The 288,358-nt window shown below is 40.8% G+C and overlaps 2 protein-coding genes across 7 annotated transcripts; one reads left to right on the forward strand and one right to left on the reverse strand.

Annotated features, from left to right (window-relative positions):
- Positions 1-10,087: 10,087 nt before the first annotated feature.
- On the forward strand, positions 10,088-65,510 carry LIFR (LIF receptor alpha). Of its 5 annotated transcripts, XM_027709125.1 has the most exons (22): positions 10,093-10,204; positions 10,690-10,941; positions 18,887-18,993; positions 31,148-31,302; positions 32,017-32,137; positions 35,083-35,234; positions 36,943-37,106; positions 37,889-38,063; positions 38,336-38,605; positions 40,680-40,809; positions 42,632-42,795; positions 44,021-44,166; positions 46,718-46,880; positions 47,034-47,104; positions 47,526-47,739; positions 51,090-51,269; positions 52,872-52,973; positions 54,531-54,698; positions 55,345-55,506; positions 56,820-56,913; positions 57,447-57,525; positions 58,195-65,510. In XM_027709125.1, the coding sequence occupies exons 4-22, from the start codon at positions 31,221-31,223 to the stop codon at positions 58,831-58,833; spliced, it is 3,276 nt and encodes a 1,091-aa protein (XP_027564926.1). In that variant the 5' UTR covers positions 10,093-10,204; positions 10,690-10,941; positions 18,887-18,993; positions 31,148-31,220; the 3' UTR covers positions 58,834-65,510. The 5 variants fall into 5 exon arrangements, with proteins under 5 accessions (XP_027564928.1, XP_027564926.1, XP_027564925.1 ...); XM_027709127.1 differs by lacking the exon at positions 10,690-10,941 and having other exon boundaries at positions 10,088-10,204; XM_027709124.1 differs by lacking the exons at positions 10,093-10,204; positions 10,690-10,941 and adding an exon at positions 10,495-10,621.
- Positions 65,511-70,928: 5,418 nt separating this feature from the next.
- On the reverse strand, positions 70,929-144,689 carry EGFLAM (EGF like, fibronectin type III and laminin G domains). Of its 2 annotated transcripts, none has more exons than XM_027709154.1 (23): positions 144,569-144,689; positions 128,224-128,336; positions 126,243-126,326; positions 124,633-124,659; positions 120,192-120,309; positions 119,807-119,942; positions 113,153-113,319; positions 104,548-104,663; positions 103,967-104,303; positions 101,386-101,486; positions 100,057-100,157; positions 98,829-98,973; positions 96,763-96,952; positions 92,951-93,076; positions 91,973-92,216; positions 87,088-87,199; positions 85,426-85,542; positions 81,879-82,059; positions 77,310-77,388; positions 76,324-76,467; positions 73,683-73,766; positions 72,500-72,603; positions 70,929-71,967 (listed from the first exon to the last, which is right to left on the reverse strand). In XM_027709154.1, the coding sequence occupies exons 1-23, from the start codon at positions 144,687-144,689 to the stop codon at positions 71,813-71,815; spliced, it is 3,102 nt and encodes a 1,033-aa protein (XP_027564955.1). In that variant the 3' UTR covers positions 70,929-71,812. The 2 variants fall into 2 exon arrangements, with proteins under 2 accessions (XP_027564955.1, XP_027564956.1); XM_027709155.1 differs by having other exon boundaries at positions 128,224-128,333; positions 144,569-144,670.
- Between the last annotated feature and the right edge of the window lie 143,669 nt (positions 144,690-288,358).

The following is a 288,358-nucleotide window of genomic DNA, read 5'->3' on the forward strand; positions in this document are numbered from 1 at the left end:
AAACACAAAGATAACCCTTCCTTTCTAATCTTTAGAGTCCCATGCTTCCCATTTGTTTCCAGTACAGAGATTTCCTGTGAAAGTTATTTCTCGGTACAGTGCTGCAATTAGAAGAGAAAATTTAAGGCATCTCTAGGAGGCTGTTTAGTGGGTTGGTTCTGCAGCTTGTGGTTTATCTTGAAAGGTTAGAGTAGCATCACATTTGACCAGTGACTGCTGCAGCATGCAATGAAGGCTAGCTCTCTAGAAATTTCTGTGACACTTGGAGCCACAGATTGTAGCCCTCCATGAGAAAGTGCCAGAGTAATGTTTAACAAGTTTCAGAATAATAAACAAAAGAGCAAAGGAGAGGGAAAGGGAGAACAAAAAAAAAAAAAAAAAAAAAAAAAAAAAAAAAAAAACCAAAAAAAACCCCACGACTAACCAGAACAAGGAGATAGAGAGTCAAAAGCACTTGCAGAGCTGTAGCAAGACATTTTTTACTGTTTGAAGTGAGACTTTTCCCCAGATTTTCTCTTCTAAAACTGAAATGCTTGTTTCTGGGTTGGTCTGAGACTGTGCTGAGTAGGTCCCATTGGAAGCATTGTTGTACTACTTCTAACCAGCTGTGGGAACCCATCCCACAGGTGAACTGGTACAAATTCTCCCCGAAGCCTTTGGTACACTCCCTCTTTCTGAAGTCAGAGCCAGCTGCACTACCAGGACAGACTTCACATCCAAATGCAATAATAACAGCAGCTTGCAGTCTCTCTGGCAACCACTTCTTGCCAAAAAAAGCAATGATTTATGCAACCACTGTCATCTGTGGAGCATATAAGGTTATCTTCTAATACCAGAATCTCACTCTGGAGCTGTGTGCATGGGAGCTGTGAGGTGCTTGCTCTGGTATCGCTGCAGGACAGTGCTGCTCTGTACTCCCAGCTCAAAACAGTATAACCAGCACTTAACTCCCGAGAGTCACCTTTTCTCACTGCTGCAGAGCTTTGTTTGGCACATACCAATGGCTGTAACTCCTGTCTCCTCTGAATGTGGAAAGCAAGGGACAAGTTTTTGCCACTTGGACCCCAGAGAAAAGCTTGTTACTGGCACAGCTTATGGTAAACTGTAGAAAAAGCGGGAACTTCAGCAAGTCTTTCTGCCCAGGCTTTCTCTCCGGCGGGTGGGAGGAGTCAGGCTATTCTCAAGTAGTTCCACACAAAGAGTTGTGTTCCCGTGAAGTCCGGGAAAGTGGTAGGATTGCACAAGACAGTTGTCAAGGTTGCTGCTTATAATACGGGACAGGGTGAATCATAGTGTGACTGTCATGAGTAAATACAAATTTCTTCCCAGCTTCCTCAGAAAGCCTCACTGTTGTGTGTGAAAGACATGGCTTCTGCACCTGAATACAACCAAAAAAAGCATGCCCTGGAGCACGGACCAGAAGTTTGCTCCTCCTGCTCTCTACCCAGGCACTATTCTCTGCACACTCCTGCTCCAGCCTTTTCTGCCTCCATAATATCCCCACTTGGTTTTTAAGTGATGTCAGGCTTAAAATCAGAGTGGACAGCGCCCTCTGGCCTAAGGAGGTGGCCAGAGCACCCTGCGGGCAAGGAAAACAGCCTTTGGAGCATCCTTGCCCACTGAACCCCATCTCTTCCACTTCCCAGACAATCCTTTAAAGCCTGTATGTGTATGATGGCATTTGTTGTTTCTCCCATGAGTCTACAGAAAAAGAAATTTCCCTGGTGTTTAAATCCAAGAGAGGGTTCCAGGGCCATAGATGCCAGCTGGGGAGCCCTGAGTAGTACTGTTGAGTAGGTAGTGCAAGATGGAACACAAAAGATTGATGTTAATGCCATCAGGTTCAAAGTCAGAAGAGGCTCTATCTAAAAGTGACTTCACACAGTGTCTATATTCTTCATCTTACAGATTGAGACTTTCAATCTTCCTTGGCACCATTTTGCCTAATTACAGGCATGAGAAGGAAGACTTGCATGTAAGGCCAGGGATCTAGAGCAAGGCATGGTGGAATTGCTGCACATTAAAAAATGTGAGGCAACAAAACCTCAGCTTACAGAGCTGTGTAGGAAAGCAAAAACTGAGAAAACAAATGAAACAACAGGAATTTCCTTTTGGGTCAGCAGGTTGCTTCCTGTGAGCCTTTTCTCCTGATCACTAGATGCCTATATGGATTTGTTATATATTTTAGGTTCAGCAAAGAGTGTGTCAGGGCTTTGACTTTGAAGTTCACAATTTTCCTCTAAGTGAAGAACTAGCAGCCTGTCCAAGTATGAGGAACATCAAAATGCTTAGTGCTGCAGTGCCCATAATTTATGCATGTTCAGCTCCAGTCTGCATTCCATAGAAGCACCAGGTATAAAACAGGGAAGAGGTACAGGCTGAAGAGGCCTTCAGCACTTGGAGATTGCAACAGCTAGCATGCCAAATCCAAACACCCTTACTGGGGCTTCACTGAAGTACCTCTAAAATTGCAATTAGGAGCCTAATAAAAGCTTCTTGCAAGTATGTTCTCCTGAAAGCCAGATACTCCTCCCAGGGAAGATAGTTTCCTTGTTCCAGTGGGTATTCAAATGACATGGTTACAGAGTTTTGGGGAGGCTGGGTATTCCTCTCATGCTAAAATGTGGGCTCACAAAGAGCAGAGTCCAGATGATCTTTGGAATTAGGGACACAGCTCAGCTCCCACAACTGTCACTGTGTTGCTTCAGACAATCCACAGAAGGCGAATTCCCTCTTTTCCCTCAGGTTTCTACTGACAGTTCATCCTGGCTATTTGAGTCCCTGACTATGCCTGAAATACTCCAATACAGTGGCTAAGGCACATAGCTGAAGGTTGAACTCACCACATCTACCAGACTAAGGACAGCTTAGAGCCCAGGACTGTGGTTTGACATATAGCAGGAGTGCTCCTTCAGCTTCTGCCCTTGGATGTCTATTCCGGCCCTATGGCCCTTTAAACTTTGCCCTTGGCTGTTTATTCCTGTTTATTCCTACCTCCTACCAGCCTTCCAGTGGCTCAATATTTGTATTCAGTGTAACTCACAGCAGGGAAACTATTCAGTTAAAAAATACCTTGAGGGGAGGTTAATTTCAAAAAAGAAAACAACTAACAAACCAAAAAGGAATTGTTTCCTCGATCTGTCTTACTGTGTGGATGTATGCAAAGATTTATATTAACATAATACAGGATCCTCTAGAATCATAGAGTAAGAGACTTGATGGAGGTTGAAGTTCATACTCGTGGCAGAAAAGTACCTGCCAAACGTCATCTAGGCTAATACATGCATTAATTCAGCCTGTGCCTCATGCACTCACAGAATCTGTCCCAAGAATGTGCTGTGCAGCCTCCCAGGTGAGCAGGGAGCACAGAATAGAGACAAGTGTGAATGTGAATCTGTTTCAGCTCAGTGCTGACAAATGAGGTTCTGTGACACCAGGATGGTTGTTCTCTGCATCTCCTGTGATTCCCAGTGGGGAATCAAGCTGCCTAGACATCCAGCTTGGTAAAGAATGGGAGCAAGACAGAGCATGCTCAGTCGCACTATTTTCAGTGTGTACATACGTTTCTGGTGTCTCCAGTGTCCATACGTGTTCTAAAAAGTGTTTTACAGAAAATTGTTTTCTGCTCGAAGAAACTTAAATTTACAGCCCCGATGGTAAAACATCTGCTCTGTGGGCAGCTCCTTTGGCTTTACTAGGCTTGTGCAAAGGCAAATTAAGATTGCCAACAGTCTTCAAACTAGTGAAAGCAAAAGTGCTTGTTACACCAGAAGGGAGGATGTAAGGATGTAAGGATGTATGCAGATATGTAATTGAGTCAATACTATGTTGTTGGTAGACACATTTTTGCACAAAAATAAAAGCCAAACAGAGGACAAAAACAGGTCCACCTTGATGGAAACTCCTGGAGTGGATACAGAATTTGCTGCAATATTTAACCTCATGCAAACAATCACCCGCTTTTATGAAAACGTCTTTCAACCTGACTTCCAAATATGCTAGAATTATCTGCTTTAGTGGAGTAGGCATTTCTGTTTGTGTATAAATAGAGATTTTTTATTAGCCTGCAAGAGAACTGTGGTTAACCAAGGTAAACGAAAAACACCCAAAAATAATATTTCTACAGTCAGGCCCAGAAAGGACAAAGTTGCTTCTAATAGCTAGATTTGCCCATCATATACTCCGAGGCCACACCTTGATATATCTTATTTGCATATTGTTTAATACTATGGCATCCCAATCTCTGATGTACTGTGTTAAGCAGTATTGAAATTCACATATGAAAAATGAGATGGAAAGACTGACAGGAGGAATGCTATGAACCATGTAAATACAGAACTTCGTATGCTCCTGAAAAGCATTTGTTATACGTCCACCTCCTCTCTTATCTGAGCTGTCATTGTCTTGCTGCTTCTATGCTGATGCACAGAAATTTGCTTCCAAGCAGTGAGTAGGCTAACAGCTCTGTCCAGGGATAGTATGGGAGAAGTAATTTCATTCCTTGGATACGGTTCGGTGGGGAGAGGGGGTGTTGCTGCCTGGAAACTTTGTGCCAGGAGAACTCTGAAAATTCTAGCCACTTATTCAGGATTCACTGAAACTGACAGCTCAGCTTGAGTTACATGAATCCTGGTTGAATGTCTCCTGCTGATGTGGAGATCAGCTCTGGAGTGTATGTGAAGTTCATAACAGCTTAGGGTACTTAAAATTCATCTGACATTCATCAGACATGTTCAGGCGGACGGATGCATAGAAAATCTGAAGCAACAACTTACTAAGCCTTGTAGTACAGGGGACATTTCTTGGTGAGATCCCTTAGAAATAGATAAAGCATGGCAATATTTAGCTGATAAATTAGTGATCAGAGCAGTGTGACTGACGGGAACGTCACTGCATTGGAAAGAGCCAACACAGCAGTGGCAAGAGTTGTGAAATAAGGAGCATAGTCGAAAGTTGCACAGAACAGGGCAGTATGTTTGAATGTGATACGCTGATGCCGGGGAGCCTTGCAATATTACGAGCATATGAATGCCCAAGATGTTCGCAGTATCTTTTATTTTCAGATTTCCATGTTTTTGTGGCTATTACAAAACCAAATGAGTTTCTGACTCTTGTAAATTCTCTTTTTTGTGATGCAATTTGGCCCTTCCACTACTGTACAAAATAAGCCTCTTCAGTTTCATATCCATGAGTCAGACTTAGTTCTAGGACTGATTCCACTAACTCTTCCACAATCAGCAGGATTGTTACCATTTGTTGGTGTTTCTTCAGAAATGTGTATTTAGCTTAATTTCTTTCCAAGAACTATTCTGTGTCTTATTTCACTGTCTCAAACACTGACCTCTCATGCTACTGCATAAGCCTTAGCAATGTGATGCATCCATCACATGATGATTAAGCATGTGCTGCCCTTTACACTGCCAGTTTAATCACCTGTGGGATGGTGCAAGTGCCTAGACTGAAAAATGGGCCTGCAGCTGTTAATCAGTTTACAACACGTAGATTATTTTAGCAGAGGATCTTTAGCAACAAGTCCCATTTCAGGCATTAGTTCACTGTAGCTACTGTAGACATTTGTAACTGAGGTATTAAGACTCATCTGAATTAAATGCAAATGGAAATGCCTACTTGTGGGAGCATTGGAAGCCACACTAGAGCAAGGGTGGAAAGAATGAGCATTAATGGACATGATGGCCATGAACGACTGCAGTCAAATCAAGGAATGGTGAAGAGTGTGCTGTTTACATCAAGATCACAAGACAAGACCAAAAGTTCCCTTGCTCTAAATAACCATGGCATAGGCAACCTGTAACCCCTCCAAAAACATGTCTGATAACATGGGCTCAGATAACATCTTCCCAAGAGGAAGACAAACAGTAGCCATAAAGATGTGAAAATAAGGAAAAAAAGGCAACAGACAAATTTTTCCAAAGGTTCTGTAAGGCAAGGAAAGGTCAGGAGCAAAGTCATTACATAACAACCACTTGTTTCAGGAAGATATAAAAGGCCTGTTCAAAAGAATTGTTTGTTGTTGGCAGTCAAGACAGACCCAATGCACTTTATGAAGACTTAACAGTTGGTACCCCTTGTCCTCTGTTTTACACACAAATGACCCTGGTCAGACACAAATATCCTAACACTTGGCAGTGTGTGGCAATGCAATCCACCTCCTATCATCTCTGTTCTGCCTGGGAGAAGCTTTGCCTTCACTGCTGACCATAAGAGTCTTATTAGTGGTAGTGAATCCAGTATTTCAACATCATGCATTTCCCAGGCATCTGAGGTGCGTTTTTTTTCCAGTGGAAGGATTGCAAGTGCCTTAAATTTAATTGGTTTTGGCAAGTAGTGTTTTTCTTTCCATTTCTTTTTAAATTCATGGCACTATCAAAGTTAGTTCAGGTCAGTAGATCAAAGTCCTTCATTGCTTCTCCTTGCAAATGCAAAAACCACAACAGACAGCATGGTTTTCCTTCAGATGAGGGAGACCAGGGAAATTTTTGAAGCCCTTTAGCAATATATTGCCAACATGTTCCTGAGTTCACCAGCATAGGTCCCTAATGATGAAGAAAATTCTCTGTATTTGAAAAATATTAATTACCAAGAGTTTATTTGTCTGGAGTCAGCAACCTCATTTCCAAGAAAAACTCTGCACCAACTTGACAACACAAGGATGCTTCCACTGAGACTTTATAGGAAAGAACAGTTGTTTTGCGAGTACAAAAATACCTGCACTATCCACAGTACTCAAGGTTATTCTTGGCATGAATGGAGGTTACTCCTGCGTTTATCACAGCCAATGTGAGTTTTGTTATTGGCTTTCCTGAATACATTCAGTCAGAACAAAATTTGCTTTGTTGATTCTATTATATAATCCTTTTTTTTCTAAGAAAACAGGAATAGATAGTCCATAAAATCAACCATTGGCAGAACTTTGCTGGCACTATTATATATTCGCAATCTCTGGCTTTTATAAATGCTGGTAGAAGTACTACCTTTCACACTTCTGGTTAAACTGTATGGTTTGTAAAATGCGCGCACAACTTCTCAGCAAAGGAAGTTCTTTAATATTCTTTATTGGCTGGAGGAAAGTGGGTGCCAAATACAACTGTGAAATGGGAAACAATGCACAAAGGAAAAGTTCCAGAACATCAACACATCCGTTCCTTTTCCCTGCCATAAATAACCAACACACCCTTAAATACAAGACTAAATGGCTCCAGGAAACTCTCATTAATGAAAATGTCCTAGCTGGGCTTCTCACTTTCATTTGGAATTTACATGCCTCAAGAAGGTTTTTCTGACCTAGACAGCAGATCTGTTGTTCTCTAAGTAATACTAAGCCCTGAGATAAACTAAGATAAACTCAAGCTAGCCTACTCTCCGTAGAGATTAAAACCTTCCTCTTTCACTGTCCAAAATATTAATGTTGAAAGGCACAGCCCTGCTGCTGTTGACATCAACAACAAGATCCTACACTGAGTATATAAAGACACAGTTGTGCATTACAGCATCTGTCATTCAGTTTTCTGGAAAACTGAGACAAGGCAGGAAGCAAAATAAATGGCCTGCATATATGTCCTATGTGCAGATAAATTTCATAATAAAGTAGAGCAGCTATGATATTTTACGGGGAAGGTGTCATGATTAGATTGGATGCATGGATAGCATACTTCCTGCAGATCAGAAGCAGTGGTATAACTAGGCCAGTCTTTTGCCTAGTCTAGGGGATATTTATATTAAAATTAGCATATTTCACTGTATAAAAAAGAGATAACTGATACCAACCACTTGCAGTTTTTTCACCTTGAAACTTGCACTATATAATCTTGTTTTAAATAGTATCAGATCTCAAAAGTTTCTTAACTTTCAACTGAGTCATTAAAAATTGAGTCATCAATACAATATCAAAACCTTAAAATAACTTCAGGAACTATCCCTACCTCTGATTTCTCCTGGCTGCTTCTTCTAATTTCACAATCACATTTTTCTGCTTAAAAAAATGCAAACACCCACAGTTCCTGTATGGGATGTCTGTAAAGCTACCTTACTATTTAAAAAGAGAAGAATAGCAAAAATGCTTGGGTTTGTGATCTAGAAAATTTTCCAAATCTTCCACAACTCCTGATGGTACCATATACATGATGGTACCATATACAAGGCTTTCTAACAAGTACAATGCCTGTGAGCCTTTACTAAAGTTGAAATAACAGGAGCTACAGAAAAGAAAGGTGATACAATTTCATTTAATGTTTTCAATGCCTTTGAAAAAAAGTCCTTGTGTCATCTGTGGGTCTGTAATCCATGGCACATATGCATTCTGCATCTCCCGAGCCTTGGATGCAGACTCTAGGGAAGGCAACAGGCTCCAGTTAGTGAGATCTGGAAATGGAGAAAGGCAGAGGCAGTCCTCTCTTGGACAAGGGTGTACAATGAAATGTCCACCTTCTCCCCAAGCTTTATGGTGCCATGGGTATTCCCAGTTTCATTGTGATCTGGCTGCTGTTGCATGGAAATAGGGTAGGAGGCCTTCTGGGCTTGAATGGGAACTAAATGGAAAGATTTCCTTAAGTAGCTGGCATATCAAACCTCTTTGTGCCTGGAGTGAAGTCTAGACCACAGAATTAGCCATTCAGCAGACCTTTTCAGGGGTGAGAGATTTGGCATTGTGAAATGCTGACTGATGTGCTGGAAAGGCAACTGCTTAAACCTACTAAATAGAAGATGCCTAATAGGAGTCTTCTCTTAAAGTCTGTCCATCCTCAGAGTTCAGAGTGTTTCAATGTGCATCAAGAGAAGACACCACATTGTGCTCGGGATTCACAGCCTAAGGCTTTTCTTCAAATCATGTTTAAAAAAATCCAAGAATGGTATGTCTATAAGGAGACTCAATCCTTCTTGAGGTGATGCAGGCCAACCCATAGACAAGTCTCAGGGTTCAAGGTCTGAAGTCAAGCGTGTCCTTGAGCCAGAACAGATCTGAAGTCACATATCTTTATGCATGACCCAACCACAAGGTTCATAAGATGCAATTCTGTTTGCACAAGCAAAAACACTGGAAAGGGGAGGAAACGGGGGCATATTTCTTCTCTACAAAATAACCTGTATTCACTTAGACCAAGCAAGCTATATGCAGGATAGCAGGACAATGTGGATTTGAGGACCTGAAATCATCTACTTATCCAAGATGGAACACAAGTCTGGCCCAGGATTTTCATACAATGCAGTTCCCTGTAATATGGGTTCTGAGACTATCAATCTGCAGCAACTTGGAAAACCACAGCAGGAAACCTAGGCAGAAAAACGCAAGGAAAATCCAGCAGTTACTTTTTCTCCCCATTTTCCTGTGGTTGACTTGGGCACAAGAGAGGAGCCACAAGCTTGCCAACTCTACTGATTTTATGGGTCTCGTAGCATATTATTTTTTTTAATTGCCAGACTCTTGAGACTCTGGGATTGTGAAGATTTCAAGTTTAATTTAAAAGAGAGGCTGGCATGCAACTGTTGTGGCTTCCATGAAATGCTGGAGGTCAAGCCCCAGACCTCAAAAACTAGAGGCAAATACAAAAATAAAATGAGTCAAGAATCGCCTGGGTCTGGAGGGCTAGGCCCACTGCGTCAAACCCTGGAGGGCTGGCAGCGCTGGAGGCATTCAAGACACTTTTCTAAGAAGAATATTTGACCGTGTCACAGAGAGAACCTGAAAGGCTCAGATCAGATCCGTGACTTCACCCTCCCCCGCAGGGCGCTCGCCACAGCCCGCTGGGGACCCAGCCACGCCACCGAGTGTCCCCAGCAGCTCAGTCCCCACCACACCCCGGCGACACGACTAACGGGGCCCTGCAGCCCCGGGCAGCTCCGACTCGGCAGCAGCGGGGCTGCAGCAGCGACAGGGCCGAGCCGTGCCGGGCGGCGAGAGCCGGCGGTGCCCGGGGCAGGGCCGGGGGCGGCGGCGGGCGGTGCACGGCGCAGGCTCCGCCCGCGGGCAGCCCGCCAGCCCCGCTCCTCCATCCCTCACTCCCTCCCTCCCTCACTCCCTCCCTCCTTCTCCTGCCCTCCTTCCCTCCCTCCCTCCCTCCGCGGCTGCATCCCTCCTTCCTGTCGGCGCTGCGCACTGCTGCCCGCTGGAGCTGGGCCGCCGGGAGCGCGCACAGCCCCCGCACCCCGCGGAATGCGGCCGCCACAGGGCACGGCGAGGCGGCGGCTGGTGAGTGCCGGGACCCGCTTGCACCTGGGAGGGGGCGGCCCGAGGGGCGCAGTGATGGATGTTGCCTCCATCCCTCCCTCCCTCTGCCCGCCCCGGGGAGGTGCCGGCCGGGAGGGGCGGAGGGGGGGTCTGGCGGCGGGGATTTTCGGAGACCCTCAGCTCGCCTCGCTGCTCTCCTTCGGCTCGGGACTCGGTCGGGGCTGGGGACAGGTGGGGGCGGGGGCGCGGCGCGGTCGGGGCCAGGGCCGGTGCCGGTGCGGGCGCGGAGCGGGGCAGAGCCTCCCCCGAGGGCGCCGGGGGAGACCGGCAGCTCCTCTCCGCCGCTGCCTGGAGCCTGCGACTTAAATAGAGGCTGTGTTTTGTCAACAGCTCATTCCGCTGGCCGGCAGGTTGGCTGGTTCAAGGACTGAGCGGCGGGTAAATACTATTTATGCCTCTTTCCGTGATTTTATTTTATTCTGTTTTATTTAATTTTGAATAAGCAGCACCCTTTTGAAAAATGGGACCTTGGGAGGACAATCCAGAGTCCCTTCTGCGTTTGAGGAGCATCCAGACATGCTGGGCGCCTCTCTGCGCACTGGCTGTGCAAGGACTCCGACGCAGTGGAGACACAGCTTGCTGTGTCTGTTTTGAGTGAATTTCTGATGTGTGCAGAGATCGTGTTTGAAAACGGATCTCTCAAAGCCTCTGAGGTAGTTCTGAAAAGAACGTTATTCCCTTGTTAAAATTCAACGTGTGTAAGTATATTTGGATGAGGCATATTGTGCTCGCATGCTGTGTTTTGCTTTGGTAGGAATTGGTTATATGCATGGTTTGTTTTTTAATTGTAGTCAGTGGTGAGTGTCTGGGAAGTTTGCTATCAATGGGAGTAAAGCTCTGGATAGATATTATAGTCATCTAGTACTGGGGAGACTTGGACCATGAGCTGTTGTTTAGGAATTGTCACTTCGATTCTTTTCCACAGACTTTCACACTTAAAATCACCATTGCAAAAATAGTCAAATATTCATATTCGGTAGTCAATCCATGCCCTGGCAAATTCCCTTCAGAGAAGCATGGGCATGGGGTAGATTTGTGCTGTCTTTGAAACCCAGCTTGTCCTAAGTAAGGCAGTGTGACTTGCCTTTGACATCTCACCTGGCAGTCCGTTCTACCTTTTCTCCTTAATGTCGAAGAATTCTTCAAATTCTTCTTAAACCCTTAGTTCAACCCCACGGCATGAATCCACAGTGTTAATCAGACTTAGGAGGTTTAGTAGCTGTGGGAAAGATTATAGTCTATGTCATGCCGTGTTCCCTCTCAAATCAGCATGCGGCAATGCCAACTGAGACAGTATGTTGCTTGATGTAGATCAGTGTCTATGTGCTTTATATATAAGCTTATCACATCCTGTAGGGAAGAATGCGTGAATACCTTGATCTGCAAAAAGTCTGTGCTTGTACTTAGCTTGTCAACCATTGTATGCTGTATGCTTTTGGTGATAAAGATAAGCTTTGATTTCTGTTGAACTCTGTACATAAAGCTAAGTATAGACATAGAAGTCACTTGGATTTGACCACAATGTGAATCAACATCAAAACAAAAATCATTTGTTTGATAAGGGGAAGGATTTGGATGTGGAAGAGGCAGAAGCAAATGCCATGAGTTCACCCACAGAATGAGTAGCGCCATATCTGCAGTTGGTTGGTATTTCTCGGCATGAGTTGCCTGTCATTACCTGGAGACAGGACTGCAGATTACTCCTGAGAGGTCTAAGGAATGACAGTCTAGTGTCAGTAGACTGCAGGTCTATGATCTAAGCTGGAAAATGTTGCAGAAATAGAAGGCTTAAAAATCCCTGAGTTGGAGCTGGTTTGGAGTATAACTTTTAGGGAGTCACCTTATTTTGTTTATTTTCTGTTTACTAAGTCTTTGCATCCTTTCATCTTATTGCTGTTTCACCTATTCAAACTTTAATCAGTGTTATTAACTGATAACAGTTTCCATTGTGCACTCTCCAAACACACGGCTTTAGTCACCTAGAGCAACCCGTGGCAAGCACTATCTACGAGCAAGATTGTGCAAAATCCCTTTACACGTGTGCTGTGGGAAGGGAGAGACTTAACCTTTAGGTGAGGGCATTCTCAGAGAGTTGCCAAAGGCAAATAAGGAATACATGGGAACAGCCATTTGGGTGGAGATGCTCTTCTGAAAGAGAGGAAAACTTTTTCACAGGTGGCAAAGCTGTTGCTGGTATTTTAGCAGGTATTCATAAGGCTTTAGTTTTCAAGTGCTTGTTGAGTTACAGTCTATGGCTATAAGGTCATATCTGTTTCAACATCATGCGGCTCAGGGCTTTAGTAAATGTTCAAAAATATCTGAATTTATTAACATCCATAGGTAATGCTAGAACAGAGTCTCTCAATGTATTAGAAACAGCTCTCTTACAGTATGAATGTTGGATTGTTTAATCCAGTGCGTGACTGACAGCAAATTTTCTGCCTTATGAAGATGTATTTAAACTTCATGTGTTGGTAAGAATTCCAACTGAAAGATGAAACCTCCAGAAGACTGGCAGTCTTAAGCAGTCTAGATGTGTGTAAATACCAGCTCTGTCTTGCAGAGTGCAGTGCATCACAAGGCTGATGAAGATGGATTACGTTTTTCTGCAAATGACTTAATCGATGATGTGACCAGGTGAATGAGGTTCTTTTCCAGTTAAGCTGTGTGCTAGTGCTCAAAGAAATGCAGAGAAGGTTCAGCAGTCCTGTTGTGTTGATACATTAGTTGGATGAAAACAAAAATGATCTGATACAGTTTTAAATGATAGTAAATATTACCTTGCAATGTTTTTATTTGAGTTGTTGAAAGACAGGTTTTGGACAACGGAAGGGAAATCTGAAAAAAGAAATCAGAAAACTTCTCGGAATTAGTTTTGTTTCATTTTCAATAGTACATACTGATCTAGGATGCAGTAATAATTGAAACACTGGGATCTTAGATTCAGACATGTTGAAATACAGAGAGGATTCAAGTGAAGGCATGTTAGCAGTAGAAGAAAAGGTCTACTGAAGGACATTTAAAGATACTTGAATAGGTGGGAGGATTGAGAATTCAAACAGAATACTGATGGCTCTTTGAGAGGGGATGCTGTTCCTCTGAGTTAGACACTGATTTATTTGGAGGAAGACATGGAGAATGGGTATGATAGGCAATTTTACTCTGTTTACCATAACTAGCTAGAATTATTTGAAATTGTGTTTTGGTGTCTCTCCCCCTGAGATTGAATTATGACTACTTTTTGACTGCCAGGCATCAAATTTCTATCTAAAAATAAGAAAAATAAATTGCTTCTAGGTGACTTAAGAGGTGGTTGTGCTCTGTACTCCAAAGCTGTTGGATACAATTTGTTCCATCACCGATTAAATGTAAAAGATCAAAATAATCCTTGGAAGCAGGACCTAGAGTCCATGGTCTCTGGCTTCCAGTGAGTGCCCTCTCACAAGGACATGGAGTCCTGCTCTGAGACAGTGGTTACTTAAGTGTCAGAGAGAAATGCCATTGACAGAAAGGCTAGACAAGTCTTCATCCTGACTTGTCTGTCACTTTGAGTAGTCTCTGGAGGTGGTAAAAGGTGTTTGCCATACCTCAAGGAGTGCTGCAGTGGCTCAGCTGCCTTAGGAAAGGGAACGCTCCTGCTGCTTTCTTTTTCTGTGACTTAATACAAAAAGCTTCTCATTTTTCTCTGGAACCTGATTCTGTGGTTCTGTGCACTTTTCATCAGCAGATACAGGCAAGGAGTAATTTCTTTGTGAATCTTGAGTGTCTAAGCATCAGGCAGGTGGTGTGGCCCTGTCAAAGATGAGACTGCATCTGTGCATGCTGATGCCTACAAAATTTATCATCACCTCTCCTTTTATTTTCTTTTTCCCCTCTCCAATACTTAGCTGCAGTTAAGTAGGATTTTTGAACATTTCTTTTGGTTGAAGCATCGAAAGTGTGGGGTTTATAGGTACTTAAATGTCACTAGGGCTCATCTTCCAAAGTCTTATAGATTTCTTCCAGAATTATTAGCATGGCAATGATGAGGGCCATATAAGTTCCTAGATGAACAGATCTCTTTTCTTACCTACCCTTTGAGGGCTTTAGGGGCAGGTTGGATACAGAAAATGCAGAGGTTCCCTGTGTTCTTTGCTTTCCTTCCTTACTGACTTATTGTTTTAGAATGAATGATGTCTGGAGGTTCTTCTTACTCGCTGAGAAAAATATCTGGGGACTGTTTTTCATATGTACCATCAGTTTTTTGCTGATCATTGCTATCCTCCTTTCTCTGGAAAATTTGCAGTGCCTATATTTACAGACTGTGGGAGCCCTCCTGCACTGTGTCTGTAAGGTCCTTGCACTCCTGCAAGCACCAGAAATTCTCAGCAGGGGTTTTTGCCACTTTGCTGCTGTCTGCCTTTCCCTGCTGCTGTCTCCTGGAATCACTCCTAGTAGCAGGTTTCACTGCAAGTAGAAAGTGCTTAAACTAAAAATAACTCCTAAGCCATTGGTATGAATGTTGGTCAGGGTGTAAGGTTTTGAAGGGCATATGTCTGCCCTCCTTTCCGTGCACTGTCTGGAGCTGGCACTGGAGTGGGGTCAACTGTTGCTACAACAGAACCAGCTTTCCCTTATCCCACAGGCAGAGAACTGCTGAGTTGTCAGCTGTTGAGTCCAAATTATGCCTTTTACCTCAGGGAGCACAAGTTATAAAAGCACGTGTCATGGAAACAAGGACAGCACTGTAGCAGTTCCCTGCTCCTTCTGCCTCACTTTCTACCCTGCCAAAAATCAGACTCTGAGCACAGCCCACAGCAGAGGATGGACCACCTCTGTTGTCAGTAGTACAGTACTAACTTGCTGTTAGTACCAGCTCCCCGCTCTCGTGGGCCATGTGTTGTCAGGGAGCAGAGTCTCCTTTCTCTCCTGTAAACTCAGCAATTCAGGGGCAGTTTCCTGCAAAACCAAAAGCACAGCTTTTCAGCCAGCCTCAGTCTACTGGTGTTAATCCTTAAATAGATAAAGTAGCACTTTCTTGAGGTTGATTTTTATGCAGCAGCATCTTCCTTGCCAGTAGGCTGCTTTTGGTGATACAGTAACATTGGTTGGGAAATTATTGGGAGGGGTTTTTTTTTCTTTTGTGTTTGTTTGTTCATTTGGTTTGGGTTTTTTGGGGGAGAGGGCAGAGGACAAGGGAAATGATTCCATATTGATGAATAACATTATACCAGTGTTGTCTGCCAGTATTGCTTACTGCGTTTTGATCATCAGTCAAGAGTACTTTCTTTTGGAACATACACATATTCCAAAATTAGAGGTATATATTTTTGCTTGCTTTATAGTTCCATCTTTGCTTGATAGTTCCATCTCAAGGTTGCCTGGTAGTTCGTAGTGCCTTATCATGGAATTTAAATAAAGCAATGTATTTGAGTGTTTTCTTTAGGTGATAAACACTGTCTGAAAAGTATGCTGGAATGCTTCTTATGCTTGCATAATTTTGTCATTATTGCACAAGTTGCTTAAAGGTATAATAAAAGTACGAGTAACAGAGATGATTGAAGGTGGTTTACACTGTCAGTCTGGCTCAGAAATTGTCCCTGTTTTACTTCTGGGCCACAGCCAGCCACTTAAGCTAGTTTTGCTCACTGAATAAATCAGTTACTTCCCTCCAAGAGGAAATACAAGCTCAGTTGACTAGACAGCATAGTTAAGGATAGTTAAGCATTTATTCTGGATGGCGTGGATAGGGCCTATAGCAAGCTTGGCTAGGGTGCTGAGCAGAGCAAGCCAGCTCTATTCACGCTGGCTTTATGCCCTTGAATGCCCCCCACATTGAGCCCTTGGGCACGACACACATTTCAGCCTAAAGCTTTAAAAACTTCTTTCTTTTCACTTCAAGGACTTTGAACTCAGAAGTGCAGGAAAAGCTCTTTTGGAGTCAGATGGTGACCCAGGCCACTTGCTGCAAAGATGTCTAGTCCAGATTTGAACATGGTGGTCTCAAATAGTGTGAAGGCGAGCCCATCTACAGCATTTAGGTTGTGGGTGAAGACACCTCCACACTGCTGTCCATCAGGGTGGTCTGAGCATCTTTAATATTCGTGTTTTCTGTAACTTTATAAGATGCATTTCAAATTACTTGCATAATTGAGAGTTGCATTCCACATGCCTTGGAGAACCCAGATGAGAGGGAAATTTGGACAAGGGGAACAAGAGCCATGACTCTGCTCGGCAGGGGCTGGTCTGGGCAGGCAATTTCCTGTTGGTGTTGTTTGGTGGTATCTGCCTTAGCCTGGCAACCCTTCTCCCTTCCAAACAGGACTTAGCATGGTCATCCAGAAGCTCTTGTGCCAAGACAGCAGTGCTGCTCATCCTGTTATGTAACTCTGTTTGGATGGAAGATCATGGTTTTGCACTTCTTGAACTGAGTGATCTAATGGCCTCTCTTAACTGTAAAATCAGTGAGGACAGAGCTTCAAAATATCTTTCTTAAATAATTGGTTTTAATATTACTGCTGGGCAAAAAGGCTTCTTAAATCAAATGAATTTCAGAAGAAAATTATAGCGGTCAGTATTATAGGTGGAGCTTCTGCAGATTCTGAAGCCCAAAGGTGAATGTAAGTTATAAGTGTTCCAATTGCAGCTAATTTTCACAATAATTCATGTTTTGGATCGAGTTCAGCACTTGCGGCAAAAGACATGTTTGACCTCTGAGGTTTTACAGCTAGTCTGGAGCTAAAACCAAGGAGATAAGCTTTCAAAGTTTAATTCTAGGCAGAAAAAAAAGAGAGGAGGAGAGAGAGAAAAAACAAAACAAAACAAAAATGTGATTTATACTGTAGACTTCGGTGTTGTCTTGAGTTGTGTACAACAAGAACTGAAGTACTGTGTGTGTGAGGTGACTGTAAATGTCAAACAAACTCTTTTACTCCTCATAGGGTTTTTTCTGGTTGTGAGGATAATAATATCTGTTCCCTGGAGTCTACCTGTTCCTCTTCCTTTTCCCCTTCTTCCCCCTGCTCCAAATGCTTCCAAAGGTCATGGCTCTGGGAAATCTTTTAGTGCACAGGTCTCAAGGCACGTAACTCATAATTCTTCTGCTAGAACAGCATTGTCACAATTCCCAATATAGAACAGCCTTCTGCTCCAAGTTAAATGTGACTGACCTGTCTCTTTTTTCAAGATGATGGGAAATTTTTGGAAGAAAGTATTTTTGACCACATGTTGCCACATATTTCAAATGACAGAATCAGTCTGGATGTAAATCCAGCAAGGTGTCGTGTGACCCTTATTTTAAATCTTACCTCAAAGTCTGTAGTTTGTCCCTTGTATATTGTATTTCTTCACCATTAAGATGCATATTTATGTGAGATCTCTCCACAATTTCTGCTATTCTAGTCTGACATTGGTGTAATATGAACTAAAGGCTTTAATATAGGAAGCCCTATATTTGTAATGAGCCCATATTTAGAAGTTTTTTTAGGAATGCATCTAGTCTTATTTTTTGTTAATCAGTTCCCCCCGCCCTTGAAGAGTTTTGCCAATGCTTAATTAGTTTTACTTTTCACAGTGTTCACTTTTCAGTGGAGGTCTACTACGTGGCATTTCCTCTGGTGTCTTATGTGGTGGGTAGGGACCCCTGGTGGCCTAGTGGTTAGCAAGCAGGACTCTCACTGCTGCGACCCAGGTTCGATTCCTCGGTCCCCCCGGGCGGATGGAGCCCGTTAGCCCTGTGAGGCCATCCATCTATGAGAAGGTCACTCTAAACAAACCTACGTCCTGAGGACCTCACTGCCATTGTCCAAGCTTGCTTGGCCCCGGCAGATGAACCCTTAGGATTAAAGGGTGGGCTCAGTTCAGCGCAGGCTGTGTCTCACCTAAAAAATCCATTGCGCAGGCTGGAAAGGTAAAAGACCTTTCCCAAAAATCTTCGTTCGCGAAGACTGGCCATTATTATGTGGTGGGTTAAGTTTAAATCCTTTCTCTGTGCATGTAATTGAGAGCTGTGACCAAGTAACGTCACTGAACTAAATAGTTGCATTGTTTTAGCCTTTGCAACAACAAATGATCTCTTAGACCCAAACTGCTCAAAGTAATCATTTGATCCTTTGTATAAATCAACTTTGTACTGGATGAAACTACTTCCACTGCTAATGAATGACTAGTTTTTCTCTTGTGCTGTTGGATCAAGTGCTTTTGTAAGGTAATCTGATCCATACAGAATAAGTTGTGAGGACTTTTATTTTTGCTTGAGCTATGTTACCTGATAGTTTGAAAATTGAATGTTTTCCGGTTGCTTCCTCATATTTCAACTAATGAGTGGTGCAGCTGGTGTTAATATGTGAAGAACGCATCCTTGAAAACGTTAGATTCTTATCTGTTATCCTCTTGCCCTGCTGTGTGCATGCTTGCTAATCAGTAGGTAACTCTGGGCTGGAATTTGGGCAGTGATTGCTGCAGACAAAAATGGGAGCAAACACTCAGCATCACAATAGCTGCCCGTAGAATTAGGTCACTAACAGGCTTTCAGCAAAATAATGTTAATTTTTCTCTCCACATGCTCAAACACAGAGGGTATATTTGTAATTCCACATCTTTTCTGAGTGATCCTCTAGTGTAGCATTCTTAGCGAGATATTATATTTGAGTCTCTTAATTTCAGGTGCCTCATGTGACTGTCCAGTTCAGCATTCAGCTCTCCCAAACTGAAGACTAAGGACTGAGCCTGTCACAGGCTCCTGCAGTTGGGCTCCTGCCAACAGTACAAATGTAAGTTTATGCATGCTTTTATTCATAAGCTAGAATTAGTCATCTACTTATATATTTGCAAATTCAAGAGCAATATGTTTGTATATGTGGTTACTGAGCTTCTTATCTTGCATAAATCTGCAGGAAGTCAGTCAGGGCAGCACTCCATGGCTTTGAAAAACCCTCTCATCAGAGGGCACGGGTGATCTCTGATGGCATTTAGCTGCTTGTTTCATGGGACTTAAGAATTAAGATGAGTGAGATGCTGCAATATAAACCCGGCTATTTGATGAACTGACACTTTAATAACAATTTAGCAGGTATTGGTAATAATTGCCCCCAGTCTATCTCTTCTTTGGAAATAATGTGCATTAATTTTTTGCCATTTTTAATGATAGTCAATTGGTTTGGTTTGGTTTTGGTTTTTTTTTAACTCTCTTATTTGGATAAAAAAGGATACTTGTCACTTGCATTCCTAGTACCTACATGTATCTCTGATCTTTTTAAGCCCTTCTCCTGTGGCTTACAAATATTTCCTACATATATTATTTTAAAGTCAAATACTTATGTCCCTGAGGCATATGCATTTTCACCTAAATATGTTTTGCGTATATGATCCTTGTACAGATTTAGTGAGTAGTGCTGTAGTATGGAAAGTTGCAGAAATGGGAAAGCATAGAACTCTCCGAAGTTATCTTAGGTGGTGTTATTCTTATAATGCTGTGTGAGTTTTAATGACTTGCTTCATGGTGAGATTGGCACAAGCTTTTGTAGAAGAGGTTTTCGTAAAAGAAAGAAAAAGTAAGATGTTGGTGTTTCATACCATGAAATTTACATTAAAGGTTTTTCAGGTCTCTGTATTTAGACAGGTAAACTTGTAAGAATGTGCTTGGCCTTGTGCCTCATGTATTATGTATCTGGATGGGCCTGTGTTAGGTACCTGAAGAGCAGAATTTTTCCTGAGGAAATTCTGTTCCTACTGGAATAGAAGCTAAAAATAAACTGAAGCAGAACATGTCATTCATGTAATTACACCAAAAGGTGAGTTCTCCAGTTGACGCTTCTTCTTCTTGCACCCACGTTCTCTCCCCCATGTCTGGGCACCTCAATCTGCAGCCACCAGAGAGACCATTGAGAATTGCTGCACGTCTCTCATTCCCACAGTTGAACTTGCTCAGCACTTTGGAAACAATAGCTGTTTCATTGCTGAGTTGTGAAACAAAAAAGTTAAACTTATCAGCAACAATGCATGAAAAATGTGATGAACAGCCTTCCACAGGAAGAGATTTTTCCATTCTGCTGTGTAGGTATACAGAATTTATTGGTGTCAGAAGCTAATAAGTAAGAAATCCTTCTTCTTTTTTGTACATTATCTACCAGCTCAATGCTGAGAGAAGTAAACTGTAAGATTTACTAATAATAGCAGGAAGGAAGAACCCTGTTAAGCAAAGATAGAAAACTTGGACTGACTTGTGTGTGTAAAATCCAAGGTTGTTTTTTCCTCTCCTCAGCCTTTTTTTTATAGTCAACCTTCAGAAGAGAAGCTAAAAAAAAAAAGAACTTCAGGAGATGAATCTCACTTTCAAGGGAGGATTGAGGGAGAAGGAGCAGAAGCAAGTTACAGATGCTGTAGTGATGGTCATGTGAAAGTGATGTGAAGATGTGAGATGTGACCTTGAAAATTTCTGTTTTGTTTTCTCATTCAAAGTGTGAATCACCTCAGGAGAGACTTGTGGAACTGAATCACTCTGTGTTCTATTAGTAGTAGTCTCAATTTTGTATGAGCTGCTTTCAGTTTTAAATGGGGTGCAGCATCATTACTCCTACAGACACTGCTGTCTAAGCACTTGCTGGTGGATTATACACAGGGACTTGATTTACTGCTTTTCCTAAGTTCTAAAAGAAATTACAGCAAAACATTGCTTTATTTTACAGCAATAAAAATTATGGGTCCTAACCATCTTGCATATTATTTTAAAATGTTCATATCTTCATTGCTTTGTTTCTTTCCCTGAGCATTATTTTAATGGTTCAGAGTTTGCTCTAGCAGAGTACTTTTATAACAGTATTTTTCATTCTGAGACCCTCTATGAAACACTTAAAGAGCTTTGAGGAAAATAAAGAAACTTCCTAATATAAGAAAACTCCATCAGCAGACAAAACATAAACTTTTCATTTAGATTATTCTGAATATACTTAGGAAGTTTTTTGCATCTCTTTTTTAGTGGAACTGAGAGATCTCAGTCTATGTTTGAATCCTATTTGAAATAATTTAGCAGAAATTGAAAAGAAAATTTGAACTTTATGTTTTCTTTTTATGCAATGTTCTTCCTAAACTGAATGATCAGTCTAATTTATTTGACATGGAAAGTCAGGTGTTAATTTAATTGTAAAACAAATACATCTTGTGCCTTTGGCATTGCAGTAAATTATTTATTTCGATTAGGGCAATACAGTTAAGGAAGTGCTGCATGTTTGTAGAGGGGATAACATCAAGGAGCACACTAAAACTGAGATGAGATTCTGTGGTTTTTAGCAGCATCTGAGTGTATTAGAGGGGTAGAAAGGGTAAAATGAATGAATCAGTTTATATTAAGATACTGGGTTGCTAGCTGTGCTGCTACAAGATACACAAGTGCACCATAAATCCTTTGCAGGGATCTGGGGACCTCTGTGAGAGGAGCAGAGTGAACAAGGAGGAGTAATATTAGCTTCAGGCAGCTGGATTAGGTATGCCTGCATGACTTTTGGGTCCATAGCTCCATTGAAGGCTGTGAACAGCAAGGGAATGAGGGGGTACTGGTGCCATGAGCAACTGTGCATTCTGAGTACTTAAGATTAATTTCTGCACTTTGATGCCTTAAAAGAAGGATATGCATGTGTATGCATAAGAGAAAAACTCGAGGGGAGTAAGGTACAACTAAAACAGCCTGGCAAAGAAATAAAGAAGTTCAACTGCTATCTAATTACACATGGAAAGGCTTGTTCTCATAATGTCATAGTATATTGTAGACCTTCCTTCTTTGTCTTTGGGAGGGGAATGGCAGCATTCAGGGCCACTTGGGAGTGGAGCAGAGAGTAAAGCATTTGCCCACCCCAGTGGAAGGGTAGTCTACACATAATAACATTCTGCAGTATGTCATTGTGTGATATGTCACATACTTACTAAGAGTGGAAATACAGCAGGGCATGAGAGCTTTTAAAGTCTCAACAAAGATTACTACAATGGGAATTTATCAGAAAATATAGATCTATAGTTTCAGGAATTGCCCATTTCCTTGATAAGTAAAAAAAAATCAATTTATTTCTCGTAAGTGACTCTCATTCCTTACATTCACTCCAAAAGGATATCACATAACTATTGCTCCTTTTTCTCAATATATTATTTAGTGTGAAAGCCGCATTTCAGCATTCAGTCTATTTATATGCTGTTTGTAAACGTGGAGCCAGACTTTCTTTGGATTTGGTTCATTGTACCTTAAAAATAATTTGAATACCACAAGTTTCATTGTAAACAATGAAGGATTGCAACCCTTGGGTCATTGCCAGTTGTTTAAAAAAAATTGCACTTGGAATTACTGCAATAATTATCAGTGTTCTCTTATAAAACTAATTAGGCTTTTCCTGTAATGGAAAGAAGATTAAAGGTCATATAGTTCAAAATAAGTTTTTGGACATTGCCATATTAAGGAAAATAAATTCTTTCATTAATCAGGTCAATTTATTTAATGTTTTATTAGTTCATAAGGATGCATAAGCTGAAAAGAACTGGCAGGGACAGAGTTATGCAGATAACATGACTCTGATAAGGAACAGCAATTTTATTCTGCAGTCCTCTTTGTAAAGTCTGAGTGATATGATCTGGCCCTTGAACCTCACATGGAGTAAAGCGCAGTTGACATTGTGGGCAAATGACATTTTCCTCCGAAGACTTGCTGTCTTGAGAACTAGCCAGAAGTACCCCCTCCTCCCCCAAAACTGAGATGTGCTTTGGAATAATTGGTTTGTGTTTTGCTTCAGTTCTGTGTCAGTAAAATGCAGTAAGCACTAGAGAAGTGGGAAACATTCTCTGTGTGTTTTCATTGGATTCTTGGTTTATATACTGCAAAAAATGTGGGTGCGTTTGTTTCTATGCTCTACACTTGTATTAAGTACTGAAAAGGCAGAGTGGATAGCCATCGCAGTCATGATAAGAGGCATTTTTTATATATGCAAAGTCAGACTCGTGTGCCTTTGCTCACTGTGCTTATTCCATGCTGTGTTGCAGAGCACAAGAATTCAAGGAAATGTGTCAACCATGAGGTCACCAAATTCAAGCATATCAGGAAATATGTGTAGCTGTATCAGATTTACACAAATACATCCTTCACCTCCATGCAATATTAGTTTGTCAGTTGTAGTAAGTATCAAGAAAATTTTTTGAATGGGTTAAAACACGAGTGTGTAAATGACTCTGAGCCGTTTCCTTATTCTGCACAGCACAATAGCCTAGGAGATCAAAAGTTTTCTTTTGGCCAGTAGTGTCCCCTAACCTTCACCCTTTGCTTTGTTCTTTGTTGAGATGATTAGGTGTTTTCCATCTGCACCTCTATGGGAGAAGAATCTGTGCTTGTTAATTTGAGCTGACTTCCTAAGGAAGTTGGACTTATCTGATCATGTGTTGTCTGTCCCTTTTACCCCTGCAATAACCTTTGGACACACTGCTTAGGTTCAGTTCACTCAGGATGAGATGAGGTCTCAGCATACTGTGTCCTAACAAGCTTGGTGAATCCCTGCAGCTGGATGGAGAAACCGTGCTGAGGAAATGGCTGCAGAGTGAAGTCAACCTTTACTGAACTGAAATCCAGACCTCTCTAGTGTGCCTTCTCTGATCTCTAATGAGCCTTAGGGGTAATCTATAATAACATTGGCCTAATATGTAATAACAATAAATCATGAACAGGCTTGCAGATATCCCAAAACATATTTAGTCTATTTTTGGTAGTATTCGGGTTCACTGTGTTTCTCAGAAGAGTTTGTTTTTTTGTTGTTACCATCTGGAGAGCAGTGCTTGTGTTCTTAGTAGTGATGGATATGCTTGTCTTTAACCACGTGCTTGATGGCTAATGGATATGGCAAGGCCTTCCAGACTTGGGAGTTAGACACACAGTTTTCCTTTGAAAGTGCCTTTGTTCTTCTGAAAACCTCACACTAGGAGATCATGCAACATCTGGCTTGGAGACCACTCTTCCGTGGGGTATGCTGAACAGTGTGTGAAACAGTTACTCTGGTAGGACTAAGGGTTTCTAAATTAACATATAGTTTAATTGGGGACAGGCATAGTTCAGTGAGACCACAAGGCAAAGTGTGAAAAATGTACCTTTTGCTTGAAAAAGAGAAAAAAAATCTGCTAAGTTACCTTTTTTAAGTGGTAAAAATAAACCATCAGTTCCTACAGTGTCTCTTTTCTTGTTCTGCCCTTTAGTCCCCTGCTCTGCCTGACTGCTACGCCTCTTGAGTATCACTGTTTTTTTCTCTCCAGATCACCTATTCCAGCAGGGAAATTCCTCCTAGTGGTCTCAGTCTTGTTCTTGTTTGGTGGGGTCTTTGGTTTACAGGAGTTACCTGAAGGAGTCTTTCACTGTACTTTCCAAATCCTTCGCAAAATTTTATCCATGGCTGTGATTAAACTATTTGGTATCTGTTTCTGCTACATATTTTCCTTTCTTTGAAAAGGCAAGTCCTAAGGATCTCAGTTTCTCTGTGTGTGTTGTGTGTGTGTATGTTGTGCTGTCCAACAGGTACTAAATGCTTTCATAGAATCATCCTTGAGTTGTAGCACTTGTTCATGGATTTGTTGTCTCATCTCTTTGCCAGGTGAGGGTGCTTCTCATGCTAATTGCTACATGGAAGCACCCAACAGCTCTCCCAGTCTACAGCTTGCTTATTTGTATTTCCAGTGTCTAACTGTCCTGGGATCAGGAAAAAAAAAGAAGAACTGGAATTACTAGAGAGCAAGGGCAGCTGCAAGTTGGCCTTAGAACCTGAGAAATTGAAACACTTACTGTATCTGGGGTGTACCTTTACTCTTATTGGTAACATTTCTTGCCAAAAGGCTTGCCTTTGTAGATGGTGCTTGTGACCAGGAAAATGAATTGTTGAAGTGTTGATCTGTACGTTGTGTGTTTTGTCATGGCTTCTCACTTCACCTTGCAGAGCAGAGGCAGGCTGAGGTGGCTGCAAGATAACTGCAGTGGCTTCCCAGTATCTCGGAGGTGATGCTGCTGTTTGGCAGCTAGAGGAAGCAGTGAGGAGGGAATTTTTCTTCTTGTGCTTGACAGGAAAAAAAACCCAGCAAAATAAATGTCTCAAGGGACTGAAAATTTGGCCTTATGTACTCCTGCACATTTACTGAATAATATATTAACACCCTGTCTTTGTTTCCTTTCTTCCGCTGCAGGTTAGGGGAGAGCATGCAGATAGCCAACTTGAATTATTTTATCAGGTTTTAGATAGAGAAATAGCAGATTCTTACATTAATTCCTCAGAACTGGGGAAAGCCAAATTCCCAAATGGGATTCAGTTTTCATTTATAAACGAGTTTTAGTGATTCATGTCCTGTGAATCTTTTATAAAGTGGAATGGTGCCATGTTATAAAACAGAGAGGGAAAGCCTGCATTTAGATTACTGAAGATTTTTGTCTCAACTTTGGAAATTTTTTAAAGGACGTGGAAGAATGTACTCTGTTGAAAAACAGCCAAGCTCCTTCAAATAAATCTTATTAATTCTACTTTCATTTTTTTTATTACTCAGATAGCTTTAAAGTCAAAGAATGAAGGCTGTGGATCAGCAAAGCTGTTGTAAAGGAAGCCAGTTCATCTTCTGTTTCTGTGTCCATTGCCTTTACTGTTAGCTCTATTGGCAATTTGCTTGGTTTCCCAGAAATGTGTACTTCTGGCATGGTTTTTCAGATAGGGGAATTTTTTTTGGAAGCTTTCTGTTGGCAAAAGTAGGATGTGTAATTTGATATATGCATTTTTATCTGCATGTAAGTGTGTTTTCTTTCACTTTGAATGTTGAATTAGTATCTTTGGGCAGACATGAGTAAAATGAGCTTTCTCCACCTGCTGAACAGAGTAATTTTTCTTCTAGCAATAAGGTTTGATCTAGGCATAGACTTAGCACCTGCATTTCTGCTTGATTATTTGGGATTATGGCTGCTCAATATAGCCTCTCATCAGTCTCTACAACGTTTTGGTGGTGTGCTATGTAATTTTCCTTGAGAGCTTTTAATGTTCCACTTGGTGGCAAATTATTATGATGATACCTTTAATTGTGGAGAAAAAAAAGATGCAACTTGAGAAAATTTATGGACAAACAGATCTCTTCTATTATGTTTAATACATATATTTTTACTGATTTTGTCTAGTATATTCTCCACTTACAGTTTCCCTAAACCTTTTGTATAAGGTGACTTTTTAATAATTTCTTTTCAGATATCTGCTTGTGGAGCGCAAACATGTCTATGAAAACTGTGGCAACTAATCCTCAACTCATAGACATTTTTAGAAAACAGATCTGGAGACTTGTGACTGTCAGATCAGACTGCAGGCAGAAAGCAGGCCAGAAAGTTTATTGATTTTTTTTTTTTTTAGCTCTTTTGTTTGTTTGTTTTCAAAGTGGTTTCCAAGCACTTGACAATGAAATACACTCAGAGACCAGAAAACTCAATAGTAGAACAAAGCTTTGGAGAACTTTTGTGCTTAGAGAACTAATCTGTTACAACTGACTAAAAAAACACTTTTTTTCCCCTTTGAAGAGAACTGAGCATTTGGTCAGCTATGCTTTTAAAAAAGAAGATACCCAGAATCAGTTAAGCCAAGAAATATATAATAAGAAATGCAGTCAGTAGGAGACATACCAGTTATTTTCTGGTTTTCCCTTTAAGAGGTTAAGTCTAAAGGGGCTGGTAATGGCTTAAATGCTCCCCTTTTCTCAGGAGGTCACAGAATCTTTAACCTTCTTTACAGCTGACAAGAGTTTGAAGCAAACCTTTCCACAGATATTTTCCTAGGCGCACATTATTGTCTTGGAGTACTGTTTCCTCTCTTATCTATCTGATCACCAGTAGATGCACTGTCTGCATCAAAACATCTTTAAAAGTAATTTAAAAGTCCATGGTGGGTATTGAGCTGTTTTAAATATCAGCCATCAACTGTTGGCTTCAGTGAATAGGAATGTGAATCTAATTGTTCCTTTGATACCTTACCTGCATAAAAGGGAATTTAAAATTTCTTCTTTCTGACCTCAGGCACAAGGGTAGTTCCTCTGCACAACATAAAGCTCTGGGCAGAAGTCATGACATCCCCATGTACTGTAGCTTCCGACAGTTATTATGGAATCCTGGTTTTAGTAGATTCTTTCAAGTATGAGCAGTTATATACTGAAACCTGTCAAACATTTGCTGTCAGTATGGCATGAATTTGCATGTGAATACTTTTTGTAGACACACGTGGTGCTGTTCCTTAGCATAGGTTTATGAGAGGCTCTTTCCTTATTTGAAAATTTCAAAAGTGAAAGACCATTTCAGGCAAAGCCATTGAGATGAATTTGCTGTGCAAATACACTCACACTAAGTCAGGACGTTTGCAGTCCATTTGAGGATGAGATTGGAGTCTGAAGTACTAAATAAACAGCTACGTGGCAGCTTTATACAGTATCCGGGGCTGGATCACACACTGAAATCAAGTCAACAAGGTCTGAATGTTGGGAGAAAGCAAACATGGCATGAGCTGTGTAAACACATACTACTCATAGGTTTGCCATAGAAAAGTTCCTTCATTGTGCTTGATAATGCTCAAGCCTCGGGGCAGAGATATTTCAAGGCTGTGGATACAGCAGCTTTGGTTCACAGAGCAATGTTTGTTCCAGGAATGATCAGAAATATAGAAACCGAGACTGGGAAATGGTAAAAAAAAAAAAAAAAAATTAAAAATTGGTGTTTTTAAGGGAGGAGCTATTAGAGATCTGATATCAGTCATCTATTCTGTAAGATGGTGCTGCAAGGCAGAGGTTAAACTGTTCTTTGTCTGCTGGAGATAGGACAAAGTAATGTGCTTAAAATGGAGCAAGAGATAGTTGTGGAGCACATTTGGAACACTGATGATAGTGACAGTGAAGTGACACGAATATATTGCCCAAGGAAATTAGATTGTTATAGGATGTGCTGTTGCTGATATTATTTAAGATGAACAACTGTTAAAGGTGGTTTAGTTGCAATTTAGTCTGGTGGAGACAATTGGCTAACCCCCTTCATACCATTTTTTAAAAATAAAGTCTTGCAGTGTAAAGACATTTGTGCTTAGTAGCAACTGCTCCTGTTGAGCTCCAGCCAGCCATGGTCAAGATTTTGCCTTCCTCTGACAATGTTGAGCTCTCTTGTCCTAAATAATATCCCTGACTCTTAGGAGATAAAGTCCTGTACATCTTAAGAGTACATCTGCCTAGAGGATAATGTACTTTTCATATCTTTTAGGCTAAGGAAAAACCTCTATGCCTTGTTTGATTTAGATTTGAACTGATTGGAAGCAGCTTTCATCCAAAGAAAGTGAACTTCCTATTTTTAAAGTAACTCAATTATTTTGTAACTTTATAATTAAAACAAGCCTATAAATGGGGATCTTTTTTCCTGACTAATGGCATTTAATTATGCGACACGAGGCTTTTCTTTGCCGACTTTTCAACAAGTTATAAAATGTTTGTAAGAAAACAAGAGCCAGGGAGTCTACGCTTCTTACGAAAGACTGTGGTTTACAAGACACTAATCATGCCCTGCATAAGAGTACATAGGTTCCCTTCTGTGCCTGACTCTAAAACAGAAATTAAAACTGTGCTTGAGTTAGGAGAACTTGGTATGACTCAGATATCTTGTAATGCGCTGCTGTGATGTACTCTTAAAACTTCTGCAGTAGGAGGACCACTCCATGTATTGAAGGAGGTGCAAAAAACCAGAAGATTTTCTTAAAACACACACACACATAGTTGCTGAATGAACAGGTTTTGCATAAACCTACAAGGTTAATGTGTTTAGAGGGTTGAGATTATTGCTACAGGCTTGGGATTTAATTAATATTACAGAGCAATTTTTTCTCCTTCAAGTAGCATCTGTGCTTTCCTTTCTTTATCCTTTCCTTGACTGCCAGAAGGCCAGCTGACTGTCAGGTGTTTGTGATATAGAACTTTAAATTTTGATTTTAGACTTTTCTGGAAACCAGAAATGATCTTTGAAGAAGTCTTCAGAAACATAAAATTTACATTTATATCACAAATAGAAATCAGTCCTTTTATTCATGTAACTCCCAGGTCTGTCTGAGAGGTCTTCAAATTTTTTATGAAGTTAGAGCTTTATGAGCAAGGTTCAAACCTGGAGGTAACATCCCATATTCTGATTAATAACATGGACAAATACATGAAGACCCTGAGATACACCAAAATATAGTAGGGGACTTCAGACAAAGAGATTATTGTATTTTATGTGCTGGTGGGTTCTTGATTCATCTTTGCCTGGACATGGATTTGTCAACCTCTGCTCTTTATTTGGCTTTTAACAAGTTTCACAGCATGGATATTACAGATTATTAATATATAAAAGAAGAACTGAGTGCGTCTAGGGGTAGTATAGCTTATATTAGTTTTTAGTGAGGTTTTCAGGTGGTTTGCGAACATGGTGAAATTAAAATAATTTTTAAGTTTTAAGTGTTTTTCTTCCCTCCAGACATAACAGTGGTCTTTACCATAGCACGTCTCATCTCTTGTGTGCCTGGGACTTGCCTTCAGCCTGGTTATTGCAGACCAAGAGAAAGAAGGGAAGTGGCCCCTTGTGAGCAGCTCTGGATTATTTGGCATAGTTCTGATACGTTTCTCCTCTCACAGTGCCGATTGGTGAGGGACAGAAGAACATTTCAGGCATCCCCAGCTGTCCCCTGAGGGAGGATTCCTTTAAAAAAATTAATAAAAAATACATGGTTGTACTGCAGGGATGAGGAAGCATACTCCTGGTAGCACAGGGGACTTCAGTGAATAGAGCTTTCTTTCAAAATTTCATAGGCTTTTAGGCAAAAGTCTGTTATTTTGATGATGACGTACATCTAGCTTTGGAAGAGATTTCAGAGACAACATCAGGAGCCTTGGAGCCTGGACAAAATGGGAACAAAACTGCTCTCCAGGACAGGCAGGCTTGGCCATATTCTAACATTGAAAATTGCCCAGCTCCTGCTGTTGGTTGCTGAGAAAAGGCCTCTTGTTACATAGGAGTTATGGTCTCTGGAAGGGTGCTCAAGTCTTCAGAGATTTCAGGTAGCAGGTAAATGATGCACCAGGAATTGACTAAGCTTTAGGATAAGCTTTCCTGCAGTTTTTCTTTTTGAGAACAAAAACTGATGGTTGTTGATGTGTGGGGTGGAACTAAATGTGTTCCCTGGGTCTCGCTGAAGAGTTGAACTTCTCTTTATAAAACATGAAACCCCTTTATCTTCAAAGAACACATTAAATATAATATTCTAGATAATTTTTTACCTTGAGGTGTCTGTTATAGTAGCAAGTATCTCTTGATACACAAATGGCTCATATTTTTTTTTCCATTATTTTTCCTCCAGGCATTATTATTTATCACTGGATTGAACCAGTGATCCTGGGTGTTCAGATCTGGTTCTGCAATGTCTCAGGCATCCCATAAGTTTGAATAGTAGCAATATGAAAAATGAGAAGAGGAAAGAAGAAAACAGATGGTCTGTCCTGTCCCCTTAAATGCGTAAATGAAGCAGGGGATGTTTCCATTCATGGTGTACAAGATGCTTTGTGAATGTGACATTTCATCTAAGTTGAAGAGGCTTATTCCAGGGGATGCCATGTCTGTTCTGTTCTGATATCAGATGGTCCTGAATGATGCCTGTGGACCATTGAGTTTTACATGTCTATGATTCTTGAGGTTGTGTTTGAAATGTCTTACTGAAAATGTATGCATCAAGGAGTTGTTGGGACAGAGAAAAGGTTTGCATGACAGACAAAGGAAAAGGAGTTGCTACGCCTGGGAACAGTACTGAAGAAGAAAAGTAGATGGAACAAAATGTGGCATTTGTGGAGTACCAGCTCTACAATTTATACGGGGTTTTTTATTATTTTTGTGTTTAATTTTAGAACTGACCAGCTTGTTGGAAGATGACGTTTATTCCTGCTTAAAGCTGCTGTTCTGAAAACAAACAGTAGAAGAATGTGGAAGAATTCAAGCCTCCACTGCCTTTTAGTACTAGCTATCTTATGCCTAAGAAGCTTAGTATACAGCCAAGAGATAGGTGAGTTCATGGCAGTGTAATTCACTAATTACTTTTTTTTTTGGAGCTTCTGTACTGACACCTTGTAATTACATTGCTTTCTTACTAAATGTATATTCAGAAACTGCCACCTCTGTGGCCCCACACCATCCTAGGGATGGAGGTAATGCCAGGCCTGGTGTCTGCTTTCCAGCACCCATCAGCATGTTGTAAACCAGTGCAAAACTGAGTGTTAAATTCTCCATAACGCAACTGATAGTCTGCATATACAGTTGATGTAAATGCCTGCATTGAAACCTCCTTGCTGTATACGCCAGCTGTCTTCAATAATTTCACACATTATCATTAACTGCCCTTTTGTCATTAGTTGCCTTCCATGTGCGACAGTGGAGAAGAGCAAAAAAACTCGTTAAATTTATCATCAAAGACTGTGGTTTTGCCATTGGCCCAAAGCCTGCTTATTAGGCTAGGCAAGGAGTGGATATTGTGGAAGGAGACAGCTGCCTGTGTTAGGCACACGAGTACAAGCCCAGATCTTAGGTAATTCTAGAAAGCTGGGAGTCTGTGGCTTTCTAATCAGACACACAAATTGTTCAGCAGTTTTCAGATACTGGCCAGACAGGCATGCAATAAAACTGTAAAAAGAAAGGCTACAGATGTGAACAATAGCAGTAGTTTTACAGTTGCTCACTTCTGACCTGTAGTTTTGAGACTGTATTTCTTCTATGATTTCAGGTTCTCTAGGGCACCCCCAGAATTTGAAATGCGTAACGCACAATTTACACAAAATGATCTGTACTTGGGATGTGTCTCCTAGAAGAAAACATGGACAAACTGACTTTTGCTATGCTACCAAGTAAGTCCCACATATACCTGGTTGAAAAATACCAAATTGTGATGAAAGTACAGTTTTTCCTTAGTCACTGCCCATGGAATTTGTGATGCTGTTTTTTCCCAGCATCTCCCCATCAGTTTTCCTTGGGTGGTGCTCCCTCCAGGCCCTGTTAACTCAGGCAATGGCAGGGTTTCTGGCAAAGTTATTCCACGCTAACAATTTGCCTGCCAAAATCTGCTTGCTCTTTTCAAAGGACTGGAAGATGCTCTTATTTACTCAGACTTCTCTGTGTGTCTGCCTATCCCTTGCTTATCCCTTGCTTAGAGTTTTCATGAGGGATATCTTCAAAACAGGTTCAGTCCAAAAGGAAATGAGAGTTGGAAGCAGCAAATCCTGATGTTATGGGCCAAAGCGGTAGAATATATGACATAAGTGTTGAGATTCACATGTGGAAAAACAAGAAAAATCTCTTGGTGGCTGCCTTACAATCTTTATAAATTTTAAACTGAAGAGCATTGTATTAGAGGAAACGTAAAAATTATTTCATAATTAAAATGGCTTTTGTGAAGTGAATGAGAGTGGAGAATTTTGAGAAAAGTTAAAAAACACCTTAAATCTTCTGTGTTTTTTTCACTAATGAGAACTACATGTTCAAATCCCCATGCAGTGGGTCTGCCAAATACTTATCATGTGCTAGGGATGAGTTCAAATCCATTCTGCATCTTGATCCTGCCCCCAGTCCAGATATTTATACAGTCTTTTTTCCTGTAAATTCTGCAGGCAGCCCAGACTTTTCCTTGGGGTCCCGGGGCTTGGCTGCACTTAGTCCACCTACATGCTTGATTCTCTGTGTCTCATTATTCATGCTGCATTGCCAGCTATCATTTCTATTTAAAAAAAATAATCCATATATGTGACATTGTGGCCAGAGTTCAGGAGTGCAGAGTTCAGGAGGTACTGCCCTCTGAACAGGAACAATCATGTAGCTGCTGCTGTTTCTCCTTAGCAAAGCAGAACAGGCTGGGGGCCCTGAAGCAAAGAGGATGAGAGCTGAGCTTAGTGCAGACATCCCTGAGGGAAAGAGGTTTTGTTTTTCAGTTACCCAAACATCCTCTAATAATATCTCAGTACAGAAGAGGAATAGTCTTCCTGAGCACTCAAGTCTCAGCTGGCCTTCGCTAGCCCAGAGTCTTGCGTGAATCTTAAAGAGTTCAGCCCAAGCTCTTGACTCCAGCTGATGGGAGCTCCGGGGTCCCGTTCCAGTTCATAAGTGAGTAACAGTCCCTCAGCAGGAAGTCTGGCATTGTTCTCTCTGCTTTCCTTCCTCCCGTCATTGCCCCAAGAGGAAGGTCTGGATTTTTCCAAACTTTCTGCCTTTCTAGTTGCATATCAGTGCTAATGAGCAAAGGGACTTGACCCATCCATTATTGTTTCCTCTATATATCTGCATCCCCAAGACAAAAGCCAGATCACATCATGCTGAGCACTGCACAAACATAAAGCACAGGCTGTATTTTCACCTAGGATCTTAGCAGTCCTCTCCCCTGCCCTCTGCTCTTTCCTCATGAGCTGAGCCGCAGAAGGGAGCTAAAAAATTTGTTCTAAGATGCAGACACAGGTGGTAAATCTGCTCCCATATGCCATTACTTTGAGATGAAATGGAGGGAGAGGGAGTCAGGAAACATAAATGGAGGGGGAGATACTGTTAAGTTTGGGCTTTTTTGGTTTTTGGGGGGGGGTTCTTTGTTTATTGTAATTTTTTTAAAATATTTTAATTTTTATTTTATTTTGCTTATTTTCGAATATTGATTCCTGGTGACTGTAGGTTTCAAAAATGTATCTTTTGTTGTGCCAGAGGAGGTTTAGATTAGATATTAGGAAATTTTTTTCACAGAAAGGTTTGTAAAACATTGAAACAGAATATCCAGGTGTCATGGTTTGGAGCTGGCTCCCTGCCAAGTCTCCAAACCTTACCACAAGAAGTTGTCCCCCCACCCCAAACCAAGGGAGAAGAGGGGAAAAAAAAAAACCAAAAGAACCGAAAACGAGAGAGACAAAGCAATATATATAAATATATTTACACTTATATTTACAGTTATGTACAGTTCAAATATATATACAATTTCACAGGGAAAGGGGAAGGGAAGAACAAAAACCAAAATTATATATATATATCATCCCGATCAGTAGCCCAAGGTCTATCAACTAAAAGAATTAGCAGAGAATATCTTACTACTCTCCTTGGGACAATGGAGAGTCACACTGGAGCGACTGCCGGCAGCCTCTGCCTCCCAAGGTCGACAAGGCCTTACCAGGCCTCACTCTCCAAGCCGACAGACTCAACACAGGGAGATCTGCACCTCCAAAGCCGCCGGAAGGAAAGAGAGCAAAGGTCTTTCCTCCCTTCTTCTTATACCCCAGTTTACGTAAAAATCGTAGGGAATACCGGGTAAATCTGGGCACTTCCTTGGTTACAAACTGGTCACCAAGGAAGGCCTAGGCCAAACTACCACACCAGGGAAGTAGGGGAGTCATGAGCCCTGGAAGTGTTCAAAAAACATGTGGATATGGCTTAGTGGGCATGGTTTAGTGGTGCTGGTACTAGGTTGACAGTTGCGTTTGTGATGAATAATCTTAAAGTTAAGTTTTCCAAACTTAACGATTCTGTGATTTTCGTTAAAAAGTCAGGTTTTCACGTGGAAGTGTTCTCTTAACAACTGGTAGTTGCATTATGCAGCTAAGTGCACAGCCTATGACTACAATGAAAGTGACTTGAAAGATGAGGAAATGCCTGTTAATCTGATACTAACCAAAGCCCGTGCAAGTCTCACTCCTTCACAAACTTGATATGGAGCTCTCTGTTTATTAGAGGGAATTTGTGTTTTATTAGTGTCCAAGAATAGGACTTAACTTGCCTTAGCTGCCTATCAGCTGAAATAACTGCTTAATCCTCTCTGTCTTTTCAGTGACCTCCCCACTCCGGTGTGTTTTAAAACTAAGGAGAAAAGGGTTGAGATTCCAGTTCCACACAGCTCCAGCACAGTGACAATAACTACAAATAGCATCTCTGGAATTGCTTTGGCTACCAAAGAATTTAAAATTCACAAGAAAGATGTCTGTAAGTATTAGAGTTTATGTGTGTACACAAAGCCTTCACACTGTGTTTAACAATTCTCCAGATGTGTACATGCTTGCAGTTTTCTTTGACAGTATTCCTGTAGGTAAAATGTTGATAGGCTGAGTCCATGTGAAGCTACCATGCATCATAGGTTTTTATCTCTAATCCTTCAGAGGAAAGAAAACTCTTCTTACCCATAGCTCATAGCAGAGAAATCAAGGGCAGAATATGACAAGGAAAGCAAAATACAACACTGTTACGTCCCCAACTCTTTACCCTTTTTTATTTTAGTTATAAGTCAGGAAGGATTTGTAAACGAATTCCTAATCCTCATACTGAGGTACCTGCATGGGTTTTAAAGTGCTTTTGGTCAGACTTGGCTTGGGAAAGGCAGAATAAACTTCCTAGTGTCTCTTCTTCCGTTTTGGATGCTACAGAATGAAGTAGCTTATTCCTGCAATTTCAGAACACTCCAAGGGAAATTATATCATATGTCACTCCTGACAGGATCATATTGTCCTAATATATGCCCAACTTACTCGTTCTGTTCAACTGTAAATGAAACTGAGCAAATACATTTATTCTTGGGAGATAGACTGCTTCATGTTGGAGTCATAAATAAATCAGACTTTTTCCCACTTCTTTCCATGCAAAGAAGGAAGTTGTAAACTGAAGATGGCACTGCCACCATCTTCCATGCTTGCTCTAGGCTTGCTCTAGTCCTTTAGTGTAGTCAAATTCTAATGTCAGTAATACTCCTTATCCATGCTTCTCTTTACAGTTGAGAGCAGCTCAAGAACTTTAACAAAATGGAACTCACAAATATTTGGGCAATGCACTGAGTTCTCCAGGATATTGCTGGCTCCAGGCAGGATGAGTCTCTCAGGTTCATCACAGGTTATCGTAGGCAGCGTTGAACTGTGTTGAACACTTTGCAGGCTCTCAGGTCCATGTTCAGGACTGAATTGGATGTATCAGACATTTTAAAAATATGTTTTGTCCTGCAGCAGGCCAAATGAACTGCCATAACCCTTGTGTTACCATAATTCTTCCCCGCTTCTCAATCTCTTGCTTCACCACTGCTCATTTGTAGAAGAGGTCTTCTGTTTAATCTCCCTGTCCTGTCCGCATCATGATGTCATGCCTTTAGTATTTCTTCCAGCTTAAAATCACTTTCCCCATGATCTTCTTCAGGCCCTCATGTGAGCTTCTTCCATCCTCTGCTTCTGCTCTCCTTTCTCCCTGCTCTCATTTTTGTTGCAAATCCCCACTTCCTTACTGGTGTCCAAAACTTACTTCTTTTGGAGATGGTTTTCCATCATCTTCCCTAGAAGTGTTCTTATGCATGCTTCAAAGACTGTCACCATGTTTCCTTTGCCTCTGCAGTATTGAATGAAGGATGTAAAAGACAGGATACCTTCCTTCCTTATGAAGAGTCATATTCATGACCAGTTACTCGCGTATCTGCATGCTGAGATATCCAAAGAAAATGCTGCCTGGTGATTCATCAGCACCTGTGCTTTCCTGAGAACTTTGGTGCTCAAGTAATGACAGAGCCTATCTCATTCTAATTACAGAGATTGAGTTACATGTTTGTATGGCTACTAGCCAGTTCAGAGCAGAGAGATGTGGCTGTTGAACACCTGTAGGGCTGGTGTTGCTGACTAATGACTTGAGTATGGGTTTTTTTCTCCCTCTCTTTTTCAAGTGTTTATTCCTGTCACTCCGCGCATTCTTAGTTTAACGCCTGACTTTTCAACTTCCACATTAAATCTGAAGTGGAGTGATAATGGATCAGTCTTCCCAGACGGACTGGATGCTGTTTGGCAGATTCAGATACTCCGAAAAGAAACAATGGAAAAAGTCACACAAGTAAGTCCTTTTCTTCCCTTATGAAAAATACATATGCAATTTTTGCCCTTGGTAATATTCTGAGGTCATTTGAAGAAAGCTGAGAATGATGAAGATTGTAGAGCTGTGTAGAACCTTCTAGTCATGCTTCTAGTATGTAATTTCTTTTTAAGTTTCAAAGTTATGAGAAGACTGGCTACTATACTGTCAGTACTGACTCACACCATTTTATTTTTTTAATCTAGTACAGGGATTTTTTAATTAGAACTTGCTTATGAATTTGGCAGATATTTTACACCATTGTCTCCAACAGTATGTCAAGTCTTGGTTTTTGAATGCTCAGCTTGCTTTTTTCTTTTTTTTGTAACCACAGTTCTTCCAAGCCAATTTGTAGCTCTGTTCTAAACATTTCAGTAATGAAGAAAAGACAAAATGTGCAGCCTGGGACATTTTAGAAAATTTGGAACATTTCCCTGCCTGGGAGAGGCCCAGGATACTGGGATGCAGTATATACCTATTTAAATGCTTGGTGAGCTTCCTGCTCTCTCTCAGATGTCTGCCCTCTGGTATTTCTGGCAGGCAGTCTACCTGGCTGGTGGGCTTTTTAGTAAGTTAGGCTTTTGTCCAAGTAAATTCACTGTGCAACTGAAAGTTAGGTGGGACACTCCAATAATCTCTCAGGATATTATGCTTTAGTTCATTTAATTTGCCATTCTGTTGACACCTGGGAGATTATAAGTCATTGTAAGCAGGTGTTTATAAGCTCTGTCTTTGTTATTTTTTTGTGTGTGAAAACTTTGCAGGTTACTTACCACTCAAAACTGACTCATGAAGACATCATTCTTTCTTGGAACTGGACATCAGATATACCTTTGGAGTGCACATCGCACTATGTGAAGATTCGCTGTTATATTAATGTAACACAGTTTTTTGGCCTCAAGGAGTGGAGTGACTGGAGCCCAGTAGAAGTGATCCCTGGTATGTTTGTTCTCTTGCCACCACAGGGACTTTGATTTCATTGTAAGAAGTGAGCCAAAATCAGAGAAAAAGCGTTAGGCATTGATGGGCTGCTGGCTTTGAGGATGTTTTGATTGGAGAAATAATGCAATCACTAGTTAATGAAACCTAGTAAATATTTATTTGTATGCATTGGAGTGCTCCTCAGTCACATTTTAGCTGATCAGCACCATGTTTATAGCAAATTGTTCATGTCGGATTTTTGTTTGTTTGTTTTCTTCCTTCTCTACTAGGAAAAGATACTGATCCCAGTGAGAGTGGAGTGTTTCCTCTGGATACTGTGGTGGCAGTGGGTTCAGATGTGACATTTTGTTGTATCCATGAAGAAGGTCAGAACGTAACAATCATGAGTTATGGATCAAAGCCCTACCCAGTGATACAGCTGAGCAGTCGGAGCCATGCAATCAGAGTACTAAATGCCAGTGTCTCAGATTCCAGTGGAACAAATGTAGTGTGCAGACTCAACAATGGAATAGTGGAGGGAACTGTCCTGTTTGTAGGATGTATGTATCATTATGTTTACTAACCTCAGGAAAATCAAAATCATTTTGAGAGTCTTAGAGTTCTGCTAGGAAACACATACTACTGTGGCTTTCCCCCCCCCTCCCCCAGCCTTTGGTTTTGAGCATGAACTGGGATTGTACTTGTTTCACTGCGGAAACTCCAGCTCATGGAGAAGACACCAAGTTTGGGAGGATGAGAAGGTACCCATATAAGCCCTCTTCTTTTAGAACGTGGCCCAGTGCTTCTTTCATTGATCTCTTGTTCTAAGGTACTTTTTCATGATCTGGAATACTCAGTAGTTTACTGCCATATGAATATTCATCCCCAGTCTATATCACTGTAGGTTTACATCTGTTCTGGTTTAGTCCATGGCAAGGTGAGAGTAAGAGCAAGAATTGTAAATGCAAACATTTGTTTACCAATCAGTCAAATGAAGACAATAAAACAGTTGGACTTGCAACAAAATGTGCTCATCCAGGGCAGTAGCTCCTTGGGAGCTAAATACAGCAGAGGAAACCAGGCGACAATTCCTTTTTCCTGGACGGTCTTCTGAAACACCCTTTTAGTATTGTCTTTAAAGGTACTGAATCACTGTGCATCTTCTCTGCCAGGCTCAGAAATCTGTTCCAGAAACAGATACCCGTTAAAACAAATGACTGGAAGTACCTCATGGTTTTTTTCTCATAATTGGTCATTTTAGAGCTTTATGTGTTTTCCCCACATGGATTTTGAGAGTTATAATCTTCCGATAGCTGCTCATTATAATCCCATTCCCCATTACAAATGCCTGCCTTGAAACTTAGGATCCTTGGGGTTGAGGAAAGGGATAGGAGAAACTGGACTAATTTTGAAAGTGTGCTTCCATCTCCAAGCTGTGTGTGCTCTCATTGGCTTTGTCTATTAAGTTTGCTATAGCAAATGCAAAACAGAATTCCGCCTTTGATGTTTTCTCAGTGATATGTCATTTTTGCATTATTTGCACTGTATTTACTTTTGTGGGAGAATCATCCAGGTAATTAAGTCAGTGATTCAAGAAAGAATGCCCTGACAATCCCATAGGTTTCTCCTGTGCAGTGGTTTTCAAGATGGGATTCCAAGTCTGTTTCTTGTCAATATTTCTTCTAGTGGTGTCTACAGTGGTGTCTACTTGTCATGGGCCTCTTGCTGATGACAGACATTTGGGGAAGAAAAGGTAGAGGAAGGAAACATAATGCCTTGGTTAAGCCTAGGTCTGTGTTCTTTTTTGGCCCGCTGCTCATAATCTGAACTAAGCCTGCCACTGTCACCTCTTGCGTTAGTGCCCCTTCTCTAGGGCAGCTATGTGGATATTATTGTGCTACCTTTGGCACATCTTTTCAGTCTCATACATCTCAAGTGTATGAGACCTGAAACAAGTGCTCTACCTACTCTCAAGTTAGCATGGTTGCCCTCTCTATTGGGAACACTGCCCATCTTTTCCAGGAAGGCACTCAACACTGCCCTAGTAGGGCAGCAAAAAACAAGATTTAAAAGAAAAAGATTGGCACTTCCAAAGCCATGGGAAAGGAGATGAGCCATTCAGGGCTTGCTTTAACTTTCAGCTTCAGTGTGGAATTCCTGCCAAAGGGACCATCTCCTTGACGTGACTTGTTTGGAGAATTCAAAACAGTGTTGGGGCTGGCACGTTAGAAAATGTGACGCACAGCCGACAGCTTTCCTGCATTGCTCAGTGGCTAAACCGATGCTAAGAATTTCAGAAGAGTCTTGGCAGAGTTTCAGTGAAACACTTCCAGGTCAGAGCCTGGAGCTTGTGAACATGTTTGCATGTGATTTACCAGGTTACCCACCCACTTAGAATCCTCGAGTCAAGTGTTAGTCAGATGGGGCTGATAATAATTATCCATCTGTTTTATTGTGACTTTTTAAAGGCATATTTTTGTATGGTTGGAGTGTAACTGTAGCCATGTATTTGTGAAGCACGCAATCCAGACCCAGAAAAAACAAATGGTGATGTTTTCAGGAAGCCAGTGACCCAAATGTCACACTAGAATGGCAGAACATAGCTAACTCTTCTGGTTTCCTTTCATGCTACAGATGCTCCTGATATTCCCCAAAACCTCAGCTGTGAAACACCCAATTTCCAGATAATAAAATGCACCTGGAAACCAGGCAGACCCAGTGGACTGTATGCAAAACGAAAAACAAAGTACAGTTTATTTGAAAGGTAAATAATCAACACTAAAAGGAGTAAAAGGGTACAACTGGAATACCTCCATTGCTGCCTGTGACTTACTGCACCATGCCTGTTTAAATGTGATAGTTTTCATTGTTTAGAGCCTAAAATACTTTCCAGGAGTTTCTGAAGTTGTAACTAAACTTGGAAAACCCTTGTCTAGCCCTACAAAATTCCAGTGGAAATTAAGGATGACTTTTCCCAGGGGCTTATACCATTATGAACTCACAAGTAAATAAAGGGCATAGAGTATGAGGCTGCTGCCAACATACAGATAAGACCAATATGAAAATACAAGTAGATAATGAGTCAATCACTAATTTTTAATTTTTTTTTTTTATATGAAACCTGGGTCAGATTGTCTGTCAGATGTTTACTTCTGCTAGGCAAGATGGCAAGAAGCCCACTGAGAAAGAATTATAAGACAGGTCATGGTGCATTTCCCATGCCACTAGGAAAAACAGCAATGAGCCTACAGCCATTCTCCTCTCAGCATTAAGGATTAGATAGTATAGAGCAGGCAAAATATACATATTACCTGTATAATGTTGAAAGGGAAGAAAGCGCTGATGTCATCCATGGAAAGTAGTCAAGTAATGTCCCACCCCATTGTCTTACAGAGTAGGCCATGTAAAGCCTTAAAAGTGAGGAATCATTGGTTGGAATAGCACTTGCAGTTGGGATTCCTTGGTAGTTGTGATTAGAAGTTAGTGAGGAGTTAACAAAATTCCCATGGTGAGGAGGCTCCCATGTAATGCCAAAGGAGCAGTCAGGAAAAAGAGCCAGGAGAGGCCTGAGTCACACAAACTGATGAGAAATGGAGTCTTGCGGTGGCTTTGAAGCAAGTCAGAGGCCATGAGGTTTGAGTTACTGCCACGGATGTCAACCAGGGTGCTAATGCTAAAGAAGTCCTTGGGTAGGGTGCAAAGAGGTGGACAAAAGAGAGCAAGTATTCAAAGGAGAGGAGCTCCAGTCACTCACTGCTGATATTCAGCTTATAAACAAGGATGTTGTCCAGTCTTGTTATGTTCAGCCCAAAGCTGTGAGATTGATGTGATGCATTTCAGGGTAAATATTCTCATTCTTGTTCTCAGCCCACACTGAACTATTGAAATAGAGAGTATGATGTGGAGAGAGCTCAGAGCTCAGCTAGAACACAATAAAAATGCCTGAAGGAAGAAGTTAATTAAATTTGTGCTACTGAATGAGAGGCTTACACAGATTGTAATTAAAGCAAATATACATACGTATATACAGATGCACACTCTAGATTTTACCCCCAGAGATGCACCACTGGTCTTGGCTGTTACCAGACTGCCTCTCCTGCTGTTGATTAAAAAATAACTGGGAATAGCGGATGTATTCCACGTAACAAACTTTAGTTCAGATTTGACAGGGCTTTAGAAAGACAATGTGTGTAGCATCTCACTAGTTCAGAAAGCAATTAAAAGAATTCTTTAAATGTAAATGTATGCTGATCTGAACAAAGATACTTAAAGTCAGAATCTTAGTCGTAACTTGTGAGGTGGTTTTACAGGACCTACCTGTTTTCGAGGCTTTTGAGAAGTGAGTGAATGGAAATGTTATGCTAGTAGGAGAGGAGAGTTTCACATGAGAACAGGGCAGGTCATGACTGTTGCCACTTTAACCTGCATTGTGGTGTTAGATATGCCTCTGCAATCAAATCGTCCTGTAAGCCGTGTGAACTGAACCCATCATTCTGTACTGTGTTTTCAGTCTAGAGTTCTAACTGTTACTGGAAATTAACTTATTCAAAAATTAATCTTTTCCGTCTCCTTTTTTTACTTTTTAGAACATCTGGTAAAAATGTTTCATGTGAAGTCAATGAAATGAACAGAGAGCGTGTCTGTGGCTTTCCAGTACTGCCTGATCAAAAAATCTATGATTTCATATTAGGTGTCTCCAATCCTATTGGGCAAGCAGAGTCATCTCTTTTGGTTGATATAACTCAAAGAGGTAATAGTAATGACTTAAAAAGGCAAAAAGATATGTTTACTACATGCTAACCATTTGTTTGTTTGGTGTTTGAAGAACTCTGAGGTGGTATACTTTCCATTATTTTGCTTTATTGTCACCAGCTTTTTGCTGTATTCAGTAATTTGCACTTGACTCAGGACATGTCTTGAGGCAGTGATGTGTACAGGGAGATGACAGTTCTCAACAGAAATGCTACCAGATTGTACACAGTGCTAGTGTTGATATAAATGCCAATAATTAGCTAGCTGCTGCTTATCGTGAATCATAGAATGGCTGGTGTTGGATGGGACCTTAAAAATCATTTGGTGCCAATACACCACACACAATCCTCACACCCCACCTCCTGCCATATCCCACCTATTAGACTAGGTTGCTCAGAGCCCCATCCAACCTGGACTTGAACACTTCCAGGGATGGGGCATCCACAGCTTCTCTGGGCAAGTTTATGTATTGCTTCATATTTTATTACACATCAATAATTTAAATTTAGGTGTAACTTTAGGAACTGTGGATGACCTTGTATTTCAGTCTCTGTTTATAGGGCAAAATACCATACAGTTTTGCAGCATCAGGGTTTGGAGCATAAAAAATGTAGCATAAAATGATAAAAGGTAATATCAGGACTATTACACGCTGTTGGTAATAGCTATAATCTGCTGTCATAGTTTGGAGAAAGAAATAACTCCTTTCATTACACCTTCAGTTTAAACAAGGAAAGGGAGATGACCACCTTTTTATTACTGTCTTCCTCACCCTTTTCCTTCTGTCTCCACAACCACAGCTGAGATTTCAGGCGTTCCTATTGGTTACAGTATTCTGCCGTCCCCCAAAAAGCTGAATTTAAACATGAAGATGGTGCATTTTTTTTAATCCAGGTTCCAGATTAACTATTTTAAGATTAGAATTCTCAGAGTACTTTTTTGATAAAGTCAGTGAGAGGGAAAATATTTATCTGTGTCTCCAAGTTTTTATCTCATGTGCTGGTACACTCGGTCTTAAGTAAATCTGTTTCCATGTTTGATAGCTGAGAAGAGTGTCAGGAGTGAGACTGCTTGCAGGTGCCTCCCAGCACCAGTTTTCCCAGTTGCTGATTGGATCATTTATCCTTCTGATTCTCGTTGATCTTTTAAAATCAGATTTTTCTGAACTGAAATGAATATGGGTTTTTGACTTAGAACTGAAGGTTTTTTCTTTATTTTTTTAGTTCATCCAAAAACCCCAGAGAAGTTGACTGTTTCTGAAAACAACTCTACAAGCATTCATCTGCATTGGTTTATAAATGGCAGCTTTGCTGAGATCAGGCTTCTGTGTCAAATTGAAATTAGCAGTGGTCACTCTGAGCAAAAACTAGTAAGTGTTGCTTTTAAGGGATTATTTTTTGGCACAGATGTTGATCTTTTTCACTGAACTAATCACATTTCAAATTCTTTTCTCATGCTAAGAGCTTCATTCTGATAATCTTATTAAATGATTAATGTAGTAAAGAGTAGAGGTTCATTTACTAAAATCAGAAAACTTCCTGTTCATCTCTGTTGTTGCCTGGTTTCTCTCTCTTTTTCTTTCTTTCTTTTCTTTTTTTGTTTTTTTGGGGGGGGTTTTTTGTTTTGTTTTAAACCGTTTAGAGCAAAGTCAAATTACACACCATGTTGTTTGGTACTTGGAGACTGTGCATAGTGCTTTATGCTAATGCTTTAGGTAACAGTCCTTGTGCTTAGTCCTTCCAGGTGCAAACTTAACATTAACTATTAATACACAGTTGTTCCAGGATGCACTGCTGCCTTGAAGACTTCCATGGTGGTTGTTTCAGATCTTGTAGTCTGCAGCTGAATTTCTCTTTTCTCTCTCCTCGGAGAACAGTTCATTTGTTTCCTTTCAGCAGGTAGACATGCATGTGGCCATAACAGGCAGCTGCTAAACCTGCTTGTATGTCGGTGATGTAGAGACAGGATAGGGAAGGATTTTCCCACTGGCTGTATCAGTAGGTCATCTCCCAGTGAGGAGAGAAGGTGGTATTTGCGGGTTGGGTTCAGATTTTCAGCCATTCATGCTCCCAGCTGCTGCCCAGCTTGGTGTTCTGTGTCACTGACTGGAGCTGCATATTTACTCTGCTGACTGTCAGAGGAGCTTAGGATACTAATTTAGATACCAGTATCAGACACTGACTGTAGGTGGTGGGAATATATCCTCTTCTGTACTGCTTAACTTAGTGTGGTGTGACCTGTGTCACTGGGGAAGCCTAATGACAACTGCATGTTTAGTTGGCTTGAGATCTACCCCCAATTTCTTTGTGCATTCAGATCTCTGACCATTTTGGGTAGGCACATGCTGAATTGTCAGGTCTTGCTGCACAGAGCCTGAATTTGTAATTTGAGCACATTAACCTCAGAGGCTGTTTTTTACAGTGCTTGTTTGATTTTTAGCAGTATCCTATTACCCTCTGCATTTAGTTGCTAGTTGGGCGCAGCGGTTGGGCACAGCCTTGAATAACTTAGGTCAAGCCAGAGAAATTATACAGCTAAGACTGAAGATAATCATTATGTACATGCCTCTAAAATAATAGGGTAGTAGTTAATGCATGCTCTGTAAGACTATTTTTAAAATACTTTCAAAGCACTTAATGAGTGTGTAAGCCTTAAGCTTTTATATTTTCTCTGTAACGACATGTGTTAACTAATACCAGAGATAAAGTACTGCAGAGGAACTCATCGGTATTTTTGGAATATGAAGCTCAAAGCCTTCGGCACACACTCATGTGTGAACTGTGCTAGCAAAGCAATCATCTGGGGCAGTGGGAGACAGTCAGGTCTTACACTTCCACAGAAGTTTGATTCCCAGCACCTGTATCAGAGCCCACAGCTACAGATATTTTGTAATGCAGCAAAGAGCTCGGTAGAAGCTTTTACAGTTGTTATATTGTTGCTGGTTGCTTAATAAAAAAACTCCAGGAGTTCTCCCTAACAAACGAAAGTAGCTGTGAAATTGTTATGGAGTTTTACATGGCATTTTGAGGATGTTTTCAGAAGCTTTTCCATCCGTATGAGAGATTGTTGGCTTTTCCAGTATTTTTGAAGTTGTCATTTGGCTTTAGAAATGCACAATTAGTTGCATCTTAAAGTCACTTGGAATCCAGTTTTTGGCAGCTGTGGTGCACATGTGTTATAATTAGATTCAGTAAAAAATATTCCCAGGCTTAGAATTTCTTTAAGTAATCATGCAACTAAAATGCTTCCTAGACTCACACCATTTTAAGAATAATAGGAGAGACTAGTCCTCTCATAAGAGCTGTGAACTGAGGTCACCTGGGTTAGATTTGTATACTATTTTTTTAAAGAAAAATGGAGGAAGCAAACTGTATGATAAACATCTTGCTCTAACAAGCTGTCTTTAGTGTACTTCTGTGCATGTCTCGTAAGAAAAAAGCCTCTGTGCCGACAGTCTGATGTGCATGTGCTCAGTGGAAGTGCAGGTTCTGAATACCTGAGGTGAAATCCTGGCCTGCGTCATGTGAGCAGTTTTGCTGCATATAGGAGAGCGAGGGACGGGATGGGATAGATAGGAAGCAACAGCCTGCTATTGTGTGCAGAGCTCCTCCTGTTGAAGGCTCATCAGTGTTCCCTCTCCATTTCGTGCTTTACAACTCAAAGGTGCTACCTACTGTCATATTTCAATTTCTGTGCTATATATGACTTTATTTGGGTGGACCTCTGAAAATTTTTCCTTTGTTTAGGGTGGCTGCACAGGAAATATTTTTCTTTTTCATTATTTTCTTCATAGGGCTTGACTGCAGCTTTCAGACTGTGAGCATTCTCGGGGAAAAATATCATCTTTTTTAGGTACTGACTTGCAGCATAAACTAGGAGAAAAAAAATATATCATGTCAATTTCTGTAAATTTTTAACAGTACAATATCTCCATGCCTGGTGGGAAATCCTCAACTTACACAGCTCATCTGAATGCGTTGCTCCCATATACCAAATATCAGTTCAGGGTGCGCTGTTCAGCTGCTGACCATTTCTGGAAGTGGAGTGACTGGAGCCGAGTAGAGTACACAACATCAGAAGCCCGTAAGTTTATCTGACTCTTTGGTGAGAAAATGTTGGACTTGTGAGGCCATATATTTTTAAATTAGTTGTCTAAAAACCTAACTTTTCAATAGATGGTAAATTGTCTACTGTGCAACTTGGGAAAATAAACTGCCACTCTTATGTTTTTCTAAGCTCCTGCAAGAGGACCAGACATCTGGAGAGAGAGAAGTCCTTCTGGAGAAAGTCTAAAAATCTTCTGGAAGGTAGATAGGACACTTGAACTTTTAAAATATTATGTAATGTAACTCTATAAAAAAAATTTTTTTACACATTTATAAATTAGTGAACTATATAGTCAATAAACCAGACTGCTTTTCTTAGCTTTTTTTTTTGGAACCATCCGTTGAGACAAATATTTTTCCCCAAATGAAAATATTATTGAAATTTTATAATTTAAACATTCTATTGAGAAACATTTCACAGGAAGAATTAAACTTTTTATGCATCCCAGTTGAAAAGTAAAAACTTGGGAACTTATGTGCTAATTCTCACTTGCATAACTTTTTTGGCTTATACTCTTATACAGACATCAGACTAGATCAGGAACATTAAATTCATATTTTCCTGTGTCTTCTTCTGTATACTGCATTTTGGTTTTAATGGTTTTTCTTTGTATGTTCATAGCCCTTACCCCTTTCTGAAGCCAATGGGAGAATAATGTCACACGAAGTGTCTTGCTACCTGCTAGAGACACCACTGGAGCGTAAAGTAGTCACTGAACCCTCAAACAGTACAGAGATAAAACTTGGAAAGAATGACTGTGTAATTAGTGTTGTAGCCAAAAACCAAGCAGGCTCGTCTCCTCCTTCAAGGATAACAAGCGTGGAACTTCCAAGTGGTGAGTGCTCCCAGCCATGAGTTAAACACCTTCAAAGCCAGAATGAGTTTGTTGATTGAAAAATAATGCTTTGTTTGTTTGTGTTTATTTCCCTACCCAAATCTACTGGGTAGGGGAAAAAAATACTTCTTTGCTTTCAGTGTCTTGCCAATTAATCGTACTCTCTACATAAAAGAAGTGTGATAGTGTGCACTCTTTGCAGCTATTTGCACTTTCTGGAGACCTCCCAGGAACAAAATGAATGAGGCTTCAAAGCATTGGTGTGGATATTTAGGGAGCTGAGTTTATTTCTGTGTGTTCTTTTTGAGCACTAAGAAGTGTTACATGCTAAAGAGAATCAGAATAAAGTTTTGGGGGTGTTGTGTGCCTTTTTGAGGCGAGAATTGTCGGTTCAATGCCTTTGAGCTCTGCAGGAGAATATTAATTGGGCTGGTTGGTAAAGTGTTGGCATCCTTGTGCTAGGCAGACAGTGTTTGAAAAGGAGGTAGGGCTTTATCTTCCCAATTAAAGCACTACTGCTCTTGCTGAGGGCTTTTGTAAAGGGAAATAGCTGAGCTAGATAATGATTTTCTGCTCATAACACTGAACTTGGGGAGAAAATAATATTGTGCGAGGTTGTTGAGAGTCCACGTTTCCCTAACTGCCAGGAAGAGTATAATCTCCCAAAGCCCAAACCTCTAGCTCCAGATCTGGTTGGTACTCTGCAGGGGGGACAGATTTACACAGCAAGGCCTCTCTCTGCTTGTTTGCCAGGAGCATGCATGGATCTGCTTCTCCTTGCCCACCTAGAGAACGGGTATAACAGCTGCTGTCTTGCAACTCAGTTTCTGATAAAACAAGGCCATCTCTCACAGGAAGAAAAGGGGTTTGGATGAGATTCAGAGTGAGATGAAAAAACAAGGGTTTTTTCTATGTAAAGGAAAACCATTGTACGTAATGTTTCTTGAGCTTCTCCAAGAAACGAATCACAGAATGGGTCAGGTTGGAAGGGACCGCAGTGGTCCAACCTCCCTGCTCAATCAGGGTCATCCCAGAGCACATGGCACAGGATTCTGTCCTGATGGTTCTTGAATATCACCAGTGAGGGAGGGAGACTCCACAGTCTCTCTGGGCAGCCTGTTCAAGTGCACGGTCACCTGCACAGTAAAGAAGGTCTTCGTCATATTGAGATGGAACTTCCTGTGCTCCAGTTTCTGCCCATTGCCTCTTGTCCTATTGCATGGCACCACTAGGCAGAGCCTGGCTCCATCCTCTTGGCACCCTCTCTTCAGATACCAATAGACATTGATGAAGTCCCCTCTCGGTCTTCTCTTCTTGAGTCTGAACAGGCCCAACTCCTTCAGTTTTTCCTTCATAACAGAGATGCTCCATTTCCTTAATCATCTTCGTTGCCCCCCACTGTACCCGCTGCAGAACCTCCACATCTTTCTTCTCCTGAGGAGCCCAGAACTGGACACGGCACCAACACCAGTACCTTAAAGTATGTTCTTAGTCTGCCTGTTGGAGGGAAAAGTAGTTGTGTGGGACAGTTGATTGAAAGTGCTTGTAGAGCTCTCCTTCAGCAGTAAAAGAACAAAACCCTGGGAATCAGAGAGGCAATCAGTTTGTGGTGTGGGATAGCTGATGGCAGCTAGAGGTTTGCATTCATTTATAGCTTTCACTCAAATATCTGAGGTCCCCTTTGGTGTTACCCAACTTGTACTCATTAAAGATTTGCTCCCAAGTTGGTATAGGAATTATCTGAGTCACTGACTGGAGTCATGAAAGATGACTCATTGACTGAACTGGATGACATTTTTGCCCAAACATCTTTTCTGTCTGCTTCCTGTGTACAGTCTGTAAGTGGTTTTAATGTCCATAAGAGAGCAGTGGCTCTGAAGCTGGAGATCTGCTGAGGTTGTCTGAAAACTGAAAACACAAAGGATGTTCTGCCTTAATTAATTTGTCACTGTTTCTGAAAAGTGCTCTGTAGAGAGTTGGGGCATATAATCTGGCTGTTCCAGGCTCTCCTACCACAGCAGTACTCTAGTGCTAGTAGTTATTTTCTGCTAGTCTACTTTGCAGCTATAAATGCATCAAAATGAGCAGTACTGCCCATGGTGAATTTCTAGTCATCTAGCTCAGGAAATGAAATTGAGTGTCGTGTATTTAAGCATTTTTTAGAGCATGTGGTCAGAGTCAGTGAAACCTCTTTTCTGTAAATAGGAAAATTAAAGCCAGCTAATTAGAAATATTGTCTTTTCCAGCATCATAGAAGTGTAGTTTCACTGGATACATAGTAGTTTTTTTGGAAAAAGTATGGAAACACTTGTGGAGTTGACTTGTTTTTTTAATCGTATGTCTTTTTCTTGCCATAAGCAAGCTAGAAAAGGATTGTACACTTAGCTGTATGTTAAGATTATTTAAAAATAGACATTCTTCAACATTCACAGCATGTCTGTGAGAGTAAAGTTTTCATAGCACTGATTCCTAAAAGCTGTCCTTGCCCTTCAGCCTTCCATAGTTTATAGCTTTAATAAAATGAAATAATAGACTCAATAGGGAGCGTAAATGAGAACACTGAAAAAGGAAAACTAAAACCCTGAGATTGTTTTTGTAGGTCTGTCATGGGGCCACTGCTTTTGTGGTGGCCTTTGGAAACCATCCCTTAGCTCTGCAGGCTCCCGGCTGATGGACAGCCATGGAGGGAAGCTGCAGGAATCAGAAGCTGTTCCCAGATCTGATCACTTAAAGGGAAGCTTAACCTTTGATAATCAGAAACCAGAAAAATAGACAAAAGGCAAAGCTTGCTTGCTTTTGTTTTGTTTTGTCAGTTTGTTTGTTTAATTTACCCTTGGTAGACTGAAGCCTCCATTAAAGATTGCCAGGGATATGATTATTGCTGTTGATTCTTGGTGAAAAATGGATGTCTGTGGTTGGGCGAGTGACAGCAAGACACTCTGAAAGAAACACAAAGCAAACCATTTGATGAAATGACAGCAGGAATTTATAGCTGGAGGCTCCTGCCAAATTGGTGTCAATTCATATTTGAATCTGACATCTGCTGTAAATCCTTACCTTGAAAAAGTGGTTTTTGAGCCAGTCTTGAGTTGCTGCATTTCTCGTCACCATACTTAAGGCTGGCTGAGGGATTTGCTGCAGGCTACGTCTGATTTCGAGCACTCCAGAAAGCACAGCTAAGTGCAACACAGTTGCACAGTTGTTGGATTTCACAGTTCATGCACACCTCTCTTTCTTAGAAATGACTGCCATTTATAAAGCCATTGTGCTGTGTCTGGAAGGCTTTCTTCATCTTGACCTATAGACAAGTGTCTGCCCTCTGATTGATTTTTGTGTCACCTTTGTTGCAGACAATATCATAACAGGACAGGCCGTGGCAATGGGGAATGGAATTAATGTTTCTTGGGATTCTTACCCCAACATGACCTGTGGCTACGTAGTAAAATGGTGTCATTCGTCTGGGTCTGAACCCTGTAGTGTGGACTGGCAGAAATTTCCTTCAAACACAACAAATGCAGTGATAAAATCTGGTAAGTCAAAAATAATTTCTTACTAGTCTTTCTGGAGAGCCTGAGCAGCGAGTGGAGTGAGAGCAGCACCAATGCTATAGGTTGAAGATTGTTTCATTGCTGCATACTTGTGTAAATAAGTGAAATCCTTTTTGGTACTGTGTTTATTTTAATTTCTTACACAGTCTTGCCAAATCGAAATACCAGCCTTGACTTAACTTTTATCATCCTGTGTTTATTAACTGCTTTGAAATTACCTCTTCTAGCTATACCCAACAATTTCCTAACTCAGCCTAATGCATAATGGTTAATCTAGGGTTTGGGGTTTTATTTGGATTCCAAACATAAACAGTGCTGCTCAGGATGGGGGAAGACTAATCCGTTGTTTTTACATGAGGCAGATTTTTTTAAGTGTGACCTCCATGTGTTGGCTTGCTGTCAACAATTGAAATTTCCTGGAACAGGGCACATTCCAGGTCTCTAGATGCTGGTGGGCAGATCAGGGAAATGAAACTCAGCTGTGGTGGGACTAGGAGGAGCAGAAGAGGAAAGAGAGGACCCATGAAAGAGATAGGATTTTTTCTCTGCTGTCTCAAATGGTGTATATTTGCTTTTTAGAATATATATTTGCTTTAGTATTAAAGTCTCCATTCAGGAAAACAACTTGGAGCTGTGTACGTAGGAAAGTTGAGGGGGAGTGAGACCTGGGAGGCTGGGGGCGATATGCTTTTCTGTCTGTAATTACAACACTGTGTCTATGTTGTTTTGGTTCGTGCTATCTAGAGCTTGCTTTTTTCAAGCAGAGAATACTATGTCTGTTCAGTGGTGCACTGCCCTACTCCTGAGCTTTTCCCTGGAATGGTTCTTGCAGCACATTGTGGAAGTTATCAAGCTGCTAGGGCTGGGCTCAAATGGGCAAATCCACCTCTGTGCTTAATCCTGTCAGGAGAATCTCTCAGGCTGGACCTTGATGCTTACAAAACCAACTTTACTTCTGTATGGTTTCACAGTGGCATCTTGTTTAGAAAAAATCTTGAAAGTAGTGTACAGCCCTGACTTGAGAAAAGCCCAGAAAGTGGTAAATTATTTACATGTTGTAGCATCAAACACCTATTAAACGTATGTGAAGCATAATTTTTAAGACTATTTGTTTTGTAAAGTCAGTTCAGGACTGAAGTTCATTGCCAAGGTGCTTCATTATCACTTTTGAGAGTTATTTCCATATCTTTCATACTGTTGCTCCAATAAGACTGGTTATTTCAAATTGTATTTGTATTTCTGAAGAGGAGGCAGGATCTACATGGTTACTGTGGGAGGAAAGGAAGGGGATTATTTCTGGTAACTTCAGTTTGTGTTTACCTATGGAAAAAGCAGTTTATGCAATTTGAGTAGCTTGTTTTGAATCCTCTTTGTTTAGTACTAAACTTTCTCTAGGAGCCAGATTAGGTTACTGCTTCTAAACCACATCTGATGGCATGGCTTTTGTAGGAATTACAAGTAGGGATGGTATTTATGCCATTACACTTTGTAATTTTTTAATACATATTTATTTAATAATCATATGAAACTTAAAAGCATCATTCTTCAGAAGTGAAATATTCTTACAGCAATTTTCTCTTGCAGCTCTGTTTAAACCTGGTGTGAGATACAACTTTTCAGTGTATGGCTGCAAATCCACTGGATATCAGTTGTTGAAAAACATAACTGGGTATATGAAAGAGCTGCGTAAGTGCACTTTATCATTCAGGATCTCTACAAAGTGAATTTAGACTATTTTTAGCTCAGTGTTGGCAGAAGAAGATTAAGACCAGAATCGCCATGCGGTACTACTGACTTCTGTTTGTGTATAACTGTAATATATTTCTCCAGCCAGTTCCAAGCATGCAATAACCCCATGTTCTCCAGCCTGTGTGGTGGCACAGAAGTTCACTCTGAAGACAGTGGTCTTCACAATTGGAGGCACAGGCATAATTTGAAACACATGGCTGACATCACTTCTGCAGGAGAGGAGGCAACTTTTTTGATTCATCAAGTCAAAGTAAACTTCTGAGCACATTTGGTACAGCTCAGCAAATATAAAAAGTGTCCATAACATTTCTGTTTGAAAACACTTCTTAGACCAAAACTAGAACTTAGAGCAAAAACCACTTTGGGAATTGTGCTTGTATTCTGTCCCATACCAATCCTGTCTGGGTAACTGGGGTTTGACCCAGGGCTGAACTTTGCTGGCCTGGAGATGCATTAGTGTCTGAATGCTTTCTGTTCCCAGGTGTCTGAACATGACTTTACCCTTTAAGACCACAGCTGTATTGTATTGTATTGTAACTACAACACCCATTTCGCTTTGAAGTTCAATGTGTGATCTGCTAGAATAGTTTGCCTAGAAAACTGAATTGCTGACATAATCTGAGCCCTTGAAAAGGCAGTTGTTTATTTCATTGCTAAGGTTGAAGGTGAGGTTAAGGCAATATTACCAGAAACTCAACTTTTAATCATTTGTATATCTGCAAAAATTCTGAACAGTTTTCCATATGTGTTCTGACCAGATCAGGAGCTTTCAAGGTATAAAGAGTTTGGGGGACTAAAAATGCATTGAACATGCAGAAGAAACTTATTAGGAACTGAGAAATGTATTCATGTTGCGCAAGAGCACAGATTCGTTGTAAAACTTCAGATTTGCTTTTGGACAGATAACCAAGAGAAAAATGGATGCATTCTTAAACATGATTTTAGCATTTGTAGATCAAAGCCAAGTGTCAGACTAAGTCCTGGTGCATGTGACCTTTCAGTAGGCTTCAGTTATTGGAATAAGGACTTGCAAAGACTGCTAAGAGTAGCTCTTTTAAGCTAAGATAGATTTCCATAATAGGAATGTGGAGTTTGTTTAATTTTAGGAAAAGCTATGAAGTTAGAGTTAAAGCCTTTAAAAGCTAAGTAATTTGTATCCTCTGAATGTTTATAGAATCTTTTGGGGCTTGTTGCAGGGAGAACGGTATTTACATGTATGAATCTGTAAGAAGGCTGACTGGAGAAATTTTTATTTCAGCATCTGTTAGTAGGTAATACTGGAGTAAATAATAACAATGAGACCAACGTAGCTGTACATCTGTAGCATTACCTACTAAGTCTTTTCACGTGTTCTTAACAGTGAGGGAAAAAGTGTCGAGGAAAAGGTTGGAAATGCTAACCCTGAAATAAAACTGATTAAACACTTACATGGTTTCAGCATTTAATGTTAAGGTGATTTCTAACTAGTTTCTTTCTTCATAATATTCCCTACAGCTCCAAAAAGTGCACCAAATTTTACTGTCGAAGAAACTTCTTCAGATTCTATATTGGTAAGGTGGGAAGATATTCCTATTGAAGAATGCCGAGGGTTTTTAAAAGGATATCTTCTTTCCTTTGCAAAAGGTGAAAAAGATGCTTTAAAGCCTAGACTTTCAGAATCAGGTAAATGGGTTGTATAGATTACAACTTCCTTGCTTATTCTGTGTTCCTTTTTTTCTTTTTCTCCTGTTTTTTTTTAAATAATTTCACTTGAATAAAAAAGATGCTTTAATAATAATTCACTTGCATTACTCATTGGCATAACTGGCCCCTGATATGTGCAAAGGCATTTAAAATAATCAGCTCCTTGTGTGGTTGTTTTTCAATATAAAGCAAAAGTTGGAGAAAACCCTGGCTCAGTCAGGCTATAAAGTTGTGCAGTGACTAAGCAGCAATGTGTCATGCTGTCCTGTGCACAGATACTCTGAGTGGATGAGACAGGGGGAGGTTACATGGCTGTATTTAATAGGGTATATTCTTTCAGTGCCCATCTTGTACAGAACTGAAGCCTGACTCACACTGACATAAGAGGACAAGCAGGAGTGTAAGGAAATGAGGTCACTCTGCAGTGGCAACACCACACTCCTTTGCTGTTTGGTGCTGTATAAGCAAGCAGCATTGATAGAATTCTTTATTTCAGTTTTCCTCTACACAGACAGTTCTTCAGGTTTCATATGCTGGCTTCAAGAAAGTTTTGCTAAAGCTCAGGCTGTCTTTGTGAATCCCTTCTTACGCAGTTATGCTTTTCTTACTGCTTCCAAACAAGCAGGGAATCCAGAACTTAAAGTTAACAACATCACTAACTTAACACAGAAGTCTATGAAAATACTTGATCTTCAAGGCAAAACAAGTTACCAGCTGGAACTACAAGCCTACACTGCTGGTGGGTTGAGCCCTCCAAACAGCCTCTATGTGGTGACAAAGGAGGACTGTAAGTTGATTATCTCTGTTCATTAATAGTCTTAAGTACAGGAGCTGTACAATGTATATAAAGCTGAGCTTATTTTATTGGTTTTTTTCTGGTCTCCCTAGGTAGTTTGGGCCTATAGTCTGATTTTTCCTTTGTTTAGTTGGTTATTTATAAATACAAAAATTGATACAGTTCAGGGTGAGGGCAAGATCCTTTCTGATTGCAGCTACTTTGTAGTTCATGGTAATGTATGCAAGAAAAATAACTTCTAAGCTACTACTAAATATAGTGGAGTCTGAGCTTAGTGTTCTCAAGCAGCTAGTTGTTTTTGTCAGGTTTCCCATGATGAATATCTGCTAATAGATGGTGGGAAGAGAGACATTGTGGAAATATTTATCAGTTTCAGAATTGTAAACAGATGCCTCTCTGCTTTGAATTCAGTTTTATTGATCCCCTGACAGAAACAAACACAAAAAGGCAATTAGAAAAAAAAAAGAGATTGACTTTGGGGAAAGAGAGAGGAAAAAAAAAAAAAATTATTTCTAATGAAAGACACTGCAGTGCAACTAAAATACATGAAAAATCAAACTTGAGACACTTAATATCAATGGAGGAAGGCAGTGGGAATGTGTTGGAGCTGAAACCTGGGGATTAGAAGCCTTGTCCCGGGCAGATGGAGTCCGTTAGGCCTGTGAGGCCATCCATCTGTGAGAAGGTCACTCTAAACAAACCTACGTCCTGAGGACCTCACTGCCATTGTCCAAGCTTGCTTGGCCCCGGCAGATGAACCTTAGGATTAAAGGGTGGGCTCAGTTCAGCGCAGGCTGTGTCTCACCTAAAAAATCCATTGCGCAGGCTGGAAAGGTAAAAGACCTTTCCCCAAATCTTCGTTCACGAAGATGGGCCATTATTATTAGAAGCCTTGTAAACCATATAAGAGACAGTGCAGTTTGTGCAATGAGTTGTTGGCCTATAAGAGCCATTACCGAAGGCTTGGCCAGCTCAGGTAGCATGAAAGTGCAATTCAGGTGCTTAGTGAGAACGGAATCACAGTGGGATTGGTCTTTTGTAGCATGTGAAGCCTTTTGCAATTAAGCAATCAGATAGAAGTATCTCCTGATTCCTGTAGTTGTCACTGAATCAGCTCTGCTTATTGGGTGGACTGTAGCCCTTCCAGCCAAGGGGAAGGGTAATAGTATAGGTCACACTTTGCAGACCACTGTTACATGAGTTTGATGAAATGGTCTTTAATCACTGTGAATGTTGCAAAAGGCCTAAAACTTGCTGATAACTTTGGATATATATTTACTGTCCTTCCCTTTTTTATCCCCCAGCTGTAGGATTAATCATTGCAATTCTCATCCCCGTGGCAGTGGTGGTGCTGCTTGGAGTGGTGGCCAGCATCTTCTGCTACCGAAAGAGGGAATGGTGAGTGCCTGCATTCAGTTCTCATCTTCTCCTGGAAGTGTTGGTTTCAGTGCTAGAGTATTCCATCATTGCAGTCATTCTTTGTTGTCTCTAAGTACCCAAAGATGTCAGTGGGCTTTGTTCAAAGTTGGATGGCAAAAACACATTGTAGAAGGAGACACATTGGAGAGAGGTCAGAGTGAGGAATGCAAAAAGGTTTTTCAGGAGCCTGTCTCCCAGTGAGCACTGTTTTCAAATGGTTTCCAAATGGAAATAAACTGGCAACATACTGTAATTTGTGCCATCCACAAACACTCAGGTAGATATCCCATCTTTGACTTTTAGTAAATGTGACATACCAAGTTCCGTACTTAAAAAAAAAAAAAAGTTGCTGTTTTTTCCATTATGCTCAGGGAAAGTTCAATGCACTAAATCTTTGCACCAGATGTCTTCAGTATTCTGAATTAAAGAGAAACGTCCTGACTCCTTTTGTGTATTTGCAATCTGTTTCGAGCCTTGCTAACTTATAAAAGTTTATTCTTTCATCTTTGAAGGATTAAAGAAACATTTTATCCAGAGATCCCAAATCCTGAGAACAGTAAGGCACTGCAGTTTCAGAGGAACATCTGCGAGGTAACTCTCATTTTAAATGTAGTATTTTAAACTTCTGAAAGATATTGCAAATTAAAGAATTCTTTTGCAAACCTTGACTCATCTGTTCCAATTGCAGAAAAAACTCTGTGGCAGGGGGAAACTAGCCAATTTACTGAGTAACTTTGGTCAGGTGCTATCTAGAGTTTTGTTGTTGTTAGTGTAGTTACTTGTAATGTTTGCATTGGGAAAGGACCCCTGCGTTTCTCTTTTCCTGAACTAATAAGAAGTGTCAGTATGTGATAACGATGTGGGAGTAACACACCCGTCTTCGTGACAGTGTTAGCAGAAGTAGAAAGTATGAGGATGTGCATATACCATGTCCTAACCTCCTGGTAATTACAGTAGATGGAAGTGGGCATTTAAACAGCCTTCTGGAATGGGTTATACAAAGCTGAGATTTGGGGAAAGAGTTATCAAACACTGCAAGATCTCAAGTCTCTTTAGTTTGTGTAAAATACTTTTAACATTAACAGGAATACGTGATGAGCCAAAAAATCATAACCAGTTTTTGTGGTTATATTGTATTAATGGCTGTGGGATGAGTACAATCCGCAAGTGACACACTGGTGTAATTTGGGCAAGTTGTTGCTTTCACGTTTTCCAGAATTTTAGCTAAGTCTCTCCCCCTTCTCCTTTTTCTCACTTCAGGGGAATAAGACACTTAAAACACTGGAAATGAACCCATGCACCCCCAATAGTGTTGAAGTGGTGGAAACACAGTCTGCAGCTCCCAAGATTGAAGACACAGAGATGATGTCCCCAGCAGGAGACACCACCGTGCCTGAAGATGGCTCTGACTCAGAAATGGAGAACCATGTTGTTGTGTCCTACTGCCCCCCTATCATTGAGGAGGAGATCTCAAATCCCCCTACGGATGAACCTGGGGGGTCATCTCAGGTGGTTTACATTGACATCCAATCCATGTATCAGCCTCAAATTAAATCAGAGGAGGAGCCAGAAATAGACGTAGTGACTACAGCAGGCTATAAGCCACAAATGCAGCTGTCCGTCAGTGCTATGAATACAGAGAGTCGCTCACCTGTGGAGGAAGAATTGGATAAAACTGCAGGTTACAGACCTCAAGCAAACACAAATGCCTGGAACATGGACACTCCGGACTCTCCTGGGTCAGTTGAAAGCAACAATGAAAATGCATCCTTTGGGAGCCCATGCTCCATTAATTCCCGACAGTTTCTTCTTCCTCCAAAGGATGATGAAGACTCTCCTAAACCCATTAACATAGGGTGGTCCTTCACACATTTTTTTCAAAACAAACCAAATGATTAACAGTGAGTCCTTGTTGCTCCTGAACCTGCCTTCTAAATAAGCTTTTATTCCCGATGTTGTAAAGAAAGCAAGAAGAAAAGTGCAAAAAGCATGAATTATTCTTGGAGACAGTCAGCAGAAGTTCTAGTGAGCTGAATGTTACCATGTTTGAGTTAGTGAAAGTGTTAATATTCCATTGTAATAGAGGCCGAAAGGCCAAGTTATAGCAATTTAGTTATTACTCTAGTAAAATATATTGGAAATACGGGGTATTGAGTTTAGAACCCCTATAATCATAGTCAGAGAACTCTGCCTCCCTTCACATAGTGCTCCAAGATTAACATAGTCTCATTCAACTTATAACTTGGAAAGATTGCTTTGCTTTGTTGTAGTTGTTCTCAACCATGCAGACTCAAATGATGCAGCCCCAACAGGTTTCCTTACTGAAGGTTTTATTTATCACAAATGTCAGCCTAATACACGGAAAAAATGTAGTTGGAAACTGTTGAGATCTTTTACCTAGTTATAAACTAAGAGCAAATGAGAGTGCTATTTTTTTCCTTCTCTCATATGGAGGGTTATTGTCACTGTTCAACACTTGGGAAGCAATGGCCATTCAAACCTGTTGCTTTTTAACTAGACACTAGTTTCTGTACCTACTGTACAATGTTTATTCAATGTTTGACTCAGGGGTACAAACTTGGGGGAAAAAGTGTAACACTGATTGAAACCTCAATAAGAACTGCATAAAGTTTAAAACTTTCTTTTTTTTTTTTTAACTTAGAATGCTCTATATTTTTTCTATCCTTTGGTTAAGGAGTTAATCTTTCCTAAGGAATTGCACTAATGCATTTTGTATTTAATAGCTTCTGCTCCAGACCTCCTGCTTCGAAGTGGTACAGTACTCCATTCACCCTTAGTGTCCAGCAGTCTTTGCACTATGCGGTAATTTAAGCCATGAGGAAATCTCTGTCTGCTCACATTAGCTGTCCAAGCAGTTTGGCATGTGAAATTAGAGGTAGTAGTACTAGCTCCTTGAGAAGAAATTGCTCTTTGGATGGTCTTTATTGTATTAGCTTTGTATTATCTGCTGCCTGGCTGATCTTAAGTGTCTACCCCACAGGACCTTCTATACAAATCCTACCTGGGACTACAAGGTAGGATTTCTCTAGTGGCAGGGAGAAACCCAAGGAGGTTTTAGTGTGGGTATTTCTACCTCTCCTTTACCAGATATGTGATGCAAAGAAAGCTTAAATGATGTACATTTTTGTGCTTAAAGGAGTGTTCAGAACAATCGTCTTTTAACATGCTTGTTTTCACTTATGCACATCTAGACAGCTGTAAGTGTAATATTTCACTGTGTAAACTTCAGACTGTGGCATACATGGATTTCACTAGCTCACGGGAGAAACTTTCTAACTTACCTGTTCATTACTGTAAAACACAGTGGTGAGGTGTCAGATGTTAAACAGCTTGATCAAAAAGGGTCTCCATGAAGTCCTAACCATTTTTTTTTTTAAGAACTCCATTTCGTTAGTTACTTTGTGGGTAATTGCAGTAATGGATGGTGCAGTTTCAGCTGTTGGCATATCTCTGCCATCTCCGTAGAATGAAAATACAAAGGTATTTCAAAACTGACAAAAACGCACAAAGCTAAATAGTATCCAAATCATCATCACTAACAACTGCTCGTGTGTGCCTCCTGGAAGAGTGAACTGTGAAGAAGTGAAAAATAGTTGAGTCTGCAGACCTGGCAGGCGTGGCAAAGTGTCTCTGAAAAGACGTAAAGCACAGATAGGATTCGGCTTTTGAGGTTGAGTCTTGGAGTATTAGGGCTGCGAATGAAAAGACAGGCAGTGAAAAGAGTGATGTCCATTTGTCATCAGACATCAGCACAAGAGAAAGTTTCATGGCCTCTTATTCAGAACACTAAACTAATACATGAAAGGAAGCAGTTCTACCCATTGTGCTTAATAGTTGACAAGTGGCTAAATCCTGATAGTAACAAACCTTTTTCACAATACCTCTTTATTAGAGCATTTCTTTTCGCTAGTGTAGATTTGGCCTAATGTGTTTATCTCCTAAGAGGAATTTTAGCTTGTGCTGCCATATGCGTTTAATTGAAAGCAGAACATGTCATAGACAGTGTATGGGTAGTGGTTTGCATTTTTTCATAGAGTAGTTTCTTAATGCAGAGGAGCAGGCAGTATTGTATGGTGATCCAAATGAAAAAGCTCCTCTGTAGCAGAACAGCTGATCATGAAGAATAAATATGCTTTTCATATGCCTGTGTATTGCAAGAAACAAAATTAAACTGAAGTTTGAGAGTACTAGCAATTTTTAATTTGGCAGACTGGAAGTCAGGGCGGCTGCAGAGGACACACTGAGCTCACAGGCAGCAGCCTAAGACCATTTGCAGTGCTCCCATGGTGAATCACTTACACACAAGGATCACATACTCAGGTTTCTCTGTGTGCTGCTCTTCCTATTCAGTAAAGGCAACAACATTTTAAATTGTTCCATTTCTAAGTGACTAGGTAGGGGAAAGCTCCACAAATACATGGTTTGCCTTGATGCTCTCTCATCTAATTATTAATCTCTTTTTTTTTTTTAAACTCTGACCATACCTTTTATTTGACTGATGTTCTTACTTCCAGGATGCAGGGCAGAAGAGTCATGTTAACAGCAACAGCTTCAGTAAGAGAAGAGTGGGGCAAATGCAGGAGAAACACAGGCTTGTGCAGTATCTGTAGCATCATTATTGCTTAATAGTTATGAACCAACAAGCAGTTGTCATTCCAGCACTTGGAAGCTCAGCTGCTTCACGTCTGTGGTTTCCTTTGAGCCTGTTCAGTACTGCCAGCGAGGGCTCCTTTCAAATGTCTGTCTTAGATTTTCAGCAGTGAATCCAAATGCTAGATGGGTAGTGAGAGGTTGAGTGCTAATGTTATGATCATGTGAAGACATCTCTAGGTGCATGGAGCAGTAAGGAGGAATGACAAGGACTGTCAGGGAATGGACTTGCTTTCTGAGCCCAAGTGCCATGTTGAATTAGTAAAACATCTTTAGGAATGTCTTTGTACCAAATTCACTTTCAAAGCATGGTGCTCTTTAGCCTCTAAATGCTTTGATAACAATTGTAAGCTTCAGAGGGGATCAGACTTCTTGTACTAGTGCCTTTGGGCTTCCTGGTGAGCCTCTTCAGACAATTTTTTTCTGAAAAATACCTTAGGAAGCTTAAAGTGCTGCATTTCCTTACCATCACTTTCTGAAAGATCTTGTTCCTTTATAGATCATCTATTTTGTTATAGTTCTTTTGGTTTTTTGTTTCTTTTTCTAGAAGAATAGAAAGTGCAGCTTTTAAAAAATTAAAAAAAGAAAAAAGGAAAAAAAACCCAAACAAACAAAACAAAACAAACAAAACAAAACAAAAAAAACTTCCAGAAGGGATATGACCAGAAGGGATTATGTCCAAAACACTACTATGCCTAACTCTGTGCATCAGTCCTCAAGTTGGATCAGTATTCAGAGATGTAGGGTATTAATGCCAAGCAGTTGCTTTCTGAAGAAAATCATCAGTTCTGCTGCTTTCTATTTTTGAGCCATGCCTGTCATATGTGACAATTTGGAGTTTGTAATGGGTTTTTTGTACTGTTCACTGTATGCATGGAACATCGGTCACATTTGATGGAACGTTGTGCACTCTCCTATTTGACACATTTGTTATTTTTGTTGTTCTGACATGCCATGAGATCTGGGATCTCAGGTTTGTGTGTTAAATTTTGGGATGGTAGATCTGCATGTGATATACCTCACAGAATTACTAGTTAATATATCAACAAAATAGTAAGCTAATATTACAGGCAGGCAGTGAATTACCTCCCCTGCTATGCAGTGGCTGTATAGGCAGTCTTCGAACCTGAAAACTGATGTTTGCTGTGGTAAGCTGTCTTTATTATCCCTAGTTGCTGCTTTCATGGGTAAACCATTTCCAAAGGGAACCAGTGGCCATGTTGTCTGTCATGGCACAATTGGCAAATGCCCCGTGTTTCTTCGTCTTGGATTTATGTGGGGGACCAGAACTTTCCTTGGCTAAGAACACGGCAGCAGCACACTCCTGCTGACCTCAAGTTTTAGGCTGCTCTGAAAAGGCATATTCAAGCTGCCTTTTTGTTTTTGTTGTTGTTGTTGTTGACAGGTTCAGCAGGGTAAAGCTTAGGGCTGTGGTGTTTCCTGTGATTGTGTCCTCCAGGACGCTCAGTTGAACATGAATAGTAGCAAAAATGAAGGCAATTGGATGCATTGGAGAGAGAAGATGTTTAGACATCACTCTGAAAAGGCAATGAGAAATTGTGTGCTCTATTTTTAAATAAATACTGCTTTGCAAATAGAATACTTTTATCCCTGCAAGTAGATAGAAATATAGTAAAAGAATTTTGAATACATAAGGAAAATGTAACATTCAGAGAATCAGTTTGCTGCCGAGGCTCTGTGTGCCATGAATCTATGGAGAGCTTCCCATGTAAATAGCATCTTCAGTTCCACCACAGACTTTGATGACGATTTCAGTGCAAAAGACATTAATATTTTTAACACTACGTCCTAACCCCTTATGGACATGTGTGCCTGCATCGTTATGTACCTAGGCGCATATGGCAGAGGAAGTTGGCTTGCAATTGCCAGAGTGATTTTTTTTGGAGTCCTGTGGATGAATATATGCCTTCTGAGATGCAGTTTCATCTAGAGGAAGCAGCTGCCATCTGCACTCCTCCCAACACACTACACAGTGCTAGTGATGCTGTACTTTAAGTGGTGCCCTCTGTGGCTGATGCTCAGAGATGCTGTTGGCGGTTCACAATATTTGTTGTTGGCTTTTTCTATGCCTTTTCCTTAGCAAGCCTGGAAACAGAGTCCCAGAGCCCAAATGCTAGACAAGGATTCAGAAATGCTGGAGTGTTTAAAAACTAATTTCATTATGTTTAGAACTGTCTTAAATTCTTAATTATCTCCTTAGAAGCTGGAAAAGTTTATTCCATAAAGATTTTCTTTCCCCTCCCCCATTTATATAACTTTGGATTTTCCCCAGTGTTTCTAAGATAGCTAGTGTTTGTTTCCTTTCTGCATGTTATGCAAACAAACCTCAGATGGTATTGGCAGCGTTTCTGTAACTTTACAAGTTGTCCCAGGGTGCATGACAATACTTTTCCCCTACAAAAATTTTTTAATTCCTTCTGCTTTTACAATAATAAAAGTATCTCAGAGAACTTCTGCATTTTGGACGGCAGAGATTCAGCGTCCCCATGCAGGTGAGCTGTTCTGGCAGAGTGTTTTGTGAGAGGACAGGAATAATCTTCTCTCACTGTCTTCTTGAGACAGCACTGCCCAGGTGACTTTGGTGCAGCAGAACAGATGAAATCCTTATTTTTTAATGTGATATCTAACAAAATCTCTGGGTAGGTTTTTGGACAGTTCCAAATCTGCACTTTAACTGTTGCTACCTGAGTGGAGGTGTATGCACAACTTCCACAAGGAGCTTCAATACCTTTGCAACTCATTTGGTCTCATGTTGTACAAAATGTAGCGAGTAAAACTTACCCAGGGACAAAGCAAAAAATTAAATGCTCTCATTTTCATTATTTGGATTAAGAAAAACTTAAAAAATAAATAGTTTAAGCAGGGCAAGGTAAAATAGAAACTGGCAAGGTCACACTCTTTAATAGTAATACAATAAAAAAAGAATTCTTGAACATCACTTTGTCAATGTTTCCTTAATGTGAGTCAAGAGTGGCTTAGGATGAACAACAATTTTATGTTTCATAGGATGTCATAAAAGTTTGTGAAGCAGGGGATAGCAAAAAGAGAAGACAACTGAATCAACTCTTATCTGAAATCCTACTTGAAGGTAACAGTAATTTGAACTTTGAGCCTGTTGTGGTGCATAAAACAGCAGAACTGGTGGAATCATACAGGTCACCCCAAAAAAACACACAACATTGTATTATAATGCTGTAACATTAAAAATACATACTGTGAACAGGTTCAATGTTTTTTTAGCTCTTTTTATACCGTATTTTTTACAGCATAAATAATTTGTTTAGAGATGTTTTTATGTTCTGTTTTTACAAAGATTTTAACGGACTTTTGTTTAATACTAGTGAAAATATTATTTGCCAATTTGAAATAGTCATCTGTAGAAATTAATTCTGAGAATATTTTGTCAGCTTGATGTACTGATTTAGTCTTCATAACACACTAAATGTAATCAGTCATTGAACGTCTTTTTGTTGCTGAATGATACTGAAGTTTTCCAGCTTCCAAATCCGCTATTGAAAAAGTACTTATACAATTTTAGGAAAATCATCACAAGGCACTTTAATGAAGCTGTAGCATGCCAAGTAAAATACTGATTCAACCAAGTGTATCAATATGAAAATTTATCAGCTACGCAGTTAAACAAATGCATGCTTGAAAAAGGAAGCATGGGATCATGTTGGGGATATTATATTTCAGTGTGGCAGTTGACATTTAAGACTAACCTAACATTAAGATACAACTTTGCATATGTTTTAAATCTAGTTTGCTTGCTTGTTGTAATTCCTGTTGTATTGCTTGGGTGTCTAAAAGTACGCATGTATTTAACAATTTTTGCCATACAATTGCCATGAAATTTAATAAATATATTTTCTTACACTCTTAAATGTATTCATATTCCTTGCTCTCATGTTTGTTTTTCAGGAAAGAGTTAAATTCTGCTCGTGCTCCAGTACAAACAGAGTTATTCTAATTTTGTGCCAGAATAAATAACCACAGGATCTGGCAAGCACAGCCTTGGCTTCCTGATAGGCAGAGTGGGTAGTAACACAGATACTCCCCAAGCAGCTTCTCCTGGGCCCAACATGCCGTAGCATGTGCATACAAGGTTCACTGAAGCCCTCCTACTCTATGATGCAGTGATAAGAAGAAGGCCAGTTCACTTACCTGTGTCCTCCTGAGCTTATGGCTCTAACCCAGCTGGCATCTGAGATGTGATTTCCCTGTATGCTCGGACTGTCCGTTTGCAGAGAGGAGCCACCGGAGGCTCTCCGTGGTGGACAGGTCTGCACGGTGGACATCCCTACTCCAGGTGTAGCAGCGGGATGAATGGGCCCAGGCTGTGCACTGTGGGGTTGGTTTGGGTGGCACAGGACACTTTCTAAGCGTGTTTTAGTGGAATGGAGATGGTCGGCTTCTGTCAAGGTTACAATATGGGCCTTATGTTTGAGGCCATTTATGTCTTGGCACATGGTGTCCTAGTGACAGCCAAGCAATTTTGTGGTTCATCTAGCCACTAACTAGGGAGTGACACCTGGGCTTAGCAGCATGTGCACAGAGAGGTGCTGTATTACTGCACGTCACATGAAGCCACCATGGTGCCACTGTGCTTCTCCATCTCCTTGGAGGCAGTCTCAAGCCTGAGTCAATTCCTTGCCTTGCAATAGCAGACTGGTGCAGCCTGTGGGTGTGACAGAAGCTAGGGAGGATGTGGCAGCTCCACTGAGCTCTGGGAGGCGGGTTAAGGGCACTATGTCTTTTAGCAGAACTGAAAACTACTGCTCTGAAAAGACTGGAACTCGTAGAGCTGTGGAAACCAAGGAAAGGCTTCAGTTGTTCCAAAGGTGAAACCCACAGCTGGCCTCTCAAGCCCTGGTACTGCTTTGGTCAGTGCAGGGACAGCAGGCTGGAGTTCCAGACCGGTCTCACTCCATCTTCTGGTTCTCAGGGCTAAAAGACCCCTGTTGGGTTTGATATTTAACACAGCTCACAGGCAGCTGGGAATCCCATCAATCAGCATGGATATACTTATGCAACAGCTGCACCACAGAACCATGAAGGCAGGAGGCTTCTTCTTAGGGACCATGAACTGTCCCATTTTTCACCATTGTGAGGAGGGTTGGGAGAGGGAGTCAAACCAACCATGGTCCCTGTCCCTGTTTCACCCTGTTCCAGCACACATCCTTATCTTCTGCTTAACTCTCCCTGTGCTATCCATGCTGGTTGCTCCTAATGTGGCACTTGCATTAGAGTACAGCATTCCCCTGGATTTGCAACCACAAAAAGTTTCTCTCAACACATAAATAAAGCTTACAGTGTCCCTGTGCATGGATCATTTGTTAGTTATAAAAAAATCTGTGTTTTGGTAAGAACAATCAGTTAAAATGAAAACTACCTAAACGTGATGATAAATTGGTGATTTCATTTTTGAATTCTGCTTTGCTAACACCAACTTTAAAAGCTGTAGAGAGGGGAAAAAAATGGAAGCAAGAGAAATGGTAAAGAAAATGTTAAATATTGCTCCTTCAATGTTTCCAAAAGACAGAAAAATTTAGGAAAATTCCACCATGTCCACAAAAAGTGATGACATATGCTGTCACTACTGCCACTAGAAACTATTTAAAGGTCTGCAAAACAAAAAATAAGTTAGAAAGCTGTTGTTTTGTGACCCTGAACATGGGGTGTCTGTGCTGTGCAGCTCCATTTCTTCCTCACTTCTCCACCTATCTCAGTAACATAAGGTGCTGGAAAACATGCCCTGTGGGTACAGTGTTGAAAGGACCAGCACTGTTGTTTTCCTAGAAAGGAAGACTGAGGGAAGCTTTAAAAAGAAATAGCAGGAGGAGAGGAACAACGTCGTCTTTGTCCTGTGCACAATGAACAAAGAAAAATGCTCTGACAGTGAATGGATATTCAAGAGAAACCAGGGCAGTCGGTCACAGCACTACCAGGCAGTCCCCATTGCAGGGGGTTTGGCAAGAGAGCACTTTCAGATGAGCCGAGTCCTGTCCATAGGGACAGAAAGCCAGGACCTTGCAGAGCTGCAGTGACCACATTAATCTGGTGCCGGCGCCAAGCTGTTATTGATGTGTGAAATGCCCGAGTGCAGGGTCAGGGACACTTCAACACCTGACCCACAGTGCCCACAGTGACTCAAACAAATGAAAAAATGGACTGGGAGGGAGGGATGCACTTGCTGGAGCAGGCAGTGCCCCAACTGACTCAGACATCAGAGTAAGGTGTTTGGAGAAGGGAAAACCCCACTCAAGAAATAAAATGCTGGTAAAAAGATACATCTGTCTGACAGGATGTGGCTGCTGCTCTCCATGAGTAAATCACAACTGTACTTTATCCAGTCCTTTAAAGTGAGGAGATCTTCCCCTTGAGAGGTTATGCTGTCATGGAGGGAGCTGAACATGCAGAGCTGGAACAGTGCATTTCCCACCGGGCTTATTTGCTGTATGAACAGAATGAAAACATTCTCCAAAAAGCAAAGTCTGGCTGACAAAATAGTAACAGGCACAAAATTTTAACAGGCACCTACCGCAGGCCAGTGCTCCACCAGGGAATGGGCAGCTTCTCAACCCTGGCAGCCCCCTCCTCCTCTTCCTCTTCCTCCTCCTCCTCTTTGCTTCTTTGCTCCCTGGGGCCAGTCTGGGAGGACTGGGATGGAAATAAGCTCCTGGCCCCTCATCTTTGACCACCCAGGACACACCAGTGCAGCAAGGATTTGCCTACCATAGAGATCATTGCTAAATCTCATCTGGCTTTAGTTTCCCTTGACTTCTCCTTTTGTTTATTTTTTTCTTTTTTCCTTATTTTCCTCTAGGATGACCAGATTAAACCTAACTGCTGATTCCCAAGTAGGTGGTTCCCACGGAGATGGAGGAGTGATGGAGAGCAGCAAGACACTCTTTGCCCTGGGCAGGGCAAGGGGCAGCCAGGGGGCAGCTATGCCCAGCAGCCAGTGCCCAGCACAAAGCCTGACTCAATCCACCAAGGCTGGCATGATGGCAGGTGTTGAGCCCTGGTAAATGGAAGGTTGCATATTTTGGGATTAGTGTGGAAAATTAGGAAGAAATCCAAGAACTGGAGTTTAAGGAAGGGGATTAAATTGCAAAGAGAGACACAAGCACCTGTGACTGCTGCCTTCACTGCTGGTTTGCACAGGTACCTGTGGCAAAAGGGACATACTCTGTCAGTGGGCAGGAGCTCATTCTGTTCAGCACCAGAGTCATGCCTAGCATCTGAGTCAGCCCGAGCAATAAATAATGTGACTAATAAACATTCTTGGAGACAGCAAGCAGCACATTCAGGCCAGTTCCTAAGAAAATGACTAATCACACTGCCATGCACTGTCCACCTTTCCTCTCCCCTTCCCTGCCCCAGCCAACATCAGAGGGAGGGTGGTTGAGAGTGGAGGGGCGAGCCCCTACTTGTAGTCAGATGTTCCTGAGTTTCTGGCACCTACCTCCTGCTCGTCCCCTGGAGTGGAAACCGCTGCCTCTCGCCCAGCCCCAAGCTTCACCAGGGAGAGTGGAGATGTGGATGAGGGATGTTTCTCCGATTATCTTTAAAAGGATGCAGAAAGGACTTTTTTTTTTCTTAAATGATTCAAACCGCTTAGCATCTTTGCTATCCTACTCTCCACCCCGTGCCTGGCCAGCACCACACAGCTATGCTGCTCGTGCTCAGACTGCACCACTGCAGGGTGATGTGTCGCCAGCTCCGAATTCTCGCGCGGTGATATGCATAGTTGGAAACAGGCATTTGGGGAGCTGCCGTTTGCCGCTCTTCTTTTTCCACAACAACAACAGAGGTATTTCCTACCCGCTCCCCTCCCTACCCTCCGTTTCAAAGAGCAGCTTTTGTTTCGGAGAAGTACCGCCTTGTACTAAAACGCCTCTGTATTCTGCAGTAAATTATCTTAAAATAGAGACCTCTCCCACCAGATGTTTGTCTTGGAACTGCTCTCCAAACCCTGCGACAAAAATGAAAGGGTGGGAAAGGCGAGGCACATAAGACAGAGCAGAGGGTGATGCTGTTTGTGGACCGTTGTAGTCCCCTATCAATGGCAGCACAAGAGGTCCCCAGGATTAGGGGTAGAGCCAGTCAAATCTCCCTACTCTGTGCCAGCTCAGGACAGGTCATTAGCATCCAGGAAACCCCTCCAGCTCTTTAAATGTGAGTTTTCCCTCTCAGAGAGCCGGTAGCTGAGACACAACCTAAGCGCAGGCTGCGTCTGCCCACTGCCACAGGGCTGCAGTGAGCAACCAGAAAGACCTTTAGCCTCCGGAGGTTTCAGCTTTCACCCTTTTTCAAACTCTGAACAATTCCCCTTTACATCCCAAGGCATCAAATTCCATTTGCTTTCATTTTAAAGACACACCTTGATCTTGTATACTTTATCCTGCTTTTTCCCGACCATGCACATGTTTCTCCCTCCCCAAGCCAAACAAAACTTTACTTCTCCTGGCAGGAGAACCATGAGTATCTTTGCTTCTCCTGGTAGGAAAACCATGAGTGTCTCCAGCTCCTCTGCAAGCTGCCCATGTCTTCTACCTTTTTAACAAAGTGCCATTTGAACAGGGGGCAGAGCACAGGTACACATTACATGCTGGCATCACCACGTATTTTTGTGTTACTTTCTGTTTCTAAAGAAGTGCTTGCATTTTTTTTTGACCACTCCTATGATTTCTACAAGGAGAACAAGATCTTTCACCTAAGCAATCTGAGTATCCCTTTCATCATGCAGGGCAGAGCTGGGGTCTCCTCAGTAGGATTTTCCATGTGCCATTATCTAGGTCAGCTATAGTTAGGATGAGTCTAGGGAATATCTTTGAGCACCCAGGGAGCAAGGGGCACTCTGAGACCAGTAAAAATGCAGCAGAAACTTCCACTACTTCCACCTCATCAGGTCCTTTTAGCTCACAGGTATTCAGATGAGCCTGAGTCACTGAGGAGGTTTGTGCTTGTCCCACTGCGGGCATGGGGCAGGCTCTGGTGGGTCTCTCTTCTTCCCCCTGCCACCTCCAAAAATGGCTCACTCATCCACTTTGAAGAAAGAATTAAGGAAGAAAATCTCCAAACTATGAAATTCTGGACCATTGTCTAATTGTGTCTCAATAGCACTCTGCCTGATCAAATTACAGTTTGGTAATCAAGCTTCATAAGTGTTGTTACAGTGCCTAGAAAACGTATTACTTTAAGAGGACTGTGACCCACCAAGGTCTCTTGCAATCCCTTTTCTCATTTTTCTGGGGAAAAAAAAAGTGATTTATAATACCACAGTAGGAGGCATTTGCTCTTTTTTTCCTAATCTTTTAATCTGTTTAAGACAGGAAAGCTTCATAATGTACAATTTCAAACTGTCAAAATTTACAGAACAAAAAGAGTCAGATGTAAAACTGGTCATAACTCACAAATATCCCCATTAAAACTGTATAATACAGACATTAAGCCACAGGTCACTTTTCTATTTTTAGGAAAGTGTGCAAAGAGCTAACTGTATAGTACACATAAATGTTAAAAGTGATGCCATGTAAGCAGGTCTGCTGCTGCTATAAAAAATAGACAAGTATAAAATTACTTCTACAAAATTGGTTGGTTTTGTTGCTTGTAATAAAAAAGTAGACTTGTAAGAACTTTTCTCCTCAACAAACAACAATATTTTGAAACCAGTGATTTTAGTTGTTATCCTGTTACACAGGATGAAACATAATTTAGCTAAATCAGAGAGTGGTAAGATCTGCTTGTTCCAGGACCAACATGTGATTGCTGAAATACACTGCCTGATGGTGTATTTGTTGAACAGCACAGTTGCTGTACCACTGCAGGGTGGGATGATTGCAGGTGCTTTCTCTGATACTACAAAAGATAACCTAAGGACCACAACACAGTCATTGAGCTACTCATAACATCACACTGCCATTTGCACTGATGCACAACCTTAAGCGTTCACTAAACACTGTAAGGGTAGAGGGCATGGTTCATACACAAAAAATACTTGGTTTCATTTGGTCAGGAAAGGAGAGGGAATGAGAGGGGAAAATGTTCTCTTTTTTGGGGTTTCCCTTTGGCTTTGTCACCTTCCCAGATGGCGAACGTGGTCCAGCTGTAGAGGACTGTGTCACACTCAGCCACACACACAAGCACACGATGGGTCCTCAGCACCGGGATTCCTCTCTTGTCACTTAGTCCCACACGTGTTGATGTTCTTCCCATTGGAGGCGTCCTCCACCAGCGAGATGTGGTAATCAGTTGACAGTGTGAGGTGGGAGATGCAACCCACCAGCCCCCGCATGTACTGACGGTTTGTGTGCAGCGCAATTTCCTTCATGCCACCTGGGGGAAAGGCAGCCATCAGAAACTCTTCACCAGCATGGGTGTCTGCTCCTGCTTGGCAGATTGCACACCCAGCAACACCATTAGCTTTCCTAGGGCACCTCAGAAGGGAATTTTGATTTACGGGTTCCTCTGTGTTGGTTTGAATACAGATTTTAAGTACTTGAAAATACAGAGGGTATAAGCTGAAGGTAACGAACTGGGATGTTAATTATTTACTGCAGAAATTGTAGCATCAGTAAGAGCTGAAGAAGCCTCTGCCCACATTCCTACTAAATCTGGTGTGGGGTTTGCAGCTGCCACTAACTGTTTCTCTGTGTACCTGCCAAGGGTATCACAGTGCACCCCACGGTGCAACCCCCCCCATCCCACTCAAAGAGGTCTCCTCACACTAACCAGGCTGTGGACCACTAGAGGCTGCCACGTGATGCCTCCACCTTGAGCTGGACAGAGTTGGGACACTCTGCCTTGCAGCCAACCTTGCAAACACAGAAATTAATCTGGGTCCCAAATGTGAACAATGAGCACTCACCTACATAGAGATCTCCATTGATATTTAACTGCCTCATCTTCCCAGGGGATTTACCAGTCCTGGCACCATAATCATCCACGGTTACTTTGCCAGACTGTCCATCCCTGAAATGAAAAGCAAACCACTCTCATGTGTCCAGCCTACCACCAGGCAGAAGGAAGAGCAGCAGTATCTTCCAGTGGCCAGGAGACCAAGGGAATTCAGTGCTCGGCAGGGTTCACGGAAGAGGCTTGGGACTGCTGCCGGGAAGCCCCACAGACAGTGTGTTATGGCAGTCCAAACTCTTCAGGGTGTTGTTTTTTTTTTAATAAGGACTAAGATATCAAAGACCTGCAAAGGGTGTGGGACACATTTGGAGATAAGAAAGAGCTGGGAAAGAAGTAAATTGCAAAGCTAGGGGAGAGAGCAGGATGGACAGCTTCTGACTTGTTGTTAAAAACCAAATCTAATGTTAAAAGTAAACAGCAGAAGCTTTGACAGAAGGGAAAAACCAGGCAAGCTAAGACAAAACATACTAAGAGGCAGTTTTGTTTCTTACTAGCGCCTTTTGGCCACTTCCATTCTAGGTATGGTCAAAAACAGCATTGACATAAAAGCCACTTGATGGGTTGGTATTCCCACTGAATTTGTAACAAGTTGTGCTAATGTCAAACTGTGATTTCCAGGGAACCAACATCTCATGAAGAGAGGGATGTGTGCTGTCTGTGCTGGGCACAGTTACCTCCCATTAGGTAATGAGTTATAAATATGAGTTATATATACACTGCAAGATGTCTATACCTCCTCCAAATAGAAGAAGTAGGCTTACACTGTCCATGCTCCAGTGCTTGTGCCAGCCCATAAAATGCTCACTAGGGAATTTCAAAATGCAGACATTAAAGAAAAATACTTTTAATCCAAATGGTATGGGTTTAAGAGAATGTCTGTCACAGCCCCAGAATAGCCCTGCATGACTTTGGCAGCCTTCCTTGAGCTGTGCCGAGTTGGCACTGTCACCTCCAATATAATAATCTTTGTGTGCATCATCCTGAAACAGCCAAGTTGCTAACAGTTCCACTCCTAAGCAATGTGTGAGCGTGGAGCCACAGTGATTCACACCCAACCAGCACCCAGACACACCAGCCAGCATCTTTAACGGCAGGGTGGCTCCAAAACACCTCCCAGATGAAGTATGTCTGCTTACCGAACAGCTTTGACCCTGTGCCACCGCCCGTCGCTGAAAGAGCCGTTCACCATGATGGAAGCAATGCCACTGCCCAAATTGTAGCTACAATTAAAAAAAAAAAACAACAAACCATTAAAATGTTGCTGCCTCCCTTGCAAGGACCAGTTGCCTGCCAAGTTGCTCAGGCATTCTTACTCCCTTACAGCTCAGATTCTGGGGCAACCATTGGAGTCCTTTGGAATAGTCCCAGCAGCAGTGCTCTTATTTTACAAAGTCAGGCTCACGGAGGAGCAAGCAATATTCCCTCCTCCCCAGGTCAGAGTGGGTAGCATCACTACCATAACATGGGAACAAGAAGGGAACCTCTGCAAGGCAATTCCATCCTGAAACAGGGGATTATGAAAGTCAGTGACCTTTGGCCTAATGGGAGAAGCAGTGGGAAGTTGCAAACAAGGTTAACAAATACATCATTACAAAAGCAAATTGGCATACAATCTATAACAGATCGACAACTCATCTGAATTATAGACAAGGTTAAGACCTTTTAGAATAGACAAAGCCTAATAAATAAATGCAGAGATAATCATGAAGTTTCCTGCTTCTGCTGCCACCCTAATTATTTCTTTGTGTCTGACTCTACCAAATTATTCAGCAGACATAGTGTCCCCATCATGTTTACACTTCAGGCATCTTAATTTCTAGGTCCCAGAAGTTTGGGCCACCCTTAATAAAGGAGAAATAGATGATACAACACAGTGAGCTATTGGGTGCTCAGCTGCCTAATCCAGCAGGATGAACTAGCCAAAATCACCTGTTGCCGGACTTCAGCCCATAACAAGCAGAAGAGATTAAAATCAACATCGTCACTTCAAAAAGGCTGAACATGAAGTTAATTCATTGCCAGGATAAGGTACTTGAGAACAGCACATAAAGTCATGAGCTACCCTGAATTTGTTTCCGCCACAGGGGTTTAAGTGAGTCTCAAGCAAAAATCTCCTTTTAACCCAGGGTGCAGATACCAGTCTAGGTCAGAAGCTACAGAAGGATTTAGGTGTTCAGGATTGTATCAAGGTGTTTGTAAAAATGAGATGCATATCCCTTATGAAAGGGGATCCCTTACAACAGTGATATAACTTTCCACAGAAGCAGGGAGCAACAGAAAGGATTTACAGCAGCAGGTATGTTGTACAGGGAATAATGCCATAGAAAATGGGAAAGAAAAGATAGGTTTTGGATTTCAAACTGGACCAGAACACAGATATCTAAACTTGGGCTACAGAAAAATGCTTCCAACCAATTCACAGCCCTGATATTCTACTGACCTCACCTTTCAAAAGGCCAAAAACTACCATAAAGATCAACCTTTCTGAATGACCATTTTTTTTCTGCATTTGTCCTTTCACCATCTTTGTTGCCCTCCTTCAGTATGCAGTGATTGCTTACAAGAGTTTTACTTTTGGAAATTAATTTTTCACGTTCTTAAATGTGAAAGGTACAGTAAAATTTCAGTAAAATTCAGCTGTTTTGTCCTAAAACCTTTGTGTATCTTCATGTCTGAGGAAGAGCAACAACCTTAATAGAAAATGCACTGTGTCTGGAACAATGACAGAATACAGTAGCCACTTACTACCATGCATCTCAGGCAGACAGGCTCTTCCAAAGACATTTAAACAGTGTGCAATTTCTACAGAGTCAGTTCCTTGCTTATACAACAGTGAGGAAACTAAGGATTTTTGCAAAGTTAACCACTGAAAATCCCATTAAAAAAAAGCTTAAAAGAAATTAATTTAAATAGAAATGTGCAACTTATCTATGTATCCATGGTAACAAATGACAGCCAAGTAAAGTAAAAGATGGCTTCAAATTAGCTTAAATAACAAAATCTTTGCCGTTTAATCAACAATGTCTCACAACAATCCATAATAATCATTACATTTGTAGTTTGCTGTTTCAGTACTTGTCTTGCACAACCTAAAAAGGAACCAGCGGAAAGACAGTGCTTTCAAAAGACAGAAGGCCCAAAAAAGCATCACACAAAAAGTTGCAGAGTCTGCCTGAGTGTCTGCAAGGGAGAAAGAGATTCTGGAGCAAGAACCCAACATTTCCTAATAGTCCCCAACTTCAGCATTTTGACAGCAGTATTATTTCTTAAATAACCAATTCTGTGCACGGTGGCATTAACAAGGCCTGGTGACAGCTGTGTGTGTGTCACAGGGTAGAATATCTGGGGGCTTGAGATGGTGGAAGCCCTGCTCCCATGTGCACTCTCTGGCAAAGAATGAGCCCACAGTGAGCACTGGCATCAGCAGTTTGTCCTTGACCCCTGATCCCTCTGCCAACCCTACCCTGCTCTGCTTAACTGAGGTGGTGAGTGCTTCAAGAAGCATGATCCCCTCATAAGGTAACTTTTAGATAATAACAATAAAAAATTATGTTTTAAAAATTGGGAGGGAATAGAAATGATGCAAAGCTTGCAGCATGTTACCTGTTCAACTCACATCCTTTTCTAGACAGCAAAAGGGACCCATCACTGAACAAAATCTTGAGATTGTGAGTGTATCACACTATGCCAAAGGACAAGTGCACTGGATGTGTTGTGGCAACTCCTTCAAGCCCTGAGTGTACTGTGTGCTACACAAATATGGGAGAGGAATTTTACCTGAATATTAAAGCTCCTTCCTGAAGGCCTAGAGAGATGAAATCACTGTTAGGTCGCATGGGACTGTTTCCCCTCCACATCAAAAGTCCTTCCTTCATGGTGGTTTTAAACCTCATGAACACATTCGTTCTTGTTCCTGATACCCTGTTTAATGTAGAAGAAAATAACAGTAAAATAGTGAACTGGGACAGTCTTCTTTCAAAAAAAATCATAAAAGATCATGCAGCATTTCTTCTCTGCTGGTCTTATGGGTTGCTGTCTTGCAACTTACCTACATGCTGATGTGTGAAGGATTCTGGTTCACATCCCCATTCCCAGCATTTCAGTGGAAGGGAATTGAATTTGTCCCTCCAGAATCCCAAACACAATAGATACTAGGTTATTCCACACAAATAAGAGAAAATCCTTTTCTCCTCAAGCCTAGTGTGAAATCCCAACAAGCAAATTTTGAGAATTATCCAGAAGATAGTGGAAGAAGCATAAGAAGGCCAAATCAGACAGTCCCAGTAAGTGAGAGCTACTGAGTGAGGTGCGGACATTGGTGAAGCCTCCTTTAGTCAGTGGCTGAAATACAGGCAGGTGGGTGAATTTGCTGAAACAAGCCACAATGTGCTGGGGATTTTCTAGAGTACACAGCAGCCAAAAAAAATAACTTCGAGGATGTAAATGTTAGGCTAAAGGAGGAGTTAAAGTCCTCAGTCTCTTTAGAGATACAGGCTCTGTATGTCTGCTTTTGCTCTAAGGAAGCATACACCAGTCCATGACAGATGTATGCATGCCATTTCTCTACAGGCTGCAAGATGCTCAGATATTATAACAAACTGAGCTGTAAAGATATGCATTTAAAATGTATTTTTCCCCTGAAATATAGAAATATTGGAAATACAGCTTAAAACACTTAAACATACAACACCCTCCCACACGAGGGTCCTAGCATTGTAACAGTTAACAAAACAGAATATTTCTGTTCACAGCAGACACATTACCTTTTCAGGATATCTGGATTATCATATGTGAGATAACTGCGACCAATAAATTGTGGGATTTCAATTGCTTCTGTAATGGCTGAGAAGTAAGTAAAAAAATGAAGATGAGTGTCAGTTAGCTGATATGGAAACAAAAGGAAAAAATAGAGACAAGACTTTTATTGATTTACTGCTTCATTGGCAGGCACCTGCAAGTGAAACAGAACGGAGCTGAACACACTCAGCTTTGCAAAAATGCACTACCAGTTCATACCTAAATGTAGGGGCAGTAGTTAAGGCAATATAAACTGCTGACAGTCCCTCCACCTACAGTCTTCATGTCTTGGGCCTAACGTATTGCTTCACTGTAAATGTTAGCACAGAAGAACATGAAGTATTGGGAAAAGATTGCAAATTTTATCTTTATCCCTGTTTCCACATTATTTGATTCTCTATGTGATTTAACCTTCCCTCTTGCCACAGCTTAAGCATTAACCGCCCTTGTTCATAATCTAAGAAACTCCTCCCCATTTCCTAACAGAGCACCATATGCAGAGCACATTTGGGACCTCTCACCCTGCAAAAGAAGGCCAAGAGGCAGCACAGCTTGTGAGCTTTCCATGTTCTCCTTTAGTGTAAGTGACTTTGCACAGAGTGGCTGCTGCCAGTTCAGAGCTCACCTCTGGGGTGCAGCGCAGGGTGAGGCAACCTCCCGGGAGGATTTACAGGGGGTCCCTGGTGACTTTAGGTCTACTGAAAGTAACTGAGACCATGCTAAAGGCTGCATGGCAGAGGCTGTGAAGCCCCTGGTTGTGTGCATTTGACACTGCAGCACTGCCTTGGAGGATATTTTGTGTGTCCCCCACACAGCATCTTCCATGTCTCTAGAGACAGCCCCAGGTACCCTCATGTTGTATGGCTGCTGGAACAGCAGTACACATTGCAGTCAAACCTGGAGCTGGTGCACTGCTGCCCATGGAGAAGACTTTGGCATGTATGCCAAAGTATGTGATATAAATTATTGAACATCCTTGATACAGAGCCCTTCACTAGGCTTTGGAAACTGGCCTGAACAGATTTTCTGTTGAGTGAACATCCTACATTTTGTTGCTGATCTCCCATAACTTACTGCTCCATTAATATAAGCCAGTTGCATAAATCACTTAAAATAGATACCTTCATCCTATTTTCTTCCTTAGGGTTAATCCCTTCAACTCACAGCTAATCCCGTCTATATAAATTTCAAGTTTTCCAGGGCAAGGATGCTTGCTTTTTTTACACAACACAGTGGCTGGCTGGGCTTTCAGAGTTCAGTGTAACAAAGATAACGCAACAATTGGTGTAGTCTGGCAGTCAGTAACAGCAATACGAAATTTAGCTCTAGGTGCCAAGACTGAGAATTTTAGATAGTGACAAATGACTGTTTTCATCCATAGTGAAATCAGGAAAGTTGCCTAATGTTCTAAAGAAACCATCACAGGCCATGGCCAGTCTGCAGCCTGCCAACGTCATTGGAAGATTGCAAAAGATATGTTACACTGACCAGACATTCCTTGCCAGGTCTGACACTTTCTGCACTTGAGAGTCTCTGACCATATCAAACGGCAGCAGAGCATGAAAAGAGCCCTTGTTCCTTCATCACATCCTGCACTAGAACCCCGATTCTCTTGCCTTCAGCAGGGGAAGGTGCCTGTGCCATGCAGCAGCCCTTGCCCTTGCCCAAACACTCTGATTTCCTCTATAAAACTTGATACACATTTATCTCTGCTTGCTCTTCTGTATGCTCTTCACTTGCTGCACTGAATTTGGTTGTGGAAGACCAAACAAATTTTAGCAGTACCCTTGATACATGCAGGATCTTTGCAGCTGGGAAAGAACTGGGGCAGTAAGGAGATCTAGAACGAAACACCTCCACTCTTTGCTCATTATGATTCAGCAGAGAAGCACCAAAGCTCTCGTGACAAGGAAGAATGAGTTCTGAACTGCAGGGCAGCCTGAAGTAGCACCTACCTCCACAAAACACTCAGCCAGCTGCCTGGCCCCTCCGCTCTGTGAATACAGGGACAGCTCTACAGCCACTGCTCTGAACTTGGCAGGTGCTCTGGATGCAGTTTGAAATATCAACAGCATGAGGTTTAAGGAAGTACTACATAACCTTAGAAAATATTTTGGCTAATTGACAGAAACTTGCAAGGCTTAATGGAAACCCAGCACCCAGACAGACACACAGTGACAGAGCAGTTTTCACATAATTTGCAGTACTTACTGTTTAGGCAGTAACTTCCACACTCTGCAGTGAGTCAGCACAAAACAAAACAAGAACATTCTGGTTTTATTATTCTAAAGCATAAAAATCTCCCTTAGTCTAGTTTCATGCCCACTTTTCTGCAAATGTGTGATCCCCCACTTACCATTTTCAAAAGTGACTACAACCATCCATGAAGGTAGCACTCTTTCGTTTTTGTTTTGCCCCAAGCATTTATGTTTGCCCACTCAAAACACTCAAAGGTGCAGACCAGCACCAAACCCTTCTGCTAGTCCTAGCTTTCAAATCCCAGTGACTCACAAAGATTTATCCAGGTATCAGCTCTAACCAGGAAATTATGAACATTTAACCAGCTCTAAACAGCACTTTGCTGTTCTACTCCATCTTGTAATTAAGTACAAAAATACCTTTAACACTCACCACAACTTGAACAATTTAAAACCTAACAATGCCAGCAGAAACTCTATTGAATCCTCAGCTGATGATCCATTACAATATGAATCAATATCTCATTTACCTCATACCAGCATTATTAAGTTGAGTTTTTAAGTGGTGTGTATAATTTTGAAGAATGATGTGTAGTCCCTCACAAGCACAAGGTTTTTGAGTGTGGAGTTACAGCAGCTCACCAGAAAGAAGCATGGAGACAGCACCTTTACCTCACATACCTTCTGAGTGCGCTAACCAAAGCCTGTTCTGAAATAGAAGTTGACACAGATGTGCATCCTGTCTTAGCCACATCTGAACCCCACCAAAGAGACACGGGTAAGGATTATTTTGAGAAATCTGTTTCAGATTGTCCTCATCAAGGCTGTCCTCATCAAGGCTGAGGTTCTGGAGGGACTTCCATGCTCTGTGCACATCCATCAGCAAACCCTTGGATTTTCGGTGGCAGCAGAGGCTGCACAAGTGCAGGGAGGGTGAGCTGCACCGGAACAGGAGCCACAGGTAGCTGGGACAGAAGCCAGGTGACTTGTGGTTTTGGACATTTTAAAATGAATCAGGGTTGGATTCATATAGGATATATGAATATATATATAGCACCCAGGATCCAGCTGTCATAGGCACAAGGTGCTTCAGACTGTCTCTGAAAGCCTGGACACTCATTCAGCTGACAACAGCAACCAGCAGCACTGCTGGCACCACAAGCTTGGCACACTGCTCCCAGGGCTCAGCACAGGTCAGGAGCCCAGGACTGGTGAGGAGCTCTGGCACCAGCAAATGGACAGGAGCTCATCAAACAGACAGGGAGTCACACTGAAACTGCAAATCATTCCCTTGCCTTGACTGCCCTTGGAGATGTCGGTACAGCTGCAGATACTGTCTTGGAATCAGGAGTTTAGCAACATGTACATACCTAGAAAGCCAAAATTCTAGTTCTCCCTCCTCCCCACAAAGTAGACAGGGTAAATGACGTTGGTTTGGCTATTAGTTAGACCACAACAATGTAAGAAAAGGGGTTGCTTGCATTGTATCTTAATAAGATGCTTTTCTTCTAAGACGTTGTCTGTTATGAAGAAAAGGCCATCTATTCATCACCATTTAACCAGAACCACTACTTTTGACTTTGAAGTTTATGCCTGTGAGAAATGAAGCAGCTCTTTTGAGCTGAGTTTACTATTACATTACAAAACCGTCCCTTAGGAGTTCAAGAACAAGACTGACAGAGGGGAAACATCTCCATCTAGTGGAATAACCCAAGGCACATTTTTTGAAACACTTTTCATGCAGATCTTAACACTTTTCTGAATCTAAGGTTTGAACTATTACAGGGGCTCTGAGGAAAGACGAGTAACATGTACATAGGTGAGCCTTCCTTCTTGGTGGTCTCTTTTGCCATACCAAGGTAGTGTCTGTGCAGATGGTGAAATTACTATTAGAGTAGTCAGTGTCTAAAACAGTACTAGACCTTTTTTTGTATGAGTATAGTGTTTGCTGTCAGCCCCACGGATAAAATTACAAGGGTTATTGATGTTTGTGCTTCAGGATGTAACACAATTGCTGGCTGGAGGATGCTGTCAGGAATTCCCCCTTTGTATATAACTGCATAACTAGGGGGGTTATGCAGTTGGCCACCACAAGCAACCAGATACCAGGTTACTATCTGTGGATCACAGCTCTGTGCTGGGATAACAGTTACCATGTTCCTAAACAACAAAACAAATTCTTCCCTGGGTACGTGGAAAGTGCACAGATGCAAAGGGAGCTGTGGCCTCCAGGCTTTCTATTTCAAGGGATGTGTAAAACAGCAGTTGTAGGTGCTAAATCTTTCTTATTTTTGTGATCAGCTCCAGATTTCTGGGTTGAAATGCAGCCATCATTACCTTTTTGGCAGTGTTGTCCATCGAAGCCCAGGGGACAGTCACATTCATAGCTGTCCTTCTTGGGAACACAGGTGCCTCCATTTGCACATGGTGAGATCACACAGGGGTGGGCAGCATTTGCTAGGTTGATGCCAAAAGTGAAATCCTGTTTCACATCGATCGTCCGGTCATTCAAGACAATCTATGTGTTAAAAAAAAAAAAGAAAAAAAACAAGGTAGGAAAATAAATTGTAAAAACTCCAAAATTTGCAGTATTATACTGCTAGTTAGAAGACTTCCTCTAGAAGACATCAGAGAAATGTAACTGTCAAAACTTGGCCCAAATCCTATCTCTTGTAATGTGTGTTTTCCAGTTTTCCAGCTCATCCTGTTGCTTACCCTGACCCATTGAAGATTAATTTCTCATGTGTAGTGTGACACAGCCTTGGGCAACCCCTGTATGGGGTGAAGCTGCGTGGGATTTACCAGGCTTGTGTCTGAACACTGGCAGAGTGCTTTGTAGCCAAGTCGTGAGCTAGGATGGTAAATTAGATGAGCATTGCTGAGGAAAAGCATTTCTGAGATCAGGAAACCCCTCAGGAGATGAGTGTTGACAACAGAAATACTAAGCAGAACAGCTTGTTTTTTGCATTTTCTACTGCTTTCTAGTATCTCATCTTGCCTGGAAGAAGTTAGAGTTAGGATGAATGAAAAATATAAATAATGACTTCACAAAACTGTTTTTATTTAAATGGAAGAGAACTGCTAAATGGTGGGATTTTCCTAATGTGTCAGAAATATATGTTCTCCAAAATAAACCAACATTCGTATAATCTCAGCTGATATCTAGGCAAGAGAGATTACATGTGAGTACAGCTTCTGGTCTCAGCTACATCACAAACAATAGATTTTTAAGGCCAAAAATTGAAAAGGTAATAGCTACTCTGCCTCCTGGAAACTCAGACAATGCACTTGAGGAGATCCTAGTGGGAGAAGGGTTTGCATCAAGCATATATGCTCTATTTGAAAAAGCCCCGCACAACTCCAACAGCAGAAAAACATCCAGTCCCATCATATATATGAACCAGGGAAGACTTCACTACCTTTTCAGCTTCTTTCTAAGTTTTGGCTACATTGTTCCAGAGGTTAAAAAGCCCACACTCATAAAAACATGTCTTTTATTTCTGAGCTTCAGATTCCAGCCCTTGATTCTCATCGAGTCTTTTTCTGCATAATTCCAGCACCTTGTACCCAAAGAAACCACGTAGGGACTAGCAGACCACAATAAAGCCAGTTCCCAACCTTATCGCAGTAAACTAAATAGACAGTGATGGTAGGTCTTTCTACTCTCAGCATATTTTCCAGTACTTGGTGATGTTTGCAGCTCTATTTCTATGCGGTTCTCCAAAATCCTACTATGTATAAACACAGCAGGAAACTAAATGTCCCCAATACCAAAAAGGCAGGCAATACTCTTCCCTGGCATCCCATCAGGTCTCTGAGGATACAAATCCAAGACTGACAGAGTTCAAGAAGCGTTCGGATGATACTCTCAGGCAAGTGGTGTGACTCCTGGGGATGATCGTGTGCAGGGCCAGGGCTGGACTTGATGATCCTTGTGGGTCCCTTCCAACTCAGCACATCCTGTGTTTCTGTGAAATCTACCTTACTGAGTACATCATAGAAATAAGGGCTCACACTCAGAAATTCCCAATCCTTGTCATTGTTTTTACTCTAGGGTACAACTCCTCACCTTGTAAGTGTGACCTGTATTATTTGCTCCTAGGCTTCCTATCTTGCACTCCAAAATGCACTGTATTTAGTCAAGGCCACCTTCCCACTGATGCTTGTGTAACTGACCTGCTCCCACCAGTATGACACATTCCCCCAGTTTCCCTGAACTTCATGTTTTCTGCTAGACAGCTGACAAAGACAGTGAAAAATGTCAGACCAAGGGATAACATCATTTCCACTGAACTGCAATTACTTTTCTGTCCTTGAGCAATTGTTAACATGATTCAGTACAGAGTTTTTCAATTTTTAAAATAAAAAACCATTATTAAAATTTATTTTATTTGCTATTTGTTTGCATTAATCTGACACAAGAACTCTCTCCTTTAAATGAGGATTCAGGGCCAACCTTCTAACTGTATCCAAATTATTTTAAGTATGCTTAGGACAAAAAAAATTAGTTCAATTTGAACTTTCTTTTGTTTATTTACTAGGACTGATTATTAATTTATATTTTCTAGAAAAGAACTGCACCCATGCACAGCTGACCTCATGGGAACATTATCCCTAATGTCTGCCAACAATCCTCCTTTCATGTGCCCCATATAAAATTGTAAGAGGAGAAGGCAGTGAGGTGTGCATCTGCAGAATGAATACACGAGGGGGACTGGAATCCATTTTAATTTTTGAACCCCAGGAAGAACAAGAAGGCCGAGTGCGAGGCCCTGCAACAGGGTCAGGGTAACCCCAAGCACAAATACATGCTGGTATTAAGAGCAGCCCTGCAGAGAAGGACTTCAAGGTGCTGGTGAGTGAAAAGCTGGACATGAGCTGGCAATGTGTACTTAGAGCCTGGAAAGCCAAACGTGTCCTGAGCAGCATCCAGAGCAGCATGGCCAGCAGGTCGAGGGAGGGGATTCTGCCCCTCTACTATGCCCCTGTGAGATCCCACCTGGAGCTCTGCATCCAGCTCTGGGGTCCCCAACATAAGAAAGACATGGAGCCCCTGGAGGGAATCCAGAGAAGGCCGTGAATATGATCAGGGGGCTGGAGAACCTCTGCTATGAGGAAAGGCTGAAAGGTACGGGATTGTTCGGCCTGGAGAAAAGAAGGCTCTGAGGAGATCTTATAGTACCTTCCGGTACTTAAAGGGGACCCACAGAAAAGCTGGAGAGGATCATGGGCAAGGAGTGATAGAACAAGGGGAATGGCCTCAAACTGAGAGAGAGTAGGTTTAGATTGGGTATTAGGAAGAACCACAGGTTGCCCAGAGAAGTTGTGGATGTCCCATCCCTGGAAGTGCTCAAGGCCAGGCTGGATGGGGATCTGAGCAACATGGTCTAGTGGAAGGTGTCTCTGCTCATGAGCAAGCTAGGGGGTTTGGAATGGATGACCTTTAAGGTCTTTTCTAGGATTCTAGGATTCTTTTTCACTCACAAGTGCATTAGTTATGTCAGACATCTAACTGTCTTAGTGTGCATACACAAGTATTTGAGCATTTCTTCCATTTCTTTATTTATATATAATGTGACAGGGATGTTTGAGAATGCTAATCTTCACATAGCTTTGTATGTCCTTCTGAATTCAATCCCATATGGCTTCTGCTAACTTATTAGTACAGTATAGAAATAAAGAGGGAGACTGGTAGTGGTAATAATTACTGGCTATTAAAGTTTAATGACTTTTCACTGTGAAATAATTCTTTAAGCACTTTGTGGTGGGCTCCTGAGGTGAAATCTTAGATTATTTTCAACATTGCCAGTCGCATAAGGGCAAGTTTCCCCATAAAGTGTGCACTAGATGGGATGGAAATAAATGTGTTTATCTGGGCACACACCTTTTGGATGCTCCCACTGAAGGGTCTGAGGATCCCAGAATTCTTCTTCACATCATCATAACTAGGGACTCCACCAATAAATATTTCAGAGCTGCATTTAATCTGTGTAAAAGCACCCTGCAAAAAACATAGAATAACATTTTATTAGAGTAGCTGGAACCATGCTTGTATCTTCAGAGTAGCCTACATTAATTGTTATAGCCCTACATTAAATGCTAGAAAGCTTACTTCAGTGCTTCCTTACTTCTGTTAATCACATTTTTTAGTACAATTCTCTCAAGAAAGCCATTGTAGGACACTCTCTACTTGACTGTGCTTTATCCTGATCAGAAGTAGCTGGAAAATCTCATGTATTTCAAAATGGCAATATTGAAAGAAGAAAGAAAGGAGACTGCCTCATTGTGTTTCTCACTGCACATCTAGCTTTATTTGCAAAGACTTGAAGTACACTGGTGCAAATCTAGAACCCAAATGAGGTTCATAAAGCTAAAATTGGAGCAAAGTTCATGCAACAGAAACTAATTTAACGTTTCCAATGTCTGAAAAGATAACCTATAGCAAGTTACGGGGCTAAATGAAAGAAACATTGAGCTTGCATTAGTTACCAGAAGCAGTTGCTCAGGATACCTGATGGGAATAGTCAGGGTCCTGGAGTGAACTGAAAGACATGTAACAGCTAACGACAGGACAACTGCGTAATTCCAGCCCTGTAGAAGCTTCTGTGTTTTCTTTGTTGGCAGCTCCCAGCCAACCTCCTCCTGCAGCTGCACTGAAGTACTTAGAAAAAAAAATAAAGTCTTCATCTTAACCCGTGTATCTAAAGAAGTCTTGACTGCTCCAATGGAATGTTTCTCACTCAATTTGTTTCCTGACAGACAACTGGATATTCAATTTATTTAAATTGAACAAGAATAGTCTAAGCTTCCCAGTTTGCTGAAAAAGCTGCTGATTATTCTGCTAACGGGATCTGAAGTCTGGTTTTCTGTCCACTAGGAAAGAATAAAGGACATTTTCTAAGCAGTTCTAACCTCAGGTTCTTGAGATAAAAAAAATACCTCTGTGCTTGCATTTGAGTGCTTAGAGTGAATATCCCGCTTGGTACAAGCACAATTTCACTTTATTACAAACTTGACTCACTATAATCTCTTGGTGAGTGAAGAACAAAATGCAAGTCATCAGCTGTTTGAATATTTCAGCCCTTACTCTGCCCTACAACTTACTTTTGCAAGAAGACAAGAAACAATTGTCTTTTGGCCTACCTTTCCAGGACAATATTCAGAGAGAGCTAAAGAACAGGAATTTGGGCACATACTTTTCAGCATAATTCTTCTCCAGATGACAGATTTCCTACAGCACACATTGTTCAGCAGACTTAGCCACAAGCAAGTACCAAGAAAAGAACCTCCAGAATATGTATGAACCAGACACAAAAATGTGAGTCCAGTTACATGTCAAGAGCAGGTAGGGATTTCAGCTGCTTCCCTGTCATCTGAGGGAAGACTTTACTCACAGATTTCCAACTTTGGGCTTAAGAAGATGTTTCCCTAATGTGTATACTTTTTTAAGCTTGTAAGAACTTTGAAAGCCGACTGTATAGTTCACTATGCAATCACTTTTACAGTCTAACAGCTGCATTCAAGACAAGTCACGTCATATGCTCACCTCTGCCATCCCTTCCACTGGCTTTTGCTTGTCCACTTGTAGGATACCATTCTTTGCTGTGCGAGACACTCGCAACTCATGCCACTGACCCAGACTGACAGGTTCTTCACTCCTGTTTTAAGGGGAAGAAAATTTTCAAGTATGTAACACTTTGCCTTTCTGATATTCTGTGATGTTAAAAAGTCAAGTCCTCTGGGAGGATTTTCTAAATAAAAAAATAACTATAAACCACTGTGATTCTTTCCTTATAAGGGCGTAACAATTTTCTGAGCCCCATCAGCAAAGACTATGTTCCTACAGCAAATAACAAGCACTCTAGTTTTATTTATAAATTAAATGCTTCTATGATCAGCCTGTGTTTTAGCTACCTCTAAGCTACTTTTTCTGTTCAGTCACTTATCATGAGTAAAGACAAATTTTTGTCTCAGCTGTACATCCTCATTTCACTGAAAGCTTCCCACTAAATGGTTGGTCTAGTCCCACATCCTTCATCCTCTTTTAAAACAGAACTACTCTGTGTTGGCTTATCGTCTCTATTTATGCATCCTATTACAGCGACATCTATACAAACACATGTGCAGCCCGGATGCTGTACATTAACGGGAAGTAACTAAAATACAAGCCTAATGTGATGAGATCTTGGCTAGAAACAATAATCCCCAGTTGTGCAAAGTATTCACCAGTCTCAAAGGAGGCATTTTTAAACTGTTCAACTACTAGTTCAACACTGATATGAATAGCAGCCTGTATGAAGGGCAAAACCACATTTCACTTTACAAGTTTAACAGATCTTTGTACCTTGTTTTCGAATGTTATTTCACTACACCGGTTAAAACATTTTATGTCTAAATGAGATCTTGAAGGATTCCTCCAGGAGCAATGGAAACCTGTGTTTAATTCACTGGTCAAGCTGGAAAAATCAGAAGTCCTGCTATCTAGGACTCCTGGAGACTTTCTAGCTTCCAGTTAAAAAACACAGAATTTTTGGGGGTGAAATAATGGTTTGTATTTTCAGGCTATTTACATTTAAAAAAGAAAAAACTTTATATATTTCAAAATTAAAGAAATGGAAAAAAACGTGATTTTAAATAGTGAGTCAATAGTGATTCAAATGCTGATTCAAAAAGGTATATAATTTTGAAAATGTGAAAATAACAATTTCTTTTTTTTTTCTTAACAATCAACAGGAGTTTTGAAATCTTTCTGTTTTATCTATTTTGATTCTCCCAATTTTCTCAAAGCCTGTTTTTATCTATTTGGATGATGCTGACTTCTGAGTGACACTTAGTTCAGAAAAGCTCCATAAGAAAATATCAGCAAGCAATGCCAGTCACTTCTTCTTCTTCTTCTTCTTCTTCTTCATCTTCTTCTCCTTCTTCTTCTTTTCTCCTTCTTCTTTTCTTCTTCTTTTCTCCTTCTTCTTCTTCTTCTCCTTCTTCTTTTCTTCTTCTTTTCTCCTTCTTCTTCTTCTTCTCCTTCTTCTTCTTTTCTCCTTCTTCTTCTTCTCCTTCTTCTTCTTCTTTTCTCCTTCTTCTTCTTCTTTTCTCCTTCTTCTTCTTTTCTCCTTCTTCTTCTTCTCCTTCTTCTTCTTCTTTTCTCCTTCTTCTTCTTCTTTTCTCCTTCTTCTTCTTCTCCTTCTTCTTCTTCTTTTCTCCTTCTTCTTCTTCTTCTTCTTCTTTTCTCCTTCTTCTTCTTCTTCTCCTTCTTCTTTTCTCCTTCTTCTTCTTCTCCTTCTTCTTCTTCTTTTCTCCTTCTTCTTCTTCTCCTTCTTCTTCTTCTTTTCTCCTTCTTCTTCTTCTTCTTCTTCTTTTCTCCTTCTTCTTCTTCTTCTTCTTTTCTTCTTCTTCTTCTTCTTTTCTCCTTCTTCTTTTCTTCTTCTTCTTCTTCTTCTTTTCTTCTTCTTCTTCTTCTTCTTTTCTTCTTCTTCTTAGGGAGCACCATTTAGGGTTTAACTACTTTGGGTAAATCAATCAGAATTTAATCACCCTGATTAAGTCATTGTACATATATAAAGGGACCAGACAGGTTTGGCCACCTAGTAAGTGGCAATACAAACATTATCTCTTCTGATTAGATCATCATAATGCTAACCCTCCTGCTCTGCTAGATTTAATTAGAATTAGGAATGACTGAGCCTTGCAGAGTCTTCACTTCAGAGCTGCAAGCTACTTCTTGGAATCACAGACTTTTTGAAACAAAATTTTCTTCAGGCATTTGAACACTCCTGGCTCTTCACATGCTGTGAGGTTACTTTTCCCCATGTAAACTGAACCTTAAAAAATACTCCAAATCATGAAGATCCTGATCCTGTGCATGCCTGGCCAAGGGAAATCCCAGGGGACAGCAATTTATCTTCTGAGATATCTCAACAAACAGTTCAGTTGCTGCATCCCTTCAGAATCCCTTCTCCATGTCAAGCCCCTTGTGCACCCTGTGCTGCTTTCATCCTGGGACACAGCCGGAAAAACACAAGCTTCACCAGCATCAGCTTTCCTACTGCTACTGCTGACATACATAAATAAGCTTGCCTCACTCTAATTAAAAAGACATCATAGTTGTGTTCTGAATATATTATAATATCTAAGAGCCTGATGGTTCTATGGAAGAGGTATCAGGTTGCCCAGAGCTATAGCCCCATTAAAGACAAAGGGTAGGCATGAAGCAGTATGATGAAGATCAGGGCAGAATTTTAAGCAGATGTTGATTGAGACAGCATGAAAAACAGAGAATGTATTTATCTTATTTAATCACTGACAGAGCTGACAACAGGGTGTGAGTTGCACATGTTATCTAGAAAAAGGAGGTGAACAGGACAACCTGACAACTCTCAATGAAGTTGGATTGTCTCATGAGTCTCCATTACCTAGCTACCTCACCACACTCTTTTCACCCAGTACATGTAGCTCAGATGCTAGCTGGCATCCAGCTTGCACTTCACCTTTGAAACAGAAAGGGGCAGTGTCCACTCCCAGGCATATGGCTGTGGCTTTTGCCACATTTTAAAAGCCTACATCTCAGTAAAACTTTAGTCCAAAGTGTTCTGAAGTGCTACAATATTCTTTGAGAAAAAAAAATTACTTCAATGTGTTATGGTTGCCAGTAACAGGAATTAGATGACTGTAATCAGTAAAGATTGAATGCTTTTGTAAGAAGGGCTATTCTGGGTTGGAGCAAAGGTCTACAAAATTAGCTATTTCTGCCACTTTTCAGCAAGAGAATAGAACAGGGCAAGTATGGAGTGATTCTTCCCTTGATATATCATCCTGGCTTCTGGCAACTTGTCATTTAGCAATTTCCTGAGTCAGAGGCTGCATCCGTACAATTGTGTTTGATCTCTCTCAATGGAGCTTTCTTCAAATCTGTCTAATTTTTTTTAACCTATTTATAGTTCTGGCATCTCTAACATGCTGTGACAATTAGTTTCCACAACTTATTTATGTGCTGTCTAAAAAGAAAAAAACAACAAAAATCCTTCTGATTCTTACATTTAAAAAATACAGAATAATCATTCATCTCCATGTCATTCACAATTTAAAAACCTTTATCATACTTCCACCAAACTCCTTTTCCAGGTTGAAAGGTCCTCCTGTATTTGTAAAAGCTGTTTCATCCTCTCTCCTAGATATCATCGCTACACCTCTTTTTTAATTTTGCTAATTTCTTCTGAAATGAACTGACCAAAATAGCAGCAAGTTTTCAAGACAGGGTGCATTGTGGGTTTTAGTTGAGGCATTGTTCCTTATTCCATTCCTAATAATTCTCTGCATTGTACTTACATTTCTGTACTTGCCTCTGAGCAGTTAGCTGTTGCTTTCACAGAACTATCCATGACAACTCCAGGATCTGTCTGACAACACTAACTGTTTTACCACAGCTGTACATTGTTAGGCTTGTCCATTATTTTGCATTTGCTCCCTTGAAATTTCATCTCTTATTTTGTCATCTGAATAGGTTTGTTTGCTTGAGTACTCATTCAGTGCAAAATCAGTACATTTCTCCTAATCGCAGTATAGTCAAAATTCCTGATGTCCATCCACAGGAATCATTGGTATGTAAGACTTGCAGGCAGTGTACACATTTTGTATAAGCTTTATATAGATTATTTCAAATATCAGGTCAGACTGGTCAAACTGGCAGCCTCCTGGACCATATCTAACATACTGAGTGCCTCTGTCCAGCCCATCGCCTTTTCAGAAAGCCCAGAAACAGCTGCCTGGAAACTGGGCACTCAGTTACACAGAGAGGGAGAGCAGCCCTTTTTGAGGCATTTCATTGCTTCTGTCCTAGACATTGATTTTGGAATGCAATGAATCATTCTCAAAACGTCTGTCTTTATCTAAGAACCTGGGGGACTAATTTAAACCACATCTCTTAGACAGCTTAATTTATATAAATTGGAACCTAGCCTCGGGTTCCCAAAAACCAACACTATGAGGAAGTGGAGAGACCTAGAGTATACCTTCTTGTGTCACCTTCACCCTGGTGCTTACTGTTGGAACTCAAAATCAGGGTAGAGGATGCTCACAAAAGTGCCAATATTGTGAAATCCTTTGGTAGAAAATATACGGATAAAATCCCCCAATTAGCTACGGCACAATGTCATGGAGGCAAGAAGGGAATTTCTGCAATACCATATGGACACAAAAGTAACATCTACAGTAAAGTGGTGGCACTGACAACAAAGCTTTGAAACATAAACCCCTACAGGAAGAAACCCCTGTCCCCCTGAATACAGTTTTAGCGCTTCTGTGCTTCCTTAGAAGTAGGTACCAGAGACCGGTGGGGTCGCACGCCTCATCATAGCCTGTTACTCTTTCCAGCCCACTCCTCTCCCAGATTAGCACCATGGCACTGTTGGAAAGGAAACACAAGCAACACCATTTACCTGATAACAGCTGTTCCTGAGCCACAGTCGAACCTGAACTCCACATAACCAGCCACCATGTTAATGGAGAGGAAGTCCTTGCTGTCTGTATCGTAGCTGTACAAAAGGACACCAGTCTCTAAATCTGGACGAAATGTCAGCTCAAACTCCATGAAGGAAAGGTAATTCTGTGGTTCCAAGGGCCAGGGTGTGCTAGCAAATGATCTTAAGGACTCGTTGAACTGAGGTATGGCCAAGGTGAGTGCTGGAAATCCAGAAATCACAAGCAGGTCACTTGAGGCTCAAATGTAAAAGACTGACACTTACCAACCAGTATCAGTTCCCTTTGTTAAGTAAAAGCTAACATTTAGCAAAACAACCTCAAAATTTTGTCACTGAAATTAAAAATAATTTTTTATCTTAGCCAACACCGCTTAATTCCCTCCTTTTCCAGGGACATATTAGTACTATGAAACTTCACATTTCTTTTCCTTAGTGATTCACCATAAGGTTCTTCAAAGTAGGAAGCACACAATGGGTGATGGCATGAAAAGTTCTACAGCATAGAAAATAATGCTACATGTGTTTCGCTATTTGTATCTCTCTGATTTTAGCAGGAAATTGCTATTGTGTCCTTTACATTTCAGAATATACAACTGACACTGGTTTTAGGAGAAAAGTGGGTATTTTTTTAGAATTAATGGGCAACTGTGGAGTGGTACATTACTTTAGCTTTTGAAAAGTAAGTTTGAGATGCTTAATTACCGTTAGTTTAAATAAGCAAAGAGGTTTGAGAATCACTGATCATGTAGGAGCTGGATGTAGCTCCAAAGTGGTGAGGGAAGGGTTTCAGTATGTGGCTTTAAAAAGATGAAGTAATAAGTGCTCTCTTCTGTTGGTGTAACAGCACAAGACCTCCTCAGATGTCTCTATGTGGAAAACACATTGAACACTACATCACATGTAGAAAGAAATAGAAGCATTCCAGCACCCACTCACCTTCTTCACAATGATGACCTTTAAATCCAAGAGGGCAAAGGCAAATGTAAGAATCTGCTTTGCTCGCAGTACAGGTACCACTGTTGATGCAGGCTGCCTCATCACAGATGCCACTGCTACACTCACCTAAACACAGAGTCAGAACACCAATTTATCACAGAAGTTTGTCAGAGAAGATTTATTTAGCTGTTGAACATCGCTACTAATCAATGAAATATGCTCTCCTGACAGAATTCTTTCCCATTTTGTCAAATGGTGTGCAGTTAAGACAAGGTAATTTGATTTTTAGTATTTTTTCTCTTAATACTAGACCAGTAAGAGACCTTACAAATAGCAAAAAGTAGCTCTTACTACAAACCACAGCAAATATAGTCTCCAATTATTCCCTGAATTACTTATCTTCTGCTCTTCTTCCTATTTCCTCATAAAAAAAATTTCTCCAGACTGTTTACAAGCACTGTGACTTGTTTAATTTCAGTTATCTTAAGTGCTTCTTTGTTCACTGTGAATTCACGCCATGCTGAGCATGGAAGGTGTTAATCATCATCAACTAATCTTATTAGCCAAAATGGGATTGGCAACCCTCTTGTCTGCACTAAAAGGAATCCATATCATCAGCATATGGGCCTTTTAAGAAGCATTTCTACTATGCTGGCACATCAACTGAAATAACAAGGAGATTATTTCTTCTTTCTGGAATTAAGCTGAAATTGTTGTAGAACAAATAATTTACTAATTTTCTTCTTAAAACTGATATCTATAGGTCAGATTATACAACAGTCAAATGTACCTCTGATTGAAGTTCTTGTTGATTTTGCTTGCTTTCTCCTTTATTTAAGTTTCTGATTAAATAACTCTCTCATTGTCAAAAAATAACAAACTGATCCGATACATTAAGAAAACTCAAGTAAGATTTTTGTGATGTACAAATGTAAGCACACATTCAGAGGGGCAAACTAAGAATTACACATTTATTTTGAGGCACATTGAAGTATCATCTCTGACATGAAAAAAGTTTAATGAGGCAGCTCTGAAAATAGACACTGGGGAATGGTTTTGTTACTTCAGATGACTGAGAGAAGTCTTACAAAACTATTGCAATATTTGGGTTTTTTTAAAATACAGCATTCTGATTGTAAGGATGGTCTCCAGACCAGGATTTTACACATCTTCAATAAGGCACTGGTGCTAGTACAGCCCCAACTTTACAGTTTGAATTCCCATCCCATAGCCAGAAAGAAAACCACAGACAAGTATGCAGATGTCAGTGGCTGATGTGCTGGTTCATCCTGATCACTCTGCTGTCAGCAGTGGAAAATAACCTTTTCTCACTGACTCGGGACAGAGGTAGTAACAGCTCTCAGGTCACCTGGTACAACCCCCTGCCAGACCAGACTTGTCTCATATTGCACATCTAAAAATCTCTCGCCAGCCCATTTTTCATTGTATGGAGGAAAAGTCTGTGTACAGCAGTCATGACACAGGGCTCCAGGGCTAACTTGAGGAGCACAAACAAAATATACAAGTCCCTCGTAAGAGAAACAAATGTTCCTTCTCTGTGGAAGGGGACAATTATGTCTGCCCCACTCCCAGCCATGGGAGCAGGGATGCTCACAGTGGTCATTGACCTATGTTTCTCCCTTCTAGTCTGCATTGTAATGGCCACAAGTGAACTAAAGCAGGACAGCTATCTTGTCTCAGATCCCTCACATATTCATCAATTATCGTGACACTAACAGAAGTGATTAGGACTAGCTCTATTTTATAGATAATGAAACAGAGCCAAGACCTGTGTGTAAACAAGGATCTCGATGTATCAAGTGTGAAGACAGAACAGAAAACTAAGACAATGCTGATCTTTGCTGCAGTTGCTGCACTCTTAATCAGTGCTGGTAGTATGGTCAAACAGTAAAGTTAAAGTCGTTGAGAAACAGAAAAGGACAAGGAAGGTAACAGTAATAGGACAAGTCACAGGATCACTGGTGTGAGAAACAGCTTGAACTGGAGTAGTCTTGGTATTTAAGGACAGGCTGCTCTCCCACTATGTCAGTGACTTATCACCACAACCTTTGGGCCAGCACAGGCGACTACACTGAAGAGGCAAATCGCGAGTCTGATGGCTGCATATGTTTGGCTGCAATGGCAGATGAAGAAGGAGAGAAGCTGCAGCAGGAGTCCAGGGTCCTGCTGTGCCTGCTCTGAACCACAAGCCCTGCCTCCCCTGCCAGCCCCTTAGCTCACTGTCCAATGGGACTTCTGCTATAGCCAGCAGAGGCGGCACAGGGGCAGGATGGTCCCCCCTCCTCCCCACCCTCAATTCTGTGATCCATGTGCCACAGCACCTCTGATTTATATACATTTTGCCAACAGAAAGAAAACAACAAAAAAAAAAGACTGGCTAGCAAAAGTCATCCCCAGACCCTAGTAGAGTTTACTTGCAGGTTTTTTGCGTTTAACTTACATGACCTATTGTTTGCAAGTCTCTTCTGGTACAGTGTCATATGAATGTGTGCAGTCACATAAGGACAGTAAGGCTTTATCACTCAGTTTCAAGTCACACATGGCAGAACACAGCATTTGTTTTCATTGATGTTGATTGTTAATGCAGTAGTATGTGGAGCATTCATGGATGGGAATAAAGCTAGCTGCAACCCAAAAGCCCATAGAGATTAGGGCTCAGGGAACTTCAGCAGGGTTTTCATCTATCTAAAGTCCATAGATTCTCACTCTATCGTGAAATTACACTCTGCTTCCAAAGTCTTACTCTTTTCAGCAACTGTTTCTTGGGCCACTCTGTTCTCCCCCTATATTCCACAGAAGTTTGATCTTGGTATCTAGAGAATACAGAGCAATTGTTAAGAAGTTTCTCATTAGTCGCTTCCTTCTTGAGATGCCAAATGCACAGCTAAGAAGAGAAGAAAGATGACTTTGTGGTTGAAGCATGGCACAGAGAGTTCAGTGATATGAGATCTATTTCTTGCCTTTACCACTTGCTCTCCGACTTGGGCTTACTCTTAAACTGTTTAGATTGGGAGGTCATTAAAGCAAGGATTTTATTGTCCTGGGGTTTTTTTAAGTTCCCATTACACAGATGAAATAGATGAGTAAGTAAGACAGGACTAGTCAATTAGCTTCCCTAGTTCTCCATCTTCTAATCTGTGAAGGGGAGACAATGCTATAATACCACTTCACAAAGCTGCTGAAAGTATTTATTCCAAGCTATTTTAAATTATACCGTGACTCTGGAAAGTAAAACAATGGATGGTAGTCAGGAAAGCCTATTTGCTTCAGCAGTGATGGGGTTTAATGGGGAAAAGCCCTCTGTAACAGCCACAGTGCTGCTGTGGGTCTGAGATATCCATGTACTGTTTTGGACAAGCGCAATGGTATCTTTAGGCAAAACACATTTTGTCAGATCCATATAGTTTCAAATACAACCTCAGCGTACACGCTATTGATTTCTGATGACATGACCATGTCAGTCAGGAGCATGAAGAAGCATCCTGAGAGATGCTGGCAGAAATATTGGTGCAAACGTAACATCAGCAGCATGGAGATCACTGTTTGCTCATTAGATATTGTTTTACTATTTGTTATGCACAATAACTCTGTCCACAAAAAATTTACTTGTGCAGTGTGATTCTACTGTGCATTCTACTATAGACACACCACAAGTAATGTGCACAGAATAAAACCAGGTAAAAAACAAAGACCGCACCTTACATCCATCAAACCTGGACCATTGTTTCAACAGGCTAAAAAGTAACCCCTGGTTAATCACTGATGAAAGAACCCCATACCATTACACTTACCGACATCAGCACCACTGAGAGCTTTCCCTAATGGCCAGGGTCTCATATCAACTATCTTTCCATTGATGCTGAGTGACTGGACGCAGCCCTGAAAGCCACGGTTGGTGCCTGTGGCCCTGACCAGCCAGTACACACTGGGAGCACCGCCAACGTAGAAGGGAGTCTGGAACGTAATTTTACTGTATTGGCCCTGCAGGGAAAACAGAGCACAACACTCTGTATAACAGACGTAACACAGGACAACTTATTAAGCCACAGTCATTACAATCAATTTTTTCTTCTTCCACAAAGAATTGTGTCAGGGAATAAGTGGGTTGCTCACTTGTAATTCCTCTCCATCAGTCATTCCTCAAATCAGTCTACCATTTTAAATTAACTTTTTTGCACCTGCATCTATCAGAGTACTACAAGCACAATAACAAACTTAAAAATCACTATGTTTTGAGGAGAGATTGTGATATGACTTTTGCTACAATTTCTTCCTTTACTTTTGCCAAAATTGTTTGTCTTCTAAACATTAAGCCCTGAGGGACAGAGACTAATGTGATATTGCCTTTTGGACAGAAACTAGCAAGTGTTTACCATTGAATAATAATGAAATGACAAAAAACAAGAGTAAAAAAAACCAAACAAACAAGAAAAGGCAAAAGTCAATAAAATTACCACTTGAGAAGGGTTCTGCTCACTTTGCCAGTGCTAAATTTAGTGCCCACCTTTTTGGGGGGGCATTAACAAGCCTACAGAAATGTACACAGACAAGTTTACTAGCACTGCTACAGTGCACAGGAAAGAAAAAACATGTCAAAAAGCAATAGAACCTTTTTGGACCATTGAATCAAACTCTATGCTATTTTTGGCAATGGAGTAACAGTTCCCTCCACAAATTGATCAAGATACATCTTTTGCCTCCTCCCCAGCAGTTGCTACAAAACTTCACTGACCTTTAGAAGAAAACACTCAATATTCCCAGTTATTCGGGGTCAGTTTTAACCAATGTGTGCTTGAGACAGTACTGACCTTTAGTTTAAAAGCTTTCTGGATTTTTCACCTCTGTCCTGCCCCCATAGTGTTTAAAACAATAAATTATATCACCATAGCCTATGTTTACCTGGCTAAATAAGCTGAACTTATTGAGTCTGCAGGTGTTCACTTGCACAGTTCACTGCAGAAACTGTACACATATCTCCTGATTCACATGCGCCCTATGTGTAGCATTGGAAACAGAGAGCAATACGACAGACATTGAAATTCTTTTCTCTGTCATTTCCAGCTGATGAACTCAATGCAGTGCAATTCTTTTCCCCTTCAGTGCTTGCACATGAAAGTGTACAGTAATAAGATGACTGAAGCTGCTTTTTTTCAGGGCTAGGAATGGCATGCTAATAGTGGCCATCAAAGGAAAGGCATCTGAAACAATTTGAAACTACCTTTTCTTCCAGTGCCTAATTTCACTTCTGTTTTCTGGCCATAGATGAGCAAGTCAAGGCATCTTCCTCTATTATATTTTACCCTGTAAGCCTTGTATGAACTTACTGGTGTTAACATAAGTCAGGGCAGAATGTCTATTTCCATTACTCTGTTTAAATCTGTCTCCAGGATATGCATCTAATTACACTTCTGTATACAAACCTTGTGTGGGTATATACATATTATACATAAATATATATACTTTCATGCCCATGTGGATCTAGTTTTTATGTCTGAAGAAGCAGAGCAGCTCTCTAAGGCTAAAAAAGAAAGCAAGCAGGGACAGCAGCTGAACAATCTGGTAAACTTCTAACAGCAGCCTCTATCTGAGACTAGCAAAGAGTAGCAGAAGGGTGGCAGAGCAAGCATGGAAGACAACAGGAAAACTGTAGTGGGATTTGGGGATATTTATCTTTGTGATTTCTAGACTACATATTTGGAAGAGTATCTGTACACTGGTACTAGTTCACTAAGTATCCCAATACTGATAAATAAAAATGCACTTTCTAAATCTAATCAGACTTCTGGTAGCAAGAAAAAAGTTGTCATCATAACTTTAAGACGGCCCAAGGTTGAGCTGCAGGGGCAGGATCACCAACCTGAGATTTTCCTGTCACGGGAGCATTGTTGTCCATCCTGAGCCAGCCGTTCACCCCATCTCTGAACAATGTGACACTGTGCCAGTTCCCCAGCTTGATTTTGTTTTCACTTGTTATGACTCCAACTCCAGTGCCACAGTTGAACCTGGGAGCAGGAGATAGAGAGGGCAAGGTGACAATCTCACAATCAAATAACGAAAAGTCATTTTTAGACTCCAAATATTCCTTTTGCACTTGGGAACCTCTCTGTTCCACACTGCATATAAGCACAGGAAAACTGGACAACAGGTCTAGTATATCTGTTCTAAGTTTCAAACTTCATCATCTGTCTTCCTACCATGGAGAAGATTTGCATTCTCTGGCCATACCAACTGCATTGCAAAGTTTGTGAACAGCTGAAACTGTTTTAAGATGGAGGGTATTACAATCTGAGTTCCTGCTATCACAGTAATTTCTCCTGGGAATTTTTCTAGCTACCTGGTGAAAGGCAGTGCTACATTAATAACTCAGCTACTGTATTTGAAACTCAGTAGTCATTGAAAAGGAGAGCTCCAGGAGAGTCTCTGTGGAGCTGATTGCGCACAAAATGTGCCACTTTGCCCATTTGCATGCAGTGCAGGTGAACAGAAACACTACCTAAGGCACATCACCCACTTTGTTATTCCCCGTTTTCAAAGTACTCGCTCTCCCAAGTAAGGAGATCCTGGAGATACTCTTTCACATGCTTCATATCCATTGGACTGCAAGAAACCCTCGCCTTCATTTAAAAAACCTGCAACTCTCATCTAAACAAGCAATACAAAATGAAGTTCCTGGCCCCTTTGTGGTATTAAATGCTGGATTTTCATACATTATCTGCAAGTCTTTTGCTGCAAAACAAAAACATTGACTATGCACCCCTCGATATACCATCACCTCAGCAAATACAGCGGCTCACTGGGACTTTTGATAACATAGAAATGAGCCCCAGACTAATGTCTTGAAGAAAACATCATTTTGCCTTTACACTGAGGTCTGAATAAAACAGTTCAACAGGGAACAAGGTCACACACTAAAGAAGGATGAGAGAAAAAAGTATTAAAGAACTTTTAAATTAAATTACATTGTCCATTTTGTGCACTGCATGGAGCAGAAGTCAAAGACACTGCAGATATTCATCACATATAGCAGTCCCAGGAGGCAGAAATGGCTCCTTCTCTTTACATCAGATTTAGGATGGAAGTTTTACCTGAACTGGAGGCTACGCCGGATGATTGCCAGTGACATAAAATCACCCCGACCATGTTCATTTTCTCCACAGTATAGCAGCAAACCATCTTCTGATTCAGCCTGCAATCATTGTATCAACACAAAAAATCAAAGTCTAAGCCTCATGGTAACAGACAAAAGCAAGCAGCAGTGGGGAACTTTTCTCTAGAAAGGGTCAGCATTTTTCAGATCGAGTTTTTAACTTGCAGAATCAGAAACTGGTTGATCAATTTTAAACCCTGAACCTAGAAAATCACTGCCTTAAGTGGTTTAAGACCATCTACTTACAGTATGATACTATCATACTGTAAAAAAAGCCTGAAAGTACCAAAGACTGTCACACATGTCCCATGTGAGACTTCTGAGCACAAAGTCTAGCAAGAATGTCCTAGCAAGCCTGTTAAGTGTAGACACATCAGACTTACTGAACATGAATACATATACCCTACTTTACATGTTCTGTGAGCCTGACACTCTTCAAGATGAACAACCCATGCTGGTAGCATTTCTCCATATGTGCATAACAGCTGACACAGCGACTTTTTGCAGCCATCCTGCATTTTGAAGTGACAAATTGCCAGAGGAGTGTTACATCACCACATAAGGCAACAGACTGCTGCTGCTCTAGTGACAGTCTCACACCCAGGCTGTGAAGCTGGTGAGTCTGCCTTTATGTGGGAGTAGGGGTGCATCCAAGAGCTCGGCCACCCTCCCTACAGGCAGCCCTACCAGTTCTGTCCCTAAACAGAATTAACCCAAGGCAGCGTGGGATTTTAGACCTGTATTTTAAGTAGTAAGGTATCCTGAATATATTAGCTGGTGTCCCAAACTTCACAGATGGAAAATAATGTCCACTTAAATCCTGGAGGATGGAAGAGGAGCTCTAAATACAGGATAGAGTGTTTTGCTCTGTATGACAGGATGATAGTTTCTTTTAAGCAAAGATACTGCATGCCACTTCCAAACTCCAATTCACAAAAATTCTGTGGGTACTTCAGCCTGTAGCTCTTTCACGTGACTATAACCTTGCCAACGTACATGCCTGCTAGTCCACAATACCAGTATTACTAGTCCCAGGGATTCTCTCATGCAGTGCCTACAATAACGGATGCAAACATTTTAAATGCTTACAAACTTAATTTACATTCACTGAAGGTTAAGCCAGATCTTTACAGATGAAGGTTATGTACAGGTTCCACAATTACATTACAAGCTATACTGAAGCTGTTATTTTGCTATTGTCCACTGCATCAGAATAAGTAAATAAAATTTAAAACTCCTATGTGAGCTTGGAATTGCTCAAACTTACCCTGAACTCAAGGGTAATTTGAAACGTCTGGTAGGATTTTTTCAGTGGTTCAAAGGTGATATATGAGTAGCCAGAGAACTGAGGATACTGGATGCTGATGTCTGAAAAGCAAAGAGAGAAGCCTGTTATTTAGCAGCTTTTTCCCATATAAAAATCGATATACGCATTTAGTACTAGATAACATCAGGTGGAAATGAAAGGAAGAGTTCCTCCAGAGACCATTATTCAGCAGCAGTCAACAATCAGTTAACCTCTTGCCTTGTCCTCCCACCACTTTTCACAACTAATTCCTTTATTCCCAAGGACCTGGTGAACTTGGAAAGAAACAGGATACTGAGGGCCAAATACTGTTCAACAGTTTAATCACAGGCTTCAGAGAAAATTTCTGCAGATTTTCATCCTTGTTACAGAAGACAGAACCTATCAATTTTGTATTTATCTTCTTTTAAGAATTCATTTAACAAAGAGAGAACAAAGTAATTTTCTGTTTGGCAGGATTACAAAAACATATGCCGGAAGTATGGCTAGATTCAAGACTGCATTAGTCACTGCTGCTCCATAGCTGCTGCATCGAGCATCTGGAGAATCACTGGATGTCTCATAACAGCCCAGCAGCTTCCAGCACTTCCCTCAAGTCAGCTCAGGGCAGAGGCTGAAGAGAGTGATGGGGAAAAGAGGGTCCCTGCAGGCATCTCTCCATCCCTGGTTGCAACAGTGGCTCTTCTCATTGGTCTTGTCCACTGGCATTATCATTGCTCACCCTTATGCTATTCCCTGACCCTGAGAGACAATGAAAATCAGACATATCTTACTGCTCCCTTTGCAGCTAATTTCCCTAAGAGGCACTAAGGACAGCCACAGTTTCAGGCCTGAATTCTTATTTTTGTGGCAGATTTAAGTCCAATGAGGAGTCCTATTTCTCTTAGCTATTTGAATACTGAGCGTGTTTTTCTTGTGTATTTGCATCTGGATACAGTTCTCTCAGCTTTTTTGTTTGCAAGGCGTACATTTTAGGCTGAGGTGAAGAGGCCCAGTGCTATAAACCTGAATGCAACATCAGCAGACAGCAAGCCCTGATCACAAGCAGAACTGACTGGACCAGAGTGCCATGCAGCTGTTGATTGTGAAGTCTATTTCAATTCAGATTAATATACTATTTAACAATACTGGCTGCTGAAGAGAAATTCAGTACAAAGGAATATTGGCCCATGGTGCTACCACTTACTAAGGAATAACACACTCCCCAGTGAAAAATGGTGGGTTTGGACTGATGTTAACAAACCCGCTCTGCAAGTTGTATACAGCTATGTCAGTTCAAATAAATCCTCAACTCTTCATACTTGATCAAGGCCTAAAATCACATCTGCAGCTGTTTCATGTCGCTGAGTCACAACAGATTGTTTTCAGAATGAGATCTCTTTGCTCTAGCACTCCAGTTTGAAGAAGATAAAACACTCTCAGTGTCTGTAACCCTGACACATGACACTGTGCATCACGAAGGTCTAACATCACCATGTTGAAGACACATGTGTCCCTGGTGCTCTGCTGTGTGGCAGGGTCTTGGCAGGTCAGATGAGCATGCAGAGGGATGAACAGATCAGCTCTTTTTTTGGCAGGAGGGGTAGCACCACTATAACCAAGAGGACACTTTCTTTGCGTGAGCTCTGGGATTCATCTGACCCCTTGGTTGCCAAATCAGAAGAAAAATTACTCTGGGGGGGAAAAGTGTAACCTGCTTATGGCATGGTGAGGAAGCTGGACTGGCTTACCAGGTGATCTGCTCAGCATTAACCCTGCTAAAGGGCGAGTTTAGGTTTCCAAAGGGAGAGATCAAGAAGACAACAAGGGAAAAAGAAGCAGGACGGCCTCCTTCAGCTCAGCAAGCTCTTGTCCTGGCTCAGATGCCTTAAAAGAAGGCAAAAGGATGGGTGGCAAGTCCTGACCAGAAGAAATACACCCAGACTGCAGGTCATGCTTTCTGAACTGGGAAGAGGGTTTTATTCCTCTCTTTCCCCTGTCTGCCTGACATGAGTGCTGGGGTTACCACTCCAGCACTTCTGCCCTGCAGACAATGGGGAAAGCCTCCTTTGGTGGTATTTTTACAACAGGAGCTCTGACTCACATCCCTCCTGCAGGACCAGCATCATCCAGCAGACCACATTGGAAATGGGGGTGGTTCAGGGCTCCAGCTGGTGACAAAAGGCAAGTGTGAAAGGAGGGCTGAATGTCTCTGCTGGAAGCTGTGGATGCCACGATGGACCCTGTCACACCCAGGTGACTACCAACATACGTGGCTTCATCACCCCCTCACTCTTAGGGGGAAGGAGGATTAACCTCCCCTGTGTACCTTCACACAGGTTCTGCATTCAACTTTATTAAAGAATAACATTTTCCCCCTAACCAAGGAAAAAGAAGAAAAGGGGATGATGTCTGAAATGGGATGTGGAAGTTGGTGCTATCCTTAGGGATCCATTAAGCCCAGCTGGCGGCTTCCAAAGTGCACTTTCGTTGGTTCATTGGAAAGCCACTGCTTGCTTCAGACAAAGAGGAGCCAGCAGCAGCAGGCACACAGACACCTTACCTTCTGCACAGGTCTCTCCTCCTTTCCCCAAGTTGCAGTGGCAGCGGGAGCCGCCCCGGTCGTAGTCATTGATGCAGAAGCTGTCCACAGAGCACACGGCCTCGTCGCAGGACAGGTCAAAGAGCCGCGAGACAGAGGACATGCTGCCCCTCCTTGCTCCCCAAGCTGTGGTCGCCCTCGCTGTGGTGGAAGGTCGTGTGGTGGTGGGAGTGGAAGTAGTGGGTTCAGAAGTGGTTGTAAGGACCCGGGACAGGAGCCTGGAACTAGACCCTGGCGCAACCTTAGTTTTGACCAGGAATTTTCTGTTACTTCCTTTAATAGCAGGAAGCGGTCTGAGCTGAAAGGAAATAAAGAAACGCCAATTCAGTAAAACCTAAAATGCTATAGGGAAATGAAATAAATACCTTTCAAGATACAGATCTGAGGAAACAAACTCACCCTCAACAAAGAAAATGAAGGAACCACATCACTATGTCAGAGCATATAATATCAGATATTAAATTACCTGACAGGACTGGACACTTTAAAATATCAAGACTATAAAGAAAACAGAAGTGCCAAAATGAAATCTTGAAATTTACCTCTTCTATATAAATGTCATAGTCTGAATCATCAACATCAAATCCATCACCATCACCAGTCACTGTGTCTGTGATGTACCGATGCCCATAGCTTCCACTTCCTAATTCTTCAGAGCCTAAAAAGACATAACTGGCACATTCAGTTCATATATTTTTTCTCTTTACACACAGCAATTCAGACCTTACCACCCCCCAATTCACAACAGTTAAATCTGAAGTAACATTACTGTTCATCCTGTACAGACAATGCAAGTGTCAGTCTGAAGACGGGAGATGCTGTCCAAGTGACGTCCACATAACTTAAAACAGAGGGAAGGCCTCCATTAAGTCACTTTTTAGGTGATTAAACAAACAAAGCAGGCAAAGCTCCATTCTCCCTCTGCAAACTGACTTTTATTCATCATTCTTCCAGGACAAAATTTCTGAGCTTTTTCATCATGGACAACATTTTAGTGACTAAATAGTTTTTAGGTCAAGCTTTTCCCTTTTGTAAATACACAGTTCTGCATCTGCCCTACTGGCAACCAAATAAGTCCTAAGTGTATTGTTAGACTATTTTTTAAAATGGAATTTAGCACCTTGAAAAATGAAACATGCAAAAACATCTTAACTCAGAGGGTAGTTGGGCTTGGGAACAGGCTTCCCAGGGAAGTGGTCACAGCACCAAGCCTGACAGAGTCCAAGAAGCGTTTGGACAGCACTTTCAGGCACATCGTGCATTTATTGGGATTGTCCTGTGCAGAGCCAGGAGTTGGACTTAATTATCCTTGTTGGTCCCTCACACCACAGGATATTCTATGATTCTATGACCATGTGTTTTTCATGTACATAATCTGCTTCTGTCTCTCCCTGGAGCGCTGAACTCTGCAACGAAGGACTCTGGGCTGGGAACGGACAATTTTAACAGTAAGAGTATCCTCACAGAAAATATTTGTACTTTTCTGCACTTTACAGTGCAAATTCTACTTAAACATTGATTTGCACTTTTTAGCTATTAAAATTTATTAGAAGTCATGAAGAAATATAGTAAAAGCAACCACATCACTACAGTTACTTATCATTTCAGCAAGGTTAAAAACAGACAGACATTTTCTAACCATTAAAACAACAGACTCATATATCTGCCTTTTCCATAAAGTATTTTGTCATCACTTATAAACAGCATAGGTAACCCTTGCTTTACAAAGGCTCTGTACGGAGCTGACCACAGCTGTTTGTTTATTTTAGCAGTCACAAGATGTCCATATTTTCTGGTAGTTACCAGGTCCTTTACACTGCAACATGCAGAGATGCAAAGTCTTGCTAGGCACTGCCTGTCTGTGGAAAGGAGACTCAGAAAATGCCACTTGATGGTAGTGAGAAGTACTTCACTACCAGTACTAAACAACCCAAAGGAGCCAGAGAAAGCTAACGAGGCTCAGCAAACTTTCAGAAGGAACAGTGTGCACCCAGTGCTATTGGGCTGCTTGAGTCAGTCTGACTGGGGTCAGTCGTCTCTCACCCCGGTGGACAATAAAGCAAAAGTATTTCACTGACCTGATACGGGCGGGAGTGCACTTATCTAAATCTTTTTGTACTCTTTTTTCCTTTGCTGTGACTGCAACCCAGAAATCCCAGCAGACAGTTAGGAAATCAAGCGTATGTGCACCAGATATGTGATGTGGCTCACTGGCCACACTCCGTACACTCTGTGGGAGTTACTTATCAATGGGGTTTACATGTTACATCAGCATACAGAGAAATGGGAGGGAAATGAGTAGAGGTAATGAGGCATACACACTTGCAACTAAAACAGCATGCTAGACTAGGACAGAATATGGATAAGTCTTTCCACTCTAGCATGTAAAGCCAGTCATCTGTAAGTAATACAGTTTAGCTGTACAATAAACATTCAGCACCAAGTTCTACCAAATAAGCTGAGCAGAGAACTCTTAGCTTTATGACTGGTAATGAGATGAGGCAAACTGGATGAGCTACATCCAGATTACTTCTGCTAGTGACTGTCAATGCACAGGCAAGGAACTACTGTTAGAGAATCAGACTGCACATTTATGAACTGGTCCCAATCCTGCAACCACTGGAATGAATTCCAACATATTGAAAACAACAGGTATTATCACAATGTGAACAAAAGTCCTTACTCCTCATATTCACTTTTACAGTCACTTTGGTTAATCACTTTCCAGGACAATTTTACTCCAGGTAGGAACATAGGAAGACTAGAGTAGAGTAGAATAGAAAATTATTCTGTTGGAAGGGACCTATGATGATCGTCTAATCCAGGTGCATCTACACATAACTGCATCAGAATCCCCTTCTTTGGAAACAGCATTCTATAAGAATGCATTTCTACAAAGAAATTTCTCTATGTAAAACTTCAAACATAAACATTACAAATATGATTTGCAGTTTAAGAGAAACTATATCAAAGAAGCAGAACCTAGCATTAACTCAGCTCCCAGCAAATGCAGCAATTTTCAACTCATTAGAAGAGTATTTCTTTTAAGTCAAGTCTGTGCTATTTCTAATTGCCTTTGTATTATGTACCTGAAAGTATTTCAGAGCTAATTTAGTTCTTCTATTAAATGAAACTGTAATTTACCTAAGAGCAGTGAAAGCCAAAAGATAATTTGGAAAAAGAGAGGAAAAATCACAATCATTTGTCAGGGCAAACAATCCAATCTGTATTCAAACAAGCTGTGATACACAAACTCCATTTTCTAACTTAGAAGTCATAACCTACAACAACATCTGTTATAGTCGAAATGCTGTCATATTTTCTCTTTTTAGTCAAACTTTCTATTGGCTTAGTGGGATGTAGGTTCAATAAGAGTGTCATATCTTCATGAATACCTTATATGAATATATTTAATATATTCTATATATTAATATCTTTATATTCATACACAGGAAAATGTTAGGTCTCAAATTTACATCCAGATACGCACGCTTACAGGTATGGACATGATTTTAATGCCATGCCAGTTTTACAGAAGTGTAACTCTCCTGATTTGAGTTATCACTAAAGTACATTAATAACTACCAGCATGCAATGAGACATGGTAACGTAGGAGAGGTTGGCAGTTCCCCAGGCAGCAGGTGTGCTACTTTAATCTGGAAGATCAAAATGTTCCATGCTTTTCCAACAGAAGACCCTGGGAGACGAAATGTACCCACTATTTTAAACCAGACAATGACTCCTTTCACATTATTGAACTGGTACAACATTTGGAGCCTGGAGAGAGCAAAGAAGGTGACTTATTGTGTCTGGTGAAAAGACTGCTCTGAGGCCTCTCTTCAAAGACCTTCAGGATGTAAGTTTAGCGCCACCAGAAAAATGTAACTTCAGAAGGTGTCCTAGTATCCACAGGTCTCTTAGCATTGCCCCAAATCTCCAGTTTTACCCCTTCCTGGCTCTACCTATCTGAGTTTCAGCCAGCACACCCTTCATTGCTCTACCCTCTGATCTGTGAGCAGTTTGGGTAACTCGTAATGCATCTAGGAGCAATGCAGTCATGGAATGCACTTGCTTCTGATTATGTCCTTATACAGGCAAGTACACACACAAATGATGAGACGTCAACCCATTGGCTTCTCAGTTGCATTGTTCTTCCTTACCCTTGGCTTTTGCTCACTGGACATGACATGACAGTCACATGTGATATGATGCAATAAAACTACAAGACAAACAAAATGAAAGAAATTAACAGGTCCTTTTGTAGAGAAACCCCCACATCAGCCCATTTCTTAAGAGCACTGTGGTGCTTTGGTGGAGTGTTCATCTCATAATGGGTGGCAAATCAGGGACAATTAAGCAAAGTGGTACTCTGCAAATACCAAAACAATGACTGCAGAGATTATAAGCACGCTATATTTAATTAAATATGTTAGAGTGTGGAAGGAGATGAAGTCTGATTAAGACCCTCTACTAGGTCCCATAATCCTGTTCTATAATTAATTGAAAAACTCGTGGGGGTCATGAACCATAGCCTCTTTCCAAATAATCAGGGATTAAGTTATATTAAAGAAATCTTTCTCAAAACAAGTAGAAAGCCACATAAACTTTTGTTTTGGTCATTAGGTTGCCACCAGCATGCTGATGAGACACAAGAGAGTGTAGGAGGCAGAGCAGGGGGCACTGCAACATGGGCAGGTTGAATGGAAGTGTTAAGAGACTTACTGCCTTCAGGCAGAACCCTTCACAGGTCTAAATCAAATACACATCAAGAGTATTTTAATCTGACTTTTGTGCTTCTCAGTGACTCACAGTGAGATGCTGCATATCACTTGGCCTGTCCTTTGCTTTTTGCCCCTGTCCCTATAACTACCAACACTGCTTTCGCAAAGCCTTTGGAGATCAGTGGGAAACAGTTCTGTGGAAAACCTTCTCCATTTGCTTTCTCTAAGACATATCACTATCATTTAAATCAAGGTTTGGGCCCCAGAGACTGCCCTTTTCCTGTGCCTGAGCTGCAGCTGACACATTCCAGCTCCGTACAGAATATTTAAGCACCTGTGCCAACGCCTGGCTCAGAGTGAGCCTGGCGGTGACAGCCAGGACCAGAGGAAGGGATGTGCCCCAACTAAGCAGACACTTCTGTCATGTTTTCTGTGGAGACAAGCAGGAGGGTATTTTTAACAGAAGACACTTCCTCTGTCGGTCTGGCAAAGCCCAAGGCTGGTGACCTTCCAAACACAGTGCAAACCCCATCTGTTTCCCAAGGAGGTGAAGGGTATTTAAGCAATGCAGGTGATGACACTTTGTTTGATTCTTTGGGAGAGTTTATTTGTTGTTTCTAAATTGAGCATATGCAACTTTTAAATTTCCAGTGAATTGTCCTTGACACATTGAAAGATCTGACTTAACAAAACCCCAACAACCTTATAAGTGAAATACCCACAACATACAACTGTAATTAAGAAAGGCAACAAAAAACTGATTTATTACATCATTTCTGTCTAGAAAAAAATTAATGAAACCAAATCACAAATAAATGAGAGCCCTTGAGGAAACTTGCCCTCTCTTTCATCCCTGAAAATGGAGCAATAAACCAAGTATATATTTTTTACTAGGTAAGTGGGTAACTGCTTATAATCAAGGCCACATGTTCTATTTTCAAGGACCCTGGGAGGTCTGTCACATTAGGTGACATCCCTTTAGAGGAGCAAATAAAGACAATGTTTTCCTACACAGAACTGAAACAATGCAGTCAGGAGTACTGCAAAGCCACCTACCTTTTAAAAACAAAATGAGAGAATTACCTGTGAGAACAAGATAAGCCCCAGCAGAAAATATCCCCAAGTAGTGTGGACTCATCTCTGCCTCAGCCTTCCTAGAAGAGCTGCAAGAAAATCTGTGCAAGGCAACACAGACCCTGAAGTTCCACTGCATTTGAGGTAATGCTGGGAATTTATTATTCATTTGAAATAAGCATTAGAAAAGCACTAATTATTTCAAGTCAGGCACAAACATCCAGTATATACAAGCATAAAGCTACAAATTCTTGAAATCCAAACACACTAAGGTACTTAGGTGCCAGCCGTATGTGAACTAAGTGTAATGCAAAGGAGCCAGATATTGCATGAACTTCTGCCAGCTTCCTGAAATATTTCAGGTATTTCTCAAGAATACACAGGCAGTCAGAAAAATAGCATCAAAAATCTATGGCATGTGGCATGTTTCACTGTTTAGATTGGAGGAGGAACTGTGGTAATAATGAAGACAGTAATTCTTAGGATATGTACCCTGAAGAATAAAGATGCATCAGTTTCAGAGATGCCAACTGTCTGACGCCTTTTCGGCAACAATAGGTGCTGGCACTTTGAGACTGTCAAGCAACTGGTGCCACCTGAGATGCATTACCTGAGACATTCCCAGAGGATTATCAGGTGTCTGTGAGATGCCTGGGAGGCACATCGTGCAGTGACTGCTGAAAACCACGGATCCCAGAGGACCTCAAATATGCTGAACACTTATGCCTGAGCAACTGAAGTGAGTCATTAACTGGTCCAAAGAACTGGGCTTTCTTACTACTAGAAGTGGGAAAATGCCTTCAGATACATAATGTAAATTAGGAGTAAGTTGGTTGCCCTTGAGTTTAGCATGCTTTTTTTTGTTTGTTTCAAGAAACTTGTCAGTGGTTTAAATCATTCTTCAAGGTTTTTTAGTGCTTTGGGGAAAATTAAATGTTCAGGCTATGCACAGCTTTAATCAAGAGCATTTTTTCACAGCAGAAGTTCAGCTTTTCTACTAATGCACAACGTACTTGGGTATCTGGTTAACATCAAACCAGTCTCCTACATAGACATCACAACTAAAGACAAGTGAGAGCTGCTGTCATCTACACTATCATCTCAGCTACACTCCCCCTTCCAGAAAGCCACAGAATTTATTTCTAAAGGCATGCATCCTCCAATACCTTTGAACACCACTCCTTGCTCTGCAAAAAGCTAGTTATTGTGAGGACAGGTATCCACAAGGTGACACAGGCTTTCATGCATAGTGGCAATGCACAGTTTTTAAGCCTATTTTCAAAATCCACCCTGTAAACCTGGAGCAGACTGGCAAAGGAACAACACTTGCATTTGCAAATGGCCCAGACTTTGCCAAAGTAGCTCCAAGTACAAGTGATCTGATGCGAGGCTGGAACACATCACAGACACGACACGGTCCTATGTTGCAGGAGCTCTGCCCCCTCATGAGGGTCTCTGCCCAAGTCCTGCTAGCCCCTTAGTGCAGGGAGACCAACCTCTCAGCCACTGCAGTACCCACGTGCCTGCCTTGGACCAGCACAGAATTTTTAAGCCCGTTCAGAGAGATGTGAAACATGCATAATAAATTGACTTTTCAGATCTGATCCAGGCCCAAAGAACCAAGCTCACGTCCCCTGTGAACCTCTCCAGAAATCAGTGCTTATACACACAGGTTGTGAATTTGATTCCAAGTTCTAATGACAGAAATCCAGGCCTCTGCAGAACATGAAGTTTCCAAAGTCAAGGTGCCTTCTCTGGACTACTGCAGTAATAAGCAGAGCATGAAGACTATTCCACCCTTATTAACAGAGCTAAACACTTTATCTTTTCTGACCAAAGGATGCAATCACCTACATCCAAAGATAAACAAAACACCAAGAAGCACATGTGTGTGCCTGAGGCAGCAGGAGCTGATCCTGGAGGATCAAGGGAAGGAGGAACCCCAGAATACACTGCACCTTCAGAGTTTTCACAAACATTTACTTCAGAATTTAAACTTGCAAGTTCAGCAGCCCTAGCAAACTACATGCCAACTGTTTAAGTGACTGAATTTATGACAGAGGAATAAAAAGAATGGAAACTACCTTATAAGAGTCAGTGAAAAAAAGGATTCTGAGATAAGGAGGCAATTTAGAAATAAATCCTTAGAGAGTCAAACTGCTGGATCACTAAGCATGTTGTCCACATTTCTGCAGCATGCAAAATCTTCTTGCAGAGCTCACAGTCCTACCTAAATATTCACTGCTCATTTTCTGTTAGTTAGTTAGAGTTGATTCGCAAGCGAGGAGGGAGAAAAGAAAATAAGTCAGTTTTTCTGCTCTTTTTTATAATTCATTAATCTGCTCAAATTTTATTCAGGCATTTTCTTTTATGGTATGCCTTCAAAACTGGAACTTAGAAGTACTGATACACTTTTTTATATAAAAATTTGAAACCTTAGGGATATAGCCCAGATAGTTCCCATAACTTGCCGGTTTGGGCTCCCTTTCGTCCATTATTTCTCTTTGTGGCATTAGTTTTCTCCATTCGAAAGATGTGATTTGCACGATTCCCAACACCCTCTGTGTTGGCTTGGTCAGGATCCTCGCATACAAGCTATGACTTTGGGTGTGATGAGGCGCAACAGCCCCTCAAAGTCAGTCCAGAGACACACCAGCACTGGCAGAGAATTGTATACCAAGGAAGGCCAGCAGCAGCTGGACCCATACTTACTGCAATGTGCATAGCCTACATTGCTACACAAATGTAAATATAACAGTTCACAAGTTGGGATTTTGATATATTTGAATGCATTTTCATCTAAAATTTTTGCTATGCAGCCTCTGATCAGAAAGGGATGTTTACTTCCTTATATAATTACATTCATGATTGTGCTTAGTCATTTCAGAGCCTTCATCCCTAGAAAACAGTGCAGGTTTGATTCGGTCTTTCTGAGTTGCTGAAATTATAAATGTCATATATAAGATTCAGTTTCAAAGAACAGAAAAAAAGACGAACAATAGACTTGTCTCTCCCATTTCTCCCTATGATATTCACTTATCAGTTCTGCATGATACCAGCACAAAAGTCAGTAAGTAGTGATCCAAAAATATCTGGCAATGACCTCCAGAGCAGAGAAATGGCATGAGAGCACTGCTGCCTGGCTCTTTTCAGATCTTTGTTCGTAGCTTGACTTTCACAAGGTGCTGCAAGCTCCTCAGACAGGACCGAATGGTGTCAGACTGGGGGTACCTGTGCTTGTAGAGCAACTTTTTCCATCAGCAGACCTCCACAAACTGCCCCAGATACAACTGATTTGCAGATATACTTTATTTTTATATAGCTTTAACTGAAAAATGCTGCTTCTACTCACTGAACGTTCGGATGATGTCACTCGGTGTACTGGCAGGGCTTGATCCATAGGAGTTTGCTGCTCGGACGGCAAACTGATACTTGGTGTTTGGGAGAAGTCCCTTGAGAACCATGGAGTCCATCTGGATCTGCTCTCTTATTACCGTCCAATTGCTGTCAAGGTCTGGCCTTGAGGATCAAACAAAGACCAGATCATAAATAATTAAAGCTCGCTGTACCAATTAACTGCCTTTAAACTTTCCTGGAAAATACACAAATAAATGAGATAGAAGTCTACTAAGTCATCACTGAAACCCTTCACTCTTAAAGGACCAGACTGTGCAATCAACCATTACTAAGCTGTGAAGCATGTGATATCAAAACTGGGCAATCATACAAACTCAATATTCAGATTTTGCTTATAAAGCCAAGGAGGTTACTCACAGGACTGATTGACAAATCCAGGTCTATTTATCTGTTTCATGGATTTCGGTTCATAGCTTTCAAGTGGAGGTCTATTACCTGCACCTGCTTTATATCGCCTGTGTGGCTGTATAAAGCAATACGTTGCAACAGTGGGAAAGATCCTGATTTATTTCTAAGAGCTTGTGCTCTAATGCCAGTAAGTCACTTCAAACAAGCATTAGCAAGATGAGAATCTAATCTTTGATCTCCCAGGTAATCAGGTTAATCCACACACACAGGGAAATCTGCATCCAAAGTCTCCTCTTTAGGGAAAAAAACCAAAGAAACTGTAAAAACAAACAAACAAACCAAACCAAACCAAACAAACAACAACAACAACAACAAAAAACCACTCCAACCAACCACAAAGACAACCCAAAACCCACAGAACAATCATGCAGAGAACATGACCTATATTTTGCAACAGCTTTCCTATGTCTGTCTTTCGACAATGCATGGTTAACTCCTGATTCATACTAGAAGCCAGCTGCCAATAAATGCTTCTCTAAGTGCATTATAATTCATCTGAAACCAGTATAACCATTCACATGGCAGTTTGGTATCAAAAGTTTTAGGTTCATGCACAAAGGGACATCAGAAAGGGCTGGTCTACTTTGAGAGAGTATTCTGATGTTTTCACACCATTTCCACTTTCTCTAAAAGTGGCCTCTTCTTATCAAAGAGAAAACAGAATGAGAAGCTAAACAAATGCAAACAAAACAAAAATGTAAGTATTCATGCTAGGTCACCCAAAATATTAAAATTAAAGTTTATGAAAGCAAAATAGGGACAGAAATTGCTTTCAGAGAAAATTATTTAGTGTCCTTGTGATATTTATTACAGGAAGTAACCTTCAAGTGCTCCCTGAATCTACCAGTGTTTACACAGGACTAGCTGCAAATGTCTCCAACAGTCTTTGAATGAAAATTATAGCACAAGGCAGGCATTTTGTATTTGTTTATTTTCAATTGGAAGGAAATGCCAAAGTTAATGTATGTTTTTTTTTACCAGTCAATACAAGATTTATTGATCACTGAGGTTCCATTGTTTTGTGCCAGCTTGCAAATGCAGTCACAAAGCAACAGCTCCCAGCTGCCTGGCTCCTGCAGTGGTACATAGGACACGAGTATTTCATTGTCTTACTAAAAATAAAAACAAAATCAGACAAATCCACAAGATGTAATGACGGCTAAACAGACTATCTTAAGTCACCCTCCACCACCATTTCCTGGTCGACAGTAGAGCATTTATTTTGGCTACTCTTCCATTGCTCCCCTCCTCTAAGCTTTTGATGCCTGGGCCAAAATGAAAATATATAGTGTTTTCCAAATGAAAACTGTTAACATTGCTTCCTTCCACATGCTCACTTAGTAGTGTTTTCAATTTTCCTGTACACATCCTTTTTTGGCTCCAATTCCCATCCAAAGAATTCCTGCTAGCTCAAGAGCTGCCTCACAGCCTCTTTGAAACAGACCTTGCTGATGTCTGTGCCCAAATGGAAACACACACCTCTGATGAAGGGACCCAAAGGACACATTGCACTCTACAAAGATTCAGGAGATAACACAAACACAGGCTAGCCTTCAAATATGCTGTCTCTCACAACATTTCTTTCTGTAGAAGTTTATAACAACGGAAATTCCTGCAAACATGTAAGCATCTGCAGCTAAAGGAGAGGGAAAGAGGCAGATTTATCACTTGACCTTTGCTACTTCTCCAGAACGTTCTCTGTGCAAACAAATTGGTACAAGATGAAAACATGGCAAACAGATGGGGAGAGGAACATAACAAACTCAGCTGGTGACTTATCCATGGCCAGCCAGCTCCTGGGTTCCCTAAGATGGGAACATTTTGTTGAAAACTGTCTCCACGGTTCTATTTTTTTGTGTGTGTGTCAAATTTAATTTTGTTGTCAACTTTTACACTAGAAGGGTTCATTTTGATACCACTTTTCCCACCTCACTGCAGCACTATATTCCCCTGCACAGGGTCTCTCTGCCTCTGTCGCAGACCTTGCAGGGCAGCTCCAGAGGTTGTCACTGTGCATGGGGAAATCAGACAACTTCCATGGACATAGTCTGCTCTTGAAGCTACGGCTGTGCACCTCCAATGCACAAGGGCCAAGCAGAAAGAATCTTGCCAGTGACCAAGTCACACTGTTTTCGAGATAATAAATATATGGCTAAGGTCAACAGGACGGAATGGGTATAAATCAAGGGCAGAATTCCCGTGCCATACGTACCCAAAATATTTGCATTATTGCTTTATGTTGTAATGTGGAGACTGACTCGGCCTGAGAAAGGAAATCTTTCTGATACAGAGAATGGCAATTTTCTACTCACTTGTACTTCCTTTTAAAATCACCTGGAAATGTTTTAGGAGTGAAGCATCTGCTAGTGATCCAATCTTTATAATGTTTTTGGGTGTTCTTCTCTGCCGTGTTTATAATCATCTCAAGTGGCAAATTCATCTCTACAAACATTTTTAAAAAATATTCCTACAAATAGTAAATACAATGACAAATACAATACATTCTCATTCACTACAAAAAAATTTCCTGTTGAATATAGCACACTATATGATATTATTTTCATTGATTATTATTATTTAACATTATTGACACTTTCTACAAAATATATCAACCCAACTGCCAGGAAAGGAAAAATGGCCAATTCTCTAAACTCAGTCTCCTGTTAAATATTCCTCTGATCCTGTCTAATGTTGTTAAGCACTTCCTCCCTAATTTCTACATCTTTCACTCCTCTTTCTTCATTAATTACCTTTCAAAGATTTAACCCTCACAGGTAGTGAAATAAATGTTGAGATATAACTGTTTGATGAAATAATCAGGAAAAAAGTATTAAAGGTATTTTCCCTGGACAGTGGGACGTGTCTCCCTGGTCAGATCTTTTGTTTCAGGTTCTTTGCAAACAAAAGCAAACAATGACTGCCTGGTTCAGTGCAGTGCAGGGACAGATAATTCAACAGGAAATGGATTCAGGGATAGATTTTTTTTGGTGGGGGGAGAAAGGGAAGGCTTCAAACTGATCAAGAAATGTGCACACAACATTATGCTGAATCTGCTCCACCCTAACATCTGAATACTGGCAAATCTCCCAGTTTTATCAGCAGAACCTGCCTAGTTCATTGCAGCAGAAGTTTCATGTCACTATCAAGATACTGAAAAATTTGCCCTGCATGCCAAGATTAATATTGAAAGATTTTGATTTCATCTGGGTACCAACAAAATGAAAAGAAAGTGATCTAATCATTTTAAGGGATACATTTGTGGTTCTGTAGCTGCTATATGAACATAAAAATTTGGGGAAGTTAGTCACCAAGTTTAAAAGATTGGGTAGGCATTCAACAGATTAAAAATTTGAGTATTTGGAGTATTTGAGTGAAAATATCCAAGGCATTTTGAGGATTAATTCTTTATAGTGTCTTTAGGAAAAACACCCAAACCCATATGCTGAAGTCTACGGTATCACTTTAGACGCTTTCATAAAAATGCCATTTGTCATAAAATATTTCTCACCATCAACCAACAGAATATTTACAATGACCCTACAAACTTTTACAGACACTGTCAGCTGTTTTGGGTTTAACACGTTCTCTTACACATTTCTTATGAACGATGAGGTGAGAATCGAGTCCTACAGTCTCCCTCTTGATTTTCAGCATTTAGACAAGCTGGGGGTGTGGTTTCCTTAGCATCCTCTTAAAAGTCAGCAGCAGAGTAGAACTTTCGCTAGCCCAGCTCCTCCCACATCTGAAACCACCTGCAGCCCCCTCCACTGCCTATAGGGAACCAAAGAGTCCTAAGGGAAAACTATGCAAAATGCCTAAACAAAGCACAAAATTTAGACCCTGGGTGGATTCTGATATCTGAAAACAATTAATGCATTGAATTTTCATGAGGTTTTAACCCCGGATATCACAGTTGAGAAACTGAAAAGAGTGTTTTCTCCCAACATGTGTTTTCTAGGATTAAAGTCATTAAGTTAGTTCTGTAGAGGTGGAAATGATTTCAACAATGTGATACTTTTTAGACATTTGTGCTGCACCCAAGAGAAATTACACATTTGCATAAGAAAGTCATTAATTTCACAAAAGCACAGCATAACGTTGTATTTCTTTGATATAAGACGACTTAATTCTAAATTTGCTTGAACCAATTTGTTTTAGTTTTACATTGGCTTAATTTAACAGCTTTAAGTCATGGTAATACATTTTATAGTAATTAAAACTATATGCAGCAAAAGACAATGAAACTTAAATGTTTACCTCTAACTGCTATTAGGGCTTATGGCTCATTGAACTTTCTCCAAATATATAATTAAGCTTCCAAGTCTAAGAGAGCATAATCCCAAAATTAACAAATGCACTTCCAGCTGAGCTTTAAACCTCAAACTAAACAGTGTAATCAAAACATTGTGCTGTTAGCAAATTCTTTCCCGAAGTCTAATACCAACGAAACACTGAAATTTCAATCACTCGCATCTTTAGACCTAAACAGTGAAGGTAACTTTCCATTCCCTGGCTGAACAAAAACATTCAAGGGTGCATTTTCAATGTGTCAGATGGAGATGATGGTGCCCACTTCTTCTTCCATTAGCAGGCTCCTGGTGCTATGAAGGAGTGTACACAAACCTCCAGGCTCCACTTTCCAGTAAAAGCACAGACCCTGTAGAAGTGCAGTCAATCAGAACTCAACAAAATCCCTTCCCCATCCACTGAGTAAATGAGAGAGATGCACAGAGAACAAAAGGCTCAGATAAAAATTGTGTTCAAAAAATAGATATTGGAGAAATTTCATGGTGATTCTACAGCAGAAATTGCACGAGAGAGATAAGAATCTTCAGCCCCTATGTCCTGCCTCGAAGTGCAATGAACATTGAATGGCTTCCCACTAAATAATGGGGCATTTTGGTCCAAAAAGTACTTCAGTTCACAAGTAGGTTTTCAGCCTGGGAATTCTTTTTGTTATATCTATATCTTCTAGATAGCAACCATACTTTGAGCACTTTGAAAATCAATAGTTCTTCCTGTCTGTCTCAACAACAACAACAATTCTTTATCAAAAATTACTCTGTTTTCCTGAAGAACAATATTTTGACCTTTACAGATCAGAGTAGTTAAAGAAGCAATCCCTCTTCTTATCCAGGAACTTCAACCAAAACCTGTCATCAAGTATTCACCCAAAGGATTAAACTTCCAAAGGCTGAATTTTGCATTCACTGTAAGAGTAAACATAAGGGCAAGCAAATGCAAATAAACAGCTTTGTATGAACATATGAGCTCACAAAAGCATATGGACAGTCAAATACCAATACTTGTTTGTGCTTGCAGGCACAATCACCTCCTCCTGACCCTTCCTATGCAGATTATATAAGCAACTTGATCGGCAAGTTGTCACTGTTCAGTTCTATTGCTGCAAATTTTAGGGAGTTCAATGTAAAAGAACACACACAAAAAAAAAAGCCCCATCTACACCCCTCCTTCCCCTCAAACCCTAAACAGAGAGAACAACATTTCATGTAAATTTGATTAGCATTAGCATAACAAGGCAAGTCTACATCCTGCAAGCTCAAGACCCAAATGACTTTGTGTTCAAGAGGTGTCTGTTTCTGGCACTGGGTGATATGGTTAGTGGTTTATGGACTACAGTGGCAGTGCTGGGTTGCCAATTGGACTAGATAATCCTGAAGGTCTCTTCCAACTGTGACAATTTTATGGTTCTAAAACTTTTATCAGGTAAAACTGCCTAACATACTGAATTTTCAATCCTTGGATTATTTCCTATAGCAGCCCAGAGGACTCTTGTCCCAGGGGAACTGCTCTGCCACACACTCTTTTCTCAGCATGGTTTGACAGCATTTGATGACAGGAGAAACTTAAAACTTCATTCACCAAAGCCATTATTGCAGGGAACAGATCAAATCAGACCTTATTTTTCTTCAATCAGAAAGAACAACTTACTGGTGATTTTATAACAAATTGGATTATTTCTGGTTTTGTCTTTAAATTTTCATGGTAATTCAACACATATTGAGAGGAAAACAAAGTGTACTATACACAGTAGGTAAATAAGTTACAAAATGGATCTATATGCAGTTTAATAGTGCAGTTTAGGTTAAAAACAAAAACAAAAATCAAAAACCACTGTAATACACAAACACTGAAATTCAAGCTCCACTGGCAAACTTGCCTGATAAATTCCACCGTGTAGTACTGGAGGGGAGAACTTCCTTCACTCTCTCCGGGCTTCCAGGACAATGCAACTTCTGAATCAGAAACTACCACAATCTGGGGCTGGTAGGGTGGGGCCGGGGGCATGCACTGATCTAAGCCAGAAGAGGAGCAAAGAAATAGCATTAGAGAAGAAACTGAGCTACTACACACAATGATCTAACTCCCACAGACCCAGGAATCAAATTCATAGGCTTCTCCTCTCACCTGTTGCCCCTTTAAAACCCCACATTTGTGTAGAAATAATAGCAAAATATTACATTACTGCACATGACAGAGATTTAGGTATGAGTGTTACAGACATGTGCCTTTCCAGTTTTGCAGAGCCTTGTACCAGGCATTACCTTGGGATAAGGTTGTCACCTCTCTGGGCATGCTGGGTCGTCCTTTTCCTGCCCAGCCATATGCTCCAACGCTAACGCGATGTGGAGTGCCTGGCTTCAGGTCACCAATGACAACATCCTGCCAGAGTCAAGAGGAGACAAGCACAGTGTGAAAGTTCTCCATTGTAACTGGGGATGCTGCTGTGGGCTGGGATTTGAGTATCTTACAGGTCACTTTCCATATACTCTCCCAGGAAGATTGTCCCTAGCCCAGAACAGCTCAGAAACAACAAACAAACAGCACCACGTGTTTCCTCTCAAGCTGCAGCTTCGCCCCAGGGGAATCCATAGGGATGACCTGGATCCATTTCTCAGCATAACTCATAAGGCTGTAGATTGTTTGCATTTACTATCCAGTTTTTTCCTTGGTGAAGTCAAAGGCACATACTATTCTCTCCCTTGAGCCAATTGCTGGTATTTGGTATCAGTCTGGTGCATTTTCTCTCTCTCTCTTTTTTTTTCTTTTTTTGCATTGTTTTTATTTTTGTTTTAAATTCATAGGCCATAAAATCTCCTGAGAATGAAGCAATCTGATGCAGTGTGAACTGATGATCTTTAATTTCTCACGGAGCAGAACCCTATCCCATTGCCTCTCACAATTTTACGAGCTCAGCTATCAGCCTTGACCTGAAGTGAGCATTTCCCTTATTTGTCCTTCTGCTATAAACACAGAAAGATTAACTCATAGACAACTACCGTAAGGGAGGAGATGCTCAACTCCATATGAGGACCTTGTGCTGCTGAATACTATTCAGAGGAGCCTGCTCAAATCTCCCAGAAATTAAAAAGTGTCACCAAAACATTACATTTCATCACTGGCTACTGAATATACCACGGATCAGCCTCAGACACTAGATCTAATCTTTAATGGAGCATGTGTACATGTGTACAGAAATTCAGTATTCTTTACCTGCAGCCTACCTGTAGTCTCTATTTTAATCCCAGACTTAGGAATTTTGACAGCATATACAAGTAAACAGAAATACCAGGTTCTACACCACAGACTGCTCTTGTGGGGGGGAGGGGGGAGAAAAAAGGTCTCATAAAAAATGTTTTACAGAGATTTTTCTTCCAGTTTTCATTCTCTGATATTAAAAACATTAGTCACAGTACATGTGAAAATGCGGAGATCTCCTTTTCTCTTCGCGCTGGAACAGACTTTAAATCTGCATTTCCAGTTGCAATAAAATAGTAAACAATCCTAAAATTTTATTAACTGCTAAATTTCCTTATGATGATCTTTTGGAAAAAACTCTCCCTCTCTACCCTTTGGGGAACTTATGTTATTACTGCAACATTTTTCGGCAACACCCTGTCATCTGTCATTCCTTTGGCTGCGGTTTTGGAGCTGCAATACTGATTTCCTATTAACATGGACCACCTGACCATTATCCTGTTTTTCTGTCATTCACCCTTGATCTGCTTGAATGGTCTAGATGAACCTGAGAGAAATGATAGCAATGCTGGAGAAGTAACTGTCCAAGAAGAGGTAGCAAGGACACTCACTCTGAAAGATTAATCTGGGTCTTTCAGTCTCAGAGCTGAAGGCACTTAGATCTTTCAAAACCTGATCTGAGAATCCAGTTGTTGAAAACCCAGCACCTACTCCTGGTGACAATACTAGTGACTCTACTCCTGCTTTCCTGTCCTCTATGCCGTACGTACTGGCTGTTTGCATTTAAACTGTGTGCATTTGTTCCTGCCAGTATTCCTCTTTCAGTCTTCTGAGAAAAAAAATCCTTCATTATTTGTCTTATTGTTTTCACACTATTCAGGAACTTGTTCCCCACAGAGAGTTGGATATTCATGTACTTGCCTCATGTTATTACCTCCAGATCCAAGTCTACAATGAACTAAACAGAAGGATTCTCACTGAGTGTATGCCAACCAAGACCAAAGTCCTAATATCTACTTAGGTCTTTAAGTTCAACATGTGCACCCTCAAAATCTCATGCCTTACACATGTGGCTACCTGCCTCCTTCTAGCAACGTCCTCTCCATGAACACAGCTCTTGGACACACAGTGCTTATCCATGAGACCAAGTGTCTTTTGATCTTCAAGAATCAGGACATCAATGAGACTCAGGATACCATAAAGCTACCCTGACCTGCAGCAATTTCAGGGAATACCCACCTTACATCAGAACACTTTCAAATAAAATCCTGGAGAAGAAACATGTTTCCTTGTACCTCATTGTCCAGTAGTCTGTGTGTACATATTTCATCTCTTTTTTTTACTTGTATTTAGAAGATGGGTCTTAAAACTTAAACCCAAGTTTTCTCCCTCCCAGAAGAGACAGAGTGGCCTCACAGATAATAAATTTAGGTAGTATATGGAAGAGTGAATTTGCCGTCGTTTTTGTAATCCTTCCTTGACTCAGATTGCCTCTACATTTTGAAGCATGATACCCCAAACTGGACATTACATTGCTGATAAGGCTTCACTAGTCACCAACCTCACTTTCTTGTCTTACACAACACTCTTGCTAAAACCCGAAAAAATGGCATTTGATATTTTCATTACAATCTCACATCGTTGAATGGAGTGAAGCAATGTGATGCCTCTTGTGTGGTAGGAGAGTCAATTGCACATAGAATAATCCATATATCCCTCCCTGCCTGGCCACACAGCTTGCCCTCCCTTCAAGTGTGTTGAAACTGTTTGTGAGGCTGTGCAGTAAGCTGCCTCACAGAAACTAGGATTACAAATTATTTTCCAAAGAAAGTCTGTTTTCTGTTTTGTTTTAATCCAAAAAAAAACATCAAACCCTTAAATACAGCACAGCTGCAGGAACTGAGCTGGGTTTAATGACACTGTATTCCCTGACGACAATTCCTTCCCTGCACTACTGGTCTCAGCTGGTCACTTCCCATTTTGTACTGGTGTGTTTAGTGATTTGACAGGGAGCACTGTTGCTCCCCAGGGCTCTGTGCCCAACCTAAAACCTCCCACCTTTAAAGTCTACTAATTTTTATTGATTTTTCTTCTTTTTTACTACTTGTGCTCAGGTTCCTAAATGCCATGCCCAGTTATAACAACCACCTTACTAAATCATACTGGCTGCTGTCACTTGCATGTTCTCTATTTCATTATGATATACAGCTGTAATACATTATCCACTTGCTAAGACACTGGCATATGCACACACACATGCACAGAAACAGGCAGTGCAAATCACCTCTTGCTACAACCATCCCACACGGTGCAGAGAAGCCTCTAAGAAAGCAGCAGGGTTGTACCCAGCACCAGGAGAGGCGGCTTAGTGATGGAAACATGAACTATGCAGACTTAACCACAAGACTATTGCAGATTTCTGTTGAGTTTGGTATGAATATAACAGAAAGCATTTCAGTGAGAACACCACTTCCTGAGGATTAATGACAGCTGGGAGCTGATTAATCCCAGCCAGTCATACTTCTCCACAAGTACCCCTCAGAAGTGTTATTTTTATCAAGCAGAAAAAAAGGGCCCAGCATGGAACTTCAGCTCTGAAATGCCACAATCCAGACTCAGCTCAGCAAGGACTGAACCAGATAGACCTGGTTCAAGTGCATCCCAAGGTCTCATCCTGACATCAGCCTCCTACAGTCAACCAAACTTCCCTTAATTCCGACCACGAAAGCTGGGCGAGATTCACCAACTTCATGAGATTTCTCCATTCCTACAACAGCTCTCAGAAAACAAAAGTTTGCAAGAGGCTGTTGATGTTAGAGATTTCCGTTAAACACTGAAATTTCTGCACTTGCCCAACCCAAACCCCAGCACCTCTTGATTGCTTCCCCCTCACAATAAAGCCAGCCTGTTTACTGCTCACAGGAATTAGACTGGACTGAGTGCCATACTGGAAATAATCAATTGATTCACCAGCTGCAAAGCCATTAAGAGAGTTAGTATTTATTTCAAATTTGTTTTATACCAGTAGCTACTCTCCCACTCCTTCCTCCTGGGCATTGCATGGCTGGCCTCTTCCTGAGCTCCTCCTCCTTCTCGGCTCTTGCTGGACTGGCTCAGATTTTTCCCTCTTCATCTCCTCTCCAAGTGCCAGACTTTGTTCTTCCCTTTTACTGATTACTTGGCTGTCCCCATCACCTCTAAGTACTCACTGCCTGGATGTATCTCATTCTTTACACAAATTTACTCCAACAAAAAAAGAAAATCATAAATACCTATGATGAGTAAGATAAAGGTTTATCCATTGGTAAAAAGGGAGCTACTTTGCCTCTGGATTTTGAGCTTTTGCTACTATTTGCTGTATTTTGTCCATGAAAGATCTAAGTGCTAACTATAATCAACATCTGAGATGAAATTTTGTGTGTGAATTTGTAGAAAGACCAGGTCAGGAACATTCAATTCCATTTTAAATCACAGCTGTGACCAAGTCTCATGTGAAGCAATACTTACAAAAATCGCTTGTCCTTCAGGTTGACCCTGGGAAAAAGCAAAACAGGACTTGTTAATGAACTAACATACTAATAAGGGATGGCAAAACCACATAAATAATGGGTCAGGGAATTAAAATAAGGCAAATGCTGCAGCACATAGCAGTCTATTGGGCTTTTAATCATCTGCATGAGTACTGGGATACATTCTCTCTTCTCCCAGTGAGTAAGAATTACTGCTGTCAGGATTAAGATAAAAAAACAATGTGCTGTTTTATCTTTTTTGGCACTACTAGCAGGAATGTTTTTTAGGAAAAAAAAAAGGCAAGAGAGGAAACAGAGATAAAGATAAGAAGTGAAAAAATAATGTGTAAATAAAGAAAAAATATATCATGAGAATAATATTCTTTCATTCACTGTGATACCAGAAACCTGCAGAATTCAGAACTGACAACCAGAGTGATGGAAAACTGCAGGAAATCTGAGCATCCCCCTCATTCACACTTCTCGTGGGGAGGTTTCCGAGCACTGTCCAGAAGGGATCAGTGAATGCATTTTCTTGAACATCAGGTGGGGAAACTGAAGGAAGAGGGGTGAGGAAATAAAGGAGAATGAAGATGAGCAGAAGAGAAAGGAGGAAAAAAAATGAATGGTGAAGAAGGATAACCAAAGAAAGATTGGAAAGCCTGCAATGGTCCTCTGTGAGCACATGTAAGCCTTTGTTCCCTGTGCTGGTAACAGTGCTGTCTTGTGGACAGACTGCCCTTTGCAGAGCATGGTGTGAAAGTGCTCCCCTCACAGCACCCAACCTGCAACACTTCCACTCTCTGCTCAAGCAGAGTCCAGAAAATCTTTGTTCCCAACTTGCTGATCTCAAGGAGCAGCTTCTCTGCACTGAGGAAGCGCTGGCATGTTTCAAGAATACCCTTTAAAAGCAGATAGGACAAAAATCACCCAGAAGCAGGGAGAAATTGCTTTCATTTTGGTACTAACTACTAAGTCGTGCAACAGAAGAGGATGGCAGTGTTCATTCACAAATGGAAATGGAAAGAAGTGGGAAAGAAAAAGGAAAGGAGGAAAGAGGAGGGGACAATGAAAAACAAAATGCAAAGGAGAGATATAATAAAAACATAACCAAAACAAAACAACAAAAAGACAAACAAAACAAAACAACAAACAAACAAAGAAAAGCAATAGGAAAAAGTAGTGCTTTCAAGAACAAAAGAAAAAAAAGAAATTGAGGGAATATTCTAGGAGATGAACTTGGAAAAAGCGCAACTAAAGCAGATATACTTCAGGAGGCCACAGTCTCACACAGAGACAAAAACACACTGAAAACTCTGTGTGTTAACCCACACACCTGCGTCAAGACACTGTAATACACATACACTGATATTGCAACTCTAACTGTGCACAGACTCGAGTAATTCCACCCCTTCCATGTGTGAAAATGCACAGAAAATGCATGTTCAAAGCTCTATTTTAGTAGTTGTCAAAGGTCAGTACTAGGAAGATACAAACAAGTCCCAATAGTTTTACATGATAAAATAGTCAGACAACAAGGAGACGTGCAAGTTCCCACTTGCATGTTCTTCTCCAGTGCTCTGACTGTTGATGAAAAGAAATACTCACCATGCTAATCATATCCAAACTCAGGGGAACATCATGTGAGAGCTGTTTAACTGCTTTGTCACCTTCAACTTCTGAGTAAAAGACCTTGGGAAGAAGATATAGTCAAACCAGTTAAAGCAATATCTCAATGCTTCAGAGTGACTTAAAAAAATGAGTGCGTTGTTATCATATTGTGGACAGCATTTGACCCCACAACCTTTTCAAATGTATGAAAAGCTAAAGTCCTTCAGTGGCTAGAAGTTGTCAGTGTAACCAAAGGACACCATCATACAGGGTATATGCTGAACAGATATGAAACACAGCCTAGATTTTAGGGCAGACTTGAACCAACTTGAATTGTGTATCATTTGTCTGTGGTCAGCATGGACAGCTAAAGAGTTGTGGGACTAGTCTGCACAAGTTCTTATAAGACACCTTATAAGGAAGATGTTGACATTACATGATTATGACATTATAAAAATTGCTCTATCATAAATGTCTCTCCATGTCTGTTGTCATGTACTGGAGATTGATTAGAGAGAGAATCTGCTTTCCTGCACACAGAGACCCTGAGATGTCAAAGGGTCAAAAGCTAATACAGTGAAGATGATTTGGGTACAGCTCTATCAATGCTGTTTCTCACTGGTTTTATTATCATGCCACTCATGGGCTCAAGGCTTAAAAATAAACTGGAGCTCAGATGCTTGATCTACTGCATGAACAGTGAAAACTGTTTATGACTTTAGTCACTTACTCACTGCACCTCTGTTTTCACATAGAAGGGTGGACCCAACTACATGCAGAGCCCAGCTGAGGCAGGTCCTGGCCAAGTGCTTCTTAGTTCTAGACTACAAGCACTTTCAGAACAACAAAAACAACCCTGCAGCTGGGCTGCACTGGTGTCATTTACAAGACCACGGGATGAAGGAACATATGTACCAGAAGTACCTATTGCAGGGAATATTCTCACTCTTTTAGTGTACATTAATAATAAAAGCAGTCAGGAGCATTCTGCTTCCCGCCTTTTCATATAAAACTGAAATTTGGGTATGTTTTTCCTCAAAACTTCATATCCCTCCACAGAAAATGCTAATAAAAAAAATCTGCTGGTTTTGGGGGTTTTTTTCTTGAAGGGGAAAACAACACATCCTAGTTAACACGCCACATCTTTGGTGCTAATTTCCCACTGACTAACTTCCATTTTGGGATTGAATTTTATTGCCATAGAATACCTGGGTTACAGCAATATCTAACATAAAAGACTGAATGGCATATTAGTGCTCATTGCTCTTCTGCTTGCACACTAAAACGCCGTATCCAGTTTAGGCCAGCCATTCTCTTTTGCCCTCTAGGCAGAAGAGTAATATGGTGGTCTGGTGTGGGTCAGAGACACCCTTACAAAATTGCTGGTTAAAACAGGAAAATCCCTCAGCTTTTTTAACAGAAATTCAACTCTGAGGTGGGAGGGGAATAAAGCAAAATCCTTTTTGCTATTTAAGGCTGTAGCTGGACTCCCAGGAATGCTATGCAGTACAGTACCTATCAGGAGAAGAGACACTATGTAACACGCCTTTTCTTGTACCTGCTGCCAGCCTGGGAAGTTTTAGAGGGTTAGTTTGCACAAGATATTCCTGCTAAAGAAATCCTCAGGCTGGAAGTACAAGTCAAAGGATCTGAACGCACAGTGTAATATCAACCTGCTCTGCTCTACTTCACTGTTTTATCAGCTGCAGAAAGCACTGAGACCCTTGCAGGGAAAGCACAACAGAAAAACAATATATATCCACTGCAAGCCCTTGGCATCCAACCCAAATTCTCATCGTAGCTTGTTTCTAAAACGTGATCTGCTCGTTTCTTAAAGTTACAGTTCAATCTGTTCAAGCCCACTGTCCCCTGACTGCTCTCTGGGTGACAGCACTGTTTGTTATGAGAATGGGCTCTCCCACCCAGTTCACCGTGCCACATGTGCAGCCTGAGGCCATGGAGCAGAAGGATCACTTACTGTGTATCCCGTAATGGTGCTCGCGTGCTGCTTTGGCATCTTCCATTGCACGCTGAACGCTGTGCAGTTCAGTGAATCCAGCAGTATATTGAGAGGAGGCCCCAGCCTATCTGCTGAAAACAAAACAGCATTGTGTAAGTAGCCATAGGACAAAAAGCCCTCTCCTTTAGCTACCTGGCAGGTATGGATTTGAAGAATAGACCTATGCTGCCCCTCGTTCCAAACTATCAAACACAGCCCACTACTCAGATTTAACTTGGGTGCCCCTTTTCCCTTTCCACCTCTGCTTTATAAGGTGGCAGTGGAATACCAGGAAAGAGGGATCAAAGGGGGACACCTCCTTTTCCCAGTGGAAAAGCTGTTGATCAGCTCAGGAGCACCCAGTGCCTCAAGCAAAGCTATCGAGCAACCTATAGGTTTAAATGTGTTCCTGAGATGCTGGATACTACCCAGGACCCAAAGACAGGGACATTCACACATCCCTACTGTTTGTACAGCCTGTGGCACAGATTCAGCCTGCTGAGAAAGTCTCTCAGGAATGGTCTGGAGGACAGCACAGCTCATGAACCACACCAGTATGGATATCTTTGGGGAAGGAAAGGAGTTCAACCATATGGATGAGAGCCAAATCCTGCCGCGTTCCCTGGACCCCCTACCCGATTTCTTCATTACCACAGACTTAGTCCCATGGATTCCTGCTTGTTCCTGGGGCTCTGAGCACAGCAGAGTTCTACCTCTTGTGCTCACCTCCTGCCCTGCACTCAGCAGTAGCTGGAACCACGCACCACCACGTACCACGTGCAACTGAAAGGAGAGGCAGAGACGAGCAGCCAGGGCTGGAGTATCACTGTCCACTTAAGAAGCATTTCACATTCAGGAAACACCTTTCCAATCTTCACAACACCCAGGGAGACTGACTGACATCACACATCATTAGTAATAATGAAGAAAGAATACCCCCTGAACATTCACTCTTAACATATTCATGGCATTCTTGTATTACTTTCTGGGGAAGTTCTATGAAACAAGTTTGCTGGAAGGCACAGTTGCCGAAATAACAAATTTTAACCAGCAATGACAAACAGTCATGTAAGGCAGGCTTCAAATTCATATTCTGAATGCACTTCAGGCCAATAAAATTATTTACTGAAAGTATTTGGTGAATAATTTGAAACAACAAATAAATTTGAACGAAATGAAATCCATTTGCAGACTGTCTGCAAACAGAGAGGCAACATCTGTTAAATAAGGAGGCATATCATGAATTATTCACTCAGCCCTAGAAACCACTACTATCTCCAGGTTGCAGCTGATGAAAGAGACACAGAGAGCCAAATACTGACCTCAGTTACACTGGCCTATAAACTGTCACTGGAGGAGTACAAAGCCCTGGCCTAAGACAGGGAAAATAAGAGCAAGGAGTCAGAGAGACCTATTTTTCTATCCTCCTTGTTCAATTAACCCTAGAATTTAGATAAAACTCTATAGAAGTTAGAAATTTCCCTAACACAACAGGGGTAGTAGCAGGTTGCATGCTTGGGAACCAGGTGTAAGCGCTGTATCCGGAAGCAGCCTCAAATGAAGCTCAGTGCTCACACACCACTGCCTCCTGCCCTCTCCGTGATAAAACTGTGCAAAAAGCAGGCACATGGCACTCTCCCTGTCAGGGAGAGGGCTGCCTCATGCCCAAGCCAGGAGCCAAGAGGAAAAGGAAGGCCTGTGGCGTCCCTGACCCATGTACAGACTTATTTCCTGGGGAGGACAGAGGGCAAGGCAGAGAGGAGTATCTTATGCAGTGTGGCAGTCCCACAGTCCTCAGCTGTCACAGCTCCTACCCTGACAGCCTAGCAATGTGCATCTGGGCATTCAGAGTCACTTCTGGTTGTCAAGAGTCTGAATTTCACAAAACCAGGCAGAAAGTAAAAAATGTCCATTTTTGGACTGAACTTTCCCTTTGCAACCATGGCAAAGGCACTGCAGGATCTGTCACAAGCAATGTTTATGGCACTGAGCTGCAGAAGATGTCATCATGGCTTTTGAATAACTGCTACAATACCGTATCAAAGTGGTTTGCAGCTGATCACAACTGCTGCAACACATATTGCTGCTTTACTGACAAACTGTTTTGAGACAAATATGAGCTTCATGTATTTTGCATGATTTTACAGAGCATCATGTATTAGGCACACTAAAAACAGATACTGAAACTGGTCTAAATATTTATGTCTTTATGTCAAATGTCATGTTTAGACTATTAAAAATATAAATAGTTTCCAAGGGTAAAACTCTTTGGGTATTTGTAGTTTCTCCCACAGTTCAGGTCAAATCTCTTCTCAAAACTCAGCACAAAATCTCTTAACCTGGTAGCACCATTCACAGTGCAAAACCACAACAGAGCATACTCCCTTCTGCAGCCCCCTGGATTGGGAATCTGCAAGCAAGGGAGGTGTGACATATTCACTACTTGCACATATCCTGAAAATCCGCCTCAGTGATGATCCCCTCTGCCAACGTGCTCTGCGGTTGGGTCTGGTGAATACCTTAGAAGGCATGGAGATTTGCTCTGATCGTAAAGAATAAGGAATCAATTTATATAAAAAATACAAGTAAACATATTTTGTACAAACACCATTATTCTCCTTTCTGGTCCATCAGGCACAGAAATTTCAATATTGTCCAAAACGCTTTGATGGTAATGGAAGCAATGACTCCAGTCCCATGTAAAGAAGCCATTAACTAAGGGGGAACACTGTTACACATATTATGACTATACATTATGAAAGTATATCAAATACAAGAAATTAATGAGGATTTGGCTGCAGATAAACAATGTTGAGCTGACAATATTGTGTTTATTTTTCTGCTTACACCTCTTTTCCTTCTTGCTTATACATCTTTGGCTCTGTACTTCTAAAAATATGCAAAAACTGCTAAACCAGTAAAGAAGTCACCAAACAAGCTCTCCAAGTAAGCTGAAGAACACATGAGCCCTTTCCCTCAGACGGAGTAAATTTCACCATTTCCAAATAACGACCATTATTTAACTTTTTACTTCACAAAAACAATTCAAACTAAAGATGGTAAAAAAGCTTATCCCATCTCAATACAAGTATTGCTTCCATTGTGGCTCCCTCTGCTACATACAACAGCCTCTGCCCACATATTAAGTGCCTCCTGGGAATGGTCCCCAGCCTGGGCCAGTCAATGATGCTATTCTTTATTGTGATGAATTAAGTAACCTCTTCAGCCTGATCTTTTCCTTCAACTACTGCAAGAAAACTGCTTATGTGGACACAGGCAAGCTTCTCCTTCCTTCCAGTCATGGACTGAGCCCAAAGTCTTACTACAGTGATGAACAATTATGAGAAAAGAAACCCAACTTCAAAAAAAAAAAAAAACAAAAACATTTCTAATGCTCACAAGCTTCACATCTGAAGTGCTTTGGATGAGTTGGATAAAACTCATCTTTACTGTTTTACAGTGTACTAATAGTACTACTATTTTAGAGTAAACTTCAAAACTGATTTAAATTTTAAATTAGGTTAAAATAATAGTGACTGAAAACAGGTTTTTTCAGAAGTAGTGATGAATGCAATATCTGGAAGGATTGGTGTTAGAAATTTTTCTTTTAGAATTTTAACTATATTTTGCATTTTATTTTCTTTTTAGATGTAGTTGCTGTTTCAAGGCCTGCAGGTAGTCCCAGGTACTTACACATCATGAAATAATATGCAAATAATTCACTCATGCACTCCTCATGCAATAATATGGTAATACATTTCAGGGAAAACAGATGGTTCATTTCATCTTTAGTACTTTGTGGCTGGAAAACCAAAATCTTTATACTGCATTTTCTGTACTACTACTAATGACAGGGCACAGGTCAGTTAAAGGAGATAAGCATTTCACTATTTTACTTTTAAATCTCTCTGAGTAACAGCTAAGACATACTGACTGAAGTACTCCTTACTTTTCAGGTTGGTGTGTCTCCTATTTGTGTTCCACAAAACATGAGAAATTTGTTGATAAAATGCCAGCTATCACTACTAACATGTCACAATGTGAAGAAATAGGATTAAAAAATCTCATGAAAAATAACTGAAACACATTTAAACTGAAGTTTTCAGAACAAACGATTTTCCAGAAGTATCCTTGAATTTCTTCTGTTTGAAAGATTATTTCATTGCATTCAGCAATTCATAAAACCCCTAAGTTTTAGTGAAATAGCATTTTATCATTGTAATAGCTCCTTTCCAGGAAAACAGCTTGTCCATTCCTAGAAGTAAAATAAAGTACATTATGGTCCACTCTCTGAAATATTGGTGAAATCCCTATTTATAAAACAATAAACAGTGATAAGGTCTTTCCTTGTTTCCCTTCTTTTTACAGACAGAACAAGGTTATGCAAACACCAGAGTGGAAGGAAGACAGCATGACAAACTGAAAAGGTCAGGAAATTCTAAATGAAAAAAATGTGCCATCTTTAAATTTCTTTGAAGTGTTTTCCAGCTCCCACTGCCCAGCAGCAGTATGTAAGAGAGCAAGAATCTCGCAGCCACAAAAACTACAAAGGACAATGACTTGAAACTGGAAAATCTCAGCCAGTCTCTCCTGGTTCTGCACCCAGAGTAGCGACATCAACACCAAAAAAAAACCAACAACAAAAATGGGAAAACCCTGATAGTCATTGCTCTGAATGAGTTGCCTCTCACTGCATCAGATCCTGACAAAAGGAAATCCACTGGACCACCTGCACGCTGCCACACTGAGTGCCAGTGCAGAGAGGGCAGGTAACATGGGCCTGTAGAGGCATCATGGGTTTTGACCCAGACCACCGTGCACAAATCTTTGGAGAGACTAACCCAACCTTCATTAGTCCTTTAAAAATACTGTAAAAAAAAACACAATGAAAAAATGCCCTCAACATTATAATAGTAAGAGGCTTGGACCCACGTGATGTTTTTCTGATGCGTCGCTTATCTGCCACAGGTACATCTGAGGTGACAGTCACCAGGGGTTTTATAGGCTAAGGAAGGGGAATGAAGGAGACAAAGCTCAGCACTTAAGCTACAGTGTAACACAGCAAATCCCATTAACTACAAACAGGCACAATGTCACTGGTGACTTTGTCGCAGCTTTTCCTGCTTTGCCTTGGCCCTGCAGGTCACAGAACAGAAAGACAGGAGTGGGAAGTCCTGGTTCCCTCCCTACACTCCTCCCTGGAGCAGAGGTCTGCTCCTGGGAAGGCTCCAACTCTGCAGAGAAGGGAAGGAGAGAGGAGGTAAGCTCTGCACAGTGCACAGTGATTTCTAGGACTGAGAACGAAAAGCAGAAACTGCTTTCTCAAAAAAAAAAAAAATTTAAGAACCAGATACAGAAAAAACTTCTTTGGATGGTTATGCACTGGAGTCACTTTTGGGGAATTTCTGGTGCTGAAGTCTATAAAAAGCAGGGGACATCATATCTCTGAGCAAAGGTCTAGTTTATATCTGCCTTGTCAAGAGGAACACATGGGACACTCTCTGTGCAACTCTTACATGCTTGTGTTCTCAATAATTACCAATCAGAGGCCAGTTTGATTAACACAAATGCAAACTTGCATATACTGTACCTGCACGTGAGACAACTTGGTGAAATATTTCACCAATGGAAGCACTTTCCACTTCCAAAGTAAATGAAGCGTTTGTAAAAAGCCCCACCAAGACACTCTACCTGCATAACCTCAGGTGTCTTTCTGGAAGTCTGAGTCAAAATCTGGTGCTCGCTCCCCTAAAATCAGGCTTGTGCTTTGGCTGTCAAAGCCACAGAGCTGGGGCATGGCTGCCATAATTCTTGACATTTCTGCAGCACCTTGGCCTGGCAGAGGAAAATGGTAGCCAGGTTCCCATTCCTGGAGAAGGGGTGGCACTGAGGCTCATCTCACACTCCTCCAGCCTAGTGACTGCTTGAATGTAAAGCTCAACATTTTTCCTGGCTTGAGATCTCCTGGCTGGGCTCCGTCATGCCCTGTCTCTGCGGATGTGTCCATGACTGGTGGGCTGCAGTTAGCCCTGCCTGCTGCCAGCATCCTGCCTGCCCTGCCATTGCCTGCCCTCTTGGTAGTTGCTTCGCCAGTTTTCAAATAACTTTTAAAAAAAGTGTCTCAGAGGGTTAAGTGCCAGAAGGTAGCTGAAATCAAGCAACAGGATGACACCTTGTCTGTGCAACAGACTTTAATAATCAGTGGGACAGGCTGCTTAAGAACCAGCATGCCAATAGCTTATCCTGGCACTCCCTCCAACCCTGTCTCCCTCCTCAGTTTTCTATACCTGGACTACACTGTGAGCATCCATCACTTAAGAAGCCACTCAGCAGAGGGGCAGCAGAAAGCAGCTTTCCAGCCAGGTAGCCCTCTGGGTTTGCACAGGCTGCCTGAGGTGAGCACAAGGGAAACTGCATCTGAAGAAAACTCAGCCATCCAGATGTGCAGTTCCATCCTTCCACTGGGTAAAAGCAGCTGCTCATTGCCAGTGGCCAGGGGAAGGCCTCATGCCTTTCCCTTTGCTACCTCCCCACTCCTCTATTCCTCTTCCTCCAGGCGTTTCTCTCCACCTTCCTATCCCAGGGCTTCTCCCTTCCTCTTGGCACTGATTTGAGCCATGTGATAGAATTCAACCCATTTCCACCATAAAAAATAATAATAAAAGAAAAAAGCTGTTCTCTTTTATCTCGTGGGTTATGCATCTGAGGTGCTAGGAAGCAGTAATACCACAGGAGCTCCAGAAAGCATGGCACTCTGAAAACAATTGGAAGCAGAAAGAGGAAAACACTAACAAAGTTGATCAAATAGTGCTTGAAGTTCATGACTGAGTCTTAGGCATTGTTGGTGAAAATAAACTACTAAGCAGGAATTTCACCAAAATGAAATGATAAAAATAAGGATAAAAGTCAGTCTGCTGCATTTTCTGAGCATTTATAACACGATACAATATATAAGAGAACCATATATGAAAGATTTTGTATTTATTATCAAAAAAATACAGTTTCATTATATAGATAAAAATATATCTATAAATAAAAAGGCCAGTTAAACTGAAAAATGCCAAATAAATAACTTGAAAATTTCTTTTACCATCTATCAGTATCACTTAAGGGTGTACTTTTCAAGTGTTTGCTATCCAAAGCTTATTATCTTTAACAGGAACCTTGGCAAAAATTGTTCATGATACTTGAAAAATGTTCTCCTAGATGTCCCTTAATCTGTTTGCTTTATCTACTACGTATTTCTCTCTTGCTGAAATTCAGAACAAAACAGCTCTAGAAGAAATAGCTTTCTTGGTACAAGAAACAAAATGTAATGGGAGCTTCCTGAAAAGTGGTCAGATAGAAAAAAATGACAATCACACACACTTTGCAGACACACATGCAAAAAGATTAAAGTACAAAGAGGACAAAGCTGACCATGTGACAAGTAACAAATGTGCAGGGTGAGGACAGGACATGCAGCATCTTGGTTTCCCACAATCCCTCCAAATCCTGAGTGATTGTTTTGAAGCTCATTATTCATTACTTTAAAACTATCCAGTTATGCACCGGAAAAGATCACAAAATAAACGTGCAGGTTTGTTATCCCTGAGGTTCTGGCACAGGCCTCATACAGCTACAGAAGACAAAGCGTAGCAACCTCCCACTAAACCTGTTTGTACTGATCAAAACTCCAGCAAACACCTATTTCCCTGTAGAAAGCAGAGTAGTGTGTCCAGTTGGTGTTTCCAGTCCATGACAGGATGAAGGACAGCTCAAAGCAAGCTGAATGGGAAACCTAAAACAGACATTTTCAAGAGATTCTTGTGACACTCTGAAAAATCGCAGAGGGGGTGAGGCTGAAAGGCACTTCTGGATACACCTAGTCCAAACCCCTGCTCAGAGCAGGCCCAGCAAAAGAAGGTTGCCCAAGACTTTGACTAATGGGATTTGAATATCTCCAAGGACAGAGACTCCACAACATCTCAGGGTAAATGCTCAGTCACCCTCACAGTAAAAAACGTATTTTCTTATATTTAAATTGAATTTCCTGCTTTCACTTTGAGCCCATTTCTTCCAGTTCTGTCATAGGGCACCACTGAGAAAAGCCTGGCTCCATCTTCGTTACTCCAACCAACAGCTATATACATTTTTAAGATCCCCACAAGCATCTTACTCCCAAAACTGAACTATTCTTCTCCCCACTCATTCATCTTTGTGGCTCTTTGCCAGACTAATTGTAGTATATCCATGTCTCCTGTTTTACTAGAAGCCCAGAATTGGACCCAGTACTGCAGATGTGTCCCTCTCATACAGAGGAAGGATCACCTCCCTTGACCTCCAGGCAATACTCCTCCTAATGGAGTTTGGGATGCTGCAAAAGCACATCCACAAAGGTTGTCACTGCACAGTGACCCTAACCTGACAGGAGAAACCTGCTCAATGGCAACTGAAGTTTTATTAAAGGCTGCTGAAGGCCAGGTTAGAGAGGAAATCCGGCATCTTCTCAAGGAGCAGGAAATCCTTCTCTAATGCAGTTCCTCTGTAAGAAATGGGACAATTTCAGTACCTTCTGCAGTCAGCAAGTGTCTCCATTTACCAGTACTATCAGTAAAAACCAGAGGAAGTTCTTTGTCTCCACTAAGTGGCTGAAGTAGATGTGTTTTTAAAAGCTGAATCCCTGTGCTAATTTAATGTGGGATGTGGTTGTGTATGCAGAAAACCAGTAACAAGCAGCAGGATGTGAAAGCTGGGAGAATGACAGGAAAGGACAAAACCTTCTTCACTGCAAGAGACATTGGGACATGGAAATATATCATAGCATAAACACCTAATATGTAAGGAAAAAAATAGCACAAGACCCAGACACAGTTGTGATGTCTACAAAGTTAGTGTCTAATGCTCTCTAATTCTCTCAAAGCATTCCCTGTTCCACTGGCACCCTGTTTTCTGCAGCCTGAAGAAACGTTTTGGCTCAAACCTCTGCCGGGGCTATCTCATGCAAGCCATGCCCTTCTCTTGCCATCAGTTGGTTCAAACAGCTTGCTTTTTCCCCCTTTAAACCCATTTTAGTTGCTGTCTAGTCCTTTCTCCAGAAGTTCCTGAAAGAACGGCTTATATTCTGCAGGTTTCTTCTTCTATCCTATGATCTTACGACATTGCAAGTGTAAATGGCTGGAAGGCACCAGTCACACTACTGAGTGAGTCCTTTCACACACACATGGACAGAGTCACAGCTCTTGGCTGCATAAATCAACACATCACAGTGCTGCCACTATGGTTCTTCATTAAGATGAGAACAGTAGCAACCTGCACACAACAGGTTCATGTGGGAATGAGAACGTCATGAAATGGGAACAGGAACTAAAAATGCCAGCAGAATGCTGGCCTCCAGGCATGGCTGGAGTATCAGCTGCAATGCCAACATCTCTATAAACAGTCATTTTCATAAAGTGCTTGCTTATTTTTAGAAACATGTTACCTTCTCCTGTAATTGTCTACAAACCAGAATACGGAAAGGAGCTCATATTTCCGTTCCAAGGAACAAATTCTGGCTTCTGCTATGTCTAATTAAACCAGAAAAGTTTTTGTCCTAGACACCTACTTTCCATCATTTGTAGTTTGACAGGTTTTGTTCAAGGGTTTTTTTTCCTAAAATGATATTCCAGTTGAAATTTTTCATGCATGAAAGAATTAAACTTCAGTAAAATACTGTATAATTTTTGCCCTTAGGATTTTTTTCAGAAGATTTATGAGCCCAGCAACACAAAGTCAGTCTTGATTTAAAACTTTATATGTATAACAATGCCTCCGACATATCAGAAGGATCAGAATGACTTTCTGTATTTGAAATCAGCATGGTCAACATTCACAAGATGCTCCTTTCCCCTCATTTTAGAAAGATGATTCAAAGTGCAAACTCTAAATGTACATAGGTATTGATATTTGGCTCTGCCATCATTTTTACAGATGCCAGCAATTTTAAATTACTTTTAAAATTGAGAGAGGTGGGAAGCATAACATGGCTTGGGAGTCTTCCATCTTCAAAGATCCTTCTGTATGAGTTAAACTAGACTGACTATATTCCAAGGACATGGGGAAACTCAGAACCGCTGAGTGTCTTCTCAGAAGGACTCTCTCAACATGACTGCTATCTGCACTGTAATTAAAAAAGTGTTTCTCAACGATAAGGTTAATATATATATATATAAAATATATATATGTATAAGAAACACACTCTATCACTACTTATAAACTACAAGGTTCATATATATATATAAATAATATTATTATATATTATTATATTATTATACTATTAATTATTATATTATTATAATATATAATTATATATTATATAGTGCATATATAAAATAATATTATATATATAAAATATATAATTATATTGTTATATATAATATGTATACAATTTATATATATATATATATAAGAAACACACCCTATCACTACTTGGGGATACACTCAGAAAGCCAGGTTCAGAATATGTTAGCACCTGCATATGGTTTATACCTTCTAGCTCTAAAAATTATCCAGGTTAATTTTGGCAATGCTTGAATGAGAGATCTTTTTAAGAAAACTAAGCCAAAGCATTCTGACTATCCAACTACAGGGTCAGCAAGCCACCAACAGAACAAAGTGTTTCTCCCATGGCCCCATAGCTGTTCTCTACCTTTTGAACAAATGGCTCCCTGTGCCAATATTGTGTGGATTCCTCTTTCATTAGAGGCCAATATCCTGAGGGATTTTCCTCAACGGTAATCTTTACTTCTGGGTGTAGTTACACTGTGTTTGATAGAAGAACTGGCATGAATTTGATGTATTTCACATTATACACCTCTCACCTGCAGAGTTTTATGGATCATCACACAGTGTATGATTCTCTAGGCTATTTAGGTATCTCATGATGAAGTTTTCCCCCTAAGCATCCAATTTTCAGTGGCTTAAGCCCTCCTGAAGCAGTTACTCTCAAAGATGAACTTGGCTGTGCTTGTTCTCAGCTCAGCAACCCTGAAAAGTCTGAAAAAAAAGTTCATCTTTTGCTGTGGTTTGGACGTTCACATTATATGAAATAACTAATTTGGTTTTCATATATAAGCATCTTCACTAAAAATAAAAAATAAAAGGAAATTAAATCTTGCCTAGCCGTACTCAAAATTATTTCCCTTCAGTTGGAATTAGTTATGAAGAACAGTTTGGGAGTTTGTTTGTTTTGTGGGGTTTATTTTAGAACATTTGTTTGCACAGAAAATCATTACGAAATTTCATTCAAGATCACACAGCTACCATAGTCTCCTGTGCCTGTGGCTTAAAAAGTCTTTTGTGATGTGATCACAGAACACTAGTGCACATTCACCGATAAATATGACCAAAATGTACACTCCATAATGAAATAATAGACTCTGCTAAGACCTATTCGTGGCAATTTACTTAGATTTCAGGCATCTTTAATATCCTTTAATAACTTTTTAATATGAAAAACTTTCTTTGGCCATTTTAGGGTTTCACTTCCCTGTTGAAAACGTTCTATCAGTCCTGTTCTGAGGACATGAAGCAGCAACATTAGTCACCTTTTTTTAATCATTTTTATTTTCAATAAGACCACATTAAAGGGCTAGAAACAGAATCGGGTACAAGTTTGAGTCCTAATGTAAGCGTGATCTGAGGAACAGGAAAGACCCAAGTATACTCTTAGCTAATCAATGAGTTTGAGGGGCACTGAAGGGAACTCATTCCCTGAAATTTTCCATTTCAAGACATGGTACTCTTCTGCTCCTTCAGGTGTCTTTTGGGTGACTGACACTCAGAATCCCTGCCATTAAGTTCAAGATGAGGCTGACTGTTGTATGTGCTCCTCATGAGCTGTACACAGTACACAGTGCTGTGCTCTGTCTAGTCCAGTGTCACTGAGTATCTGCCAGAGAAAAAGAGGGTGTTTTTTGTGCAAGGCACTCTGGAAGATATGGAGGCATTTACCTACATACTACCACTAAATTAAAGCCTAGTAACACTGACTAAAATTGAGGTAAAACTATGCTTACCTCACGTCTTACCACTGTCTAATGTGTCATGGTTGGAAAAGGATAAAAGCATAAAACCACTCTAATCCCATTTATAAAAATGAAAATATGGCCTCAGGAGGACTGGCAAACTCTTAAAGACAGTCTGTGATAGCCTCAGGGCAGAAAGATTTCCCAAGGATTGCCCTAGTGCCTTAACTCCAATGAAACCACTCTTCTCCAAAGCATCACTGGGAACCCCAATACGTGGTATAGTGTAATTCCACCAATATTTAAAATGTCTTGTCTTATTTTACCTTTCTGAATGCTGGTGAAAGTCTGAATAGTCATTTTAGATGGGGCATTGGCAAAATCGTGCCCAAGAAAAACGTTTACTGAAAGTTTCCTTTTACAGAGGAAGATAGCAATTTCAGGATGGACAGGACATAACACATTTTGCTCTGAGTGAGGCTAATTAAAACCAGAAAACATACTGGATTTACCAGAGTATGGACTCCAGAGCAAGAGCAAGTCCACTCAAAATGGGAATGACGCATAATGTTGTGGTGCAACTTATACCCAAAGGTGACAAATACATATATAATTAGTGCTTGGTTGCTCTTATTGGTGTTGAAGACATCGGATATTTCTGAAACAATAAAAGATTGATATTAATCTTCCCCTGAATAAATTATTCACATCTTCTTTATTGGTTTTAGTTCACAGACACGCACCATCTCTGACAGCTCTGCAGCCCTCATGTTAGGAATCATTCAGCTTGAGACTCTTTCCTCTTCTCAGACTCTTCACATTCAGCAGCAAATCAACCTTAGCCTTGCATGGTTTACATGTGGGATTTATTATGACACCGAATTACAATTCACCCTACTGTTGCTCAAAAAAAATTGTAATATTTAAAAACTCAAGCAAGTACATTCTTTCCCAAAGACTGCTACATTTTTCATATCTGTAGACCTAATTTCAAGGCAGTTTTACCTGTTTAAATACCTAAATATGGCTAGACTTTCAAAAGTGTTCTATATCCAACAGCTCTTATTATAGTCAGATTTTCTAAAGAATTCAAGTATTGCAGTGCCAAGTTCTTTGGAAAAAAAAAGTCATTTACTGTAGTGCTGACCAAGGTTCTCTGCTCTTTTCAAAATCTGGCCCTGATATTGAGTGCTATTCTCTTGTAAAGTCTTCAGACTTTACCCGATCTGATTCCTCCAGCACTTCCTCACTAAGCCAGTGATGTCTACCGGTATGGACATCTGGGAAATAGATACAAGCCAAATTCTTTGTTTATATTAGCTGGCAAGCATAATATATATATAAAACAAGAAGCATTCCTACGCATCAGATATGATTATTTTTACTCTCCATGCAGACCAACTTAACAGTTTTATTATTCTACAGGGCGTTGGAACTTTTCACTCTGTTACTAAAAAAGCATCAATGTAATACAGTGCAACAACTTTATGCCATGAACATCCACAGGAAATCAGCTAATTGGTCAGCTCTTTCCCCAATAATTCTCTAAAATCATAGAACAATTAAAATTCAATATTATCGTGTTTACATTAGCAGCAGTGTAACACAATGGGGGCTAGTTTTAGGCTCTCTAATCTTCAACCAGTTGAAACTTGAAAGAGAAATGGTGAAAACTTGTGTCTTTGCAGAAGGCAAAAGCAAGAAAACAATGCGAAAGCAGCAGTAAGAGTGCCAGTTTCTGGGAATACAAGATATAGAGAATCCCAGGCTAATCTGCTCCCAACTATGCTATTCACGACACAGTGTCTAAGGATTTGTTTTAAACCCTTCCCAAGGAGTCTGTCATCCTGTTTCCTTGTCTCCAGCAAATGTATTATGTAACTGTAAATAAATGTTCAAATGAGTTTAGCAGTCATCAGGATGTTTCACATTTGAGCTCGACAGCCTTTTTCCCTGAAGATTAATTTAAGAAGTTGCAATAGTGACCGTTTGACTATATATTTTTAACTTCACAAACAGATTTCTCAGTCAGCTGCTTTCTTGGGATTACAAAATTGATCTTTGTAAGATGAGCCCTGAGCTAAAACTTGGGGAAAATGGAGATGCATTTTACTATCTTTTTCCTTTCAAGCCACAGGACCTCCCAGTCAGTTCCTGTTATTGAATATGAACTTGTTTTATGACTTTTCTCTCAATATAACCTTTACCTTTCACCTCAGCTACAATTCCTGTACAAGTCTCACTTCTGTTGCTATTAAAAGGGCAAAGTGAAAGAAAAAAATGTCTTAAAGAACTTTTCACTCTCTTATATCTTCTTTATTCACTGATTATGTGATTTTGGAGCTGTAAGTAAATGATAGTTCCTTTCCACTCTTAACCATCCAGCATGTGATGTACTGCAGAATAAGGAAGAGATGTGAGTTACCTATGAGTTACTACACTTGTTCTCAGTGTTTTGAGAACAACATTTCACAGTAAGGACTCAGCCATGGGGTTCTCAGAAGCCTGCAATTACAATAGCCCTGGGGCAGAATGCAGACGGGATTTAAATCATATAGTGCTGCACACAAACTGTCTGGGGGATTTCCCTCTTCAAATCTTGCTACAAGTGGATATTCAAATGTTTGCACAAATTGTGGAAAAAATTGTTCCAAATAAAACTCATATACTTCTTATACAGCAAAAGAAGTAAAAATGGAATGATTGAATCAGTCAGTGAACCTGAAATATGTTATAAAAAGTGAACATAAAATGTGTACTAACAAAAGTAAACACAATATTAGCATACTAATTCATCTCCCTCACAATGCTACAATTAGTTTCCAAGCTTTAAATTCCTTTAATGCACTGAAATTCATTTTCCCCAGGTCTGTCATTCTGCTGTAACTAGGGGAAACAAATACACGAGCATGCTACAGTAGAGGAATATTTAAAAATATTTATAACTTTCCATCCACAACTTCAAATATCCAGATTTTTTAACACAAGCTACTAATCATCTCATTCACAACGACTGTCTCCCTAATTTCCTCAAGTACTTAATGGTAGCTATTATGCCAAGCAAGGATCATGGGACTAGATCCCTAAGAGACAAGGTCAGACCAGTAAAATTAGCCATCTGTCCAGTCAGGGTTTTAAGCTCAGGCTGTATTTAAGTATTTAGATTCCAACTGTACAGTCATTTGGTTTTCTTCTCATAGAAGCAAGAGAACGCACAATAATGATTCCAAAAACCAGCAATGCAAATCTTTAAACACTGTGGAATAAAGACAAAAAGGATCTGAAGCTACAAACATTTCATGAGCTGAGGTAGAATTTACTAAACTTGCTTCATTTTCAGTTGAACCAATCCCAGTGTACTCAGTGATAAAACAGCTGGCCTGAAAAACTCCAGGATAGCCCCGGTGTTTGAGGCAGTCTCGGACATAGTTATCTTCTCTTAGCACCACAATTTTTAAAGCATGCAGAATGTCAAACTTCACCATGCACTGTCCCCCATCTCGCTGTTTACATTTTACCTCAGTGTTTCATACACTGCAGACTGTAAAAGGGCTGTAAAAGCTGCTCAGACTCCAAGTTTTAACTTTCAGCCACTAAGGACCATGAACAACCTCCTCAATCAACGCACAAACCGCACCGACAGCCGTGAGAACTCTCCCGCATGACACGGGTAACGCTCAGACAGAAGCAGGATCAGGACCACATCATGCTTGGTACAGAATAACTACATATTTGGACAAAATAATTGCTTTCCTAATAATTTTCCTTTCACGTTTACTACTCCATATCTTATGTTATTCGCTTGCCACACACATACATTGTCACAGCCACAGCACAGCCTTGCCGACAGATCACCTCGGACCGGCTCAGACGTTCACCTGGATCCTAACTCTGCCCACGCAGCACCCCAGGTTACGAGATCCAGGGAAAAACTCCTTCCGCAGTAGCCTCAGTCTGGTCCTGCTCTGTAACTCGACCGAACCCACCGGCACTGGGCGCAAGATGCCAGAAGAAACGGATCGTACACCGATTCCGCAACTTCACGGCTCCCGGTGGCACACTCCCTGCCACTACCTTTGGGCATCCTCTCCTCCCCGTGAGTGGGCACAGCAGGGCTCACAGGGCAGGGCGAGGAGCAGCGGACGCCCCGCCGGGCACCCGCTCACGGACTCGCTCCCCCAGACGGAGTCAGGCGGCCCGACCCCGAGGCACTGCCCCGACACCGTCACCCGCTCGGCCCCCTGTCCCCGGCCAGGGGCAGCCCCTGTGCTAAAGGGACGCGGCGCTCTGTCGGTGCGGGGCGGGCACCCTCCGTCCAGCGCTGCCGCCCGCCCTACCTTGCCGGCGGGGGATGTTCCTGCGCGGCGCGGCCGCGCACCCAATGCACGAAGCCAGGAGCAGCAGCAGGGCGAGGCAGCGGCGGTGGCAGCGGCGGTGACAGCCGCCCGGCCCCTCCATGTGCGCCGCGTCCCCCCGCCCGAGCGGGGCGCTGGGGGCCGGTGGCCGCGGGCGAGGGGCGCCGCCGCCGCCGCGCGTCCCCTGCGGGCGGCGACCGGGCGGGGAGCGGGGCTGGAGCGGAGCGGATCGCGGGGCTGGTACTCGCGCCGGGCAGGGACGGGGACGCACGGAAATGGAAGGGGGGAGGAGGCTGGGTCCGGCCCTTTGATGGGATTACGGCCGCCCGGCGCGGGGCACGGCGCGGCACCTCCCCCGCGCGGCGCCGCCCGGCCCAGCCCCGATGGAGGGGTCGGGGCGTCCCCTGCCGGGAGACCCCCGTGCCGCCGGGACCCCTGGGCTGGCCAGCCCTGCCCGCGGGGGGGACAGCCAGGACCCACCCCCGGGTACCGTGGGGCGGGGTGTCACCCCTTCCTCAGCGGGGACTCCTGCCCTTCCACTGCCCGGGAGATGTCCTCGGCCCCGTCCCGCCCTGCTGGACCCCAGCTCGGCTAATTCCCTCCCCAGGGAGCATCGATATTGACACAGGATTCTTCCTTTTTTTTTTTTCCTCGGAGGTACGACCCTGAAGTACTAGACAAGTTCTGGGGCGAAGGCGAAGCTAGGAAGAGGATTTGGCAAGGAAGTTGTTGCTGAATTAAGAGGATAAATTAAGTTTAATCCCCCCAGATGGAGGCTGAGACCTATCCAGCCACTCAGACTAATATAGAAACCCCTGTGGAGATTAGAAGGGATGGGGAGAGCTGGGGGCAGCAAGGCAAGGGGAAGCTCTGGGGTTTGAAGATCCCACAAAAAAAGCAGAGATAAGCAAGAAGACCAAAACATCCCTTCAGAACAATATAGCATTAGTGGGACAAGAGACCAAATCCATTTGGTCTAGTATCCCATCTTTGAAATTTGACAGACAGAGGCAAGTACCAGAAACTTAATACCAGCAGACATGAGATTATCTACCCTCTGCTTCAGGTCTCATCCTAAGCTTGGTTAGTTACAGATCATTATAAACCCTGAAACACCAGAGTTGTTATGTCCTGAGGGTTTGTGTGGGCTTTGGGTTGGAAATCATCTTCATCTGTTTATATTGCTGTTTACTTTGATAACTTTCAGTGGGTTTGATGTCCATATAAATTATGTATGTTTATACAGTCTCTTTTTGAATTCGTAACACTGATACTCCGTTCAATGAGTTCCAGGCTGTAATTTTATGACATGTGGAGAAAAACCAGGAAGACGTCAAATGAAAAGCTGTCTCTCTGTGGGAACAATGCTGATGTAGGAAAATAAGGAAATCTGTACCTTTTCAGGGTATGAGAAGAGACAAGGAAATGATGATGAAGTCCTTTCGGACAGAAGATCATAGGAAGGGAGTCGGAGCCCCTACCTGTAAAAGCACTGTACGTACCTCATGACGAAGTTGAGGAGAATCAAAGTCCTCACAGAAAACAGCTGAGAGGACAGCCCTTGCTTACCTCAGGGACAAGGAAAGGAGGCAGACACCTGGTCCCCTTAGAAAGGACAGAACGCAAGTTTCAGAGTGATCACTGCCAGGAGAGTATGCTCGAGGCTGCAGGAATTAAAGACGAGGAGTGTTTTTTAGCGTAATTGGGATGCCAGTGGTGTGTCTCTCTCACACCCTTATCAATCTGCCTTTGCAGAAAGGAGGAATTGCAGTAGGTGTGGGAAAAGTGCAGGACTCATGGCAGGAATTCCTGGCAGAGTCAGGAACTGTGGTGTCATGTGAAACTGCAGTTCACAGGGAAGAGAATGAACTTTGGATTCCATATTTGCCCAGAAGTCATATGGGACTGCTCACTCACCAGTAAAAATGGCAGACAGATCACAGCCAGGGGTGGAGAAAAGCAAAGACTTGCCCTTATATGCCCTCCAAACCATTGTTGTTTGTACAGTGTGCTGTCATCAAATGCATTACTATTTCTGCTTTTCTTCTTGCTTGATCTCTTCCTTCTTTCACACCCCTATTTCTATCTTCTTTCCTCTGACTTTCTTTTCTGGCAGTACTCATGTTGGCCACTGTAGTTTGTTTTCTCACATATGCCTGTCTACCAAAAGTACTCTCTGACTAAGTTGGGCATATTGAGGCCAGACTGATTGGATCACCAAAGTTTACACCACTGAGTTTTCAGCAACTATAAGATTCACATAGATTTTGTAATTTTAATTACAGTTTTGGGAGATTATCTCTGCAGCCATGCAAATTGGAAACTTGCCTTCTGCTATGGTGGAGAGGGATATTCAGTTCTGGATGTATGGAGAGGTGCTCTTCTTGAAAATCCTAACAACAACAGCAGTCCCCCATAAGCCCATTCAATTCCCTCTAAATAACAGCATAAATCCCAGTGGCTTTCTCACTGGTAAGATTTTTACACTCTCCTCATTGGCATAGTCCCTGTTGTCTTTCAGAAGTATACTGATTAAAATTAATAATGCTTGGCCCACATTTGTTATTGCAACCTCTCTCCAGAGGGAGAAGCATTTTAGTGGAGGATCTAGAATTGAAACTTAGAATTAGGTTTAAAAGAAAAATGTATTCCTTGCCGTTCATTGATCTGGGAGATGGCAAGATGAGTGAAGTTTTTAACTAACATACTTCTGACAGTGCTGAGTTTTGAGAGGGATTCATGTGCCAGTCCCAGACCCAGATGGTGAGACACACCATCCTTTTACAGATGAAAAAATTACCTTTATCATGAAGGACTCTTCTGAGCTAGAGAAGCACAGTTGGTAATGATACACCATGGCTGCATATTCATCCAGTTTTTCTCCTCATCCTCACCTGAATCTTGTTTTGTCTCGATTTGGCTTTAATCAGTGGTCTCTGATTGGATTCAACCCTGAAGCCATCTCTATGCTAGTGATGAGATTTTTTTCTGACTTTGAGAATACACAGATGTGTAAACTATCTGTCATGTGCCTGGTTCATCGGTGGTTGTAAATAGTAGTTGATAAGGACTGAGGCACAAACTTTTGAAAATCCATAAACCTAGGAGTCTAGTGGTGGTGGAGACAGTTTTCCATCATGATCTGCTAAATGTGCTCCATCAAGGAAGATGTTAACTAAGCCAGCATATGAATTTGGAGATAGTAGACCTGTGTTCAGGTCAAATGTTCCATCCTTTCTCTCATTCTGTAGCAATAGGAGGGAATCAGACTCCAGTCCACAGTTTCTTACTCTGGAAAGCAAGGGGATACAATGCAGAGCACAGAATTTTTCCCTCATATCTCTCCTCTAAGAGGCAACACGTGCATACAGCAATAGGAATGCAAGGAATGACATCCTGGGAGGGCAGGAGAAACACTGTCTCATAATTCTCCATACCCAGACCCCTCTAAAAGCTCCATCCAGAAGGTTTGGCTTGATTCAACTTGCGACTGGGATTTGCAAGTGCTGAAATCAAGAGCCACCCGTTTTCTTTGAAAGGATAAAAATAGATATAAATGTAAAGCACCAGATGCTCAAGCATGGCCACAACCTCCATTTCAGGTTTTGGAGGTCCAGTGTAACAGGACTTCATTTTTGGGGTAAATTTCAATGTTGGCTCTTGAGGACTCTCAAAGAAACAAAGCGGATATCTAGACTGTTACTCATTCATAGTTAGAAATAGATCCCTACACTTATTTTCAACACTTGATTTTACAACAAATTACTGAGCAAGAAGTTTGCTGTGGAAGACCCTGAAACAGGATGTTTACCCCATAAGTATTTAGCAAACACAGAGAAACCTTTCTCTGTGGGCAGTTAAGTGAGCACCCGGAGAGACTGGAGAGTGTAGGAGTCTGGTCAGTGAGGTTAACAGGCTTTTCCACTGTGATTCATGGGGGTAAAAAAGCCATGTCTTTTCCTTAGGGCTTGTCTTCACTTGAAAGAGGCATGTAAATTTATAACATTTTCCAGAGTTGCTCCACATGTGGACACATTTAGTTCAGAATAGAATTAAAAGAAAACCAGTGAAGAAGTCTTTAGAGGTAGCGTTATAAAAATGGAGACATCTATGTTGAAATGGAATATTTTACACCTTTATAGTTCTTTTGATGATGACAGTGGTGGGGGCAGTTTAAGACATTAAGAATCTGTACATTTCATAATTATGAAGAACAGATTTTTTTTTGACTAAAGACTCAAAAATTTTATTGTTCCCCCTCTTTTTTTTTTTCTTTTTAATAATCTAGCATTTTTTAGAAGACAAATTCTGAATATGTGGCTTTGTGTCAGTTTGTCCATGATCCGCTATAGATTTTTGTTGGGAATTTTTTTATAGGTTCCTCTCAAAGGAAGAGCACAAACTCTTGGCCTACTAAGGTCCTTTTAGTATGCCAAGGTCATTCTACTTATTTTACCATACTGGTATTAATTCCAACATAAGATACTGACTATGAATTATACCAATCTATACATGTGATAGATTGAATTATATAGAAGTGAGGATCTTTTTACTGCCTTTAGTAACTTCATAAATTTATGGAAAATAGAAGGATGATTACTCACTGGTTTTCAAATACAAACGTCACAAATGTAATATCATTTTAAATCAGCAAACTTTAATTTCATGGGTCAGTTTAATTTTACAGAAATAACAAACAAATCATTGTATCTTATTATAATTTAATCAGAGAGCAGTGATGTTTCATGAATGTATATATTTGTTGCTTCTACTAATCATTATTATAAATAATTTTCTAACTGGCAAAAAAACCCCCAAACCAAATAATTAATTACTTGACAATTTAATAGTTGTTTACATTTTGTATTTCATTTATCACTTACAAAATGCCATAGATGTGCATGGAATGTGTATGACAATATGTAATATTTCACCTAAAGCCATAACTCTTCTGAATACACTGGTTTCCTCTGGCTTAACTGAGTATCTTGGATAGACCTGTTTCTGATACCCCAAGCCAGCATACATCTGAACAGGTCAGGAAGTAAGTTCAGGCTGCCCAACAAACTCAAGGAGTAACAGTCATGGAAACTCCAGTTTCCCTGCAGAGTTTGTAGGGTTTATTCCCTACTATATTATTAGGAAACATATAAAGGTTAGTGTAAATTTAAACTACCTTGAAACAGTGAAGGGATGAGTTGATCCTATTAGGTTCTTAACTTCTTACACCTTCTACTTATTTTGGATCTGGGTCTGAACTGAGCCTTCAAGGCTCTTGCTGTCTCTCTGTTTTCCATCAGACAGTCTATGGAGTCTTGATTTAATTCATTTTGAGGAAGAAACCCAAAACAATCTCTGCCTGCTATTTACTCATATTTTAATACAGAAAGAACTGTACATCAGAGACATACTACCAATTTACACATATTAAATGCTGAAAAAGCAAAACCAAACAACACAGCATCAGTTTTCTCTTGTCACGTAAATAAATATTTTCCATATATTTATTCCCCAAACTGACAGTTTGAAGTCCATCACACTTTCCAAGGCCTCAAATTCTTTCTGTCCACCATTGCTCTCACATAGATTGGCAATAGCATAGCCAGAAGGGCCACACACACGAGCATCTGCAGGCGATAACTGTGCTACAAAAAAGGGCCTCTACCAACCAGATCTGAGTGAGACAGCCTTTACAACCCTCTTTCTTTATGTTGTCAGCTCTGCCTCCTGCCCTTCCTGCTTTCTGCTGTATTCCAGTCTGGTTTTCAGTCCCTCCATATCTTTGCTTCCTACTCCATTTCAGATTAGTTTTATTAATTACAAGTCACTGGTTACTTGTACTCTATCAGGACTTACAAACTCCAGTCAAGATTAGTAGTTCTACACACAGAGACAAAGAGATAGCCTGGAAATCCTTGCTGTGCTCAAGATTTTTGGCCATGCAGGAAGTAAATGCTGAGAACAAAAGCGGGAATGGGAGGATGATGAGCAACCAGAAAAATAGTAGCCATAGCCCTGCAGTCACCTGGTCAGTATTAACCATTACATTCCTCGTTGTTGTCTCACTCATTTGTTCTCACTAATTTTCACTTATGCCGCTTTAGTATTTATCATATTATAAAGTGCTTTTTCCTAACATTATATGTTTTTATTACTCACAGAATGACACTTTGCAGTATATTTATAATTAGGAACTAGTATGCAGAACTGGTATATATATATATATATATATATGTACATGTGTATGTCAAATTTAACTAGTGTTGAAACAATAGGATTATACTGAATACACATTTGATGTTCTATTTGTGGGCCAACTTTATCACTTTGTTTAAAATTTAAAATAAATGTGATTAGCAGTGAGCACAATCATTCATTTGTGCAAACACTCCAAAGTGAATGTTGTAGCCTGCATGTTCAAATCCAAAATTTAATCCTGGAAGCTTGTCTTTGTAAATAGTACTTTTTCTTACTTGTATAGCAAATAATTTGACAGTCCTTTGGCCACAGATTAGGGTGCCAGTGTTCTGCAAACATCCAAGGTAAGCTCCAAAGACCACTCCATCTGAGTAAATTCAACTTTGAGATGGGAAGATTTGTAAGCACAAGGAGCCACTTGGAAATAGGGCTAGCAACATGAGTGGTAGCTTTTAAGAGCCAAATCTTATCCTTGTAGTTTATGAGAAAGCTGTTGAGTTATTCTATCAGATTTTTTTGTGGATTTGTAGGTTTCAGGTTTTAATAACTTTGTTTTCCTTCTCCTTTTGTCTTCTTTGTGTTTTGGTAAAGTGGAGAAAGCATTGTTTCGAACTCAGAGAGTTCTTCATATTGTTCGTAATTCAGCTCACAAAGAAACAACAGAAGCACAAAGACAAAAATTCCAAAAAATTTTCACCTAAGAATCTGTACATCTCTCTCACCATTTCATCTCAGATAGGTCAATAATTTCCAGTTTTATTCCTGGTGATTTAAAAAAGCACATTCTTCTCTTGGACCTATGTTAAATGTAACAAAAAGCAGCAGAAGGAAGAAATGAGCTTTTTGAAAAACCTAAGTGTTGCTTTAGACACTTGTAAAGTTTACTTGCAGCAAATATTACATATTTATTTGTACGTGTAGGAGGTGTTGGGAAAATTATATATAGGTTTCTTTTCTTCTGTCTTTTCTGTTTATGATAATAATATAAAGAAAAATGAATGATCCACAATGCTCTGAGGACTTCAGGGCACCATCGTTATATTTGTTTTCCCATTTCAGTCCTTCTGCTGCTCTCAAAAAATGTGACTTCAAAGATTGTCTTTCATTGTTTTTCTATTTAGTATAATATGTATCATCTTCCCACCCTTCCATCTATAAACTTCGCAGCCTGGTACATAGCTCCTGCTTATGATTTTATATAGATATATATATTATGATATAATTTCTTGGGGTAGTTCCCTCAGATTCCTAATCAGGATTTCAGAATCACAGAATGGGTAAAGTTGGAAGGGACCACAGTGGGTCAGCTGGTCCAAGCTCCCTGCTCAAGCGGGGCCATCCTAGAGCACATTGCACAGAATTGCATCCAGATGGTTCTTCAATATCACCAGTGTGGGAGACTCCACAGCCCCTCTGGGCAATCTGTTCCAGTGCTTGGTCACCCCACAGTAAAGAAGTTCTTCCTTATGTTCAGATGAAATTTCCTGTGCATCAGTTTCTGCCCGTTGCCACTCGTCTGTTGCTTGGCACCACCAAGAAAAGTCCAGTTCCATCCTCTTGGCACCCCTTCTTCAGGTATTTTATATACATTGATGATGTACCCTCTCAGTCATCTCGAGACCGAACAGAACAAACTCTCTCAGCCTCTCTTCACAAGAGAGATGCTCAAGTCCCTTAATCATCTTTCTTGCCTTCTGCTGGACCTGCTCCAGTAGCTCCATGCCTCTCTTGCGCTGAGCCCAGAACTGAGCACAGACTCCAGGTGAGGCCTCACCAGGGCTGAGCAGAGAGGCAGGATCACCTCCCTCGACCTGCTGGCAAAGATCTTCCTAGTGCTCCCCAGGATACTGTTGGCCTTCTTGGCCACAAGGACACACTGCTGGCTCATGGGCAGTTTGTCCCACGTCCTTCTCTGAAGAGCTGCTTTCCAGCAGGTTGGCTCCCAACCTGTGTCAGTGCCCACAGTTATTCCTTCCCAGGTGCAGGGCTCTGCATTTGCCCTTGTTGAATTTCAGAGAGTTCTTTGCCCGTGTCTCCAACCTGTTGAGGTCCTTCAGAAGAGCTGCATAACCCTCTGGGGTATCAGCCACTCGTCCCAGCTTGATATTGTCAGCAAACTTGCTGAGGAGACCTCTGTACCTTCATTCAAGTTACTGAGAAAAGAATGAGGAAAGAAGACATGGATCACAAAAAACCATTCAGATTTTACAGTGGACTCCATGCATCTTTGGACTTATATAGTCTATTTACAGTGGATAAGGGGGAGAGGGGATGAATTCTGTGGAAACACCACGTGAGAAATAACGCAATTCGTGGCTTTTTCATATTTTCTCCTAATTCCATTCTGTTGGAAGGAGTACCCATACAGTAGAGGCAAGTGCACTCTTGTCTGTTTCTGCTCTGTGTGCAGGAAGAATATGATTCTTTCTAATCTTTGCAAGAGAAGGGGTGAATATTGCTCCAATTTTATCATTTCACCCTTATGCTGATAACACTCCTGTGAGGCAAGGGATAGGGAGGGCAATCATATGCAGCTTCATTTATTTTGCTCGCTAATACCTTTTCACTGTGCTCCAGTGAATTTCCTGATTCACTGGAGATCAGTGAATTTCACCACCCTCCTTGCCTACAGGGAAGAGCAATAAAGGAGGGATTTGCAGAAAAAATGAAATTTCTGGGAAGGCCATTGAAGAAGTGGAAGACTACGAGAACTGCTAATTCACTCAGTCAGTCTCTTCCACTCTTTCCATAGGGAAATATAACCACTGGAGGAAAAAGCAGAAGTTTTAAGAAGTTGAATTTTTCTCTCCAAGTCAGAGGATCAAGAAGAAACTGCTGAATGAGCACCACATACCTTGTAGGAGCCCAGTCATTTTCCCGAAGTCTGAGGTTTTGAACACATCACCCTGGATACAGCGTTACATACCAGTTCACCTCTGGGACTTGACATTAAAAAACCCACTTGTAGGTATCACGTGGTCTCCCAATTTGCATGAATGTGAAAGGTAAGAGGTTTCCAACTAATTTTGTGCGTCGATTCATCTAAGATGTTCCTGCTATTTCTCTTTCCAAAAATCACTGAAAACTTCACTTGCCACAAATTAGTTCACTGTCTTAAAACACAGAGGGAATACTGTAGAGTTAATTTCAGCTGTCTTGCAGCTTGATAAGCCTGTAAGAAGCTTTTGAAAATCATGAATTTTTTAAAAGATTTTTAAAAATAGTTTTTAATATTTGCCCTAACAGAGTAATACTTATTTAAAAATAGCTGGTAGCAAGATCCAACCAATGAACCATAAAGGCTCTGACAGCACTAAGATAGGATTACATGGTGAATAAGTTGTGAAATCTTTAACTTTTTGATTTTTTGACCAAGAAAACACAAGGAAGATGTGTTATTTGTTTCATAAGCCTAACTCAATATGATCTTACCTCTTTCTTATCATCAGAAAAGCCGCCTGCTTCTAGAAATATAAAATTGTTGGGTTAGTGAGGTAGTCATTTTATCATAAAACTGTGATTCTTATTTTTTGGGCTGAATGGTGTTTTTAAACAATATAGAAATTTCCTTTTGTTTCATCCATAGTGCCATGTCTAGGTTCTGTCGAATTCTTGAGAGACAAGTTCACCTGTGACTACTAAGGGTGATTGTTTGGCAGCAGTCGCTGGCACAGGAACTGTCCAGACTGCGAATATAAGGGAGTTGGGAGATTCTTTGTTTCTCCAAGAACACAAGACCAAATGAACTTTTGAGTAGTCATAGAGCAGCAGATTGTACGGACCAGGAATCATCATCCAGCTTTTCTTGAATTCATAATGACTATGTTGTGGATTCATACTTCAGGTCTCAAATGTCTTGGCAAGTTGCAAGACAGTACAAGGAAAATGGTGCTGATCTGTAATGCTGTTTCAGAAGCTGAGGGTACCATTCCATTCCACTCATGTATTCATAACTCTAAAGGTGCTCAAAGGTTTCTGTGCAGGGCAGCTGTAGGTTCATATCACATGTGATATCCATGGCAGTCTATTTAAAGCTACCTCAGGTGTTGGTCAGTTGTGCTGCCCTCCATCCTGTTCATGCGTTTCAATATCCTTTGACTTTGAAATTCAAGGCCAGATGTTTTCCAGCAGTTGTCTAATGCCAAGGCAGTTTTGACTTGCATTTCCACTCAACAATCATGTCATCTTGCAGGATGGGTGGGGTGTAGGACTGCATGCTCTTGTCCCCCTTCCCTCTTAAGCTTGTTTTCCTAAAATTACCACCCTAGTTTCAATGCTGACCACATTGCCCTTTGCTTCTCTGTTACCCACTGCTGAGATCAATGGCGTCCCAAGTGCAGGGATGAAGTCACTCTGAGGCAGTGTTTTTGGACTTAAAGTTATGTGTGAACTTGGCCAGCTGTCCCCTTGCCATGGATGTACCAATTTATTTTCTCTCAGAGAAAGTGAACAGAAAGGTATATTCAGCTTGTAATTTGAATATGAGTTCTTCACTTATCTGATTTAGCATTTGTTTCTATTGATCTAATATGAATAAAACACTTTTTTATTTAGAGCATATAGTTCTGCAAAGCTTATTAGTGCAATTGCCTTACTGGACTGGAACCAAAGCTGGTAAAGTCAACAGAAAACCTTTTAGTGACTTCAGAGGATTTTGCATTTGTGAGGTGACTGTTGAGGTATTCGGGCATAATGCTTAACACCCCTGTGGATGAGGCCACATGAAGCTGCAACCAGTCGGTTTCTACTGCAGCCCAACTCAAGGCAGAAAGGGCACCTGCTGTAGTTGGGAAACTTCTCTTCATATTTTGATTTATGCACATATGTAGGACTTTGTATCCAGCTTCCAAAAAGCATGAAAGTCTCCAAGTTACACTGCTTTGAATACAGCAACCGAAAAAACTCTAACGTAGTCTTAGTGAGTCCAGAAATCTCCTCTGGACACCACAAGAACCCATCAAATTTACTTTCTAATAAAAAGTGAAGAAGTGACAAGTTATGCTTTGGCTTACCAAGACAAGAGAGAGGAAGCTATTGACCCAGCCCCCTAGAGACTGCCTTAGTTCTTCAGGTGTACATGATACAGATTAATAGGATCCCCTGTATAGTCTTAGTATCTGCACAGATATGTTTTAGCAAGGATAGTAAAGCTAAGGCTCAACTAAATAAGCTGTAATATTGAAAATAAAGAGCTAAAGGGAAAAATAAAATGATAAGCTTATTAAAAAAAACCAGCTTCTATACTATAAGAATTGAGAACTTCACGTTTTTGAGATAGTTGTTTACTATATGCCACATCTTTTAAAAATTGTTTTGAATTAAAGTACTCTGTAATATTATAATTTCATTAGTACTGCTGTGGGTTTGTCCAGGTTTTCCTTTCAGAAACACATCCATGTGTGCATGGTGTAGTACTTGCTCTGCTAGTGTAAAAAGCCTCTGTACTGGTTGGGATGTGGATACTTAATGAGCGTCATCAGACCTGCTGCTTCATTAGCCCTGATATCCAGGGATCCTAAAATATGTCCAAAAGTTCTTAAATTCTGTCCAGACAAAATTTCCAGACAGAACAAGAAAATCCAGAAAAATGGTTGCTGTAACTACATAGAATAGCTGCCTATTTCTTGTTTATATTCTAGTAAGCAATGAATACTATCAAAATTTTGATAAATTACTTTCTTTTTAGAAGGAAGTAAATACTGACCTTTACACAGTTTGAAAGTAAAAATGCAACAGCTTATACTCAGAGTAGCCTATCCATCTCTAATCATATCAGAGGAGCTATTCTGGATTTGTGCTACCATTTTTCAGTTCAGAATCAGGCTCAAGACAGAGCAGTGATAATGGGCATATGCATAACTATAGATTAGGTGGAATGAAGTGGGCTATTTTTCTATATTCTAGTTACTAAGTGACAGTATTACACATTATTTTTATTTTTTCCATATAAAAGAATCAAATCTCATAGCTGCTGGATGCAGGAAATCCAAGGATTTTATTAAGAGGAGACACTTGAGTACTTTTTTGTTATGTAGCTCTAAGCTCATGCCTTCATCTGGAACTGCCATAGCAACAAATGCCACCAAAGTCTTTGCTTTGCAGCCACGTTTCCTGAGGTCAACATTGCTGCTGCCAAACAGACAGATGGCCAATAAGGATATAAATGTATGTCCTCTTTACATCAACCATATTATCTTTTGTAATATATTAGGTCAGATCCTCTGCAGGTTTAAGTCGGGACAGCTCCTAGGAGACTTCATCAGCTTTAGAAAAACATTGTCTCCTACAGTGACCAAAGGTCTGGCCCCAGCAAATTACCTTACAGCAATGTGGGGAGTAGAGACAGTCCCAGTGTTGATGTAGCTCGTGTTTTCCAAACACTTCCTGAAAGTCTTCAAGGCTTTCCTTTTCTCTCTCATCCAGGAGGAAGGCAGTGGCGGTTGAGTCTTCCTATTAATTAAAAGTATTCTAATACTATATTTAACATGACAGAATATTTTTACTTTTTGTTTTACATGGTGAAGATATGTGTGTTTGTTCTCCCTTTGGCCACCTTCAAGGAAAAAAGTATTTTCAAAAGAATGAAATAAAGAACAAGCTTATGCCCATAAAAACTTCTCAGATCTTCAGGGGCTTCCAGATGCACTTTGTTAACAGGAATAATAGAAGCTTGCATCCATTGTATCGTATCTGTGAGACATCACGCTGCTTCTTGGATTAAGCCAACTGAAAATATAATGAATGCTGCCTTGTTGGTGTCATATTTAGATCTTTTTCCTAAAGAATACTGTTCTATATCTTCCCTGGATTAATTTTTCTTTGATTTATTTCTATTCCTATACCAATCCCAAAAGTAAGCCATGATATTTTCTTTTAAGAGAGCCACTTGGATCTATCTAATGTTGTTTTCTTTACGTACAGTAAAATGGCAGTTATTCCAGGCTCACTCTTCCAGCCTCCCTGATCAATAAACTTTATATATTTCTGTTTTCTGTGGCCTATCAATTCATCAAGACCTCAATTACCCAAATCTATCATGTGAGGCCCATATGTCATGCAATTAAGAGCCTAAAACAGTTCCATGTTCATTTTGAAAGGTATTGCATTACTCCGTACAGCTGAAAGCCAATACTGTAACCTTTCCTCTAACTATTAATCTGACGCTAACTTTATGCAGACTTTAATTCTTAAATAACTACTGTTTTCTCTGTCCAGCGCCGGCAGAAAGGCACAGCAGGAAGAGGATGTCTGCAGTGCTCTGCCTCTGATCTCCCCAGGACGCTCTGGCTTTCAGGCTGTGGCACACAGCTGCAGTGCAGCACCACTCACTCCCAGAGCCCAGAACCCAAACCAAAAAAGCCACAGCTTGCACACAAACACACCTACACAATAGTAAACTGTTCTGCAATTGGTCCTTAACTTTGAAGCAGTTGTGGCAGCACAGGTGTCTGAACCCAACTGGCATATCTGTCACCTCTGAGTGCAATAGACTTGGTGTCATTATGGGTGTGACAAACCATCCAGACATGCTCGGCTGCTGGTTATAATCACATGCTGTAACCACTTCTCTTGCTATTTGCAAACCCATTGTTCATGAACTCAAGAAAAGAAAAAAGAAAAATTTTTCTAGGTGGTAAAAAATTGCCTAATTTTCTTCATATGAGCGAGAAGGATTTAAAAAAACATTGGGACTTAAAAATGCAACCATGCACAGGGGCCTTGTGCTCAGAGACTCTATTTCCCTTTAAACCCTTACGAATACCTAGCCATGTTGTAGGGATTTAAATTCCCTGCCCATGTTCTATGTGCACAAGATAGTTTGAATGTCATACAGAGCTCTTAGAAACAAAATGTAAACAGACCGTTTCAATTAGCTACAGTGGGAGTCTCAGAAATCAAATGCTAAAGTGCAGGCCTGTCAAAGCTGTAGGGAATCATTGGAGTTTATTCATTTATTTATTTGCTGGTGTGACATGCTGTCTTGAGAACGAAATTGATACTGCTCCAATTTGCTGGGTGAAGGAAATAAAAAGACCTTCATTCTCCCCATACCACGAGAAGCAAAGTGGTGACTTACTTAAGAAATGGGCAGCAGTGGGGATAAAAAAGTTCCTCCCATTCCTGCGGAAGCCAGCCACTGTCGGGGGCTGATGATAAAAGGGTAGGGGAGGGGGTGGTGCAGTTATGTAGGCTAGAAATACAAGCTTCACCAGAACAAGTGAGGGGGCAAGGACTAAGGCTAAAGCCTACACTTTGTCCTCTATCTGAGGTTGTGCTGCTGCTCCCGTTCATCTCAGCTTAGATTGGAAATTCACAGTCCAGCCCTAAAGGAGTGCTCTCTTATTTTAGATTTGATGGATCAGTTGGGATCTGGACAGGCTGGGGATTTGGACAGGCTGGGTCAATGGGCCAAGGCCAGTTGAATGAGGTTCAATAAGGCAAAGTACTGAGTCCTGCACTTGGGTCACAACAATCTCAGGAAGTGCTACAGGCTGGGGGAAGAGGGGTTGGAGAGCTGCCCTGTGGAAAAGGACCTGGGGATGCTGGTCATCAGCCAGCTGAACATGAGCCAGTGTGTGTGCCCAGGGACCAAGAAGGCCAATGGCATTCTGGTTTGTGTCAGAAATAGCGTGGCCAGCAGGACCAGGGCAGTGATAGTCTCCCTGTACTCTGCACTAGTGAGGCTACAACTCAATTCCGGTGTCCAGTTCTGGACCCCTCAATACAAGATGTTGAGGAGCTGGAGTGTGTCCAGAGAAGGGCAACAGAGCTGGTGAAGGGTCTGGAGGAAAAGTCCTGTGAGAAGTAGCTGAGAGAGCTGGGAATGTTTAGCCTGGAGTAAAGGAGGCTCGTTGGGAGACTTTATCTCTCTGTACAACTACCAGAAAGGAGGTTGTAGCCACGTGGGGGTTGGTCTCTTCTTACAGGCAACCAGCAACAGGACAAGAGGACATAACCTCAAGCTGTGCAGGAGGCATTCTGGTTGGACATAAGGAAGAATTTCTTCACTGAAAGGGTGATTAAGCATTGGTACAGGCTGCTCAGGGAGGCGGTGGAGTCACTATCCCTGGAAGTCTTCAAAAAACATGGGAATATGCACTTGAGGACATGGTTAATGGTGCACATGGTGGTGGTGCTAGGCTGATGGTTGGACTTAATGATCTTAAAGGTCTTTTTCAGCTATAATTCTAGAGTGAGGTTTTGCCTTGAAGATATTAGAGAGGATCCAAAGGCTGGAAAACTCTGGAGAAATAAACTCCATGAAACGACAAGCACAGAAAAGGGAAAATGCACATGGATAATAAGCAAAATTGAAGGATGCTGCAAACAATTGGAACATTCTTTTCAAGAACAGTTCTTGTAAATAAAGGAACCTTCCACTCACTCCTCTCTGAGTAAATAAACTAAAGGGGAGATTACAGTTCTCCCCCTCCCTCCCAGCCTGGCTCTATTTGGTGGGTACAGCTGGTCCTGTCCTACCTGACCTTCACACCGCAGCTCAGCAGCCTAGTCTGAGGTATAAAACTACTTCTTCAGTGGTTGCTATTCCTCCTATGCAACTGGACAGAGAAAAGATGGGCAGAGATGGGATAGCACAGCTAAACTTCTCCCCTTTGAACTGGGTGAAGTACTACGGAGAAAGGGCTCTGTACCAGCAGTGACTGTATTGTTCCTCCCTGTCCCCCTAGGAGAAAAGGAGAACAATGACTTAGACTAGACATTGAGTCTTGCAAATTTTGCCATCCTTGTGGGGTATTAGGTCTATGAGATGTTCTTTACCTCATCAAAATGACCCAGCTCTCCATTTCTTCCCTTGGAAGTCTGTGTAGCTCAGTAACTACTCTTTAATAAAATGGATATATGGATGTATTTCCAGTTGGTAGAGAAATGGAACGGTTGCCTTCTAGTGAGCAAATGACAGGATCTTCATTTCAACAACTTAATGTATTAAAGAGAAGAGCCATCATTCCAAAGCAAGACTAATATTGTGCAGTTGCCTATATTGTGTATGTAAATGCAGTGAATGCGTAATCAAGGCAATGGCATATCCAACATAAATTACTAAGAGGAAGGCAGAACAACAAAAAAATAATAGTGAACATGGCATGTAAAAAAGTGGTACCAGCATTCACAACATCATAATGTGGCTTTATCACAAAGAGCCAGAAAATGCTCTGTCAGAGACAAGTGCTAGAATGTTTAGTGCAGCCTTGCCATAAAAAGGCAAACAGAGAATAAAAGAAAAGAGAAAAGAAAATAAAAGAGAGGATGAATTTCACTTTGTTTGCAAGGCAAAGATGAAAGTACATGGATACAGTCTTGAAACAGGTTTAGCATAATGACAAACAGGGAGATTTGAGAGGCATACTCAAAAAGAAGATGTGTCTTGATAGACAGAGATAGTGAGTGCCAGAGAGTAGGATCAGTGAAGAGCAAATTCCAACAGGGAAAAGAATGGAGCCAAGTATGTAAGTGTGCAGAGTATGTAAGGTCAGAGACACGAAACAAGTCTAGGGAGAATGATAAAGATAGGAAGTCAAAGGTGAAGGAACCAGCTCAGGACTCTATTGAAATGCTAAAGGAGCTCTGAATCCCTCAATTTTTAAAGGAAATATTTGGGATGACATTTTGTGCATTGTAAAACTTCAGGTCCTGGAGTTACATGATCATGTGTAGAATTAAATATTTAATTTTAAACCACAGTTGCTCTAGTTTAAACTGGAGGCAAAAATGGGTGTTCTGCATAAATCCTAAAGAATCCAACAACGAAAGGCAATTGTGGGAGAGAAATTTGTTCACCTGGTTATTTTTTACATTATTTTAAAGCAAATAATATTATTTCTGAACATTCACAGTAGTCCTCCTTCCTCCCCAGTCCCACTTTCAGGACAGCAATTCAGGAGAATCAGGAGAAACTTCCCCAGTCCATACTCCTTCACAGCCCCGTGATGACTGCAGCAGTCTCACCTGACATTATATAGGTGTTATGGTGTTTTACATTGGGGACAGAAAATACATATTCTAAAATAATTATCCTGATAAAAATCACAGAATCACAGAATGATGTGGGTTGGAAGGGAACTTTAAGGCTCATCTAGTTGAATCTCTCTCTGTGAGCAGGGATATTTTCAGCTAGACCATCCAACCTGACCTTGACTGTTTCCAGGGATGGGGCATCCACAGCTTCTCTGGGCAACCTGTTCCAGTGTGTCACCACCCCAACTATAAAAAAATTCCTTCTTATATCTAGTCTGAATCAATCCTCTTTCAGTTTAAAATCAATTCCCTTTATCCTATCTCTACAGGCAGGCCCTACTTCAAAAAAAACCTCTTTGAACAAGACATCCATGTATGAACTTATATTCCTGGAGGTACCTCATTTTTTCAGTTTGAGGAGAGAGGACTATAACAGAACACGCACACCCCCTCACATTACTATGAAGTGGGGGGACAGGAAGTGAGGGGTTGTGAAGTGTTGGGATCTCCCTTATCCGGTACAACTTAGAGCTTAACAGCAAGAGGCCTTCTGGCTTCACAAGCAGGTGTTTGTGTTATCAATAAACCACCAAAAGAGAATGAGTGATGAAGAAACAGGATGTCCTAGTGCTATACTGAGCTCATCCAAGGTGGCCCTGTGAGCTGGAGTGCTCTGTCTGGCACCTGTACAGCCAGACGTGGCTGCACTGACTCTGCTTTTGCTCACAGGGACAGATGACAGCAAAGTCCTGAAAAATGAACCCTCTTCCATTCTCTGAGAGAATGAGAAACTAACTCGGAGTATCTGCAGCAAGTGGTAATTCCATTTGCTTTTCACTGTATTCTAGGGTAACAGTCTTATTTTCTACTTGGCTACCAGCATCAAACAGCTATTAATAAAAAATCAAAATATTGTCCAGATTTTTGATTTTGTGCTGTAACAGTGCAAAGCTTGTGAAGTAATATCTGACATGTTATGTCAGGGGAAATCTGGATTCTCCCATGCAGCAGAGAATCAGTGCTGGCTTCTTGGCTGTAGCAGATAGTAAAGCATATCAATGTGTAACATATGGAGATGGACTGTAATTTCCTATCAGCAAGTTTGGGCTCAGAAGATAGGGAGATAAAGAGCAGAGAAATGAACAAGAGCACATGTTGGTTTTGCTGTGGGCTAAGCCTGATGCGGCTCCTGTTGGGCAGGTGGGCATGGTGGGCAGGACGTTGGAGCAGGCAGGAAAGCCAAGTTTGATAGCTACCTGCATCTCTTTGCTAGGCCAAGATTAGCAAGAGGTGAGACACAGAACAGTGTAGTTTGTGAAGGGCCATTTTTTTTTTAATATATATCTATATATTTATCTACATATATATCTATATCTACATATCTCAGCCCTTGTGCAGTCCTTACTACACTGCTAATCCCAGTGCCTGTCTGCCAGCACTAAGGCTGGGGCAGTGAGTTTAAGCTTAGCATATCTTTGGCTGAGAGTCATTACCAACTTTGTCTTGCTGCTTTTGATCATCTCAGGCCTGTCCTTAGTGTACCCAGCTGAAACAAGTGGCTCCTCTGGATGAGAACCATCATGTAAGGCTAAATTCCAAATCTTTATTTATGAAGCTGGGACAGGATGAGGTCGACTTACCCTGTTCGACATTAGAGCTGAGCTTTTAAGCTTAGCAAGATTAGTATCATCTCTGTATCCAGCACAGGGGGACTGAGTTTGTCTGGAGCATGAGTTCTTTTCACCTCAAGAAAATCTGCAGAAAAGCAAACTCAGTGCAGGGAAGTGATGGTCTTGAAGTGAGAAAGAGCTGAAATGTGTAGGACATTAGTTAGACTCCAGAGACCATGAGTGATGCAGCTACAGCAGCAGCAGCCTGGAACATCTGTAGAGCAGCAGAACCCCCTAGTACTTTCTTGAGAAGTATTTATGAAAAAAAAGTAGGCTAGACTGAGTGTTTTGAGCTACCTCCCTGGATGTGTGAAAGCCCTATGCATTGGCTTATTAAACATTACGGTGAACTGGACAAACCCATTTTGATTCTTGTGTGCGCTGTGGCAGAAATCAGGATATCTTCATGCTTAACACTGCACAGATGTATAATCTGCTTCCATCCTGCTTTGCAAAATGCAGAAAATGTATTATACAAAATAATATTGTACAGATAGAGAGATACGCTGGAGTTTATTCTTCTTTATAGACACTCAATTTTCATTTAAAGAACTGCTTCAGCTTCATTCTCAAATTCCAAAGTCAAGTAGATGAATTAGTGTAGGAGAAAAGTTTCCTGCATTTTCTAATTTAAAGAGTCCCATCCACCCCTGGGAAAACACCAGTTTTGAGAAAATATTTCCATTTTCCAAAACAACATTTTGAAACTAACCAAAAATGTTATTTCAAAATGTCAATGCTTAATTTCAAATTTCTGTCTTAACTCAGACTTAATTTTCTCTAATGCAACAAGGAAATTCCCAGAAAAAAAATGTAATCTTTTCTTGATCTTCAATTTTAGAGAAATCTGCAAAAGAGTAAATTTCAAGGATAATTTACAGCTCAAGAACAAAACTTACTGTTTACGTAACATATAATGTTTAGTTTTCATGTTAAAATTTTTGCCCTTGTTATTTCTTTTTTCCCTTTTAACATTTATATTGCATAGTATTAAGTTAATAATAATTTATCCAACCTCACAGACAAACACAGATTTAGATTAAAGCCAGTGGGAAGTTTGCCATCAGCATTGATAAGGAAAAGATTCAGACTCAGGTTCATTGCCTCTATAATTTTACCTTACCACTGTGTTTTGGCTGACTGCACATCACCTGATTCACAAGCTGATGATGCAGGATATTCAGATTCCACCATTCTCTTAAATTCAGGCCTTCAGGCTATGAATTCATCAGTGAAAAGCAACGCATATTATGACTGGATTTAAATAACTAGAAAAGCTTGTGTATTTTATTAGGAATTAATCAGAAGAGTTAGCCTAGGAATATGGTGTTTTGCTAGAGCACTTATATTATTGTTCTCTGTTTCTCCATTTTCCTTTTGCAGAAACAAAGTCTTTTTTTATCTCTGAGGTATTCATGCCATATAAATCTAATTTTTTTCATACTGTTGGTTGTTTTTTCCTTTTGTTATTGCACTGTATTTTGTATACTAGATTCTCCAATTCTCACATACAGTACATAAGACAGAGAAAAAAGAGTGAATCCTATCCACAGAGAAACTATTTCATTGAGTGGAAAGGACCACGAAGCTGTGAGTGGTGTAGTTGTATAAATACATTAAAAAGCAAAGAAAATATATGTGGAATGCAATTGCTGAACATACACTTTCTGTCAGATGTTTAATATTTTTTGTCAAGGGAATGACATTTGTTTTATTCTACACCCAGGCTGTTAAAAATACACACACACATACCTATAAACACCCATACCAGCATATGATAGCAATAAAAGATGAAAGTACTTTCCTGCATTAGCTGTAGTAGCTCCAGCTGACTCACCCTGTCTTTGGTCGATGTCTTTGTCAGTGAATGCTTTATTCTCTGAATTTCTAGTCATTTAAATACACTAAGCTAACACGTAATGTTACTACTGTAAAAATGCATGTGAAAAGCAGCTTCAGTACTTGGGGAAAAATCTTCTCTCTCTTCTCTCCCTGCTGCTTTCCTAAAGACACAGGACATGAGCCTGGGGCTGCATATCAGAAGGTTCCTGCCCTCCTGTACATAGGTGCTGGGAGGCTGAATGTGTTGCTGTTTGCAGCAGTTTCTGTGCTTTTAATGATAAGCAACAAAGAAAAATCTGAATGTAAAGCCCAGCATATGGAAATGGGAGTTCCTTCCACAGATCAGGAGTGCAGGTGAGGTTTTGGATACACAGAAAATGTGGTTATTTTCTGTTCTGCTTAGAGGAGCCCAGCTGTCACAGAGGAGCAAAGACACTGCACTGCCACATTGTACCAGGACTCCAAAGAGAGGTGCCTTTCTACCTAGACTTGTCCATGCACAGACCCTCTTCAGCCAAGCTCAAGCAAATTTCTCTGTGAACACTTGTATTTCAGCCCAGGATAGGCTGCTTTGACACCAGCAGCTAAAGCAGTCCCCATTTACTGGGAGAGCAGACGCAGCTGGTTTACAGCAAAGCACTCCTAAGCACGTTTCCCTGCACTGGTTTAGGATCATGCTGTGAAGAAGACTTGTCTGCCCAGGAGGGTCACTGACCGGTGAGGGAGCTGCAGTATCTTGGTTATCTCACTGTGTGTGCTTGTCTCATTTATTCCCTGTGAAGGAGATAGAACACATTGATGTGTATTCACCTCACCACCGCAATGCAACCTTGAAGGGTGGAGAAATCCTTGCAGCATCCACCTGGATGCACTGGTATCACTGATGTCACCAGCAGAGGACATATTACAACCACTCTGCATGCCACCTCCCGTCTTGAGCCCTTGGGATGACTAGCCCAAGTTTGGCAGAAACAAGAGAAGCATGGGATCTACTAGACTGATTCTCATGTGGAAAGTGATCATCAAATAATAACTAGAATTTAGTAGCATTTGTTGTTAATAGCATTTGTGAAGGATGATGACTCTGAAGCCTTCAGTCTCAGACTTTCACCCAGATTAAGAGAAAAAAAACAAGGAGACTCTCAAATACATCTCCTTTCTCACACAGTTTATGTAGCACTCATGTAGAGACCAAAGAGATTTCTGTGGGGTATGTGTTGAAACCTGTTGTTATTAGATATGGACATTATATTCTATCCCATGGATTGATTGCCTTTGCTGAGAAAGGAACTTCTGAGCAGCTCTATAACCTTCATTCACTCCAGAGGTGATTTCTCAGAAATCTCTGCACAGACATTACTTGACGATACTTACTCCTATATCACAGGGCCTCCCTACAGCAGAAGGATCAAAAGCTGTGCTGTATCCAATGTGGTAAATAGGACAGACACATATTCTTCCTGTGTCAGAGCACTTACAGTAATACATTTTAGGGAGGACAGCTCTTACTGAACGGGTCCTTGCATGACAAGCTTTGCTGTTATGAGATTTGGTCTCTATGTCCAAGAACTAAGTTTTGTTCTCAGTCTGACTTTACATGCCCTGGTCCCCTTTCCACTGTGGCCTATAGTTGGTAAAGAGCATAGCGTTGTTCTGTTAAACAGCTCCTGCACACAGCCTGACTTTGTATTTCATATCCATAGGCATCTCCCGATGAGAGGATGCATTGTGCTGCCAAGACTGCTGGTTGGAAAAATACTTCTGATCATGTATAGTGCCATTGTTGTTCAATATTACTGCTTGATCAGCAAAGCTGTATCCTAACTCCTGCTACAACATTCAAGAAAAACACGTATGTCAGCGAGGGATCTTGGCAATAAATCCTCAATGGCTTAAGAGCTGGTGAGTGGCAGAGTCCTGTACAAGATATAAAGTTCACCCCCTTCCAAGGAGAAGACTCACAGGAAGATTTAGAAGAACTGGGAGTTTTAATTTTCTTTTCTGTGAACATCATGCCAAGTGCTGAGAAGGCACTCACCTAATGCACTCAATGCTGACTGAGCCTGTAGAAGTCAGTCATCTGCGGAAGATGAGGAAAAAACAGCAGCCAACTACAACCATGGGCTGGGGAAGGCATTGGGAGGCCAAAAGAGCAGCAGAGAACAGAGAGAGAGAAGCTGTGAGGCAAGATCTGAGCTTTGAGCTCATTTCAAAGTGGGGGGGTGAGGCACTTAAAACTGAAAATAATGGTGAACAAGAAGGAACTTTTGGAAGAGGGCTTTAGCGTAGCAATGAATGATCACAGGTGGAGGACCCATCCAGAAAAACTAGAACTTACTGAAATTTCTTGTTCCCAAATTAACTAACTATTCATCTGATCTTCATTTATTGTTCAAGAGTACCTGGTTCAACCCATATTGTAAACATTACAATACCACACTAAGAGCCCTATGTACCGGAGCTATGAGATTAACCCAGCAGTGCAGCTTCCATTGAAAAAAAGGTCCTAGCCTTTACTGTAAGAAGGAAATCTTATAAACATGAAGGTAACTGAAGTAGCTGAAAACTGTAGTAGTGAAGCATATGAGCTACCCTTGTATTTCAGTGACAGTCCTTACTTCAGCTCACCGGGTTTGTCAGGAAAAACACCCAGGGTGTTGTAGGGCAAAAAGAGTTCAAAAGAACCCCTAGGACAGAGGGTCCCAGAACTGAGAGAGGCCTCCTGTATCATTTTTCCCAGATATTACAGGCAACCATGGAAGAAAACTTCAATGTGATGATACCAACCTTCCCTGGGTAGGACGAAGGAGTGGCTACCAGGAGTCTAGCTCTGCCTATCAGCATCGGAGATGATAGACACAAAGCCTTCCATTGAAAGGAAGAGAATTGTTATACATAGTATACTGTGTTTAGAAGAGCCTTTCTACTTGCTCTCACTTGGCCGTAGAAGAAAATTTCCCCAGGTGAGTGTCAACAGTCTATTAGTGAAAGTCTTCACAGGGCTGTTTTATGTTCAGTGCCTATCTGCAATATCACAGTCTCACGCTGCATCACAGTCCTGACAATCCCCAGCTCTTAGACGGCTATCAGTGAGACTGAAAGTGTTTTACTAGTAAGGGGTTACACCTGCATGGCTGATGAGAAAACTGAGCTATAAAGTGACTTTCTGAAGGCCACTCAACCATGCAGGGTCAGAACTACTCAGTGGAGTCCAGATCTCTGGGGACTTCCAGAACTGGACAGTGCCGCTGTCCCATCTGTGCCACAGGAGTGGTTCTAGGCATTGCAAAGGCCACCTCTGAATCTTTCTTGTGTTGCAGTGAGTTCCCTGCCCTTAGCACAGGTAATCTAAAGGTAAACCAGGCACTGGAAAGTGTGAATCCAAGCATTTGGATTAATAAAAGCATTTGGCTGTAGCTTAGTAGAAGGGTTCTACTGCCTGAAAAGCTGCCACAACAGTGCTTCAGTTAGTTATCCTGTTCCTATGCCTGTTTGTTTTCCTATCTTCTTATTTCTTTAGAACTGACTGTGCACCTATTTTGATAATAACCACTCGAATCCCAGCAGAGGCTGAAAACAAAACAAAAATAGCTCAGGTTAACCCTGGGTCATTTTGCTGGCAAGAATGGAGCAAATGAGCCATGGAAAAAAAGGATGGGTTGGAAAGGGAGGGTGCTGGAGAATGACACTGCATTTTACTAACATCAAGATAGCCATCTGAGTGCTGGCAAGACACTCAAATTCCTAAGGCTTGTGTGGTAGATATGTCTGATGTCCATGGTAGGAATAAGCAAGAGGCTGCTCTAACACTTGTGTGTCATCTGCAAAGCTAGTTAAGTTGGATACCTAAATTAATGATCTGTCTACTCACAACCATTTCCTTAGATGCCTAAATACAATTTACTTTCACCTGCCTTCTCTAGAACATAAAATCCACCATACTTGTCCGTGGTGGGATCTCTGGATAAAAATTGAACTCAGAAACAAAAGGAAGGGACTTATTCAACAGGAGCACAGTTCACCACTTTTCTTTTTGTTTTCAAATGCAGCAATACAAATATCTCTGTGACTCTGTGATCTTATTTACTTTGTGATATATTATGGATGTACAACTGCTTGCTGCACAGTGCAATGAAAATTAAATCTTCACCCTATGGGCTTAGATGGAACTTGCAGGAAGCAACATAAATAAAATGTATTATTCATTTTTCATTGCCTATTTGCTGTTAAGGATATAAGAGTTTGCTGTTCAAGTGGCTTATGATTTCAGAGTGCAATAAAAATGAAATCAATGACCAATACGCCCAACATTTAAAAACAATTTCCTATGAAATAAAACCTTATTTCCTAAGGTGCCTTTCATACCAACTATATCCCAACAGGTTATGCATACTGAACGAATCCAATTACAGAGGTAATAAATAGGAAGGGGAAAGTGCAATTAAAGGGATAGTGGCAGACAAGGAAAAACATAACTAGTATAAACAAATGTTTCTCTTATTTGGCTTTATAAAAGGATATTGGTGCATAATGATTAACTTGGAGGGATCCTGTTGGAAGAGCGTAAAAACCCCGGCATGCTCCATTTTCAAAGGTCACAATCAGCAACAGTTTATCAACTGCTGCACTGGAGGATATGCTAATGTTTAAAGGGTATCAAATCAGGCCCGTAAAAGCTAATGGAAGTCTTTTGCTTTCACTGTGTGTTGGATCAGGTTTGAGTGTACATATTAAACCACTAATATAGGTCTCTTTTTTTCATCTAGATCTCTACATCAAAAGAACAAAACCCCAAAAGGACTTTTTCAAGAATGACAACAAATCACCCAAGGAAGATAAAAATCCTTTTAACTCTGCGAATGTGATGCCTTTCTGGCACTTTTTACTCAGATGTTATTTCTTAAGATACTTGGAAGACAATGTGTTTTCCAACTGTAAAATAAACTCAGTGGGCCAAAAAAAAAGGGAACTGTTGTGTTCTTCTGAAATGCAAAATGCGCTACCTACATAGTTGACTAATTGCCATATTAATTTCATTAAGCAATTTTTTTTCTAATATGGAAGTTTAAGTCCTCCTCATACAATGGGAAAAGAACAATCCATTGTAGTGGAAAACATCAAGCAAAATATTTACACAGTGAGAGACCTGAGCAGAATGCAAAATAAAAACAAGTAGTAAAAATACTATCCTTAAACTAACATATTTCTGGTTCTGGGATAGGCTCAGTTTTCTATCTGACAGAACCAGTATGCTTGCAGATTTTTTTAAAAATACAATAATATAGTCTCATTTCTGTTTAAGCATGTTATGCTGATTTCACAGATAATCAATAATGGTTTTCATTTGTGAATGTACCAGATTTAAATATGAAATGTGTAAGCAAGAGGCATTTTCTATACGAAGAAAGAGAGTGATTCTATCATACAGAAGTGGATTAAATACTTTAAGAAAATCATGGCTGAGACAATAATTTCTCTTATTATATTCAGAAGGTAAAAATGAGGGAAAGAAAAAAGTTATTTAAAATAAAGTGAAACACTGACATAAAGAATGGAGATAAGGAGCTAAGGCAAAAAAGGAAAGTGTATGCCCAGTAGAAGCAAGGTCAAGTGATGTGGGAGGAATATAGAGATGCTGTTTGCCACTGCAGGGAGAAAATTCAATGGCATCAGCCTATTACAGGATGAGGATAGTCATCTCACGAACAGGGACATAAACAAGGCAGATGTGTTCAATGCATTCTTTGCCTCTGTCTTCAACATGAAGGACAGATTAAGGGGGTCTCAGTGCCCATGGAGGAACATAGCTGTAAGAATGGTAACCTCTTAGTTGACCCTGAAGTTGTGCAGGATCTGCTGCTCCAGCTGGATTCCTGTAAATCTATGGCACCTGATGGGATTCGTCCAAAAATCCTCAAAGAGTTGGCTGATGTCATCACAAGGCCTCTCCCCATGATTTTTGAGCAGCATTGGGAATCTGGAGAGGTCCCAGTTGACTGGAAGTTGGCTAATATTGTCCCAGTTTTCAAAAAGGGCAAAAAGGAGGACCCTGGAAACCACAGGCCTCTCAGTTTCACTTCAGTGCCTGGTAAAGTCATGGAGAAGATTGTTCTGGGAGGTATTGAAAAACACCTGAAGGACAGCAGAGTCATCAATCACAGCCAGCATGACTTCATGAAGGGAAAGTTCTGCTTATCAAACCTGATTTCCTTTTATGACAAGGTAGCCCATCTAGTTGATCAAGGGAAGCCATTTGGTGTAATCTTTTCAGATTTCAGTAAAGCTTTCAATACTGTCTCTTACAGTATCCTTCTGAACAAAACACAGCTGCATAAAAAAAGAATCACAGAATAATTTGAGTTGGAAGGGACCCACAAAGATCATGGAGTCCACCTCTTAAAGGAATAACCCTTACAGGGATCAAACCTACAACCTTGGCATTATTAGCACCAGACTCTAACCAATACAGCTAATCTCAAGGTCCATGTCATGCAAGTGGTGAACAACTGGTTCACAGGTTGGCCACAAAGAGTTATAGTGAATGGGGTAACATTAGGCTGGTGACCAGGCACTAGTGGGGTTCCACAGGGCTCCATCTTCAGCCCAGTCCTCTTCAATATCTTCAGCTTAGGTCTGTTCAAAACCTTCCCAGCTTCAAGCAAATCTTCTTTCCGTTCCTGTCTCAACCATCTTTCACAAGCTCTTTGTTTCCTTCATATTCCTGAATTTTCTTCTGCTGTCCCAGATTTTTCTCTTTTCTAACTCGAAGGTCAGTATCTAAACCATTTCCTCAACTGCTCTTTTATTACTACACAGTAAATTTCCCCTCAGTACACATTGTGCAGCCAAAGTCTTCAGTGCCTCTTTCACCCAAGGCCTGCTAGAAGGTCTCCCCTGAGATATGTCATAAGTAGAAATATGAAGTCAAAGAACTCCAGATTTTGGCAGTGACTGCTGAGAACATGCTGAAAAGATGAAAATATTCTCATTCTCCAATGGAAAGACAACTTTGTGATAGGCTTGAGAAAAAAAGGAAGCACTAAAAATCTTTTTGCCAACAAAGAAGACAATCTTTGTTAGTCTATTTTATTTTAACACTGCTATAGCCATAGATATTGCTGGGCAATTTTTTTGGATTATCTGGATTTATCTGGTTATCTGGGATTTATATGGACAGTCACCTCCCAAAAAGACACTGTGATTTCTGAGAAATATTAACTAGAGAAGACAACCCTCACTCTTCATTTGAACTTTACCAAAGTCTCTGTCATACAGGGCTGTGGAAACACAAAAGTTTTCCTTCCTACTAAAACACACCACAGTAATTAATTTTTATATGATTTTCTAAAGCTCTAACTGAGTAGATACTTGACAGAAGAACCACTCCAAAGGTATGGTCAAGACTCCTGGACATAAGTTTCCCCCTCATAATCTAGATCTGCTTCCTGTGGACTCTACAACTCTTTATAAACTTGTGCCTTGTAGATACCCTGATGGGTAAAGTCTATCACTAGGTAGAGCAAAGACAGTAACCTTGTTCCTAGGCCTTGATAATCAGGTCCAGGGCCTAAGTAAAGCTAGGCAAATTCTGTGGAGAGAAATCTACACATTTTAAATAATGGGAGTAATTAGTTAGCAGAACAACACACCTATGGGATCATAGTGGATTTTGCAGTCTTTCTTGCAGGTTGGGTATCTTTCTAGAAACTGTGCTACTCTGGGCAAACAAACACTCTAGTCAATAGCTGTAGAAACCTTTCTAAATACGTGCATTAGCAGCTGTATGGCCTGTATCTCTGGGCTGTGCTATAAAAGATATCTGATAAACTGTTCTTATGGTTCTTCGCATTTATAAAATAAAACAAACAAAAAAACCCCTTGTTAAATACCTTATTTTTTGAGAAGTGTTACTACTGCAAAATTCATCTTTGAACTGTAAGTGTAGTTTAGCAACACTTAGAACAAGGTCTCCCAAACTGAGCTGCCTAGATAGCACAGAAGGGGAATTCCAGGACACTGTGCTAGTTGTGGAGTCAGTAATTGCAACAGCTTTTAGCTTTTAGCTCACTCATCCACTGTTGTCTCTCTCAAAAGCAGGAGCAGAAGCTCTTGGCTATTGTTCAAATAAAAAAAAAGATACTGATACTCAGGCAATTAAATCTCCATGTCTTTAGTAGAAGAGTTAGTAAGAATAAGCAGAGTAATATGGGGCTCTTATCTGTGTTTAGAGACAGGAGAGTTGGAATTTTAAAAGAAAAAGCCTTATTTAGGAAAGGCGGTACCCCAAAAGAAACAAAAAGCCCCAAACACTCTTAATAACAAGATATGACCTGCTTTGCAAAGAACCCCTGTGTGTGAGCTGTGCAGAATACACAGCCCAAAAAGGACCAGGTCCTTAACTGGTTTGTTCTTTCATGTCCCCTGTGGTGTAATTAGACATTTGCAACTTCTCAACTTGAACCCTTGAAGAAAGTCCAGCTTTTAACAATAAATTTCTACTGAAATCTAGTTTAATCAATGTGTTTTGGTATACTAAGCTTCATCTGCAGTACTGCCTCAAGCACTAGCTTATTCATACAGATGAATAAAGCATTTCCCTTTAGTAAAACCTCTTATTTTAAAGATGGTTAACTTCCGTGGCTGAAATAAGCACAGTTTGAGCAGAATGACTGCAATTGTTGGTTTTGTGGGACACCTAGTGGGAAAAAAAGGCTACTGTCAAGGGTATGTAGTTACTGAGGCACACTAATGGAAGGAGAAAGGTAATCCTACAAGCACAACAGCATTAGGTAGAATTGTTGAGAGAAACATAAGGGTACTTGCACTTGAGTTCTTGGGAGGAAAGTCATCTGCTATTTTGAGTGTGTTTCCCAGAGTACAAGCGCTTTCTGCTCTTCCACTGCAGTCTGGCAGCTCACATGAACCAATAGAGGCATTCCCTCTGATACCTGTGATCTTGCACGTTGTTACATGATAAAACCAGTGGTGAAGGTAGAGAAGCCCAAATATCAACATGGGCTGAAAAGTTCAGCATCTTAACAGGATCTTGAACAACCCATACATTCCCATTGCTACTTCTCCCAGCCATAAGGATGTAAGTAGGTCACACTGTAGATTCACACTGTAGATTTACTCAGTTCAGCATTCCTCTCCCAAAACAGCTCCTCAAGAGTTACAGGCCTTCTCAGAGTATCTTTCCAGCCTCCAGTCATTCCTAGCACAGAAACTATTCTGTTTCCTCTTTGTGTCAAACAGCATTTTTTCCCATTCAAATAATGAATCCTATCTTTCAATCCATGCTAACTTCTGGCGTTCACAAGCCCATGACAGTGTTTTCCACACTTCAGTGCCTGTGGCGAAACACCTCCTTTTGGTGTCAAGTCTGGCACTATCTTGTTTAATTCCACATCTCCCAGTTCTGACATTATTATGAAAAAGAATAATAGAATCAATAGTTTGGATTGGAAGGGGCCTTTAAGGGTCATGTTGTCCAATCCCCCTGCTATAAATTGAGACATCCTCCACTAGGTCAGGTTGCTCATAGTCCCATCAAACCTGACTTTAAATGTTTCCAGAGATCAGACATCCATTACATCCCTGAGCTGCCTGTTCCAGTGCCTCACCACCTTCCTTGTAAGAAAACTTCTTCCTTATGTATAAGCTAAATAGACTGGTTTTAGTTAAAAAACATTGCCCCTTGTCTCATCACAACAGGCACTGCTAAAAGTGCCTTTATCCCCAGAGATTGGACTCTCTACATACCTTCTCTGTATTCCTCACAGTTTCATAGCCACCTCTTCCTTTCCGCCCTGTAGCGTATCTTTGTTGAAGGTAGCAGAATCCTTGCCTATTTAGTTGATCCTTGAACCAATGTTGCTGCAAATTTTGGTTCATCTTTGCCACCCTTCAAAATGTTGTTGGTCTTTTTTTTTTGAAGTCTGTCCTCTCAGTGACAGCAGTTCTGATTTGAAAACAGTGGTCAGAATACACTTAGAGCACGAATTACTGGAGTATCATAATGGTATGTCCCTTTTTCTCTCCTAGTAACTCTTACTATTCTACACTCAACTGTTAGTGCAAAGTGAGCTGATATTTTCACAGATTTATGTTATTAGTCTCCTTCCTGGAAGGTAGTAATTAGTGCTGAATCTGTTCCTGTACCTGTTTGGGTTGTTTGTTTGTTTTCTGTGTTTTGGTTTTTTGGTGGTTTTGTTTGTTTGTTTGGGGTATTTTGTGGTGGTGGATGATTTTGTTGTTGGTAGTTTGGGGGGGAGGGTTGTTTGTTTTTCATTCAAATGCATGGTTTCATGTCTGGCAGCACTGGATTTCACCAGGTATTGTATCCTCTAACCTGCCAACACCAAGAGATCTTTCTGAAGGGTATATAATCCTTCATAGCTGTTTCTTCTATTTATCGCTGTGAGTGAACTATTATCACATGCAAAATTTATTATCTTCTCACTCCCTTTTTCTACATCAATTCAGATAGCACAGGTCCTGGAAAAGATCCCCAGAGGACTGAGATATATATTCCATATTTCTACCTGTAACCAGTTATCAATCTATAAGGGACCTTTAATCTCATTCTTTTATAGATTAGTGGGTTTATGAGGTTTATGATACTTTGAGAAACATCATTGAAATTCTCCTGGAGATGAGCACATGGTCACATAACCAAGAGCTTCTTCAAAGTGTTCCAACACATTCCTGAGGTGCTATTTTCTTCCTGTAAAGTCACACCCATCCTTTCTGCGCTATGGCGTGTAGATTCATGTCTCTACTAAATCTAATTTGCAGTGGTGCCATGGAGACTAAACTGATTTCCTCTGTGCTCTCTGTTCTGCCACACTCTTTTGTATCATCCCTCATACCCGGTGGCTGCCCCAGGCAAGAGCAAAGCCACCCTGGGGGATATCACAGTGCAAGAATAGAGGCTCAATTGCAAATAGCCCTGAGAGTAGGCTACATTAACGTTGGATATTCCTGTGTGAATGTGTAAGTGGTATCTCTGATTCTTTTAAGGTCCCCATTCTTTGTCTCTTATAGATAACTTACTGTTACATCAATGACCTTTGGGAACAATCTCAGCTCAGGACATGAGAGTTTTCCCTGATTTCAGTGAGCCCATAAAGCATAAACTTTACCGGTTAAACATGGGTAAAGAGAGGGCAAGGTAAAATGAGAGAGAGCCATTCTTGTTCCTTACCTTAAACAATTCTCCTTTCAGTCTTGTGCATCCCAGTTCTCCTCTCCAAGTTCTCCCGCCCCTAAATCTCTCTTGAAACACAATTCTTCTAGAACCAGCTCAAACTTCACTTCTGCACAATTTCTCTAGTTCCCCAGGGTAACATATGTGTTGGGATGCTTGTCTGTCTTCATGAAACAGTTAAGACTGGAGATAGAGACCTTAATTTTTTGTATACTGTAAAGTTAAGTAAACACAGGTGTGTAATTTCTTTCTTTCTTATTTGAACAATATGTCCTGCGAAGACCTTCCTCCCTCCTTAAAAGTACATTTCATGAAACAGGAGAGTATACATAATTTTTAATTATTACTGCACTACCAAGGTTCACTAATAAACACTGATGTGTTAAGATTGAGGAAGAGCATTGACTGAAAGGTCAGGATTTTATCATACTTTGAAAATTGACAACATCTGGTTTGTCAGATGGACTGCCACAGAAATTCTGGGATGTTTAAGAGGGGCTGCCTTACTTCAGTTGTGAAAAATACTCATTTAGAGGCAGCTAGCAAAAGAAGAGGAGAATAAAGCATGCTGTATCTGCCTTCTTGTCACCAGTCACAAAAAAAAACATTGGCTGAGAGATGTATTCAAGTAGTTAATTGAGCATTGCTTGTAATAAGAGACATAAGAGGGGTTTTTAATGCTAGAAGTTAACCACACAACTGCTAGCAAAGGGGAATTCAGAACATGCCCTCATACATCAAATCTCTGCTATGTTGTTTATGAGCAGCAATTTGAGATCAGGATTGGATTTGCAGAGGTATGTGAATTGTAAACAGTTTGCAGAAATGGCAACCAAGATTCCTGCATGCTTACTGTAGGCCTGAAGAGGTTTGGGAGGCCTTATTGTTCTTTAAACTTAATTACCAGGTACAGTTAAATCCTAGGCCAGATTTTTATCTTACATCATGCAAGGAAGGCTGAATTTGATCTTTTGAAGGCATGTCAGTCAGTTGCTGGAATATCATATGCATGGTCATCATCAGATATGCTCACTTATGGTATTTCAACACTGCTAAAGGAATCTCTCTTAATATTTTATGTTCAACTCTGAGATGAATCCGAGTAATTATGGTGAGGTCTTTGCTTAGAACCCTGTGCAGAGTACTTTTCTCATTAATAAAGCTGGATGAAGAATGGAAAGTAAGAGCTCTCTTATAATGCTTTGGAAGAAACTGTAACCGTTTTATGCACTGCTATGGTAGTGCATAAGGATACAGAAAGTGCACAAAGATGAAAGATACTACAGTATCAAAACTTGTAAACTCACAAAATATATGGAGAAACAATAAGACTCATCTATACAATATGATCACTTAATCATAGCAAGTGCTATGGAGTTCAAGCATTGAAAGATCATTAAGGACAGCAGGCCTGCTGCTAGTGGGATTCAGTTGCAAGTGAGGGAGGTTCCACCGGTCAGAAAAAGCTGAAACCTCATCATATTAGCATGTTACTAGACAAAGCATCCCAGGAGCAAAAATTAGATCAAGGTCAATGTTTTTAGTGTTCAGTATCCCAAGTTTTACACAAACTTGCAGAAATTTCAAAAGATATGAGCTGCCATTTGAAGAAATTCATATCAGAGTTCAGAATTTGCTTTGCACAGTGTACAGCTCTGACCAAAGGCTCTCTCGGTGCTTCCCCTTGTGAAAATCTACACAAGTGTGCTATGGCAAGAGTATTCAATCAATAAGGGGGGATTTGTAAGTTTAAAATAGCACCAGCTGAAACAGTAGGCTAGCATCATGTAAGCGTTCTTGCACTCTAAATTCTGATGTCAGGCTTTTGGCTGCTAATGCAGCCAACGTTTTTTCGAGCCACTTATATAATGCAGGATAAGCACGGGACTTAACGAAGAAATGGAAGGTGGGTTCGACAACTGAAAATTGTTGAGCCAAGGAAGTCAAAAGAGGCACACAAGCAACTTCAAAACGCTGGGTGACCCGAGCCACGGCAGGGTCGGCAGTGTCCGTCTAGGGCTGCTCCCGTCGGGGATCGCGGAGCGGTGGCCGCCAGAGGGGGCCAGTGGCCCGCGGACCCCGCCGGGGCTCAACAGGTCCTTCTCCTGCCCCGTCTCATCTCAGTGTTCCCGCTTCCCCTCCAAAAGTCCCTTTCCTGAGTGCTTTTACTTAACAGAGAGAATCTGTTCTGTGCTGCTTTCAAATGCTGGAAAGGTTCCTTCGAACGGTTGGATGAGAGTGGGAGAAGCCATGTTGAAAGAGGAAAGAAAGAAAGGAAGGAAAGAAAGAAAGAAAGGAAAGAAAGAAAGAAAGGAAAGAAAGAAAGAGAAAGAAAGAAAGGGAGAAAGAAAAAAGAAGGAATATGAGAAAAGTAGAAAGGTAGACCCTGAAATAAAACACTCAAAAAGAGCAATAAATCTGAGGGCATACACAGAACAGGGAGGGAGAGGGCAGTAAACAAGCACAACAGCACTTTAGCACAGAATGCTGTTTTCTCCACTTATACAAGAAATAGAGATAAAACTAGGAGAAAATCTGAGAAGGAGTATTATTACAGAATTCTTGCAGCTGTGACAAGTAGGTCAAAGGAGGTGATTCTGCTCTACTCTGCCCTCATAAGACCCCACATGGATCTCTGCATCCAGCTCTGGGTCTCCAACACAAGAAAGACATGAATCTGTTAGAGCGGGTCCAGAGGAGGCCACAAAGCTGATCAGGGGACTGGAGCACCTCTGCTGTGAGGAAGGGCCGAGAGCGCTGGGGTTATTCAGCCTGAGAAAGAGAAGGCTCCAGAGAGACCTCACTGCGATTTTTCTGTATTTAAAGGGGGCTTATAGAAAAAAGATGGAGAGAAACTTTTTATGTGAGCAGATAGTGATAGGAAAAGAGGAATGGTCTTAAACTGAAAGACAATAGATTTAGATTAGATGTTAGGAGGAAACTGTTACTCAGAGAGTGGTGAGGCAATGGAACAGGTTGCCCAGAGGAGCCGTGGATGCCCCATCCCTGGAAGTGTTCAAGGCCAGATTGGATTGGGCTTTGAGCAACCTGACCCAGTGAGTGGCATCCCTGATTGTGAAAGATTGGTTGCAACTAGATGATCCTTAAGAACCCTTCCTACTCAAGCCATTCTCCGATTCTAAGATAAGTTTTAGGATACCTATTTTCAAGTACTTGTAAAAATTTTACCCTTTGTTCTCATTTTTCTTACATTCACTAAGAAGAGATTTTTCCTATGAATCTGATTAATTGCTGCTACTAGATGGGAGCATTTTTGAGATATTTTGCATGAGGCGGAATAATTTCAAGATGGTTTGGGGGTTTGACTTCCAATAGTCGAGATTCTCATATTACTGCCATGGACTTTATTTACTTTATAATTTCTTGGAAATTAATGGAATTGTTCCAAATTAAAATTAGTTTGTTCAGAAAGAAAATCAGGTCTTTAGACAGAAAAAATAGAGCTAAGAGTTATTAGCATGATTTTGAATATTCCGTTCTGCTATTCTGCTTATGGAGCAGTCTGTCTGGGTCACATAATTATGTCCTTTGTGGTCCAATGTTTTTTTTAGATGTTATGTTAATATATAACCCTTGCAACTCTCAGGAAAAGATACTGAGGATCAGAGCTGAGTAATGCAGTTATGTTGTCAGAAGTTCTTAAGGCTTTTCCCACACAAACAAACTTCAAAACCAGTTTACAAGGTGTTAATTTCCCTATTTACTTCAAAAGGTTGAGTCTGAAATCTGCTGTCAGCACTCGACTTCGTGAACTTACATCAGTGCTGCCACACTTACCTCACACTGCGTGAAGTGCTGGAACCACTACCTGCCAAATCATCTCCAACTTCACCTCTTCTCTTTAATTTTCTAAATACTGCCTGCTAATACAAAAATATCTGAGCTTAGTACTACAATCAGACCAGTCTGGTAAAACATTGTGGAGGACCTACTTCAGATACAGTACATCAGGGATAGAGCTGAGAAAGGATGAAGTATTATGCTTCATTTGATAGCCTACGTGTAATCTCACAGTAGTTGGTCATACAATTAAGTGCTTCCTAAACATGTTTCTAATTTAACAGCTCTAGACTTCTTATCTTTTTCCAGAGGTTGAGGTTGTAATAAGGACTGAAAGGAGTGTAAAACAACAGCCCTAAGTATATCAGGAATGCCAATAATGCAGCATGTAATTCCTTCAGCTAGTACTGGCTTTAACAATTATTTGTGGTACCCATGCAGCTGAAGTTTCTTTGAACAGAGAACAGAAGAAACACCGGATACAGCCCTTGCATGCATTGTCTTTCTCAGTCACACTGCCCACTCCAGTCAGTCTCAATTTTTTCAAATGCCAATTAACAGGTGTGAGAAATGCTACTTCTTACCCAGGGACCAATATCTGCATAACAGTGATACTATCTTGGCAATCCAGTCTGCAGCATAAATATCATGGTGTTTGAGCCCTTGGGGCCTGTGGAGTTTACAACTATGCTGTCAAGATCTCTTCGTTGGGATAGTCCTTGAAGTCCTGCCAAGACGTAGGGGACTCTGGTGCTTTTATGTGCTCCCAAGCACAGCTCTGGCTCCAGGAGTCAACACTCTTGTCAGGCTGAGTGATGGTGTGAATCTCAACTCGCGAGCTGAGATTCCAGCGGGGAGTGTGACAGTGCATGCTTGCATGATGATGCCAGAGAAGCAGGTGACACTGGCAGATAGCTGCAAGGAATAGTAACTGGGTGGCTTCTTGTTACATATCCTCAGAACTTCACAGGATGGAATTTGAGCGAGAGGAACAGTTACAAAATGAGGTTACAAAATCCGGATGTCCTGATCAATTCGAGACAGTTGTAAGGTACCTAACACTGCATGCACAGGCAAAAACAGCGTTCAGCACTGGGTCAGGATCTGTTTGCATCATATTTTAACTAATCCAAGGATTAATCACATTGCAAGTCAATGAGCTGTTGCGCTCTTCCAGGCTCTCCAGAGACTGCCTGGAGAGAAAAGTAGGGGTCGATATGTCAAAATAGTGACACAAAGAGGCACAGAGCAAGTATGTTTTCCTTGTAATAAAAAACTACACAGGCCCAAAGTGCTTGAACACGGCTTGGAAAGAAAAACAAGAGTTAAAAGGGCAAAGTTTATCTCGGCCACATCCCAAAAAATCAAGGAAGTTGGATCAGTTCTGAATTTGATGCTCTGATTGTACAATAAATAGAGAGAAAGAACAGCAGTTTGTAGTCTGAAGTACCTCACACTTTGTAATTCTCAGGAGTCATCAAAACCTTCAAAACTGACAAAACTCTTCCAATGGAGGACATTACTAACAGGTTTCTGTGCATTACCTGCATTTCTGTTGCTGTTAAGCCATGAACATTGGGATGGCAGCATACCTGCTTTTCACGTGGGACAGAATTCAAAGATGAGTCCAAACAGAGCATTTAGATGGCTATGTTCATTCTGCTGACAGCTGGGGCTGATTCTGTAAGTATCCTTAAGCTCTACTAACTACCACAAATAAATGAGCTAAAATCTTCTAGCTTAACCATGGAAATGCAGCTGAATGTTGTTCCACAGTCTTGATTTTTAGACTATTTATCCAAGGGTATAATCCTGTGAGGATCTTGCAGATGCTTGTGTCAGCACCAGCAACTAGCCATGCAAGTCCTAGAGTGGTTAGGGAGGCTTCTAGACCACTCACTGCTTCTGAAAAGCTTTTCTCTTGTAGTTCACTGCTAGTAGAAGGCACAGTACCCAGATGAGACAAAAATCAACAACAGAAACCGTATCTGAGAGATATCATTAATGGACATATTGTTCCTTTCCCAGTGCTGACCTTCAGGGACAAATGTGTTTAGATAAGTGTTGTTTTGAAGTAGGTTTTGCAGTAAACAAGGCTGTTAAGTGTCACAAATGTCTTGTAAGACTCTATGAAACAAATCCATGTGCAAGATCAGTTCTGCGATTTACTCACTATCCTTGGCCTCTCACAGAGAAAGACTGTTATGATGAAACACTTCTGACAGCATTGTCCAGACTGGGAGGTGCTGAGGATCTTCTGTACACTGAAAGTAACAAAAATCACATAACTTACAGATTCAGAGCCAACGTGTTGTTTTCACTGCTAAGATTAATTTTGAGCTCAGTTCTGCAAGGTATTGCCTATATACTAGAAACCTAAGGTTAAAGTAACAGATTGGATGATATTTGTATCTCTTTGTAAAATTGAGCTCCTATGAAAACCACTTTTAAGTGGTGATCTTTTAATAAATATGAAATGAAGCAAAGCTGAATCCACCTGTCAAAGTAGCTTCTCCATAAACCATCAAGGAAAATTACTCAGTTAAGTTAAACATTTGAATTGAAATCAGTCTTGTACTACTCGGTGACAATGAAAGTTGTATCAGGGTTGTGTACAGACATCTTTAAATTCCATGTAAAACTTTAAAAGGACTTTTTGGGCCTTATCACATGGCTCCTAATAAAACAGTCACATAGTGTCAGACCCAAGATGAAAAGAAGATGAAGGTACCCTGCAGGTTGGTACTGTAAGATTCTGCACTTTTAACATTTCAGTTGATGTTCCATGTAGGCTGATTGCTTAACACTAGCTTTTCTCAGTGCTTACTTTCTGGATTACAGTGGAAGAATTCAAATTGAAAGAGTATTCTCAGCACTCTGAGAAAAAGAAGAATGAGTTTATGAGTTGACAGATTTAGCTAAACCAAGATCATCTGTGAAGTTGCATGAACAGAAGATTTGGCCTCACAAAAATCCCTGTTCATGTGGTCCTGCAGTAACAGTGGTGATGTCCACATCAAGGAATTGCAGCTGCTTCTCCCTGTTGTCACTTGCTCTTGGGTTACCTCTATTCCTGCTCAGCACAGCTCCAGAGCTTGGGTATATCTGAGTCGCCAGATTTGCTTTTACTTCTGCAGTCAACAGAAGATTGCACTGTGCTGAAATGCAGGGAACAGAGCTCCTTCCTGTGAAAAAGGTGTGTTTTACTTATTCTTTCCCTTCCGTCTTTAAAGAATTTTATATGGAAAATGTTTTCAGATTTGGTTTCTTCAAAGACCAAAGATTTGGTTTCTTCTATGCTGGTTGTGAAATTTCTTTTATTTCTTCTTCAGGATCTGTGTATCTATTAATATGTTAAAAGCATTTTCTTAGGTTTCTTCATTACTACCAGTTTCTACTCTGCTGCATTGTGCTAAGTGAACCATACTGAACACAAATATTTTTAGAGAGGAGGCAAAACCAGCAACACATTTCCAAGCACTCACATTATAGTCTCAGGTGGCTGCTACCAGCAATCTGTTCTAACCCCATGCCTGAGTGGATCATAATCTTGGACAGACAACTGCTACTGACACTGTTCAGTGCATGGTGTGGTGACTCCATCCTGATGGCAGTGGGTAAATGATACTGCCACCCACAACCACCTGTTCTGCCCACGTGGCAGCCTGCTGCTGAGGCGGCCTGTGGAGACATGGCACCCACCTCCAAACACAGGACAACATGTCCTCTGGAGCAGGGGCATGTTTGTCTGTTGTTATGCAGTCAGACATACCAGTCTGCATCTCATTTCAGACTTTTCTCATTTATAATCGTCTATAATGCAACACAGACCATTAAAAACTTGAGCACTACAAACTTGGAAATGCAGATGAACAAAGTGTCTGTAGCAATGCCTTCAAGGCTGAAGAAGCCATGGCTAATCTCTAGGCAGGGTCCTACTTAGGTTTTATAAATCCTGATCTTCTTCTGAAGTGGTCCCAGGACTTCAGATCCTGCTTTACATTACATTGTTTAGAATTGTGATGCTCTTGCCTGCCAAGGCAGAGCAAAGCCGTGGTGGAGAGACATGACTGAGCAAGGTGAACCTGCACAACAAGCACATAGTTCCCTGTCTTAGGATTCTTCAGATATTTCTTCTGCAAAGAGAACTGAGAAAGCTCCTCAGAGACATAGAAGTGTTGTGACAGTCTCACCACATCATTTCAGATGTGCCCAAATGTAGGGCAAAGTTGTTTTCAACATTAGGGCATGACCCAGTGATATGTTACTACTCAACTTTGTGCCTGCTACTGTTGGATGCACTGCTGAATCTAAGTGGAAATTTTATGTTATCAAAATGTATTCCTATAGAAGAAGTTTTCAGGATTTTCTTTTTTTAGGACTTATATTTCAGAAAATTGAATACTGTAAAATAGTGATTTCATTATTTGTCCAGCTTCATTCACTCCATATAACTTTGTATAACCTTGTACCACTCTATTTGAAGGGAAAGGAACTATACAAGTTTCCAAAATGAGCAGGTCTCACCTTCAGGTACCTCAGGCTATGGTTCCACCACTCCCAGAGACAACCCTGCTGGCCATAGGCAAGATGTGGATAGGGATAGGAAAGCTGGAAGCTGAAGTTGAATGAGAATGCAGAGAGGAGGAGTTGAGGACATCAGGAAGTTACTGAAACTGTGCTATACTCACAGGAGGGAAGCAAAGTATTTTGGGATGTCTTTTATTCAGCAGCTGTTCCTAAAGTTTCATATGTTCTACCTAGACAAAAATCTCCTTTTACTCAGCTGTAGCTGAACCTCTGTAGGACAGTATTAACAAGGGAGGATCATGTTATTGGAATTACAGTAGCTGACATTACTTCCCCTGTGCAGGTGTGCAAGGTGCTCCTTTGAACCAGTCCAACCCTGCTTGGCCCAAGACTCAGCTACATGGGACACTGACCTCCTTTAAGAGCCAGAGGAATTCCAAAATTTAACCACTCCTATGACTGAGCTAGGACTAGGAGATTTTCTGGATGCGGAATTTAATTCTGAAAACAGCCAAGCAGCTCTAGAGTCTGGGATCTTTGGGCCACAGCAGCTGTTATTGGACGCCACAGAGGAATGGTCAGCTGATGGATTGCTAAGAGCTGGCTCTAGGTACTGTGACAGGGAACAGTTACTTTTTCCTTACTAAGAAAAAAACCCAGCCCTATTCCAACCATACAGTTGCCAACATAAGGAAACTCCCTCTCTTTCAAAGCCAGATGATGTTTGGCACTATCAGAGTGGAGTTGTTCTCAATACCATCTGCTCCTTGAGCAATTTCGATGGACAGCTAATGCAGAACAGGAGTGTTATATAAATCACACACTACCTCAACAGACAGTATCTTCCTTGCCTAGACCAGCTCTTTGCCGAAATGGATGCCTTGCTGTGGTGAGCCTCAGCAGTTAGGTTATTTTAGAAAAGATTATAAGGCCAAGATTATCAGACCGGCTGACTACACAGCTGGCTAGAGTAGCCTAGCCCTTGGCTACAGAGAAGTCTGGACAGGTATGTATGCTTAGAATGCAAGTTTAATCCTCATCCAGTAAAACAAAAAAAAAAAATTTAAAAAAATATACACAACAATGGATGGACTATTTGAGGAAGAAACAGGTAGCATATCCACAGTATAGAAAAACCAAACAGAACTTCATTCATTTCAATGAGAAGATGAGGCTCTGACTCATTCTGTATATCCAAAAATAAATACAAATAAAGCCTTTTATTGATCTGAATTTGTACTATGTGTGGTCTACTGTATGTAGTTGTAGTGTGGTAGGATGTTTAACTCTCTTTTCTTATAAAATGAAAAAAGAAAAACCTCCTAATTCAATTTTCCTCCTAATTCAATTCAGAAATTTGCATTCAGTTCCCAGAAGTGTTCTAGATTTGAGCTTTAGGAAATGAAGAAAGTGTTTGAACTTCAGAAATTCCTTGAATCATTAGTTTTATGCACAATACAGTAATCATCACGAGTGCTGTAACACTCATGTAGCTGACATTTTATTAAAAGATGGAAACATACAGATGTGTTAATCCCTGCAAAGTGCACATGCATCACCACAGATGACTTTTTATTCTTAGGCCATGGTGACCAAGTGAACAAATGTGTGGGCATTAATGATTTCCCCTGCAGTGTGCTCTACTAGGTCATCATCAGAGTACAGTGTTTATTCTGGTTGTAAAAAATGCTCTAGGCAAGTAGCATCAAAGAATCTGCAAGGTTGGTAGTTGTGGCTTTTTTTGTTCTAAAATGCACGCAAAGGATCATTAGTCTCTGAACACATCCCTGTGTGGGATAGACCCTGATTGGCAAAGTTAGTGCACAGGCACCGACTAATCTCTTATGGAACTGCTGTTGCAATTTTCATATGTGCTTCCTGACTCTTCATAAGATACACAGAAGGTACCAGTTATACTTAAGGATATCAGGTCTGTGAAAAGTAAAAACATGAGTTAAACAGAGGTGCTGACTTTTTGTCTGATGTTGTGGATGACACAAGCAGCCAGATCACTAAGTGAATAAACAGAGCTTTTTATTTTCACTGCAGATATGTTAACTCGGGTTATTTCTGACGCACCTGCAAAGTGTCTGTGGAGCTTAAAATAAGTGTCTCACAGAGAAGGTTTGACTTAAACACACATTTTGTGTGGGGGGTCTGATTTTTGAAGAGATGGGCCAACAGTACTATTAGAGACACATGCCAAAGAACTGCAAGCTTGTGTATGCACCAATTAGCATCAAATCCCTTATTGGATGAGGAAAGGTCATGTGTGCACTCCTCATAAGAAAGCAGAGCTGCATATTAAGGCAGATGAAACCCTTGTATGTCTTCCTTTGCTCTCTATTGTTTAGAACATTTGGATTAAAAGAGGCAATCTCTGTTTTGCCCCATTGCTTATTCCACAAGTAAGATCATCACCATTTGTATGAGGAAAAGGTATAAAGAAGCAGTTTCATTGCTTATTAAGGGCATTTGGAAAATACTGGTGCCATAACCTATGGATAAGATGCTGCTTCTGCCTGGAGCCATCAGCCTGAGTGGTGCACTACCCTTCCCTGCACAATTCCTGGCCCAAGCAAGGGCAGTGAGTTGACCTCAGCTGGGAAACAGTTGTTTCTTCTTCTTCACTAGAGGCTGGAGGTTTATTCCTTCACTGAAGGAATTAACAGAGCCAAAACCAGTTGAGCTATTCAGGCTGGACTGCCTCTTTCTGAGTATGGAGAGAACATACCAGAGAGACCTCTTTCTAGGGAAAGATTATTACCCCAATATATCAAACAAGATTTGGTGCCAGCAAATTTTTCCACCCTCCTAGTCATAAGGGAAAAAATTTCCTTTGGATTTGCTCATTACAAAAGGACTAGTTATTTTCGCTTGTAGTTAAAGGCAGAGGTACATTCACTTACGTGTTACTCAGTTCCAGTTCCTTCACCATCTAGAGAGAATCAGGTTGTTCAATGAGGTGACAGATAACTAAACTTCATTCACCCAATAAAGCCTGTGGGAAGCAGTTTCAGAGGTAGGAGGTGCAAATGCTGCTGATGCTAACTCCTAAAGATATCCCCTAGAAATTTCAAATGTGTAGTTTCTCCATTTTCTAATTCTTTCTCTTGGGAATAGACTATTGGTGTGGTCAGGACCTGGAGCAATAGTGAGGGGGCCAAGCCTTGAAGTGGTGCTATTTGCTAAATCACAGCCCTCCAATTCATGAGCTGCCTGCTATTTCATTTCCTGATCACCCTTAAGATTTTAACCTGTTTTGTAATAAATGTCAGGTCTCCAAGAGTTTCACCTAGTGCCAGTAAAGCTAGTTGTAGCTCTGCTGTCATCACGGATCAAGTGTCCTGCTTAAGAGTACTAAGTGTCACTTTATTTAAAAAAAAATAAAAAATACAAATATAATCTATCTCTTATCTTTCCTTTAAGTACAACGTGGCAATGATCTGTCTCCATGGGAGGCAGGTGGTGCTGCCTGCAAGTCCATGTTGTGACTGAAGATGAACAAGGAAAGGGAGGATTGAGTCAATGGCAATATTCTTTCCCCAGTACTTCTACCTCTTGTCCAAAGTGTCTGTTGTTAAGAACTTGGTATTTTCATAACACTTGGATAATGAGCAGTGGTGTTTCTGTGGTGACATTTTGAGAGCTCAAAGATTAATGTGTCATTTTACTATTTCCATTCTGATATCTCTATGCTGATAAATGCCTGGTAATCTCACCATCACATTAGTAATATTAAATATGGTGAACCTGGAGTTTAGGGAGATATAAACCATTTTAAAATTGAATGTGACCAATCAAATGCTCTCTGGGCAGTTTTCCAATGCAAGCACTCTCCAAGCTCACTATCAAAACATGGCATAGAAGAGACCTACTAGACATTTCTTTCATAATTGAGAGTAAGAAATATGAAATTTTGGGATAGTCCTTTATGAACAAGCATAGAGACGATCATGCAGATATTTCTGGTTTCAAACAGTATTATAAAGTGGATCATTAACATTTGGGTGAGCTTAATTTAAGTTTTCCCATCAGTGTTGGATTGAATCTTTGGCAAGTGGAAGCCTCTCTATTATATCATTTTGTTCTGACAAACTCCACTCCTCTCATCCATAAAAGATGACATTGTTTTTGTCAAAGAAAACTCAGAGTAAAGCCCAACAAGTACAAAAAGAGATGAATTAGGGCCTGGGTGGGGGTTTCTCTTTGACACAGAAACTCTTCTTTTACCAGTACAAAGCTGAGATGGGTTAGTCACTACCCTGATGAAGTCAAGCCCTGTTCCAGTACACTTTCTCCAAGGTCACCCAATGAGTCAATGAACAAACCGGGCTGAGAACACAGGAATTGCATCCTACAAGACCAATAGTTTTACTATATTTATCCACGCTCTTGTGATTCTTAAAGCTTTTTTTTTATGGTGAACATCAGCAGGCAGCTCAAACCAGGCATTATTTGAGAGCTGTACAAAATAAGGTACATAGCAGGTCAGCACCAGGGAGGTGGGAGTGCTTCAGAGGCTTTTGGGAAGGGTACAGAAATCCATCCAAGATGCACGATGAACTTTAACGTTTAAACATTTTCTCAAGGGAGAAGGAAAAAAAAGAATTCAATCCTGAAATGAATAGAACGAGAATGTGACCCCAGGAAAGGTCATTAAAGTACAGAGACACTTTTCCACTCTGTTTGGTTTAGACACTAGAATGCAATCGGGACACTTGGCAGCTCTGCACTTCTACAAGCACCTTAGCAGCATTATGTTTAGATGTGTATATCCTGCTGCCTTATGTCTCAGCCATAACAGGATCTTTTCTCTACCCTGAATAAACAAAGCCTGATCTTTTCCCACATCATTTCTATTTCAGTAGAAATAAAGAGGTCTGGTTATTGGTCTTGACTCCAGTAAGCTGCTTTCCTCTATATATGGGCTGAGGCACACAAAATGCTGAGCTACTTCTGGACACAATTTGAACGTGGACTCAAGATGACACAAGCACATGCAGGGTTGCTCAGACCCACTTTGTTGGGGGACTTCCAAAGAAGCTTCAAATAGAAGAGCAAGTGTTTTGAATAGCTTGCTTAGAACCCTGTGAAGCACTGACCACCGCCTGTAAGGTCTGGTTGAAAGAAAGGGTTTGGCATGGAGGTGAACTGGAGATGGCTTAGCAGCTCATCTGTGCTTAAATTTAAATAGCCAATACTTAGCCATTTCTTCTTGCACTTACCTTCCCTTTCAGTCAGGTGGTGTCTTTCCTTGACTGTACAGTAGACTTCATGGTATTAAACCTTCAGCTAATACAGTTTAACAAGCACCACTGCTGAGAATCAGAAAACAAGACACAAGAAATCTTCCACACAGCATCTAAGGCCACATACAGAAAACTTAGTAGTTTGTAGATTGTCACAGCATATTAAAAGAAGGACAGGGATCACAGTAATGTCATTAATAAACGTAAGCATAGCTTCAATCCAAAACCATCTTCAGAATAGCTACCGGTATGGAATATCATTACAATGAAACAAGAGGCTGTGGGTCCTGGCTCACCTCTGTCCCCAGATGACTGCCTAAATGTGGGTCTTCTGAACATTTAGATACAGTTAAATGTCAATAATTGTGGCTGATTCCTCAAACCCCCAAGATTCTTCTGGTGATTAGGCATCCTCACATCCAAATGTCACTCCTTAGGAAGATCTCTTCACAAGGTTGATGGAAAACAGTGTGGGATGAGAAGCAGAGCTATCTACCCTTCTCATCCACATATTTTTTCTCTAGGACACTCTATCACCCCGTGAAGATAGCCACTGGGTTTCATCTATTCAGTCAGCAGAGTAACCTGACTTGGCATCTCCTGTTGCCATTCAATAACTGTTTCCTCTCCTATGTCCATAAGTCATTGTTAAATGAGGACATGAACAAGGGGCTTCCTGTTTCTGTCCTTCTTCGTTACCCACTAACATGAATTGCTTTGTTGGCTGATTCAGCCCTTTTCCAGAAATAGGTGTCTCTGGCACTGTCCTCTCTCAGTCTCTTCCTGCCTTCTCTTAAAGCGGGACTGTGGAGGCTATGCTAGTGCTGTCCCTACACAGGGAAGAGACTGTGGGAGGTGGGTAATTTCACTGCACACAGGAAGAGGACACACAAAGAGGCTTCTTACCTTCCACTTCCCTCCTGAGGACAAGAGTGCCCAGGAGCCAGGTGAGCTCAATCGCAGGACAAGCTTGGCTTGCTCTGCAAAACCATCTCATGGCAGAACGTATTTGATTAAAAACTGTGCAGCACACACACTCAGCTTCACACAGGTTGGCAGGACTCAGGAAGTCCCAAAGCTGAGTTTAAAAATCTGTTCTCACAGCTTGAAAGTAATGGTCCTAAACGTAGGGACAGTGTCACACGGGGACTGATTAGCAGAAGTTTGCTAATCAGAAGATTTTGGAATGCAATTACCTCATATCAGTGAAGGTTAATTTCAGTTAAATAGATCATAGCAATATCCTTTGAGTCTGAGTAAGCTGATCTAAGATGAAGGTGCCAGTTCAGTGATTTAAAATTAGAGCAATGCTCTCCCTCCTTCAGGCCCCCCAACATCATTCTTGTTACCACATGCTAACCCCGCTGTAATCTGATGCTGTACCCGATCAAGAATTGCTATGTTCAAGTGGGAGGCAATGAGAACACAAACACCACTGCTACAAAAGTCAAATAGAATTTGCTTTATTACAAAAAAGGATGAGGAAATGTGAGGGTCCATTTTTGTGGCATCGTGATGGCCCTGTGTGCACCTCCTATGTACAACCATTTCTTTGCAGGACAGAGACGTGCCCTCTCTTGGGAAGCTCCTCAAAGAGAGTGTGATACAACAGTTGCGAGGGGTTCCTTACTATCTGGAAAAGAGGAATGGGCAGACAGAGGGCTGATATAAGATAATCACCCTTTCATGAAAACCAGATAGCTAAGGAAACAGAGGAGAAATCCAAACAGCACACTCAACTACCTGTCACCAATTATTGACAAACCATCTGGTTGAAAAGCAATTCTTGCTCAGACTTGTGACAGTTTAATTCTCAAGGACATACCAAAGCCCACATCCTCTGTCCCTCAGGGTTTGAACATCACTGTCTGGCGACGCCAAGTCTGCCCACACACTGGAAAAACAGCAATGTCACGGCTGGTGATCTGGCCCTTGAAACCCAAAAACTGAGTTTTAGTCAGAAGAAAACAAGAGATTCTGGCTCTTAGGCAGATTTTGGGTCCTGTCTTGTTGGAACAAAAAGTCTTTTAAACATCAGAGTTCAGCATCCGCTATCTATGTATGCAGATGCAGTACAGAGTGCATACAAATGTTTCACAGGTATATTAGACCAATACAACACAGACTCCACTAGCTTTTAAGGCCCCTCTCCATTTCCTGCTGTCTTGTCGCATGACAGGTCTTAAACTATCCATAATCTCTAAGCTACATTTTAATCCAGAACAAACAGCTCCAGTGCACCAAAGGTGAAAGAGCAGTGACAGACCATGTCACACACACAGCTAGGATTGGAATAAGCAAACCGTCACTCACATACCACTCATATGGAGTCAATCTCTGGGTTACCACATATCCAAAAGGCCCATTCAGCTTTTAAAATAATCAATAATAGACCTTTTTAATGATCACATCTAGTAACCCACTAGCCACCCTAGCAAATACAGGTAAAAATATAAAAATAAATAACCTCCCTTCTCCCTTTTCCCAACATAGAACTTGTAAACCAAAACCACTTGCTTTTATGCTCTGCATAATTTTTAAGGATGTAATTTTACATTTCTCTGTACTGACTGAATTCTATATCCTCAAAACAACTATTTTTTTTTTCTGTCCTCATGTTTTCCTTTTTGCCCAAACTTTTCCCCTAATTCTCTTTAAAATGCTTATTTTTAGACACTTTCTTCTCACCTGGTATCACTCACAGCTTTAGTACATTCATCTTCAACTCCCTTGACTCAGTTCTACTCTCCTGGAGATCTGAGCAGTATGATATACGCATTGCAGTCAATAGAATAATATAAAACTGTTCTGAGAGAAGAGCCAGATGGAGAGAGACATATGAGTCCTGGGCATATGAGGACACACTTACAGGATTGACTCTGAGGGGTTTCAAAAGAGTTAATGGTGTCACTGGATTGAAAACTGTTTTTTGCTAGTAGCACATAAAGCTTTTCACTCTTGTCTGTGGTCACCTGCAACTTATCAATAAGTATTCACCATACATTTTTCAAATAATTGACCTTCATACTCTCAGTTCAGCATGCACATTAATGTCTCGTGCTCAAGATGTATCTGTTGTTTAATAACTGTTGTTAGCAGCAACCTGAGAAATGCCTGATCACGTCTTTTCTGTGTGCATCGTGTCCTTTTATTGCTTTATGCTGTAGAGGATGAAGGTGATACAACTAGAATGATTGGTAAAGTTTTCCACAACTTACCTCATAAAACTTTAATCTGTAACCTACAAATCAAAGTCCTTGCCCCCACCAATTTGGCCGTCTCATCCCTATGTCCTTCTAATTCCAAATGGAAGAGTTTCACAAGAGGAAGCAGCCACAGATCTGTACATCTTATCTAAAATGACATAACTCTTAGTAGAGCTAGGCATTTCTCTTGTACCCTCAAAGCAGTCAGGAGAAAAAGGTTTTGCTTTCACCAAACAGCTGATAAGCTGGTGCTGCTGAAGGCATCTTCGATGGAAAAATACTTTGATACCGAAAATGAAAGATGGACTGGCCACAGGCGTGGGCCGTCAGCAGCACCAGAACTATCAGCTAGATGTAGCACAGCCTTGGGGTGTAGATCTGATTCACTTTTATTCGGAGAGCTTCCCCTGTGATTAGTCCTCAGAGAAGCCATTTAGCATTTGCAGAGCAGCCCAGCAAGGGGCCATGGGGCAAAACCAAGTCCCTGCTGATCCTCCTGAGAAAAGCCAGCAATGTGACACTCCTGCCTTGAGTGGCCTGGGGCAGCTCCTTTCCCTGATGCCAGGGACACATTTGCCTAAGGTGAACCCCAGTCAAATCATGGAGTATGCCAGCCACCAAAGGACATTTGTTGTGTTCTGTCACCTCCCTGCAGGCCCCTTGTGGTGTGCAGCTGAACTGCTGTTCTTTTCTCCTATCTATATGTGTGCAAGACATGAAGAGGGCAAGAGAGATTGCCCAGCTTTTACCCATCAGTCCTCTGGGAGACAGAAAGGGACAGACCTCTCTGCTTTCCTCTCCTTGTCCTGTTTCTGGGCACTGGAAAACACTGACCACAGCTGATGTGATGTGGGGGTGTTTGAATTCAAAGCATGAATATTTCAGAGCCTGTCTTCCCCCAATAACATCCATGACAGTTCTTATCAAGTGTTGCACTTCAATGCACAACTGAACATGCTAAAATCCATGAGGCAACAGACCACATATTTATGAGATATTTAAAGGGAAAATGGGATGTCAACTCACCAAAGGCAGCCTAAGCACACACACAGAAGAAGGGCTGAATCCATTAAAGAGTTAATATAGACCAGTTAGGTTACTATTTTTGGACTGCCCTCTGTGAGGAGACGGCAGATTTTCCCAGCATGTCAGTGACCCTGTCCTGCCTACACATATCTATGGCTGCATACAAGTCTTTGCTCATGAGAGTTTTCACCGGAGCCTTTAAAAAGCCCGTAAACCCAAACATTACATAGGACATGGGATGCTAAAAGGACAGGGGGAAGGATTTGCTTAACTGATTCATTACTAAGACTGGTTTTGGATGTACTCGTGACATATAACAATAAAATTTGCACAGTGCTGTTTTATATCAGAGGAATTTACAGTTTAGGAAAGCTGCAGTGAGAACAGCTCTGAAGAGACCTGCTTATGACAGCAGTGGCCACAGGAGTGGTGCTACAGCCCAGACCCAGCCTGGCAGCTTGCCCAGGCTCATTGCGTGCAGGGTGATGGCTGCCTCCTGCCTCTGTTGGGTGCAGGAGCCTCCAGCCAGTAACAAACCAGGTGCTGCTTTTGAGGAACTGTCTGGGATCAACTGATGGGGTGAAAATTAAGTAACTGAAGTAATCATCCAAGTACTATCAGACATGAATGATTTTAAGACATCGCCCAAATGTGATAGTTCAAGTTGGAAAGTCCTGGGTCCCATCCCAGCAAAGAACAGTGACATATATCAGCTCTCCATGGAGCAGGGACAACAGATGGGAGTTTAACACAGAATGATATTTTCAAATGTGCCTATGCTGTTTCAGAGACTAATGCAAGAAAAATCTGGCCCCAGTTACTCTGTATTTCCATAGATCATCATTCTAGCTCAATTTACAGGTTTCATGTTCTATTTGTACAGAATTTAAGCAATAATATTCAGCAACCCCCTCAATGGAAATAGGTTTTTAAAAGATTTTAATATTTACTTGCTTATAGCAGAACAATTCTTCCATAGCAAAATTCTATATATTGAATAAATCACATCGTTTGGTGATTCATTTTACAATTTGTCTGGATAACGGATATAAAAGACTTCCAGCTGACCACACACCTGGAGCTTCTCCTCCACAGCCCACGGTGGGTGGCAGCAGAGGCCCAGCAGACAGGGTAGAAGCAACTTGAGTCACCAACATGTCTATCTAGACAAGTAGATGTTGCAAAGGGTGACTTCTCACATTGTTTTGTCCCACTTAAAAGAAAGGGAAAAAAAAGAAGAAAGAAAAAAAATTTCTTGTAACTGAAAAAAACAGACAACATCCATTGAGAAATACATTCTTTTTAAGCATCCTGTCCAAAATTGTTCATGTACTTGTAGCAATATGCACAGCTGACTGATTTGTTTGATGCTGAGCATGAGTAGAGCCCATAGAGTCTTGAAAAATATAGTACTTTCTATGTAGTGGAAAGTATCTGCCTTTAAACTACTTGCTGTTTGATGAAGCCTGAAAAGTATTCAGTCTTGAGAAGAAATGTTAGACATGTCTATGATAGAAACTGCTTCAGTGGGAACAAATGATCAACAGTAGTCAAAGACCAAGTGGCTGCTATGAGATACTACAAAATTATATCCACGTCTTTAAAGTATGGTATGGAGATTTTAACAGCACTCACTCCCAAGACATGCCTAACTCAGAACACCTGTTAGAGGGAAAGCTTCACTGAAGGTGTAGGATACCTTCAGTATCCATCAAAGCCAAAATCTTTAAAATTCAGCTTAGCAGAGCCAAAAGCTAAGAGACAACTGCTGTCTCACGTGTGCACTCATGTTTAAAGGTTTTGTCCATTCAAACACTTCTGCTTCATTCCACACAACACCTGTCCTCCCCCACATCATGGGAAGCACAGTGGCAACCTTCTGCATTTTCACAAAGGACAAAGTAAACGCACAGTGATTTTTTTTCCAATTCATCTTCCAACACAGGGACCCAACAGGCTGCTTTGGTGTAAGCACTCACAATATTCAGATCCCCATACTTAAAACTGACTTTCAAACACGAGTGGGATGCAAGAGTCACCCAAACATCTCTCCTGTGCCCGAAACATGGTGGCATGCCTGGGGCTAGGCAGACACAAAGGAAAACCAGTAGCTCAGTGAACTGCAGGGAAGTTAATCAGGCCCTAAACCAGCTTTCATATGAATGTGACTTGAGTTTATCAACATTTTGATAGCTATTTTAGTTAATGATTTCTATATAATTTGTGTGCTATTTTTTCCCAGGATTTTCTATGTAACTTTGTTTTAATTTTGTGGATAAAAGTTTCAAAAGTCATATAAAAAGTAAAATTTTCCCTGCCCCAAACTGGAGAAATTTCCTATTGTAACTCCTCCTTACAGGGGTGCAAAATCAAAGCCAGTACTAGAGAACACATACCATGAAAACACCATAAAGACTAGTAGAAATAAAAAGCATTAACTACCAAGCAATAAAACTAATCTCAGAGAAATATCATGTCTTCATAAAAACCTATTTTTCCATTAAAAATCCATCAGAATACATCGCAGGTTGCACAGATTTAGGTCAATTAAAATCCACTGAAGTAAGAAAGGACAAAAGAAATGCAATCTGATTTCACTAAAATTCTGTCTTTCAATGTGGATGCTTAGTCTACACTAGTAGATTCATTCTTATCCCAGGATTGAACACATTTTATTAAGTGTACAAAAATAATAAACTTAACAGGAAAAAAAAAAACCAAACAAAATATCCCTGAAATTCTATAGGGCAGTTCTCAGTATCTGGATACCCAAGTATCTCATGAACACTATTTTACTTCAAATTATGCATTTGGAGGTGACTTTGTGAAAATCGTGCTGTCACTGTGACTGGACGGAAAAGGAGGTTTAAAGTTATTTATATTCTGACTGTTTCTCTGGCTTTTGAGACCACAAGTCAATAGAAGTTTAACTCATTTATAAGGGAGAAAAAATTTGAAGATTGCCCTGTTGGGGTTTTTTGTGGGTTTTTTTTTTTCCTCCTTAGACCCCCATATAAAAGATTTTTTAGTGAATGGAATAAAAAGCAACTTCCAGACTGTGGCTTTACTGTTTAGGACAGATGTGCTGCCAAAGTCCAGCATAATTTTTAACTGCTTATGCATGTACTCCAGATGACTTTATTGGTGAAACCTAGGTTTTGTTCTTGGTCATGTTGCTATAAATTAAAAATACAAAATAAAATTATGGCTTCCTCCTACTCATGCTCGTTAACCTAATCTACTAACTAAACTATTTTCCTTTCTTACCTCTCTGTTTAAATATGGCCACATTGGCTAAAAGTCCAAAGCTGATGAAGATAAGGAAACATTAGGAGAGAGTTTCAGCTAAGGCTCAGTTAAATTGGAGTAAAGATCAACTGATGATAAACGAGTTACAAATGGACTTTTGGAAAACATACATATTATTAAGCTGTCTCACAACTGCAGGATCCTTGTCATTTGACAATCTAAGAGATCTCAGGCTCTGCTCTTACTTGAGCTGCTGCAACCTTGCGAACTTTGTGCTCAATCAAAAGAGGAGTAAAGTTTTTAAAAACTAAACAATGGGTAAAATTTGTTCATCATGCAGTTCCATTTACTTGTCTGAAGTTAGCCTGGTAATGAATTTTAACCATGTATTTCACCCAGAGGATTTACTAAGTGAAACTGAAAAGGTGGTGTCAAAACAGTCTATCAGGTCAGGCAACACAGAAAAGACCACACAGCATTGGAAACTCAACCACGGTCTCCTCAGCCAACTGTTCACACATATGTAGTAACACAGAAATACCTCCTTTAAATTAGCTATGGGAGTTCATTCAAAACAGCAGTTGTAATTAACTCTCTGAACAATATGTGTAGGAATAGTGAATTCTATGCTACTTGAAGATCAGAGTTGAGACAAAAGTTGCATGCGTTACACAAAAAGGGATTGTTTAAATTCTGTGAGATATGCTAAGCAGGAATTCACGTATGGTCGTCCTTAATTTGTTAAATATGATGGGTCCATGATGTGCTATGATTTTTTAAGACACAGTTCAGGAAAGCTACTAGAGGCTGGCTTCTTCTCTCCTATACCCTCTCCTCTGAACAACTTCATCTAAATTCAGAACAAATTCCATCCATTTTATTGCCTTCAAGAGCTCACAAGTCACAAAAAAATGAAAACAAAGTCAGAAAAAATTATATAGAATTTTCTTCAGGGTAACAAGAGAACAAGACACAGACTCTACAATCCTGAGGGAACATCTCCTTCCTCTGCTGGCCTCATAATCAATGGGTATATGCAGAGTTTTGAGCACAGGACACAGAAGCTACACCAAAATCTTACAGAATAAAATATGGGAGCTTTATTCTTCAAGAACAGCTACATGTGACCATTGAAATGTTAGCTGCTTTTCCAGCTTTAAACCATCTATGACATTTAAGCTAAATAAAATGTATTGACGTCTTTTTCATGAAGTCACAATTAAACTTTAATGAAAGACTTAAAATTTACCAGCAGAATGTATTTTTTGAATGGGTCACCCACATCAAAGATGCCATATTCCATTGCAGAGATAATATTTTTAAAATAACATCCTAGATTCACATCCTTCTAACAGATGATTCAGGAGGAGAAGAAAATTATATAGAGTTCAGTCTTGACAAGGGCAGAGCGCTCATCATTCTTGCACTAATATTGCTGTTTGAAGAAGAAGTTAAATTGTGGAGGAGGACTGAGAAACAGAGGCTAGTCATAAGAAAGAGAAAGCTTACTCCAACAGAGGAAAGTATTAGATGTGTCAAAATCAAATGACTAATTAAGACAGTAATTCAAATTAGAACCAGCTGGTAGTTTAACATTCTTCAGATCCTTATTCAGCAAAAGTTCTGAGTGTTTTTAGGCTTGTTTTGTTCCTGATTTTAGTCCCACCAAAGTCAATTAACAATCAAAGAGCAGTTCAGAAAGTCTGAAACCTGAGAATGATTTTACCTATTTTTTTGAGATTTTTCAGGCTTTGGCCTGGTGATAACTAGCAGGGCCCTGTGCAAAAGTTTTGTACAAGACCAAACTACAACTATATCCTGTATAGCCTATGTATAAACACAGCAGTGCAACACATGGGGTAAGATTTTGCCTCTGTGAATCATCCTGCTCAAATCTTGTTTCCATTGGTGACCAGGGCCACAATTCAAGTGCAAGAAATCTTTTCTATAGAAACCCAATTACTGGAAAAGCTCCTTCCTCATCCATTTATGGGCTCCCTTTTTCAGACCTTATTTCCCTTTTAAAATTTCTGTATAATCTCAACTAATACAATTGTTTCAGATTATGCGGTTTATTTTGTTTCTATGACAATTTGAGGAAGTGAGTTTCAGTGATTAATTACACATTCTGGACCAGGGTCTTACACTTCTGGCTTTGGCCAGATTGGCCACATTCAGGCCAACGTTACCATCATTCAGGACTCTTTTTTTCCACATCAGCACAATGACCTTTTTCCTCCCAGAGACACCCTAAGCTCAGGAAAAGAAGAAAGGTAAGCAGGTCCACAAAACTCCCCGCCAAAAATCCTAGGGTTAATGTAGAGTAGCAAGTCTCTTCCTCTAACAGAGCCCTTCATGAGACCTTTCAAGAAAGTCAGAAATACTTTTTCCTTAACAGTTGCCAAGGACAAAATGCAATACAGTCACAGAAAAACTAAAGTGGTTGCTGTCAATACCAATAAACTCCAGAAACTTTAGCAGAAAGTTAAAACCTCTCATACTACTGTAGATTCATACTGTGAATTCTCTCCTGCTATTTCAGGCAAGGTAAAGTCATTCATTTCTTTGATGGCCTCTTCAGATTTTGTTTTTGGCTTTGGACCTCATGAAGAAGGTTTTGTGGTGATTTTCTGACACTGCTAACTTGTCAGAAATTTAGACGTACCTTCTCGTTATCTCAAGCGGTTTGGACATATCCTTAGGAATGTAGCCATCTGTGTACTGGAAAGATTTTATTGCTGCTATTTTTGAGAGATATACCTTGCATTTGCCACAAAATTACTTTTCTGTTAGATAGACAAAACTGGTGCATACTGCTTCCCTGATGCATTCCAAATAAAGGTTTATTGATGAATCTATTTGATGCGCACAGGTTGCCATCATCTCACAGTGTGAGAAAATGGATGTGGCTTGCGGAATATTGTGTCATATACCTGGGAAATAAATCACAGCCCAAGTTCCTTAATGTATATTTCTCATTGAGGCATGTGTGTCTTATCTTTCCTTTTACAAACTTAGGTAAGGTCTGCAAATATTCTTAGCAAAAATGGAAAAATATTTGGGGGAGGCAAAATTCCTTCTTGGCTTCCTGAAAAGATTTGTATGAATTGACTGAGCAACAACCTGCAACCCAGCAAATGACTTGCTTTTCCATGAGACTGAGCTCCTCAGGAGCATATTCTATTCTGAGACCAAGGAGGAAGAAAGAAAATAGCCTTGCAGTATCCTTTAAGCCTTATCCAAACAAGAGTCAGGATTTTTTTTTTTTGAGTGACTAATGAGTGAGTTGCCTTGAGACTCCATAAAGATCTCTGATTTCTAGGGCTTAAGGTGTTGCCTGAAAATAGCAGCCTTGCTGGTGCCTCAGTTAGCCAATCTAGTGCAGAGGCACTCCAGCTCACTAGACTTTTCCCTTACATCAACTTCTACTGCAACCTACTAGTGATACTCCCTGCCAAACAACCTACAACAACCAACAAAAACCTCGCTGCTTCAGAGACTCCTCCATGTTTCATTACCTACACAAAACTGAAATATCTGTCCTGGTTGTTTGAATCGAAACTGAGTAATTCAATTTGTCAGACAGGGAAATTTTGGAGACTCTCAAGACTGAGACCTTCTCTACTTCCAAACCCCAACTGGGAAGGTAAGAAAATTAAGTGCTTTGCCCCTTTAGATGTCAAAGATAACCTCCAAGTTGTAAAACAATCAACTCACGTGTTATAGAGATCTCAAGCAGACAAAGTAAAGCAAAAACAACCAGGGTGCTAATTTCAGCAATTGATCTCCATGCCAGGGTTCACTTCAAAGGATACTCATGATCATTTGAGTGTTAACATTTCCAAACAACCAGTATAAAAAGAAATATCCTGTACTGGGTTAAGTGACTTTTTAAAGGAGTGTAATTCATTCCGACTGATGTACCAGGGAACATATGTTAAAAATCAAACTCTGTGCAGCATATGAGCTGTTACAATTAAAATAATGAAAGTCCACCCTCTAGGGTAAAAATGAATATGCCTTTACCAGTGATAGAAAACAGGAGTGCGGCATTTAGGAGGAGAAAACTCCACTGCATTTTGAAAGGCACACCCAGACCACCTTCAGAAGGGGACCATTTCCCACTAAGATTTCATTCCCCAGTGTGCTTATCCCTTGTGCCTCAGAGTTTTGTTCACAACTGTAAGGCTTAGGACAGCACTGGGCATGGATAGTTTTACTGAAGATGTTTCCAGGGGAGGACAGATAATGAGAGAAATTCAGTGTTGCAACTGGAAACTTTTACAGCATAAAACTTCATGTACATTGGCCAACATAACATGATTGCTTGCCTCCTCTCTAACTGCAGAATTAGGACGCCATGTACTGTAACTGAAACAAAGAGGAATACAACCATGTCTCCAGTCAACCAGAGTCTGCATGTCCTGAGCGATGGTCTAGGTTTAAACATAGCTCTTATATATGAATTAGCCACTCATATTCTGACTATCTATATAGTTTACTTTGCTTGTCACAGACGTACCTGGCAGGACTGAGAAAGGAGCCTAGGAGAACAGCAAGAATGTTATCCACTAACAGGGCAGCATTTGTCCACCACTTTTACCTGCTTTTCTGCAGCTGAGCCTCCCATGCTAGAGACTCTGTGGAGTCATACCAGGGAGCAGACACTAGGCTGGATTCTTCTCAGATCCCACAGATAAGGGCATGTTCACACTGGCCTGGGAGGAGGCCAGTTTTCTGGTCTCAGACCCAGAGACTATTAACTAATCAAAACTCTTGCCTTGAGTCAGGTCATGTTTTCAGGCACCTCAGAAAGTTATCACCTCCCAGGGAACCTAAAGCCTGCTAGGCCTGTGAGGCTTAATTAAGCTTTCTATTCAACTGCTATGTCAATTGTAAGTTGCTCCTATGCAGTGGCAAACCACAGGCTCACTTGCAAGTCAGCTCAGCTGCGTAAGTTATGTTCCAGCTGTCCACTGCTGATTCCCAGCTAAGATGAAATAACTGCCATGTGAGCACTCAGCCCACCTCAGTGTAAGTTTCAAACCAACAGGCAACTAAACTGACCCTGTTCTGCTCAGAGGTGTTTTTCTGATTGATAGTGCAAATTCTATACAACAGGTTTATCATGTAAAATTGCTGCTGTCTCTATCTTATTAGGATTGGTCAGTCAGAACTTCTTTAACCTGGTAGTCCCAAACAAACATTTTGTAACATGGCAATGTTCAGTCTGAGCTTTTCTTCCCACTTTAGCATGCCCTTGCTCTGTTCAACTCTCTATGCCAGGATTTATAAATATTTCTTTTAAAGAATACTATGGCATATAGGTGAGCCTTGGACTTCTGGACAAGAAATTTTTTATTAATTGGAAATGTGTTACATTGTATCCTGAGTCCCTTATATATAATATTTCATTGCTAACTGACATTGTCAGATGACTGACAGCCAGTTCTACTCTGGCTGGTCAGTGCAAGTTCTGATTTGCTCCAGTCCCAGGGAGGATAGAAGAGACCACAAAACTAAGGATCTGCTGGTTCCACCAAAAAAAGCCACATTTGAAAGTATTTTGCAGATTATCCATAAAAGGTTTTGTGAGCCTCCAGTGGCCAAAAGAAATTGCACATTGAGAACTCTTGGAAGGAAATGATGCCTGATTTCCACAAGAGGCTTCCCCTATGAATTTAGTTCTCATAGCACTGTCTTAGATGCAATGGCACGTCTGCATGAAAGTCTCTTCCCTTGCCACCTCCTCTAGATTCAATGCTGATACAAAGTGCCATGTTTCCTCCTTATAACAACTCAAGGGCTTCAGTTCCCTAATGTAAAACCAATGATGGCAACTGTATGAGTTTCAGCTTGATGTTGGCAGTTGGATCTCTACTCACTCTTATGAAGAACCCCACCTCACATTTTTACTCTCATACAGCCTGCACTCCATGAAAGACTAAGAAAGGAGAGCAGGGTTTCTCTTGCCCATCTTTGGGCTGCACTGATTTGTTGTACACAAGAACCCAGATTATAACACACCTGTATTTCAGGCTATGTTTAATCCTGCTGCTCTGCAGCGCAAAGCAGCAACTGTCCCTCACACACAGAGAAGATGAACTTGGCACACTGGCTTTGCACACCAGGGGTACAGAGCCCTTGTTGGCAGATTGCTGGTGTCACCCAGCAGATGGGAGTTTAATGCCTTCTGACACAAACTCTCATTCACTGTCAGCAAAAGCAAGTATCTTTCTTTCCTTTACTAGAAATCTCACAAGTCTGGGATCAGTGCACAAAGAAGATGAATTAAAGCCATGTTGATTGTGGTGTGTAAAATACAGGCATAAAAGTGGGAGCACTTGAGAGGAAACCTGTCTGTCCACCTAAGGGGAAAGCCCACTAGTCTTTCCTCTATCTGTCTGTGCCCTCGCTGTTTCAACAGCATAGAATTAAATCTAACTATGTTAAAAATGTTCAGTTGAAAGCTGCAAATGAATGCATCTGAACTCAAGGTCCTTGTCCTTCTCCACTCTAATCTTCTTTTTCACTGTCATCTCTTCTCTTCTCCCTTCCTTCCTCCCTTCCCAGTCAGCATTTTTGCAGTTTATATCATACTCAACTCTGGCATTTCAGTAATGCACTTGGAAATTGCTCCCAGAGGCTAAACTTTATTCTTCCATGTAAGTTTTTTTGTTTCACTCTTGAACAGACATTTCTTGGAAGGGCAAGTACTCACAGAACTGTAGCACACGGCAATCATACTACATGTCCAGATGGTATGTAAATATTAATATTCACCCAGCAGTGAAGATTACAAGATAATTAGAAGCTGCATAACCATGTAACTCAGTTTATAAAGAGTACGACAGTTATAGGACCAAATTTTGTCATTCTTCCAGGCCTGACTCCTTGGAATCTCTTTTTTACCCTTTGTTTATGAGGAATTAATCATTTGGAACCTGATCCAAAAAGCTCTAGAGTCAATGCGAGTCTCCCATTGACTGCAGCAGATTTTGGTCTTCGATTAAGTAAACTCTCTTGAGTCCTTGGCAGCTCAGATCTCAAGCACATTACAGGCCTCCTGGTACCCCATCTCTCAGCAGCATCAAAGTGAGTTGTCTGAAAACAGCCACATGAGCTTCACTCTTTGGAACAGAAGAGAGGGTCAGGCAAAGCCTTTCATTTGGACAGAGGACATGCATGTCCTCCAGCACACAAAGTCACGTGCTGCCAGTGTCATTAGGCTACAATGCCTAATGGTCCACTGTCTGGCTCTCCTCCCACCTGAGGACACCAGACCATCTCCTCCGGTCAGTGACACATTTCCCCAGAGGAGCAGAACAGGGCTGTGTCATAGACAGCTGCCTACTAAAGGGGCATGGAGTGGGAGCTGTGAAAGTGAAACATGGCTTGGCAGGCATAACATCAGGAAAGAGTGCTTCCAGATTCCCTCTCTCCTTCCCAGTTACCATTTTTGATCAGATTTTGCTTTTCTGGTGGTGGCATCTCTTTTTGGCTTGCACACAGTTTTGAAGTCAAACAAACTACTTACCCATCTAAACACAGCCCTCGGCAAACTTGGACCCTGTTGCCTTGTAGAATTTATTTCCAGACAATCTCTGCTTTTTACAGATTTATTCCTTTAACTTTTTTCCTTCTAGCTATAGATGGGCAGCAAACATTGTGATGAAGAGATGCCAGCGGACAGGTTTCCTCTCACATGTTGTAAGAGCTCTTGACAGAACCAAACTGGCAACAGACTATGTCCCTTACTGAAAAATGGAGGCACATTTCAGAGATATTCACAGATAGTTAATGAGCAATGGCATCACTCTGCTTGAACTATGAGACTTAAAATAACATTTTATGGCACTCTCCCTTAACAAAAAGAACCTACTTAGAATACCTTTTTATTGTACTTTCTGTGTGCACATGTTCAGTAAAACCCAGAAATATTACAGAGGCATTTACAGGTCCTTTGAAGTGAAAGTGTTTCTCAGGTAAATACGTGTGCTTAAGGTGTTTATTATTACAGTATGTTCTGAAACTGTCTCCATCCCATGTTCCTAGAAGATTGGATTGAAACAGATCTTATTTAAAGCCAGTATGTCACCATCACTTTATTGCATGGTACCCAAAAGAAAGTTATTAATAAGATATATTTTAAATAGTCCACATTTCACAATGATTCAGCTATGTATTGTTTCTTCCTCTGTTCATATTCGATATGTGCCCTGAGGCTGAGGTTTCACAATACTACCATGCCCCAGCACCTTATTCCTCACACCCCCTGTTGCTCCTTCCTGATCAGTTGTATACCCACCTGAACAAGCTGTCTCATGTTTTGGACAAAATTTCTTCAGTAAATATTATTTTTTCCAATGTGATTTGAATTACATTTGTAAATAGATAATGTAAAAACTTAGACTGTAGTGTTACAATACGGGTTGTGAAGGCTTTCCCCTACCCACTTAGATAACCTCGTATATATCCATTGTAGGATGAGTTCCAAAACATTACCACCATCTGCAATCTAGTATGTGATTTTTTGCAGTCATTTTAAAAGCCAACGTATCATTCATTCACATGACTATTTTCACAAATAGCAGTCTCCCATTAGCCCCTGAAACTGCACACACATAGCAGGCTGAACTGAATTTTGGCTTTGATATTGAATGAACTTAAAGAAAATGGTTTGCTGTTATGGATTTCTACTTCTACATTTTTATTTGAAAGTAAATGGTTGAGATTCAATTTCATAATTACCAGCTGTTCAAAGCTAAGGGAAGAAGTGATGTGACTTACCTCCATGCTGCCACTAATGCCTTTTGCCTGTGTCGTGCAATCACAGCGAGGGACTATGAGGTGGCCATGGAATGTAAGCTCTCTGCTGCTTTCTCAGCAGTGCTTGGAGCTGCAGAAATGGGAAAACCAAAGTTTGTAGAAGCACTAGTTGGGTTTCACATATGTAAATTCAACACTGTAGTGAATCTCCTCTGGAGTGTCTCTAGTTACATGTAGATCTGAACAGCAGTATGGCTAGATTTAATTACAAAAAAATATCTATTCTTGGTCTACAAATTAGGCTCCATCCATGCAAGTAGATGTTCAGCATTCTTCCAAAACTTGTGCTGCCATAGATATCTAATGGATCGCAGCATCTTACCAGGTCATTGCTACAGACCTCTGTAAATGAGTAATTGAAGCCCAGTCAATGCCAACAACTGTAGAACAAATTCTTACTTCAGCTGAGAGAGATTTTATGTTCAAACTTCACAGCAGAGGACTAGAGGGTTACAGATCTGCATTTGGAAAAAAGTCATAACTTTCCACCACATAAGGTCAGTGCCAGCTCCTGAGTGAGGCATTAGGACATATGACAAAGAGTATGAGAACGAGATCTGGGCAAAGAGGTATCAACGAACATTTTCTCTGAATACTCAAGAAATAGAAAAAAAAAAGCAAAACCTCCCAGAATATACATTAAAGCAATAAGTCAACCAAGATGTTTCTTTATCTTGATTTCTTACATATATTCATATTTATTAGGCATATTCAGCTAATAATAAAACTATTAAATTTGGTTGTGGATTGGAAAGTGGATTTAAAAAAAAAAATCTTATATACCATTTCTTATTACCTTCGTAACATTCAATGCAGGTGTCTGATGGCACCAGACAGGACGATCCAGTGCCTTACCCCTAAGATTTTGCAGCAAGTTTGCCAGCATGTCCACGTGAGGGCTGCATCCCTCCATGTTCAAGACTGTCACAGAGTCACTTGGTGACACCCAGGTATAAGAAAGCAAAGCTTTCTATTTGTATCACCTCTCACCCACATACAACACAACCTTTTCTATAGAATCATCACTTACCTTACTCAGCCTTGTACTTACGGAAGCCCATTCATAAATCAATTGGAAATTAATTCTCTTCAAATTCAACCTGTCATTTATGAAAAACCTCACCATAGAGCCTGTTTGACAGAAATAAGATTAGTTTCTTATTTTAGTAAAAGTTAATGTTAGAGCATCTTTGAGGGTTAAATTTTCTGTGGCTAAGTGTCTCATAGCCTTTGTTTCTTCATGGGCTTGATGATCCTCATGCCTAGTCTCAGTCACAAGCTAGGCATCATCATTGTCACCAATCCCATTTATGGGTTTAGAACAAGTACATTTATTATGATAAAGTTGGCAGAAAATTCAAAGTCATAGTGGACAAAAACCTGTGAGCCACAGAAACATACACACTGCCAGCTCTGACACCAGAGGAAAGCACTGAAGCCACAGCTTCCATCTGAGCAGCATCAAACCTACGGAGGAAATATCATTAAGCTGCCTCTGCCTGAAGTTGAAGGGAAAGGTGACGGCAAAAAAAAAACATCAAGAGAGAGCTGATCCCTCTGATCCCTTTGCCCAGGACAGAGTTGGCTCTGAAGAGTGCTCCCCAAGCTGCAGATGAAAAGGGCAGAAAAACCTTGACAAGGTTTTTGGGGCAGTGACAAGTCAGCCGAAACCTAAAAAATCCTGTTAGATATGAGCTTGCTGTGATTAGATTAAGTGTTCTCTTTCCATAATTTCTTCACTTACCTCTTTTATAAACATTAGTAACTGTGTTGCCTATATTGGATGCTGTAAATACTTCTCCTGGCGCTCTTCCCAAAACTCTCTTTTAATTTAAACTAGGCTAAGGTAGCTGGGTAAGATCAAAGTGTTTTTCATCAGGACTGATGAATTAAAAAACACAAGTACTAAGAAACTGTATCATGTATCCAGCTCCCCAGCATACTTCAGGAGAGTCAAAGGGTAAAGGACTTTCCCCAACAGAAACTACATGAGCTGAATGAAGACTTGTCCCTGCAGGGAAAGAGAAGCAATCCGGGGCACATAGTCTTTTCTGGCACACAGGGAGGTGATGGGAAGCAGTGTGAGCACAACAACCCTCCAGGGTCATAGGAGACTTTTCTAAAGGAAAAGAATTTTTATTTTCCATGCATGCATGTGGCAGACAGCATTAGACAGCTTGGCAGACTCGCCATGCTTTCTAACACTTTCAGAAGTCACATGCCTCTCTTTATTTGCAAAACCAACCCTGGAAAATCTAAGTGCATCTGAATAAAACCTGGGAAAGTTTTGAGTTTGCAAAATCCCTAGTTTCACAGTTCAGCCTCAATATCAAGGCATTGTTTTGTCACTAGTAGCATGATACCCTTTTCAGTACAAAGTTTTTTTCTGTTAAGTTTCTCAAACAGGGTTCTCAAGTTTAAAAAAAAAAATCTGTTTGTACAGTTGTGTTTAATCTATATGTTAGATTAATGTGAACAGTTATTACCCTAGGGGACCTTTAGTCCCCTCTTTTAAAAAGAGCAAAATTTTTTGATCACGGGGTTGGGTTTTGGTGTATACTTAAGCCAGCATACTCCACGTAGAGTAGGATTCACAAGATGCTATCACATGGCAAAAAAAGTTCAGTTACTTATAACCTTCTTTTTGCCTTAAGAACCAGTGGAGATTGAGCCTTGAGCAAGGTACCACACCAAGAGAACAGCAGACTGGCTCCACAGAAGGAGCTTATTGTCCAAATAGAGGCCTAATTGTGGGAAACACACAAGCCCTCAGAAAGCACAATGTACAAAAAACAGTAGCTCATTGGCACTGGAAAGGGAGATTGGCCAAAAGGTTTATGCAATGAAAGAGAGAAAGCTGCTGTAAAATGTGGTAGCTAAAGGGGTAAGAGTGGAGTGGCATGGAGTTGAAGAAGCTGAAAAAAAGGGAATGGGAGGATAGACACAAACAGGCAAACAGCATGGCTAGCTGGAGTCCAGGCAAAACTCTCTAGAGCCCTCCGAGTGCCAGAAGTCCCAGGCTGTGGCTGGCTACAGTCTCCGGCCAGTTCCTCTGCAGTCTTCCCCACAAGCCACATAGAGGAGTGGGGAGGATGAGGCATCTGGGCAGGGTCCTCCCCTGCACACTTCTGGGTTCATAAGGTTGCTGGCAAGCCCTGTCTCTCCCCTTTCCCTCCGTGCAGCAGGCCTGGTTTTGGCTGCCTTCACAGCTGCAGCTGTTCCTACCAGCTGGAATCAACCGTCTTGGCCCTGTTCCAGCTCAAAAGCAATTACATTCTTGCAAGTGGATATTGCAACTTCCTGTCCTAAACAATCATGTACTGTTCCTCTGCACTTTTAACCAGCTGCTGCCTTCTACTCAGAGATGGCTACAGGCACAGAGGTGGGGCCCTGGAAGAAAGGTGGTGGTGTATCAAGCGAAGATCATTCCTGTGTAGCTTCACCTGCAGTTTAGAAAGGTTTGGGAGTGCTTCCTAACAGCCCTGCATTCCTGTGGATAGCGCTCAGTGCTCCAGCAATATAAGAGATGAAGAATAATATGACCTGGGCTAGACACTGCAGCAGGAGAGTGCATTTTCTTGGCCCAAATCTTCCAGGAGAAATCTTCCTCTATGCCTGAACCTCATAAAATAAGGCATCTCCAGGAGCTGATGCAAGAGCTCACTTGCCTTTGTCTGGTATTTAAAACCAGACCCTGGCCCACAACACCTGGAAAAGACCTTTGTAAAACATTTTAGTTCAAAATGTGCTGGAGGCATCCAAATGATTAGTGAGATTACTGGACCCAAACTAACACACATATTTTTCTGCAGATCTTCCCCTCAATCTCCAGCTTCTACACTTTGTGCACATGAGGAGATATGTATATTTATATACCAGAGAAGAACCAGCATCTGCCCAAGCAAAGCTCAAGGCATATTGTCCCCTTCTAACTTTGTTACACTAGAAGTGTGGATCTGAAGTGATCATAAGAATTTGTATTTCTGTAAGTTTTTCCGCATCTGAGTGTTTTCAGAGGCATGGATTTTTTAAGGTATTCACCCTCTGAGGAAGGTGCAAGCATATTCATTAATGTAAGCACAGCACAAAACAGCACAGAGAAAGGCAAAGTATCTTGAAAGACAGAGTAAACACATGGGAAAGCTTGGAACCAGGCTCCAAGTAAGAGGCTGTAAGCACACTGGTAAAGGTCAGAAGGATTTTGGGGATAGAAATTCCCACTCAGACATGCACCATCTCTTGTAACAAACAGTAGATCCACACCGACCAGTCAGGACAGCTAAACCCCTCATTTCATTGCAGAACAATTGACTACACATTTGGGGAGGGAGGGCTTTTAAACATTGCTGATTCTTACCTCCTTGGTTAATAGTACCTAAACCTTGCTGTCTGTAATTAGTGGCCTGGTAATGTGCCTGTGAATTACTTCTACCCCGTATCAATGAGACAAAGCAAGTCACCTAAAGCTCCACCAAAACTCTGCACAGGAGTCCTGCCGTAGGTCCATCACAGCTTGGGGAAATACCCTGTCATCTTGCCTTTATTCTTCTGTCAGGCTCTGCTTGCAAGATACTGCTGAGCACTAGGACATTTCATGGTAAGAAACAATGGATTTAGTCATGGTGGAAATACCAAATAATCTATTAACAGAGCAGTCCTTTAATATGACTAAAAAAGTCTGATAAATTATTTTCTGAAGAAACTGTGGTTAACATTATTTCCCATGCACTTTAATAGCACAATATCAAGTGACGCACTGAAAAAAGGAGCATTTTGCAAAAAAAAAAAAAAAATTAAACTAGCAGTCACATGATCTTTCCACCTAGTGTTTTAGATTTGTGATAGGCTCTGTCTTGGCAGACAGCCAGGCGGTCCTAAATATAGTGTAAAACCAAATATTTAAGTGTAAGTCTGAGCAGACAGGGTTTTTTTGGTTAGTTGGGGGGGTTCTGGTTTTTTGTTTGTTTTTTTTTTTAACACATTCCCTTCAAGTGCTGCAAAGTCTGCTGCAGATGCGGCAATTGATAAATATTTCTCCTCCAAAGGAAGTATTATATGACCTGGATTCCCAAGGTAATGCTACAGGAGAGCAAATACTAAGTACTATGACGTATGGGTTTGAGTGCCATAATTTATAAAAATGTCTCAAAGTGTTGTACAGTACAGAAAAGCATGCAGATAAATCACAGAAACATATACATTAGGTGCAATATATTTTCAGCATGTGCTGTCTGCCAGTTTGTAACATATACACCTGCACAGGGGAGCACTAGAAAGCAGTACACTCAACATTATTTATTAGCTATTGTATCACAAAACTGTCTTTATCTGCATGTATCACTCAAATATTCTACTTTGCACAACTATACTCCGGGTATCTCTCCCATATGTCATTACCTGGGCAAGGCCAGTAGAGTGAGAATGAAACAGGGCCACTGAAAAAAAAATTGTAGATTAGGGTGTCTTACTGAGTTTCCACAGATCCTGTCAGAATATCCTGATCTTCCATGGGATTCTGATTTTTTCTCTCTTTTTTTTTCTTGTTTTTTGGTGTCATGTAACTGCTTTCTCCAGGTTCTCCCTTTCCTAGCTTTGTCCTGGATGATCTCCAGACTGTTTCAGACATGGGAACACCTCACTTGGCCCTTCAGTAAGTATTTTTGTCCTTCCTGCAGCTCTGCTAACAGGCTCAGAACAAAGCCCTCTAGTCACAAAAGACAGATATACTGCAAAAGAAGAAAAGAATTCCTTGCACTAGTGAGTGAAAGAGTGAATTTCTTAGAGCCTGCCCTAGCCAAAATCAGATAGACCTCCAGTCCTAAGCCAGGGCTGAGGAAATACTGACATGTAAAGACTGATAATAACGGATCCAGCAAATTCAGTATCAACTTCACAATCATTACTGAAACTTTTGGGGGTTTTTACTCTAATTAGAAAGCTTTACATATTGGGAAAATGAAAATGAACTAAAGAGAATGTCCTTCAATTCCTCCTAGCACTGGCTTCATACTCTTTATACCACTTCCAGCACTTCTTAATATCTCCCATACCCTGATTATCAGTCTCTTTCTAATATTCCTCCCAACCTCCTTTCTCACAATAAATCATCCTGGTTTCATTTCTATCACTCAAAAAACATTTTTATCATCTTCATCACATGCTCATCTTTTTCTTACCTAATTAAAGTTTTCTCAGAGCTTGGAGTGCAACCTATTCTAATACTTTCAGTTTTCCAAGGCCTATTAATCAAAGAAAAGTAATTATCATGTTATCACAAAAATCAAGACAGTTGACATAGTTGTGAAAGGAGTTCCTCCTTTTCTTACTATAACCTGCATCTTTCCTGTCCCTTGTGCTCCATAGCAATGGTCACACAGACTGAAAAGCTTTTCATTTGTTTTTGCACTGGCACATCTGTTGCACTCGGTTATTGGATGCCCCATTCTCTCGGGAATTTAAATTGTCTTTATTAATTGCCTATCAGTAACAACAAATGATGTTGATTAACAGTTTAAAGAAAACAAACAGACAACGCCCACTAGTTTTTAAAGCTTCTCATATTTAAGTAGTTCCTCAGGGACTGCTTTTCAAAGTCTGGCCCATTTTGTTGATAATAGTCTGCTACAACATACCAAGCATTCAACTGAGCAGAAAAGGATTTAATGGGACTGTGAACTTGCCTAATTAGGCAGATGCTCTGTTCCTATCTACTACTGCAGAACATTTTATTTTCTCCTCACAAAGTCTGATGATCAAATGAGAAGGTTCAGGACATGACTTTTTCCAGGGTTATGCAGCTGTGTTAAATCTATTAAACAGCATCTAGGATCCCTGTGCCTTACCATAAACCAGTAAATACAGTACTATGGGGAAGAGATTTTATATCCATAGCTTTTATTTTGAGCTGGGAGAGTACAGCTTTTCAGGTTTGGAGAGGAAGAGTTTTGTTCCAAAGTCGTTATTTTTCTGCTATTTTATGTGTCAAATACAGATGCTGCTTGATCCATTCCTGTTCCAAACCACCCTCATGTACAGGTTCTCTGCCACTGCAACTAAAAAATAGGAATGGTTTTAATCCACTACACTTAGAGAGTGATGCTGAGTTCATATCACTTGTTGACCCACTATCTTGGGTCAGGTGTAGAATAATGAAGCTCCACTGTATACTGCTTTTCCCAGTAAAGCCAACTCCCTAGATTTCTTAACAGCTTTGCTCTCAGAGCTGGGACATTCTTTTGTACTATTTCTAGCCCTTCCAGATGTACCTGTAAGAAGTGGTATGGATATATGATTTGCACACATACTGTAATTTTCTTTCTTCACCTGCCAGATTAAGCATGGAAGAGACTGATGGCCAATGTAGTCCAAGATTAATACATGGTCATATGGAGGCTTTACAGGACAATGTCCCTGAATAGATCAAGGAAACTTCCACAGAATCATAGAATAATTCAGGCTGGAAGGGACTCTGGAGGTCACCTAGTCTATCCTGCTGCTCCAAGAGCTCTACTTCAAATGTAGATCAGATTTCTCAAGCCATTCCAATCTCAAAACGAGCTAGTGTCTGCCAGAGACCATTAGTGACACTTCCAAGAACAATAGCTGTATATAGTAGCTTTCCAGTAAATCAGCTACAGAACAAACAGGTTTAATTACAGCCACTATACTTTCACTGTTGGGTACTTCCATGACAGAGGATAGTTCACCACACATGCTCTCTCCCTACAGAAGAGAGGCAACCAGCTCAATTGGATAGTAGTTATACACAATCAAAGGCTAAAAAGTTTGGAGCCCTTAAGTTACAGACTAGTCACATGTTAGTCTCCCACTGGCATTGCACTCAAGTCACCTTTAGGCTGTCCCACCCATGGGATATTCAACTAGCCTTTTCTCTCTGCAGCCAAACAGTCATTTGATTCAAAGTGTTTCAGCATTAACTAAACCAACCCATGACATTGTCTGTTGCAGCTTTTTTGCATGTATAAAAATGAAGTACAAGCCATTAGAAAGCAAATATATTTTGCAATGTCTGCACCCTTTGAGGTCTCAGGTACAGGTAAGTGTCATGTTGATACAGCTGTGATTCCCCTGGGACGAGTTGTTCTGGGAGCTGGCAGTAGCACATCTTCAGCAAAACCTGGAAGACTTCCACAACCACACTGCATTTCCAGTCACCTTCTTACAAAGACAATTCAAACAGCTTCCAACTATGCAGCTTTTAAATTAGATAAGAAACAAACAGGGAAAATATAAGGGGAAAAAATTAATCAAATCATCACGGTGGTAATATATTTGGAAAAGAGGTTCAAAGAAAAATCTTTTTCTCACAAAGTTATGCTCTCTTTTGGGGGACGGGCTGGGTTTTTTTCTAATATTTTTGTTGGACAGGAGAGGAGAAGATTTTGCATTATCCAAAGAGGAGGGAAAATGCAAAATCAACTTTAATTTAATTTTCAGATTTCCAACACTAAAGATTATAAAGATTTATCCTTTAGTTTCAAATAGCAAATTTCACTGTGGGAGGGAACCCTCTAAAAAAATGCAGATATTTTTATATCCAATCTCCATAAAACCCTTGAAAGTTATTTTTGTATGTGTGAAAATAAACCTGCATGAAACTTAAAACAGGGTAGTGACTTGGAGGAAGAGAAATGCCAGATCAGCTACCACTTACATTATTAATGTAGAAATTAGGATTTGTTCCCTTTAAATTCTTCTACTAACATTACTCTTCTTAGTATCACAGAACATGGGGTTTTAGACAGAGCAGCACACAGTGTTCACTAAATCCATGCATAAAACCAAGACCAGAGGCACTTGCATCCTAATTCCACTTTTATTATTCTCAATAAAATGGAGTCTTTGAAAACCATAAAGGATCAGTGATGCTAACAAATTCGTCTTCCAGCTGTTTTGGGCATAATGACTGTATGACTAATGCAGAGGTAAAGCAGTTAGAAAACCAAAAACAGCTTAATTATATACAGACTAGTGATTGACAGCACCATTCTGAACTCCTACTTATACCAAAAAAGGCATCAAACACCACTGAGACTCTGGAAGAAGCAAGACAACCTGTGCAGCCTCCTGTAAGTCAGGCAGGAGTCTGTCCAGTAGTCTGTCTCTCACACGTGAGACCAAGATCATCTAGGGACATTGCACAGTGACAGGGATTGCAGCATAAGAAAGTCTGATATTCCCCCTTGATCTCAAGGACATGCGATCACCTCAAGAAAACTTTTCCACTCCCTGGATACTCCGACCCTGTAGATCTCCCCTTGCATAGCAGTTCTGCACTAGGGCTTGGCTGGGCCAAGGGAGGATCTTCCTCCAGAGCGGAAGCTGGCAGGCAAGCCAGGGAGGGCAGATCGGGTGAGGCAGGGGACAGGAAGGGCAGAGGACAGCACAAAGCAGAGCCACGCCAGGCTACACAAGGCAGCCCAAAGCAGGATTCAAACAAGCATCCAGGGTAATATCAGCAGCCCGTCAGTTTGATAGTGTTGGTTGTGCTTGTTATTTGGATCTCAGCACTCCCATGGTATTGGTACATCAGCCACTGCAAAAAACCCTCTGAGTGGCTTGGAGAATTTAGACACACAGCTCTCATGAACTTCGATGAGAATGATGCATCTGTCTCCCGCGGTTGCTTTGAAGCTCTCGGCCAAAATTATTCTTAGCCCCTACTGTCATGCATGTCCCCAAAGAGACAAAAAAAGAAGGTGCGAGCATGTGAGACCGAGAGCGGACGTGGTTGAGGAAGTGAGAGACCAAGCAGAGCCTGATCTGGGAGCCCTGCAGAGACAGATCATGTCCCTCAGGCTTTATGTTATCAACACTTGTCGGGAGGTAAAGAACAGGCCTTTTCCTCTTAGCAGAATGAGGGAGTCAGCCTGAAGCTCTGGGCTGCTGACACTGAGCTGCTTTCAGTAGAATTTCCAGATCATTAAACTCAGCTCCAGTATCTCTACCTGGCCCTGTGGACACAGAAAACAGAAGAAGCAAGGCAGAGAAAATAGTACAACAAAGAAACAAAGGGGAAAAGGATTTGCAAGAGCTGAATGTGCAAATATTCCAAATTAAATTTCTTCTGCATTTATCAATTGTTTGTAATTGCCCAGCAAGTGTCTGTATGTGAAGATAGAGAAACCAGCTCTTAAACAGTTAAAAAGAACTCCTTTTTACAACAGTGTAGCTCAACATCAATGTACCTTGCTTTCCATAGTCCAAACAGGACCTTTCACTGACCTGCTGCACAAGGTTGAATTTCCTTCTCCAACAGCACCTGCATTCTTTCCTTCTGTGTGGTCCCTTGCATCATGACAATGCTGATATCATCTCCTGCTTCTAACATGGGAGGTCTAGAAAGCAATGGCTAGAGTACATTAGTAATAAGCAGTGCGTACAGACTCCCTTGGAACTTGGATCATTTCTTCAGGGGATTAGATATACCTGCATGTACAAATTTGCCTTGCAAAGACTCGTGTGTGATCAACTTCCCATCCCTGTGAAACTAAACCAAGCAGTCAGAACTCTGTGTGCTTAATAAACAATACACAAGGAGCAGCTCCTACACTTTGGAACAACCCTCTGTGCCTCATAAAGGCATTTCATGGAGATGAGACAGGAATTAAAGTATTTTAGGTGCAGTTTATGTAGACCCTAGAAATAAAAAAATGTCTGAAAGTTTGGTAAAAAGTCAAGGTCAGTAATTTTATATGCCAAGGAATTACTTAACTAACACTTTTTTTGTTCTTTTCTTCATTTTATCTCCAAGGGCAGAGTGCCATTTCAAAGCCTGAACTCAAACAAGCATAGATGTTGCTATTACATATTCCTTATTTGCTGCAACAATCCTTGGAGCTTGAAAGTTTGAAATTACATTTTCATGTTGGAGCTGTATTTTCACAAATCCTGGAAGTTAAATCACTCTTAGAATAACAGAGAAGATATTACATTGCCAACTAGAGTTGATATTCTCTTTCATTATTTGTTCCTATAAATAGGTATGATCTTTTCTTTCTGGAACATACTCTCATGTAGAGCAATACCTTTTCCTCAGATGGCATCAAGAGGCACAAAGCAAACTTAAAAGTTCTCCGCTCTCCTTACGCCATCTCCCTTCAAAGGTCTCACTACAGACAGGGTAGATTCAAGGACATGTAATCATGTTTCTTTACAGGACTCCCAACAACTCTTAACCTTGCAGGTTCAGAAAAAATATCTATTCTTTCATATTAGGTGTCCCTACTGTTTTGTCGCCCTTCTGCACTGTCCCAGAATAAACTGTAGGATTACTAGATCCACAAAAACTGCATGCCCAGAACAGGAGGATTTTCACAGCCCCCCCTAATGACCAGGAGACTGTCATATTTAACAATTTGGTTAATGACAAAGGTGATACATATTGGTATTGAGGAATACATCAGGTAGCTCTGTTTGTAAGCTGTAGATTGAGATGCAGATTGAGCTCTGAGTGGGAGCCTGAGACAAGAGGCCATGAAATGTCAACCCTTTGTTTAACAAAGGGTACAAGAGAGGTAGTGCCAGGCAGGTGGATGGAAACTTGGAGACACAGCAGGAGCAGAGCACATGCTTGGACTGTGAGGGTATAAAAGCCCGGGGATTCCTTCATTTGGGGTCCCTCCTCAGAGGCACCAGCTTGAGCTCTTTCTCTCACTCTGCGGTGAGTAAACGGCTTTTTGGAACAGGACATCTGAGACTCTGCCATGAGAAACCTGAGGTCAAACCAGCAAGGAAACCTGGTCAGACTGTGTGAGTAGGGTGTGTGGGGAGACAAGTGGGGGCTCGTTGGATCACTGGAGCTGCCTGCAGTGAAGGGGCTTCAGTCCCAGTAGGGAAAGTCTGGCACTGGGGGTGTGATTGCCAGGGAGTCCCGTGAATGGTCAGACTGGGAAGTTTCCCTAACATTGGAAAAAAATTAAATCAAATTACTACTCTTTATTTCTGTTTGATGGCATTTTATTTTTTAGGTTTCTGGTATAGCTCATTTTCAAGACAGCACTATGAATTTTCTTTGCATATTTCTTCAGTACCACAAACATCAAACACTCGAAAATTGCAAGGTAGGTCCTAATATCACAGTTGGCATTGATGAACCTTGGGCTCTTAGCTTTGACCCTGAGAATGCCATTTCCAATACAGTCTCCTTAATCACATTAAACAGAAACTCACCTCAAAAAAAAAAAAAAAAGCTCGTTTCAATTCTTCAGCAATCCTGACTGTGGAACTTTGATTCTATGAAAAGGAATTATGTGTATATCCAAAAAGCATTTTCTTTTCATTGAACAAAAAAAAGGGTGCTTAAAAATTAGAGCTTACCTAATATACAATAGTCCTGCACTTTCTCACACCTGATATGCATCTTGCTTTGGAAGTTGTCATTAATACAGCAGTTGGATCAGCTCCTGGATCAGCACACTTTTGAAGTATCACATATATTTAAATAATGCCTAGCAAATTCACAGTCTCTAAAATTTAATTAAATTAACTTTACATTGATTAATTTAGGGTATTATAAGATTTCCTGCTTGTATCATTCTTGAAAAATAAAAAGGCAGCTGGATATAGTCACTTTTTGCTCTGTGTCCTCCAGGAGCAGGCACAACCCACCAGCTCATGGGGAGTTTGCAAGAGCAGGATTTGCTACCACATATTTGAGGAGGAACACAGCAAAGCAGCTCTCTGATGTGCCTGTAACTCCTCTTGAGATCATCCCGTGGGGGAAAAAAAAAGGCAAAGCCAAACAAACAAAGAAAAAAGACCCTAATTTAAATTCCTCAGCAGTTTAGGGCACCAGTAGTATTGGAGGGGAGCAAGTGCTGGGTACATTTTCCATCTCACAGAAGCCACAGTCACTGTCACTGTGGTAAACCTGGGTCAGTCAGTGGCACCCTGTGCATGGATTGAAATCACTCATGTCCTCCGGCCCAGACTGGTGTTTGTTTAAGCAGATGATAGCTGAGCTCAGGCAACAACAGGTCATTTTCAAATGGCAGCTGCCATTCTCTGTGCACGAGACCTGTACAAGAGCCTTGGCACAGTCAAAACTCCCCTGTCCCACCGTGGTTTGTCCTCAGAGGTGTTGCAGTTCAGTTTTCAGAACAACTGACAGGCAAGACAGGGCTATGAGCCAATCTGATCTGACTAATACACTTATTTTCTGCAACATCTTAGCTCACTCAGAGGTGTGATTAGATGTATAGACAGTCATGAAACCATGAAGATCACTTACTAGTCTTCAGGCATGCACCATCATCTTCAAAATTACCTCTGGTCTGCACTAGACAGACAGCCACTGTTATGTTTCTGTGAGTTCCTTTAGCCAGTGCAGGTACTCGGACATCTTTGCAAACAAAGCTAACACTGTGATTTTGACATCACCAGATAATCATGGATTAGCTAAACTTGACAATTTGAGTCATTTTATTCACCCAAATGAGCTTGTAAATTACTCTTAAAAAATGAAGAGTGTTAGTTACGAACTACATTGTAAAATCTGAAAAGAGCCTGCACCTCAGGAGAACCATGGCCTAGAAATAGGAAAGAAGTTGGTGATAGGATGCATCTCCTGAAGAGGAACATGAATCTTTCTTTGAAAGATTTCCATTGCTCCATCAGTTGTGCTTTATTCATAAAATCTCTCTCAAGAGAAAATAAAATTTGACTTCAGATATTTCAAGGTTGCCTGGCTGCCAGACCTGTTTAAATCATCTATGCTGGCTGAGAAAACAAGCTCGAAATGTCCTGAGCAGTGAGCAGCCCTGTAAAAGCTGGAGCTGAGGACAGCTACGTTACTCTGTGTTTGCAGTTTTTAAGCACTGTTGTATCTCTCTTGCAGTCTGGAGCAGTGACCTGAACTTGGCTGCAGAGGAGAGATAACCCGGGCTACTAGTATGAACATATGCGGAAATTAAGCTGTAAAAGGACAGGTCTCAGTGGGAATAGTCCAAAACCCACAGTATATCAAAACCTGAGTTTTGGTGATAGCTCAGAACAGCCATGGAAGCCCACAGACTTCTGGAGGCAGCATACACAAGTCTTATCAATTCTGCTTCAGTTGGAAAACAGCTGCACTCATCACTCCAGCAAATACAATAAGAAGATATGGCCAATAATGTCAAGTCCAAGTTTTATACCTAGGTGGGGCTTTTAGTGATGTTCTTGCCTTTCCAGCCAGCTGCTAGGAAGTACAAGGCCCAAAGCATCACCATGACCTGGGCATTCTTGGTAGCTTGTGACACATTATCCAGATGCCACTGTTAAACTCAAGTGAGCACAATAGCTGCAAAAGACACGTGTTCCAGACAGCCATGGAGGCACTGATGGTAAGCGGGCATGGAAAGAGGGATTTTAACTGGCAGAATTAGGGAGGAGACTACCTTTTAGTCATGATATTTGTACTGACAGGTTAAGGCTTCCTCAAAAGACCTGCCAGTATTTAAGGTATGCATTCATGCTGAAGGACAACTATTTAAACAACAGCCTGAGCGTGCTTTTAAGAAATCAGCCAGAACTAATGTCAGTGAAAGGAGAACAATCATTAAAACATTCTCAGAGCTTTATAATATGTCTTAAAATAGCATCCTTGCATATAGGAATGCTAGGAGATTAAGATCCAATATCTCATAATCTACTGTGTCTAGGAACGAGTACTTTAATACTATTGGAAATGTGCCTTCTTGAATGTTTAACTGCATATTGTTTCCATCTCTAGATGTAATGAGTGTCAAAGTCCCCTCTCCTAACACGTTATTGTTTGCCATACATGGGTATGATTTGGGCTTAGTAGGTCACATTTTGAGGAAAAACAGTTGGTTTGGGTTTGTTGGGTTTTTTTTTAGTTTTAAGATGATACCTTTTAAAAGCAATTTAGAAAACTGGCTCTTAGCACACAGTAAGCCACTTCAAAAGTGCAATTTATCACAGGACTCTCCAACTCATGGGTGTGACTTACTCAACTTTCCTAAAATGTGATAGCATGTGGCAAAAATGGTTTTGCCTCTCATTTGGCCATCAACACAACTCAAACGTAACTCTACTGTTTATGATTAATGGCACCACCCCAATGCATGCCAGTAAGAATTTATAGCAAACAGCCCATCGCAAATTCTGTTTATAACACTGTTTTTCCTTTTCCCCCCAGTTCTTCCACATGAGTTAGTATGAAAATGTCAGTATGTCTGCCATAATTTATTCCCAAACACTGGTTCAGGAGAACTGCGCTGACCTCTGGGGCCCCCAACAAAAGGACAGGGACCTGCCAGAGCAAGTCCAGAGGAGGCCATGAAGATGACTGGGGGCTGGAGCACCTCTGCTGTGAGGATGGGCTGAGAGCATTGGGAGTGTTCAGCTTAGAGTAGAGAACGCTCCAGGGGGACCTCAGTACTTGAGGGGGCCTACAAGAAAGCTGGAGAGGGACTCTTTACGAGTGATAGAACAAGGGGTATGGCTTTAAACTGAAAGAGGATATGTTTAGACTAGACATTAGGGAGAAAATCCTCCCTCTGAGGGTGATGAAGCACTGGCACAGGTTGCTCAGAGAAGTTGTGGATGCCCCACCCTTGGAAGTGTCCAAAGCCAGGCTGGCTGTGGCTTTGGGCAACCTGATCTAGTGAAAGGTGTCCCTGCCTATGTTATGGGATTAGAACTAGGAGACCTTTAAGGTCCCATCCAAATCAAACTATTCCATGATTCTATGAATATTTTGAGAGACAAATCAGCAAACTCCCAAACCCCAGCTCTGAAAATCCTTGAAGGTATGATTCCAGTTCCCAACATTTCTACTCATTGTTAACAACAAGAGAAGCTGATCCAAACTTGATATTCAAATTACTGTCTTCTCTGATTTGCCTAAAACTACACAGTTTTAATTTTACCTAACTCAAAGGCAAAAGTGCTGTTAATTAGCCATCCTAGCTATGTCCTTCAATTACACATGCCGACTCCCCTTCCCCCGTGTACTGACAGCTGATCCAACAGCTTTGCAGTTCCTTTATCCAGACAGGAGGTGTTTACCAGGACAAATGGTGCTAAACCAGGAAGTGCTGGAACACAATCTTTTGTGACTGGTACTACAAATATTTGGATGCTTGTCACCTTCAGCCACCGTAGCCATCCAACAGCCATAGATGCAATCAATCACCTAACTGGAAATTTCAGGACAATCTGCTAATGGTTTTTATATGATTTCTTCTGCTGGCTTTGAGAGACCAATACAGGCACAAGAAAGCCTGGATTTGGTTCTTGCCGCTTTTTCTTAAGCTGTCCTATGATGAATGTTATTAATGACACTCAAGCCTCTCTTACAATCTTCAGTGCTTAAACAGGGATAGATAACAGAAACATCTCCCAGGCCTTCCATATTAACGGGAAAATCAAAGCCATGTCTGTTTGTCCCTAGCACTGCCCTTTGGAATACTCCCTGCAAGCCAATTGCAAATCAGGAGAATATTTGACATTTTCTCACAGCCGATTGCCTGCTCTTTCCTGTCATGAGTACCTATGATAATTTCCCTGCTGCAAATATTCAATTTTTTAGGAATAATGTAAAGGTGTCCCCACAGTTACAGATGCTTAATTGCCTTTTTTCTTGCCTTACTACAGGGGCAAATATCTCCAGCAAGTTAATGGGACAGCTAGGGGAAGCAACTTTGTCATTTGCCATATCTAAATTTGACAGAAATCTTAAAGATATATAGAGATATATATATAGTTTTTAGCACAACTCCCAGACAGAGGGATTAGGTTGCGTTACACCCCTCCTGTGTTGGACCAAAAAAGTCTTCATATCAGAAGTTGGAAAGGGTACGAAGCTGCAAAGAGCAAATATTGGCTATGAGTTAGTAAAGGATCTAATTTCTGTGTCTGTATGAAATCTGGTGAAAGCAATAAGCATAGTGACAGTTTACACTTCCTGCCACACGGATACAGAGACACACAGAGTATGTCAGCTGTGGCTATGATAAGTGGAGACTGCTTGCCACAAGGGAGCTGTAGCTGGCTGGCCAAACTCAGAGAACAGCAATATACTGAAGTGCTGAGAAAGGTGGGCTAATAGAGAAAGAGCTTGTATGGCTAAGCCAGTGAATGGGTCAAGGCACCCTGACAGAAAGGAAGAGCCAGAAAGACATAATATACTGGCTGTTTAATGGAGTCTGTGAGTTTTTTTATGAGCAATCTATGCTTTTAACCTGATTGTTGTCAGGGAGTATAAAAGCAATTTCTGAGAACAGTCTCAGTGTATGTTTATATCAATCAGGTGGAGAGGTTCCTACAGGACCAAATGCACTTCCTTTCTGTTGCTCCCAATATTGCCAACTGTTTCCAGAGGAGTAGGAAAAAAGGGAAAAGAAGAACAGCAACTTGTAAGCTATGTATTGCACAAATCCACATCTTTACTAAGAGTGCACTTCAAAGAGGAGGGAAAAATATGAACTTGTATCTGTAAAGTACATCCCCCAAATAATACATCATTCCAAAAATCAGTTCCATCATTAAAGCAGCAGGAATGTCGGTTACTGAAACACTGGACATTCATCTGTGTTGAAGCAGTTTTTGCTGCCCAGTTAGTAAATGTCAGAAGGATGGAAAATCAATTTTTATCGTATCCCCAAAATGAAAGCAAAACTGTGCAATTAACTTATATGCCTATTGACTACATAATGAAAAACGCAATTAGATATATTGCTTGCAAATCCTACCATAGTCAATGGGAGCATGTGGAGTCACTGGAAGCATATGAGTATATTTGAATGTACACTCTAGCTAGAAAACAGCAGAGAGGTAATCAAGTTAGAATTAAATATAGTTACACCAGTTCAGTCAGACCACACAATTCATTTCTAGAACACAAATAACAACTCCCGAAGTGAATGAGATCATTAGAGCCAATATACTTTAAAAATTTATTTGCTGAAAGCATGGGACTGAAAGCTTTACGAAATGAAAAATCTAACAAATTGGCAACAAAATGTAATATAGGAAGGAAATAAAAATAAATTCAGAACAGCAGGCTGACTGCCACAGATAAGAAAAAATAAAAGCTAGAAACTAATCCCTGATAACTAAAAATTTACAGCACTGCAAAACACGTGACCACACTCAGACTATTTGCATTTGGTAGAATACTTAGAAGCTTCTTTTGAGAACAATTACCATTTTCAGAATTAATTACACCAATCTGTGTGTGTGTTGACTCCAATAAGTGTACTTATACACAGTCACTATTATCTAGGATTTTTTTCATATATTATTACAACAGGATTTGGAAGCTGTGTATAAGAACAGGTTCCCCTTTTTGCTTTCCTTTTGCATACAATGGTTATGTTGGTACCATATTTTCATACCCAGGAGCACTTTTATGCTGGAAAAGTAACATCCAGAATTTGATGCACAGGAATGAACACACAAAAATAAATATTCAAAGGAAATGAAATTAAAAATCTAAGCTCTCCTACCCACTTTCTTTCAGTTGTACCATATTGTGTTCTTTATGTCCCCTTTTCCTTCTTAACTGTGTTCATTAATACATTTCTGCTTGTATTAAATATATAACATAATACACACAGGCAGTGCAAAGATATACAGCCTTCTGGACTCCTATGTACTTAAATGCATGCAGTTAACATTTACTTAAATGCAGCCAAAAGTGATTCACAGCAATCACTTTGACAAGAGGGGTAACAGAGGATACGGTAACCAGCGTGGAAACCATCAGGACTCTGCAGAACCAGCCAGCTTTACTCCTACCAGCTGTAGGAGCATCATCGTACTAACAAAGAAGCAAGACCATTTTAGATCTCAAATTTCAGAAAAATTAAAGCTGAATAAAAATCTTGCCAGTGGTATATCTCCTGTAAACAGTCCTTATTACTTCTGTTCTGTAAAATGAATGAGGAAAAGTGATGCAGGTACAATATCACTACAGTGTAATCTCTTCAGAAGACATTAAGTCACTTTTTTATTAGGCAGAAACTGTCACAAGAGAGGAATATGGACTAAAACCCTGATATGTCTGCCCCATCTGGTCTTGTTTTTATTGTATATACGAATTACATTTATGGGGCAGACTAGTAGCTGGTGGTGAGGTTTAACAGGCGGGAAAAGGCCTTTTCCCTGTGGAATAATATTTACAGCAAGAAACTTAAATAATCAAACATAATTCAAACAGAAAAACAGTGGATTCCTCTGTCTGGAAAACAGGCTGAGACCAGTACCTTCCTGATGGGGCACTTCTTCTCAGAGGCAGGACACTGATTGTCTCAAACAAGCCTGGAAAGGGATCCAGGCATATCAGATAATTAGCCCCGAGTTTCTTCCTGAGAAGATTAGTCAGGGCTGAACCCTAAAAAGGTTCCAGTGATCTAGTAGAAGGGTGGGATCCTTCTATTCCACCTCTCAAATCTCTCCTCATCTTGCAGCAAGTGTGCCAAATGTCAACCTTATGGAGTTCTTACCCTCCCACTTCCTGGGGAAAGTAGCACTGCATCTTACACAGGCTCCAAAGGCAGCAAAAACCTCTGAGAAGCCCTTCACAGCCCCTTGGAGGCTCCCAGAACTAGATGAAAGCAGGAAAAGTAGGAGGGAGGAAGAGGTAAAGCAAAGTTCTGCAAAACACAAGCAGACCAAAAAAAAAAAAAATGAAATCTTAGAAGTCCTCAAAGCCTTCAGTCTCTCCACGGAGGGAAAAAAGAAATGGAGGCCACAAGATGCTTGTTCTGCTTTCTGATGGCATCTGTGAGACAGTGCAGGTGGCAAGTTGGAGTCCATTCTCCAACTTCCCTCAGTCTTTCTTGCACCCTGGAGATGTTTTCCTTTAACTAATCCTTCCCTCTTGCAAGCAGAGAAGAAGAGCGCTCTGCTTTCCGCTTGCATGCATTAGTCCCTTTTGGACAAGCAAGGTACCTTGATTTTAATTTCTGCACAGTTCTGTCCCCTACATAGAGAAACAACAGCCACACGGCACAAATTACCACCTTCCACCTGAGACCCAGGAGGGCACCCATACACTGCAGTTCCTATGAACCCAGATGTATCTCATTAGCAGTTAATTGGCATGCATTCATTATGTAAAATATGAGCATCTTATTACAAGAATAGAGGAACCTCTGCAAAGGACAGTTTTACCACATTTCATACTATTGTGTTGTGAATTTGAACACCTGGAACCCTGATTTTGCATTTCAGATAACTGGTTTTGTATAAATCAGCATCTGAATAAATAAAGATGCCCCATCCATAGGAATGGATGATATTGTCCATATTTCAGCCCAGGATATGTAAAGGTAAAAAGCTAAAATTAAAATTAAAATGTATGTCCTTTGCATGACTTTGAGGTCTACAAAGTAACAGGAAAGAGATTTTAATGTGATTTACGCATAAGTAGATGCAAAGTAAATCTTGAAAAATTTAAAAATATTCTCAAAACCAACATGAAGTATTTCATTATGTCTTGAGCACAGGGAACTTGACTCAAGAGGGAGCTAGGTAGCTGGTTTTATAAGCAGAGCATTTCAATATTCTTACTCATTTTCTTTGGAAAATTAAGGAATTAAATAAACCTGCTTATGCTCCCAGTTGATCTTGTTGACAAGGCGACAGCTAAGAGTTTTATTCCTTATGGTAGAACTGATGACTGCATACTGATAGTGATTTGATTGAAAGAGTTCAACTGAATACTTAAATTCAGCTGAACTGCCTTTTTCTGTAAACTGCAGAAAAGTGTTCAAGAAATACTTCATTTTCACCCTCTGTTTTCGGATGTCATAGAATCATAGAATGGCCTGGGTTGGAAGGGACTTTAAAGAGCATCTAATTCCAACCCGGCTGCCATGGACCAGGACACCTTTCACTAGACCAGGTTGCTCAGAGTTCCATCCAGCCTGGCCTTGCACCCTTCCAGGGCTGTCACTCACTTCCATTAGAAAAGTGTAATGGTATGTGATACACATTTTTCATTGCAAATGTAAATTTTCAAAAGATCAAAGATAACTACTACAACCTGATAGTTTGTTGCATAGCTGAATCCTTACATAGTTTGCTAAGCAGGTGGTTTTACTAGGTAGGAAATTCTAACATGCATTAAAAAAAAGCTCAGAATTAATCTAAAGAAGGCTTAGAAGGAGTCAGGCACTATAAGAAAGGTTGACAGAGCCATCAAGATCCAGCAATGGCAAAACTATGCAAAGCCAGATCAAGTAAGGAATGAGGTTTCAGAGGAAGATATTTTTATGGAGTCCTATACAGATTTTCTCTATAACTCTCTTCTAGGGGCTGGAGTTTATAATTAGTGTTACCAAGGTACTGGAAAACTCCAACTGTAATAAAAAAATATCCTGAATCTTAGGGGAGAAAAAAAAAATACCTAAAATACTTACTGTAGAAAATATTTTGAGGGAAAAATGAACGTGTTTGTGTTTCTGTGCTGCTGGCAGGGATGCACCTGACAGCTTCATTTTCTGCCATAAACAGTAAGTGAACTGAACCCAGTTCTCCCAAGTGGGCAGATGGGAGTCATCTATTTATTGTTTCTCCAATAAAAAATTCAACTTTTTAAAAACAATTTTCAGTTAGGACTTCTTGCAAAATTATGATGACGTTTCTCATGCATAATACCATTCCAGTCAAACTTGTGTTTGTGACTTCTGGTAACCTCAAAAGTGTTGTGGAGCAGGGACCAAAGATGGGGAAAGATGAGGGATTCACTCTTGGTTGGGGTTATCTGTGTGAAAGCCTGTGTGTCAGCGTTAACACACAAACCCCCAGCTCATCTTGGGACTGGACCAAACATTTTGACAGAAGAGTCATCTCTTAGGATGACATGGCTGTGTTCTTCTGCCCTGACACCCTTCCCACAGCCAAGAAGGGAATGTAGCACCCTCTCTCCTCTAGCATACCCAGCATTTGTTGCTGTTCCGTGACTGTTTACCTCTCTTATTTATTTCAGAATGAAAAACAAAGCCTATTCATGAATTGTTACATAAAGCAAGGAAGAACATCTGCAGTGACTTGTCTGGAGGAAGGTTTCTCTCCCTTCTCACTGGCTAATCGGTGTCAGAGTTGGGATGAGAAAGAAGGGAGGGAGAAGCCTTATGGTACTTTGGCAGTTGCATTCTCCTTCTTGTCACTGAACTGTAAAATGGGAAACATCACTAAGATTTGTTCCTTTCACAAATAAGGAGGGAGTTGGAACCAATTTATTTAAATAAGTTGTAAAGTAAAGGGTTCGCTCTCTGAAGTGACACGGAATGCTTGTATGAAGCAGACCCATTGGTGAAACTTCATGTAGGGGCAGAGTCTACAAAACCAAATATATTAGCCCGAGTCTTGTCACCCCCACCCCTAAATTCAAGGCACGTGACAAACAAACACTACACCAAAATCTGCAGAAGTTATGTTTAGCTAATTGCATTAGAGTTTATTTACACAAACTAATTTACAGCATCAGGAAAGAGTCTTAGCTAGCAAAAATGGGCACTGCTCCACTTCTAAAAAATGCTTATAACAAAGCATGTAAAGAAAATACTGTTTAACTAAGTCAAGGGTTAAACCACTACCATGCTAGAGAGACATCCAAGTTCATTTTGCTGTAAACAAATTCCACTGCCAGTTAACAGGCTGTATTACCGTAACTCTGAGAAACTGTAACTATAACTCTGAGAAAAGTTCTTACATAACTGTGTTTGCCATAATGCATAGAATTATACGTTAAAAGATCAGAGTCTTCCTTCAACTTGGCAAATGTTGATCAGGCATTTGCCAGCTTAGAGCAATATGTCAAACATGCAGCTAGTCAGCATCGAAACTGTAAACCTCTTGGGAGCAATGAAAGTAACACCTAGAAGACTCAAATGAACACAAGTGCACTTTAAAGAGTCGTATGAAAAGCAACAAGAAAAGAATTAACAACAGATTTCTGCATTAGATCTCCTTGTTTGATGCCTGATGATGAGCCACATGTACTACTAAATTCTAAATTACAAAACCAGTACATATGTGATTGGATCAGGGGATCACAAGAGGGGCCTGCCCTGAGAGGCTCCAGATGAGCTGCCTGTGACAGCAGGCATGAGAAGCAAATCTTGGGATCTGCAGTTTGGGAGCCACTCTAGCCTGGATGGGGAGAGGATGGTAAAAGCAATCCAGAAATGCTAACACAACCCACTCACCAGGGCTTTCCATTTCATAATTCTCCCCTTGATTCCAGTGGAAAGAAGGAGGTAAAAAAGGTGTAGAATATGGCCTTCTTCCACATCAGTGGGGAAACACGCTGCAAAGGACAGCCAAGGAGCAATGACCCTTCTCACTCAGGGGAAACACAGCAAAAGGGCAGCAGAGGACAAGCCAGCAGGATGAGACCCTATGCCATGTGCTAATTGGCCCTGTACAGTTCTTTATACAGCAGCTACAGAATTTCTAATGACTGCTGGTGTGTTGAAGGTTGTTTTTGATCTCTAATAGCACCTGTGAGTTTCCCAGCGGACACTTAACTATTCAGCCATCCAAATTCAACCAAGTCAAAACTTGGCAAAATAAAAGTTTCCCTTTTGGCATTGAAACATTCAAAATACTTTTTTCATCACTCTTCTTGAATTATGAATTGGAAAATTACGCTTGTGTATTCAGCTAGCTAAGCAGAAGCATACCAGGACTCCAAACCCCACTTTTTTAAACTATGAAGTAATCGCTTAATTTTGTTTAAAACTAGCCGGTTATTAAAGTTGAAAAAAACAAGGTTGGTTAGAACTAGACATCAGAACTATCTGCTGGTTCTAGAAAAAAAAACAGTCATAAACATCATGACATAATCACATTTGAGGCAGATATTGCCAATAACTGATAGAGAACATGAGCTCCGGTCTTAAAAGTTTGTAAACATACATTTTTTAAATTATTATTTATTTATTTTCCTTTAGGCTTTGAGTTACTGTGAAATTGGTTTTAAATGTCACAGAAGACCCAATCAAAAAAAGGAGGGAGGTTTGAACTTTACAGAAGAGAGAAGAGACTTCTTCCCCCGTTGCATCCTTAGAGGTATGATATGCAAATCCCTGCATGGAAGCAGCCAGAAGAGTTGCATTACCTTCAGAAAAAGAACCAAAAAACTTTGTGAGCAAAACATTTATAGCAAACATTTCCACTGCAATTTTGTTTATTTTGAGCAAACTGGTCAGTTGGCAATACTAGTTCAATACCCACCTTTGCATCTGCAGAAGCTGACACTCGCACAGGCACATGCACCTGACTTCCCTGAAACAATTCAGCATCCTTCCAATGAAAGAAGCACAAGAACAGAAAAGCTCCCTACATTTAACACTGAGTTCAAGAAGCTTAGAAAGGGTTCCACATGAGGAAGCACCTGCAGCCTTAGACAGCCCAACAGGTCCTTTCCAACTTTCTCTTTCTGCAACAGGACCTCCAAACATCTACTGGAATGCTCCAGCTTGAGGAGAATGGTAACAGCTGCTTGGCACAAGGCTCACAGAGAAGATATAAATTACCTCTTCAGCTTTCAAAATCAACTGAAAAAATCAACAGCCTGCCATCAAAGTCACTAGGGCACCACTTCCTGAGTAGCCGCGTCCCAATTAATCAACCCACAGGTTTGATATCCTCAAATTTATAACCTCCTCCCTAGCTCCAATCTGTTCCAAATTTGTTCAGCTAATCTGCTCAGCTGCCAGACAGCAGCTGTCAGTCTGACCCCAGCACCCATCCCAGTCCGCTGACCACTGGGCATTTGGGGGACCCTTTGGCTGAGCTGTCCTGCGCTGCAGAAATACGGGATTCAGATTCTGCTCCTGTTCTCCAGGGGATTAAGAAACAATCCCAATGTATACACTGCTGCAAAAGAAACAAATGGGTCACTGGGACATGTCCTAAGGCAGGTTGTTTGGGGACAGCTGCTGAAGAAGAGGAAACATGAAGGAGAGGTTGCGAAAAGGGATGTTTTTTCATGCTGCTGGTTCACAACGTTACCTGTGATGGCACTACCAAGTTATGGACTACTTTTAAATAACCATCAGGCACCTAAGGTACTAAGTGCCTTAGACTTGCAACAACAACTGGACCTTTGGTTATGTTTATATTACCGTTAGTCCAATATATTTGACATCCATAATGCTGGAAAGCAAGGTGACATTCAGGCTTTAGGTGACCTTCGAAGCAATCTAAAAGACAGGGGAAAATAAGCCTATGCTACATCTTAGCATTTGTGTACTTACAACCTTACCATGCAGTATCCTTGTAGCACGTGTTGTAACTCAAACAGACAAGACCCAAAGGCCAGGAGCAGGACTTCCAAGAATAGAGGGGAAAAAGGGGGAAATGATAAGTGAAAATTGGGTGGCTTTGAACAAGGTGCCATGAGACAGAAGGCCTAAAATCAGCTAAGTGAACAAATAGCCATTGGAAGCCAGCAGGGCAAACATTTGAACTCAGTACTATTACTCAGAAGGCAATTCAAAATACACTATTTGAAAGTCTTGTTTTCTCTAGCAAAAGTCTTTCACTTGAATATCTTCAGGAAAAAATGATAAAGAGGCAGAAAAACATAACTAGTCCCCACCAGTCTTTACATCATACCTCCTATCTGGAGATGTTATACTCAATACTTCCCACATTGTAGCTTGGAAGTTAAACATGAGGCTATAAGGAAAGGGGATTATATGGTTTTAAATCATTCCTCATACATGCTTGAGGTGATTTATGTGATGGTTGTGCACTGAAGTCCACATATTTACTTAGAACAATGCACCTTCCAGAGCAATACAATTAAGTAATAGAAATTCAATTCAGGTAGATTTTTCAGTTTCCTGCAGTGACCTCTGAACAAGAATGCTTGTCTGTAGACGACAAATTGAATTAGGACATTTACTGGAAGTAGCAGATGGCCTGCCCCATTAAGCCAGTTGACATTTTATTGTAATCTCTGACTGAAAGGACTATTCATGGAATTCTGCTTTCACTTCAGGTTTTTCTTACTTAATTCTCTGAGGTAGATTATAATATATATAATATAATATTCTTAGTATAGGAAGGTTATGCTACTGGGATTTCTTTGTATGAAACACAGACAACTGGAGTTTGCCATCATTTAATTTTAGTATTGTCTTCTCAGACAAACCTTAATGTGCATTTTTCTTACATAGAAACACTAGATTCTGTATCTGGGAGTCATCTACATAAAGTTCTATTTGTCAGCAGCACTCTGTAGTGGCACTGCCAAGATTTGGTATGTTCTTCATTACCTTCTCTACCAATATTCTCTGTCATAATTAACTAGCATCTTAATCTGGCAATATGGTACTGAACTCCAATATGTTTTGATTTGATGTAGTGCAAAAGACATTTGTAATGTCTCCTTGCCTAGCACATTATGTATAAACAGCAACTCACTTGAACTAAGCCTGTAAAATAAGCCTAATAACAGGATACAGATTGCTTTTAGAGTTACAGTATATTGTTCTTGATTTACATAACTCCATAATGTGTTTGGAGCTTTCTTTGCAGACCCATGGCCACGTGGTCCATACAACTGTATCACCCAGATACTTATAAAACATATATAGATAAATAAGTACATGAGATTGAGGTTGGCACAGTACCAGCCTGCTGTTATAAAACACATTGTATGACCTAATTGAAAAGGCAGAACACTAAAAACCTTCGGTGTGGTTTACTTTTTTGCTCAGTTTTTTTTCTCTCAAGCTGGCAGCATCAGTCTTTTTAAAGCGAATCCTTGTCTGTTCATTATTTGATACTTTTTTTTCTGCTTTATCAAAGCAATAAAAAGTGAATTAACCTTTCGACAACATTTCTTGGAATGTCATAAATTGTTCTTGTGAATTTGACATGTCATTTAACTTCAGGGACTGTTTGAAGGACACATTAAAAAAAAAAAGAAAAAAAACAACAAACGAACAACTAAGGAATCTGTGTATCCTCACCAATGTTCTGAAAGAAACTAACACAGTGGAGTTCTATCAACAAATTAAAACTGTTTCCTGCATCAGGGCTCAGCATATTTGACACATTCTATTCCCACCTTTTTGGATGCTTATATTGTTTCCTTCCTTTTCCTTGGCTATATAAAAAAAAAATCTCAACTGTGAGGTTTTTTACAGATTAATTTATCAAAATTATTAGGCCATTTATTTTGTCTTCCTTTCTGCTATCCTAAATGCCACAGATGTAGTTCGTCCCTCAGAGAGTGGCTTTGGAGGCCTGAGAGCATTGTCTTGTCACCATACAATGTAGGGAGTAGGGGTCCACTGACTCAGAAGCCCACGAGTCGTATCTTGGAGGAAGCCTAAAGTGAGCAAAATGAAGGCCTCTGACATAATTCTCTGCTTGTTCAAAGAACAGTTGGGAGTGCTGTCAAAAGTTATTCAAGGATATACACGTTGCTGGATTGGCCAAACTACCATAGTTTAAATACCTTTATCCTATATCCGTCAAATATTTTTGGTTTAGTACTTTAAAAGGATATTATGTCTCGGGAAAATAACAAGTTTCTCTTCATCCTCATCATACCTCCTCCCTGCCTAAAATTTCTGCAAATTTGTGTTCATTCTACATAGGCTTTGACATGAAATACTACTGAGCTGCTCTTAAAAACTTCATTGAGAGACCTGACAGAGAAATAGAAAGGGCTCTGTCTTGCAGATCCTGATGACCCCCAAAGGACAACATTTAAGCAAATTCATTTATGAATTTTTTAAAATCAATTGGTTTATTCACATGCCTGGGATTAATTAAATGCTTAAAAATTCAGCAAGATCGTGTATTTGGGTCTTAGGGTTTTGAGCTTTTTTTGCAAAGAAAAAGTGGGCACTTTTCTCCCATGATTCTACATTTTTTTTCTATTAGAAATATTAAAACAATTGGGATTGCATTTCTAATTATTGCCCAAATTTGGCATGAACTGCACACAGAAAATCTGATACAATTGTTATTCATTATTCCAGGAATCCTAAATGCTGATGTAATGTACGAATGTACAGGTTTTTCATGGGGAGGGGATGTGAGAGAGGGAAAAGGGCTTAACCTCACAATATTTAAAACCAAGGCTGACTTCTAGTTCTATAGGGAATTTAAAGGATGTCTTCACTAAAAGCAGATGTGTACATACATATGTGTTTACACACATGTTCACACACAGTCAAGTTTACTACAGGACCTAAAGGAATAGAATTGAATTTGGATAAGAGTCATGCTCTAACCGATGGGGAATTGGTCATTCAGGCGGGAGCGTCAAAGGCGCTGACTGTGGTCCAAACCACGTGGCTGTGCTTGGTTGGCTGTGGAAACTGAAGAAATTAACCATGTTAGTCAAAGAGGTTCTCAGGTCAAGAGAGATTAACCTGTTATAAAACCTCAAAGCAGAGGACAGCATTTCCAGAGTACAGTTACTGGGGAATGCATTAAGCTGTTGTGTTATAGAATCATAGAATGGTTCAGGTTGGAAGAAAGTTAAACACCATGTAGTTTCAACTGCTCTGTCATGGGCATGGACACGTTCCACTAAATCAGCTTGCTCAATGACCCATCCAACTTGGCCTTGAACATTTTCAGGGATGAGATGTTCACAACTTCTCCAGGCAACCTGTTCCAGCAACTCACCACCCTTACCAGGAAGAATTTCTTCCTGATATTTGATTTAAACCTACCCTCTTTCTGTTTGAAGCCATTACTTGTCTTATTGCTCCATGCCCTTTTAAAAAAGTCCCTTTCCAGCTTTATTGCAGGCCCCCTTTAGGTACTGGAAGGTGCTATAAGGTCTCCTTGGAGCCCGCTCATCTCCAGGCTGAACAACCCCAACTCCCTCAGCCTGTCTTCATAGGAGAAGGGCTCCGGTCCTCTAACAACCTTCATGGCCTCCTCTGGACTCTCTCCAACAGGTCTATGTCCTTCTTAAGTTGGGGTCCCCAGAGCTGGAAACAGCATTCCAGGTGGGGTCTCAGGAGAGTAAAGTAGAGGGGGAAAATCACCTCCCTAGAGGAAACAGTGCTTGTGATGCAGCCCAAAATACAAGTTGGCTCTCTGGTCTGAAAGAACACATTGCTGCATGTCAACTCTATTCCTTAAAAAGCAATCTCCCCTCTGCTCCCATATAGCATTCATTGAAATGACTGCATCTCATGAAATCATTCTTGAGTTGGACTTGAACTTACACCCTAGCTATAGCTGGCAACAAAATCTCAGTAGCAAAATCTCAGTCTGGCAAGTAGGCTCTCTGGATTTACCTAGCTCCTTGGACATGTTTCATGTTGGTGCACTTCTGTCAATCACTGCAGCAAAACTAATGCTGATGTGAACTGGAAGAGGTGAGCTAGCAAGAGAATATATTTATGTTTTGGTGTGGCCAGAGTTAAATATATTCTCATTCTGAGAAAGCACCAATTAGATCCCAGTATTAGGTTCTCAAAAAAACTTTAAAAAACTACATCAACTTATTTCAGTTTTCACCAAAAAAAAAATCATTATTAAAACCTGCAGCTTGTGTTGTATAGACATACATGAAACTTCTCCCAAATGTTATCAAATATCATGCCTTCTAAGCATTCAATGTTTACATTGATATTTGTATTAATCTCTGCTCTTTCTAGTGCATTTCTTCCATAGAGATACTTCCAAACAACTCAGAAGCCAGACTGACAAACGCAGCTACAAAAGATGTACCCGCAAAAACATCAGTCTTTGCTGAGCTCAATTCAGTTTTTAACAGCCTGGAGTGAGAAAGGCAGTTCTGATTAAATACGCAGATATGGACTTGTTCTGGAAGCCAAGGAGCTTTTATATTCAACACCTTTTAGTCTTTGTGCAGTACGTGCTGTACAAGCAAGTACTAAGTTTACTGAAGAGGAAGAATATGTTAACAGAATTCTGGGAACATTCTGTTGAATGATGTATAAATTAAGGATTTTAGTCTAAGGCCAAAAAAGAGCTCCAGTGGCAGAAGATTCAGAAGGAGTAAGCATAAGTCAGAAGCGACAGAAGAAATGAATTTGCTACTTATACAACTAGAAATAAACAAATAACAAGAGCAGACATGCCAAGATAATCCAAAATTAAAAAACCCTAAGGTTATAGGCTTGACCAAGTATGCCTACAAATGAGTTGACAAAGAAAAAGCCCTGCTAGGAATTGGCTTTTTTTTTCTTTTAGCATCATAATGCATCCAGGAATTTCAATATTACGACTATTGTGTAAATTAGAATCATTCACAGAGATCAATAATTTCAGTAAAGCCCTTATAAAACCAGTTACTTGGAATACTTCACTTTTCTAACTGGTCTCGAATTTGTCTGCTCCTAACTCACGTCTACAACCTCTGCTTCCCATTCCTATCATCTGCTCTGGCATTTGAACCAGCAAAACCAGCTTTTGATGTGGTCACAGCTGCCCAGCATCTGCCACGGACTGGGGTGACTGTGTTACTGACCAAAAGAATTGAAGGGAGATCTGGGCCACAATTTGACTGTTCACAAACTTGCAGTCAGACTTCAGCCAATCCACAGGTTTTTTTGTGCCTGACTACCACTAATGTCATCTGGAAAATGAAAGCAAAACTCAAAAAAAAATTCTTTTTCAGCATTTCTTTAAGGAGCTCAGTTATGGAGACAATGTATAACAAAAAAATGTATTTTTGCCTTCTATCCTGAGGATCTTGCCAGCGGTAACTTGTGGTTAATATCTTAATATTGTATGTTTTGGAGCTACTGCATTCAGTAGCTCAAGAGTTAGGTGTCTCTTTTTCCTCTGTTAAATCTGTTGTAGTCATACAGGCTATTCATCTAGGTAGCTAGACAGGTACATCCAAAAGGAAATTATCTCTTTCTAAGGTAAGTATCTGATAGTGACTATAGAGGGAGCCTAACTACTACCTAAGCCTGAATACCTCACTTCTGTCTACCCATTAGGTGAGGAGATGAAGCCACTCATCCTACCTAAACACAGTTAGAGGCACAGTTTGATTTGGAGGGTCTGAAAATAGAGAATAGCTCATATATGATGATTTCTGGCAAAATAAAATAACACAGACTAAGGAGAATGTAAGAATTCACAGCCAATGATGCTTTAGCTGAAGTGATGTTCAAGCTGCCATGCAGCAGTTGTGAATGGTCCTGAAGTCAGCTGTAACCCAAAGAAAATTGAAAAATGTAGATCAAGATACATCCTGGTATTCAGGGACAGAGAGGCTTACACATCATGAGACTGTTCCCTTCAATCAAAGGACTGGGAGGACAAGTCATGGGCATCAGTGGGGGATAGCTATTGAGGTATCCCTGAATGAAGGAGCTCGTGAGTGAGAGGATCTGGATTTTTAGCCTGACACCAAACAACTGTAGAAACAGGCTTTCTAAACCTGTAGAGAGTAATGCATTTCTGATCTATGATCATCCCAGGGAGGATTAGGATTAAGCAGCTGTGTTGAAGGTAAGGGTCCTGGATTGTAACTTGCCAAAACATAGTTTGGGGTCTGGGTGATTTTGTCCTGATCCAAAGGAGAGATCAAGCAAAATTCTCATTTGCATCATAGCAATTAATTTACAGCAGAACACATGTTGGCTGAGAACTACTGGGGCAGCTCAGTCAATACAGGTACTTCAGGCTAAAAAGAAATGCAAGAGATGTGCAAGGTTTCTAAGAGATGGACATTCTCTGTATGTCCACCCCAGCACTGTGAGGCTGTTGATCACAAACGGCCTGTTACCATTTCCACCTGTACTATCCTAGAATTTTGCTCCTGAGGTACTGAATCCTGCACGTGAGGTCTGTGTCTGGCTGGCAATAAACTCAGTTCAGCATGGCCTGTGGTGCAAAATAGTTTTAGTGTGTCACCGTCTCTTAAAATCAGAAGAAGAGGAGCCAATTTTTCAATAACAGGCAGAAGCATTAAGATAAAAGAGAATTAAATCCTTGATCCCTTGAAATTTCCAGCTTCAACACCTCCAAGAGATCATCTATGAAATGTTACTACCTTGCTACACTGAAAATATTCATGACCACACAGGGCTACCCACGTTTGTGCAGCACAGTCTGCAAACTCCATGTCTGCAGAAAGATTATTTTCTAATATAAATAAAACAATATTCTAGGACTCCCTCCAGGGCCATTAAGCTTTCCTCTGCTCAGTTAGTTTTGGCTTTGGACAATTACAATAAAAATACATGTTAACTGTGGTTCTCCTACTTTCTCAAGCATCTGGGAATTCTGGGGAGTACAAATGGAAAAGGGGAATAATGTTATTTAAAGTTCTTCGTGTACTTACATATATGTAACACTTATAGTAACCTCTTACAGATTTCATGTTACATATTGGTCTATCTATTGACATATATACTAATAAAATTCACAACAAACCAAAGACATAGCCACTTGAAAGCTTCCTCACCACCACGTCCAGATATTTATAAGTCCCCTGCATGCCTGTTCCCAGCCTGAAACAACAGCTCCACCAGAAATTCCTCTGATGGTCCACGGCTAGATAAATGGGCTATGTCTCTAATAGCAGTTAAAAGTTCCACACTCTAAGCTGAGACCAGTAAAATGAAATTATGCGAGTTTGCTATCAAACTCACATTGCCACCAAACTGCCCCTGCAATAGCCTGCTCTTGTACAAACTGCTAAGCCACTTTGGGTGAGTTAACCCAGGTAAGAGTCATGGCTGGGGCCATTCTAAGAATTTAACAATATGGAAGATCAAGGTCCAGTGTCCAGCACTGTTTAACCTCCTGCAAAGGACAACAGATCTCACAGAAATGTCAACGCTACACCACTGTCAATCTATTCATTGTATTTCAGTAGCAATATTAGCTCTTCATTGTCATTATTATTATTATTGTCATAATAACATCAAACTGTGATTTTCTGTACCCCTGCCACTGGTGCAGTCCTTGGCCGGAGGTCTCTTGTGCAGCCCCACTGACCTCGCTCTGAGGTTTCAACCAAGGTGAAGTGAGTACCCAAAGCAAAGCAGGAACCCCTGGACTCCAATCCTGTTCAAAAAATAAGGCTTCCTATTTCTGTAATGGAAACTTTGCCCTTTCTTTGGTGCCCAGGCCAAACCAGAACCCACAACCAACACACCCTGCCTGAGGTACACATCCCAAGGCCTATCATGTGCAGTTGCTTTTTCCTTTCTGGCAGGCAGATGCAGTGAGTCTGTAACCACAGTTTTACAGCCAGAACACTGAAAAATTCCAGCTAAAGCAAAAGAGCCTAAGTGTCCAGGTCCCATTAATGATGCTGGCAAGTTCTGGTCTTGCTTCTGTCACACTACAAGGGAGATGAGAAGTTCTATTCCTGTAAACAATTCTCATACACCTACTGACAGTTCCTGTGCTAGCAGAAAAATTGCTACAGGAATGCAGACAGTCAAACCTGAGAGTCTTCCACCCACTGGACATTCTTCAGAGGGGCATGACACTGGAAAGTGGGACCTGAACAACATCAAGATCGTGCAGTCAGGCTTCTGATCTTGGCCCACATGACACAGCTACCTAACTGTGCACACGAGATGCACAGCCTGGCTCATGTAAAGAAAACCTGAGAATGGGCTCTTTGTGCTATAGTGACAGCAGTACACCCTGATTCAAACTCACCCAGGTGAGTGAGGAAGCCACTAGTACACAGAAATGATGCAGCTCTTGCAAGGAGCTGCAGATTAATCTAGTTTGTTTTTTCTTTTCCATTAACACTGGGCAATGTAATGTGCTGCCATGCACCAGATAATCTTTATAAAAAAGACTTCAGAGATTGTGATAATAGGTATCCCCAGGTACCAGACTGTTAGTACTACAACACAAAATTCTGCTGCCTGTTAGCAATGAACAGTGACTATTTTCAAGAAGCAAAACGGAGATGCAATCAGCTGCAGGCTCCAGAGAACTGGAAATAAGCAAAAGCTTCCCAAACACATTCCATGAATAGATAAGACCCCAGAAGGCAAGAGCAATTCATTCACCGTGAAAAAATGCATCCCAGGAATATTAACTTTCTGAGAAAATTAAATACTGTGAATATTTTTGGCACATACTAGAAAGCTAAATATATTTTCTTAACTGCAATCAATTATTAAACATGGTAAATTATACAAATAAATAAAAATTTCACAACTAGGTGTATCTTCACTTTCAAAAATGTTCCAGAAAATGAAAGACTTCCTTGCAAAGGGGTTTAAAGGTACCTGCAATGCCTTTAACCACTTCAGCAGCCTGACAGTGTTATGCCATATGAACAGTGAAGGCAACTTTTCCTGCTCAGGTTATTTAAGTAGAATTTATTTCTGTACAATGCTGATCATTGCAGCAATAGTTTCAGCAGAGCACAAATGCAGTAGTAGCACTGCAGAGGCAGCACTACTACACTAAGGTACATTTGACCTCTGACAAAAATCCCCTTGAAATCAGAATCAAGCTCATCAACATTAGCAGGAAATACAATGCAGCTGGAGCCAGTTCCTTGTATTTGAAAGAGAACTAATTAAAGAAATACAAAACATCAGATGAGCCCTTACACTTACTAATAATAATTAATTCACTCCTGATATGTTTTCTCCAAACTGGATCTCAACCTGAGTGGGAAAAATCCTAAAGATACTATGTCAAGCCACATTGAAGCTCCAAACCTCCCTGGGTATCTTTGATTTTCAATCATTAATGAAGATCTACTTGAGGAACTAATGCTTCTTATAGCACTACAACCAAAGTTGGTCACCAAGGCCTCAGCACTGGTAAACTCAAGGGTTAGCAGGGTGTAATGCTTTTACTCTAATTAGTTAACTGTACCCTTGTGCATTCAACCTCCAAATGCTGTCTGCATTTACCTACTTGATTGTGCTGTCCAGATGCTCTGGAGCTGTGCCAAACCAGAAATGTGACCCAAACAAGATAAAAGTACCAAGGTAGAAGCCCTAGTACTTAAGCCACTGTTAGTGAAAGCCCTTGAATATTGCACTTTTACAGCACTTGATCAATACAAGAGTTGTACATGGTATACAATTCTTCACACCTCTGACACTCTTCAATTCTTCAGGAAGAGCAACAATGATGGCAATGATGGAATCTTTAGCAATCCAAAAAGAAGACTTGTATATCAAGGGCTGCAAATCATGTTCACATTCTGGGAGAACACATAAGGATGGAGCCCAAAAATCTGTATATTCATGTCACTCTAGAGGTTTTGATGGCAGTCAGGGTTTTCCCCATCTTCTATTCCCTATTTCACTTTTGGCAAAGAGCAGCATTTCTACTGCCAAAACAGCTCTCATCTCATAACCTATCATATTAAGAAAAAAAAAGTCAACAGCCATTTTTCTCTAATTCAGATGTTCTGCTTTAGTTTCTGAAGAGATAGGAAAGATGGTGATTTGGACTAGTGAGATCCCTTCTCTTCCCATGGGGATACTAACAATGATTTTAATACCTCACTGATTTATGAGTGAGGATTTGGACCAATGAGAATTACAGCTTCTGAGTATCTAAAAAGAAAAAAATAAAAACCCAAAACACAAACACACACACGCAAAATCCCACAACAAACAAGAAACCCTCTACCCTTAAAATACTATTTTGATCACAGAAGTTCTCTCCCTTGTGTGCTTTCAGAGGCTTCGGAAAGAAAAACTAAACATTCATAAGATATCGTGACTCAGAGGAAGAGACAAAGCACTAGCTGTCATAGGAAACCCACAGTGCCTCCCCTTTGTTGTTTCACTACTTTAAATCATTTTATGGCTCTCTTCCATTCTAGTGTTGTTCTTTTGGAAGTTCATTCTTTTCCTAATTCCATCTTCAAATGCAGCTGGCTAATGCTGTGTGGATGTTCAGCTGTCTCCTCTGGGAGGGACTCCTCTCTCTCTAACCAAGTCATGCGAAAGTTTGACAGAAAGCATGAAACAAGATATCTGATTTTTTACCGTGCTTGGCTACATGATGTTGTCTGTGACTGGGATAACAAAGGTGCAATTAGAGTATTAAATGTGGAGGCTTGCATTTCAATCTGTAAATAAATGAAAACAAATCACAGAGAGAATGTGTCTTAAGATACGGGTCTCTGCAGGAAAAAAACAGTGTTGGAGATTTCCACTAAGTTTCAAGAGATCATGTTGCACAGGGCATACCTGATGATAAGGCCAATGTGCTGTAAGGTGCAGAGGTTTCTAAGACACACCTATATTCAGCTCACTGCTACGAGCAATGTAAGTGAACAATGAAGAAAGATTACCATAAAAAAGAAAGGGTAATGTATATTTGGACCTTTTAAATATTTGTGTTTCAGTTACAGATAATTCTTTGAGGATCATACTGTAAAACAGTATTTAAAAGCAAGTGATGTTTTCAAATTGCCATTCTCAGTCTTCTGTTATAATCACTGTCTAATCCTCTCTGACCAGATTTTTAAGTTATAGAAGCAAAATTAATTCAAAATTATAAGACTAAAAATTCATGTAACTAGGATGATACTTGCCACTTCCATCCGTTCCTCTCCCTATCCTGGGTTTTTAGGCAGTAAATTTTTTCTGTATTGCCTTCTGCTCTGCTTGCTCAAGGCAAAGCACAATCTGAGTTAACAATAACAGTATTTGCTTCTCAACATTTCAGACTGTATTTGACCTATATTTCACCAGGCTGTGCTTTGCATCAGAAAATTCCTTGGGAACATGGACAGAAAACACCAAGTTATGCTATAATGAAGAGCACTAGAAAATAACCTTTTAATGCAGGTAGAAAGATAGAGTCATTTCTACTCTCTTCAAATACCAAAAAATAGTGGACATCTAAACCAAAACTCAGTCTATGTTTTGAAATGCTTTGTGTTTGATCCTATCTACAATTAAAATAAAATGGGATAGATAGAACCAGGTTTTTGGCTTCTCTTAATCTACTACAGGCTGCTTGCATGGGAAAGAGAGAGACAGTAAGTGGTAACAAGGTCAGTTCGGTTTTACAGTCTATCCTCATGCTTCACTTGCATCCATTTCCAGAATTGTCTGCATCCTTCTGGTTGTCTTAAATGCCTCCCAGTTCCCTGTTACTCCTTATGTCTGTTTAAATACCGAGGCTGGAGCTGCAATCAATGGGATGGAAGATCAAAAGTGAATACAACCAATACTTCAAAATTACAATCAAAAATAAAAATTATGTTGAGCTAATTAAGGCTTGACATTTATAGAGCAGAACTATGACCTTTTGATGGTAGGCTCATCACATGTGAATTTTCTTCACTGAAAAAATGTGGAATATGTAACAATATATATAACAGTATATATAACAATAATCAAAAATAATATGTTTTATAATAGGCACTTTTTTTTCCCCAAGAGTGGAAAGGATTGATGATCTTGAAAACTTATTTAGTCAACACAGCTAATGGAAATGGTCAAACAAATGGTGTACATTGTGTTGCAGTAGCAGATGGTATTGTTGGGCAGGAAGTGTTTCATTGACAGAGTAAACTGATAAGTCTGTTTTTATTTAAGAAAAAAGAAAAATGAGTCAAGTATAGCATGATTCACAACAGCAACAAAACACTTTGGATTCTCTTTCAATTCCACCAGAAAAGAGCTTAACATATTGTTGGATTAATTTGTGCTGTTGAAAGTCCTGAAAAAAACATCTTGTTCTCAAATATCCAGATATTAGCTGTCTATTGTAAAGAGCATATAGAGTGGAACTACAGCACCTTTGCAGGCTGAGGTAGAGAAGTGCACGTTCTTGAGAACAGAAACATATTCATCTGAAAAGGACAGTGTACGAAAAAGCAAGGTTTAATAGCAGCAGATCCAGCCATGGAATAACTTCCTCTGCACAAAAAAAGCAAAGAAATAAAGTAACATAGCCACCACCTCAGCTCTCCAGCCTTGATACGGAAACAACAAAGCCCAGTTATTTTACATGCAGCCCTCCTAATTCTCAAGGTTGAAGTTCCCTGAGGAGGTTTTCTGAGGATTCCCCTCTTACTAACACAGAAAGGTTCACTTTCATCCTGGTTCCTATTTCTGTGGTTGCAAATGCATGGAGAACTGCTAAGTTACATATGCAGAGCTGCTACCAAGGCTGGATATTGTAACAGCCTTGTGTAGCAAACACTTATGTTTGAAATAGGACCCATGCTTATCAAGAAGATGGCATAAAAAACTGTAACACCTATAGCAATTCAATGTTTTGCATGTTCAAAGCTTTGTATATATAAGAAAAGAGGATCATTCACTCAGTGTAATTGATGCTGCTGTGGTTAGAGAGGGTCTTTCAACAGAGAAAGTAGAAAATGTCATGATTCATATCGTGATTCAGGATATATATGCAAGTTGTACAAACCTGAATGCAGAGTGTTGAAATTAATTCTCCATTGATTGTGTATGGCAGGAAATGCATATTTTCAAGATGGATTAATAAAATGATAGATAGATTAGATAGATAGATAGATAGACAGACAGATAAAACTAAACTAAGCCCTGAAACTTGAGGAAGTTTCTGCTGTCATATTCCATGTATAATTTGGCTGCTTGTTCTGGAAGAGGAGAAAGTTTCAAATGAGGTCCTTGTACTGTGGCAATGAGGCTATGGTTTGCCTTTGCTTTGGACAGGGTGAGGACAGGGTGAACACTCCCCTAAAATCATCTCCAAGACAAACAAACCATCAAAACAGAAACAAACAAACAAACCCTGCCCAGACTGTGCACACATGGAATTCATATCCATGACAGCATATTCAAATCAGTGGAATGCCAGCAAAGTCCCAGAAATTAATGGGAAAACCAGTGCTAGTGACAGCAGCCAGACCAAAACCGACTGACTGCACTTCTCTGCACCAACTGCAATGACAGGGCAGGACAGCCCTCAGTAACACAGCTGATGATAAAGAATACGATTTTGCTTCAAAGAGTGAACACCTCCAGAGGTTCACAAGGCAAATATGCATTCAAGAACAGTTGCAATATGGAAGACAACCTTTCCCCTCCCTTTAATACCCTTTTTCAGTGCCATTTTACTGCAGGGACCAATGGGGCATTCAGGCCTGTACTCAAAGGGCACTGAGCAAGCAGTACACACAGGAAAGCCAGAATGGAGGTTTGAGACCTGCTTTGTACATGCTACAGAACTTACTGTAAGTGGAAGAGGATCATGACAAGCTCATGGTCTCTAAGCTACTACATAAAGCCTCCTTTCCCTGGAAGCTCCTGCCAGTCTCATGTTTTAAAACATCTTCCTACACACATATGTCATTGCCATGCCTTCTCCCTAAAAAGCTCAGGACTGTAGCTGACACAGGAACAGGCCTCTGAAAAGTGGATGGATTTCCACTTTCCAGTCCTCTGCCACTTCTTCTCCTGTTATCTTGTAACAAGCAGAATTACCCAGTGGAAAAACCTTCATATTGTCCAAGCAACTCACTGTTGACGCAAAGATAAACCATGCAGCTTCAACCAGGATGCAAATCTGACCTCAGAAAATGGAGCCAAGCCCTAAACCCATAAAAATTAGTGCACTGTGCTTTACATTCATTTTCAATGGAGGTTAAGATTCAATTTTTGCTCTAAAATAATCTATTAACCTCTGCAAATGCAAACACAGCATCAAGATTTTATCTTTAGACAACAATAGTCACTTCTTTTTTCTTGCCATGTCCCACTCTGCATGTTTGCCATTTCAGGTAGCTGTCCCATTTGTCCTACGCTTTCTCCTCCTGTGGTTTCAAGATTCTTATTTTAGGAAATAGGACGCTTCACATGACACCTCTGCATTAGACACTACATTCTGTATTAACTATTGCCCATTTTTACATACACAAAATTGAGCAATATAGACTTAGTGAATAGAGACAGGTGGTCTGAGAAATGAGAACAGAAAGGCCAAGGCCCACCTAGAATTAAATCTGGCTATGGATGTCAGGGATAACAAAAAGGGTTTTTTCATAATATGCCAATAACAAAATGAAAGCAAAGAATTATGTGGGCCAATTATTAAATGGAGAGGGGACCCTGGTAACAGACAATGCAGAGAAGGCAAATTTATTGAATGCCTTCTTTGCATCGGTCTTCACTGATAAGACCAGACCTCAGGGATCTCTGACCCAGGAGACCAGGGTAAATGAATCCTGGAAAGACGACCTTCCCTTGGTCAAGGATTAAGTCAGAGAATACCTCGACAAACTTAACATCCACAAGTCCATGGGCCCTGACAAGATGCATCCACAGGTGCTGAGAGAATTTGGCAGACATCATAGCCAGGCTGCTCATGATCATCTTTGAAAGGTCATGGAGGTCAGGAGAGGTGCCTGCGGACTGGAAGAAAGCAAATGTCCCCCTGGTTTTCAAAAAGGGCAAGAAGGAGGACCCAAGAAACCACCAGTGAATCAACCTCACATAAATCCCTAGAAAGGTGATGAAGCACCTCATCCTGGAGACCATCTTTAGTCACATGGAGGACAAGAAGGTGATCAGGAGTAGTCAGCATGGATTCACTAAAGATAACTTATGTTTGACCAACCTGATTGCCATCTAGGATGAAACAACTACCTGGATGGATGAGTGGAGAGCAGTTGATATTGTCTACCTTGACTTCAGCAAGGCTTTCAACACTCTCACAACATCCTCATATGCAAACTCAGGAAGTGTGGGTTGGATGAGTGAACAGTGAGGTGGATTGAGAACTGGCTGAATGCCAGATCCCAGTGGCACAGAGTCTAGTTGGAAGCCTGTCACTACTGGTGTCCCCCAGGGTTATATACAGGGCCCCATTTGTTTAACTTGTTCGTCAATGACTTGTATGAAGGACAGAGGCCTCCTCAGCAAGTTCGCTGATGATACAAAACTGACAGGAGTGGTTGATACCCCAGAGGGCTCTGCAGCCCTTCAGAGGGACCCTGACAGGTTGGAGAGAAAGGCAGAGAGGACTCTTCTAAAATTAAACAAGGGCAAATTCATGGTCCTGCACCTGAGTAAGAATACATGGATTGGAGGGCAACTTGCTGGAGAGTAGCTCTATGGAAAAGGACCTGGGGGTCCTGGTAAAAAACAAACTGTCCATGAGCCAGCAGTGTGCCCTTATGGCCAAGAAGGCCAACTGTATCTTGGGATGCATTAGGAAGAGCATTGCCAGAAGGTCAGGGAAGGTGATCCTGCCCTTCTGCTCAGCTCTGGTGAGGCCACATCTGGAGTGCTGTGTCCAGTTTTGGGCTCCTCAGGACAAGAGACATGGAGCTCCTGGAACACGTCCAGTGGAGTGTTACAAAGTCGATTAAGGGGTTGGAGGATCTCTTTATGAAGAAAGGCTGATAGAACTAGGCCTGTTCAGACTCAAGAAGCGATAACTGAGGGGGAACCTCATCAATGTCTATCAGTATCTAAAGGGAAGGTGTCAAGAGGCTGGATCCAGGCTCTTCTCAGTGGTGCCAATCAAGAGGACAAGAGGCAATGGGCAGAAAATGATGTACAGGAAGTTCCACTTGAATATGAGGAAGAACTTCTTTACTGTGTGGGTGACCGTGCACTGAAACAGGTTGCCCAGAGAGGTTGTAGAGTTTCCCTCTCTGAAGATATTCAAGAACCTTCTAGATGCAATTCTGTGCCATGTGCTCTGGGATGACTCTGGTTGAGCAGTGAGGTTGGACCTGATGATCTGTTGTGGTCCCTTCCAACCCGACCCATTCTGTGATTCTGTGATTCTGTAATTACAGCAGAGCAAAATGAATCTTAGTTGAGGAGGTTGTTGTAGGAACAAGCACGTACAGCTCATATCATTAATTCATGATACAACTAGTTGAAGATACAAATACCTAAACACCTGCAATATGTTAGTGTAGTACATATGAAAAAATGTACCATTTGGAAAGAGTTAAACAAATTTGTATTTTTTAAAGTGGCCTTTGGGCTGTAGAAATGTATTCTTTGAGTGGCATTAAATAATGGATTAGAGGTATATTTTCTGTAAGTAATATAAAATAATTTGTAAACTCCAGAATTATTGAAGTAATTTTACAACTCAAAATGGAAACAATACCCTATCTGCAATGACCAATTCTACCATGATAGTTTTGTTAGCTAATTCTTTTAAAAATATTTATTCTGTGTGTACATTTCTCTCCCCCTCCAGAGATATATGTGATGTACAGCAAGAGTTTCCTTAATTTGTCAGAAGATGGTGTTAACAGTCAGGAGCCCAGGAGTTTACGTGCAATGAAGTAACTTGTCCAACCCCAAGGAACTTTTCTGAGTGCAATTCATTTACAATGCTTCATTTTGTTCAGGTGACATTGAAGAAATATGTAGAGAGAATACATCTCCTTGGCCTTCTGGAAGTGCAGCCAACCAAGCAAACACATTACTGATAGTTGTTACTCCTGCTTTCTTCTGGAAAAAAAATTCAAACATTATCTTTTCTGTGGAAGAACTCCTTGAAATCATCTTCACATACAGAGTCAGAGCATACCTGCAGTCCCACAAGCAGTTCCCTCACATTCCCAGCTTGCTCCATAACCAGCTGCAATCCAGATGCCATGTGACAGCATCAGTATAATGTTGAGTCCAGGCTATAAATTCTGCCTTCCTGAGAGCAGACATGCAGCTGTCTGCACTATGCATGAGCGTCCTTGGTGTCTCAGGACTAGCTCATCAGTAAGCCAAGGACATTGAGGGATCCAGTGAGAATCAGCACAGCCAGACTTGCCAGAGGAGGGAGCTAACATTACAGACAGGGTTATCATCTTGCAAGCAGAACAGTGACACTCCAAATGCAGACATTCCCTGGACACAGATGCCTCTCAGTGCATAGCCTGACCACTGCTGCTAGCCCAGGATGAGATGTGATATGTACACCAGATGAGGTGGCAGAGGAGAGACTGATGCTTTGCTAGCACTTCTGAGATCAGTTTGAGCACAGCACACTTCAGCCTCCTGTAGTAAGACCTCCTTGTGTAGCATGACTGGGTTGTGTCTGGGCTTACAGTTCTTATCCTTTAGGCAAAGAGGTTATTTAAGTTACAAAGCCCAGACCTTCTATAATTATCCCTAAGAGTGCCAGTTCTGTATACATTAAGTCCAGAAATATTAATGGCATCACAGGTTGAGCTTGAGTGCATTTGAACACTTGGTTAATTGGAATTCTTGGTTTCTCACTGCTCTGGGTCTCACAGGTACATGGGACTCACCACAGCCACATTGTCTTACTCACTTCAATTATGACTTATCCTCCAACTCCACAAACTTAATTTCAATGGTCAATTTCTTTAATATTAACTTTCACATTCAATATGCTTAGTTTCTGTTACTAGTTAGAGAATTGACAGAACTGACTATCTGCCTTCCTTCAGCCCATACTTGGCATCTCTAATGGTCCTGTCCCTTGCCACCAGCATGCATTAGTGCTAATACAGAAAATTCAGAATGGTTCTCAGCTTTTCTAAGGATGTTAAATTAATCTGTGTGCTCTATTAGAAATGCAATTAAATATTTCATTACCTTGTTAGCAGACACCAGTTAATATCACTTATATCGGAATAGTAAAAAATGTTATCAGTCTGGCTAATCTAAGATGCAGTATTCTGCTGTTCAATGTTGTGTCTAATAAAGGTACAGCTGCCTTATACTGAAGCTTGCAGTAATTTAGTTTTTGAGAGCTGTTTTAGACTGATAATAATGAGTTTAGAAAGATGTTTTCAACTGTTCCCCAAAGATGTTCAAACTGCCAAGATCAAATAAAACTCTGTCATAATATAGACACAATAGATTAAACATGTCTTTTAGGTTTAAATCTTTTTCCAGCAGTGACATTGTAATCTGCAAGCCAGAAAGCTATATGAAGATCATACACTGAAATATTTCCAATAGGAAACCAAAGCAAAATATGTAAAAAACTCACTGAAGCTTATCGCAATCTCACGGTCCTGAAACAAGTATATCCCTCAGAAGTCAAATCAGTATGCAACAGTGGTAGGTTATTCTACTTTTTAGTTACAGCTGTGCTTCATTGCCTGTATAATTGTAGAACATAAAAAGGAAGGAAGCAGGGGAGGCATTAAAGTCACTGAATGTTTTTGATGGGGTCTTTTTCTGTCCCAAGCGTGGGAGGTGAGAAAACATCAGAACTTAGGGTGCAGTAAAAGCAGCTAATGACACACTGGATGTGAAAAGTCTTTTTATAGGGAGGATGGAAATATGGCCAGGGCAAACTGGTTTATGGACAATTGGGCAAAAATTTCTTGGAAAAAATCCATGGCAGCAGAGTTGTGCTTTAAAAATAGCACTAGTGGGGTTTAGTTTTCATTTTATCTTTAGCTCCTTCTCCATCCAGTTTCTCACTGCAGCAAAATCACTGGGAATACCAGCATCAGTGCATAGAAAGGTAAGAGAAGGTTTTCTGTACTTTTTCAAAACCTGCTAAGGTGACTGGGAGTTTCTCCTGGGTTCCCGAAACTTCTATGAGACCCCAAAGAGAAGAGGGTGCTTTCCCACAAAATTACTTCATACTTCTGCTGTATCACAAGCATGGATTTTTTTTAGACAGCAAGGGAATACCTATGTTTCTCTGTTCACAGCAGCACAAAGGGATTCAAATTTTCTCTGAGGTTCCTCTCTCTTATCTTTGAACGAAGAACATTCAATTTTTTTTACATGGGTGCATTTAATCCTGCCATTTCTGTTTCATATCCCACCATTATTACAAGTTCAATAGATAATAATCATTATTATTATTATTATTATTATTATTATTATTGATTCAAGTAGTTTATAATACTAATCAACTAGATATCTGAATAACATAGCTCAAAATATGTGCTTTATTATTTTCCATAGGAAAACTGGCAGAACCCAAGGGAATGGCCTGAAGTTGTGTCAGGGGAGATATTAGAAAAGTGTTTTTCACCCAGAGGGTGGCTGGGCGCTGGAACAGGTTCTCCAGGGAAGTGGCCACAGCACCAAGCCTGACAGAGTTCTAGAAGTGTTTAGTCAATACTCTCAAGCACACGGTGTGACTCTTGGGGATGGTCCTGTACAAGGCTAAGAGATGGACTCAATGATCCTTGTGGGTTCCTTTCAACTCAGTGTATTCTGTGATTCTGTGCTATCTGTATGAACATCACTGTATGCATCTATCTCCCAGGTCCCCCCTAACAGCACCCAAATCCCTCTACCAGTTTCAGCTGAATTTAACAGAAAGTTCAACAGCTGACATTTACAGAAAGACAGAAAGAGAGATTTGATACTACTGTCTCTGCTGACGTTAAGACGAGGTGCTCTCATTCTTATCCACCTAGTCCTACTGAGCAGGGTGGGCTGGGCTGCTCAGCAGCCACGAGCCCCTCAAGCAGCGCACAAGGTCCCTGACCCGTCACTGCTCTCAGGTCAGTGAGATAGAGATGAGGGAGCATGCTGAGGACATTTGGTTGTGGTGGGGGATCTGAGGGGTTGTGGGGACCATAGAAGTAAAAGGCCAGACCTGTGGGTATTGAGAGAAAGGAGAGTGACAAACTGGGCAAAATTGAGGGTGCACCCGTAACATTGTACAAAGCACACAAGGAGAGAGACAGAGGGCAGGGAGAGGGAACCAGGGGTCCTGCAGTCAGACAGATCAGGAATCCATAGGTATCCTCAATTTCTCTATTCAGGGAGCAACTTGTTATGAGCACTCCTGACAGGATATTTGTGTAAATCTGTTTACATTGACACCATGCCAAATTTGTGGTTTTGCTGGTGTTCTCTGAATCCAAGGGTAGGCTGACCTTCTATGTCCCATTTTTTCTTTGCGCAAGTGCAGATGCACCAACATTCAAGCTTATGGGGAAATGTTGCTCTTTTCAGTGAAACCAGAGACTCTAGCCTAAAGACTAAAAATGACTTCAAAACAAACATTTTTTCTAGTTTCTTAGAAATCTTGGTTTTTTACAACTAGTACTACCTTTTATTTTTCTGGACATGCAAACAAATTATTTTTATTAAAAAAATTGAGGTTTTTATCTCAGTATTTTTTTAAAGTTATGATTTTGTAAATCAAGTCAAAATTTTTAATTTAAAATGGTTGCTCTAGTAAATACTGAGAAGCAGTTGCTGAGGAGAGATTCTGTTCTCAGCTCCGCCAGTGATTCCTCATGGGACCATGCCATTTAAATTTCATGCTTTCTCAGTCTAATCCATCTGTAAAATGAATGTAATAGGCAACTTCATGAAGTTGTTGGGAAGTCTCTTTAATGCCTGACAAGTATTTTGATGTCATCCCACAGTTGCCTGTATAAGCAAAGTATGGTAATTGTAAGTTCTTTTTAACTCCTGTTTCCCTTTCCCAGCCCAGTCTTGGTTTTGTGCCTTTTTACTGCAGACTTGTCATAAAATACTCAGATTTCATCCTGTGGAATCTGTTAAATTTGTACTAGATAGGGACGAGAAATTTGTCTTTTATAGCACTGACACTGTACTAAGTGTTTTCTAGGAATGTATCTCTTTCACATTTAACGTCTTCTGGCATCTTACCAGACTTTAGCACTGTAAAATTTAAAGAATCTGGAATCCACATTGTGCGTGTATACAAAGTTCATTTAATTAAATAGAAAATATGCTGTATTGACTATTTGTCTCTTAAAAACTATTGCTTCTCTAAGTTTTAAAAACAACATGAAAAACTAGTCTCAAAGTAGATTGAAAACAGGTTCCATGCAGAGTATTTCAGAGATTATGTACTTCAACCTTTTCCTGTGCAACTTCAACTCTCTATTAGCTACTGCAATTGACCCATCTTTATTAAATTAAATTTTAAATAAACCCAAATCGTACAGTATAAATGTAGCTGAACACAGTATAATTCCGCATTCTGACATTAAGAATAAAAGTAATTTTCCTGTCACATTCAACACAAAAGCTATCCCTGGCTAATGCTAAATCTGTGACAACCAGAGAAATCCAAGAAAATATGAAGTTATTACTGACATTTTCTCCTTAGTGCTTTTCAACACATCATTCTCCTAGGAAATTATTCTTTGATTTCCATGAAAAGATTTCCAGGTGTCAGGATGAATTGAAACCTAAAACATGCAGCGAGAAAAACTTACTTCTTTCCATGCAAGTCGGACTACAGGTTAGAGCCATGAGCCTTATCAGAAGGACAGACTCTTTGTTTGTTCAGAACACAGCTGATATGGATTAGAATAGAGGACTATGATTTAAAGTATTAATAAAGTGGTGGGAAACAAAGGCCCTTTCCTCCAGATCTGGAAGTTCTAATCCCTTTGGGAGCAAGGCATATAATATACTGTACATTATTCACTCCTTGCACAATATGCCGACTTTAATGCATGCTAAGTCTCAAAAGTTATACAGTACTAACATAATAACTTCATATCTGTTGTACAATCACTTTAGATAAGATACTATACAACTGCTTCTGATTTTATTTATTCTATATGGTTTGATATTGAGGCAAATGGAACAAGAGAAATCAATACTGAAAATGTCCTTTAGTATCCCTAAAGTACCACTATCTCCAAATTGCCCAGATTGTCAGCCAGTATGATTTTTTTAACATTTCCAGTGTCTCTGGGATTTCCCAAATAGTATATCCCACACAAACTGTAAGTACCAGCAAAATAACCTCTTTTTCCTATCTCAGTTCACTGTATGTTCCACATATTCTGCCAAAAGTTTGATAGCAAGAGGGCTTAGGATAACTAGTGTACTAGGATCATTAATTACTAACTATTTCTTTGTTTTCATTCTGTATTTAAATTTCAAGTTCCTCTGATACAGAGACCTTTTTTTCTCTGCAGCAAGTAACAAAGAAAGGTCCTACTGGTTAACTAGGGATTCTAGATCCTGAAGCTTAATAACACCAAATCCTTCTCTGATGTCCTCTAATGAATGGCTCAGAACCATAGAACACCCAACAATATGACATATTCATGTTCACTCTCAAATGACTTAGAGACGGTACCTATATGCAAAATTTAAGTCTTCAGTCCTCTGCTTACCCTCTAAAAGTTTTCTATTTTGCTCAAATAGAAAACCAGGTTGCTGCAACTATACCCTTCCAGTGCACAACTCATATCAACTACCATAGCTGAGTGCAGGAAAGATGCATGTCTGTACTGGCCTGTGTATGCTTAACCTTAAATTTTTCACCAAAATATCTCTTAGGTAAATCCCTTTGTGCTGCTGGCCACACAGCTGTAGAGATCATGTCTGTACTCTGCATCTCAGTTCCTGCCACAGGCTTAAACAGTGGTTTAAGATTTCATGAGGTTCTCTCTGCATTTTAAGGAAGAGTCCTGTAAGCACACTTCACCACTCACAAAATGGCAGACTTCATGCCAGAAGTCCCTCTTATTTTTATTTGGAAGCCTAAAGCTCTACAGTAGATCGAAGTGCTCTATAACTGAAGTACTGGGATGTAAAAGAACCAAATTCAAGGTCATGTAAGGTACAAGTTGGAGCAGGGATCTGAAGATAGCTTTCAAGAAAAGGATTTAACCACCAGACTACTGAGCATTTCAAGGAATGTTGTCTCTCCTGTTAAAGATGTTGTGATATGGAGCAAATGACAACTGTGCAAATATCTAATTTGGGATGGTTTGCTGAACCGAAAGGCCACCAGACTAAACCTAAATAATTACCTATTTTTGCATAGATAATGAAATATTCACTGGAGCAAGAGCTTGAACATAACAGTTTTTTATTTCAGACAGATCTCTGTTGACTGAGCTGTTGGCCAGAAGTGCAAATGCACCACACGTTCCTTCCCCTCCTCCTATTCCAGCTGCACTTCATGTGAGAAAGGCCTGGCCACCACCCACCTACTTGCAGAAAAGGGTTCATGGCTATGAATGCCAGGAAGAAACAGAGGCACCTTCCTTCAGAATTAGCTGCTTAAGCCCATTGGAGAGATCGAGTAGGATGGAAGGTTTTCCCACATCCTCACCTTCTCTGATCAGCCCCTTGCTCAGTGTCCCAGGACGACTACTGTCCTTTCCTTGTACCAGGCAGACATCCCTAGCTGCCTACATTGGGACTGCAAATTCTGCCATTCAGGACAATGGCTAAAAGATGGGCATCACAACATGAACCCAATCAGCTTGACATTGCCCTCAGAAGCTCCCTGGCAGTGCAAATTTTGAACCTATTGTATTTGGGTTATGCATATAAATTGGAAAATTTTGACTACTTCCAGACAGATTTGAGATTTGTCCTAAAGCTAAATTTGTAGAGATTAAATGATAGTAACATGTGGCTTCAATGCTCCATTTTGGCTGAGCATTTTTAAATAATATTTTATTACCAAATGGACACTGAGGTTACAAAATTACAATCCACTTAAAACATTATTTAGTAACACTTATTTTAACCATGCCTGGCTAATTAAATTCCTATTGCTTTTATCCAGCAAAACAAGAAAAATGTCTTTCATGTGATGCATTTCAATTCCAAGAGGAGGTAAAGCTACCTTAGAAGGGTTTTCAGTGGCAGTAAGTCCACGCACATTACCACAAGGAACACAGGTGTCTATTGAAATTTTGTTCCTCGAAGATACCAGACTGCAGTATTCCAATCTTTTTTCAAAGATGCTTCTTTTTCTACATGAAGCAAATAGTTGAATTTTACGTGATATTTTAAAAAAATTCCAGATAACTGAAATCCATGAATTTGATAAACAACTACCAGTCATAGTGGACAGGTAACGTGCACTATACCATAAGACAACAACACAGATGCTGAGAACCTCCTAAGAGACATTTGATTCCGTACAGGCTCAGGTTGTTACAGTGGCAGCCTGAACCTGATGTCCCCATGGATGAACCATGTTCCACAGAAATCAAAGACATCAGTGGTTAAAAGATTCAGTTCTCTCTCAGGTATATGTGGGAAATATTCATGTGACCCACTGAAAAAAAAACAAACAAAGGTTTGCTTGGGCAGTGAGAATCACATCTGGAGATTGCAAAGTTATTATAAGGAAGTTCAACTAGTATTTGTATATTTTTATCACTTTGTGCAAAAATGGTGTGATCGTATTACTGTGATATTTAATGTTGTTGTTTTTTTTGAAAGGGTACAAAAACTCTAATTTTCTAGCAAAAATACTGTTTTCAAATATGAAGAGAACTAAAATGAGACTATATCCCTTATTCATGAGAGACAGATGTTATTTTTGGCTTCCTATTTTAATGAATACCATATTATGCTCTTTATAACCTTACACCAGAAATAACAGACTTCTAGCACTCATGAACTTCAAGCCATTATCAGTAAAAGCGTCTATTAACATCCAGAACTTTTCTTCATTCTCCCTGCAAAATCTTTAAGCTGTCAGCTACAGTCCTTATTATGGCAGGATTTTTTTTTACCCATCAAAAGATATTCATGCAGAAGATATAATCCTTAGCAGTCAGCTGGTTGAGATTGAAAACTGCAATATTTTTCTCTTGTCTACTGTATTGAATTTACACATTTGATGCCTTAATGTATTTTTATGTCTGTGTTTTGTTTTCTGACCTTCTAAAAGCAAAAACTCTGCATCCTTTTAAAAATGTTGTTACGCTCCTGTTTATTTTCACTGATTTGGAGAAATGCCTGCCAATAAATATGAGCTGAAACTAATTACCATCAGTACAAAATCTCTAAGCTGAACTGGGATGCTGACAAAAATGCAACCAGAAAATGAATAAAATGTTTCTTGGGAAGCAGAGATCAGTTTCGTTAGTCAGTGACTACAATGGAAAATAAAACTCTGCATCAAAATAGTTATTCTTAGCATTTCATTTCTGTATGGATAACTTTCTTCCTAGAGTAAAAGTTGTGGCTCAAACTGCTTGATTTAAGCCAGCTACAAAAGATTTTGCGATGCCTGCATGTCAACTGTGTCAGTGTGTACAATAGGATTTTTCCCACTGCATCTAATACGATGGTTTAAAACAAATGAGGCTGTTTTAAGAAAGATGCTTAAAATCTGAAATCTCAGGTATCTGTCTCAGCTTCATATACAAGAATATAGGTAAGCACAAAACCATCCCGAGCTTCCTGGGCCTGAAGCACAAATTGACAAAGCTCAGGAGTTAGGGCATGGGGAGAGGGTAAAACACCCTTACGGCCCACCACACATTCGGGCTGCATAAGCAGATTGTCTTTGAAGGGGAGTGTAAAAATGTCCAAATTACCACCTATTTTCTCATGGCTTCATAAAGCCATTCTAGCAGTTGCAGATCTTTAACACTTCTTTCAGCTACAGCTACCTGCTGCTCTAGGCTTCACATAGGAGCTCAGGAACAAGGGTATATTTAAGTCAAAAGCTGATTCAAAAGCTTTCCTAGGAAGTATCAAGCTGACTATAGACATCAAGAAATAAGCACAACACAAGATTAAACCAAAGCAACAAACTTATGAGCAGACCATGGCTCATATTGCACAATTGGGCTGAGGGAAAACAGAGCAGCACCTCCACAGCAGCCGGGGAAGACAAATTTCTGGCACTCCAATTCACCTCATGATTAGCCTGGCTACAGCACGAGTCAGTAAGTCACAAAGCAAAAGGGGTGTGATCAGAGCAGATTACATATTGTTACTGTTCCCTTAGAAGCTGACACTGTTGAAATAACAAAGAAGTGCCCAACAACAGAATTCTTCTCAGGGCAAATGCTAGATGTGTGGAGCACACCCAGTGACAAAAGCCATCTGCAAACACTCACAGCAGTCCACATGTAACAAATTCTGGGAACAGTAAGAAGAGCCTCAATTTACACAGGCAGGTATAAATTTGCAGCCAAGTGCAGGACATACCACATTTCTCCTGGGCACCTAACTGTTATTTTCTTTTTTTTTTTTCTGAATGAAAGAATGGCCATGCCACAAGCCAAAAGTTCTTTCAGCTCTGTATCTTGTCTCTTATGGTAGCCTGGCAATCGAGAAAAGTAAAGGATAGCAGTAATATCAGTAATATTTGCACTTGCCATAGTTCAGTGGGAAAAGGAAGTCAAATGTGAAGTCTGTCTTACCCTTAGGGAGTCCATATAACTTAGAATAATTGACTGGCAAAAGAACATACCCCTGAATGCATATGTGAAACCCAGCAAGGGAAAGTAAAGCATTGCTGGCAGCAACAAGCAGACCTCACTGGTTAAAGCTGCAGTCAAGTAACCTTAAGGCAGCTGAAGAGAAGACAATTTATGATGTTTAGACTACACCAGTGCTGGCATTGACAAACAGTTTGAGAAGGCCAAAAATCCACTCAAAACTTGGGTAAATTTAAATATGTCTGCACATGCACACGAATGTTTTATTATAATTCCTTTATTTCCTTTTTTGATATTTCATACATAGTATAATTCAGCCTTCTGACCACTGACCTGGAAATTTAAATAATAAAATGCCACAAAATGCTCTGAAGTTGTAATGTTAATGAAAAGTGCTCATAAAATGTCTTCAGCTTTTATTATTGTTTGTGCTTTTTTATCTCAAAAATCATCAAATTGCCTTTTTCAGATGCCTTGAGATTTCCTCGTGTTTCATGCACTCAGCTTCTGATGGTCAAGTTTTAGCTGGAAAAAAAAATGCTTTTACAGTTCCATTAAAATTAGATAAAAGTCAGAAATACAGGGCTAGGGTATGTTGATACAGGAAGGTTTTAGCCTTGTAAAAGGGAAAAACAACACATTTCTGTAGGACACTGCCAAGAAAGAGCCAGATACTGAACAGGGAACACCAGTATTGTTCCATTCCAGTGCTGATTTGCATCGGATGAGCATTTGTCCCCCAGGTTTTTTTCCTATTACATATTTTCCTTTTATCCTAGTGTTCAGAATGTTTGAAGGAAAAATGCAAGGTATGGGAGCCAAAACACTGTCTGGAGAGCTGGCAATTCCTTAAAACATTTCATCACACTATCTCCACTTGGGAGACTTGGGATAAAATTCTTCCCTGATTGACTGAGCTGATGCAAAGATTAATCTATCAATATTTTAAGTATTTTCAAAAGGACAAGTTCCACACAGATTACAGACCTGTAGAAATTCAGTTCCTGAGCCTGTAGCTTTTATTTCTTGGGTTATATTATGTAAATAGTCTAACAGAGCTGCTCTGCAAACTTAGATGACTGCATATCAGGAAGTCCTATAGTGTGATGGCAATACCTTATTATGAATCACCGAGAGATCTGTTTCAAAAGACTAGGCTCTAGCAGATGGGAGAAGAACTTCAGGACAGACAGATTCTGCACACAGTTAGGCACTTAATTCTCAGTCAGTTTGGGAAAATGGGGATTATGTTTACATAGTACAATAGAGAATGAGGTAGAGACCTCAAAGTTAGGGCCAAACATGCTAGCACGTACTCACAGAATGGAGCAAAGCTGTGCAGAAACCATGCTTGGACCCTCAAACCAGACATCTCCTCAGCATGTCATGGCCTGGTACTAATTAGACTGGCTGTGAGGCTTGTAGCCAAAAGACACTGTATTGTGGCAGCCATGTTGCTTCTGATTGCGAAGTTTCCTTAGTTGCTGGATGATTCTTCCACTGACTAAAGCACTTTTATTAATGCTTCCCAACATCCATGCAGATCCATGTACCCAGGTTTTTACACAGGAGTAGTTTCAGGGCCTCCATTAATGCCAATCCTTGAACTTAAGTCACTCAAATAGCTTCACTGATACAAAACAGCTGGAACTATGCCTGAGGCAGGAAGGAGAGGTAAGGATTGATGATGACAAACAAAGAGGGGAAAGCCAAGTCAGTTTCAGGATCTGAAAGGAACTGGGGACTGTGTAACTCAGCCACCTGCATCTTTGGAGAAATATTTTTTAAGCCCAGAAGCTGTCCCTGATGGATGGACAGTTAGCTGGAAATTCATCCCACAACAGCAGTTTCATACCCTCCCTCAGCAGCTGCCTTTTTTGTTCCATTCCTCTAACAAAAACCTTCCCTTCTCAATTTATACTTTCATTCCTGCTCCATCCTTAACTACTTCTACCATCTTCCTGCATTAATATGAACAATTATGCTGCTGCTTCTTGTAAAACTGTTTTGATGTGAGATAGTCAGGTCCCATGTTCCCATCAGTCATCTCTACATTACATATTCTTACTTCTTTTCCACACAAATCTTCATTTCCAAAACATCTATCACATCAGCTGCTTTCCTCTGGTCTCTCTCCAGCTTGTCTGGGTCTCTTTTAAAACATGTTGCCCGGAACTGACCACACTACACAAATCATGTGTTGATCACAGCAAGCTAAGAACACTTGCCTCACATATAATAATACCCTTGATAGTTCAATGAAGTACAATAGTAGCTATTTTTCTCATTAGCAATGCACTGTTTATGAACTTAAATCACCATCAACTATAATCCCCAGATAGTTTTCCATGGGTTAGACGTCCTAAAAGATTTCCCACATTCTATATTTATTTTTTCTAATGTGAAACATGCTATGTTTGCATTTGAAACTTCACTTAATTGACTTCAGTCTGTTTCTACAGTTATCACACATACAGTATTTTTCAACTGTGTTCTACAAAACATTCATAACCCTCTTCAGACTATTTTTGCGAAGAGGTAATAATTAAAGTTCTGAGAAACATTTACAACCCTGTGAATACAGTCCTCACACATCAGCATGTCCTGGCAATGAAAAAAATAGCAATTACTGATTATATTTATTATATTATTATGTTATATCAGTCAGAACAGACTAGAGTCTCACTATGGCAGCTACAGCTTCACCACATACCTGAGCTTTTCAAAGGAAAACTTCACACAAGTGAAAACCCAGTATGGGCACTGCATTTCTTTCCTTCCTTAAGATAACCACCAAACACATAATTTAACCTGTCATGAGTCATTCGTAACAAACCCACTTTACCTTCTCTTCTTTGTCTTATTTTCCTCTGTTAAGATTTCCCTCTGCTCTCTGAGACTGTAGTATTTAAGGACATCAGTGAGTGAGAAAAAAATATATGAAATTTCTTTCTTCTGCCCAAACTAACAACAAGTGGATTAATTAACCTGAAGCAGTCTTTTGACCTCTTTTGGTACCTGAGGTAGCACATGAAAAGCTACCTCCATATCTGTACACTGCACTGCAGTCTGGAATACATGCAGAGAAGCTCTTGTTATCCTAAAGTACAGACACAGAACACAAAATAAAGCAAATTTCTGACAATCACTGATAGGTAGTTGAGCATTAGTTGGAGGAAAAAAGACAACCCCCCCTCTCCTCCCATTATGACCACCACCAAGTTAAAGTCTTCACAAAATGAAGAACTTCTGGAAAGCATTTATAGTGTTTCATTCTGCATCTGCCAGCAGAGGAGTAAAGACTTCAGAGTGCAGACTCTTCCAAAGCACTTGTTGTGTTCATCAATTTTCGTTTGTTTCTAGCAGCGAAAGCTAGCTACAGAACCATGCTTAAGAAGTAGGAAGAGTAATGCCACATAAAAGCGAAACGTATGAAAGATGTCTGCTTAAACAATATGGAAAGAAGGCCAACCTATGGAAGAGCTTGGGGGTGATGTAAAACTGAAGAACAAAATTCCCATACAGACAAATCAAGAGGAGAAAGGATAACAAGCTGGGTCCGTAACACAAACCAGACTGTCACTAGGACTGAAGTCCAAAGCTCTAGGAGACAGATTAAAAGCTCTGACAAATAACCCTTAACAATGCTGATACTATTTGCCATGTGAATGAAACCATCCACTCTGGAATGAGGTGGACATGGCTATTGAACAAGAGACATGATGAATATACAAAGACACTACAGCTGAAGTGAGTCTGCACATCAAACTAGTTGGGCATGCTTGAGCTTCACCACGATAAAAACAAGGTCACTAACAAGCAACACAGCCTCATCAAGGTTTTTGGGTTTTCAGCCCAGACAAGCATCTGCTGCTAGAGATTAGGCAATATGCTGCTAACATCTTCAAAGAAAGAAAGCACCAAAAATCTTGTCTTGTCCAAGATGATGTCAGGAAGGCAGAGCATTAGACATTAGAGACAAGAGAGCCTCAGGATACAAAATAACTCTCACAAATAAAGTCCTTGTTTCTGACAAACCAGCAGTGCTGTTTGATTTCATACAAACTTCAATGAGATCCTATAAGGACCTAACTAAGACTGTTACAGGACACTGTTTATAAAGGCCAGTAAGAGTGAGACAGACTGAATTAATCTAACATAATGGTCTGACAATGCTATCCAAGAGCTGCATTAAAAAATGCTAGAAAAAATATGAGAATGGGGCAAGAAATCAGTAAGCCCAAAAGGAAGTACTGGAAGTAATTAATGATGAATGAAATTACTGACTATTCAAACCATACCTCTTTACCAACCTTCCAAAAGAAGAAGTTTTTGGGATCAAAAATAACCGAAACTATGCCAGAACACATAACTTCTTTAAACAACCTTTGAACAGCAGGAAGAGGGACCTTTGGGCATTACTACTTCCAGCAGCGTCGGGAGAGCACCAAACCTCAACTCAGATGTGATTCCTTCTTTTCTGTTGCTACTTTTCCCCTGCTTACCCCTCTCTTGACTACCACCTCCTTCACACCTTGTTTCCCTTTGCTGTGTCTCATTTTTCAGCATTTGCTTCAGAAAAATCCAATTTAGATAGCTCACAGTGTGTCTTATGAAGCACTGGTGTCATCCAGTGTCTTTGGAGGAAGCTAAAAGCTGTGTTGAGTGAACTAGTAAGTTTGCCAAGTTTTGTAGTGACTGTAGCTTTGTTTCTCTGAGAGTTGGAAACTCATAGTCTGTGTTTGCTATTTCCATACTTGTTTCTGCCTGTTTGGTTTTCTTGTCTTGCTTTGCTTTCAGCGAAAGAATCAGATTTTAATGACAGCAGAAATGTCGGGTCCAGCCAGAGAACCCAGTTGTGTCTTCCATTTCCCAAAACAGAAAGGTATTCACTGTGACATCTGAAAGACTATTAACAGGAGATTTCCCTAGACAAATTAAATTCTTCAGTTTAAGGGGAAAATAATCTCGTTGTTTTACTTTCCAGATAATCTAGTGTCTCCTTTTCTATCTTTTTAAGTTAAAAATATTTTGAGGGGCTCTAAGGGATAGCATCCTCAGGCCTAGGCTTCTTGGACTTTAGGAATCTCCATCTTTAGCAATGAAACCCAGTACTGCCATTGATTCACGCTGGTATAGCCTAAAGTGAAGTGTAGCACCAGTTACGCTAGTTCAGTCCAAGCATATCAGGATGCTGCTGCTTCACAGCTAACCATCCCTGACTTCCAGCAGCATCAGACTAACATGCTAGAGCAGGTTCACATCAACCCACTGCTGTATCTCAGTAATTATGTTCTGTCTGCTTCCAGCCCAAAGTTCAGTCCTAGGTGTCCATGCAATAGCTGCAGATCTCTGCAGAGCAGTATGAACAAGAGGAAATAAAGTTCTTCATATACCTGGTGTTACCCAGAACCAGCTGAAGCCATAATGAGAAAAAAAAATCTTATCCTTTGCAAGTAGATATTTACTGACTGGTCCATCATGATTGCTACAAATAAGACTCAGTTCTCAGTCTCTTCTGTGAGTAAGTTGTACTTTTTTGGAGTCAGAAGATTCATTCACTGAGGCTATCCTCAATTTACATTTTCTTTTAGTTCTAATTTTGTGTTCTTTTGTGATGATTTTACCCGCCATAATGAAGGGAGCTGCTCAGACAGGTAGAGTGCAGAATCGTTATCTCCTTTTTTATTTAAAAACTAAATCTAATTTAAATTGTATTTCAAAGCATTAACCAATTTCTGACCATCAGAAAACCAGAAATTTTTCATTTTTACTGCTCTGCCATCTTCTTTGCCAGTATCCTTACAAAAATAAAGTTAAAAGGCTTCCCTTCTACGTACTCCAAAAACATCTGGAATTAGGCCTCAGAATTAGTATCTCAAAGCTACAGTGCACATCAATGTTCTGAAATGCAAGCAACTTTTTACTGTCACATATACTGGCTCTATGCTAAAACTCTGCACATGTTCTGACAACCAGGACTGAAAGTTAATATAAAAAGAAATTGTTGTAAATCAGTGTGAATTATCTTTGTTATATACACCTTCTATAGGAATATAGTATAACCGTTGCAGCCAAATTATTTCCTGAATTTTGCTCTAAAATGTCTCATCTACTGCCATAGATCAATAGTCCAAAGGTTGTTACTGATGGTTTTATGTTTGTTTCTAAAGACTGGAATGGATACAGATCCTAATCGAAACCTTACTGAAGCTAAAGAGATTCTTTCCTTTTTTGAAGTATTTCTGGAGCAGTGACATTACGGAGACTTTTATGCTAAGTTTTCAATTTACACAATAGACCAGCATCAAATCTGCTGCAAATAAGTACAATTCATATGATTTCATGTTGGCAACAAAGATTTAAAGCATTCCTTAACATCACAATAACCACTTAACATGATGGTTAGCAAATATCTTTGGTGGTCAGGTTGAGTTTTCACAAACTTGTGAGATCCTTGTTTTCCAAACTTGTAAATCTTTTACCTTTTAAAAATGAGATGAACAAGGGAAACAGTTCAAGAACAAAACATTCACAAAAGCGTTTATGTAATTGTTTCTGTGATGTACTTCAACCTCCTGAAGCAAGATTTATATAGCTATCATTATGCAACTTCAGGAAATAAATGTAAATAGCAGCTAAATAAATATATTATGAGTTGTACCATAAACTCTAAACTATCAGAAGTTTTGTTTTTGAATGGAAAGCATTCCACTGATGCTTTACACATGAATAAGTAAAAGCATCTCTAAATAAATAATCCTCCAGATGTTACATAAAGAGTAACTGGTCTAACATATGAGGTGAAAGAGTGAGTGAAGATTTCAGACACTGCATGACAGTTGAAAGTATCCAAATTGTGAAACCTAAAAAAATTAGTTACCCAGTTATATAAAAAACTCAGTAAAAGTCACAGAAATTTCTGTGATATCCTCCAAAAATATCTGGAAACAGAATTAGAAATCCTTCCATTCTTTGTTTCCTATTATCTGTGTTACAACTGCTGGACTCATTGTGGTAGCAGAGACAAAAAAACCAAAGCAAACCAAACAAAAAAAACCAGGAAATATAAATATACTCATTTTTGGAAAACAGCAGAATCATTTTAAGCCTTGGCCTTGAGTCCGTATGTGGTAACTTCGTTGGTATGTTGACAGCGAGGACAGCAGAAGGAAGACACCACCTTCAACTCCTCGATCATCTTTGGTTTATATTGTATATAATAATGACATTCGTTTGGGGCTTCTGATAGCTGCCTGAAGTTATAAGAAAGAACAAATTTCCCCTTTTTTTATAAAATTTGACATGTTTTTTCTTTTCCCTTCAGTTTTTCAGTTACTGAAGATCATTCACATCAAAAAAATAATACAGACCAAGGCATTTGAATGCGGTACTGATTTTGTACTGTTACCAGATCTAAATTCAGTACTGGGTGTGTGCTTTGTGGTCTCTGATAGATTGAGATGAATGGACTAAAAAAATCTTCTAAACCAACCACCTCAGATGTGGTTCTCCAACCCTGTGGAAGATAGAACTCAACAGCACCACCAGTCTCTTCTGTCCATTCTGCATTCATATCCTCCTGTGTCTGAGGATAAGGAAAGACTTCTATTATTATAGTCACTTCATTATAGTCATAGATTCATAGAATCATAGAACATGGTGAGTTGGAAGGGACCCATGAGGATCATCAAGTCCAACTCCTGACCCTGCACAGGACACCTCAAAAATCACACCATGTACCTGAGAGATTTGCCCATATGACTCTTGCTGTGACCACTTCCCTGGAGAGCCTGTTTCAGTGCCCAACCACCCTCTGGGTGAAAAAGTCTTTCCTAATATCCAGCTAAACCTCCCCTGACTAAACTTCATGCCATTTCCTTGAGTCCTGCCACCGGTCACAAGACAAAAGAGGTCAGTACTTGGTGCTCCACTTCCCCTCACAAGAAAGTAAGTGCTGTGAGGTCTCCCCTCAGTCTCTTCTTCTCCAGGCTGAACAGACCAAGTGACCTCAGCCGCTCCTCATTCAGCTTTCCCCCAAGGTCCTTCACCATCTTCATTGCCCTCCTTTGGACACTCTCTAAAAGCTTAATGTCTTTTCTTATACTGTGGCACCCAAAGCTGCACACAGGACTCAAGGTGAGGCCCCTCAGTGCAGAGCAGAGCAGGACAATCTCCTCCCTTGACCGGCTGTTAAGGCTTTGTCTGATGTCACCCAGGACATGGTTGGCCCTCCTGGCTGCCAGGGCACTGCTGACTCCCTGACCAGGACCCCCAGGTCCCTTTCTGCAGCACTGCTCTCCAGCATCTCGTTCCCTAATCTATACACACAACCAGAGCATTCTGGGTGCAAAAGCCAACACTTGTCCCTGTTAAACTCCATACAGTTGGTGACTGACCGTCTGTCTAATTTTTTGAGATTTCTCTTGAGGACCTCTCTGCCCTGGAGGACGTCAACAGTTCATCTCAATTTGGTGTCATCTGTAAAATTACTTAGTATCCCTTTGAGTTCTGCATCCAAGTCATTAATGGAAATGTTGAAGAGAACTGGGATGAGAATGGAGCCCTGCAGAACCCCACTAGTGACCGATCACCAGCCTGATGTTACCCAGTTCACCATAACTTTTTGTGCCCGACCTGTGATTACCCTCCCTGTAACATGGTCTTTCAGCTGTGTGCTGAACCTTTTGTCCAGAAAGGGACTGTGAGAGACAGTGTCGAAAGCTTTGCTGAAGCCCAAATAGATTACATATACTGGCTTTCCCAGATCATCTAGGTGGGTTACCCTGTCATAGAAGGAAATCAGGTTCAACAAGCATGATTTAAACAATGTCGCTCAAGTGGAAAAAAACCACATCTTTAATTTCACAATTCTCCTGATCAGAGATGGGACAGCACTGAAGTGAAACCCACAAGGATATATCCCTTAGAGCTATTGCTCCCCATGTAAAGAGCCTGTGAAGGGAGAGCATGTGAGGTTGATCCAGTTCACTCAGTGAAGCACCTTCACTGTTTGTCCTTAAAGGGTAGGCCAAGCCTTTGGGGAGAGCGAGTGTTGAGAGCACCTCAGAGGCAACCAGAGTAACCCAGCTCTGAGGCTAGACAACAGGCTTCTGTTCCAGGTGCAAAAGCTCCCTCCTGGGCTTCTTACCCATAGATTTTTACAATTTAGTAAATGACTAAGCAAAACACATGGCTCCCTCTGTCACTCCCCAAATTATTCATCAGCCTGAAGTTTGCTACAGCATAGCAGACAGGGAAGGAAAGGGGAATTCTCAGAGAGAAGCAAAACCAAGGAAGATACCAATACCTGCCTCTACATTTGTTTCTTACATGTTTTGCTTGGAAAAGTAAAGGCACGGATGACATAAGGCAGTGAAAAAAACAATCCACCCCACCTCCTACTTCTTATTAAAGATTAATTACTCACTGGATGGAAATAAATTTTGGATTTTAAAATGGCTTAAAGTTAGAGTAGGAGTGACATAGAAAAGTATTAATAGTAGATACCCCATGAATTTTAACTGCTATGGAGGCATAAATGGGTGCACAATTTATTATTAAAATATGAATTTATAATAAAAATATGAATTTATTATAAAAATAAAGTTCAAATAGTGCAAGGACTGAAGAAGAGCAATACCAAGGTGCCACCACTAGGATGTGAAAAAAGGTCTTTCAGAGCCACCACGACTGAGAACGGGTAGTAAGCCTTATAAGGGAAGCTGGCAACCAAAGAGAGCACCAGATTAAAACAATAGTGGTAAATGCAAGAAAATGCAAAATGGAGGAAAGAGTTTAACGTAGTGAATATAGTACCAAAAAAAGCCTGCTGGGTATGCTGCAAAGCTGAACCTCATGGCGCAAAGCCCTTTCTGAATGATTAAGTCTGGCCTATAAATCCAGTGCTGGTGCAGTTTTATATAGCTTATTAGAAACTACAGTAGACCAAGCAACTCTGGATACTTATCTGCACTCTCCAGTGCAGACATAATCTGCAAATCATTGTGCTGAACTTTACAGATAGCACTCACCCAATTGAGGAAAATATTAGGAGGTACAACAAGAGAGGTGGAAAATAATGCCGAGTACATAGTAATGCTGTTATATTTTGGTATGACATGACCCCACCTGAAGTAGTGTCTCACAGACTTCAGCTCAAAAAGACACCCAGGCATTTTATAGCCCTAGAGTGCAGCTAATGACACCCAAGCAATCTGGCTAACAAAACAAATCAGACAACTCATTGCCCTCAAGTCTGACGCAGCCTCACACACTCCTTCTTTGTTTGGGATCATAAGGTCACAAACTGAAACTCCTGTGGTATCCATTATATCACGTGCACAAGCTTTAAAAGAGTTTCTAGAAAATGTTCATCCCAGCACATTTCAAACATTTAACTAAATATTGCTGTACATTAAGCTAAACTTGTGAGTCCCTTAAGTCGTTTTATAACATCTTGCCCTGAAAAATACATGTTGCAAATTGACAGCATTTCTAAGTTTTTAAGTAGAAATAATAATGGCAGCATTTACATTTGTCAAGTCAAATCTCTTAGTCAGGAAACCTCTGTGCTCCCTGTTGAAACAGTGGTGAAAATTCTATCTGGATTTTACTCTTGGAAACTCAAATTCCCTCTTTCATCTCTGAATCCTCAAAAGCCTAGGAAAGAGGCTGTCCAGCCCAAGAGTGCCATCAGAACTACCTGATCCAACCTTGGCATCATGCGTTGAGCATGATGTGCTCAAACAGGATGTGCCCTTATCAGCACCATAAGAAAGGATGTTTCCAGAGATAGGGCATCCACCACAGTTGCGGGCAACTTGTACCAGTGGTTTACCACTATCTTTGTAAAAAACTTCTTTCTTATATCTAATGTAAATCAACCATCCATCACTCTAAAACCATTTCCTCTGGTCCTATCACAACAGGCCCTGTTAAAAAGTTTATTCCTGTCTTTCTTATAGGCACTCTTCAAGTACTGGAAGGCTGCAATAAAGTCTTCCCTGAGCCTTCTCTTCTCCAGGCTGAACAACCCAAATGCTCTTAGCTTGTCCTCATAGGAGAGGTGCTCCAGCCCCCTGATCATTTTCGTAGCCTCTGGACTCAGTGCAACAGGTCTGTGTCTTTCTTATGCTGGGGACCCCAGAGCTGGGTGGAGTGCTTCAGGTGGGGTCTCACTAGAGCTGAAGGGCAGAATCATCTCCCTCAACCTGCTGCTCACACTCCTTTGGATGCAGCCCAGGATGTGGTTGGCTTTCTGGGCTGCAGGCACACACCACCAGCTCGTGTCAGCCTCTCATCCACCTTTGTTCATTCATCCCCCAGCCTGCATTGACACTGGGGGGCCTGCAAGTGTCCCAAGATACCCCTCCACAGGACAACCCTGCTTTTGATGTGCTGTAGCCCTGATCAGCACATGCCTGATCCCACAGGGAGTCAGCTGCCCCTTGCACAGAGCCCTGTACACTGGCCATGGGCCAGTGCCACATGTCACAAGTGAGTGCATGGTGTCAGTGGGGTGGTTCCCACAGCTCAATGCCATGATAGTACAGGTGAGGCCTGCACAGCACTGCCCACCCCGTGTGTGCCCTCTTTGTCTAGCTAAGGACACTCTGGTGCAGGCTGCACATCCCTTGGTGCCGCTCATTTGCCACTCATTTGTCCAGGCACACCAACAGCAACAGGGCAGACAGGCACCCAGTCCAGGGCTAGCCATCATTTTGGCAGTCACCAGGCAACCCATGGTCTCAGGCCCAATAGGGTGCTCACTGCCACCAGCAGCCCCTGGGCAGGTGGTCCCTAAGCAGCCTTGGGTGACCAAACCAGGCTGGCTGAACGCCCCAGAGAGCACTCAGGAGCTATCCCCACACCAAGCATCAGCCCCCTGGGCTGGGGGGTTTCTGCATAGGGCAGCCTCAGTGGGACATTTTTCTAACACCCTAAAGTGTGTTAAAAAGCCACCATGTGGCTGCTTGACTTTCAAATGGGAATGGGGCCCCATCACCATTCTTCATGCACACATGGGATTCCTGCAGCAAAACCTGTCTCCCTTCCTCCCAGCAATGGAGCCAGAATTTTGTTTCTGTTGACCATGAGCCTTGGAAAAGGCCTCAGGCTACACTCTCCCTTCACTTTGGGAGGGGGCTTATAGAAACACCAAAATAGCAGCCCCAGTGACAGGCAGAAAACAGTGCTCTGCCAAGTACAGAAGTGAGGAGCAATTTGACTGACTCTCATTTCTACAGTTGCCTCCAGGTGTGGGTGGATGAGCAGAAAGCCACGTGGTGATGTGAAGATTTCGTTGTTCTTTCCCCCCTACTAAAGTCACATTCTGTCAGCCCAATCCTCAGCTCCTGGGAAAAAGTCTCATTAATTTTATTTTCAGAATATAAAGGAGCAGATAATCACAACACAAGACTCATTAGTGAAGTTTAAAAAGGGAACTAATTTAAAAAGCATTTACTTTGCCACTCTAAAACACAGTTCTTGGTTGGTTCAGAATTAGGGGCAAATGAAGAAAACATTTCCAGCAGGGAAGGGGAGGTTGCAGCATACCATTAAATTTGCCTGTGACATTCCAAAGCAAAACCTCTTGCTCGGTACATAGAGCTTACTGACGGCTTATCATAGGAATCCCCACGCATGCCTGCACAAAGAATTGCTACGGACCTATATACATAACTATTTAAAAATTCATGCGAGGGGGTTGTGCAGTTTTCCATTTCCTACGCCATCTAATTGGAGCTGCAATCCTTGAGGTCAAATTATTGCAGGCAGATCCAATAAGAGAGTTAACCCCTGCAGATTAGGCACCAAATACCTGGCCTCTAAGCATCTGGCTCCTTCTGTGAAATTCAAAACCCAGAGCTGGGTGCTAAGCCTCCCCTCACTGAGCACATGCAGAGTTAGACCACTCAGAAGGGCCATCCAAGAAAGCACATGTAGAGCGGGAGCCACTTGGAGCTGGAAATGCTAATTGCAGGAGCGTGGCCCAAATTCTTGTCCACTCTCCAGAGCTGTGGCATCCGCCCATGTCAGAGCTCCAAATAGAGCCTGACCCTGCTCCCTCCTTCCAGCAGGCAGCTCTCATCAGGCTTCTGTTTTCTTTCTAAAACCCAGCCAAGACGCTCGAGCAGTGTTGGCATTCATGCATACGTTGTGCCCTGACACTGGTACCACCCGCCAGGGGGAGGCACATGGATGCACTGGCTCCTCCACCAGCTGGTGGACCATGTCCTGCCTCCCAGCAGAGCTGCTTCATTGCAGATGTCTTGGGTGATGTGAACTGGATTTCCATAGCTTCACCTGGAAATCCTAACCTTAATGATGACTCTAGGAGCAGGTCTTAGCACTTTGGCTGTGTATAATTAAAATGGATGGAGTTTTAGCACTTCACAAGGACTGACTTCCTATGACCACCTCTCCTCGGTATAATCCTAAACCACTGTGAGCTTTCATTTACTCTTGTAATCATCAGATAAATCATCCTTGCAAAGATCTTTCTACCTGTAACCCAGGTTTCACCCACTTGAAACCAAATGCACCAAATTCTCTCTCTGAATTTTGTCTTGTTGCATAAAAGGATATTTATTGATTATTTGGGACAATCCACCCAAACACACAGTCGCCTCTTTCAATTTTCTCTTGCTAATTTTACAGTTTTCTCTTTTGACCACAGCACACCAGAACAGTAACTGTCATTGCTTTTACACAGAAATATATTTTATGACACAAAACAGGGTTAAGTTAAAGCTAACCTGTCATAAGATCTGAGTTAAAGGGTACATGTATTTAGCAGTGATGTTTGATGTTAAGCATATGTCCTTAAAACATATCACTTCTTGTGAAAAAAATTTTCTTTGAGCAATGAAATTTATTTTGGTCAATATTGTCTCTGAACATGGGATAAATAATAAAAGAACATGGTGATCTTTTTGCAAAATGTGAATTTCATATCTATCAGAATTGTCCATAGACATTAGTGGTAAAATACTGAAATGTAACTCTAACATGTATGTATGGTGACATCATATTTCTGGTTTTTCCCTTTGCTTTGAGCACCTGCACCTGAATTCCCTATTGTAAAATCAGTTAAAGTTGGTATAACATAACAGATAATTATATTTATCTCAGAAGCAAAATATTGAGATTCAGATTACATGGCAGAAAATAAGAACTCCCATTGGACCTGAATGATCCAAAATAAAAGTTAACTTTTAAAGTCCTAAGGCATGAAACTAGATTACTGAGAGACCTTTTTTGCATCTGAAAATACTACTTTAAATTTTTGAGAGTTGTTTCATTGGGAAAAAATCTGGAAAATTAGTTACAATTTACACCCTGCAGCACTGCTATAAACGAGTAATTCAAGAAGCTCCACAGAAACTTCAAATGCATAATTCCAAAATATGTTGCCTTGAAATGGAATTTAGCAAAATATACTCCTGGACATGTAGCAGGAACACACAGGGCACACACCTCGCAGCTCCACACCACATGCAAATCAGGAGTCTTACTTCCCAGAAAGAGGGACTGCAACTCCTGGCTATTTAAAAAAATAAATAAATAAATTAAAAACAGTAGCAGAATGTGATGAAAGATGTTCTTGTTCGATTTGCAATACCAAGCCCAAATGAAAAATGCTGGCAACTTCCTGAAAACTTGGGAGCATACTACAAAATCAGGCTGTTAGACTGCTGGGACACAGACACCATAAGCTTTTAGGTACACCAGCCATCCAGGTAGTGCTCCCTGCCACATATACGTGGCACTAGAGCTGGGGAAAGAGATGATCTTTCTGGGAGACAAAGGTTTTGTATTTTTCCATAAAATGGCATAAAACTGAAAATATGTCTTTCCAAAACAAGCTTACAACAGTGGAGCAAATGAAATGGTTAAAACTAAATACCTTAGCATCTATTCTGGAATAGAAGAGCCACTTTCGTCATTGTTCAATTCTTATGCCATTATGAAAAACTTTCCAAGTCCTCCTTTCTAAGCAGCTTCCTTCTTAAGTCCTATCAGTTTAATGCTTTCTACTACTCACGTCTGCTAGGCTATCCTTATCTGAAGGCTTCCTCTGACTGAAATGGAATGAAAGAAAAAAGCCAAGATATGCACAGGATGTCTCTATCTGAAAAAAGTAGGAGCAGGTAGATAACTTTTATCACATATCCAGGCACTGAGCCAAATTTTCAATGCATGTAAACAAGCATAGCTTCACGGAAGCTCATGGAGGCTTGCCAGTAGAAAATTCACTAAGAGTCTACCATTCTCTTTACTGCAGTATTAAGACATTATTCCAGGATAAAACCTGAATTCCTTAAGCCAAAAGTAAATTTAAAAATAATTTTAAAAAAACACAAAAATCAAAGGTGTTGACTAAGTGTCTGAAAGAAAATCAGACACCTGAAACAGTAAACTCTCACAGTTACTGTGATGTAATCTATTTAATGAATATTGCCTTATTGCTAGAAGTTTTAAACAAGGTAACAAGTGATGTTTCTTTGCAAACGACTGTCATCAAAGCCGCAATACTTCTCTCCCCCTGGATGAAACTAAACAACTGATTCTTCAAAATTAGGGTTGAATTTCTCAGGACAGCATGGCTAATTTATTACAATCACTCTTGCACAGTTACAACTCACTTCAGATAAATGAGGACAGATCTTGTGTCAAAGTACCTTGGCACTGCATCTTATTTCCAGAAAATGTAGGCACTTGTGTAACTCAAATATTGTATGTCAAATTATCACATATGTTGGCAAGATTACTAAATAGCAAACAGGTAGACATAAATATATCCATAATACAAAGGAAAACGTTGTATGACTGTGAGCAAACAAAGGGAAGAATATATGACAAAGTTTTATATAAAAGATACATGAGTACCATTATTTCAAATATCTGGAAGTTTCGTCCAGCATGTCATGAATCTCAGTAAGAAATTTCAAAGTGAGCATTAATGGTATGCATTATTTAATAATTCATTGTGAATCAGGGTGGGAAATTATATTTCTGGCTATACTATTACTAAATTCTTTCAGCATTCACAAGAGCTTCCATTAAAAGAAAAGCTGTTTTGATAGAACAATGAGAATAGCACAAGAAATTAAATTCATAATGTCTCAATCTGAATGGACTTGGAAGAATTGCATCTGTTAAACTGAAATTTATTTTATATTTCTGTAAGATTTTGGGTTGCCCAGGGCCTAGCATGCTTACGATACCTCATCACCTAAAGTAATACTTATTATATATTGTTGCCACTATCACAATTGTAATAACTTTACTTAAAACAGAGCAAAACTGTGTGGGAAAACACAAATCAATTTGTAATGTACACATACTAATTTTTTTCATCTATGAGAATACTATCCAAGCAGCATTCATTAGCATCCCTTTCATCTATCTGATATCTGCCTGTGGAAGGTGCAGAAATAGATGCCTGATGTCCTAGCTCACCAAGTCTCCCAATAACTTCCATTCTGGCACAGGGAAGTTTATATGAGCGCAGACCTCATGTGCCTTTGGGTTTGGAATGCTTCCCCCTGTGCACATGGTTGGTTAAGTCAGATTTCCACTGCACAGAAGAGCTGGAGTGTGCAATTTTGAGAAATTTTTCATGTTTTCTAGTCCTCTCACAGTACATTATTGTTATTATTTTCATATTAGCATGCAAAGTTAACACCCTGTGATAATTTGTAGAAACAGAGTCATTAATGACACTTTAGTTCACGCTTCTTCAGTCTCTTCAGTGCAAAATAATGATCAGGCTTAGGAATAAAACACCAGACCTTCCTCACTCTCCTCCAATTCAGTTTATCCAAGATTTTTTTTCTATTAACATTTTTCATGGAACAAAGACCTTCTACTGAATAAAGATTTATACTGTGGTTTCCTAGAATAACCTTCAAGAAGGAAAAGGTATTTCCTCCCTCACAAATCCTCTCACTCCATGCACACACAATAGTGTGCTCTGAATGGGAAGAAGAAAAATTAAAGAGGATATGATTACTTTACTAGAGAAAACCTACTCTCCTCCCTTGCCAACAAGATATTATAGGTCAAGTCAAGTGAGGTCAAGTGAATTCTTTTCATGTCCAGGGTCCCTGATTTATTCTATCAGCTGTTCACTGTCATGCAGCACGATGGGTTGAGTGTCAATACTGGGATAGTGCAAAGTGACTGGACACACTGATTTAGACTAGGGTGGCTCATGTTCACTTGAAACACACCCTGAGCCCTGCTGGGTGATTATGGACATCATGGGGAGTGTGGGATGAACAGTATATTAGTACACATAATTTATGTATGGACCTTCCTTTGCCTTTGAGAATGCAGCCCGTGTGAAGGGGAAGTCCCATGGGTTCCTCTGAGCTGTTATTCCCTAGCAGACAAGGAGACACAAAGGAAGCAAATGCCGAAGAGCTGGGGCAGTAAAACCCACTGCTTCTACTCTCAGCAAAACATACCCAAGGTCAGGCAGCAAAACAGAAATACATCTAGGACCCAAAGCCACAAGTTCCTGTTTGGCAGCTACCTGCCAGCTCGGTGGGGTGTATTACTTCCTAGCTCATGTGAAGCTACATTTCCAAGGACTGCAGTTCAGCATTTCTGTGAAAAGGCAGTCCATGTATGCAGATTTGTAGTGGTGGTGTTATGTAAGCGAACGATGGCATCAAACCTGCAACTTTCTTTTTCTTTAATGGGTAGATTTTTATTTTAGGCAGTACTATTATTAGACATTAGGCATATTTGTTTATACTGACCCTTTTCACTCCCTCTTTATAAATACACATTTTCTGTGGGTAGACTGCAAAGCAGAACAGTTGCTAAGAGGATCGTCAGAACACCCTGAATACCCTGAACTTTCTTTAAATCACTACTTTTCAATAGCCTCAGATTTTAAGGGCATGGTTTTCAACAGCACAGGACACAAGGGCCTCCCTTCAAGCAGCAGCTACAGTCATTCATCAGATAGGGAGTTGAAGGTACCAGAGTCATACACAATAATTGTATCGCTGTCCAAAATTTCAATTTGTTATAGTAAATGAATATGGGAAGTACACAGTTAAGTATACATGCATTTTTGTGCATTAGCTTATGCAAAACCAGAATTCAGTAGAGTTCTTTAGTTAGTGCAATCACATTATTTTGTAAAATACCTGGAAACTAGACTACAGAGAAGTCAGGTTATCAAGAAACCTTATATATTTTGGGTAAAACCATGCCTCAGATGAATTCATTTACATCAGCATACACAACATTCCTTGCTGTGAAAATGTTACAAAGCAGGGTTTAAACAAGAGTGGTATGAAACAATCAACTTCTGGCTGCCTCACTTTTGTCTGAATGATATTGATCCAGGGCAGTCCAAAGCCTACTATATTTCCACTTCCCACAGAGTGCAGTGGCTCTTGCACCAAAACTTTCAACACCAAAGTCTGCAGTTCTCCACAGCCTTCCTTGGGAGCTGTAGCAGACTCAGGGCTGGGCTGATACTCTAATAAACACACCAAGCAAGCATCTGCTCTGTAGACTAAAGGGGAGAGAGAAGATGTTAAAATAGTATGAAACAGTCTGAAAAATTAGTTTTCTTTACAGACTTTGATACCATTGGAGCCAAAGGAGCTGAATACTGTCAGGTAAAGCAGATGGGACTCCATGGTTATGCTGTGTCTTTGGACCCCTGCAAGTATTTCCACTGATTTCTATTCAAAGACATAAATTTAATTTTGAATTTCAGTTTCAGGAAAGAATTTCCAGTTTGCATTTCTATTCAGTTTCTGAAATTACCTACAATTAATTTGTTTCTGATATTAAATCCATTAAATAACCATGGAAATCCCTGTTTTCAGACCTGCTTTTATTGGTTAGGACTTCAAATAGCAGAACATTCAGGCACACACATGACTTCAAGCAACTGAGTAATCCCAGCACTTTGGGCTACACTGCTGAAGAGAGTGGGAGTCTTGCCATTGAATTTTATAGGAGCATTATCGGACCGTAAGTGCTTTGCTGGTTCAAGGCCAATATTTTTTCAGACTTTAGAGGAAGCCAGATTGGGCCCAATGTCTACGCAGCCTCTCCTAGAAAGACCAAAATAAAAACAAATGATACTAAGCAACAGGAATGCACATAGCATAGAGGAAAGGACCTCTGAACACAAGATGAGCCGAGGAAGCATTACTCATTGAAATACCAATATAGGAGAGAGTGGTGGCAGGTTGTTTAGTTCACAGTATTCTTCACACCCATTTTTACAGACAGACAGTTTATCCATCTAGCAAACAAGCATCTGTCTGACTGAGATCTAGAGAGGCAAATAAGCCTGCTGCAGAGCCAGGGCCGTACCTTTCTCCAGGAGAAGGTGCTTATGCTGCACTGGTTAGAAAACAGGTTGTGCAAAATACTGTATGCACTAATCATCTTTTTCACACACCTCAGGCAGTATTTTGAGCAGCATAGGCCTCAGCTACAGGCAGAGCAGACACTAAATGTTCAACCTCCAGCAGAACAAGCTCCTTTAGTTTGTGCTCTCAGAGGTGAGAGCAGGAGGGAAGACCACTGCTGAGTGCTGGGCCTCTCTCCTCACACTCTCACATCACTGCCACAGCAACCCAAGCTGCACTACAGGAACATCCACATCTGCCATTGGCAGGAAAAGCCTTTCTGAAGGAGCAACAGCCAAGTCCTGAGCCAGTCATGTTCTAGCACCTCTACAAGAGCATTTCAGGGAAGTCATTGGTTCCTTTATACGGCACTGTTTGCTTAATACAGCTCTGTTCAAACTGTGTTTTGTGCTGATACTCCCCTTACATTTAGAAATTCTTACCACATTCAAAGTTGTGTAGACCTGTTTATTCTTTATGTGCACTCAGAGTTTGATACATTCTGTGCATGACCCACTGTATGTTTTAAGGTGGAATCTACCACATGGATACATAACCATGGCCAGTGATCACATAGCTTCTCTAAACCAGCTGAGTCCTGCAAGCACCCAGTCTCTCAGGTCCAAGACTACTGACTGATTTATCTTAAATTAGGAATAAAGCAACTTCTTATCTTTTTTTTTTCCTTTTTTTTTTTTTAATTTTATTTTTTGTTCCACTAAGTGAGGGCTTTTGCTGCTGTTGTGGCTTTAGACTACTCCTCCTTAGGCACAAACTTGCAGTTATACACTTTGGGTCGGATTCTGTTAGTCCTCTAAGAATAATCCAGCCACATGTGTTGCTGCTCTCATTGAAGTCAATATGATTATTTTTGTGGGTAAGATTTATTCTTCTAAAGCCACGAAAACCAGACCCTTGGTTTTCTGCTATATTTCTTTCAGGGAGATAGCCCATGCTGGGAGAACATTTATTTACTCCTCTCATTCCATTCAACCACACAATTAGTCAACTCTTTTAGGCATGTGTATCTTTCTATGAAATAGAAACCAACTACCAAATGCTGTGTTGTTTCAAGCCAATTGAAATCAATGCACTACAGAGCACATGAACAACTCAGGTCCATGAAAGGCACATACCTTGAATTGCTAACCAGCTCTGGATAGACCAGAGAATGCATTTTAAATGACAATGTCACATGCAGCTTGTGAGTGAGTAATAAGCTATGCCACTGTGATGTCTCTGGAAATAAGTGCTACTGTTTTCCCCAGGCACTTCATGACCTTGTGTGTTGATATCAGTCCATTTTCCAGGACTGTAAATAAGAGCACTTGGAAAAGCTTTTCTGTTCACACATTTGTAGTTACGAGGGAGAACTCCTGAATGGAAGCATGGCATCCATCAGGCAAGTGCAGCAGGTGGCATAGGACAGACTGCATTAAGCAGATCCTACAACTGGGACTTTTACGGCATTTTATTATGGCAACAACTGAATACATATTTATCAAACAAAATTAAATTAAAAAAAAGTCGTTCCCCAGCACAGTTGTAAGCTGGCAAGTTTCCAGTCAGCAGTTTTACTGTTGGCAACACAAAGAAGTCACTTGCTGGGGTCACCAAACTGCTGTGAATTTGCAGTTATTTTTATCATATTATATAATATATATTATACATATTATTATATAATATATATTATTATATTATATTATTGTTATAGGGAACTTTGTTTGGGCTCCTTTATACTCCCAGAAGAACTCTTATCTAGTCAAAAGAGACAGACTAGTTAAGCTGAACCACTTTATTGATTGTATTGTAAACGTTATAACAGTTACTTTTCCCCCCTTCTTCAGTTTCACAAGTGGTGATATTTTCTGCTTTCTCTGTTAGTTTCTATTTGTATTATTGTGTTCAGGGCTATGCATACTGAATGAATAAGCAGCAAGTAAATTACAAAGTGGCTTTTATCAACTACAGATTTTTTTTATATATTGTCCATGCTGGTATGGATAGGAAAAATGCTGCCAGCATAGCATCTGGGTGCTGATACAAACTAGCTCTAATCCTAAAGTCAGAAAAGAAACCTCGGGAAACCACAACCACTTTACCACTTTCCCACAAGGAAAAGAAAACCCTGAGATGGAAAATTACTTCTACAGGATAACATATGTGCTAAACAAGCTGCCAAAACGAGGAAGCACTAAGTCCTCGACACCTGTACTTACCAAAAACACTAATGCAATTATAGTAAGTGCCCCACTATTTTAAAAGAAAAATCTCAATTCTCCCTTGTTTCCTGGAATCACCTTTAGTAACTTCAGACACATAGAAAAGAAGGAAAAATAGAAGAAAAAATAACTAAATGGGAGACAGCCGTGATTGTTGGCAGTTTCTGCTACTTCCTTCCTGTAGTCTTTATGGATTACATCACCTGCACATTGTTCTCCACATGATCAGCTATAGCTACATATTTGCTCTTGCAAGGCCAGACACTGCCTACCACAACTTGCCTGGCAGCTCCTACCCAATATTTGAGAGGACAAATGAAACACAGGAGATGGGCCCATTTCAATGGCCCCATTTCAAACTGCAATGATCTATTGCTAAATTTTCACCCTCCTTTTTCACTACATTGGTGCTTGCACTTGGGAGCAGATCCCTGTAAGTGACTACAAAGCTGCCTCACTGTCCACTTTAAAATTCTTCCTTAAAATTTACTTTTCTCGTGATGTCCACCAAGAGCTGACAACAGCAAAGCACTAGGACTGTGGCTTAGCTCCCTCTTCACTCTTCAGATGCAGCCAGATCTTCTGTCCTGTACTTTTACACTTTGGAGGGCTTACTTTGATGGTCAGCAAAACTGAGAAATTGGGATACTTCTTCCTTTCACAATATCCATTTTCCTTCACACAATATCAAAGGCTTTATTAAACACATTACAGTCTGTCAATGACTTCTATGATAACAGAAATCTCCATGAGTACAAGAGACCTTCCAAATTCCATATTAGGGAGGAGACTTCTCGTACAGCAATAAGAGTAACTAGGCTAAAAACCCACAGCTTAGAGATATGCTAAACAGAGTACCAAAAAGTGGACATACGAAACCATCACAGCTTCATATAACAAAAATTTTATTGGATTTAATATAAGACTACTATTTGTTCTTATTAAAAAAAAAAATCGTGGTTTTCCCAGTAATTACTCGTCCCCTGAAGTTGAAGAAGAGAAGCCTTGCCAGGAGGAAGATGAGAAACTGCAAAGATAAACCAGAGAAAGTCTAAAAATAATGCAAAGGAAATGGTAAAGAGAGAGCGTTCAAAAGGATCTTCATACACTGCAGAAAAAAGGATTTCTTTCCTGTAAACATCTTCCTCTTTGTTAAAGTCCCTACTGGCTAGACACCAATTCCAGCCCTGTAATACAGCATGGAAAGACGATGGAGATTTAAAAGACAGAAAATCTGCACTCAAGAAAAAGCAGAATTTCAAGTAAGAGTCTAAATAGAAGTGGTTTTCCTCTGAATTTCTAGTCTGATAGGACTAAATTTTTATCATCCCATGGCATTACTAACGCTTCAGAAATGTGGCATTTTATCCCATACTTAGTAACAGGGCAGGAAGGAGGAGATTGCCAGTAACAACACTGAAGAAATAACGTGTCTTTTCTCAAAACATCTGGGGTTTGGAGTACCTTTAGGACCTCCAGCCAAAGTCACTTGTACTGAGGTCTTGTTCATCAATGCCATTAAGTTTCTGATCTCTTTTGGAAAGAGAGACTGATAGTCATTTTTAATCCCCACCAAAGACATGTTTTCCTATGCAGTCTTTTGAGCTGTCAAACCCTGAGCCAGACCTTTCTATAGCAACAAAGCACAGTAGGAGTCATGCCTTCTGGAAGCTTGGAAGGGCAGGAAGAGAGATATGCCAGTGTCTCTCTATTTATACCTTTAAAGCTTATGAGGAGACTGGCGGGTCATGAGGACCGTGGCCAGCTAGGAATTCCTTGCAGAGCTAGTGTTGCTAGCTACTCTGAACCTAGATTTCTCTGTCTACACTAACTGCTACTCTGTGGAAATTACAACTCATGTGTTTTGCCAATATTTTGAGGCAAACAAATTAAGATATACGGGAAGCTAAGAGATCATATGTTTTATTAATCAATACTGACCACATGGTATTTTCAATTACACGGTTAAGCAACGTAGAATAATCCAATAATTGTGAAATTTCAAAAAATTCCACATGTTCCATCCTGAAACTATCAGAAACCCATTGAACAGGCTACCAAGACTGCCCACAGAAATGGACAACTAAAGGAGAGCCAGCTGTATGCAATAAAGACACATATTTTATAATAAAAAAAACAATTTATGATACAAGGAAAAATATTTATTTGATCTAGATCTGCATAATAACTGATAAATATTTCTTGGCACATCAGGTTTTTCCCAAAGGAGTCAAACAGTTATGTGCAATTTTAATAATGTGCATAAATACAAAAAAAAATCATATTTTTTTTCTGGATGACAAGAGGAAATAAAACCCCAAAAAAATCTACCCTTTCTGAAGAGAAATGTAAACTTTTTAAAGTATGGCTCAATGTGCAAGAAAATGAAAATATATTTAATGACAAGGCAAATCTCCTTGCAGTTTATTGAGATAAAACAAGATTTGCTTCTATACCTTCCTAAATGGGAATATCTGTTAGGTAGATTACAAGAAACTCTGAAAAGTGTTTTTAACTTTACTTTTAGATCACTTCTTAATTGGTTCCATGGAAAAATATGTCCTTTCAATGCAGATTTTCGGCCAATTATTTTGTTTCCATTTCTCTTCTTCAATGCAGCCTAGAGCATTCAAACCTAATTTTGCACTGCACCATTTCTGGGAGTTTGACTCAAAGTGCTGCCCCAAGAGCTTTGCAGCACCTCAGAACCACTGTATGTCCACCTCAAAACAGCCTAGGGTTTGCACCCACAGCATCATTCTCGTCTGCCCCCTGGAGAGAGGGAGGGCAGTGAAAAGCTAAGCCAAAGCTGCTTTTATGCCTTTGTATTGACAGATTTCAGAGAACTTTCCATCAAACTTTCAACTGAAAAATATTTCTGATTTTTTATTGCTAACTTACATTCTTCCTTTGTGTGCTCATTTTTCAGATATTCTCTGGCAAAGATTCCATATCTCTCATCTGTTGATTCATAAAGTTCACTTTAGCTTTCATTTTTCAACCTCTGGTTGAGTCTGCAGAGGTTTATCCAGGAACATAATATTACTCTTTGTAAAAAGGACCTAGAAAAGCTGCAAATGGATTAGTATTTTGGCCCCATGAGCAGGCATTATCCTCATGAATAGTAGAGAAATGCCTCTTGAAGTTTGGTCCTAATCATCATACTGTTTGATGATCTGCTTTTAACAAGTCCAGAACTACTTGCTATAAATGCAAGAGTAATAACCCAGCAGTAGACAGATGGAGACATGATCTACTCCTTATGAGAGGTCTCATTCCAGTCCATAATTGTTAGCAGAAATAATAAATAAGATGCTATTTATTGCACAATGTAGCATTTTGTCAACCTAAAGATTTTTTTTTCCTTTTTTTTCCAGTTTCCCAGCTTCTTCTTAATTAGTACCTGGCCTTTACCATCTGCTGAAGAGAGATATGATAGCAAATACCAGATTATCTTCACAAGTATCTGATACAGCTAACTGCTTTATGTCAGAATTGCCTAAAATGTTTTTCTCTGAAGGAAATGATAAATCACAGCTCTCATTTTTCAGCACACATTCCAAGGCAATGGTTTCCAAACTGTTTTGGACCTTGCCCCACTGTTAACTCTCCGCATTACTTACACACCATCAATCGCCATTACTGTCAAACATTTAGCCGAACTCCTAGGAAAGCGTGGCTGTGTGTGCCAGCTATAAGCCATGCCCTCACAGGCCACCATTTGGGACAACCTCCTGCAAACCTGCTCAGGAACAGGTTTATATGCACAGGCCACAGAGCAGTCAGAACCAAGTCTCCCTTCACCACTTAAGTGGGGCAAGAGAGGCACAAGAAAATTTCCGTCTTCCCTTAAGTCCCAGGTGACGACAAGATAAAAGTGACAGCCCAGTGTTCAGATGAGCTCAAAAACCCTCTTCTCTTTCTGTGCTGAGAGATTAATGACAAAATGCTTTTGTTTCTGCAGAGGACAGTACAGAATCACAGAATCATCAACATTGGAAAAGACTTCTAATATCATCAAGTCTAACCACTAACCTAACAGTGCCAGGTCCACCACTAAACCATGTCCCCAAGTGCCCCATCTAGATATTTTTTGAACACTTCTAGGGATGGTGATTCCACCACTTCCCTCGACAGCCTGTTCCAATATCTGGCCACCCTTTCACTGAAGAAATTTTTCCTAACAACCAATCTAAACATCCCCTGATGCAGGGGCCATTTCCTCTTGTCCTGTCCCTTATTAGCTGGGAGAAGAGACCAGTCTCTTTTCAGGTGGTTGTAGAGAGTGATTAGGTCTACCCTGAGCCTCCTTTTCTCTATGCTGAACAATGCCAGCTCCCTCAGATGTTCCTCATCAGACTTGTGTTCCAGACCCTTCACCACCTCCATTGCCCTTCTCTGGACACATTCCAGCACCTCAATGTCTTTCTTGAAGTTAGTGGCTCAAAACTGAACACAGGATTTGAGGTGTGGCCTCGGCAGTACCCAATACAGGGACACAGTCACTGCCTTGGGCCTGCTGGCTACATTATAGCAGGCCAGGATGCCACTGGTCTTCTCGGCCACCTGGGCACACGCTGGCTCAGGTTCAGCCGCTGTCAACCAGCACCCCCCATGTCCTTTTCCGACCACTTTCCAGCCATTCTTTCCCAAGCCTTTAGCATTGCATGGGGTTGTTGTGACCCACAACAAGCAAAATTTCAAAAATTAGAAAGCATCTGGTAGAAGGAGTCTGCCAAGACAGGAACATAAGGGTTGGGGTGCGTGGAAGGCATATATACCTTCCTCATATATCCCTGCATGCATGTAGAGGAGCTCATGCAGCATGTGTATGTCAGTTACCCAGAAGAAAGCTCCTAAAGGTCCCAGACACCCCTCTGCTTTGACGAAATATCATGCCTATTACAGTACTGACCCCAACTAGCTCTATGAGGCTGTCTCGCACTTCTGCTTATACTGTCTCCCTTGCAGGACTGCTCTTCCCTTCATGGGACAGTGCCAGCAGCTCCAAGGAGCTGAACAACAAGGCATTTGATTCCCTTGATTCAGTGACCATGAGGTTCCTAGTCCCCCTCAAACACCTGGGCCAGACCGTGCTGTCACTTAAGTCCAAGGTTTTGTGTTTGAATTCTGTGAAAGCAAAACAGAAGTCTGCTCAAGAGACTCAAACCCTCCTGACTATACTGTGCAAAAGGCAAGGGTTTGCATTCTGTATCTGCATAATGGCTAAAATCTCAAATTGTCATGCTACCAAGCTTCCCTAACAGGCCATTTTCCAAACTTGAAAATTATGCATATGCCCAAAGAGAAGAGACAAGAGGAGTTTCTTTACAGCTGACAGACTGAGGATTTTAACTTTCTGGCCTACAGTCAGTAGAGCATCTATCCGTTCTGGTGAAGCTGTAAGTGTGTCATCAGGATACCACATGCTTTGATAATTACTCTGGTGGGTATTAAAGTTAATCCTGTGCTGTATAGATCACTTACAAAACACAATAACTGAACCAGAAATCCTTATGTGAGACAGTAATGTAATCAACATCTCAAAGTGCCAGCACGTCTCTGACATGTCCGGCGTAAACTGGAACCCAAAATTCCTGCCTAAAGTAGTCAGTCAGGAATCCAACTGTCCTGTGATTATGAAATCTGAGGCACGGCAGAGCAGCTTATGTCAGATCTACTGTGTATCCATGAGCCTTAAACCAAGACTTGTGAATATAACCCATGCCCTTCCAGGATTGTGAGAAGGGTCATTTCATTTCAGACTGAAATAGCCAATGCATCATTCAGTGGACCCAGCTCTTCTTCCTTTAAAGACCAGACACCTACCTCAGATGCACTGGTCCTACCCAGCTATATTCCCAGCAGGAAATCTCCTGTTCTACAGAAAACCTAGTGAAAAAAAAACATTCCTGGCTTTCTGAGCCTTGCCTCAGGGAAGGACACAAAGTTAAGTCACCTTTACAAGGATCGTGGAGAGGGAAAGGTATCCATCCTTCTCACCCTACTGCTCTCCTTTGTTATCTCCTTGCAGTAGCTAACACATTACTGTGTTTTCACAATGACTTTTCCCTATACTTTCACCATACTGCTGGTGCAAGTCCCAACTATGAAATATGCTGATAGTTTCAGTCCTTCTCAATAGGAGAAATCTAGAGAAGTAAATAATAATAGCAAACAGCATGTCACTTTAACACCTCCCTTGGATCAGTATTTTCCCTGTTTTTTCCTGTGTCTTTGTATTGTATTGTATTGCATTGGATAATAAAGTCGATACAGAAGCTGGACTCTAACACCGGATAACAGTCAGAACCAAGTATCAATACTAAATATCAGCATCTGCTCCAACCCAGCTGTTTAGAGCTTGGACAACACTGGTTTAAAAGTGAAGAATGGTTATAACTCAGTAACAATGTTTGAAGGTAGTTTTATGCATCCTGAGTCATCTGCAGGCATATAATTATAACCTTTGCTTGAAGATTTCCACGTAACTGTCTCCACTGTGCTGGATTCACTGTGTGCTCTGAAAGCAGTATTCATTAATAACCCTTTCTGTATCCATGGTTAGGTGCAAGAACCTTTCCTTACTTTCAGGTTGGAACTTCAGCTTTTAAGAGGCAAGCAGTCTGAACACCAAAGTAGCACAAGATGTTTGGAGGATATCAGGCCCATCTATGCTATAAATTGGCTCAAATCAGCTCCAAGGTCTTGAGCATTCTCTTTGAGGCATTCTTCTTGCCTAAGTTCAGGATATAGAAAAGGCTATGAGTTAAGGGTAAGTAGGAAAAATTTCCTCAAAGACCAGGAGTAAAACCTTGGGTATCTAAATATTCACATGTATCACTCTTTCTCTGGTCTTATTCTCCCCATACTTAAACAGACAGAAATAGCTATAGCTTAAAAAAAAATACACATCCTTGCTAAAGTATTTTACAGAAATAGTTTCTCATCGAGCAAAGAACAAAGAAAACATAGCAGAACCTAAAAGTTCAGACACATTATAAGACTCACTGGGTACCACCAAACGGAACAGAATGCACCTTACAATAAACTGTCTTAGAGCCATGGGAGGCAAAGCCCGAGCCAAGTCCTCCAGACTGAGGGAAAGGTGAGGAGATGGAGAAGACATAGCTGGATTGGCAGTAGCTGGTGTAGCTGAAGGATGCAGTGGCCTTTGGGAGCAGATAGAGGAGATTTATCAGCCCACTGGTGCATCCTGCCTTGAAGTGGATTAAGCCAACCTTCTGATCAGTGCTCACGTAGGAATTAGTAAGGAATTACACTTATAATTTCCATCCTGGATTACATACAATTGTTCCTCATGTACACCTACCTTTACATAAGAAAGAGAAGTATCCTTCCAAAAAAAGAGCCATGCAATATGCTCCCAAGGAGGTGGACCTCTGTTCTATCACAAAAGAGATGCAATTCTCAACTTCATATATAGCTCTAAGAATTTAGAGAGCTTGGGGTTTTATTTATTCCTGGGGCTGAAACAGGGTTAGAATTTTCTATTTAGGTTATGCTTAAGAGTCTTTTTAACCATGTTCCCTAACAATGTTATTTTCACCACCCTTAATTATTTTAATCAGGCTCATTATCCTACTCTTTAAATTTGAAGTAGAGGTAATTCTCAGTGATCTCTGAGTTACAGTGCCACTAAGACTGAACAGCTATTAATATTATTCCAAATGAGCCCTAAAACCCAGTCAAACTGAGGTTAAAACCACAGCAAATAGACAAATTAGCAGGAAAATTGGAATTAAATGGCCATTTTGATTAGAATGTCAAACTGAGAGAACAGGAAATAAATCTTTATAAATCCTTAAAACAGGAAGTTAAAAGAGGTAGTTATGTAGGTAGTTACAAATCATAGGAGCAAATTTTTGCCTGAAGCAGTAAAATCAAATTTCAGTTGGGTATACATTTTAGTGCTGAAGCAAATTACTGTTTATGTCTAGATCACAATCTCTAGGCCAGCAAAGGCTTCCTCCCTGAATATCTCTTGTATGAAGACTAATCTGTTTCTTTCTGCCTCCTCACAGAAGTTATGGACTTCAATGGGGCAATCTTTGAGCTTGCACTCCCAGATGTGTGTATATTCATAGATATAGATATAGGTATCTGACAGTTTAATTTCCCTGGAACTTGTTGCAAAATGGGACATAAATATTTCAATCTGAGATTTAGCCAGCAGAAATGTAAGAGATTTTCCTTGGTCCCCACGTGAGGTTTTTGCAGGTATCATAGGCACAGGGCAGCATCAAGCCAGTTAGCTTTATTGGCCTTCCCAAAACAATTTGCTGTCCTGAAAGCCAGGCCTTCAGGTCCACCCTTTGCCTCTGAGCTGTC

This window comes from Neopelma chrysocephalum, unplaced genomic scaffold, assembly GCF_003984885.1.
Source record: "Neopelma chrysocephalum unplaced genomic scaffold, ASM398488v2 Primary Assembly neopelma1_96688, whole genome shotgun sequence".
Taxonomy (NCBI): Eukaryota; Metazoa; Chordata; class Aves; order Passeriformes; family Pipridae; genus Neopelma; species Neopelma chrysocephalum.

Excerpts from the sequence above, each read along its gene's own strand:
- EGFLAM (XM_027709154.1), bottom strand. The coding sequence starts at position 144,689 with ATGGAGGGGCCGGGCGGCTGTCACCGCCGCTGCCACCGCCGCTGCCTC. Across the intron at positions 126,327-128,223 it reads GCACCATTACGGGATACACA|GTCTTTTACTCAGAAGTTGA; the intron begins GTAAGTGATCCT and ends CTTCTTCCCAAG. Across the intron at positions 85,543-87,087 it reads CAGTGGAAGGGATGGCAGAG|GGTGCTTTTACACAGATTAA; the intron begins GTGAGCATATGA and ends TGTTTTTTGCAG.
- LIFR (XM_027709127.1), top strand. The coding sequence starts at position 31,221 with ATGTGGAAGAATTCAAGCCTCCACTGCCTTTTAGTACTAGCTATCTTA. Across the intron at positions 46,881-47,033 it reads GTACACAACATCAGAAGCCC|CTCCTGCAAGAGGACCAGAC; the intron begins GTAAGTTTATCT and ends TGTTTTTCTAAG. Across the intron at positions 55,507-56,819 it reads TGTGGTGACAAAGGAGGACT|CTGTAGGATTAATCATTGCA; the intron begins GTAAGTTGATTA and ends TTTATCCCCCAG.